Source organism: Hypanus sabinus, chromosome 4, assembly GCF_030144855.1.
Source record: "Hypanus sabinus isolate sHypSab1 chromosome 4, sHypSab1.hap1, whole genome shotgun sequence".
Lineage (NCBI taxonomy): Eukaryota > Metazoa > Chordata > Chondrichthyes > Myliobatiformes > Dasyatidae > Hypanus > Hypanus sabinus.
The window spans coordinates 109269878-109513670 of record NC_082709.1 but is presented as its reverse complement, the minus strand read 5'-3'; the positions used below and the strand labels follow the sequence as shown (position 1 = coordinate 109513670).

The 243793-nt window shown below is 41.8% G+C and overlaps 2 protein-coding genes and 1 non-coding gene across 7 annotated transcripts; 2 read left to right on the top strand and 1 right to left on the bottom strand.

The window, feature by feature from the left end:
- The first annotated feature begins 2094 nt into the window (after window positions 1-2094).
- zc3h13 (zinc finger CCCH-type containing 13) lies at window positions 2095-139639 on the top strand. Of its 5 annotated transcripts, none has more exons than XM_059967851.1 (20): window positions 2095-2223; window positions 25031-25163; window positions 29712-29821; window positions 38562-38673; window positions 39926-40040; window positions 46086-46225; window positions 47276-47424; window positions 60138-60338; window positions 62211-62372; window positions 72345-72652; window positions 73978-74976; window positions 77357-77548; window positions 78976-79447; window positions 82868-82965; window positions 84261-85262; window positions 88912-89373; window positions 103968-104120; window positions 119046-119246; window positions 134341-134504; window positions 139207-139639. In XM_059967851.1, exons 2-20 carry the CDS (start codon window positions 25047-25049, stop codon window positions 139375-139377), a joined length of 5328 nt encoding a protein of 1775 aa, XP_059823834.1. In that variant the 5' UTR covers window positions 2095-2223; window positions 25031-25046; the 3' UTR covers window positions 139378-139639. The 5 variants fall into 5 exon arrangements, with proteins under 5 accessions (XP_059823834.1, XP_059823832.1, XP_059823831.1 ...); XM_059967849.1 differs by having other exon boundaries at window positions 62190-62372; window positions 72348-72652; XM_059967848.1 differs by having other exon boundaries at window positions 62190-62372; window positions 103971-104120.
- Window positions 139640-172945: 33306 nt separating this feature from the next.
- On the top strand, window positions 172946-201606 carry LOC132392154 (uncharacterized). Its single transcript, XM_059966004.1, has 3 exons — window positions 172946-173306; window positions 187562-188493; window positions 197853-201606. Exons 1-3 carry the CDS (start codon window positions 172946-172948, stop codon window positions 198393-198395), a joined length of 1836 nt encoding a protein of 611 aa, XP_059821987.1. The 3' UTR covers window positions 198396-201606.
- Window positions 201607-209518: 7912 nt separating this feature from the next.
- On the bottom strand, window positions 209519-209709 carry LOC132393617 (U2 spliceosomal RNA). Its single transcript, XR_009512007.1, has one exon. It is a non-coding gene; the product is annotated as a U2 spliceosomal RNA (small nuclear RNA).
- Between the last annotated feature and the right edge of the window lie 34084 nt (window positions 209710-243793).

Sequence of the window (243793 nt, the reverse complement as noted above, 5' to 3'; positions counted from 1 at the left end):
ACACGACCTTCTCGTGACCGACCTTGCGCAAGAGAATGCTAGTTTCTTTTCCTGTCAGGTTGAGCTTGGCCAGTGATCCAGCTGGCCATGTGCTCCAGCACAGCATTTAGTCCTGAAACACAAGTGTCATCATACTCTAAATCAGTGTTCTCATAAGTACTTTGTGCTATTGGATATGGCATAGGTTCAGAGTACCTCCTTGGTGCAGGGTGAGAGTGAACACCCTGAACTATCCCTTGGGGTTCAAACTGGTGGCTCAGAGACATTTGTTCCTCAAATGTATCCACATTGACATCAAATATATATTTATTTTTCTTTGCATTTGCAGAGTTTGTTGTTCATTAATCCTGTTCTATAGATTTGCTGAGTATGCCCACAGGGAAAAGAATCTCAGTGTTGTTTGTGGTTACAATTATGTGCTCTCTTAATAAATTTTATTTTGAACCTTGTACTTTAAACTTTTGAGTATGCTGGAATTTCTCTGTTCCATGTCAACATAGGAAATCTCACCACACAACTGCTTTGCTGGGGCATGTTTAGCATCCATAGAATTTGAAGCTTAGCTCTTTAACTCTACCATCTTGGTTGTAATTTCTTCCTGACTTAAACTGCTCCACCTTTCTCTGAAATTGCTCTTCTATCTGTTCCTGGTTTCTTTGAAGTTGCTCTGCCTGTTCTTCGTCTCTTCAAAGCTGCTGGCGGACCGTTACTGTAATAAACTTTGCTCCAAAAGTCAAAGATATGTATTCAATCCTTTATTAGCAATCAGCAAACATGCAATCTTCAAGTGATGAAACTTCAGCGTATCTACAGGTAAGCTAAGCGTAACTGAGCAATAGTGAATGGTCAGCAAAAGATCTGCCGGCCCCCAGCTACTACAAACTGTAATGAACAATGCATAACAACGTAACTTATTTCCTTTGCTTTTAGACAAAGTCAGCATTTAGAAAAGGAAACCATTTTTTAACATAACTGCAAGTTTTCTTTTAAATTATGGAACTGGTTGAATAGGTACAAGAGAACTAATGGATGTGATGTTTCACTTGGCCCCATGTAAGATGTAGAACTGAAGGAAATTAGCACAATATACTGTCATACATTGAAAACTGGTTGACAGACGATAAACAGACAGTAAGAATCAATATCAACAGATGTCAGACATTGAGCAGTTAGGTATAACAAAGTTCACTGTTTGATCTGAGCTAGAAGTTTCAAGGCAATTTAGATAAATTGATTGAATGGGCAAATACATCAGATTCAGAATATTGTGCATAAATGTCAAGTTATACACTTCAGCAACTGAGGCCAATCCGCTGTCTTCTCACTTTTACACAGGCCATCCCTGACTCTTCCTTTTCTGCATCTGTGTCTCTGTATCGGTCTCAGGGCTTAGGCTGACAATGAACATCCAGAACAAGCTACAGACTCTCTCCTGTTAGACAAAGGATCGTCTTTGACTGGTCCTCATCTACCTACACATTCAATGGATAATGTGTGCTATTTTTGGGATCTGCAATGAGATTCCATCCTCACCAACCACTCCACTTTCCCATGCAACCACAAGACATGCCACATCTACACTATTACAATGAAGTGCAATGTAACTCTCCAGACTCAGTATCAAATTTTACTATAAAGATCAAATCATCTGTGATATTCATTTTTCTTTCCCCTTCAGTAACAGAAAATGACCTGGTATATAAGTCCTATCTCTGTTAACTCATCAACTCAATGACCTCTACAATTTCTTCCCCTGGGTTCCCATAGCTTTACCCAAACAGTGCTATTCCCTTTATCCCCCAACTACCACTAACTTAATACTAAGTTATATCCTCTCCCTCCCATTTCTGAACCTTCGACCTGAAATATTTAACTTCTCTCCGCAGGCCGTTTCCGTTTTAATTCCCGTTTTTTCTAAGTTCTTTTCAACTGGTCCCAATGAAAACTCGTCAACCAAACTTTTGACTCAGATTCTCTGTCTGAGCTGGTATCTAAATAAAAAACGTTTCTGATTGACGCTCCTCGCAGCTTGGCTTTCCCGCCGTGGACGGAGCGCCATTCACCGGCCAGCGCATGCGCGTCCCTGGGAAAGCCGTCGCGCGGAGATGACGTCGTGACCGAACCGGGAGCTGGATGGCGTCGCGTTGGGCCGCGCGAGCCTGAGGCGGCGGGGCGGCGGGGCGGCGGATTTCCCTCAGCCAAGAGGCGATCTCAACGCTCAAGGTATTACGGTTACCCGTTTCGCAGCTGTGTGCCCAGGCCGATGGCGGCACGGACAGGAGGGATGCCTCATTGCAGCATCTGCGAGGCCTGGCCGACCAAAGAACCTCGGCCCTCGGTTCCGGGTCGCCAGCTGCGTCTCTCTCGGGATTGACGTGGTCGGATGGCCCCCTCAGGACAAAAGGGCAGGCCTCGATTGTTTAGATTCTCTTTGGCCAGCCAACAGTGCATGTTAACGGGAATCGACCGAGTGTGTGTGTGTTAAAGGGAATCCAGACTCTGCTTGTGTGTACGTTTTAATGCCAGCTACTAAACCCTCCTTCCATTCATGCTCAAGAGAACAAGATTCCAAGAATCGTATAATTTGTCCATATTTATTGTTGGGCAGTTCTATAAGATCCGCTCGAAATACGTCTCTAAGGACACAGAACTGCTTTCCGAGTGTTTAAATCGCACTGCTGCATAATCACTGTCATTTTTATGCTACAGCTGAAGAGCTACCTCTTGTCTTCCTGAAATAAGAATATAAAATGTTGGAATTACCAAGCAGGACAGACTGTGTCTGTGGAGGCAGATCGACAGCTTATTGAGTTTCTGTGAGTTTTGAATTAGTTGAAAAATTTGAGAGGCACATATTTGAACTAGTACAGAATGCTGTGATGTTTTGTCTAAAAATCGCAGTAGCAATTGGGGGAGTGGAGTACTCTCTTTGAGTATCAGTGTGCTGAATGAACTCAGTTTGGTTTTCCATTATTGAAATCATGCAATGATGAATACCCAACTGGATGAATTTGGATCATTTCCCCAGATTTTGAATCTGTGAACTTTTGTTTCCTAAAGGAAAACAGGCACCCTTCATTAGCCAGTGGCATTTGATGGATGTGTTGTAGTGATGAACCTGTGCTTCCTTCTGTGATACTTGTTATAGAAGCCATTTCTCAGCCAATTTGCTTCACTCAAGAAATGGCTGAGAACACAGTATTCAGCCAAGGTAATGAGACTAGACTACATGATATTAAATATTTCAAAAGTTCAAAATAAATTTCATTATCAAATTACATACAGTGGCATGCAAAAGTTTGGGCACTCCTGGTCAAAATTTCTGTTACTGTGAATAGCTAAGTGAGCAAAAGATGACCTGATTTCCAAAAGGAATAAAGTTAAAGATGACACATTTCTTTAATATTTTAAGCAAGATTACTTTTTTATTTCCATCCTTTACAGTTTCAAAATAACAAAAAAGGAAAAGGGCCCGAAGCAAAAGTTTGGGCACCCTGCATGGTCAGTACTTAGTAACATCCCCTTTAGCAAACGCTTTCTGTAGCCAGCTACAGAATTCTTGTTTGGGGGATTTTTGCCCATTCTTCCTTGCAAAAGGCTTCTAGTTCTGTGAGATTCTTGGGCCGTCTTGCATGCACTGCTCTTTTGAGATCCATCCACAAATTTTCGATGATGTTTAGGTCGGGGGACTGTGAAGGCCATGGCAAAACTTTCAGCTTGCGCCTCTTGAGATAATCCATTGTGGATTTTGAGGTGTGTTTAGGATCCTTATCCTGTTGTAGAAGCCACCCTTTTTTCATTTTCAGCTTTTTTACAGACAGTGTGATGTTTGCTACCAGAATTTGTTGGTATTTCATTGATTCAGTCTTCCCTCTACCAGTGAAATGTTCCCCATGCCACTGGCTGCAACACAAGCCCAAAGCATGATCGATCCACCCCTGTGCTTAACAGTTGGAGAGGTGTTCCTTTCATGAAATTTTGCACCCTTTTTCCTCCAAACATACCTTTGCTCATTGCGGCCGAAAAGTTCTATTTTAACTTCATCAGTCTACAGGACTTGTTTCCAAAATGTATTAGGCTTGTTTAGATTTTCCTTTGCAAACTTCTCATGCTGAATTTTGTGGTGAGGATGCAGGAGATGTTTTCTTCTGATGACTCTTCCATGAAGGTCGTATTTGTGCAGTGCACCACCACTCCAGAGTCTGCTAAGTCTTCCTGAAGGTCTTTTGCAGTCAAACGGGGGTTTTGATTTGCCTTTCTAGCAATCCTAAGGCAGTTCTCTGGGAAAGTTTTCTTGGTCTTCCAAACCTTAACTTGACCTCCACCGTTTCTGTTAACTGCCATTTCTTAATTACAGTCGGCCCTCCTTATCCGCAAATTCCGCATCCACGTATTCAACCAACCACGAATCACGAAAACCCGGAAGTGCTCTTCCAGCACTTGTTGTTCGAGTATGTATAGACCTTTTCTCTTATCATTATTCCCTAAACAATGCAGTATAACAACTATTTTACATAGCATTTACATTGTATTAGGTATTATAAGTAATCTAGAGATGATTTAAAGAACAGTATACAGGACGATGTGCGTAGGTTATCATGGATCGGGATCGAAAAATATTGGAAGTTCTCTTACTAAGTAAGTCAGAATAGGTACATCCAGTATTATTTAGCATCAGTTAGTCAAACATTTGCATTCATATATAGTATATATTTCACCTTTCTATGCATATAAAACACTTAAAGTATGTTTCAGTGCCCGGCTCGGGAAGTTCCTGAGTTCGATCTAGTGACAGATTGCTATGGAGTGCGCTCTCCACCATGCCGGGTTGATATGGAGGATCAAAAACCCAAAACCCAATAATTAAACCACTGCGTTTCTTTGTAATAATTGTAGCTTTCATCGGGGCACAGCCCCTTTATCCTTTTCCTTTATCCTTTATCTTTTTCACTTTATCTTTATCACTTTATCCTTTAAAATTGTTCCGATCTTTGACCGACTGTAGCCTAACGCTTTTCCAATGACTGATGGCGTTTCACCTCTTTCCGATCGCTTTATTGTTTCCACTTTATTTTCAATTGTTATCGTGATTATTTTCGTGAACAGAAACACTGGGGATTCAGATGTCTGCCGCTGGGTCCTAATGTCCACCGCACTGAACCAGGTTAAATAAGGTCTTGGGTTCTGCTGGGTCCTAGGGTCCACTGTATTGATACAGGTTGATTAAGGGACTTGAGCATCCGCTAATTTTGGTATCCGCAAGAGGTCCCAGAACCAATCCCTTGCAGATAAGAAGGGCCGACTGTACATTACAAACTGAGTAAACAGCAACCTTAAAACACTTTGCTATCTTCTTATAGCCTTCTCCTGCTTTGTGGGCATCATTTATTTTAATATTCAGAGCACTAGGCAGCTGCTGATTGTTGGACAAGGTTTGAAGAGTCATGGTATTGATAAAGCTCTGAAATTTGCATCACCTGGCCTTTCCTAATGATGACTGTGAACAAGCCATAACCCTAACAAGCTAATTAAGGTCTGAGACCTTGGTAAAAGTTATCTGAGAGCTCAAATCTCTTGGGATGCCCAAACTTTTGCATGGTGCTCCTTTCCTTTTTTTCACTCTAAAATTGTACAAAACAAAAATAATACACCAATCTTGCTTAAAATGTTGAAAAGAATGTTTCATCTTTAACTTTATGACTTTTAGAGATCAGTTCATCTTCTACTCACTTAACTATTCACAGCAACACAAATTTTGACCAGGGGTGCCCAAACTTTTGTATGTCACTGTATATGTCACCATATACAACACTGAGATTCATTTTCCTGTGGGCATACTCAGTAAATGTATAGAATAGTAACTATAACAAGATCAATGAAAGATCAACCAGAGTACAGAAGACAACAAGTGCAAATGCAAATATAAATCAAAAGCAATAAATAATGAGAACGTGAGATAAAGAGTCCTTGAAGTGTGGTCATTGGTTGTGGGAACATTTCAATAATGGGCAAGTGAGTGTAGTTAACCCCTTTTATTCAATAGCCGGATGGTTGAAGGGTAGTAACTGTTCTTGAACCTGGTGATGCAAGTCCTGAGGCTCTTGTACTTTCTACCTGATGGCAGCAGCAAGAAGAGAGCAAGATCTGGGTGGTGGGGATCTCTGATGATGGATGCTGCTTTCCTACAGCAGCATTTCATGTAGATGTGCTTAGTGGTTGGGAGGGTTTTACTCTTGATGTACGGGGCCGAATCCACTATCTTTTGTGGGATTTTCCATTCAAAGGCATTTGTGCTTCCATACTGGCCATGATTCAGCAGTCAGTACACTCTCCATGACACATATAGAGAAGTTTGCCAAAGTTCTAGAGGGAAAATTAGCAAATACTGGGATTCTGAAATACAAATAGAATTCTGGGATTGCTGAACAGGTCACACACTGTATGGAGTGAGTATTTCTAGCATATTTTGCTCTTTGCTTCCACTTTAGAACTAGACAACCTTGTCCAATTCAGTTATCACTGTTACTCAACAGTGTAAAAAATTACCTTGGTATGCCCTGTCCACAAAACAGAACAAATTCAATACATCCAAATGCATTTCTGTTCATTTTCTCACTGTGATCAGCAAAGTGGTAGAATGTGTTATTGGTTTCACAGTACTGTTGTCATGAACTTACCAGTAACAGATTCTTCAGTGCTCATTTGAATCTTGCAAGTCTTCTTGGCTCCTAACCTCATTGCGCTCTTAATCGTAACAAGGGTAAGAGAGCTGAATTTCTGAGGTGAAATGTGAACTGTTGTTCTTCGTATTAGTGCAGAATTTGACTCTGGCATCGAAAGGCACTGTTAAAATTAAAGTCAATGGGAAATCTTTTTGCTGAATTTCCTCAAGGCTTGGCCCATGTCCTAACCATCTTCAGCTGCTTCATCATTGACCTTCTATCAGTCATGGAGTTGGAAGTCAGATTGATTACTGATGAGTGCAGTAAGTACAATTCCATTCATATATCCTCAAAAAAAATGAAACAGCCCATGTCTGCATGCAACATGATCTTACAACATTAAGGCATAAACACACAACGTTCAGCAGATGCCTGAAATCCAGGGTAACACACACAAGATGCTAGAGGAACTCAGCAAGTTAGACAGCATCTACTGAGAGGAATGAAGAGTCAACATTGCGGGCCGATACCCTTCATCGGAATTCGGTCATTAAGGCATGATCTGATTTAGCAATATTTTCATTATGTATGAATTAGGTAGCAGCCACTACCAACCAGAGGGAGTCCAGCCACCTACTCTTAACAATCATGCATTCCAGTTCTGGGGATCGCCATTGGACAAGATTTAACTTGACCAACCATACTAATACCGTTGCTATAAGTGCATAGCAAATTTTGGAGATCCTGAGGAGTCATCCAGTTCCAATTCCACCCCTGCCCCCTCTTTATCATTCACAAAGCTTGTCAGAATTTTAATAGACTATATTACATAGTGCAATTGTGACAATACTCAAGAAGCACCAGCCTGTTTAACTGACACTCTGTGTTCCAGCCTAAATATTAATTGCTTCCATGAAAACATCGTAGCATCTACAAAATGCATTTCAACTACTCAGTAGAGCTACCCACAACTGCTACCACTAAGAACTACTGTAATATTGAGAGTACTTCCACTGACAGCACAAAAAGAGACCGTTTTGGAGACAGCTTTTACCAGTTTAAAGAGGCAGCATCATCGCAGCTCAGTTGAAGATGGACAATACTGGTTCAGTAATTTTTTTCATGAAAATGATTGGCAAAAGGCAAACCTATGTTGTTTAAAATGGAAAAACAAGACGGTATTTTCTTATACTGTATCTTGTGCTTTCTTTTGGTTTGTATAGCTTACAGAGTTTAAAAATAGAAAGTAGCTATTGATCTTTTCAGTAACATGTTCTACAGTGTAAAACAACCATTTGGTCCATTGTGCCTGTTTTATGAGAATGTTAGATTTATTATGGTTTTCTTACTGATTCAAATATAATTCAAGCTCTTTGTTAAAGAAAAATGTTGCCATAGTGCTTGTTTTTAAGCATTTTATTCTACATAGCTATCTGAATTTTTCTTTCTTTCAATCTTTTCTACATTTAATAAATCTTTCCAGATTTGCTCCATAATTCTTTACAAAGAGAAGGCACATAAAGAAAGCTCCCAAGTGGATTAGCTGATGATAAGAGTGAATTGAAAAGTAAATAAGTTGCTGGAGAAACAGGCAGTAGCTGTTGAAGGAAATGGGCAGTTGACATTTTGGGGTTGAGACACTTCATTTAGACAAGGATCAGAATCAGGTTTATTATCACTGATGTGTATGTTTTCAAATTGGTTTTGTGACGGAAGTATGGAGCAACACAAAATATACTATAACTTATTAAAAAGTATATATAAAAATTACGTGTAGTGCAAAAAAAAGAGCAAAAGTAGTGAGGTAGTCTTCATGGGTTCATTGTTCATTCAGAAATCTGAAGCATTGAGGCTTCTGTACCTCCTCTCTGATGGTGATGGTGAGAAGAGGGCACCTGGGTGGTGGGTGTTCTGACTGATGAATGCTGCCTTTTGAAGCTGTCCTCGTTAGTAGGGAGGCTGGTGCCCATGGTGAAACTGGCTGAGTGTTCAACTTTTTTCAGCTTTTTCTGATATTGTGCAGTGGCTCAGCCATACCAGGCAGTTAGACTGCTCTCCATGATATATTTGATAGAGACATCAAAATCTCAAGCACCTAATGATATATGGCCACTGACGTGCTGTCTTCATAATTGCATTAATATGTTGGGCCCAGAATAGATCTTCAGAGGTGTTGACATCAAGGATCTTGAAACTGCTCACCCTTTCCTCCGCCGATCCCTCGATGAGGACTGGTGTGTGTTCCTTCAACTCCCCCTCCTGGAGTTCACAATCAGTTTCTTGGTCTTCCTGACATGGAGTGCAAAGTTATTGTTGCAGCACAACTCAACCAGCTGATTTGTCTCAATCCTGGGCACCTCCTCATCACCATCTGAGATTCTGCCGACAACAGTTGTGATGTCAGCAAATTTACAGATGGTGTTTACGCTGTGCCTAGCCACACAGTCATGGGTGTAGAGAGATTAGAGCAGTGGGCTAAGCTCACATCCTTGAGGTGTGCCAGTGAGGAGGAGATGTTATTCCAATCTGCATTGACTGTGGACTACCAGTTAGGAAGTCAAGGATCCAGTTGCAGAGGGAGGCACAGAGGCCTAGGAGTTGAAGCTTATTTATTAGTGCTGAGGAGATGATTGTGTTGAATGCTGAGTTGTAATCAATAGCAAAGTACAAATAAATTTATTATCAAAGAACATATATGTCACCATTTAGAACCCTGAGATTCATTTTCTTGTGTGTATACACAGAAAATTCAAGAAACACAATGAAAGACTGGACCCAGTAGGACAGAAAAACAACCAATGTGCAAAAGACAACAAACTGTGCAAGTACAAAAGGGGAAAGTATGATAAACAAAAAAAAATAAACTCTTCATGAGATGAAGAGTCCTTGAAACTGAGTGGAAACCGTTTAGTGATAGGACAAGTGAAATTATTCCCTCTGTTTCAAGAGCCTGATGGTTGAGGGGTAATAAATATTCCATAACCTGGTGGTATGCATCTTGAGGCTCCTGTACCTTCTTCCTGATGGCAGCAGTGAGTAGAGAGCAAGGCCTGTGTGGTGGGCGTCCTTGATGATGGACCCCCATCACTGCAACCTGATATAGAGTCATCCAAGTCCGAGTGTAGACCCAGTGAAATTACACCTACCGTAGACCTATTGTGGTAGTAGGCAGATTGTAGTGGGTCCAGGTCCTTGCTTTGGCAGGAGTTAATTCTAACCATGACCAACATCTCAAAGCACTTCAACACAGTAGATGTAAATGCAACTGGGTAATAGACATTGAGGCAGCTCACTCAGCTCTTCTTGGCACTGGTATAATTGAAGCTTTTTTGAAAAAGAAGGACCCCTGACTGCAGCAGTGAGAGATTGAAGATGTCCTTTGATACTCTCATCCTTTGCTTAGCACAGGTTTTCAGTGCCCTCTTGAAAGGTGTCCTGACGTTGGCCTCTGAGGCAGATATAACAGGGTCATAGATATTGTATGGACTGGCATTGGTGTAGCTTTATTATTCCTTTCAAAGAGTGCATAAAAGATACTGCTCATTTGGGAATCATTAAAGAGTTACTCGTGTCTGCATAAAAAATGATTAGGTTATATTCTATCTGATTTTATTTAGTGTGGTGTTAATGAAGAAACAATTGCTTTTGATATCCTGGATTGAAAGGGAAATTGGCTAGGTTATATGATAAATAAATCAATTTTCAGTTAATATACGTGTGTATGCACATGATGTGGAGGTAGGAACAGGTTAGGTTTCTGTTGTGTTTAAATAGCCGACTGACAATCTTACGATCACAAGTAGAATACAAATAAGGATAAGCCATCAGAGGGCAACAGGTGTTGTGGAGCTGCACCTCAAGAAAGTTTCATCCTGTTATAAGGAAGAAAACTTTTAAGAAAAGCAGGATTAAAATAAACTGTTGAAAAATTGGTAATTTTACTTATGCTTCTTGTAGTGTGTAAATGTTATAAAAGAAATGCAAATGCAGATGGTGATTCATGACCCACACAGTACATTCTTCAAAAAAAACCTCTCCAGCATCCTAACTATTTATTAATTCTCAGGCTTTTGTCTTGTAACTTTATTTTACAAGCTTTGTGTGAAAAACTTGAGTTTTTAATGATTTACAAGTAACTTTTATCTTGCAGATGTATTTTAATTTGAGGCTGTGTTCTGGTTTTATATTTGTCATTCATCTTTCTGGTATCATTTGTAATGCATAGTTTCTGAGATTTAATGTAAACAGACCATTTGAGTGGTCTATAAAATTAATTTGAATTGTTGATTTACCTCTACATGAAAAAAGTTGATTTAATTGATCTATAATTTGTCATTTTGATGACAGTTGCAATATCTTCCTTTCTCTAATACCTTTCCACAACTCTTGTTATTTATAATTTTCCAAAACTTTTCTTTCCAATCACAACTGGTGGATTACATGGACCATAATGAAGTTATGTATTGTTTGAATTGTTGAAATTAAATGAAAGGGGGAGATGTGGGAATCCGCTGTGAACAAATTTTTCTCATGAGGTGTTTGAGGCAAAACAGACTATTTTGAAAGATTTTGGTAAAATATTACAATTCACCATACTAAAAGTAAATGTTTTGTTGTTCCTTGGTTCTGAGAGCACCTTCATGGTGATATGCCTGTAGCATGATGAAAAAATAAGATAATGGGGGTGAATATTTCATTTAAAATCTGGCATTTCTACTTGAAGCTGGTTAGAAAAACTGAACTCTGAATTTAGACTGAAATCCTGCCTTTCTGCTCTGCTGTTCAACAATTCTAGACACCTATTCCTAAGTCCAACAGGCCCATAGGTTTCAATGGGAAGAAATGGCTGCAAATACAAGTTGACTTCCTTCTTATTTGGTATTATTGAGTTGACTTAAGTAGACTTAAATGTTTTAGTTGTTCTACTATTATGTTGTTTATTTTTTTCAAAATTATTTAAATGAATTATAGTTTTTGAGTTGTTGCATGCTTATTAATCTCAAAGTTTGTCTCAAACATCTAAACTCAATAACAGCGTAAATTTTAGTCTGAAATGTGCTTTTACCAGCTGTTAAGACCATTTTGGAGCAATGTCTCCCACTGAAATGCTGGCTGTCAACTGACAGGTGAGCTGAATACAACACAAGGTATCTCTGCTTCTGGTCTCACCAGGCAACTGAGAGCCAGCTTTCCTATAGGAAGTTGTGGCCATCTGCATGAAGGGAAAAGATTGTAGACAGGTGAATGGTGAACTTGTGTGGTTTGCCAGTCATTGAAAGGTTCAGCTCTCTTTAATATGCTGTATTTTGTAAGTGAATGAGTTTCTTCACATACTGATCTACAAAATAATTATATCCTTTGTTTTGTTCTGTTGCAGAGGTTTGTAATTAATATTTTGGAACTATTTTTCTGAGAGAACAAAAGGAATCTATCATGTTCCAGACTTTTATGCAAATAAAGAATAGAACTTGATTCATAGTTTTGACAAATGTAACCTTGATAACAATCTTGTGTACTCTTTTACCTTTTGAGTTGGAGAGCTTGCTTTTCAGTTTGATAAAGAAAGAAAATTTTAATCTCTTGTTGATTGTAAATTTGAATAATGCCATCCAAACTCTGCACACAAACTACTTATGTGAAAGGCTGGTTGAGTAGTTGTGGATAGTGTTCATGATAATAAGACATCATTCTTAAATACTTCTTGAAAGCATTTATTGAAATAAATATGTTTTAATTCTGTCATGGTATCCACTGAAGCCATCAAATTAGTCAAAGCAGTTTTCAATCAGCACATGGTGAATACTAAGTAAGGAATGTTGCATGAGAAGAAATTGATTTTTCTCAACATATCTTCAATACTGACACAATATTGAAAAGTACCATGAGTGGGTAAAGTTCAAATTAATCACGCATGATCCCAGTTTAGAACATCACAGAATTTTGATTTCTTTGGGTACAAATGATGGCAATTCAGTGGTAAAATTTAACTGGGTGCTTCCAAGTTCAAGTAGGTTGCAAGACCTACTTGACCTTAGCCCTAACCTTAGCTCTGACTGCAATCGATAATATTTTTGTGTAGGATGAATGGCACAAAACAAAGCTAAGTAATGTATAGGGCTACATTCCATCAGTAGAAATGTAGTCCCATACAGACTCAGAATGACAAATACTTTGTTCATTCATTAAGTACTGATTGAAATGCATGCATGTTCATATCACAATATTTCAGTGAGGTATGGGAACGTTCAGTTGTCTTGGAAAAAGAAGTAGAATACTACAATTTTTGTAACAAAGTGCAAAAAACATGATGCTGCCATTCTCCAAGTGCAGATTTTATGACATTGCTGCTGATATATTATCAGGAAATTGAACTTCAACCCAGATTCTTCCCCCTTGCCCTTGAATCTCATTTTCTTCACTTTTGTTTCTAGTGCTGTGATTGCTGAAATATCTATTTTTCAGGTACAAGCCTGGATTATGACTAATGGTAGAAAGCTGATTACAGTAAAATGTAATGCTGCACTCGGTGACTTAGTGTTCACTTTGCTGCAGAGATCACTGGATATTAATCGAGACAACTTTCAAACTGACTCCCATACCTTTCTGCTTCAAGAATGCTAAGGTCTATTAGATCAGTGCAGATCAAAAACTAGGCCTGGGACTGTCTAGCCTGAATAGCTGAGTTAAATTTTACTTTTGGAAAAATTGAACCAGTGCACATTAATAAAGTGGTAGCATAAGTCATGTATGAGGCTCTTAAATCTGGCTTTATGATTATTACCACTACTGACAAAACTCATTACCAGAGCTTTGCCTTTGTTGCTCTAAGTGCACAATGTCAAACCATATAACCATATAACAATCACAGCATGGAAACAGGCCATCTCGGCCCTCCTAGTCCATGCCGAACTCTTAATCTCACCTAGTCCCACCAACCCGCACTCAGCCCATAACCCTCCACTCCTTTCCTGTCCATATACCTATCCAATTTTACCTTAAATGACACAACTGAACTGGCCTCTACTACTTCTACAGGAAGCTCATTCCACACAGCTATCACTCTCTGAGTAAAGAAATACCCCCTCGTATTTCCCTTAAGCTTCTGCCCCCTAACTCTCAAATCATGCCCTCTCGTTTGAATCTCCCCTACTCTCAATGGAAACAGCCTATTCACGTCAACTCTATCTATCCCTCTCAAAATTTTAAATACCTCGATCAAATCCCCCCTCAACCTTCTACACTCCAATGAATAGAGATCTAACTTGTTCAACCTTTCTCTGTAACTTAAGTGCTGAAATCCAGGTAACATACTAGTAAATCGTCTCTGCACTCTCTCTAATTTATTGATATCTTTCCCATAATTCGGTGACCAGAACTGCTCACAATATTCTAAATTTGGCCTTACCAATGCCTTGTACAATTTTAACATTACATTCCAACTTCTGTACTCAATGCTTTGATTTATAAAGGCCAGCATTCCAAAAGCCTTCTTCACCACCCTATCTACATGAGACTCCACCTTCAGGGAACTATGCACTGTTATTCCTAGATCTCTCTGTTCCTCTACATTCCTCAATGCCCAACCATTTACCCTGCATGTTCTATTTGGATTATTCCTGCCAAAATGTAGAACCTCACACTTCTCAGCATTAAACTCCATCTGTCAACGTTCAGCCCATTCTTCTAACCGGCATAAATCTCCCTGCAAGCTTTGAAAACCCACCTCATTATCCACAACACCTCCTACCTTAGTATCATCGGCATACTGACTAATCCAATTTACCACCCCATCATCCAGATCATTTATGTATATTACAAACAACATTGGACCCAAAATAGATCCCTGAGGCACCCCGCTAGTCACTGGCCTCCATCCCGATAAACAATTATCCACCACTACTCTCTGGCATCTCCCATCTAGCCACTGTTGAATCCATTTTATTACTCCAGCATTAATACCTAACGACTGAACCTTCTTAACTAACCTTTCATGTGGAACTTTGTCAAAGGCTTTGCTGAAGTCCATACAGACTACATCCACTGCCTTACCCTCGTCAACATTCCTCGGAACTTCTTCAAAAAATTCAATAAGGTTTGTCAAACATGACCTTCCACGCACAAATCCATGCTGGCTACTCCTAATCAGATCCTGTCTATCCAGATAATTATTAATACTATCTCTAAGAATACTTTCCATTAATTTACCCACCACTGATGTCAAACTGACAGGTCTATAATTGCTAGGCTTACTTCTAGAACCCTTTTTAAACAATGGAACCATATGAGCAATACGCCAATCCTCCGGCACAATCCCCGTTTCTAATGACATCTTAAAGATCTCCGTCAGAGCTCCTGCTATTTCTACACAAACTTCCCTCAAGATCCTGGGGAATATCCTGTCAGGACCCGGAGATTTATCCACTTTTAAATTTCTTAAAAGCGCCAGTACTTCCACCTCTTTAATCATCATAGGTTCCATGACTTCCTTACTTGTTTCCCACACCTTACACAATTCAATATCTTTCTCCTTAGTGAATACTGAAGAGAAGAACTTGTTCAAAATCTCTCCCATCTCCCTCGGCTCCACACATAGCTGACCACTCTGATTTTCTAAGGGGCCAGTTTTATCCCTCACTATCCTCTTGCTTTTAATACAATTGTCGAGACCACTTTGTTTTACTTTCTCAACTAGGCATTTGTACTGATGTAAGCAGTTCAGTTTGTGAACGTAACGTAACTGTTTCAAGCTCTCATCAAGTTGACAAAGTAACCAATCACATTTTTAAAATTCTCTTGTAAATCAAGTGGCAAAGTGCATGATTAACTTTTCAGCATGATTAACTTTTCAACAATAAAGGTAATTAGCTGTATTCATATGATTAAAACCATGAGATGAAGATTGGCAAATATGCCAGATTCAAGATATAACTTGAAATATAGTAAATTTGATTTTTAATCCATTAAAGCATGAAATATTAATGAGGGAAAGCAATAAAAATGTGTGCCTTTTTAATGGACAAGGAATTTGGTAATCGTAATTATGGTGTAATGCACCATTTAGAAACTGGCATAGGCCTTGTGACAAAGAATGTACTAATTACATCGGTTTAAAAGATGAAACAGTTAGAATAGATTGGATAATTAGATTGAACAGTATATCAGAGATAAGCAGTGATACAAATTTAAATTAAAACACTGAACAAAGTGATATTCCATGGGGAGGGGAAATAAAAGTTCAATCGGAAATTGTTTCATCCTATCATTACAAAGTGAAAGTGTAAGGCTAAACGGTTGAAGTATTTCAAAGATTGAAACCTGATACATTAATCAAATACTCCGTGCCTGGCTTCACAAAGGACCATCCCAGATATAGTGAAGAACCAAAGAAAGGACTGATCTTTCTCTCCATTACTCTCCTAAAAAACCTGTATTCTTACTGATTTGTATTCTAATTTCTCAAAGAGATGGCTACAATGCTCTAGAATTGAAAATCAATTAAAGTCTCCACAGTTGCAAAACAGCAAATGATGCAGGGCTACTTAAGAATACGGGAGAATGCTTAGTCTGAGTTGTTTGAAAGTGCGAAGTCTATTATTAAGAAAGCCTTAGCAGGACATTTAGAATGGAATAACATGATTAGACATTACTTGCCTTGTACATTGTGATTATTTACAAGACAAATTATGTTTGGCCACTTGGAATTTTATCAGGATGTAACTAGGAGCATTGTTAACGGGGAACCGGAGGATAAAGTATTTTGATTTTCAGGGTCTGCTTCTTGAGGTGACACAAACTAAGATGTTCTGGGATTTGGGATGATACATTAGCACTGACAAGGTTTGGCTAGCCAACAGAGTAGAAATAGTCATGTTCCAGTTGAGGGGTTAGTGGAATGCCTAAGTGATCCTTGCTTGTTTTTAGTTTATATTAATGACCTTGGAGTTATCAAGCATTGAGTGTATTGCAACCAAATTTGTGAATAACTGTGGAAGGGAAAGTAAACCATCTGGTGTGCAAAGAGATACAGATAAGAAGGTGGCATGTGGAATACTGTGTAGACAAGTGAAAGAGAAACAAATTTGGATTGAGGCAAGGTCTTGATCCAAATGTTGACCATCCCTTTGCCTCCAAATATGCCTCCTGATCTACTGAGCTCCTTCAGCTGTTTCCTGACTTACAGAAAGTTAGTATGCAAGCCAGTTGGAGTGCAAATTGCATCAATAAAATAATAATGGAGTCTCGTTACAATAGTTCAGGGTTTATTATTTCAGTAAAGATATACTTGGTGGTATATAGTGTTGTGGTTAAATTACTAGATTTGTGGTTGGAAACCTAGAGCTATGAATACAAATCACACTACCACAGTTGTGGATAAGAATTTGAATTAAAGTATAACACTGTGCAGAAGTCTTAAAAATCTGTAAAGCAAAGATGCTTTCAAAATAATCAAATGAAAAGTTTCTAAATATCAAAACAATTACTATGAAGAGCAGTAAACAGTAAAAAAAAATGAAATCAAATCAATATTTGGTGTGACCATCCTTTGCCTTTAAAACTGCATCAATTCTCTTATGTACACTGTTGTGCAGTTTTATACGAAAGTCGACTGGTAGGTTGTTCCAAACATCTTAGAGAACTTGCCACAGTTCTTCTACAGACTTTGGCTTTTTTGCTAGTTTCTGTCTCTCCAAGTAATCCCAGACAGTTTCGATGATGTTGAGATCAGGGCTCTATCATCTAAAATCATTTAGAATCTAGGGTGCCTAAGACTTTTGCATAGCACTGTAAATAAACAACTTATTGTGAAAATGTAATTTTGGCAATGGTATTATCATAAACTTACTATGATTCACTGATCACTTTTGAAAGATTTCTCTGCCCTTACTGATCAAACCTGAGTGTGACTAGTGCATCAGTATGCTCAAGTCTTAACTTAAAATTGTTCATCAGTTCATGAGGCAATTAGAGATGAACATACAATTTTTTGCCCTTCGTGTGCAGTATCTATATCTTAAAAAAGAGACAAAATCTCTTTATAGCACTCTGCAAAGATTTACTAAATTGATATCTTTGATGACAGGATTGATTTGTGATGAAAGTGTGAAGAATGAACTGACAATCACTGGAGATTAGAACTAATTGAAACCTGTGTAAGATTCTAAAGAGCCTTGACAGGCAGTTTTAAAAATTGTTCCCTTTAGCTGGCGAGTTGAGCACTAGAAATTTCTTCACTTAGAGGTTTGGGAATCTTAGGAATTCCAGTTTAGTTATATTTAAGGCTGAGATCAATCGGTGGTAAATTGGAGTTAAGGTGGAAAAAAATGAATGAAGGATAGCAGAACACACTTGAAGGGCCAAGAGGTCAGTCAATATTTCTTGTACTTGTCATCACTATTGTAGAAAATATGTGAGCTAGTTTCTAAAAACAGCACAGTTATCAACAGATAAACTATTACAATGATGTTGGGTGAAAGATTTCAGGAAGCAAAGATCAGAGAGGGCTCCTGAGAGTTACAAAGTAGCCAGGACTTAAGAGAGCTAGAAGGGGGCATGAGAAGGCCTTGGTGAGTGGGATTAAGGAAAATACTAAGGCATTCTACACATATATAAAGAACAGAAGGAAAACAAGAATGAGGAGAGAACCAATCAGGGATAGAAAAGGAAAATGTACCTGGAGTCGGAGAAACTAGAGAAAGTCCTTAATGAATAGTTGGCTTCAGGATTCACCATTAAAAGGGACCTTGATGTTGGTGAGGCCAACTTAAGGCAGACTGAAATGCTAGACCATGTTGAAATTAAAAAGAGGATGTACAGGAACCTTTAAAAAACATTAGGATAGATAAGCCCCTGGGGCCAGATGAGATAAACCCCAGGTTACCACGGGAAGTGAGGGAAGAGGTTGCTGCATCTTTGGCATTAACCTTTGCATCCTTACTGGCCACAGATGATTAGAGAGTGGCAAATGTTATTCCCTTGTTCATGCAAGGCTGTAGTGATAACCCTGGGAATTATATATGAATGAGTCTTACTTCAGTGATGGGCAAATTACTGGAGAATTTTGTTAAAGACAGGATCTATGATCATTTGTAGAAGCGTAGTCTGATCAGGGATAGTGAACATAGCTTTGTGAGGAGTCACTAATGAGCCTGATTGAATTCTTCAAAGATGTAACAAAGCACATTGATGAAGGTAGAGCAATGAATGTGGTGTATATGGATTTCAGTAAGGTGCTTGACAGGTTCCCCATGGTCGGTTCATTCAGAAAGTCAGCATGCATGGGATCCAGGGAAAACTGGCTGCATGGATTCTGAATTGACTTACCTATAAAAGGTGGCGGGGAGGGGGTGGGTTGTAGATGGAGTATATTCTGCCTGGAGGCCTGTGAACTGTGTGCTGTTCTGCAGGGATCTGTCTTGGTCCCTTGCTCTTTGCGAATTTTATAAATCCCATAGATGAGGAAGTGGAAGGGAGTGTTAGATAGTTTGGAAAAGACACAGAAGTTTTGTGATGTGGATATTGTAGAAAGTTGTCATAAGTTACAATAGGACATTGGCAGGATACAGAACTGGGCTAAGAGGTGACAAATGGAATTCAACCCAGAAAAGTGTGAAGTGATTCACTTTGGAAGGTTGAATTGGAAGCCAGAATACAAGGTTAATGACAAGATTCTTAGCAGCATGAAAGAACAGAGATTTCTTGGGATCTATGTCCATTAACTCCTCAAAGTTGTCACACAAGTTGAAAGAGTTGTTAAAAATGCAGATGGCGTGTTGGCCTTCATTAGTTGACCAGTTTAGTTCAAGAGCCGTAGGTACTGTTGCCGCTCTATAAAGCCCTGGTTAGACCACACTTGGAATATTGAGTTCAGTTCTGGTTGCTTCATTATAGGAAGCCTTAGAGAGGTTTCCAGATGCTGCCAGGATTAGTGAGGATAGGTTGAACAAACTGGGGCTTTTCTCTTTGGAGCAAAGGGAAGATTAAAAGTGACTTGATAGAGGTGTACAAGGTGATAAGAGGCAGAGATCGAGTGGACAGCCAGAGGCTTTTTCCCAGAGTGAAACATATATTAACATATATGGCTTATATATGGCATAAAGTTAAGGTGATTTGAAAAAAGGATGGGGGAGATGTCAGAGATAACTTTTCACACAGAGTGGTGGGTGCATGGAACATGCTGCTGCTGCAGTGGTGGTAAAGTCAAATACATTAGAGACATTTAAGAAACATTTAGAGAGAAAATGGAAGGCTATATAGGAGTGAAGCGTTAGATTAATCATAGAGTAGGTTAAAAGGTGAGCACATCATCAAGAGCCAAAGAGTCGGTACTGTACTGTGCTGTTTTGTAAGGTTCCATGTGCTATGTTGCCCAGAACCCTATTCCTCTTTGAAATTGAACCATGAAATCTTTTACATTTTCTTGAAAGAGCAAATAAGCCCTTGGTTTAATGTTACAGGATTTCAATGGTCCTTTAATACCATGTTGGATTATCAGTTTTGTGCCAGCATCTCTTGAATGCGATATGAGTGCACAAGCTGCTGAACTAGAGGCTTTGCATTGATGTTTAGCTTTCTTCTCCCACACCCTCACCCATCCTCCTCAATCCTCCACACCACATAGGCCCTTCTCAAATTGAACCAACATTAGAATCTGGAAGCATATCTGACCCCCAGAGGTCAACTGTCATCTACACTCAAATGATGTTACAGTTCTTTGTTTACAGAATGAAACTTAATTTGCAAGAAGTACTGAATATACAATGCTCAAATGATAAAATACATACATGGAGACAGACTCAACCCCTGGAGTCAGTTTTAGTCTATATTCCTTGACACTTAGAAGAAGGAAAGTGACTTACAAATGCATAGATATACAAATATTAGAAGAGAAGTGAGAAAGAATAAAGAATAAGTTACCTCAAATTGTCGTAACAGGAGAGGGGGGTCATCAACCTTCCTCAGCAGGTTGGCTCATTATGGAGCTTAATGGCATAGCACTCTTTGGAGCAGTGTGGTTGTCTGAGTCTATTACTAAAAGTGCTCCTCCGTTCAGCCAAGGTGGCAGACAAAGGATGAAAAAGTTTGTCCAGAATTGCCAGGATTTTCGGTAGGATTCTTTGTTCTACACCAGCCTCCAGTGTGCCCAGTTTGGCTCCTATAACAAAGCCAGCCTTTCTAATCAGTTTATTGAGTCTGTTGGCATCACCCATGTTGATGCCAGTGCTGCAGCACGCTACTGCATAGAAGATTGTAGTGGTGACAACAGACTGGTAGAACGTATGAAGGAGAGGCCTGCATATTCCAAAGGACCTCAGTCTCCTGAAGAAGTAGAGGTGACTCTGGCTCTTCTTGTACATAGCCTCTATGTTGGTGCTGCACTCAAGTCTGTCATCTAGGTGTACCCCCAGGTACTTGTAGGTCTTCACTACATTCACATCCTCACCATCAGTAGTAACAAGGAGCAGTACAGGCTTGATCTTCCTGAAGTTCATCATCATCTCCTTTGTCTTACTGATGTTGAACTGCAGATGATTCAACTTGCACCGTTTGGCAGTCCTCCACCTGGGTCCTGTATTCATCCTTCCATCTGCCCTTTATACACCCAACTATTGCTGAGTCATCAGAGAATTTCTGCAGATGACATGACTCAGTGTTGTATCAAAAGTTCGAGGTATACAGGGTAAACAGGAAGGGAGCCAATACAGTCCCCTGTGGGGCCCTGGTGCTGCTTATAACCATGTCTGACACACAGCCCTGAAGTCACACAAACTGTGGTCTGCCAGTCAGGTAGTTCATTATCCAGGATACAATGGAAGTGCCAACTTGCATTGAATGGAGCTTTTTCCCCCAGCAATGAGGGCTGCATGGAATTGAAGGCACTTGAGAAATTAAAAAAAACATGATCCTCACAGTGCTGCCTTGTTTATCCAAATGGGAGTAGGCTCTGTTCAGCAGGTAAATGACAGTATCGCCAACTCCAGTGTGCTCCTGGTAGGCAAACTGGTGAGCTGACCTGACCAGGGCTCGGAGGTGAGTCAGGACCAGCCTCTCTAGGGTCTTCATGTTGTGTGACGTCAGGACCACTGGATGGTAGTCATTCAAGACCCTCCTTGGGTATTGGAACCACACATGATGTTTTCCACACAGTCGGGACCCTTTCCAGGGTGAGGAGAACTCCACACAGCTGCTCAGCACACTCCTTCAGGACCTTGGGGTTCACACCATTCGGTCCCAATGCTTTGCCATGTCTGAGTTTCCCAGAGCCCTTCTCACCTGAAGGTGAGTCTGTGATGACTGGGGAGTTGGTGGAAGGTGGGGGGCTGGGGGAGGTGAATATCAGGATCCATTTCTGTAAAACTGAGGTGTATAGAATATCTGGAAATGTCTGCCCCCAAAGGGTGGTGGAGGTCATATAATAAAATAACTTTTTAAGTTGAAGATTAAATATTTGAATATTAGAGGAACTGAGAGTTACGGGAATGGCACTGAAGTGGAGCTGAGGCCAATATAAATCATTTATAATCTGTGATCAATAAATAATTTCAAGACAAATCCTAATAGATTTTTGTTATGTAGAAGTGTTAAGTTTAGTTTCATATCCTGCACTCCAACAAAACAGGCATACCTTTATTGACCTTCCTTTACAAGCAGTGTTACAGTGGTGCTAGAAAGTTTGTGAGCCCTGTAGAATTTTCCCTATTTCTGCAGAAAGAGAACCCAATTAAATATATAATACAAAACATTATACTTGTTCCTTTATTTACTGAGAAAAATGATCCAACATTACATGTATTTGTTGGAAAAAGTATGTGAACCTTTGCTTTTGGTAACTGGTGTGACCCTCCCTTGTATAGCAATAATTTCAGTCAGACGTTTCTGGTAACTGTTGACCAGTCCTGCATATCAGCTTGTAGGAATTTTAGACCATTACTCCATATTAACTTTTCAGTTCATCAATATTTCTGGGATACCTTGCCACAGCATCTCAATTTGGTTAAGGTCTGGACAAATTTTCTTCTTTTTATGCCATTCTGTTGTTGATTTACTCCTGTGTTTTGGGTCATTGTCTTGTTGCATCATCCATCTTCTATTAATCTTCAGGTAATGGATGGCTACCCTGACATTCTGTAAAATTAAGTTAAAGTCTGTCCTGAGCCTTATAGGCTCATCAGGCCGGTGCTTATCCCGGTTTTCGTGGCGTGATCTCCTGCAAAATGTCTTGGTAAAATTTTGAATTCAAGCTGTCCAGGCCCTGAAGCAGCAAAGCAGCTCCCAAAGCTAGCTCCTTCCACCATGCTTCACAGTTGGGATGACGTTTTGATGTTGGTGTGCAATGCCCTTTTTCTTTCAAACATAGCAGTATGCATTTGTGCCAGAAAGTTCAACTTTTGTCTCATCTGTCCATAGAACATTGCCCCAGGAATGTGTTTTGGAACATCTATGTAGTCTTTTGAAAATTTGAGACGTGCAGCAATGTTTTTTTTTGGAGAACAGTGGTTTCCATGAGCACCATTCTTGTTTAGTGTTTTTCTTATAGTGGACACATGAACAAAGACTAGCAAATTTTTAGAGATTTCTGCAAGTATTTTGCTGTTACCCTTGGGTTCTTTTTCATCTCCTTCAGCATTGCACGTCATGCTCTTGGTGTTATCTTTGCAGGACACCCACTCCTGTGGACAGTAGCAACAGTATTGAATTTCCTCCATTATCTGCAGATGATTTACTGTGGACTGATGAACAATCTGGTCTTTAGATATGCTTTTGTAGCCTTTTCCAGCTCCATGCATCTCTACAATTCCTCTAAGGTCCTCTGAGAGTTGTTTTAATCGAGGCATGGTGCACATAAAGAGATCTTTCTTGAGAAGAGCAGGCTCTGTCAGTAACCTGACTTTTTTTATAAGGCAGGGCGCCTCTACAACCCACACCTCCAATCTCACGTGACTAATTGGAACACCAGACACCAAACAGCTTTTTAGAAAGCATTACCCTGGAAGTTCACATACTTATTTTGAACCTAGACTGTGATTGTTCAAATGGTGTAGTCAGTAATGACAAGAAGAAATACAATTGTTTATGTGTTATTAGTTTAGGCAGATTGTTATTGTCTATTGTTGTGACTTAGATGAATATTAGACCACATTTTATGAGTAATTAATGCAGAAAACTGGGTAATTACAAAGGGTTCACAAACTTTTTCATGCAACTGTGTATCCATATCTGTGGACCTGTTGTTTTGCCTTTTTGTTAATAGGTAGTCCTTTGGCAGTCCTTTGAGATTGAAGATGACTTGCTTCCACTCCAGCTTTGTGGATGAGGCCAATATGTGAACCACAGTCTCTTCTACAGATAGGACAGGAGGTGGCTAATAGGGTGGGTGGAGAACCTCAGGGTCTTGCTTCAGGAGGCGCCATATCTCTACATAAGTGGTTGTGAAATGATGTGCTTCTGTTGCTTATATAGAGATACTGCGAGCTTCTGAAGCAAGGCCCTGCGGTTCTCCACGCCTTCACAATTGCTCCTTTTTCGCTTTGAGCTGTTAGAGGTTTCCGGGGATCTTTGGATGTTGCACTTCAAGTTTTCTTCCCATGACAGAACACAAAATAAATAACCTGTCTCAGGAATCTGATATAGTGGAAGAGTACAGTGTAGCCTATCTAATGCAGCCAAGTGATTAAGGCCTCACTGCTAGGGTGTTAATGGCATTGTTCACTTTCAGGCATTTTCTGCATCGGCAAGATTGACAATATCACATGCATTTACTGCCATCACAGACACAATGGCGGCATGCATTTGCTGAACGTAACATCCAGTCCCAGTACTGACGCTTGCAAGTTGTTTCTAAAATATAACCATTAACATTTTTATGTAAGCCTGACAAGAAATCTCCCCCACAATGACCAATGAAAGCTTGTAAAATTGGGTAAATTTGGTACTGATCTGATGAAGTTATTTTTAAAGAGGAACTGTTATCTGAATGGGTAGCTGTTTATTATAATGGTCAGGCCCCCCTGAATGGACAATCTAAGATGTGTTGAACTTTTCAGCATTTGTGTTGATTTTGTAGCCTTTTGAATATTATGGCTGTGAAGATTGTAGAATAAACTTTGAAATATAATGCAGACAATCCCAGTAAGTGTAATCAACCAAACAGCGGAACAATTTTAAAGCTAAGAAGAAACCTATTTTTATAAATCTTTGTGTTTCAAATTGCAACTTTATGTTCCTAAAGAAACAATCTTTGGCTGTATAATCTACTTGATTCTACATCTGCTGCTTTAGTTTTCAATTTATCATAGTTATAGCGAAACGTTCAAATAAAGAAGCTAAATTTTGTCCTTTACACTTTCATATGGTTGTCTTTTTATTTTTAGCTTCCAATGAATCAGAATGTCAAAAGTGAGACGGAAGGTTACAGTTGAAAATTCAAAGACCATTTCTGAGAGCACGTCTCGTAGACCCAGTGTGTTTGAAAGGCTTGGGCCTAGCACAGGGACAAGTGCTGAGGTCAGTATTTCATGACTGAGACAGCTTCTATTTTTCAGTATTTCTACTAAATATTTTCTTAAAAGGATGCTCAAGATAAACAGGAACAAATAACTTAATATATCATTTGATACAATTACATTTAATTGCTGCATCAGTTAATCTAACGATCTTGAATTACTATTTTCAGATGCAAACTTTAAATTAGTTTGTCCCATTTAGAAATTTATTTCTCCACTTTCATATATACCATTCTTAAGCTGAAAATGAGCATGCTGAAATCCACATTCTAATATTTGTGTGCACACTGTATTGTATATCATTAAAGATAATTACTAGTAGCACTTTATGCATTTTAGCTGCATAATATTCCAGAGCAGTAGCTCCTACCATTTTTTAAGAAGTTTGTACATCTTTGCTTGCCCTAAACGCTATAAAACATTTATCACTGCTACAGGACTGTTGAACTTTATATTCAACAAATAGTTGTTCAGAAATTTATGATTTAAGGGTATGAAGTTTTTAAGGAAGTGTTGAGTGCCAGGGTAGGATAATGTTAAAATGAATTGCAAGCTTGAGCTTCTGGAAAAGGTTGAGTGAGTTTTAATCTGTAATTAATCCCTTCTGAATCTTAAAACAAATGCATGAGTACTAGAGAAATTTCCATGGAGCCAAAACATTAACCCAGACAATAAGTAGGCCCAGTGGGAAATTCTCAAATATCTGAATACTTTTATGATGCATAATCAAATCCTGAAGTCAGTTGTATTTGAACATCAGGTTTTAACTATCAAATGTGTTTTAGAATATTAATTATTTCATGTCTATCAGTCCTCTTACTGTACTTTATGTTCTGACACCTACTGTATCTCTGTAACTAGTTTGGTGTGCACCATCTTGATTATTTGCAGATATTGTCAATAGGTTAGGGCTTTACACCACTATTCTTCAACAGATTGAAAACCATAGCTTTCTATATGAGAACTCCTGTATGGAAACCTGGCAACTTGAAGTAAATAACGGCATTACCTTCGTTATTTAGAGAATATCTTTTGCCATGTAATTGTGGTTAGCAGTTGAGAATTAAAGAATGATCTAGGAGTTAGGTTCTGCGATGTTTGAGATATCATGAACTCCACTGTAACTCCCATTTTATCATGGCTGCGGATTTAAATAAAATAACTTCAGATCAATTGGCAGCTGTCTTCACTGAGAAAACAAGATAGTTGGTGGTGAAGGAAGTACACAAAATTCCATTTTTATCCCAGAGGATTATTCTCTGAAATGGCAATACACTTTTTTTGAACAGGCCATACTCCCCTTCTAAGGTATGTGAAATCTTGAAGTACTTGAAACCAATACCAAAATTGGGAAATGGTTCCAATAGTATATCACCTTGATGACCAAATTCACAAAAGTACATTGAGTTATACTTATGTTTCTCAGTTCCCTGGAGTTCAGATTTTAAGGTAAAATGGAAAATATGTGTTAAACATCTTATGCTTTGAATTATTTTGAAAATATTGTGTTTTTACTTTGCACTTTATGAGTAGGTTCAGATGTGACGCATTGAAATGAAGCGTGAATTGCAACATCAAAAATTATAGTGAATTAATGATTCATTACTGATAGTAGTGAATCATTACTTTTTGTGTATGTTGTATATTTTTTATTCTACCTAATACCAATTCTTTTTTCTTAAATCCTATCACTACCTTATTGAATGATCAACATAAAATTTCTTCCCATTCTGTTATTTTTGAAAAATGTTTCCTTAGAAAAATTTAAAACTAAAGGCTAGGTTTGGGTGATGGTTGTGAGGCACTACTGACTTAATGGAAAGGAGAAAGTTTTCAAATTCATATACTAAAGCTGTGTCAAGTGTCCACAAAATTTAGTGTCAGAAGTCACTATTTTCATTATTATACTTGAATATTCTGTTGCATATGTGCTTTATATATTTTCCAAAAATACAATATGTCGAGTACTGTACAATATTGTATAGTGCCTGGCGGTTCATCTCTTATATTTATTATGATTTTCGAAGTCACCTTTTCAGCACTAATTTTATTTGACTGCTTATTTTGTGAGTACTTGAATTATACCTTCTGGCCCAAGAGCATATAGACCTTTAGCCATACCTTTATAATGAGATCAAAAATGTTCCCGTAAAATTTGTATTAACATTGGTACACATTTATTGTGTAATGATTTCCAGTGTTATAGAGATGCAACCAGGCTATCTCAAAATTTAGCAGTGGAGTTGTGTGTTCATGGGTTTCAAACATACTGCTTGGAAAACGACTATAATCTGTCATTGTTATTGATAGACTAGTAGTAATACGCTTGAATCTTGGCTGATGCCATGGTTTAGTATATTTTTAATTAGATTGCTAAGTGGAGTAGAGAAAGAACTGAACTAGTTATAAAGTGAGGTAACAGAATCTGTGATTTTACCAGCTCACCTAGACTGCTACCATTGCTGTAGGTATCTGTAGCTGGCTCAGCCCTGGTTAGGCACATTGGATTTTGTGATTATTTGACAACTGATCTCTCAACTTGCTCTGGTGTCGTTTGGGTAAACACTGTTGGTGGATGCATGATCATTTAATTAACTTAATTCACTTTTTTAAAAAAAACTCATCCTGCTGATTTCCAAGTAACATTTAATTAAATAAAATAAAACAGGTGTTATATATCTATAACTGATTTATTCCCATTCATTAGCAATGAAAACAAACATATGCTTAATATAAGTGTACTCTTTAATCAATACAAGATTATTGCGGAGAAATAATTTTATGAAGTACTGTAGATTAATTCAGAAAATTGGCATTCAATATTATATTACAGATCTTTGTCTTTTTATTAACATTCGAATAATCTGTACATGACATACTGTTATACAGCAAAGTCATCCAAATTCCATTCTTTGATATATGAAAGTTTTGCTTTTGTTAACTTTAAACCATTGTAAGGTACATTTTTATTGTAGTCGCTAAGGATTTCTTAATTTGTTTTCAGATCCGCATATATACTCTTTTCATAGCTATGTTAAATAGTTAGGAATTTTAAATTGTACCATCGTAATAATTTTAACAAAATATGGCTTTCATCAATGATTTGAAGTTTTGTAATTCTTACCTGCACTAATGATTATAAATCAGATCTTACCTCCTTAGTTTCTAAACATGCCAGAAGTTTTAATTTTCCTAGATAAGGCAGCACTCTGAATCAGATTAATTTTATATTCAAAACAGAGAAAATGCGTGAGTTGCTTTAATTAAATTAAGATGCTGTGAGGGTTGGTGGATATATTCCTCTAAAACTAGGGTTTTGTATAACACACATAGTTACTCATCACTCCTCCCCGCAAAACTTTTAGTACTGGAATATCTAATGGGTGACTGTAAATGATTCTGTATTTGCTACTTTAACTTAATGTCAAAAAATGACATAATGTAATGAAGTTCAAGAAACTATTTTCAGAATATATTTATTCTAAGAGAGTGAGCCAATTCTGGGCCATTCTCATTTCTTTAGAGCAAGTATTTTGTTAAAGCTGTGTTTTTATTTCAAATGAAATTGTATGGAAGCAAAACAGCTTGTTCGCAGTAATAGTAGCCAGTTTCTGCAATACATTTTAATTAAAGTTAATAATTTGAAAAATGCTTTTATTGTTTGACAGCTATTAAATATGAAGCATGATCCAGGAGCAAGAGGGAAGCACATGTCTATTTAGTTTTCAGAATCCTATGTGAGCAGTATCTAGTTTCTAATGTTAGTTGATGAGCCAGATCAAAGGTAAAATTGGCCTGATGACTATTAAAATTTGTTTAATTCTATTTATAACAGTTGATAATGTCAGGCTTAATTAGAGCTGGAAGTTAAAAGTCATTCCTTGGATAATATAAGTTCCAAAATAGCTGCAGATGATTTCTAAAAATATTACTTTATTTACCTTGGGATATAGTAATTAATTAGGTGGTATTTTTTTCATTTTACAGTACTTTGTGGTTAATGGAATATTTGACAGCTTTAAATTTTACTATGAATTCTGTTAAAACTAGAAAATCAATACCTGGGATGGGGAGATTGAGAAAGTTGATGGGTGCTGTACTGACTTTGAATTCTCTTTAGCTGTGCCTTCAACAGAATTTTAATTGGCAATTTTATAACTTTATCACAGTTTGCATTGTAGTTTTACATTAATTTAGAAATATTTATATAAACTCAAATTTAGCAATTTAGTTCAGATATGTTACTTTATCTTTTTGACTAATGCTTTCATTAGTTGTTTGCTCTGTGAATGTTCTATTGTATCAACACACTCAGTAAGTAACCTGTTAAATATTTGTCTCAAGAATTGTGCACTGAAGGAGAGAGACATCTGAATATCTGTAATGAACTTTAACACCTATGCACAAAATTATCTTACCATGTTCATGAGACAGAGGATTTTGTGTTTAAATTATAGAAAGTGCAAGCTCTGTGTACTGTATTGGGTAAACATGTTTTTAAAAATTGTCAACAATTGTATGATTAAAAATTCCCTGTGTTTTAACCTAGACGCAATGTCGTAATTGGATGAAAACTGGTCATTGTCCATATGGGAACACTTGTAGGTTTACTCATGGATCCTCCCCTAGAGGTAAAGGATACAGTACTTCATATAGAAGGTAAAACATAACTGATTTTTTAAGAGCTTTAGTGATTTTAGTAATTCTGTTGTAAAGCTATATACATTTCCTTTCCTTGTTCTTTCTAATTTTCATTTAGCACTTTATATAATTTTTAAAATGTTAATCTTAATTTGCTTTCTGAGCTATGAGGAATAAGTTTAATGGCATTACAACTGACAGGCACCTTAAAAAAGTTAAGCTGATGGATTTGGAGATAGTATATGAGGATGGACCTGGGATTGATTGATTATAACATTGTCAATTGATGAAACAGTCTCAAAGGGTCTTTATATACAGTGATGCTAGAAAATTTGTGAACCCTGTAGAATTTTCTCTATTTCTGTGTAAATATGACCTAAAATGTGATCAGATCTTCATGTAAATCATAAAACTAGATGACGAGAACACAATTAAATAAGTAACACAAAAAAGTTAAACTCGTTACATTTATTTATTGTGAAAAATGATCCAATATTACATGTAATTGTTGGAAAATGTATGTGAACCATTGCTTTCAGTAACTGGTGTGACTCCCTTGTACAGCAATAACTTCAACCAAGCATTTCTGGTAACTGTTGATCAGTCCTACACATCGGCTTAGAGGAGCTTTAGGCTATTCCTCCTTACAAAACTGCCGCAGTTCTGCGAATTTGGTGGGTTCCCGTTCATGAACTGCTTGCTTCAGGTCCTTCCACAATATTTCTATAGGATTAAGTTTAGGACTTTGATTCGGCTATTCCAAAAAAACACAAATTTTCTTCTTTTTAAACCATTCTGTTGTTGATTTACTCCTGTGTTTCAGATCATTGTTTTGTGGTCCAACTTCTATTAAGCTTCATGTGATGGACTGCTACCCTGGCATTCCCCTTTAAAATGTCTTGATACAATTTTGAATTTGTTGTTCCCTCAACAATTGCAAGCAGTCCAGGCCCTGAGGCAGCAAAGCAGCCCCAAACCATGATGCTCCTTCCACCATGCTTCACAATTGGGATGAGGTTTTGGTGTTGGTGTGCAGTGCCCTTTTTCCAGCAAACAGCAATGTGCATTTCTGCAAAAAAGTTCAACTTTTGTCTCATATGTCCACACAATATTGTCACAGAAGTGTTGTAGAACATCCAGGTGGTCCTTTGCAAACTTGAGTTGTGCAGCAATGTTTTTTTTTGGAGAGCAGTGGCTTCCTCCATGGTGTCCTTCCATGAACACCATTCTTATTCAGTGTTTTCTTTATAGTGGGCACATGAACAGAGACTTTAGCAAGTTCTAGAGATTTCTGCAGGTCTTTAGTTGTTATCCTTGGGTTCTTTTTCACCTACTTCAGCATTGCACGTTGTGCTCGGTGTGATCTTTGCAGGATTCCCACTCCTAGGGAGAGCAGCAGCAGTACTGAGTTTCCTCCATTTGTACACAATTTCTCTTACTGTGGACTGACTTTTCTTAGGTCTTCAGAAATGCTTTTGTAGCCTTTTCCAGCTTCATGCATCTCTACAATTCTTCTAAGGTCCTCTGAAAGTTGTTTTGATCAAGGCATGGTATACAAGAGATCTTTCTTGAGAAGAGCAGGTTCTGTCAGTAACCTGACTTTGTTTGTCTTTTTTTAGGTCAGGGCACCTCTACAACCCACATTTCCAATCTCATCTCATTGATTGGAACACTTGACTCCAAATAGCTTTTGTAGAAGGCATTAACCCAGAGGTTCACATTTTTTCCAACATATACATGTAACATTGGATCATTTTTTTCAATAAATAATTGAACAAGTATAATTTCTTGTGTTATTTATTTAATTCACAAACTCTCTGGCACCACTGTAGCTCCCTTAATACAATAAAATGACCCAGGTTTCTTCAAAGAAGTGTTATTACATACCAAGCCGTCATAAAGGGGTAAAAGACGATCAAAACCTTAGACAAAGAGATAAGTTTTAAGAAACAAATAAAACCAAAGAACCTGGAACCTGAGGATAATACTAGAAGAACTTAGCCAGAATTTTAAGCAGCAGATAAGTTTTGAGAGCATCTTAAAGGAGGAATGAACAGTAGGTTTGTCTCAAGAACATAGAGTCAGAGAGCACTGCAGCCTTTCAGTTCATTAAGTCCGTGCCAAACTGTTATTCTGCCTACTTGCATCAACCCTCTGTACCCCCCCCATTCATGTACTTATCCAAACTTCTCTTAAATGTTACAATCAAACTTGCAAACACCACTTTCACTAGCATCTCGTTACACACTCCTACCACCCTCTGAGTGAAGAAATTCCCTCTCAGGTTTCCATTAAATATTTCACCTTTATGATTTCTGGTTCTAGTCTTCCTAGTCTCAATGGAAAAAGCCTGCTTGTATTTATCCTATCTATTGGTACTCCTCTATCAAATCTCCCTACAATCTACACTCCAGGGGTAAAAGTCTTAACCAATTCAACTCTTTTTGGCAACATCCTTGTAAATTTTCTCTGTACTCTTTTAATATTATTACTATTTTCCTGTAGGTGGGGACCAGAATTACACACAATACTCCAAATTTGGCTCGCCAAAGTCTAATGCAACTTAAATATCTATCCCAACTCCTATACTCAGTATTCTGATTTATGAAAGCTAATGTGCCTAAAGCTCTCTGTATGATTCTATCTACCCGAGACATCACTTTCAAGTAATGATGGATCTATATTCCCAAATCCCTTTGTTCCTCTGCAGTCCTTGGTGCCCTGGAATTCACTATATATGTCCTACCCTGGTTTGTCCTCCCAAAGTGTAACATGTCACACTTGTCTGCATTAAATTCTATCGCTATATTGCCAGCTGCTAGATATCCACTGTCCACTGTGCCCTCAATCTTGGTGTCATCCACAGATGTACTGATTCATTTTTACCACATCGTCATCAAAATCAGTAATGTAAATAACAAACAACAATGGACCTAGCACTTTTCCATGCACCGCTCTGAGAAGCCAGTGTTAAATCCAGTTTGCTACCTCATCCTGAATGCCAAGAGAGTAAACTTTCTTGACCAACCTCTCATGTAGGGCTTTGTCAGAGGCTTTGCTAAATACCATGTAGACAACATTCATTCCCTTTCACTCATCAATTTTCCTGGTAAGCTCCTCAAAGAACTCTATAAGCTTGGTTAAACTTGATTTACCACACACAAAGCCATGTTAACTATTCTTTATCACGCCCTACCTATCCAAATATTTATATATTCCATCCCTAAGAATACTTTCCAATAACTTACCCAATAATGATATTAGGCTCACTGGCCTGTAATTTCATGGCTTATTCTTGAAGTCTTTCTTGGAATACCTCACCTGTGGTTAAGGACGTTTCAAATACCTCTGCCAGGGCCCTTGTAATTTTTGCACTAGCCTCCCACAAGGTTCAAGTCAGACATTTTGTCAGGCCGTGGAGACTTATCCACCCTAATTTACCTCAAAGCAGCAACCAATTTGGATATGGTTCATTACCTCACTATAGTTTTGCCACAGCTTTATAGATACCGTGTCTGTTGCCCAAGTAAATACAGATGCAAAGAATTGATCTGCCCCTGTCCTTTGGCTCCAAGCATAGATGATCATGCTGATTGACCCTTTACTTTTGAAGGCCTTCCACATACCAAGCATACCTTTCCCAGAAAACAACCTAACCTCATCCATACCTGCCAGATCCTTTATGATGCCAAGAAAATTGGCCTTTCTCAACCTGAGGACTAGTCCTATCCTTCTCCATAATTATCTTGAAACTTCTTATTTCTCAGTTCCCACCATATAGATTCAGTAGACAGTACCTAGTTTGTCCTGTCTAAGCATTGCCGTGACATTTTTTCTGACTTGTAATGCCACTCCTCCCCCTCTATCATGTCTAAAACAATGGAACCCCAGAATATTGAGCTGCCATTCCTGCAACCAAGTCTCACTAATGGCTACAGTATCATAATTCCATGTGAGTATCCATGCTCTCTTACCTACCTTACTTACAGTGCTCCTTACATCGAAATAGATGCAAGTCAGAACATTAGTTCCACCATGTTGAACCTTACAGTTCCTATCTTTGTATTTAGGCTTAACATCATCTTTCTCCACAACCACCACTAGCTTCCCTGGCACTCTGGTTCCCAGCCCCTTGCAGCTCGAGCTTAAACCTCCCCCCCCCCCCCCAACTCCCCCAGAACAAACTTCTTGCAAGTATATTGATCCCTCTCGAATTAAGGTGCAAACTATTCTATCTGTACAAGTCCCACCTTCCCCTGGAAGGGAGTTCAATGATCTGTGAATCTGAACCCTCCCTCCTGCACTATATCCTTAGCCACGTGTGAAACTGTATTATCTTCCTATTTCTAGCCTGTGGGCCAGATAGCAATCCTGAGAATACCACTCTGCTAGGTTATGGCACCAAACAGTATCCAAACCAATATATGTTTTATTGAGGGCAATGGCTATAGGGGTATCATGCACTGGCTGCCTATCTCATTCCTCTCTTCTGATGTCACCTGTCTCCTGTACCTTCAGTCTAATTACATCCCTATATCTCCTGTCAATCAAATCCTCAGCCTCCCGAATGATCTGGAGTTGCTCCAGCTCCATTTCCCTAATGCAGTCTGTAATAAGTTGCAACTGGCTGCACTTTTTGCAGGTGTTGTTGTCAGGGTATACTGGAGGTCTTCATGTCTTACCACATTCCGCAAAAAGAGCTTTTCACAGTCTTGAATGTCATTACCACTTTATAACTGTGCAATAAGAAAGAATTAGAAACATAATTAATAAAAACAGGAACCACCATGTGTTTGCTTTGCTATTCAGTAAAATCTTTTACTTCAGCGCCACTTTCTTGCGCCATTTCCAATACTACTACCTGAAAATCTATTGATAGATGGGACCTTGACTTTTGAATTATGTATTAATAACCAATTTTTAAAGACTATTAAAGGAGCATTTTGCGTATAAGAACAGAGACTGCATTTTCTAATTATCTAAGACCCAGCTGACACTGCATCAGAAATATTGATTATTAAATTGGTGAGTTTATTGTATGAGAAGAGATTAAGCAGAATGAATCTATACCCTTGAACTTAGAAGAATAGGGTTGTCCTTATCCAAATGAACAAGATTCTTAAATGAGTTAACAGTTTTCCCTAGTGCAGGGGTCGGCAACCCGCGGCTCCGGAGCCGCATGCGACTCTTTCATCTCTGTGCTGCGGCTCCCCGTGGTTTGTTAGTTTTTGAAATGTAATTCGAAATTTGAAGATTATGGTGATCTTGTACAATCTAAGTAAAACGTTGTGGAGACCCCATTTCCTGGCACATCCGAACTGGCTCACAATTAGCCACCGTTCCGGCTAAGGGAGATAGCCTACGGGGGTTTGTGAGTACGTGTCTTTTGGAGCATCCGCGCCCACAGGGGGGCGGGTTGAGGGAGGCTTTAAAGCAAGGCTGTTTAGTTCGAATAAAGTTATCTTTGACTGCAGTGTCGTTATTTTAGCGCTGTGTGTAGCACACCGCTATAACATGTTTTTTTATTGCTATTAATATACATCACCACTGCCAATGCCTGACACCCGCCAGTGCACACTTTCTTTTAATTCTTCAATCCAAGGTAGGCTAACTATGGAGTAACCTTCAACCCAACGTCTTTTTTTCGGAGTTCAAAATGTTTTTGTTGCATGCAGAAATGTAATTTCGTTTTCTCTGCAGGAGTTCATCAATTTCATAAATGCAACACATTATAGTTGTTTATACATAGCATAAAGGCAAAAAAAAAACCGTTGTATGCAGTGTTATTTCATTTTAAATGTCAAACGGGTTTTGTGGCTCCCAGTGTTTTCTTTTCTGTGGGAAATGGGTCCATATGGCTCTTTCAGTGGTAAACATTGCCGACCCCTGCCCTAGTGGGACCAGAACCACTAATCATAGATAGAGATAAGAAATCCATCACCCCACAGATAGTAAATCTTTGGAATTCTCTATTCAGGAGATCTGTGGGTGCTTGAATACACTGGGTGACTGACCAAGGCCATGATCAATAGATTTTATACATCTTAAGAGAGTCAATGGATATAAGGTGTTTACAGGAAAGTGGCATTGAGGGAAAATCTTATGTAAGTCATACATGAGGGGACTGCAATCTACCCCGCTTCTATTTCTTAGTGCTTCCAGTTTGGTATGGTTGCTCTACATCTTGTATGACAATGCAGCTTTAACATTAAATAAAAATTCCACATTGCAGTGGAGAAAAGACAAACTTCCCCAATCTACTAGTGTCATTGAGTGATCGGGAAATCGCGGATCTAACGTTTTGAAACTAATTGAGTACAGATTACCAGCATTATCTGACAATTCAGAATGTGCTTTGGGAGATTTCTGGGACGTAACTTAGGTGAAGGCAATCCAGTGTTATAGGTTCTTTGTTAGCATCAACTCGTTGCATTTTAATACTTAACTCTTATAGACAGATGTAAGAATTAATGTTCTTGGAAGTATGTTGCAATGTATTTTATGATGTCAAGGTGATGTTGCTGTGATTTAAAAATAGATTTTATGATCACATAGAGTCTTATCGTCCCTGTGTACAGTGAAATTTATGACAAGTCCTTGAATGCAGTCCTTGCCTCTCATGTGAAAGGAACTAGTTTTTTTAAACAATCCATGAGGGTGGCTGAATACCTTGCTTGTGCCGCTGGTCCAAATGAGTTGTAGGCTTGCAATTTTGAATTTTTTTTGTTATCAGTATCCAATGTGTATGTAGTATGTGCAATATATGTATTTTCATGTTGGAGCTTTTAAACTTTGTTAGAGCTATGATATCTGTTATATAAGGAACAATTCAACTTCCATGCATTAGAATTTTAAAAGCTCATTTGTGAGATATGTGATGTTCTACTTTATAGTCCGTTATCTCACTAATGATAAAATCTGGCAGATCATAAAATATTGTCATTTAGATGAAGGCTACCCAATATAAAGCAAAACAGAAACTCATTAAAATAGACCATAATGTCAGGTGAATTTATGATGAGTTGTGATTTATTTTGGTCTGGGATATGTTAGAAGGCTTTTTAAATACAAAATTGCCTTTATACATTTTTTATCTAAACCTTAAAGTCAGTGGTGAGCAGAGTGACACAGAAGTTGGTATTTAGGCCTGCAACTGTCAGAATATACATTAACAATTTGGAAGAAAAAACTGATTGTAGCATATCTAACTTTGCTGATGACATTAAATTGAATGGAAAAGCAGATTGTGCCGAGGAGGTGGGGAGTCTGCAGAGATATAGATAGTTAGGCAAGGGTGTGGCAGATGGAGGTTAACATTGATAAATGTGAGGTCATCAAGACTGGTTTGCAAGCTCAACAGATTGTCAAGAAGGCAAATGGAATGTTGGCCTTCATTGTTCTAGAGAGTTGAATTTATGAGTAGGGAGATTTTGCTACTAACGCACAGGGTACTGGTGAGACCGCACCTAGAGTACTGCATGCAGTTCTGATCACCTTACATAAGGAAAGGTATACTGGCTTTGGAGGTGATGCAGAAGAGGTTTATCAGGTTGATTCCAGAGATGATGGGTTAGTCTATAAGGAGGGATGGTGTTGCCTGAGACTGTACTTGCTTGAATTCAGAAGAATGAGAGGGGATCTAACAGAAACATAAAACTATGAAAGGGTTAAATAAGATAGAGACAGGAAAGTTGTTTCCACTGGTAAGTGAGATTAGAACTAGTGGTTCTAATCTCGTGGGAATAAATTTAGGATGGAGATGAGGGGGAACTGCTTTCCTTAGAGAGTGGTGAATCTAAAATTCTCTGCCCAGGGAAGCAGTATAGGGTACCTCACTAAATATACTTAAGGCACAGTTAGATAGATGTTTCTGCATAGCAGGGGAATTGAGGGTTTTAAGGAAAAGACAAGTAGGTGGAGCTGAGTTCAGGGCCAGATCAGCTGTGACCTTACTGAATGGGAGATCAGGCTGGACAGACCAGATGGTCTCTTCCTGCTCCTATTTCTTATGTTCTATATTCTTAAACATAATATTGAAGTTTTTTCACGTTAAGATCATGTATGTTATGAATGAAATGTTTGGATAAATACTCGGCATTGCTGTTTATTTAAATACATGGTTGAAACAAAATATTGCTTGAGCTGCAATAGAATCATTAGCAAGACACTTAATTGATATCAAGCAAACATACAAAACTATCACTGCATATGCATTAATTAACTTGGTTGTGATGTTCCAGCTTTAATTATCCAGCTTTTATTTTTATATGAATTAAAACTTCCACAAAGCATTCGCACTTCTGTGTGTCCATATCTTAATGGACTTAAATCACAGTTAAGTAGAGAAAAGTACAATTAGTTAGTTAGTTTAGTTATAAATATGCTTGAATTTATGGTACTCTTTAATTTTCATATTGCAATTTAAATTTTGTAGAGTATAATGATGTTCAATATTTTGTGATGGCCCAGAATGAATTGGAAAAAGTTTTAGCATCAAGTCTGTATATTTGGTTGTTCATGACATTTTGGTACAGAGTTAATGTTCAATCTAAATCAGTTATCCAACTTGCAGAATTGAACTAAAAGTCTGGGATGTGTATGGGTGAATCATACATCTGTAACTATCTCTCTATGACTGTCTATTATGTTTGTTGCATACAATCCTTTATGATATTTTGTGGAAGAATAGAAGCAAAAAAAACCCTTAAAGGAATTCCTATTTTTTGTGAATATGTTACTTTTTTTTGTCAAAATGAAGATCTCCAGAAAGACCAACTGGTGATTTGCGAGAGAGAATGAAGAATAAAAGGCAAGATGTAGAATCTGAGCCACAGAAGAGATCCCAGGATGAATCCTCATCTCCAACAAGGGTACAAATGATTGCATTTTCAAATTTATAGTGAAAAGCAATGTTCCAGTTAAATTAAACTATGATCTTAAGTCTGGGAATTAGTTTATGTCACAAAATGAAAATTAGCTTCAACTTGCTGAATTTTATTTTAGTTAATAAGAATTGGGTTGTTGTAACAGTTTGGGCTGTAGTTGAAGATATTTTAGTTAGTGTTTATTATTGCTGAAGTTAGAAATTGTAGTGTGAAAGGATATGTAATTGTTTCAAAAGGATTTCAAGTAGAATAAACTGATTTACTACTTCCATACAGAATCTATGGATGAGTAGCCTCATTTAAGTGCCTAGGAAATGAGAATAGGAGTAGGCCAGTTGGATTCTCCTAAGTGTGGCTGATCCAGTCTTGCTCTCAGCTATACTTTCCTCTCCCTATATTTCTCAACTCTCTTGTAGTTTAAATATCTGTAAATGTCTGCTTTGATTTTATTTAATGACTCCACTTCATAGCTCTCAGGGGGAGAGAAGTCCCAAGAGTCACACCCCTTCAAGGGAAGAAACTCTTCTCAATCTCCATCATAAATGCCGAACCTTTATTCTTAAATTATGTTTCCAAATTCGAGATAACTCCAATCATTCTTACTGTCCATCCTGTCATTCCCTCCCAGAATCTTATGCCACATAAGATCATCTGTCATTCTAAGCTTCAGAGAGTATAGCTCCAACCTTTTAAATCCTCCTTTATACATCGTTGCTTTCAAACCAGAAGACAACCTAGCCAATCTTTGTACTGCCTTGGTGCATGTATATTAAACATGGAGAACCTAAATTATGTAGGTAGGTCTCACCAGTGTCCTATGAAGATACATCAAAACTTTGTGCTTTTATTCTCATTACTCTTTGCAATAAAAACAAAACATTCCACAGTTATTTGTCTATAGAACCAAAAATAGTTGAAATGGTATTTGGTATTATTAGACCAAAAAAAATTGTGTTTCAGATGAGAGTTACATGCAGAGGAAGGAGATAGAGAGAATTCAGTGTTTGTAAATTTGTTAAGACCTCTTTCTATCAGTATAGAGGTATAAAGTCATAAAGGAATAAGCAGGCTTTCATGCAGCATGTCCGTACTGAGCATCAGAAATCTCTTAGTACTCATCACAACTCGCCAACTTAAATACAAGAGCTACATTTGTAGCAAATTTATATGAGGAAAAATCCGTAATAAATGTGATGCTTGTTTTCTGCAGTACATTAAAACAAATTATTTTATTTAGAGGGATGCTTCAAGAAGCAGACGCCGGAAAAAAGATGACGCTAATCTTAAAATTACAAAGGAGCGCACTCCAGAAAGTGAGGAAGAATCAGCTGAGTGGGAAACAGGCAGGGATGGTAAATTGTGCTTTATTCCTATAATCAGATAATACTTAATTGTGAACATTGCAGTTGTAAGTTTGTAAAAGAATGTGTGACTGTCACAAAGCTAACTGTGGGTAGGTTTAACAAATATAGTATGACAGACATCATGGGTAGAAGAGCATGTTCCAGGGCTGTACTGAGTCAGAATCATATATATTATCGTTGTTATATAATGTGAAATTTATTTTGTGGCAGCAGAATAGTGTAAAAATATAAACTTAATATAAATTACAAAATAACTGAATATTGCAGAAAAAAACAATAACAAGGTAGTGTTCATGGAAAGTTCAGAAATCTGATAGCAGATGGGAAGAAGCTGTTTTTGAATCATCGGGTGTGGATCTTCAGGCTCCTGTATCTCCTCATTGAATGAAGGTAGTAACAAGAAGAGGACACGGCCTGTAGAATGGTGAGGGTCCGTAGTGATGACTGCCACCTTCTTGAAGCACCACATCTTGAAGATGTCCTTGATGCTTGGGGGGTGGGGGGAGGTTGTGCCATGATGGAGTGCCTGGTTGAGTCTGTAACCCTCTGTAGCCTTTTGCATTCCTGTGTATTGGAGCCTTCACCCTGTGACACAACCAGTCAGAATGTTCTCCATAATACATTTATAGAAATTTGCAAGAGTCTTACAAAAGAGTCTTAAAAGAGATTGTTTAAAAAAGCACAAAAGATTTTTTTTCTCTGTATTTCCCCCTAAACGTTTGTTACTTGTCTTTCTCCAGTAGAGTATAGAATGCCTCTGCACAGTGAGGCAGGTAAGAATTTTGTGTTAGCTCGTTAGAGAGGAAGTAGGACTCACCGGGCTGAATAAGACACTTCAGATAGATTGTGATGGGGACTCTGAGTGAATCTAGTGCAGAGCATTCTTAAGAATTTTCCTAATACAGTGCATTCCAGTTATTTGGGCCCTCGGTTAATGGGAGCAGCAGCTTATTTGGGACACCTCTTAAAGAACAAAAACTAAAAGAGAAAATAGCTGAGATTCCTTTTGGAATTTGAAATATGCTGTTTAATTGTTGCTGAACAGTTTCTAACTTGTGTCAGTCGTGCACACTTGTGTGGCCATTAGATGCTGTTGTGGAAAAAAATCTCAGGAGCAGCAGACAGAATAGATGAGGCCGACTCAGAGAATTGTTTCAGACTAAAGGGTTTTATTACATGATATCATGGAGAGCCCAGACACCTAAAGCGGAGTTCTGAGACTCTGCTCAACAATGGATTACACTTTTATTTATACTCCAGGTGTATGTGACAAGAAGCACTTAAATCTGAAAAAGGAGGGAACTTCAAACTACAACTCATTACAATAGCAAAGTTGCACTATATGTCCTTGAGCGGTTATACATTTTCTTAAGTGTTAGTTTTCAGGACAGTATATCAGGCTTTCTCAAGCACAGACATAGTTATTTTCCCATCCCATCTACAAAGCACATTTCAAGCACACAGTGTACATTAGTCGCAGATAAGTGATTACAGACTTTGAATTCACATACTAAAAGGTGGTCATTAACCCCTTAATGTTCGTCACATTTTTCTTCCACAGACGCTACCCCTTGCTTTGAGCAGTTTTTAAATAAAGTCAGTTGTGTGTGTGTTTGTGTTCAAAAAGCAACGACTTTTGTCACTGACATTTGGCGAAAAATAAGCAGTAAGACAATTCAGAACATTTTTGCTCACTGCGTTTTTAAGTATTCAGGCTTGGAGATGCCAGAAACAGTCAATTTAAATAGTCGCAGTTGCATGTGCTTGTGTTTTGCTATCCATTTGTGCCAATGGACACAGATTCCAAAAGCAGTGATTTTTAGTCATTTAGTGTTTTTTTAAATTTTGACTTCATTTAGGAAGACAATGTAGGTAGTCCTTTGAGAACTATTAGGAACTAACATACAGTTTTAAAATACTATAGTAGTATTAATAGTGTTCTCATTTGTTCTGTATTTCATTTAAATATATAATTTGCAATTCAATTAAGTGGTAGCTTATCTTTTTTCATACCTTTTTAACTACTTCCATGAAATTTCAGCTAATTGGGGCAGCGCTTAATTGAGCCAAAATATACTGGTCCCAAGGTGTCCCAATTAACCAGAATTCACTGTGCACCTTTAGTGAGAACACCTAAATTCTCAACAGGGCCAAAATTATAGAGGAACAAGAATAAGTAGAAAAATAATTAATGCCTTAGGATATTAGCAGATACAAGCCATCTGTCCACTGACTGTTGTGCTAACATAAGCAACTTGAGTGTCATCAGGAAGTAAACCTGATTATTCTTGAAAGTGAAGAAAGTTATCAGAGATCTAGAAATACAAGTTGCACTTAATATTTAGCTTTTTTACAGGAGGCCAAAACTAATGGTATTTGAACATAGGTATACATACATAACAATATTTGTACAGGCCTTTCGGTCCATGATGTGGCGCTGACCAATATAAACTTTCTCCATGATCAGTCCATCCCTTTCCTCCTAAACAGCACATACTTTGCATTTTTCTTACATCTGTGCACCTAAGAGTCTATTAAATGTCCATATTGTGTCAGCCTATACCACCAACCCCAGCAGTGTGTTCCAGCCAATCACCATTCTCTGTGTAAAAAAAAAACTGTACCTCTGACATCTTCCCTAAGCTTTCCATCACTTGCCATCAAAGGATGTCCTCTGGTATTGGCCATTGTCACCCAGGGAAAAAGATGCTAGTTGTCTACTCTGTCTGCTGTATGTCTCTCATAATCTTATACATCTCTATCACACCACCTTTTATCTTCTATTACTCCAAAGAAAAGAGCACTAGCTTGCTCAAGCTTTCCCTACAAGACTCATTATTACAACTCAAGGCGTCAGAGCTTCGAATTCAAATTCCAGCGCCATCTGTAAGGAATTTGTATTTTCTCTTGTGATTGTGTGGGTTTCCTCCGGGTGTTCCAGTTTCCTCCCACAGTCAAAGAATTACCAGTTAGTATTACCGGCTTCTTGGTAAAGCTGCCCTGCACCTCTCTTTAAAGATTACACATCCTTCCTGAGGCAACCAGAACTGAGCACAGTACTTCAAGATGATCTAACCTCTTTTATTAAATTACAACATTACCCCTCGCAGCTCTTGGACTCAATCCCTCTACTAATGAAAGCCAGCACATCACACGTTAACCACTCGTATCAACTTACATGGCAACTTTGTTGAAGGATCCATGGACTTGGACCCCAAGATCCCTTTGTTCATTCACACTGCTAAGACTCCTTCCTTAACCTCACACTTGGTTTTCAAGTTCAATCTTCCAGTATTACTTAACACTTTTTCAGATTGAATACCATCTGCTACTTCTCAGTCCAACTGCACCATCTCTCCCATTGTTACCTACAATCTTATACACTATCAACAACACTTTCAAACTTCACGTCATTTGCGAACCCATCTCTCCACTTTCTCAGCCAAGTTATATATAAAAATTACAAACAGCAAGGGTCCCAGAACAGATCCGTGCAGAATTCCATCAGTCACTGACCTCTTAGGCAAAATAGACTCCATCTGCCACCAGCCTTTCCCTTTTGTGTGCAAGCCAATTTTGAATTCCCATAGCCAAGTTTCCATGGCTCCCAAGCCATCTGATTTTCAGAATGAGCCTACTATGGGGAACCTTGTCAAACTGCTTTATAAAATCCACATACAACACATCTATCAATCTACCTTCATCAACTTGTTTTGTCACTTCCTCAAAAAAGGCAGTCAAGCTTGTGAGGCGCGACCTGCCCCTCATAAAGTCATGCTGACTATCCCTGATAAGTCTGTGCTTCTCTAAATGCTCTTAAATGATGTCTCGAAGAATATTCTGCAATATTTGCCCACACTAATGTAAGAGATGTATGGTCTATAATTCCCAGGATTTTCCATATTTGCTTTCTTGAAAAATGGAACAACATTTGCCATCCTCTAATCCTCCGGTACTACTCCTGTGCCCAGGGAATCAGAATCAGGTTTAATGTCACTGGCGTATATTGTGGAATTTATTGTGTTACGTAGCAGTAATCTCTTCCCTCACTTCTCATAGTAACCTGGAATATATCCCACCTGGCCCTGGGGATTTATCTATCCTAATGTTTTTCAGAAGCTGCAACACTATCTCTTTGTTAACCTCAATATGCTGTAGCACATGAACCTGTTGTTTACATTCATCAAAGTTCCTCTCCCTGGTGAACACTAAAGGCAAATTTATACTTCTGCGTCGAATCTACACAGTAGGTATGGTGTAGCCGTGTACCCTACGCCGTAGCCTGATGCGTACCTCCACAAAAATGTAACTACGCATTGCAGACCACAGTAACTGTCATTGGTCCGCTTGGTAGCATCCGAAACTATTTGAAATGTGTTTCCTCGTCCATGTCTCTCAGTGGCCAAACAAGCAGAAAATTCACCCTCCTTCTGCCTCAGTCCGTTCAATGGTCGTACACACCATCTCCTCCGACGTCTTCTCTCTTTTCTGCGTTGCAGTAATTTCAATAAATGTAACTCTTATTCAACATTTGTTGGCTCGTTCTCCAACTCCTACATGATGCGCTCAGTTTCAGTTGCCATTGTGTGAAGTACACAAAGAAACTCAACACAGTGGCATAGAAACCCCACCGCCAATTAGCGTTTTGGCAGTGAATTCCAGAGCGACGCAGACACACCAACACACAAGTATAAATGCTCACTACAGCTTAGGCCACTTGCGTAGGCTACAGCGCAGAGCCTATGCAGAAGTATAAATCTGCCTTTAAAGTGAAATATTCATTAAGGACCTCCTCTGCCTCCAAGCACATTTTCCCCTCTATCCCTGAGCAACCCTACATTCCCGTTCTTCAAGTACGTGTAAAATACCTTGGGGTTTTTCCTTAATCCTACTTACCAAGGCCTTCTCGTATTCCATCTAGCTCTCCAAAGTTTCCTCTTGACTACCTTATGATTCTCAAGAACTCTACATGATTTTTGCTTCCTAAGCCTTAATTATGCATCCTAAATTTTCCAACTCTCTTGTTAACCATCATTTCTACCATTCTTTCCCTTTCTCAGTGGGACAAACCTTTCCAGTACCCCATGCAAGTGATCCCTAAACAACCTCCATATTTGAGCTGTGCATTTCTCTGAGAACAGCTGTTCCTATTTGCACTCCCAAGTTCCTGCCTAATGCCATTGTAATTAGCCCCTCCCTCAATTAATTACTTATCCTTGTCCATGACTATGCTAAAGGTCAGGGAGTTATGATCACTGTGTCTGAAAATGCTTGCCCAAGAGGTCTGTCATCTGACCAGGTTCATTGCCTAGTACTAGATGCAGTATGACCTTCCAGGGCACACCTAACAAATTCTGTCCTCCCTAAACCTTTTGTACTAAGGAGATGCTAATCGATATTAGGGAAGTTGACAACACACATGACAACAACCTTGTTTGTTATTTTTGGACCTTTCCAAATCTGCCTCCCACCTGCTCCTCTGTGTCCCAGAGGCTATTAAGGGGGCCTATTGAATATTCCCATTGGAATAATTGCTCTATTCCTATTTCTGACTTCCACTCACACTGACTTAGTAGACAATCCCACCACAATGCCTTTTTGCAGCTGAGTTCCTGCCTAATACCATTGTAATTAGTCCCTCCCTCAATTAATTACTTTCCCATGCTGTCTTTTCTTATCCTTATCCGATACTGTGCTGAAGGTCAGGGAGTTGTGGTCATTATGTCTCTTGAGTAACAATGCCACTACCTCCCCTTTTTATCTCCTTATTCCTTTTGAAACATACTAAACCTCAGAACTCACTTAACCAGAGTTAAGGGCAATTTTTTTTGCGGATAAACTAAACTTAGCTTGCCTGTGATAAATATGAAGCTCCAAAATTTCCCTGGCTATTTTAAGTAATTATTTATGACTTCGTAATTTTGGTAATCCTGCGTATTTGGAGAGATGGAGAGAACTTTAGTATTTACGGAAAATTACAAAGGATTTTTTTGAGGTATAGCTGCTGTGGTTTCATGGTGATTTGTGTTACAGATTCTGATAATGGGGATGTTAACTATGATTATGATCATGAGTTGTCCCTCGAAATGAAACGGCAGAAAATACAACGAGAGCTGATGAAACTTGAGCAAGAGAATATGGAAAAAAGAGAGGAAATAGTCATCAAGAAGGAGGTTAGTGTGCAAGGGAGTTAATGTTTGTAAAATTGGTTTGACAAAAATCCAGAAATTGTAGTGAATAAAGTCATTACATTTGATCCTTGACATGTTTAATGATATTTATACTCAACAACTCTACTGAACAACTCTGAACTAATTATATAAATTAAGCATTAGAATAAAATAGAAGTATAGAAGTTTTATAGTTGATATTTGTAGTGATGAGATAGACCTTTCAACTTTGAGCAAGATGTGATTACGGGTTAATTGAGGTATAGTGATCTATCATTCAGTTAGACTACTGTATAGCTTATTAAATTAATATGTATTTTATATTGTTGCAAATTCTATTATAAAATACTGATGCCTACAGTGTATGCCACTAAATTGAAATAGTTAGATATTGCTTTGTGGTCTGTTTTCTGAGATCCTTCTTTTCACTTTGTTTTCATTCCTTATATAATTTTCTAATTTTGATGCCAGTCCACAAATCAGTATTTTCACCGATAATCTGAGTGATTATTGGATATTGGCCAAGTACACAGGAAACTGGTATGTGCTATAAATGCTATATTTTCAAGCTTTAGACCTTTTGTTTTTGTACTTATAATTGTTAATAAGAACAGAACATCACTCACAAGTTGCTCTAGTTCTAAACTATTAAGGAAATTTGATAATAGCTAAAAAAATCTGTAACAATATAAACTGCACATGGAGTAAAGTTATCATTTCTATTCAAAACAATGTTTTTTAATATAAATCCTGTTTTTGGCACTTAATATACTTAATTGAGAAAGCCATTCATATGTATAACTGGTCCAAAAATCATATTGTTTACGTAGAGAACTGTGTGTTTGACTTCCTGTGAAATTTGTTTCAATGAGATGCTTATGGCAAACTAAATTCGCACTATGAGTCACCTACTGTATGTTAGTGTGGTCCTGGTATCATCATCAGTTGTACCTCCTTGTAAAGGGACTGCTATTGAACAAGAACTACACCAAACAACTTCATTTTGCCATAAACTTTATTGTCTCAGACTACATACGATGGTTCTCTTCTCAGATATCTCCAGAACCAGTGAGAAATAAACACTCCCCATCTCCAAGAAATGCAAGCAAATCGTCTAAGCATAAAACTAGCCCGAAGTTACCTTCTGGTAAGAAGGAGAAAAAAGGATCAAGATTGTCATCTCCTGTGAGTGAGCAACAAAGGTTTGTATGATGGATTTAAAATGTTGATTACATTAATATTAATCGATTTTCATAAATATCATTAGTTAAAATTAACCTTGAGTAATTGCTGTTTTAATCATATTGTTGAACAATAATAAAATATAATACTTTTGAATAACCTAATGGCAATAGCTTTTTGTTTAAGTTGTTTAAAGTTAATGTTCTTATAATGGGACTTTCACTAATTTTGCAGTTGTCAGGCTTTGACTCTGCAAAACTGGAGGGTAATTTTACTCTGGAAAAAGGAAGTTGGAATTTAGAGATGTGATCCTCATAACATTTTTGGTTGTTCTTTTTAATGTTTAGAAGGTATGAACGGTAAGAGCCAGCGAGTATTTGGTGTGCTCTCCCAACCAAAAAATGGTCAGCATTCAAAGCAGACTCGTAAAATTAACCTTTTGAGCAACACTTGAAAAATGCTGGAGGAACTCAGCAGGTCCTAGGGGAATAAATAGTAAACGTTTTGGGCTGAGAAAAGGGGAAGAAGCCACAGTAAAGTGGTTGGGGCAGGTAATAGGTGAAATCAGGTGGGGGGGTGATAAGTAAGTGGGTGGGGGGATAAAGTAAGAACCTGGCAGGTGATAGAAGTAAAGGTCTGAAGAAGAGGGAGTCTGATAGGAAAGTACAGTGGGCCATGGGACCAGGAGGACATGATGGGCAGATGTGGAAAAGGGATGAGAGGAGAGCCAGAATGGGAATGGATAAAGAGAAGAGGTGGAAGGGAGAGAAATTACTGGAAGTTAGAGAAATCAACGTTCATGCCATCAGGTTGGAGGTTACACAGACAGAGTATGAGGTGTTGCTCCTGTTACGAATCCTGTAACTGGGTCACTTACCAGCAAAGATGGAGACGTCCATTTAAGTCTGATGAGAAGATTTTAACAGTATTTATTAGTAAAAATACACAAAAATAATATCAATGCAAATATACAGATAAGATACGTCGTCAATACTAAATCTAAAAGTGCGGGTATAATAATAATAAGAAATAAGCTCTATCGTTGTCTAGGGCAGGGGTCAGCAACCTTTACCACTGAAAGAGCCACTTGGACCCGTTTCCCACAGAAAAGAAAACACTGGGAGCCACAAAACCCGTTTGACATTTAAAATGAAATAACACTGCATACAACGTTTTTTTTGCCTTTATGCTATGTATAAACAAACTATAATGTGTTGCATTTATGAAATTGATGAACTCCTGCAGAGAAAACGAAATTACATTTCTGCATGCAACAAAAACATTTTGAACTCCGAAAAAAAGACGTTGGGTTGAAAGTTACTTTTAAGTAAAATACTCAATGTCTATTTGAGTTCTTCTTGTATTTATGAAAAACGCTGAACTTAAATTTTCCGCCAGCAGCAAACCAAAAATAACGTCAGCCAGCTGTCAACCTGAAAAATAAAAGGACTATTTCACTGAACAATGAAAAAATATGAATATTCCTAAAATAATAGGCAATTAAACTATGTATCATACTTGGTTAATGGGATTTCTGGTCCTGGACCTCAGCGCACAGCATCTGCACATCAGGGCTGTATGACGTCACCTTCATCTTTACACAGGATCGCAAGCTGTCATCTGTGAGGCGTGCACGATGTTTGTTTTTAATAAAGTTCATGTTGGAGAACACCTGCTCACATACATATGTGGATCCAAAGATCGACAGGACTCCAAGCGCATACTTTTTAATGTTTACATAAATGTCGGGGATAGCATTCCATGTTTCGAACACAAGTTTGTCCGGTTTAGGGAGGTTTTCAATATCACTCCATTTGTGATTCTGAGCAAGAACGGCCTTCTGACGGGCAACATCTTCAAGGTCTGCTGTCAAGCGTCTAAACTTGGACACCCATATGTCTTTGTCGGCTATGTCGGCCAGTTCCATCTCAAGATCAGGTTGACTCACACCTGCCAATGCAGTCGTATTCAGTAGGGAAGGATCGATGCTTAAGGGAGTGACCGGGAAGGATAATGTGTTTTTTTCCTCTCTGAACTCACAGAAGCGTTTCCCAAACGATGTTTGCATTGCGATGATTGCAGAATGTAAATACTCCGAAATTATCATGTCGTGACCTTGTTTGAACTCTCTCAAATTGGGGAAGTGAGACAAAGTGCCTTTCTGTCAATCTCTGGCAAGCACTGTCAACTTGCGCTCAAATGCCAAAACTCCTCCAACATGTGTAGGGCTGTACGTCCTTTCCCCTGAAGAGCTGTGTTCAGCGTGTTCAGGTGCGCTGTCATGTCTACCATGAAGTGTAGCTTTTCCAGCCCTTTGCTGCCCAGGAAAGTTTTCACTTCTTCCAGACACGCAACAAAGCGTTTCAGCACCTCCCCTCTGGACAGCCACCGGACTTTGTTGTGCAGCAGGAGATCAGAATATGCGCTTTCCAGCTCGTCCAGTAACAAACGGAATTGATGATGATTTAAACTTTTTGCCATTATTTTATTGACAATCTGAATGACAACATCCATTACTTCTGTGCATTCCGGAGGAAATGTTTGAGCGCACAGTGCCTCTTGGTGCAAGATGCAGTGAAAAATCAGCAGCTTTCTGTCCAGCGACTTCTGCAGTAAAGCCACAATTCCCTTGTGCGTTCCCGTCATATTCGGTGCCCCCATCAGTAGCTACTGACACCAGGTGGGTAGTCTTTATTCCTTTGGCTCTTAAACAATTCAAGACAGCCTCACAGATGTCCTCCCCCCGTGTTTGGTCTTTTAGAGGTATCAACTCAATCAGTTCTTCCTGTGGCCCGGCAGAGTTTACATACCGGCAGAACAACGCTATTTGTTCAATATCACCTTTGTCTTTAGACTCGTCACAGGCAATCGAGTAGGCCACAGCTGAATTGATGTCTTTAATTTGCTGTCTTGTGATGTCTTCTGCCATTTTTATGGTTCTGTCTTTGACAGTCTTTGCAGAGAGGGGCATATCCCTGATTTTCTGCACAATTTCACTCTTGTTTTTAAAGTCCGTGAATAGACGTTCTGAAATCTTAATGAAAGATTCTTTTATATATTCACCATCTGTAAACTGCTTCCCGTGCCTGACTATTTCCTGAGCGGCAATATAACTAGCGTATGTCGTTGGTTTTCCGGACTTCATCCATTGCTTGAAATGATTTTTGCTCAGATCAACCTTCCGCATCAGTTCCGAAACGGCTTTTTTTCTCTCATCTTCATCCGGATATTTTTGAGCAAAGGCTGCGTGTTTATTCTAGAAATGCTTTGCAACATTTGACTTTTTGTTGTTTGCTAGTTTCTCATTGCATATTAAGCATACCGGTAAACCAGTCTCGTCAACAGTGAAAGCAAATGAATCTGTCCACGTATCATTAAACGTTCTGTTTTCTTCAGTCACTTTTCTTTTTTTAGAATTCTCCATAGTTGGCCTACCTTGGATCGAAAAATTAAAGAAATCGCTCACTGACGGGTGTCAGGTATTGGCAGTGGTGACGTATATTAATAGCGATAAAAACACGTTGTAGCGGTGTGCTCACGCAGTCAGTAAACTGCAGTCGAATAACTTTATTCGAACTAAACAGCCTTGCTTTTAAGCCTCCCTCAACCTGTCCCCCATGGGCGCAGATGCTGCAAAAGACCAATTATTTCCCAAAGCAACAGGGAGCCGCAGCACAGAGGTAAAAGAGCCGCATGTGGCTCCGGAGCCGCGGGTTGCCGACCCCCAGTCTAGGGGATAATGTATTGTCTGATGGAAATATAAAGTTCACTCAGTTCGTGCTGACTGCAGCCTTTGGGGACCGCTGGGTTGCAATGGTTGGAGAGAGAGAGGGATTTGGGAAAAAAACTTGCCGATTTTCCTTTTATGATTTCGATCCGTCGGAGTCTCGTTGGTGTGGCTGTTCACTTGTGGCCTCTCCTTTAGCTAAGCCTTTCTTCCGTGATGAGCCCGCCACCCTGGCAAGGGAGGACGCACACGAGCCCCCCACCGGCTGTCGCTAGTAAACGCTGTCACAGGATTTCTAGCGTTTCTCCTGGTGCATCTGAAGGGGTTGTTCCCCAGACCCTCTTTTATCCTTACTCACGGGGTCTCAGATGTCAATCAGGTTGGGATGATGCAATCCCTCAACCAGCCCACTCTGGTCATCCCCTGAGGGGTTTCAATGAATAGTACAGTACTCAATACACAATTCCGTCTCCAAGAGACAATAGCCGTTATCGGTGGTTTTGTTTCGCTGAGGCCAGGACACATTCCAAACCTTGTGGATTCTGCATGTCTCTCTCTCATTTCCTGTGTCCCAGACCCAAATTAATAGCAATCTTGTGATTCTCAAAAAGGAGGGGGCGACTTTGTACCCTTCGGCCCCTCAGAGTTGCGTCACATTCCTAACACTCCTCCTACCTGAGAGTGGCCTCATCATGACAGTAGAGGAGGCCATGGCCTGATGAATGGGAAGTCAAATTGAAATTGGTGGCCATCGGGAAATCTTGCCTTTTTAGTGCTCAACAAACCCTTGTGAATACTCTTGCATATTGTTGCAACAAAAGGAAAGAATTATAATTGTTGTAAGGTAGGGCAGTTGAGGAACGCATGGTTGACTTTTATAGGAGTCATTTCTTCATAGGCATTTCATTTCAGAGGTTATTATAATGTTGAAGTTGAAACACTATTATTTTAAAATACAATCAATCAGTAGCCTTTGAGCACACCACCACCACCTCACCCCATTCCTATCAACCCCACAAGGAGAGCGATTATTTAGACTGCTTTCAGAAAAGTGCAAATTAACAAGTCTGAAACAATAAAGAATCTGTAAAAGTATAGGAAATAGGACTGGGATTGGCCATTTGGCTCTTCAAGCCTGTTCGCTCATTCAAGATGGACAAATAATGGTAACTGTTTATGGAGCCCGAAGGTATGCATACTGTTAAGCTAGTATTTGCATCTGCCTTTGTGGAAGAGGAAGATTGCCATTAAGAACACAAAGTTTTGGAAGAGATGCACAGTCTTAAAACTAGATAAATCCAGAGTCAGATTTAAATTTCAGACATTCAGTGGATACAAGGTAAGAAGAGGCCATTATTTTCCAATTCTCTTTGACTACAACATTGAAGAGTGCAAGAAGGCTAATTGACTTTGGTAATTTCTCTCCCTCCCTCTTTCTGTCTTTTTCCAACCACGGTCTGGTTTCTCTCTCACCCCTTCTCTTCTCACCTGCCCATCATCTCCCTCTGGTTCCTTCCTCCTTCCCTTTCTTCTATGGTCACACTTTTTTTCCTATTAGATTCCTTCTGCAGTCTTTACTTCCACCCTTCCCCCTGACTTGTTCCATCAATTACCTGCTTATTTCTCCTTCCCTTTTCCACCTCTTGTCCTTTTCAGTCCTGATCAAGGGTCTCATTGTGAAACTACGACTATTTATTCCCCTCCATAGATACTCCCTAACCTGTTTAATCTCGCCAGCAATTTGTGTGTATTACATGAGGCTAATATAGTGCTGCTGTTTAAAAGGAAAGAGATAGACCTAGTAATTACAGGCCTGTGATCCTGATATTGGTGGTTCTTCAAGTTAGTGGAAATATTCTATTGGATAACAAAAATCATTATTTAGAAAGGTCAAGTTAATCAGGTAGAGTCAGCATGCATTTGTTAAGTCACATCTAACTTGAGTTTGTTGAGTAGCAAGGAGAATCAATGAGGGTAAACATGGACTTCAGTATAAGTCCTGCATGTCTAATTAATCAGTAAAGTAAAATCATATAGGATTGACAAATGACATGTCAGAAAATAACTGAGTGAAAACAACAGTGTTAATGATTTGATGTGCAATGGAATTGTGCAGGGTTCAGAAATGAACCTCTTTTCACTTTGTGTATTAAGGATCATGGCAAGATTAAAAGGTTTATTGATGATAACAAAAGTCAAGTCAAGTCAACTTTTATTGTCATTTCGACCATAACTGCTGGTACAGTGCATAATAAAAATGAGACAATGTTTTTCAGGACCACGATGTTCCATGACACAGTACAAAAAGCTGGACTGAACTACGTAACTAAAAATAACACAGAGAAAGCTACACTAGACTACAGACCTACACTGGACTGCATAAAGTGCACAAAAACAGTGCAGGCATTACAATAAATAATAAACAGGACAGTAGGGCAAGGTGTCAGTCCAGGCTTTGGGTATTGAGGAGTCTGATAGCTTGGGGGAAGAAACTGTTACATAGTCTGGGCATGAGAGCCCGGATGCTTCGGATCCTTTTCCCAGACGGCAGGAGGGAGAAGAGATTGTATGAGGGGTGCGTGGGTTCCTTCATAATGCTGTTTCCTTTGCGAATACAGCGTGTAGTGTAAATGTCCGTGATGGCAGGAAGAGAGACCCCAATAATGATCTCAGCTGACCTCACTATCTGCTGCAGGGTCTTGCAATCCAAGATGGTGCAATTTCCGAACCAGGCAGTGAGGCAATTGCTCAGGATGCTCTCAATAAACCCCTGTAGAATGTGATGAGGATAGGGGGTGGGAGATGGACTTTCCTCAGCCTTCGCAAAAAGTAGAGAGGCTGCTGGGCTTTCTTTGCTATGGAGCTGGTGTTGAGGGACCAGGTGAGATTCTCTGTCAGGTGAACACCAAGAAATTTGGTGCCCTTAACGATCTCTACCGAAGAGACATCGATGTTCAGCGGGGAGTGGTCGCTCTGTGCCCTCCTAAAGTCAACAACCATCCCTTTTGTTCACATTGAGAGACAAGTTGTTGGCTCTGCAACAACCTGTTGCAGACCAACAGGTTGTTGGTTGTTAGCCGCTGAACCTCCTCTCTGTAAGCTGACTCATCGTTCTTGCTGATGTGACCCACTACGGTCGTGTCATCAGCGAACTTGATGATATGGTTCGAGCTGTGTGTTGCAGCACAGTCATGGGTCAGCAGAGTGAACAGCAGTGGACTGAGCATGCAGCCCTGGGGGTCCCCATGTTCAGTGTGATGGTGTTGGAGATGCTGCTCCTGATCCGGACTGACTGCGGTCTCCCAGTCAGGAAGTCTAGGATCCAGTTGCAGAGGGAGGTGTTGGGCCCAGTAAGCTCAGCTTTCCAATCAATTTCTGAGGGATGATTGTGTTGAATGCTAAACTGAAGTCTATGAACAGCATCCAAGCGTATGTGTCTTTTTTGTCCAGGTGGGTTAGGGCCAGGTGGAGGGTGGTGGCAATGGCATCATTTGTTGAGCGGTTGGGACGGTACGCAAACTGCAGGGGCAGTGAGGGGGGCAACAGGATGAGCCTCTCGAAACACTTCATGATGATGGATGTAAGTGCAATGGGATGGTAGTCATTTAGGCAGAACACTGAAGACTTCTTCAGCACAGGGATGATGGTGACGGCTTTGAAGCACATTGGAATGGTGGCACTGCTCGGGGAGATGTTAAAGATGTCTGAGAACATCTGCTAGCTGGTCTGCACATCCTCTGAGCACTCTACCAGGAATGTTGTCTGGTCCAGCAGCCTTCCGTGGGTTGACCCTGCACAGGGTTCTTCTCACGTCGGCCACGGAGAGACACAGCACCTGGTCATTCGTAGGAGGGGTGGACTGCCACGCCGCCTCGTCATTTTTCGCCTCAAACCGGGTGTAGAAGTTACTCAGCGCATTTGGGAGGGAGGCATCACCTGCACAGTCAGGAGATGTAGTCTTGTAATTGGTGATGTCCTGGAAGTGACTGTGGATTAGCTAGGCGTGTGCACGCTTTGCCCTTCTGATGGCTGTTGTTAAAGCTCCCTTGTCACCTGCTCTGAGGGCACAGTCGCGGGACCGCAGCAGTGCACGCACCTATGCAGTCATCCATGGCTTCCGGTTGGCACGTATCGTGATGGTCTTGGACAGAGTAACATCATCAATGCACTTGCTGATGTAGCTGGTCACTGATTCTGTGTACTCCTCTAAGTTGGTAGAGTCGCCATCGGTTGCAGCCTCCCTGAACATGTGCCAGTCAGTGTTCTCAAAGCAGTCTTGAAGAGCAGAGATGGCTCCTGCTGGTCAGGTTTTCACCTGCTTCTGAACCGGTCTGAAGCACCTGACCAGCGGTCTGTTTGCTGCGATTAGCATAACAGAGATGGGGTCTGAGTATCCGTGGTGGGGGCAGGGCTCTGCCCGGTACGCGTCAGGGATGTTTGTGTAAACCAGGTCCAATGCGTTCTCCCCCCTCATTGCAAAGTCCACATACTGATAGATTTTGCGGAGCACTGATTTAAGGTTGGCGTGGTTAAAATCACTGGTGACAATAAACAGACCATTAGGGTGTGCGTTCTGCAGTTCGCTAATAGCCCCGTACAGTTCACAGAACGCCTCCTTAGCATGAGCGCTGGGAGGAATGTAGACACCGAATATAAGAACAGAGGTGAATTCCCGTGGCAAATAAAATGGTCTGCATCGAACTGCCACAAACTCCACTAGCGATGAGTGGTATCTGGAAACCAGCACAGAGTTCTTACACCATTCCGTGTTGATGTAAACACACAAGCCACCACCGCGAGTCTTACCAGAGAGAGCTGCATCTCTGTCCGCACAAAACAAAGCTAGCCCGTCTAGCTGAATGGCAGCATCGGAAATCCCATCAGTGAGCCATGTCTCTGTGAAGAAAAACGTGGAGCAAACTCTGTACTCCGGCCATGTATTACATTGGAGTCGGATGTAGTCCTTTTTATTGTCCAGGGAGCGGACATTGGAGAGCAGAATGGACAGGAGAGCCGGCCGGCTAGGGTTTGCTTTTAGCTTTGCACGGACCCCTGCCCGTTTGCCTCATTTCTGCTTCCTCGCACATTGCTTTCAGCGTCTCCATCTTCAGCTCCCAGCATCAGGCAAGTCCGAGGATTGTAGGCCCGTTCCCCTCAGCAAGCTGACGTCGAGTAATTCAGCCAGCAGATCTTTGTGAAGGTTTGTTTTTGGACGATCTCTGTACTGTAGTGGTATCTGGCAATGGTAGATAGCCACTCTGTTATCCATGTGCCCTAATCGAAAATTGTGTATCAGACTTAAAATAGAAAATTAAATTAAAGTAACACCAGGTCTGAAAGGCCGCTGCTGCCGTGCCATGCCGCCTCAAGACTAGCAGAATGATTTATGCTCAGAAAGATATCAATGGAATGATTTGATGGGCATAAACATGACAAATGGAATTTAATCCGGAAAACATTTTGGTAATTCTTTTGCAAAGGCAAATATAACAAGAAAATATTAAAAATGGCCAAATACTAAGAACTAAATAATTTACTTCTACAAATTGAAATTCAAATAAGCCTTAGTATCATGTTGTATAGTTGGCTAAGAGAAATCCAGAAATAAGAAAATGATTTATTCTTTTCAACATTAGTTTAATTTTGTAATCATTGCTTTAGCCCAGGGGGTCCCAACCTGGGGTGTCCACACCCCCAGGGGTTGCGAGATGGAATTTCAGGGGGTGCGACAAAGAGTGGCTTGTGTCCTCGAGTGACAAGTCACAAGTTATCACTCAGCCAGCTGCCAGTGTGCCTTGAGGAGTGGTAGTAACGTTTGTCCCAAGCACTCTCCAGTCTCCCGCTGCCCGAGTCAAGAGAGGCGTAAACTCAATCCAGTCTCCTGCCACCCAAGTCAGCATTGAGGATTCTTATCAGTGTTACCTGGGAGTTACACCTCAGAGTTGAGGAGTCTCATCAGTGTTAGCTAGAAGGTTAAATCTCAGAGTTAAAAATAATCTCATAATGCCAAAGTCTTTATACATCCCGAATCAACCATCGAATAATGACTTTGCGTTAAAACCAAACCCGCAGACAGTAGGTAAATTATTCAATTATAAAATTTTAAAAGCAGCTGAAGTCATTAAAGAAGTTTTTGAATTTCAAAGGTTTTTTTTCTCTTATAAAGTTTTTTTTCTTGAATCGTTGATAATTTTGAATTGTGTTAGTTGAGGAGGTATCATGGTTAGCAGCGAGGACTTTGAATCGTGTGATGGGAGTTAATATCTCTGGTAATCATCGGAAATAGGTGTGTAAATTCAGTACAGAGTAGCCTAATAAATCGTGTCGCGTTCCCGTAGCATTTCCACCTGATGATTTATCTTGGCGTAACCGCAGATAAAATCGTAATATAATATTTGAAAGCATATTTCTCACAATACTTTGCTATAGACATGTCTGGTTGAGTAAAGCGGTCATCCCGGACTTGGTCAGGTAGTTTTACTCATATTAGCCCATATTTTTCTCTTTACCCTTAACCCTTCATCATGTCAAAAAGAAGGAAATGGAATGGACTATGTGTGCTTTGGTTTCACTTGCACAACAGAAAATGATGGCTTGCAAAAACCCCAGTGCATTCTTTGTAGCGTTGTGTTTTCTGAAGCCATTCAAGCTTCAAGAGCACTTCAAGAACAAGCATGGCAGAGCTGATGTTGAGGGACATGATTTTGGGTAATTGAAAATCAAAAGAGCTCATTTTGATTCACAAGGAACTCTTCCAAAATTAGGTTTTGTTTCTGTTGAAAAACCACTACTTCTTGCTTCATACCAAGTGGCCTAATCCAAGAAGCCCCATACAATTGCGGAAGATCTCATCAAGCCATGTGCACTGGAAATGGCAACAATTATCCTGGGCAAAGAAGCAAGGAAAAAATTTGAACAGGTGTCCCTATCAAATAATGTCATTCACAACTGAATCAGTGATTTGAGTGAAGATATTTTGGACCATGTCATCTCAGATGTCAGAGCTAGTCCTCTTAAAATCTCTATTCAATTGGATGAGTCAACTGATGTCTCCAGTTGTGGTCAACTTATCACATTAGTGAGGTATGTCAATGATGGTGCTGTGAAGGAAGATTTCCTGTTTTGTAATGATCTGAAAACAAACACAACTGCAAAGGATGTGATGCAGCTGGTGAAAGACTTCTTTGCCAAACATGATTTAGATATCAAAGTCATTGGGTCTGTGTGCACTGACAGGGCACCTACAATGCTTGGAAATAAATCTGGCTTTTCTGCATTGATTTCAGACTTGCAAGTTACCCATTGTTTTCTTCATTGGCATGCTTTGGCATCAAAAACATTGCCTCTAAATTTGAAGAAAGCCCTTGATACTTGTGTGAAGATCATCAACTGGATCAGGGGGCGTGCTTTGAACCATTGCATATTCAAATCATTTTGTGAGGATCTGGGAAGTGAGCGTTCAGTTTTGCTTTTCCACACAGAAGTCCGTTGGTTGTCTCAAGGACAAGCTTTAACCTGCTTCTTTGAACTGCGGGAAGAAATCAAAGTTTTTCTGGAGGAGTGTGAATGTGATCTGGTTGAGGCAATGGAATCACATTTTCACTCATATGAATGACCTGAGTGTTTCTCTTCAAGGAAAAGGGATTAACATATTGAAGGCTTGTGAAAAGTTGAATGCCTTCAAAGAAAAGTTACGTCTTTGGCGTCAAAGGATGAAAAGAGGCAGTCTCTCAAATTTTCCTTCACTAGAAGAGATGGTTGATGATGCTGGATCCATAACTCTTACTGTGCGTGAAGAAATTGTGGCTCATTTGGAAATGCTGTCAGAATCATTTGATGGATATTTTGCTGCTGGAAACCTGAAGATTTCAGAAAAATGGACCATGAATCCATATTCCTACAACTTGGAGAAAATGTCAGATGATGAAGAGCTGAAGGAAGATCTTATTGATCTGCGGACAAATCGAGCTCTTGAAATGCAATTTGAAAGCAAGACTTTGGAGGAGTTTTGGTGTGCAGCACTGGATATGTTCCCAAGACTTGGTGGAAAAGCACTCAGTGTCCTCATTCCATTTGCAACAACATACTTGTGTGAATCTGGATTCAGTTCTCTTTTGTCAATCAAGACAAAATCTAGGAATCACCTGAATCTACAGGCAGACCTGTGGATCGCAGTCAGCAAGAAAGTTCCACGTTTTGACAAAATCATGAATGAGAAGCAGGAGCAAAGAAGTCATTGAATTTTATGTTCACAATTGGGACTGATTTAACTGTTTACAATTTTTTCTGAATAAATTAGAACCGAATTGCTCAATTTATATTTGCATTTTATGCACTGAGTTGAAAGCTTATTTTTTTAAGTTCAATTTGTTCACCCGCAGTATTGTATGTGGTTCAATTTGTGGTTCAAAAATTAGAAATTAGACTTTTTCATCTTCAAATGTGATATTACTTTTGTAGGGGGTGCAAACATTAATCAAACATTTCCTAGGGGTATGGGGCATAGAAAAGGTTGGGAACCACTGCTTTAGCCATTGTTTTGTACGTGATGTTTTAAGCATGCATAGATTTTATTCCTTCACTAAATGGCTATTTCTGAAAGCATGTACCACTGTGCTCAAGGATAGTTTATATCCCATTATTATAAGACTATTTAACTTTATCATACTCTAGTAAGATAAATTGAACTCATGACCTCACAATCTAATTCATTATAATCTCGCATCTTTTTGTTTTCTTGCACTTTTCTCTAAAGCTGTTACACTTTATTCTGCATTGTTATTATTTGACCTTGTTCAACTTCAGTGCACTGTGAAATAATGATTTTTATGAACAGTGTACAAAATAAGCTTTTCACCACAGTGACATTTAAAAAAAATACATAGATTGTTTCTTGAAAGGGCACTTTTCCTACTGAAGTGTTTACCTTTGAAGCTAAGACAGGCACATTTTACTTAAATTATGTGGGTACCTTTGTTATAAGTAATGTATGACTTTTCTTTCCAGAAAATCTTTAAAAGTACAGCAGGGTAAAAAGAAAGGACCTCGTACTCCAAGTCCACCACCCCCTATTCATGAAGAGATACTAGCAACAAAAAAGCATAAAGAAAAGTCAAGAACAAAAGACAGAATTGAAGAAAAAGCCCGAGAGAGTAAAGAAAGAGGAAGGGATATGGAAAGGCATAAAGAGAAAAAAGAAAAACACAGGTGAGTGATACTGTGCTTAATACCGTTTTTTGTTAAAATTTTCCTTACCCTTTACAATATTTAGTTAATCTGTCATGGTTATTGTGCATAACTCAGCACTGGTTAAATTAGGGATTTTTTTGTTGTACATAGAGGTACTGCTCTATCTAAACTTAATTCCAGTACATTATTTATATTGTTTTTACTTAGATACCATAAAATATCAAAGTATTGGAACCCTTTGCACATGAAGACAATTTTACCAGAAAAAAATCACTTTATGTTTAGCAAATTTTTGTAAAGCTACACGTTTTTCCAAAAAAATAGTTTTGAAATCAACTCACTTCCAAATTACAGAAACAGAAAAAAATAAACATAGAAGCAGTCAATGAGATGGGCAGATGTGTGGATTTAGAATCCAAGACCTTTTGTTTGTATTTTTAAGGGATGTCACTGATCTGAAACTTTCACTTATTTTCTCCCTTCACAGTTATTGCCCAACAGCATTTTCTGTTTTCTTCCATATTTCTAGCCATATCTTCCTTTTGATTTCTAATTGCATTTGACTCCTGATTTGAGTTCAGTGTGCTTTGTCTGCTCATATGTAAGCAGAAGCTCAGTCTCCCAGTGCTGTACTGAAGACTGAGAACTTCAACTAAGTAACTTCTTCCTGAGCTTTCCAGTTCAAAATAATGATGTATTTGAACTGAATGTTGCTCAAAATTAAGAAAATGTTTATAAATTTAACTTTGTATGTTTAAGATGAATATTCTCATGTTTTTACAACTAATTTGCAACAATTTAGAAGAGGTGTCCGTCCCGATTGATTCTGGAAATATTGGCTTCTACTTAAGAGTCTGTTATGACCCCTGATCAGATCAAAATGCAGATAGTTTGTTAAATTACGAACCTTGGAATCAAGTGATTAATTTTCTATTTCATTAAACAATTCTTTAGAAATTTATTATACATTTGAATCTTTTACTTTGTATCATTGGTCTGCTTTCCAGTAGGCATCTTTTACATGGCAAAACTTTCAAGCATAATTTGAGTTGATCCACAAGATGTTAGGACTCTTGCCCAAAAACTATCAAGGAGTTGTTTTCAGGAGCGTCTTAAAGGGTGGTTTGGTGGGGGGGTGGGGTAAGAGGGAGAGGGATTAAAAGATTTTTTAAAAAGTTAACACAGGGAATTCCAAAGTAAATTGGCAGCTAAAGCCATGCTGCTGGTAATGAAATGACTGAGGATAAAATTGAAGGAGTACAGAGATTATTGAGGATTATAAAGCTGAAGGAAATTAAAAATGGGGAAGTGTCAGGCCTTAGAAATTTGAAAAATAACCAGAATTATATTAAAATTAAATAATTATGTAACAAAGAACAGGTGCCCAAACACAAGTTATTGCAATGTGTGCTTCGTATCACTGGATACAGTTATATATTAAATACCCATAAAATTTGCAGAACTGAGTGAGATGCCTACACCACAAAAAATATTGTCAAAATGAAAAAAAGATCAAAGTATTAGAGACCACTTAATCTCTCAATGCAGATTGGGTACCTTTTCCTTGCATTGTATCAGAATGACCTTCCAAAGAGTGCTTTATACTTATTTCTGTTTCTCTTGATTGAATGATAAAGCAAAAATGTTGAATGTATTTTGTTTGATTTTCGTCACTTCTAATCTTGTTGTTATACAAGTTGTCACTGAAGTAGGCATTTAAAATCTAATATTATTTTGCACAGATGAAAGAAAGTAGAAAATTATAAATAGTTTAGTTAATGGATGGATAATGTCAACCATTGTAGATAGAATGAAGAACTGATACAGTATACCACTGCAGGTTAGGTATCTGTCTTGTTTTACTTTCAGGGATCACTCTTCTGTTCGTAGGCAGAAGAGGTCTATAAGTCCGGAAGAACAATCTGGCAGCACCTCTTCTCGTTCCAGAGAATATTCCCCACCAGCAGCAAGGAGAAAATCAGCCTCTCCAGCTCCACCTAAGTCAACTTCTTCTTCCTCTTCTCGAAAGCATTCCTTCTCTCCACGTCACAGGTACAGAATGCTCAAAATAGTATCCACAAGCAAGTAGAAATGATGGTTCTAACAAATTATTTTGAAATATAGAAAAAGCTTATAATGTGTGCATATTATTTATTGGCAGAATTTTTTATGTATGCACAATAGCATTATTAAATAGGTTTGGATCCAAATCTAGGTTGGTGTTTACTCAAATTAGTGATTAGGCATATCTGTGTACAACAAAGAAACTAATCCTAATCAGGCTGATTGTATAAGGCATAGGTTTTGACTGGAAGATAGAATGTAGAGGAAGCAGTGAGGAACAGTTTTTTCCCCCTCATTTGTGTGATAAGGCATCAAAGTGTTCTATAATAATAAAAAAAATTAAATCATAGTGCTACTCCAAAAAAAAACAAAATTAATATATTTTTTAAACTTGTTGTAATTGTTTCATTGTACATGGCTTTTCTTTAAGAAAGACTTTTCCTGAGTCACAGATCCAAGAAACTAACAGGATAAATGACAGTAGAATCAATACGATGTCACATGGTAGAAATGGGAGTCGGGTCTCCATCTACACTCATCCACATATTAGTCCCCTCCAGTGCTGACAACTGAAAATGGGAGGCTGAGTCATGCTACACTGAGCTCGCTGTCTGGAATCACCGCCCACTATGTGTGAATACCCACAGCTTCCTGAATCTTAACAAAAAGAACTGGACGGCAATTGACACATTTCGTTGAGGAAGGCAAAGTCATGGGTGGAGTTTCTCTCAATGCTGTAATTAATTTTAACAAACTTAAATATCCTTGACATTCAGAAGCTTAAAAACTTCAAAACTTAAAATAAACTAAACAAAATGTATGAAACACTTAATGATTTGGATAGTTCTAAACTTAAGTAATTTTTTAAAAATATCCTTTTTTACCATTTATCATCTATGCTTTACTGACTCCACTGATGTCAGGTAATAATTCTCCAGTGTGACGCTGAGGAGTCACAAGATTCGGCCACTTTATTCAGACAATGAACTCAAAAGTCTTCGTGCATCAAAGCAAATTCAGTCTGAGTGACTGAGGCCTTATGTTTTAATTAGCCCTAACCCTCTGACTGATGCTTCAGCAATATCCTTTAAACAATAGAATATTTTGCCAGAACACTGTAGTATAAACCCAAAAGGGTGTATGAAGTCATGTGGGATTGTATTGGGGAATAGAGACATGAATTGGATCAAAATAGAAGTTAACAGTGAGGCTAATAATCTCAGACAATGAGAAGAACAACAGGGACATTGCGTTCTTGCCCACAAATTGACAACCTAACCCAAAATATTTGAGAGTTGCTGAGATACTGTTGCCAGCTTATCCTTTCTTACTATCTTCCTGTAACATTTCCAAGTTAGTGCTTCAGAAGGAAAATAACAGATTTATGATGTATAAATTTCCTTTGGTGGTTAAACAAGGGTTTTCATTAATTTGGTTTCAATAGTTGATTAATTCTGTAGATCATTAAATTTAGGTATATGAATTAAGTGCAATACATATTGTTACGTATCCCGTAACTGGATAACTTACCAGCAAAGATGGAGAGGTCCGTTGAAGTCTGATGTCACTATTTACAAACGTTTTTATTTATAAAGGGGCACAAAAGTAAGATTAATACAAACATTCAGATAATGCACGTCGTCAATACTCAATCTAAAGCGCGGATATAGTAATGTTCATCATTAAGAAGTAATCTCGACTGTTGTCTGGGGGATAATATATTGTCCGTTGGAAATATAAAAGTCACTCAGAAGTCTGCAGACTTTAGCCTTTCGGGGAATCGCTGGGTTTCACGTGTTTTAGAGGGATCGGTGAAAAACTTGCCCGGGTCTTTATGAAGCCACTCCGTTAAATCAGGGGAGCATTGTTTCCCCGTTGTTAGTTCGAAGTCCTTCTCGGTATTATCAGCCACCCACTCCCCAGGCAAAGGAGTTAGGAGTGCACGTGGCGTTGAATGGCTTCCAGCTATTATGGGAGCACTGAGCGAGGGTGTCCTTCTGGTGCGTCGCTGAGGTACTGCCTCCTGCAGTCCCCTTTTATCTTGACTTGCAGAGTTGTAGATGTCCATCAAAGTAGGATGATGCAATCCCCACCCCCACATTGCCCGAGGGTGTCCATATCCATGGTAGCTGTCACGTAGCAGGGACATGCACGTCACACAGGTGCCTCTAAGAACAATGGCCAAAACCGTTGCATTGTCTCTCACTTCCGAGACCCGAATTAATAGCAATCTTGCGATTCTCCTGAAGGAGGGGGCTGCTCCCGCTCCTTCGGCCCCTCAGAGCTGTGGTACATTTATAACACCTCCCCTCTAAAAACAGCGTTTTTTACCAGCGGTTAAAAACGGAGTTGTACAGTGTCTTACAGGATTTTTAATCTAACACAATACCCAAGCTTTTTCTCTTCACAGAATACTACCGTTATACATTGAAGTCAGTATCTAAATAGTTAACGATTACAGTGTCCCTTTCTTTAATATCTTAACATCGCGTACCGTACTAAAGTCTTGTAGCATCAGACTTCAATTCAATAACCACCTATTTATTATTTTTTTCGCAACAAAACTAAGGAGGTGTGACCTTAGCTTGGGTGCATTTACAAAAGTTTATGCGAATACCGATCATTTCAGTCGTTTTACGTAACTGGCAGGTCTCCAAAGGGGCTGTCTTCATTATTCCCAGGCTTTGGCGCAAACCCGTTCAACCTGCTTGGCTGTTTAACAATGGCATCTCCATTAACCGTCGCCTCTTTTTCGGCGTGCCCCCCCCCCCCCCCCCGCGGGGAACTTGAGTAATTTTTCGTGGTGAACTCCCGCCAGCCTCGTTCATCGGGGTTATTTTAGCAACACCATGCCCCAAACTTAGACCATTTCCACCCAATTCTTTGATTTTACCCAGGTGGCTGGCCCTTCTAACAGTCCCCTTCAGGCTATTGGTGTTTGATTCGAACTCTTCGCTCAAGTAGCAGTTCGAAGGCGGCCTCTTCACACCCCATCCTGGCATAACAATAGAGTGGGGGGCCCCACTATCCCCCGGCTCACTCTGTGAGCAATCTGCCAGGTTTAAGATTTCTTCCTTCGATTTGGAAACTACAGCCTTTCCGTTTCCTTCAATAACAATCCTCATTCCCCCATTCTTAAATTCTGCGTTAACTTTGAACCCACCTTCGAGTACAAACACCGGGGAACTCACACTTCCCCCGGTTACCAAGGTTAACCCTTTTCCCACTGAACCAAGTCTATCTGACCCACAAGGACGGCTGAATCAGATACCTCAGACTTCTGAGCTCTGTTGCTCTGTGTTCAGCACCACGTGCATCCCCATCTCGGACACACTCAAACGGGACATTTGCCTCTTCCAGGCTTTCAACACCCGTACCCGTACCTTTTTTAAATTCTAACTTCCCCCGATCCTCCCAGTTACTCTCTGGGCAGCTCCCACCCGGGGAAGGCGCAACCCTGTGAGCTGAAACAACCTCCTCGGCCTTTTCAGCAGACTCCTTCGAGGCAAGGGTACCCTTTCCATCTAGGACTGCCTCACCTCATTATCGGGGACACCTTTAGAACTCTCAAGTTCTTCAAACAATTCTGCCAAACCGGACAGATCATCCATGTCCATCTTTGCTGGTTTCCCGTCTGGCTACCCACGTAACCAGATTAAAGTTTTGGACTTACAAGCCCGATTCACTGGCCTCCCAATTTGGTGTCAAATCCCGAGACGAGAATCCCAAGTTGTTACGTATCCCGTAACTGGATAACTTACCAGCAAAGATGGAGAGGTCCGTTGAAGTCTGATGTCACTATTTTCAAAAGTTTTTATTTATAAAGGGGCACAAAAGTAAGGTTAATACAAACATTCAGATAATGCACGTCGTCAATACTCAATCTAAAGCACGGGTATAGTAATGTTCATCATTAAAAAGTAATCTCGACTGTTGTCTGGGGGATAATATATTGTCCGTTGGAAATATAAAAGTCACTCAGAAGTCTGCAGACTTTAGCCTTTCGGGGAATCGCTGTGTTTCACGTGTTTTAGAGGGATCGGTGAAAAACAGAAAAACTTGCCCGGGTCTTTATGAAGCCACTCCGTTAAATCAGGGGAGCGTTGTTTCCCCATTGTTAGTTCGAAGTCCTTCTCGGTATTATCAGCCACCCACTCCCCAGGCAAAGGAGTTAGGAGCGCACGTGGCGTTGAATGGCTTCCAGCTATTACGGGAGCACTGAGCGAGGGTGTCCTTCTGGTGCGTCGCTGGGGTACTGCCTCCTGCAGTCCCCTTTTATCTTGACTTGCAGAGTTGTAGATGTCCATCAAAGTAGGGTGATGCAATCCCCACCCCCACATCGCCCGAGGGTGTCCATATCCATGGTAGCTGTCACGTAGCAGGGACATGCACGTCACACAGGTGCCCCTAAGAACAATGGTCAGAACCGTTGCATTGTCTCTCATTTCCGAGACCCGAATTAATAGCGATCTTGCGATTCTCCGGAAGGAGGGGGCTGCTTCCGCTCCTTTGGCCCCTCAGAGCTGTGGTACATTCGTAACAATATAGTTTTTAATCAATGATAAGGTAGTTCAATAAAATTCAATAAAAACTTTTTGCATCTGAAATTTTGGTTTCTGTGTTCTGATTAAGAAATACTGATAATGAATCTTATAGTAGGCCTCCGTTGGCTGGGATCGACAATAATTTTGAGTCCTAGCTGACTACATTATTGATTGGCAAGCCAGTATGCAAGCAAGGGCAGTACGATATGGAGAACAAACTGTTGCCCATGCAGCAGGCTCCTTTCTTCATGCAGCTGGTGAATCTAAAGGAACTGCAAAGACCAATACAGTTCGGCACCATCAGGAATTGCCAGTAAACTTCAAACTCAACATAGACTGCCTTTGGGACTCCAGCTCCAGCTTTTTCCTTGTGGTTCACTCCCAAAGCTTTCCCCATGAGTGGGCATAGCAGCAAGTCAGTGGAGATTTGAGATCAGAGTTTTCCTTTTCCTGGATGAGCTGCCAACCACGGCTGATGAACCACATCTGCCCAAAATAATAAATCCATTAAAAAATTATTTTAAACTTTTGAGAGATGGAATAACAAGTTTATATTTCTCTTAAGGGAATTTTTTCTCTTCGTCATTACAGAGTTAAATTTATTTTTATTTATTTAGAAATATAGCACAGTTACAGACCCTTCTGGTCCAACAGGCTCACATCCCCCAATTACACCCATCTGACCAATTAAACTACAAGGTAACCATTTTTCTTTAAAAATTCTGAAGGTTCTAGAAGGGCTGCTACACATTCAAGGGTATTAAATGTGACTCCATTTAATACTGAACATTTGAAAAATGTTTGAAATTGTTGTTAAAGATACTATAGTCAGCAAATCAGAATATTCAAAGTATTCAGAAAAAGCTGATGTGTTTTGACAAAAACCAATGTATTGTAGTCCTTTGAGGAAGTTGCAAGTGCTGTTGCAAGTGACCGTACATAAATTTCCAGAAGAGTTTTAATAAAATTGCCACATCAAAGATCATTGGCAAAAACTAAAAGGTCATGGTGTAGAACGGGGGTCGGCAACCTGCGGCTCCCGAGCCATTTGTGGCTCTTTCACCTCTGTGCTGCGGCTCCCTGTGGCTTTGGGAAATAATTGGTCAGTATTTAATTAAAATGTATTTTATGTTAGTTTGTTAGCTTTTGAAATGTAATTATGGTGATCTTGTACAACCTAAGTGTAGCGACACATTTCCTGCCACATCCGAAACGGCTCACAATTAGCCAGCATTCCGGCTAAGGGAGATAGCCTACGGGGGTTTGTGAGTACGCGTCTTTTGCAGCATCTGCGTCCATGGGGGCTGGGTTGAGGGAGGCTTAAAAGCAAGGCTGTTTAGTTCGAATAAAGCTATCTTTGACTGCAGTTTACTGACACCGCTACAACGTGTTTTTATCGCTGGCTGTCCAGACGGAAGGTGCTGAAACGCTTTGTCGCGTGTCTGGAAGAAGTGAAAACTTTCCTGGGCAGCAAAGGGCTCACCTTTCCTGAGCTGGAACAGCCAGAGTGGCTGGAAAAGCTACACTTCATGGTAGACATGACAGCGCACCTGAACACGCTGAACACAGCTCTTCAGGGGAAAGGACGTACAGCCCTGCACATGTTGGAGGATGTTTTGGCATTCGAGCGCAAGTTGACAGTGCTTGCCAGAGATTTACAGAAAGGCACTTTGTCTCACTTCCCCAATTTGAGAGAGTTCAAACAAGGTCACGACATGATAATTTCGGAGTATTTACATTCTGCAATCATCGCAATGCAAACATCGTTTGGGAAACGCTTCTGTGAGTTCAGAGAGGAAAAAAACACATTATCCTTCCCGGTCACTCCCTTAAGCATCGATCCTTCCCTACTGAATACGACTGCATTGGCAGGTGTGAGTCAACCTGATCTTGAGATGGAACTGGCCGACATAGCCGACAAAGACATATGGGTGTCCAAGTTTAGACGCTTGACAGCAGACCTTGAAGATGTTGCCCGTCAGAAGGCCGTTCTTGCTCAGAAACACAAATGGAGTGATATTGAAAACCTCACAGATGACAGCTTGCGATCCTGTGTAAAGATGAAGGTGACATCATACAGCCCTGATGTGCAGACGCTGTGCGCTGAGGTCCAGGAGCAGAAATCCCATTAACCAAGTATGATAAATATTTTAATTGCCTATTATTTTACTTATATTCATATTTTTTCATTGTTCAGTGAAATAGTCCTTTCATTTTTCAGGATGACAGCTGGCTGACGTTATTTTTGGTTTGCTGCTGGCGGAAAATTTAAGTTCGGCGTTTTTCATAAATACAAGAAGGACTCAAATAGACATTGAATATTTTACTTAAAAGTAACTTTCAACCCAACGTCTTTTTTTCGGAGTTCAAAATGTTTTTGTTGCATGCAGAAATGTAATTTCGTTTTCTCTGCAGGAGTTCATCAATTTCATAAATGCAACACATTATAGTTTGTTTATACATAGCATAAAGGCAAAAAAAACGTTGTATGCAGTGTTATTTCATTTTAAATGTCAAACGGGTTTTGCGGCTCCCAGTGTTTTCTTTTCTGTGGGAAACGGGTCCAAGTGGCTCTTTCAGTGGTAAAGGTTGCTGACCCCTGGTGTAGAAGGTAACATTTGGCATTGATTGACTGTATAGAGTAGACGAACAGTTCCTTGAAAAAGTATTCAGCCCCCAGAACTATTTTCACGTTTTACTGTCTGATCTTCTAAATTTAAAATGCTGTATATTAAAGTAGGATTTTTTGAGTCAAATCAAAAGAAAAATTCAAAACCTGTTAACAATATACTAGAAATTAAGAAACAAAATAGTGAGGCTGACAAAATATTAAATCCCTTTGTAATTACTACACTAACTTTCCTTAGGTTCAATATTGTATATTACCTTACCAACTCACCCAATTTGTTGATATAGAAAATTGGAGGGTCACCTGTATAAATATTCTTTCTCTCTAAGGTCCAACAGTATGGTAGATTTTTAACAGACCAAACCAAAATGAAGACAAAAGAGCATTCAAGGTGAGTCAGGGAAATGATAGAGAAGCACAAATCTGAGGAAGGGTACAAGATCATCTCAAAGGCACTGAACATACCTCAGAGCTCTCTTTGTGGAAAAAGTGGAAAAAATATGAAACCACTGCCATGCTGTATAGCTCAGGCCACCACTCTAAACTTACTCACCGGCGAAGAATGGTGTTTGTAAGAGAGACTACTGTGATGTCAACAGTCTCTCTGAGTGAGCAGCAGAAGATAGTGGCTGCAATGAAGATGAAGTTCATGGCTCCACAATCTCTAGGCCTTAACCTTGTCTGAAAAAAAGGCATATCCTTGCCTGTAAAGACTTTGCAGAGCGTCACTTAGGAGGTGCTGTAAAGATATGGGAGAAGGTCTTGTCAGATGAGACTGAGTTGAACTCGATACTAAGCAATATGTGTGGCGTAAATGTAATGCTGCAAATCAGCCAGCTAACGCTCTCCTTACTGTAAAATATGGTAGAGGAAGCATCATGCTATGGGGAAGCTTTTCAGCAGCAGGGACTGGAAATCTGGTCAGGAATGATGGAAAGATGATTGCTGCTAAATACAGAAAAGCCAGATCCTGGATAAAACCTGCTATCCTCTGCCAGAAATCTTAAACTGGGGAGGAAGTTTGTCTTTCAAAGTTCAAGCCACATTTATTATCGAAGTGTGTATATATTATACAAGCTTGAGATTTGTCTCCTAACAGGCAGCCACAGAAAAAAGAAACCCAAAAACAAGCCCCATATATATGAAAAAAGACTGTCTAACACCCAATATGCAGAGAATAAAAAAAACCATGGAGCACCCAATGTGCAATGAAAAGAAAGTATCATGTAACAGTAACCGCAGACAATTAGTGTTTCTGAACAGAAGTCCTCAAAGAGAGTCCAAGACCCATAGTTCATCGCAGAGCCAGGTAAACCTTGTGGAGCAGTGATCTTACTTGGCCCATACCTCACCTCAGACCCCCTCACCGTGACCCTTTCAATCTTGCCTGGTGCTTAACTCTCCATCTGAGTATCTGCTTCTGCCATTTCAAGCAACGATCTGAACCATCTCGCTCCTCGCCACCTTGACCATTTCATTCAGCATTTCATTCACCATGACCCAAAGCACACTACTAGAGCAACCGCTGAGTAGATTCAATTGTAGAAAATTGATGTCCTTGAGTGGCCCAGTCAAAGTCCTGACTGCTGTCCACCACTGCACCCCAACTAACCTGGCGCACCTTAAGCAATTTTGCAAGGAGGAATGGGCAAATCTTGCATCATCGTGCTAATAGAGTCTTATTGAAAAGACTCCTGGCTGTAAAGGCTGCAAGAGGCTGTAATTTCAGCTTTTGAATTTTCATGCTTTACAATTTTCCCTGTTTTTTTTTGGAATCTACTATGGGGGGGGGGGAAGAGCATGTGATTCGCAGATTGTGGATGTAATATTCATTTATGTCAGCAAATGGTTGGGAGCTGAATACTTTTACAAGGCACTGTAAATCAGTCTCTACTTGGTTGGTAAGAAATCATGCTGTCAACTCGTCAAGTTTTATAAACATCTTGAATGATCAGCATGTTTGCAAAATTTGCTAATAACATAAAGATATAGAGAGAGAGATACAAGGAGAAAAGGAAAGGGTATAGATAGTTAGATTGAGTGGATTAAGGTGTGTGAAATTGAGAACGTGTCTCTTTGGAAAACATTTTTAAGAAAATACAAAATGCTGAAGGAACTCAACAGGTCAGGCGCATCTCTGAGAGGGAATAAACAGTTATCGCATCGAGCCGAGGCCCTTAAAAATGCAGTAAGTAATTGAAAATCTAACAATATTATTATTTCAGAAGAATTCAATACACGACTATCAAGATTATGCTTCAATTATAGGACACTGGTGAAACCGCATCTGAAGTGCTATGCACAATTCTGATCGCCTTGCTTAAGGAAACATGTTAATGTGGTGGAAGTATGTCTTGAACATGTTTACTCGAGTAATAGCTTGAAAGTGTGTGTCAAATAGGCTAGGTTTGTATCTGCTAAAATTACTATACTACAGGAACTCCCCAAATATGAATGATCTGACCTCAACATGATTCTTCCGTACATTTTTAAAACATTTTTCAAGCTACAGTACTAATAATGTTTCATGTTATGGCTTACTGGATACAGTGTATTTTCCCGTAGTTTCATTATGGGTAGTGTTAGGGTAAAAATTTAATGAAAAGAAAGAATTATAGCAAGTCTACATAGAGTGATACAAGATTGGTTATTATAGGAAGTGGATGTTTCTGACTTGGGAGAAATTGGCTTACTGACAGTTGTTAGGAACTTACATAACAGTTGTACTTGGCAACTGTTTTTAAAAATGCTTTGTATAGATGACTCTTTCAAATGTTACCTTTCTAGCAGATCACCCTCTTCTCAGCGACGACACCAAACTCCCACTGTATCCAGACAACACTCTCCATCGTCTCAGTCAGGTTCACCTGTAACAAGAAGATCATCGTCTCCCCGACACAAATGTTCCACTTCACTGTCCTACCAGCGCTCAGCGTCTCTCACTCGAAAGCGATCCCCTTCACCATATACTCAACGTTCTTCATCTCCACAGAGAAAGCAAAGTCCTGTTAGGCATAGGTCCTCTGTTAAGGAAAAAGGCAAACACGAACAAGAAAAATCACCATTACAAGAGCTATATCATGAGAAGAAGGAAGGTAAAAAACATTCATTTTTGTGGAAGATTTAACTGAGTGTGAGTTTGCTTTTTTAAATGTTCCAATTCCTAGTGATCCTTGACTTTTGATTACTTGTGACATTTAAATAATACGACATTGAAAATTTCTGTTTGTAAGTTTAGTAACTTGCTAATATGCAAAGTGAGACAAGTTCAAACTTGCAGTTGTCTACATAATGAACTCCTTTCTTGTTGAGGTAGGCGAAATGGACAAAGAGGAAAATGATCCTTCAATAGGATGAAGGTTGCTTCTCATAAATGTGGTAGTAAATGAATATTTTATCCAATACATTACACCCTTGTATGTATTACCCCGGCTGGTGGAGTAGTGGCATCAGCTCTGGACCAGAGGTGGATGGTTCTGAGTTCGAATCTGGCCGGGTACAAACCTGCGTAACAGCAGTATCTGTGTGGAAGAAAGGCCTGGCAATCTACTTGTCATGAAAACCCTATGAACAACTACACTATCCATAGGGTCACCATGAGTCGACGACAACTCAACAACAACAAATATTTTTAAAACTGATAGAAAAATAATAATCAGCTATAAAATAACTTGCCTACATCCTTAATTCTTCAGGAGGTACCATGAAGTGGAAGGTTGAATGCTTTATTTAAAAAGCATGTGTATTCCATGAAACTCATCCTTTACTTTGGTCTTGTATTAGGGTTTCTCATAGTTTTAGGTGAACCTTGAATGTTGAAAAGTTCATCAAAACATTTATTTATAGATTGCAGCAAACTATCGATTGACAGTAGGCCCTTTAGTGAAAGACATTTTCTTGTTTAAAATCCTTCAAGTTTGTACTTCATTGCTAGTTGATATACTTCCCTCGCCTTTTTGTTGAGTGAAGTACTTGAAAGTAGATTTCCAGTTCTGGCTTGCTGTGGATTAATTGTACCCTAATATTCTAAGTAAACATAAAATTAGCAGATTTTAATACCTTGAAGCTATAACATTAAATCATTCAACATTAAATTCATAGAATCGTATGGTGTCAATTTGTTTGTAATTAATAAGTAAAATTCACATTTTTGTCTCTGGACTTTGTATTTTATAAACATTAATTGTATCAATTTACTAAGGGGTGAACTGCTTCAGGGCAGGCTGTCAATTAAATCAGTGTTGCTTTATCTAAAGGCTTTCTTGCTACAGCTGTCTTAATACACAGCCATTGAGCGTATTAGGTTTTCACTGCTTCATTACTTGGTATCATTTCCATTAATAATCTACTTTGGCTTTTTTTTCAACTCATTAATATGGCATAATTTATTTAGATATTAATGTAGATATTTTCCTCTAAGGGAACAGAGGAAAACGAGACAAGGAAAGCAAGGATAGTCGAGACCGGCGAGATTACGATCTGGATCAGAATTTACTCCATGAAAGGGACGAGCGGACAAGCAGGGAAACCCGTGATAACAGAAACAATCGGGATTACAAAGAAGTGAAAGATAACACCGAGCGCAGAGAGATCAGGGAATCTCGTGAAGTTCGTGATACAAGAGACACACGAGATTACAAAGAGAGCAAAGATTCTCGAGATGGGAGAGAATCACGATCTAGCCGCGATACACACGATTATCGAGATAGCAGAGATTTCCATCGAAAAGACGAACAGCATTATGAGGACCGCAGTTACAGTCGGGGCCATGGCAGGGATGAAAATTCCCGGACTGACATCAAGAATGATCGTCAAAATGAAGCCAGGATTGATAGCAGGAATGAATCCAGGGGAGATGGCCGGGGCGAATCCAGGGGAGACGGCCGCGGCGAGTCCAGGGGAGATGGCCGGAGCGAGTCCAGGAGGGACAGCCGGGGGGAGACCAGGGGAGACTGCCGGGGCGAGACCAGGGGAGACGGCCGGGGCGAGATCAGGGGAGACGGCCGGGGCGAAGCCAGGGGAGGTGGCCGGGGTGAGACCAGAGGGGATATCCGGGGCGAGATGAGGGGAGATAGCCGAAGTGAGGTAAGGGGTGATGGCCGGGGTGACTCAAGGGGAGATGGCCGGGGAGAGTCCAGGGGAGACAGCCGTGGCGAGGCTAGAGCTGACAGCCGTTGTGAGACCAGTAGAGACGGCCGGGGTGAGGTCAGAGGAGATGGCCGTGGCGAGTCCAGGGGAGATGGCCGTGGCGAGGCTAGAGCTGACAGCCGGAGTGAGACCAGGACTGATAGCCGGGGAGATGGCCGCATTGAGACCAGGAGTGATGGCCGTGGCGAGATCAGGGGAGATGGACGTGGCGAAACCAGGGGTGAAAGAGTGGCCAGAGGAAGAGGGAGAGGACCAGAATTAACCGAAAAAGGTGAGATATAAATGCTTTCATTTTAATTATTCATGCCCAATATTCAAATTTAATGACTCCAGCACACTATTTCTGGTGGAATCTTGCAGAATTCTTTCTGGTAGTGTCTTGAGAGTATGTTAAAACCTGAAATAATATGAGATGAGGTGGATTGGTGGAAGATTTCTGTCAGTGAAATAAATGAGAGAGAAATGGAAGGATATAGAGGAGGGAAGAGTTAGTTTGATTTTTTTAGAGTAGATTAAATGACCAGCATAATATAATGGGCATCAGGACCTATACTATGCTGTAATGTTCTAAGTTTGTGTTCTAAATCATCTGGGTACATTTCTGCTTTTACAGTTGTGCTGGTGGCGGTGGGGGGGGGAAAAAAATTATCTTTCATTTATGTCTTTGTGCATACCCTTAACATCAATGAATTTATTTTGGTGTTTTCCCTGATTTTTCTTTTGCCTTAATTTGGAGGTTATAAGGTGAAGATTATTGGCATAATTCAAATGAAGGCTCTGTGAGCAAACTTTTATTTGCAAGTTTCACATGCATGAGTTGCATTTTGCCTTGGGTCATATCATTTTTGAAAGAATAATGATTGACAAAGAAATTGTAGCCAAATGAGATGCCGTAGAGGTTTGTTCCCTCCTTATAAGGTTGAACACAACATTTTATTTAATCATTGTTTTGCCATTTCTCCAAAGCATAATTTATGGGTTAATTCACCATCCTAATAATTTGTGCTTTGATGTTTGAGTCCCAACTTGCTTGGCTAACTTGTTCTGCTTGACCTGAATCTCTCTCATTCCTTTATGTAGTATGTGCTTAGCCTTTATATACTAGACTTCTGTGATGGTATCATTTGAGAATTTCTTCTATCAGGTATCTGACCATAAATGACTTGCTGAAGTGTACCTCTTGTTATATTTCTGAGCTGACAGCACACCAGTCTAGAGGCCTTTCCTTCCCTTGTTTATATCTCTTGATACTCCACTAAGGAATTGGATTTAACAGTGGATCTGTGTAAGTTTGGACAGATGTACTTATGTGTATAAAGTTTGACATACATTTTCAAAGGTTGACTATCAGGAGAGTGAATGACCCAGGCTTGGAATTGGGATTAGAACTGCAACTTGGTGGCTGCTTTATCCAGTAATTTTGAGTAATTCCATGAACAAGGCAAGAATTTTAAAAGGACTCCATTGAAGCATTCAACACATTCACAAAATCCAAAACAAGTGGAACACAATGCATTGCTTGTCCTCATCCTGATTGTTGCTCTATATGAGATTGCCTACACATAGCAAAAGAAGGTGGATGATGCCAGCTTTCTGAAAGATATATTTACAACAGAAAATCTAAAAACTAACTTACTGGTGTAGGAAATCTGGGGTTCAAACCCTGCATCAGGACTTTGGGCAAGTAATCTGGGCTAGTACATTGATAAGAAGCTAACATTTGCCCTCCAGCTACCAAAACAATACGTAGTCCTTTCTGTATGGGCTGTTACAACAGAACAAATTTCATTTTTTCCTAGTACCGGCTGACAGGGGAGCTGAAATTTAAAAGCAATTCTGATGCTTGAAATCTGAAGTGAAAAGCGAAAATGTTGGAAACATTCAGTATGTCATGCAGCATCTATAAAAAGAGAAGTTGAAGTAATGTTTCTGGTCAAAAACCCTTCATCACAACCAGGAAAGTGAGCAGTAAGTTAGTTTTAAGCTGTAGGTGGGAATCCAATGACATGGTGAGGTCAGGATTTCCAATCTGATTCCAACATTTAAGGAGCTATCTAGTTTAAGAATTTATGAGGAAAACTGAGGAAAGAAAAACTAATCAAGAGACATGTTAGAGCTGTGAAATACAGGTCAGAACTTGCTAAAGATTGAAAGGAGAGGGGGAAAATTGGATAACCTTAAAGTACAACAGATCATTTCAGATACACACAGAAAGCAAGTTATCTGAAATTGCTGAAATTGATATTGAGACCCAGGTGGAGGTGCTGTTCCTCAAGTTTATGTTGTGCCTTGATGGAACAGAGATTGCAGACAGGTCAGAGTGAAAGTGGAACGGGTAATTACAATGACAGGTGTATACCTAGATAGAAGAAATGTGTATGTGATTGTCATACTAAAATATATTATCATCGATGAAGCTTCAGTTCCGGATTTAAAGATGTTTCAGATCTGAAAGAATCTGAAGAAGCAAAAATATATTTTGACTACCTCAGAGTATTGTATTCTGAAAAATATTTCTTGTCATTCATGAAGATTCTGTATAAAATAGTTGTACTCTTATAGTGATCTTTTATGGTTTTGTTAAGTGAATCTGCTGTGTTTTTGTAGTCCGCATTTTGTACCATAAAATACACACATGCTGTTCACTCCAGGGAGCCATGGAACAACTCGAAGTAGCCAATTTGACACACACAGCACAAGCAGTAATTACCATGAAAACTGGGATACAAGAAGTGGATATGCAGAAAGAGATCGCTATGATCGAGACCAAAGCAGAGATGCATCCTTTGACAGGCATGGCCATGCAGAGAGGGAAAGGCGTGAAAACAGAGACCGTGAAAGAGGTATGGGTAGCAATTAATGGTAGCAGTGTTTTGTTGAAAGCAATTCAGGTTTCATGTTATCTGGGTTCAGAACTAAAAATGTTTTCTTTTGTATAAACTTATTGTTTGATCATTTGAATAAGGAAGACACTTGAATGCTGAAACAAAATTTGAATGTTTTGTCTACTCTGGATGTAATTAAATTTCATAAGGGTAAAGATAGGAGGTATTGGAGGCTTCCTTCAGAATTTGTAAAGTAGATCATTAGAGGGTTTTTTATATTAGCGATGTGTAAATTCTGGTGCAGTCTGAGATAGTGATAGCAAAAGACAAATTGGTGACCAAGTAAACAGTTTTTGATGGCAGCATCATTTCAGAATTTAATTAGAGGTATTTCCACCTTACCTAGTGCTGAATATCATTCAAACGAAGCAACAGATAAGAAACGGTAGATGCATTTAGGGAAGTGGTGGTAGAATCAGAGTGTTATTACTAATATAGAATTTGAGGATGTTCTTAGTTGACTTCACCAAGCATTTAAAGTTGAAAATCAGTTGTCTCTTTACCTCATTAGTGATTCATTTAGTCTAATGTAGCTGGTGCAGACAATTAATGTTTACCACCAGTTTACTACATTCAGCCACTAATAATTGTTGATTGCAGGAGAGTGAAACCTGTATTGAAATTGATTTATTATTTTTTTCTTCTCTCTCTTCCTAACTCTCCCTCCCATTTATATAAATGATAAGCTGCCTGAACGACACAGGGAAGAATTACTAAGGTCATAGTCAAACAATATTGTAAGTGATAATCTGAACTGTAACATACAAAAATGAATGTTTGAGTTAGGGAAATGGGTTCTAGCCTACAAAAATTTCCATCTCTTCAAAATTGAGCATTCAATTCAATAGTTCAAAAGTTCAATGGTTCCATTTTATGTCAAAGAATGTATACAATATACAACCTGAAATTCTTACTCTCTGCAGACATCTTTCAAACAGAAGAAACACCCAAAGAATGAATGACAGAAATAATGTAGGAACCTCAAAGCCCGCTGTCTCCCTCCCACTCACAAGCAGCATCAAACCCACCCCCCGTGCACTTATTCTAGCGTAAAACATCAGCTTTCCCACCACCCAATATGCCAGCAACTGCAAAGTTCCCAAAGAGAAACCATGGTCTACGAAGATTCTGTCCCGAAGATAATGAGTTTTCCCTTACCAAGAAAACAATCAAATATTGTGCATATTCCATAAGATGACTTGTGTTTAAGTTAAGTAATAGTATATGTAAAATTTTACAGCAGTAGTTTTAAAATGAAATGTGTCTATTTGCATACCATTGAATTTTCAGGCTATGATGGAAAGAGTACAACTAATGTGATAGACTTTTCAGAAGTTAAGTTTAAGCATGATAGCTCTACATCATTCTATATTTTTATTTTAAAGATCACACAGCTGGTACTGCTACACGGCACCCAGGGAGGACAGATGATCATGACCATGAAGAAAGAAAAGAAGAGCGGCGATCAGATCGCGAGGACAGGCGTGATGATAGACTCAGGGAAAGAGACCGTGAAAGAGATCGTGACAAAGATCGTGATAGAGATAGAGAGCGAGAAAGGGAAAGAGAATTGGATCGAGAGAGGGAGCGTGAAAGAATCCGTGAACGGGATAGGGAAAAGGAACGAGAGCGAGAGAGGGGCAAGGAGAGAGAACGAGAAAGGGAGAGGGAGAGAGAGAGGGAGAGAGAACGGGAAAGGGAAAAGGAAAGGGAGAGGGTTAGAGAGAGGGACAGAGAGAGAGAGAAGCAAAAAGACTGGGATGAGAAGGAGAAATTGAGAGATGAACGCAAAGATAAAAAGGACGATCAACGAGAAGAGCGGGATTTGAGGGCAAGTCACAGTCAAAGGAAAACAAGGTACGTTGATATCAAAGTATTTTTCAAATTTAATTTGTAAGCTGTAACTGAATATTCTTGTCATTCTCAAACCTGTTTAAAAACAAATTAAGAGGGAATGATAATCTGGAAATGATATAATGGTCAATTTTCTGAACATAAGAATTAGGAATAGGCCATCTGGCACTTAAAGCTTACTCTGTCGTTCTGTAAAATCATGGCTGATTTTCTAACACAGCTCCACTTTCCACATATCACTTAATTCCATTAATGCCCACAAATCAGTTAATATCTGATATGAGTCAACTCAGTTCATGATCCTCCACGATAGAATATTTCAAAAATTTCCCATCTTCGAAGTGAAGAAATTTCTCTTCCACCCTATTTACTACTAATTAATTAACAGCATCAATGTTTATTAATAAGACAAAAATAAATCCAGAAGTTATCATACCTCTGGTTATGCAATACTGCAATAAGTGTTGATCCTTTGGCCCAGGATGATCTCCATGAAGGTCGAGTATCAGGTTTAGTTGCTTTTAAGTTCATAGGGATGGTTTTGGGGACAGAGAGGGGGAGTTAGGATATGTTTTAGAGACAGTGATATTGGGGAGTTAGAGGACAGGCCGGAGTCCAGGCCTCCACTCCATGCTTCACGTTTGAAGTCCAGTGACATGAATGTGTGCCAAAGGGCACCCAAGAGCTGTGGACGAAGACCAAAAAGGATAAGGGCTGGTGGACCCCATGTTAGCGGGTTCTAGGATTGGTTGTCCATTGGTGCAGGCCGGTGGCACAAGACTGGTGATCCCGTATAATGGTGAATTGCCGATTCCAGTTTTTGAGGTCTGGAGTTCAGGTCCTGTCATCAGCAAGCCCAGGAGTTGATACTAGAGATTAAAGCCTGAAGTCAGCAAGTCCAGATGTTGAGGCTTGATGGCTGAAGCCCTGGATCTGTGAATCTGCAAGTCTATGGGGGAAATCGGAGGTCTGATACCTGCGTGTCCACTGGAAGCTGGCAGCTTGGAGGCAGCCTGTCTGTGTTGTGAATGGGAGGGAGGAAAGGGGCTTATTTTACTGTTGTTTTGTGGCTATCATTCTGTTGTTGATGTTGCTTGAGTTGTTCTGAACATTGCGGGCACGCTGTGCTGGCACTGAAATATGTGGTGATACTTGTGTACGGCCTCCAACTCACCCTTAGGGTATGTGGATTGTTAATGCAAACAAAACATTTCACTGTGTGGCTTGATGTTCATGTGATAAATGAAATGGAATCTGAATCTATATAAACATACTACTCAATCATTTTAACCTTTCCCTCCTACGTAGTCTGTAACTGTTTGCATCCATGTGCCTATCTGAAAGTCTTTTAAATGTTTCTATTGTATCAGCCTTTATCACAACTGGCAGTGTGTTCTGTTAAAAATGCAGTTATCTCTGGCATCTCCCTTGAACCTTCCTCCACTCGCCTTATGCAGAAGACTTCTGGTATTGGTCACTGCTGCCCTGTGAAAAGAGGTGCCGGCTGTCCACTCTATCTGTATGTCTTTCTTAATTTTAGGCACCTCAATCCCCCATTACTGCAAAAAGAAAAGCCCTAGCTCGTGCAACCTTTCGTCATAAGACATGTTCTCAAGTCCAGGCAACATTCTGGTAAATCTCCTCTGCATCCTCTCTAAAGCTTTCACATCATTTTTTTTAATAAGGCAACACAATACTCTGTGCGGTTTAACCAGAGTTTTATAGAGCTGCAAAATTACCTTGAGGCTCTTTAGGTCAGTCCCCCTACTAATGAAGGTCCGTAGATCTGACACTGCCTTAACCTCTTTATCAACTTGTGCAGCAGCTTTGAAGGATTTGTGGACTTGGATCCCAAGATCCCTCTGTTCCTCCACACTGCTAAGAACATTGCTATTAACCTTGTGCTCTCCCTTCATTTTCCATCTTCCAAAGTGTATCACTTCACACTTTTCTGGGTTGAACTCCATATCCAACTTCTCCACCCAAGGGATCTGCCTCCTGTCTATAACAGTAATGATCTATGATAACCTTCTACGCCATCCACAATACCTCTAACCTTTGTGTCATCTGCAAACTTATGAACCCAAACCCCAATTCCTAGTTGTTTATAAAAATCACAAAGAACAGAGGTCCTAGCACTGCTAGTCATTGACCTCCAGGTAGAATACACTCAATCTACTGGCAAGCTGCACAGCCAGACAGCCAAGTTTCCATGGATCTGATGACTTTCTGGGTGACCTACCATGGGGACCCTTGTCAAGCACCTTACTGAAATCCACATACACCACATCCACTGCTCTGCCTTCATAAATTTGTTTTGTCACCTCCTCGAGAAACTTAATTAGGCTTCTGAGGCATAATCTGCCAATCACAAAGCCAAGGTGATTATTCCTAATTCTCCAAGTACATAAGTAATGGCCCTAAGAATCCTCTCCTGTTGTCCTGTTTTTTTTTACTTGGTAGCTCAATGGAGGCCAAGAGGTTAAGTTGCTTTTAATTTCTATAGATTTTTTCTCTATTAATTTATATTAAACAATGTCACATCCATATATCAATGATACAATTAGAATATTAGACAGCATATTTTCTTTATGGTGTAGATAACAAATATTCAAAGAGCATGTGATTTTTTCCAGCCTATTAAATTGTTAGGGTGCATATACAGTATGTGCCTGAGGCTCAGCATCCTTTTTAAAGATATTTTGTTTACTCAAAATGTTACCTAGCCAAAAAGGCCAATCTGAGCTCTTCTCCAATTTGTTCTCATTCTTGGAGAAACTGGTTTTGCCCTGTCATAAATAATTTTTATTGACCACTGTTGATACATCATAGCAAGATTAAAATAGATCTTTGTGCAGACATAATGAAGGCGTAAGCATATGCTTACGATTTGGTAAAAGCTGTTTCAAACATATAACTTGTATAAATAAACCAGAATCGTTACCTTTAAAATTTATTGTGTAAAAGTACAATTATATTCATGGGTTGGATAATGAAATCTGATGAGAGAATTGAGAATTGTCTTTAAATTTATCATGAACTACAGTGATTTATGACAACAAATTTTTTATTTGCAAGAAAGGTTGTTCAAGATGAGTTTTGAATACAGTTTGAATAATATAAATGGATAATTCATTGATGCTCAATGTGTACATTTATTCAAGTGTAATTTAACAAAAGTGCAACTCAAATAATGGATCTGTTTTTAAACTAAGTATTTTAACATTGTGCAACCAAAGCAAAAATAGTCCACTTAGCTAAAATGGATGAGAGATTGACAAAGTTTGGATCGATTTGGTCAATCTTAACTAATTTACATTTAGGCTACTAAGTGCTTCAGTGTTTTCATTCTGCTTAAGCAATTGGATTTTACATATTACTGTATACCCACAGGGTGAATGTTTCTGATTTTCTATTTGCTAGAAAACGGCCTTGGACAGAATGCAGCCTGAGCCCATTGGCAAAGCGAGCTCGTGATGAATCTCCTGATAGTGATACCTACAACAGTAGTGAAGAGAAAAGTAGGTCATAGCGAATATCCTTTTAATAAAAGGAGTTTTAACAAGTGTTAGTTGCCTAATTGGCTTTCTTATTCCACAAATTATAGTCTCCAAAAGATCTTTATCAGTACTACCTTTCAGTACTTGATATGTTTTAGAATGTTTTGTGATGAATCACAAGAGAACAGAAAGTTGCTCTTCCTGAAGCATTTATTATCTATGATAAATCACTGCAAATTACATACGTGATCAGAATGTGCTGGAGTTTCAAATTAAGTGAAATTTGAAACTTAGTATTGATTTTATTCCTTCAAAATAAACAAGCCTTTGAGACAGGTAAAGGCTTGAAAAAATTGCAAATGGAGTCATACATCATGGAAATGGGCACTTTGGCCCAATAGGTCCACACTGACCATTAAGCACATGGACATCCAGTTGTATTCTTCCCATTTTCCCATTAAATCCTGCCAGATTGTACAGAATGTCTACATGTTGGGGCAATGTAGGTTGGCCAATTAACCTACCAATCTACATATCTTTGAGATGTGAAGGGAAAAACACACAGGTATATGGAGAATGTACAAACTCCATGCAGGCAGCTCTTGAGGTCAGTTTCGAACCTTGGTCACTGGAGTTGTGCTACTGTATTGCTCCTAAACTTCTTTCTATAGTCTAAGACTATGCTTCATATGATTCTCTTCCCTATCTGCTGTGCTTTACTCTTCCTGAATTTTCTTCTCTTTTTTCCCTGTCAGCTAACATCTCCTTCAGGAATTCTGTGCTATTTGCTTCAACTACATTTGTTTTCTAACTGTTCCCCAATAAAGATGTTTCTCCAGAATTTGCTATTGGCTTTATTAATGATGAAGCAGAGTAAATAAATAGTGATTCTGGAACTAAGTAATAGTCATTGGATATGTTGGCTAGGAAATTGAGTGAATTAAACTGTGTTTGTGATATCCTCTGGATAAATCTGTACGAATGTTCCTCTTAGCTGTCAGTGTCTGATTGGAATAGTATTGTTAATTTTTTCTAAAGGTTATTGTAAGCCATCTACCAGGGCTTTAGAGTGCTGCAACCCCATTCAAAGCACTAAAATTATATAAAATATGTAATTTAGTAAAGTACTTATCTCTTTCTATTGGTTCTATTGCCGTTGTGTTCTTTCAAATTTGTACAGCAAAAATAACTAAGTTGAACAAATGCTGGTCCAAGATTCTATAGGAACAGTATGAAGTCCAGTGGGAATTGGTTGTATCACTGTAGATTTTTTTAACATCCTGTCTGCTTCTGACTGAGATGTATATTTCTTTCAGGTGAAAAGCACCGCTTGTTAAGTCAGGTCGTACGTCCACAAGATTGTCGGACACTCAGTCCGCCGCGTGTTATTGAAGATCGAACAAGTAGCTGGAAAGATGATGACAGGAAGTTGGACAAAAAGGAAAGTACAAGGAGGCGCGATGACCATACCATGAGAGAAAGAATAGCTTCAGGGGACAAACAAAGAGAGCATATAGCGGGGAGCGTCGAGAGTTCACGAAGCAGGGAATCTGATAGCACTGCACACCATACTGGTGATGATAGAGAAGGACTTGTTGGACTACATGAACATAGCAAGAAAAAAAACAAAGCTCTGCGGAAGTCTCAAAAGAAGAACAAAAGAGATGATGATTGTGGATCCAAAAAATACATTTCAGAGCCCTTAGTAGAGGAAGCAGTTTTGTCACCCAGGAAAGCTTCAAAGAAGAAAAATGTTGATAAAAAACGTAAACGCTCTAAAGGAGATTCAGATGCTTCTGATGAGGAAGTGGTCCCGCAAGCTAAAAGGTGGAAGGGTCCCAGGACTCCACCTGTAACCGTAAAGGAAGAATCTATTGAAGAAGTATCTGAGAAAAGTGCTGAAGGAAATACACAAGGAGGAGGAGATGTAGTTTTCAGTGACTGGTCAGATGGAGATGTGCCAGAACGTGAAGAAAGTATAATTTCTGACAAGAGCCTTGAAGATTCTCGAAGGAAAAGTCAGAGAACTGAAGTTGAAAAGTTAGAAGCCCCTACCGTGGCAGATAATCGCTCATGTAAAACTGATGAGCACAAACGGAGCAGCAGCCTTGGTAGCAATCGCAGTCAGACTTCAAGCCGTTTACGATCACCTTCAAATGAATCTACTCATCGCAGCGGAGATGATCAGAGTGGTGGAAGGAGACGACAGCATGGAACTTCAAGAGATGGGCAGAAGTACAGAAATATTGAGTCTTGTGAACGTAAATCCCGAATAGATCAACTCAAGCGTGGAGAGCCTAGCCGCAGCACTTCCTCAGGTTGTACGATTATCACTTTGACTTGATGTGCTAAGTGTAAACAGAAAAACATACCAACTAAAACATTATCGTTTTATGCCCAGTATCACAACAAAGAGTGGTGGGAAATTACGTAAGAATATAGGAGTAGGAGTTGGCTACTTAATTTCTGAAACTGTTTAATATGATCATGATTGATTTGCCTCAAGCCTTAATTCCTCAATCTGTGCCAGTTCACCACACTCCTTAATTTCCTGACCTTTTAAAAATTATCTTCTTCCTCTTTAAATATCCCCAATGATCTAACTTACTCAGCCCTTCAAGGCTCAAAAATTCCTGAGTTTTATTGAGATACGTTCCAATGCATTTCAATTTTAAATGACTTCCCCTGATCTTATAACTACTGAATCTATTGAAAGAAGAAACCTATACAAACACAGAGATAGTTTGTCATTATTGCCAGGATCCAAAGTAAACCTGTATGATTAATAATGCATGAAGATATTAGAAGTGATTATATTATTGTGATAGTGATGTTAGTATTTTTTTCAAGCTATCAATAATACTGTTATACAGCAAAATTTCCCTTCCTTGCATTTCAGTTGTTCTTGATATTTTGCCAATATATTTTGTAAAGCTTCATTGAAGGTGCATTCCAATTTCCTTCTGGTTCATGTAAATCCAATCTGACATTTACACCAAAAAAGAGGAACCAGATGTTTTGGGTTGTTAGATTTTTCATTGTAATGGATATTTTACGTTCCTACATGGAATATGATGCATAGAATTTAAACTTATAGGCTGATGAGCCACACAGACCAGAAAGATGATCAGGTTTCATATCTAGTACTGATAGCTAAACTCTATAAGAAGGTTAAACTTGACTTCAATACCCCAGCTGAAAATAATCAGTCTTATTCTAGCTGGAAGCTGGTATAGATAGATATATGTCATTGGGTTTAAGATTTTCTCAGCCAAGCTACTAAGAAATTTGTAAATGTTGTGCTTAATCTTTTCTGTAGTGAAGATTTCATTCTTACAATCTGAACACATAACAAATAGAAGTCCAGAGATGAAGGAGAATGAAAGAGAGACCCATGGCTTAGGGATTTACGTACAGTGCCTACAAAGATTCATCCCCATCCCCCTGGAAGTTTTCACGTTTTATTGCTTTACAACATTGAATCACGGTGGATTTAATATGGCTTTTACAGAAAAAAAGATTCTTTAATATCAAAGTGAAAACAGATCTCTACAAAGTGATCTAAATTAATTACAAATGTAAAACATAAAATAATTGATTGTATAAATGTTCACCCCCTGTAATGTGACACACCAAATCATCACTGGGGCAGCCAATTGGTTTCAGAAGTCACATAATTAGTTAAATGGAGATCTGTGTGCAGTCAAGGTGTTTCAATTGATTGTAGTAAAAATATATCTATCTGGAAGGTCCAACTGCTGGTGAGTCAGTATCCTGGCAAAAACTACATCATGAAGACAAAAGCACACTCCAAGCAACTCTTCAAAAAGCCAAGGCTACACATGAAGGGCTTGAAAACAACAAAGTTAATGTCCTGGGGTAGCCAAGACAGAATCCAGACCTCAATCCAATTGAGAATTTGTGGCCGGACTTGAAAAGGGCTCACTCACGATCCTTAAGCAGAATGACAGAGTTTGAGCAGTTTTGTAAAGAAGAATGGGGAAAAATTGCAGTGCCCAGATGTGAAAAGCTGATAGAGACCTATCCACACAGACTCAATGCTGTAATTGCTGTCAAAGGTGCATTTACTAAATACTGACTTGAAGGGGGTTAGTAATTATGCAATTAATTATTTTGTGTTTAATTATTGTAATAAATTTAGACCAATTTGTAGAAATTTGTTTTCACTCTCACACAAGAGTCTTTTCTGTTGATCAGTGTAAAAAAAAAACAAATTGGCTGCGATTCAACATTGTAAAACAATAAAATATAAAAGCTTCCAAGGTGTTGAATACTGTTTATGAGAGGTACCATCAGATTTTAATTAGTAGATATGTACCAGTGGCCACCAGCATTACCTGTTCATTGAGGTTTGACATAGAACCATAATTTCAGTTTAAACAATCCAGCTTGTTACATAGTTAGGACATGTAAGTGATTACTTAATTAGTGCTTCTGGACTATTTTCAAGGAAGCCTTTGCAATCCAGTATCAGACTTCCTTTGTCACTGTTAATATAGAAAGCTGATTGTTTATTTATGCACTGATAACTGATAATGCACTGATGCATTGTGCTTCTCCACAGAGCACTGATACATTGTGCTTCTCCACAGAGCACTGATACATTGGCGCTCTTGATCCTCTAGTTCCAAGGCTTGTAAGAACATACCTGCCAGTACCTTAAAAATGTCCACTCATAATGTGAGCTATTCTATTGGGAACCTGCCCTCTGCTGTCTCTTGCAGCAGAGAATCACCCATGATTTGTTGTAGAGGTGCTATCTGTGAGGAAGGGTGTTAAGCGTGAGACCTGAGATTACATTAGTTTTATTGTCACTTACACCAGGGTGCAGTGGAAGTCCTTGTTTGTATGAAACTCACAATAGTAAACAGTATGTATGGTAATAATAAATACAAGTGTAATATTAAACACACCAGAATGAGTGAAAAGTAGCAGAATAGTGCAACCTGAAAGAATGCATAAAGAAATTCTCAAGTGATAATAACAGTATAACTTAAAGGTATGAAAACATGTCAGTGCCATTGGGAAGGGTATAAGAGTTATGCCATGACTGGCATGCTGAGTGAAGGCCATTGCTGAAGACTAGCAGTAGTTGTTCCACATGTTGATAGGCCACCTGGACCCTATGGGTGTCTCTCAGCATGTGCTAATGAGAGGGACCATTAGATGTAAGTGGTCTGTCAATAATCTGAGCACTGCTGCCTGTCCACAACAATTATCTGCAGCCACTCTACCAGACGGGGTACAATCCTGAGCTCAACCCTTAGCTCTGAGTTGCTGCACTACTTGCCCAGCCCAGCTTACATTAGTCTTCACAAGCACCCTCTACACACTGAGCCATGGATACTTCACCAATAGGAGACCACCAAAAAAAGGCAGAGGTTCATGCAACAGCTCTATTAGTATTATACTGGGCCCTTATTCTTGTTTCTACGTAGTAGAGATCGTGTGGACTAGGTCCCTCTGGCCCTTCGAGGCACACTGCCCAGCAACCCCCAGTTTAACCTTAGCCTAATCTCTGGCCAGTTTACAATGACAAGTTAACCTACTGGGAGAAATCCCGAACACTAAATGAGATCCCAGTGTGTTATCTGGAAGTTACAAAATATTTCAAATTATCAGAACAAGGTATAACAGATCCCACCCACTGAATCTGAGAACGATCATACAGAAACATTTAGAAAGCCTTGTTCTGGTCAAACTTACTCTGATTAATTTTTATGTTTAAGGAACTACTTTCTCTGTTATAATCTGTAATTTTATTTGGCATTGATTTATACCGCATCAGTAACTGGGGCTATCAAATAGGAAGACATGAGATGGTATCATAATGTCCCTGCTCATGGTAGCAGGCATCACACCTTTGTTATAGAATACATTTATGGAAAAATAAACTTGTAGTCATTTTTGTTTTCCTGAACAGTGTAATCTTGCTATATTTTATAGATCGTCAAGATTCAAGGAGTCACAGTTCTAGAAGAAGCTCCCCTGATTTAGATCGACAAGAGCGTTCCAGGACTGGTTCTTTTGAGAGCAGGGAAAAGCTTCAGGATAGTGAACGGGACCGTGATCGAGAAAGACGGGAGAGAAGAGAATGGGAGCGGGATGGAGAACATCGGGACTGGGCTAAAAGCAGGCACAGAAATAGAGACCGACGAAGAGAGGTCACGAAGGAGAAAGAAAAGCCGTCAGCAGAAATGTTTGATAAAGATAAAGAACGAACTCAGGAACCTGCTTCCATGCTGGAACAAACCCGAGTGGAACTAAGACTGGGAAGGGAAACTGAGAAGCAACTCGACCAAACTGAAACTACAGCTGCAGTCACGTGTGAAAGAGATGTAAAGGAGCCAGTGAAGGAATCAGAGAATGAAGAGCTTCATGCTGATGAACCTATTGATAGCATTGAAGGTACTGTTTAAAATGTAAAGATTAATCACAGAATATAAAATGTTTTAAAATCAATCCAAGGCCTCATTAGTTTGAGGTGCCTGCATGAAAGACATTATTGGGTGCAATATTCCATTATTGTTCCATGCACTTGCTCGTGCCTAGATATGCACTCAAAGGTTCTGAGAATGTAAGCTAAACCATTTTCTCTGGCAGAAGTTTAGTTAATCAGAGGACACAGATTTAAGGCAATTGACCAGAAATGGGTGGGAATTATTCTTTTATGTAAATGGGTTAAAGAAGCAGTTAATTTTAAAATTGAAAGAAAGGGAAAGGTTCAAAAGCATTATAGTCACCAGGGCAGTGATGCAGGGTGACTATAATGGAGTCACAGGCTGATACTTTTGTGGGTCCTGATTATTTTTCACTCTAGTATTGCAAAGTAAGAAACCATAAGACATAGGAGCAAAATGAGGCTGTTCAGCCCATCAAGTCTGCTCCACCATTCCATCACGGCTGATCCCAGATCCCACTCAACCCGAGACACCTGCCTTCTCACCATATCCTGTGATGCCCTGACCGATCAGGAAATAATCAACTTCTGCTTTAAATGCACACACACACTTGGCCTCCACTACAGTCTGTGGCAGAATATTCCACAGATATACTACTCTCTGGCTAAAAAAATTCCTGCCCCTCAGTTTTGAGGCTGTGTCCTCTAGTTCCAGTTAGCCCCACCATAGGAAACATCCTCTCCATATCCATCCAATCGAGTCCTTTCAACATTCAGTAGGTTTCAATGAGAACCTTCTAAATTCCGGTGAGTACAGGCCAAAGCTACCAAATTCTCCTCATATGTTAACCCCTTCATTCCTAGAATAATCCTCATGAACCTCCTCTGAACTCTCTCCAATGACAACATATCCGTTCTAAGATAATGAGGCCCAGAACTGTTGATAGTACTCCAAGTGCAGCCTGACTAGCGTCTTACAACATAGCAATGAGGTTTCACGAAGGTTGTTGACACTTGTTTAAAAGGAGAGCTTCATGGGCATTCAGACATTCAGGCATTCTCGCCCAATCAGCGGCGAGAGCAGATCACAGCAAATTAAAGTACAGAAGGGACGAGCGGAGCGGCCATTGTTGGGAGTAGGCTCGCGGTGAGAGTAGGAGTACCAGGCTTCAGCTAAAGGAGGCTTCAGCTCGGAAGAGGCTTTGGCTCTGGGTAAACTTCTGTTAAGATTTCCTTTTTTTTCTCTCTCTCTTTTGCTGTTGTGTATTCTTCATGCCAGATGTTGGAGTTGGAGTTGGATGTGGGAGACCCAGAGTCTCCCAGGGAACCTCATCTGTGTGCTGCATCCAGACGGTGTTAGGGATCTAGAGCAGCAGCTGGATGACCTTCAGCTTGTATAGGAGAGTGAGGAGGTAATCGATCAGAGTCACAGGGAAGTAGTCACCCCGAGTAGCTGGGTCACTGTCAGGAAAAATGGAAAAGTGAATAGGCAGTTAGCGCAGAGCACCTCTGTGACCATTCCTCTCATTAATAAGAATACAGTTTGGGATATTGCTGTGGGGGGAGGTGATCTCCCAGGGGAATGCCACGGAGACCAGGTTACTGGCACTGAGCATGGATCCATGGTGCAGAAGGTGAAGAGGGGAGTGTTAGTGATTAGGGAACTCAATAGTCAGAGGAACAGACAGGAGATTCTGTGGATATGAATGGGATACTAGAATGGTAAGTTGCCTACCAGCTGCCAGGGTTAGGGACATCTCAGATCACATCCACAGCATTTTAGAAGGGGAGGGAGAGCAGCCAGATGTCTTGGTACATATTGGTACCAATGACATAAGAAAGAAATGAAATGAGGTCCTGGAGAGAATTTAGAGAGCTAGGCAGAAAGCTGAGGAGCAGGGCCTCCAGAATAGTAATTTCTGGATTGCTACCTGTGCAACTTGGCAGATAAATGCATGGCTGAGAAGCTGGTGCAGGGAGCAGGGCTTTGGCTTCTTGGATCATTGGGAACTCTTCTGGTGGAGGTATGGCCTGTACAAATGGGAGGGGTTGCTCCTGAACCCGAGGAGCCAATATTCTCATGAGCAGGTTTGTTAGAGCTGTTGGGGAGGGTTTAAGCTAATTTAGGGGGGAGGGCAGGAACCAGAATGAAGGGACTCAGGATAGGACGGATGGTTAAAAAAAAAAGCATGGATAGCGTGCAGTTAGGCCATCAGGAAGGGCAGGCAGATGATGGGACAAAATTGCAGCCAGCAAGGTGAGTATCAGTGCATTAGAGATGCAGAATCAAAAAGGGTAGCATACTGCAGTACTCAGTGTTATATCTCAATGCACATAATATAAGAAATAAGGTGGATGATCTTGTTGCAATATTACAGATTGTCAGGTGTGATGTTATGGCCATCACTAAATCATGGCTGAAAGGATGGTTGTAGTTGGGAGCTGAATGTCCAAAGTTACACGTTATATTGGAGGGATAGGAAGGTAGGCAGAGGAGCAGGTGTGGTTCTAATGGTAAAGAATAGCATCAAATCAATAGAAAGATGTTAAATCCTTGTGGGTTGAGTTAAGAAACTGCAAGGGTAAAAGGACCCAGGTAGCAATTACATACAGGCCTCCCAACAGTGGCTGGGAGGTGGACCACAGATTACAACAGGAAATAGAAAGGGCATGTCAAAAGGGCAATGTTATGATAGTCATATAACTATATAACAATCACAGCAGGGAAACAGGCCATCTCGGCCCTCCTAGTCCATGCCAAACTCTTAATCTCACCTAGTCCCACCTACCCACACTCAGCCCATAACCCTCCACTCCTTTCCTGTCCATATACCTATCCAATTTTACCTTAAATGACACAACTGAACTGGCCTCTACTACTTCTACAGGAAGCTCATTCCACACAGCTATCACTCTCTGAGTAAAGAAATACCCCCTCGAATTTCCCTTAAGCTTCTGCCCCCTAACTCTCAAATCATGCCCTCTCGTTTGATTCTCCCCTACTCTCAATGGAAACAGCCTATTCACGTCAACTCTATCTATCCCTCTCAAAATTTTAAATACCTCGATCAAATCCCCCCTCAACCTTCTACACTCCAATGAATAGAGATCTAACTTGTTCAACCTTTCTCTGTAACTTAAGTGCTGAAACCCAGGTAACATCCTAGTAAATTGTCTCTGCACTCTCTCTAATTTATTGATATCTTTCCTATAATTCGGTGACCAGAACTGCTCACAATATTCTAAGTTTGGCCTTACCAATGCCTTGTACAATTTTAACATTACATTTCAACTTCTGTACTCAATGCTTTGATTTATAAAGGCCAGTGTTCCAAAAGCCTTCTTCACCACCCTATCTACATGAGACTCCACCTTCAGGGAACTATGCACTGTTATTCCCAGATCTCTCTGTTCCTCTGCATTCCTCAATGCCCTACCATTTACCCTGTATGTTCTATTTGGATTATTCCTGCCAAAATGTAGAACCTCACACTTCTCAGCATTAAACTCCATCTGCCAACGTTCAGCCCATTCTTCTAACCAGCATAAATCTCCCTACAAGCTTTGAAAACCCACCTCATTATCCACAATCATATTGTGATCAATATGACCTCCTACCTTAGTATCATCGGCATACTTACTAATCCAATTTACCACCCCATCATCCAGATCATTTATGTATATTACAAACAACATTGGGCCCAAAACAGATCCCTGAGGCACCCCGCTAGTCACCGGCCTCCATCCCGATAAACAATTATCCACCACTACTCTCTGGCATCTCCCATCTAGCCACTGTTGAATCCATTTTATTACTCCAGCATCAATACCTAACGACTGAACCTTCTTAACTAACCTTCCATGTGGGAACTTTGTCAAAGGCTTTGCTGGAATGGGAGATTTTAACATCCAGGTTGATTGGGAAAATCAGGTTGGTAATAAATCACGAGAGTGAGTTTGGTGATTGCCTACTGGATGACTTTTTAGAGCAGTTTGTTGTTGAGCCTACTAGGGCATCAGCTATACTGGATTGGGTGTTATGTTATGAACTGAGGGCGGTTAGGGAGCTTAAGGTAAAAGAGCCCTTAGGAGCCAGTGATCACAATATGATTAAGTTCAACCTAAAATTTGAAGGGAGAAAGTAAAGTCTGATATAGCAGTATTTCAGTAGAGTAAAGGAAATTACAGTGGCTTGAGAGAGGAGTTGGCCAAAATACATTGAAAGAAGCTGCTGGCAGGAATGTCAGCAGAGCAGCACTGGCGTGAGTTTCTGGGAAAAATGAGGAAGATGCAGTATAGAAGTATTCCAAAAACAAAGAAATACTCAAATGGCAAAATAGTACAACCGTGGCTGATAAGGGAAGTCAAAGCTAATGTAAAAAGAAAAGAGAGGGCATACTGCAAAGCAAAAAAATAGCAGGAAAATGAAGGATTGGGAAGCTTTTAAAAACCTACAGAGAGCAACTAAAAGAATCATTAGAAGGGCAAAGATGAAATATGAAAGCAAACAATATCAAAGTAGATAGTAAAAGCTTTTTCAAGTATGTAAAAATTAAAAGAAAGATGAGAGTGGATGTAGGACTGCTAGAAAATGAAGCTGGAGAAATAACGGGATGAGGAAATGGCAGATGAATTAACTTAGTATTTTGCATCAGTCTTCACTGTAGAAGACACTGGCAGTGTGCCAAATGTTGAAGCGTGTGAAGGAAAAGAAGTGAGTGCAGTTACTATTACAAGGGAGAAAGTGCTCTTAAAGCTGAAAGACCTAAGGTTACATAAGTCATCTGTGAACCATTTGCAATTACCTGGTTTTCTGCATTAATTACTTGTAAAATGTGGTCTGATCTTCATCAAAGTCACAATAGTAGACCGATGCAACCTACCTAAACTAATAATACACAATTGTACTTTTCATATCTTTATTGAACACATTGTTTAACTGTTCACAGGTCAGGCTGGAAAAAGTATGTGAACCCTTGTAGTTAGTAACTGGTAGAACCACCTTTAGCAGCAATAACCTCCACCAAACGTTTCCTGTAGATGCTGATCAGAATTGCACAATGGTGAGGAGGAATTTTGGACCGTTCCTCCATACAAGACTGTTTCAGTTGGTCAGTATTTCTGGGATACCTTGCATGAACAGCCCTCTTCGGGTCATTCCATAGCATCTCAGTTTGGTTAAGGTGTGCACTCTGACTTGGCCATTCCAAAACATAAATTTTGTTCTTTTTAAACCATCTGGTGTTAATTTACTGTTGGGTTTCAGATCATTGTCTTGTTGCATTATCCAACTTCTATTAAACTTCAGGTAACTGATGGCTACCCTGACATTCTCTTGTAAAATGTCTTGATATAATTTTGAATTCATTGTTCCATCAACAGTTGCAGGCTGTTCAGGCCCTGAGGCAGCAAAGCAGCCCCAAACCATGATGCTTCTTCCATCATGCTTCGTAATTGGGATGACCTTTTGATGTTGGTGTGCAGTGCCCTTTTGCCCCCAAACGTAGCAATGTGCATTTCTGCCAAGAGGTTCAACTTTTGTCTCATCTGTCCACAGAACGTTGTCCCAGAAGCATTGGGATCATCCAGGTAGTCTTTTGCAAATTTGAGACGTGTAGCATTTTTGTTTTGAGAGCAGTAGTTTCCTCCAAGGTGTCCTTCCATGAACACTATCCTTGTTCTGTGTTTTTCTTAAAGTTGACACATGAACAGAGACTTTAGTAAGATCTAGCGATTTCTTCAGGTCTTTTACTGTTACCCTTGAGTTCCTTCAGCTCCTTCAGCATTGCACATTGTGCTCTTGATGTGATCTTTGCAGGACCCCACTCCTAGGGAGAGTAGCAACAGTACTGAATTTCCTCCATTTGTAGACATTTTCTCTTACTGTGGACTGATGAACACTCAGGTTTTTAGAAATGCTTTTGTAGCCTTTTCCAGCTCCATGAATCTCTAGAATTCTTCTAAGGTCATCTGAAAGTTATTTTGATCAAGGCATGGTGCACATGAACAGATCTTGAGAAGAGCAAGCTCTGTCAGTAACCTGACTTTGTGTGTCTTTTTGATAGGTCAGGGCACCTCTATAACCCGCATCTCCAATTTCATCTTATTGATTGGAACACCTAATCCCAAATAACTTTTGTAGAAGGCATTACCCCAGAGGTTCATATACCTTTTTGAACCTAGGCTGTGATTGTTTAATTGGTGTACTCAGTATTGACAATAAGAAGTACAGTGGTTTTTTGTATTATTAGCTTAGGCAGATTGTGTTTGTCTATTATTGTGACCTAAATGAAGTTCAGACCACATTTTATGAGTAATTTATGTAGAAAACCAGGTAACTGCAAAGAGTTCACAAACTTTATCTTGCAATAGGTGTCTCAGGTATAGAGCAAATATGCAGCCTTCTTGATAACAAATGTGCTACAGTTGGCATTTAAGTGAAATCCATCTTATTTTAATATAAAAATATCCTAGATCCTTTGTCTTGCCTCTTTCTATATAATTCTCCATTTGTTGTGAATAATTTTTTCTCGAGCTTCAAGCCAGGTACAAGTATTAATTATAATTGATGTTTCAATGATGAACTCTGCCATATTATTCAGGGACGATGCCTGAGCATGTCTAGTCAGTTGGTGTTTATACTCATGTATTCCATTCCTCCTGATTGGTTAGTCCTCATCCAATCAGGTTTCCATTCTGGCACCTTGTTTACAATTGAATTCCAGTCATTACTTCGGGCAAGGCCTTTGTCTTTGTTAAAATTATTTTCCTCTAGTTATATTTCAGTGGCTTCCTTTACCAGGCGGTCCCAAAAGCCATTGGTATGACACAGTAGTTTAGTGCCATCAAAGTCAATCCTCTGGCCATTGTGAATGTGGAGTTCTGCTACCGCCGATTTCTCTGGGTAACCTAAATGGATGCTCCTCCTGTGCTCTTTGATGCGCATTTCCACTGTGTGTCCTGTCTGGTCGATATACACTGCTCCGCATTCACCATCGTTTTGTCAAGTTTGTCATTGAAACATCGGTTATAATCGATACCTCTATCCAGCTTGAAGCCTGAGAAGAGTTTTCTTGACACACAGTATATGCTGGGAAAGCACTACATCCTTCTCCACCTGTAATGTTTCTCAGTCTCCCATTATATTTAATTGCATTATGAGAAATGTGACATCTTTATGTAAATATGGTTAGACGGTTTGACACAGAATTGTAATTTTAACTCTTTATATTTGGAATTTAATATTGTTTCTAGTTAGCAATATTTGCAGCAATGATGAAACAAGGTGTTTTTTTTTCTCCTCTTCCCTTCTTTATATCTGCTCAACTAAGATAGTAGAGGTGCCAGGCAAGATAGTGAATGCTCCTTCTGCAGGATGTGGGAAGGCAGGGAGACCTCCAGTATCCAGTGATAGCTACAACTGTGAGAAGTGCATCTGGCTGCAGCTTCTAACAATACAAGTTAAGGAGTTGGAGCTGGAACTGGATGAACTCTGGATTCTTCAGGAGGCTGAGGGGGTGGTAGATAGAACATATAGAGAGACAGTTACACCTGTGGTGCAGGACACAGGAAACTGGGTGATAGGAAGGACAAAGGGGCTAAGGAGCCAGTGGCAGTGTACCCCTGTGGCCATCTCCTGCAACAACAGGTACATCACTGTGGATACTATCGGTGGAGGTGGGGTGGTGACCTAACATAGAAAACTCATAGTGGACTCAGTCTCTGGCACTGAGTCAACCTCTGTGACTCAGAAGGGAAGGGGGGAAAAGATGCACGCTGTGGTGATAGGGGGTTCATTAGTTAGGGGAATGGACAGGAGTTCAGTGGGTAGGAACGGGATTCACAGATGGTATGTTGCCTCCCGGATGCCAGGGTCCGGGATATCTCAGATTGAGTCCTCATCCTTCTTAAGTGGGAGGATGAACAGTCAGAGGTCATAGTCCAATGACATGGGTAGGATGAGTGACAAGGTTCTGCATAGGGAGTTAGGTGCTAAGTTAAAGGGCAGGGCCTCCAGGGTTGTCATCTCAGGATTGCTGCCTGGGCCACGTGCTGGTGAGGCCAGAAATAGAAAGACCATATGGTTTAATATGTGGCTAAGGAGTTGGTGTAGGAGGGAGGGCATAAGATTTTTGGATCATCGGACTCCATTTCAGGGAAGGTGCGACTTATACAGAAGGGATGGTTTGCACCTGAACTAGAGGGGGACTAATATCTGAGTGGGAAGGTCTGTTAATGCTGCACGGTGAGTTTAAGCTAGAGTTTCCGGGCGATAGGAACAAGAGTGCCAGAACAGTTAGTGGAGAGATTGTGGAGGCAGATGTTGATAAGTCTTAAGAGTTAGGAATCAAAAGGTTGAGCAAGGTGTGACTACTGTCCTGAACTGTATTTATTTCAATGCAAGATCAAAGGAAAGGTGGATAATAATGCTGAAGATGAGGTATCTGGTTTACAAGCAGAGGCAATGTGCAGTGAGTAGAGCTGTTGATAGGGCAAAATTGTAATCAACAGGATGAATTGCAACATAAAAGGTGGACAAAATCGAAAAGAGTGAATACAGGACTGAAGGTGTTATATTTGAATGCACACAGTATACGGAATAAGATAGATTAACTTGCAGCACAGTTGCAGATTGGCAGGTATTTTGTAAGCATCACTGAATCATGGCCTAAAGAAGATTTAAAAAGAGCTTAATGTCCAAGGATACACATTGTATAGAAAGAACAGGCAGATGCGGCGGCGTTGCTCTGTTATTAAAAAAAATCAAATTAACTCATTAGAAAGAGGTGACATAGGGTCAAAAGGTGTTGAATCATTGTGGATAGAGCTAAGAACTGCAGGGGTAAAAAGATTCTGATGAGAGTTGTATGCAGACCCCAAAAAAGTAGAAAGGATGTGGCCTACAAATTACAGCAAGAGATAGAAAATGCATTCCAAAAGGCAATATTACAATAATCATAGGGACTTCAGTACGCTGGTAGATTGGAAAATCAGGTTGGTGCTGGGTTCCAGGAAGGAGATTTCCTAGAGTGCCAATGAGATGGCTTTGTAGAGCAGTTTGTGATTGAGCCCACTAGGGGATCAGCTATTCTCAATTGGGTGTTGTGCAATGAACCAGAATTGATTAGAGAGCTTGAGGTAAAAGATCCCTTAGGGAAAAGTGAAACTAAAGTCAGAAATATCGGTATTACAGTGGAGTAAAGGGAATTGAATTGAATTGACTTCATTACTTAAATCTTTCATATACATGAGTAAAAATCTTTACGTTACGTCTCCGTCTAAATGTGTAATGTGCAATTTATAATTATTTATAATAAATAGTATGTACAACAGGTCAGTCAATAGAAATACAATTCTATCAGCATAAATTAATCAGTCTGGTGGCCTGGTGGAAGAAGCTGTCCCGGAGCTTGTTGGTCCTAGCTTTTATGCTGCAATACCGTTTCCCAGATGATAGCAGCTGGAACAGTTTGTGGTTGGGGTGACTTGGGTCCCCAATGATCCTTTGGGCCCTTTTTACATACCTATCTTTGTAAATGTCCTGAATAGTGGGAAGTTCACATCTACAGATGTGCTGGGTTGTCTGTACCACTCTCTGCAGTGTCCTGCGATTGAGGGAATTACAGTTCCCATACCCGGCAGTGATGCAGTCAGTCAGGATGCTCTCAGTTGTGCCCCTGTAGAAAGTTCTTAGGATTTGGTGGCCCATATCAAACTTCTTCAACCATCTGAGGTGAAAGACACTGTACAAACCAGTATGTACAGACCACGTGAGATCCTCTGATGTGTATGGCAAGGAACTTAAAGCTGTTCACCTTCTCAACCCCAGATCCATTGATGTCAATTGGGGTTAGCCTGTCTCCATTCCTCCTGTAGTCCACAACCAGCTCCTTTGTTTTTGTGACATTGAGGGAGAGGTTGTTTTCTTGATACCACTGTGTCAGGGTGATGACTTCTCTGTAGTCTGCCTCATTATTAGCTGAGATGTGTAGTATCGTCAGCAAATTTAATTAGCAGATTGGAGTTGTGGGTGGCGACACAATCATGGGTATACAGAGAGTAAAGGAGGGGCTTAGGACACAGCCCTGAGGGGTATCTGTGTTGAGGGTCAGAGGGACAGAGGTGAGGGAGCCCACTCTTACCACCTGCCAGCGATCTTACAGGAAGTCCAGGATCCAGCTACATAAGGCAGGGTGAAGGCCGAGGTCTCTGAGCTTCTTGTTGAGCCTGAAGGGAGTTACGGTATTGAATGCTGAACTGTTGTTGAAGGACAGCATTCTCACAGAAGCATCCTCCTTCTCCAGATGTGTAAGGACAGAATGTAGAGCAGTGGCTAATGTGTGATCTGTCAGTCGATTGTGTTGGTAGGTGAATTGTAGGGAGTCCAGTGTGGGTGGTAGCATTCTGCAGATGTAGTCCTTGACCAGCCTGTCAAAGCATTTGCTTATTTTTGAAGTGAGCGCAATAGGATGCCAGTCATTCAAACATGTTACCTTGGTTTTTTTAGGTACAGGAACAATGGTGGATGTTTTGAAACAGGAGGGCACTCTACACTGAGAGAGGGAGAGATTAAAAATGTCTAAATTATAGAGGCATGAGAGAGGAGTTGGCCAGAATTGATTGGAGAAGAACACTGACAGGGATGATGGCAGAGCAGCTATGTCTGGAATTTCTGAAAGCAATCTGGAAGGCACAGGGATATATATCCCAAAGGGGAAGAAGTATTCTAAAGGAAAGATAACACAGCAGTAGCTAACAAGAGAAGTCAAAGCCAACAAAAAAGTAAAAGGGAGGGCATTAGAGCAAAAACTAGTGGGAAGTTAGAGGATTTTGAAGCTTTTAAAAACCAACAGAAGGAAACAAAAAACAATCATTAAGGAGGTAAAGATGGAATATGCAAGTAAGCTAGCCAATAATATTAAAGATGACACCAAAAGTTTCTTCATTTACATAAATTTAAAAGAGAGGTGAGAGTAAATATCGGACCACTGGAAAACGATGCCGGAGAGGTGCCACACATGAGGCTGCTTAACAGGCTATGGGCCCATGACATTACAGGAAAGATTCTAGCATGGATAAAGCTGTGGCTAGTTGGCAGGTGACAAAGAGTGGGAATAAAGGGAGCCTTTTCTGGTTGGTTGCTGGTGGCTAGTAGTGTTCCACAGGGGTCTATGTTGGGAATGTTTCTTTTTACATTGTATGTCAGTGATTTGGATTATGGAATTGATAGCTTTGTTGCAAATGGCCTGCAGATGATCGAAAGGAGGGGCTGGAGTTTTGAGGAATAAGAAGGACTTGGATGAGGAGAATGGACAAAGAAATGGCAGATGGAATACAGTGTCAGAAGGTGTATGGTCATGCACTTCAGTAGAAGAAGTGGAAGGATTGACTCTTTTCTAAAAGGAGAGAAAATATTAAAACTGAGGTGGGAAGGGACTTAGGAGTCCATGTGCAGGATTCCCTAAAGATTAATTTGCAAGTTGAGTCGATGGTGAGGAGGGCAAATGCAATGTCAGTATTCATTTCAAGAGAAATAGGATGTAATGTTGAGACTTTATAAAGCACTAGTGAGGCCTCACTTGGAGTATTGTGAACGGTTTTATGTCCCTTATCTCAAGAAGGATGCGCTGAAGCTGGAGAAGGTTCAAAGGAGGTTCACAAAAATGATTCCAGGATTGAATGGCTTGTCATACAAAGAGTGATTGATGGCTCTGGGCCTGTATCCACTAGAATTCAGAAGAATGAGGCGTGACCTCATTCATAACTATTGAATGGTGAAAAGCCTTGATACGAGTGGATGTGGAGAGGTTGAGAAGAGTCTAACACCAGAGAACACAGCCTCAGAATAGACGGGTGACCTTTTAGAACAAGATGAAGAATTTCTTTAGCCAAATAGTGGTGATTCTGTGGAATTCTTTGCCACAGGCAGTTGTGGAGGCCAAGTCTTTATGTATATTTAAAGCAGAAGTTGAAGGATTCTTGATGGGATACAGGGAGAAGGTAGGAGACTGGGACTGAGAGGAAAATTGGATCAGCTATGATTAAATAGCGGAACAGACTCGATGGGCCAAATAGCCTGGTTCTGTTCCTACATCTTATTGTCTTATGGTAATTTTTCAGTAGTAAAGGAGTTAGGATATATAAAACTTATGTGCCATCACTGATTGGAAGTGTAATTATAATGCAACAAATACATGCTTTTGCTATAAATGTAGGATATGGATTCTTATTTTAAAAATTGACAGGAGTACTCTATACATGACCTTTGGGTTCTAGAGTATTAATGTTGAGCATGGTGATTTAGTAGTTGCAGCGGTCCCTGGCCCTGAAAGTGGGGGAGTACCATATTTTAAAATAGAAGTGCCCCTTGACAAGTTGAATTGCTAATGCCAGCAAGACGTGTGTCACATTCCCAATGTAAGCAGTTTTTTAGACAAAAAAAAAATAAATTTACTTTGAAAAGCCTATTTTAAAAAGCAGAGAAGCAAACTACGACACTTTCTCTAAATAAAAGTCCCCCAAAAAAACTTCAATTGACATTAGACTTTGTGCGTTCTCAGGATATACTGCAAACTTTACAAATATTTGAAACATTATCATTATTGACCTCGTAAATCTCATTTGGGACAAGGGATATGGCTGGTATAACATTCTTCAATCTCTTACTAGAGATTCTTACCAGCTTCAAAAGGGTGACAATATACCAGTGCCCAAGAAGAACAAGGTGAGTTACTTCAGTGACTGTTGCCCAGTTGCACTCATGTCTACTGTGATGAAGTACTTTGAGAGGTTGGTCATGGCCAGAATCAACTCCTGCCTAAGCAAGGGCTTGGACCCACTGTGATTTGCCAATCACTACAATAGTTCTTCAGCGGATGCAATCTCAGTGGTTCTCCACTCAACCATGGATCACCTGGACAATAGCAATACTTATGTCAGGCTGCTGTTTATTGATTACAGTTCAACATTCAGCACCGTCATACTGTCAGTACTAATCAACAAACACCAAAACCTGGGCCTCTGTACCTCCCTCTGCAACTGGATTCTTGACCTTCTCACCCAGTGCAGTTCAGAAATACTATCTCCTCCTTTAACACTGACATAGCTCAAGGATGCATGCTTAGCGCATTGCTCTACTCTCTCTACACCCCCCGACTGTGGCTAGGCACAGCTTAAACGGCATCAATAAATTTGCCGACAAAACAACAATTGTTGGCAGAATTAGATGGTAACAAGGCGGTGTACGGGAGTGAGCTAATTTAGCTGATTGGGTGGTATCGAAACAACAATCTTGCATTCAATGTCAGTAAGATGAAGGAATTGATTGTGGAATTCAGAAAGGGGAAGTTGAGGGAACGCACATCAGTCCTCAGTGAAGGATCAGCAGTGGAAAAGGTGAACATTTTCAAGTTCCTGTGCAACAACATCTCTGAAGATCTATCCTGTGCCCAACATATTCATGAAATTGCTAAGAAGGTGTGACAATTGACTATATTTTATTAGGAGTATGAGGAGACTTGGTGTGTCACCAAAAGACTGTCTCAAATTTCTATACACTTACTGTGGAGAGTATTTGAGTGCATCACTGTCTGCCATTTCACAGGATCAAGAAAGTTGCAGGCTCAGCCAGTCCATCATGCACACTAGCCTTTCTATCATCGAGCATCATACAGCGATGCCTCGTAAAGGCAGCATGTTTAGGAACAGCTTCTTCCCTACTGCTATCTGATTTCTGAATGGACAATTTATACCACCTCATTTTTTTTTCTTTTTTTCCCTCTTTTTTAATTTTCCCTACTTATTTAATTTAATATATTCAAGTATATCTCTTATAGTAATTTAGCTTTTTTATTGTTGCAATGTACTGCTGCCGCAAAACAACATTTTTCACAACATATGCTAATGATATTGAACTTAATTCTGATTCTGACAATGTAGTAATAAGGGATGATAGAGTATTAATAACATGTTTTGCAATAGCTTTGAATGGAACTAGTGAGACCCATGAACTGGTTAACAAGGAGGCTTGTTCCCAGTGTTGTTTGTTCACATGAGAGAGTGTGTCAATTTTCTTTCCTTTTCTTCAAAGTAGTACCAAAGTTTGAGGTGTAATTCCAGAGTTATATCCTATTTTTCTTTTCAGGGGCGCAAACTGAAAGACTTCAGCTGTATCACAGCTTCAATGACCCAGATGCATCTGTGTGGAGTTTGCTTGTGGGATTCTACAGGGCTTTTCACTTTTCCTCCCACATGCCAAATGTGTGCTGTTGTACGTTACCCCTAGTGGTGAACATACCAAACAGGAGGTGGCTGGTAAAATGATCAAAGTGGAATTGATGGGCATTTGAGAGAGAGATGGGAGGGAATTTGCAGTTAAAGCTAGGAATCATCATGAATGTGCCACTGGCTGCCAATGAACTCTGCAGCTATCAGTCAAGGATTATCACTAATAGTACTGTACTGTGCTTTAAGAAGCAACACACTCAAACAAAACGATTGATTTTATTTTGTGTATGTACATGGCATCAGAGTGATGAATGAATGTCAAAAGTCCAATTAATTTTTTCATAAATTCATCCAGAATCCTATATTTTTGCGTCAGCAGGTGAGCAAGATGGAAAAGTAGATGATGCACAGTCATCATTGTCAGGAGCTTGTGAAGAATATGAACCAATTAGTGATGATGAGCTGGATGAAATTCTAGCTGATGATGCAGGAAAAAGAGAGGAGAACCAGGATGAAGAGAAAATATCAGGTAACCTAACTAAAACACCTACATATTTTCTATAAAATATGTTTTATATTGTATCTTTAGTGATTTTCAATTATTTATAACATTGCCTGGTTAAGAAATGAGAATATTCACAATGTCTAAATTGCAACCGACAAAAGCTGCCTAAAATGCAAAACTAAATTTTTCATTCTTAGCTGTTTTATAAATTATTTTTTTATTAGTTTTTTTATACATTTTACAGATTAAAAAACCCCAAATCACAATGAGGAACACTAATACAGTGCAAAATTAAGCATACAATGACAATATGATACAGAGAAAGAGAATTTTTTAAAAAAGCACCTAAATTGATGACAAGTAAACTTATTGTCCTCCCCAAGCCCCACAACACAAAAAAAAAACTCCAGACCAACCACAACACAATATAGAGAATATCAGGACAATCAAACTCCCAGACTGTGAATACACTTAGCAACAGAGGATAGTAATGCCAAATACCAGAAAAAAAAGGGAGCTGAAAGCAAGGGACCAAGAAGAAAAAAAAACCCTAATCAAGAGGAAGGTTATGAAAGTACTCGATAAAAGGTCCCCAGACCTTATGGAACTTTAGGTCCGACTTAGGAACTGAATAATGAATTTTTTCGAGGTCCAAGCAGGCCATAATGTCGTTAAGCCATTGAGCATGAGTGGGCGGGGCAGCATCTCTCCATTTGAGGAGGATCAAGCGTTTAGCCAGGAGAGAGGCAAAGGATAATATTCGGCATTTGGTCGGACTCAGACGTAAATCTGTCTCACCCCAGAAACCGAACAAAGCAATTAAGGGGTTTGGTTCTAGGTGCTGATTCAGAATAGACGATAACGTAGTGAAGACATCTTTCCAAAATTTCTCCAAGCTAGGACAGAACCAGTACATATGAATGAGAGAGGCCTCGCCCCTCTTGCATTTATCACAGAGCGGACTAATGTCAGGGTAGAATCGAGATAGTTTAGATTTAGACATATGGGCTCTATGAACAATCTTAAACTGTAAAAGACAATGGCGAGCACAAAGAGAGATTGAGTTAACCGATTTGAGAATCGAGTTCCAGCTCTCAACAGATAAGGAGGTATTTAAATCATGCTCCCATGCCATTTTAATTTTATCCACAGGGGCCCATCGTAAGGCTGCTAATTTATCTCGAATAATTGATATTAAACCTTTACCTAGTGGATTAATGGAAAGGAATAGGTCCATAGCATCTTTAGCAGGCATTTCAGGGAAGTTAGGAATTAAAGGAGCAATAAAGTGTCGGATTTGGAGATATCTAAAAAAATGAGCACTGAGCAGATTGAACTTAACAGAGAGCTGCTGAAAAGAAGCGAAGCGATTATCAACGAAGAGATCTTCAAAACGTTTAATGCCCTTCCTATACCAAACCTGGAATGCTGAATCATACGTGGTAGGTAAAAAAAGGTGATTATGTACGACAGGGCTGGAAACGGAAAAACCATGGAAACCATAGCATTTCCTAAACTGAGCCCATATAAGCAAAGTGTGTCTAACAAGAGGATTAGCTATTAATCTGGACAGACTGCTAGGGAGTGCAGAGCCAAGAACTGCAGATAATTCTTTAGTGGAGCTCAACTCCATTGCCACCCAATTAGGGCACTTGGGTTGGCCATGGAAGAAAGACAAAAAGGTAGCACAACGTATATTAGCTGCCCAATAATATAGACGAAAGTTAGGTAAAGCCATGCCACCCTCTTTTTTAGATTTTTGGAGATGGATTTTATTAATTCTAGAGCGCTTATTCTTCCACAGATATGACAAAATAATAGAGTCTAAGGAATCAAAAAAAGATTTAGGAATAAAAATTGGGATAGATTGAAATAAGTATAAAAATTTGGGGAGAACATACATTTTAACAACATTAATACAACCTACCAAAGACATAGATAGAGGTGACCATTGTACCAGACTCTGTTTTATAGTATATGAAAGATTGGCAAAGTTTTCATGAAAGAGATCTTTAAACTTCCTTGTGACTGTAATTCCAAGATAAGTAAATTGATTATGGACTACTTTAAAAGGGAGATCACGAAATGTTAATTCTTGTGCTTCTTTATTAATTGGGAAAAGTTCACTCTTATGTAAATTAAGTTTATAGCCAGAGATCTGGCTAAACTGGTCAAGAAGTGAAAACATTAGAGGTAAGGATGTAGACGGATTTGAGAGAAAGAGTAATAAGTCATCAGCATAAAGAGAAACTTTATGCTCAACACCCCCTCTCCAAATCCCGGTCAAATCAGGACAATTTCGAAATGCTATCGCCAAAGGTTCTATAGCCAAATCAAAGAGAAAGGGACTTAAGGGGCATCCCTGACAGGTGCCACGTTTGAGATTAAATACCTGGGATTTCTGAAAATTAGTTAAAACAGAAGCAGTAGGACACAGGTACAGCAATTTGATCCAAGAGATGAAACCTTGATCGAGGTCAAATTTTTCTAAGACTGCAAAAAGGTAGTTCCACTCTATACGATCAAATGCTTTCTCCGCATCGAGGGAAATAACACATTCAGGAATCCCAGTTGGAGGTGAGTATAAGATATTAAATAAACGCCGAATGTTTAAAAAAAGGGAGACTGTTTTTAACAAAACCTGATTGGTCATCAGAGATAATGGAGGGAATAACGGTTTCTAATTTATGAGCCAAAACTTTAGCTAAGATCTTTACATCAACATTGAGCAAAGAAATCGGTCTATACGAGGAACACTCTGTTGGGTCTTTGCCCTTTTTTAATAGAAGAATAATAGATGCCTCATTGAAAGAGGGTGGCAATTTGCCGTAATTAAATGAATCAGATAATACTGAAAGTAACTGAGGAGAAAGAAGTGAAGAGAATGACTTATAAAATTCTACAGGGAACCCATCGGGTCCAGGAGATTTCCCTGAGAACAGTGCAGAAATTGCAAAAGATATTTCTTCTGATGATATAGACGCATTAAGTTTGGCTTTAGAATCAGATGAAAGTGAAGGAATATTCAGATTCTTTAAAAATTGATCAGCAGAGATATTGTCATTCGAAGATTCAGAGGAATAAAGCCGAGAATAAAAATTTTTAAATGCGTCATTAATTTCTAAATGATCCGATGTAAAGTCTCCGTTCTCCTTCCGGATCTTTGTAATATGTTGTTTGGCTTTGGAATGCCTCAGCTGATTGGCTAGAAATTTACCAGACTTATCCCCATGAATGTAAAAGAGACTCTTACTTTCGAGAAGTTGGCGTTCAACAGGTTGAGTAAACAGAAGATTAAATTTAGTTTGGAGTTCAACACGCTTCTTGTATAGTTCAGGGTTCTTAGTTTGAGCATATAGTTGATCCAATTCTTTAATCTGGTTAATGAGGTCTAATTGATCTGCACAGGATCTTCTGTTGAGATTTGCTGTGTAAGAGATTATTTGACCCCTCAGATACGCTTTCATGGCATCCCAGACAATCTGGGATGACACTTCAGGTGATGTATTAGTGTTAAAATAAAAGGTTATCTGATCCTTAATAAAATTTTAAAAATCATCATCCGATAATAAAGTTGAATCAAACCGCCAGTGTTTATTCCTCTGAGGGAGACCAGGAAAGTTCAGTGAGAGAGTAATTGGGGCATGGTCAGAAATCAGTATACTCTGATAGTCACAAGAGTAGGCCAATGGGATAAGTTGGTTATCGAGTAAGAAATAGTCAATTCTAGTGAAGGTATGGTGAACATGTGAAAAAAAAGAATAATCTCTCTCAGTAGGATGAAGGAAACGCCATATATCAGAGATACCAAAATTAGAGAGAAACGATTGGATAGCTAAGGCAGATTTAGTAGGTGATCTGGTAACAGAGGACGATAGATCCAGATTAGGATCTAACCAACAGTTGAAATCACCACCCAGTATAAGAGAGTATGAGTTTAAGTCTGGTAGTGAAGAAAAAAAACGTTCAAAAAAGTTAACATCATCAAAGTTGGGGGCATACAGGTTTGCTAGTACAACTTTAGTGTTGTATAGTTTACCAGAAACAATAATAAAACGGCCATTTGTATCAGATATTTTATTATGGAGTTCAAAAGGAATATTTGAGTTAAAAAGAATGGAGACTCCCCTAGCTTTAGCGGCAAAGGATGAATGAAAATGCTGACCTGCCCACTTTGACAGAAGCCGGGAGTTATCAAAACAACGAATATGGGTTTCTTGAAGGAAAGCAATGTCAGCTTTGAGTTGTTTAATATGTGAGAATACCTTCCTCCTTTTAACAGGGTGATTCAATCCCTTTACATTCCAGCTCACAAATTTGAGTGCACTAGCCATTATCAATTACTAATACATAAAAGACAGCGGGCATATAATAAGTCAAGCAATACGATAGCAGTCTGGGAGCAGAAATGTAAGCATAGATTCATGAAATCAAAACATAAACATGTCCTGAGCAATAAAGACAAACAATAAATACAGTGAGTGATGTTGGAACTGGAAAATCCACCCCACCCACACAACCCAAAACTAGACGGCTACCAAAAAAAGCAGCTAGCTCTACCAAAAAAATTAACCCAAATATAACTTCCAGATCTGTGTCATTAACAGCAGTTCCGTATAAATACTCTAGCAAATAGTAACTAGTTTATGCACTAGAAAACATAACTACAAATTGGAACATCTTCTGCAGAAATATAAAACTTAATACAGGGAAAATCGGAAGAAAACCAAACCTAACCTACCCGCGAAAAATTATGGAAGAATAAAGTAAGAGAAAGAGGAAAAGAAAAAAAAAAGGGAGGAAGGGGAAAATTATAGATTCAAGAAGAGTACTTATCAACCATTTACAGAGAGGGAAAAAAATTCAAAGATTAAAAGAAAAGGTGAAAAAAAAATAATAAATAAAAAAAATAAAAAATAATCAGCAGTTAAACTGTGAACCAACAAACAGGGAGGCCTTCAATAAAGACTTCAAAACTCCAAAACAAGTTAGAGTCAATTGTAAAACTCTATAGATAAAGTTATACAAGAATAAATTAGATTACACAAGTACTATTTAAACGTCCATAGGGAAACATTAAGCACAGAATGTCTATTTAAAAAAGACGCTCCAAATCCAGGGAGAGATTGTCAACAGCCCTTGGAGTTTCAATAAATAGTGTCTGAGTGATTCAAGTAAAGTCTGAGTCCGGGAAAAGTAATTTTACTATGAGAAGTACTTATCCACCATTTTAGGAGGTCCGATCGGGTTCCAAAGATGGCTGGATAGCCGGAAGACTTGCAACAAATGCCTCAGCCTCCTTCACTGACTTAAACCACTTATATTTTCCAGTATTAAGCGTGATTCGTAAATCGGCAGGAGTGCGAAGAGAGGGTTTAAAACCACGATCAAAAAGCACTTTCATTATGCCTTTAAATTCTGTGCGCATCTTTAAGGTCTGGGGTGCAAAATCTTCCACAAAGCGAATGATTGTATTTTGGAAAGTAAAAGTACCTCTGCGACGTGCCTCCATAATCAGTCGGTGTTTTACCTGGTATTGATGGAAGCATAAGATTACTGGTCGCGGGCGGGAGCCCAGAATTCCGGGGGGAACGTAGACCCTGTGTGCCCTCTCGAGCTCGGGCAGATTCGGAAGCAAATCTTTCCCGAATATCTCACAGAGAAACTCGGCGAAAAACTTCACGGTTGATCCCTGTTCAGTGGCCTTTGGCAACCCAAGAATTTGAAGGTTACAGCGTCTGCTCCGATTTTCGAGATCGACCATTTTAAAAAGGAGTTTATTAATTTTTCTTCTAGGCTGGAACAGAGAGTCCAAGTATCGAACACAACTTTCTAAATTTACAGAAGTCGAATCGATGCGAGATAAGTGTTCAGCATGTTCGTCCACTCTATCGTTGATTCAATCCAGTTTGGCTTCCAGCTGTTTGAAAGCGGTTCTAAATTCCTTTAAAATATCGTCGCGGTGCTGTTCCAGCGCAGCGAAGGTCTCAGAAGTCAGGGCAGCAACTTCCTTTCTCCCGGTTTTAGAACTCTTGCTAGACATTGTAAGGTAGATATGTTCACAGGCAAGTAAAAGAAACCAAATAAAGTTCCTAATTAAGGTTTAAAAAATGGAGGCATTTAGTGCAAAGATAGCAAAAATAACAGAACAAAAGTTCGGAGCAGCTAAGCAATCGCCATCTTACCGGAAGTCCCGTTTTATAAATTATTTAGTTGTTAAAGAATCTTACCATTTACCACATGAAATTAAACTGCCTTAGGCACTGTCCCTTTTAAATTGGCCACTTTATTAGATACACCTTGTTAATGGGAGTATCTAATCAGTGATAGCCACTCAGTGCTTAAAAGCACGATGAAATGATCAAGAGGTTCATTTGTTCAGACCAAACATCAGAATGGGGAAGAAATGTAATCTAAGTTACTTTAACCGTGAAATGATTGTTGGTGTCAAATGAGGTGGTTTGAGAATCACAGAAACTGCTCCCACAAGTTTCACACACAAGTCTCTAGAGTTTACAGAGAATGGTGAGAAAAACCCAAAGCCTACAGTGAGTGGCAGTTCTGTGGTGAAAATGCCTTGTCAATGAGGGAGGCCAGAGAATGGCCAGACTGGTTCAAGCTAGCAGGAAGGCACAGTAACTCAGATAACCAGGTGTTAAACAGTGGCATACAGAAGAGCATCTCTGAATGCACAACTCATTGAACCTTGTGGATGGGTTACAGCAGCAAAAGACCACCAATCTACACTCATTGGCCTCTTGAGGGTATCTAATAAAGTGGCCACTGAGTAGAGCTCTCATCACCACAGGCTTAATACCATAAATCCATACAGTTCTCAGGAACTCTCTGTAGTTTCCCTTCATTTTTAACTTGTGCTTCATCAATACTGGATTATGTCAAGAAAAATTCTTCAATTAGCAGTGACTCTATTCACATTTAATTGTCATTTTCGTAATTAGTTGGCCTTTGCACAAATGCTCCACTTTAAGGCTCCTGGCATTGGCTAAATAACTGGAGTCAAGCATGGTGGAAATGCAGACCAACTTTCATGGTATGGGTATGTGAAAATATCTTCATACTCTTGCATATGAAATTCCTTTAAGTGCATTTTGAAAGAAATCTATTTGAGGAATGAGAAAATATTTCTCAATATTTACAATATTTTTGTAAGATTTTGAATTGTTAGATTTAACTTTTTGGTTAGTGAGCAACCAGAAAATAAATATTGTTTAAGTATTTTTGCAATTCATTAACTGTTAACAGATAATTGTGCACACCATATGAATTATACATCTTCAGCTGGGGAGCAGAATTCAAGATCTTGGTAAAATCATGTCCTGATCTGTGCACCATTCTCTGATGTTTATTGGACTTCTTTTTTGTGTAAGCTCTCTCACCTTTCTTTTAAGTGCTTCTGTGTTTCTCTGGCTACCTTATCCTTGTTTATGGGGCTTTTATTTGGAGAATGTGTTGTACAGCATAAGTGCCTTAATTTCCCAATCTGTGATTGCAGTTAGTCAATGATCTTACAGTTATTCAATGAAAGTCCATCACTTTTTGAATTCAAATCCATCTGAAGGTTTGAACTGATAGAAGACATCAATCATGCAATTACTGGACCAAAGGCAGATTTAAATTGTAAATATTTGCATTTTAAAATCTCAGGAAATGTCAAGCAACTTATCTTATAGGCCAACTGAATCCACTCCAGGACTCCGAGGACTGACCTTGGAAGCATGGTCAGAAGGGTGGGCTGCAAATGAGACAGAAATAGTATGAGTTAATGCCTCCCCCCTCATCAGCACACTACTAGCTAATGACAGGGCCATTGAGAACAAAGCTGATGAACTAAGAGCGAGACTGGCCTACCACAGAGAACTGAGAGATTGCTGTCTGCTATGTCTCAGTAAAATGTAGCTTATTCCTGATTCACCTGACAATGCCATAAAACCTGAGGGCTTATCAGTTCACCGGATGGACCATGTGACATCCTCAGGCAAAGTTAGAGGTGGAGGGGTCTGCTTCCTAATCAATACATGTGGTGCTCAGACATGGTCCAGGCAAGTTTCTAGTCACCCAACTTGGAATACGTATCAGTGAAATGTTGCCCTACTAACAGCCACGAGAATTCACTTCAGCTATCCTGACAGCAGTCTACATTCCACCCAGGCAGACAAGAAGTGTGCACTTAATGAATTCTGTCGTCAATAGCCTTGAAACAGGATATCCTGGGGCCCTATCATTTCTAGTAATTTCCACCAGGCTAACTTCAAGAGCGTTTTAGCAAAGTACTACCAGCATTTCCTGTCCCACTAGGGCCCAAACACCCTTGATGCACGACCATCAAAGATGTTGTCTGAACCACCCCACCCACACCCTGGCAGATCAGAACTCCAGGCTGTGCTCCTTCCTGCATGCAACAGAAGTTGAATTGTGAGGATCCAATACAAAAGGTTGTTCATTGCTAGTCTGAGGAAATAGATGAGCTTCTGTGTGACTGCGGCTGTGTCTTTAAATCCTGTGCAGATCATTTGGCAGGGGTATTTACTGACATTTTTAACTTCTCCCTACTTCAATCTCAGGCTCCCACCTGCTTTAAAACTAATATTTATGTACCAGAAAAAAGGTTGCGTGCCTTTAGGACTACAGCCCAGTGGCTCTGACATCCACCATCATGAAGTGCTTCGAGAAGTTGGTCATGACATGCATTATAGCCACGACCTACTGCAATATGTCTACTGCCAAAACAGATCTACAGCAGACACTATCTCTCTTGGCCCTACACTCATGTATGAAGCTTCTGAACAGTAAAGAAGCTTATCTTGTTTATTGACCAGAACACCTTCAATACTATAATTTTGATCTGACTCCTAGACCTGGGACTCAACTCATTCCTCTACATCTGACCAACAGACTGTAACTGGTAAGATAGACAGCAATATCTCTGCCACAATTATCCACTTCACTGAAACCCCACAAGTATGCATCATCAGCCCTTACTCTACTCCCTAAACACACATGAATGCATGGTCAGATTTTGCTCAAACTCCATCTACAAGTTTGCAAATGATGCCACTGTAGTGCACCATTTCTCAAATGATGATGAGTCACTACAGGAAGGAAATGCAGACATAGTGACGTGGTATCATGACAAAATCTTTCCCTCAATGTTAGCAAAACAAACGAGCCGGTCACTAACTTCAGAAAGTGAGTGGTGTACATACTCCTGTTTACATCAGTGCTACTGAGGTTGAGAAGGTTGAGAGCTTCAGGCTCCTTGAAGTGAATGTCACCAATAGTCTGTCCTTGTCCAATCTCATTGACGCCACAGCCAAGAAAGCTCACCAATACTGGTAGATCTTCAAGAGGCTAAAGAAATTTAGCATGACCTTTTTAACCCTCACCAATTTTTATTGTTGCTGAACTGTAGAAAGCATCTTATCTAGATGCTTCATGTCTTGGTATGGGAGCTGCTCTGCCCTTGAGCTTAAGAAACTACAGGAACACATCCTGGAATCTAGTTTCCCTCCATGGACCTCTGTCTACACTTCTCAGTAGAGCAGCCTGCATAATCATAACCACCCAACCAGACAGTCTCTCTTCTCCACCCCTCCCCTCCCACTGGGCAGAAGATTCAAAAAGCCTGAATACAAATACCACTTGGCTCAAGGTCAGCTACTATCCCACTTATTAAACTGTTTCCTGGTATAATAAGATGGACTCATGTCCTCACAATCTACATCATTATGACCTTGCGCTGCATTGTCTGGCTGCACTGTACTTTCTCTGTAACTGTAACACTTTATTCTGCACTCTGTTATAGTTTATCTTGTACTACCTCAGTGCACAGTTGGAATGAATTGATTCTTATGATCTGTTGCAAGACAAATTTTTCACTACTTCAGTATATGTGACAATAATTAGCCCATTTAATTTTTTAATTTACCAAGATGTCAGAACTGTGATATTCAGAGGAGCATAATTTTTAATTGATCATTCCTTGACAGAGGGCTTGGACCTACTGAATTTCCTTTTGCTTTTTTAGCAGAATATTATAAATTTATGTTTGCCTAATTTCCTTGCTAAATAATTTATTCAATTGTAGTGAGGGAAGTAAAATCACCTGTGAGCCAGTATGAAATAGCTTATCCAACGTTGATTGCAAGTACTACATGGATAAATAGATTTGGACCTTTATGAGGTTGCCTTTTTTCATACTTGGCTCCAATTCAGTCATACCCCAGAGCCAGAAAGGCTTTCATGTCAATTATTTTGTTTGATGCATGCTATCTGTTATATTTAAATTGAATATAGCCTTTTCTGATGCATGCAATATAGTGTGCTGGTCCACACAAGCCGGTAAATTGAAGGCTCACCTTTATTTCAAAAGAAGGTTAATCATGTATTCCAGAGGTCTGTGGAGTCTTGGTCTCTGACTGCATTCAAAGGCAACACTAATAAATTTCTAGATATTAGGTGAATCAAAGGCAAAGATATGAGGCAAGTATAGGAAAATGTTCGGCTGTGATCTTGTTGAATGATGAAACAGACTACCTCCATATTTTTATGTTTATCTAGGTACAAATCTACATACTCATAAGCAGAATAAACATTGATTACACTCTGCATATACTGCTTTCCTCTTTCAGGATAAGGTAGTAAATTGGATTAGACATCGACTTTGTGGGAGAGGCCAGTGAGTGGTAGTAGATGGTTGCCTTACTGACTGGAGGTCTGTGATTAGAGGTGTGCTGCAGGAATCGGTGATGCATGCTTTGTTGGTTGTCATCTTTATCAATGATCTGGATGATAATGTGGTCAACTGGATCAGCAAATTTGTGGATGACACCAGGCTTGGGGGTGTAGTGAATAGCAAGGAAGGGTACCATGGCATACAGGGGGATCAGCGTGAGCTGGAAAAATGGCAGATGGTATATAATGCAGACAAGTGTGAGATTGAAAGAGAACAAGGATAATTTACAAGGATGTTGCCAGGTCTGGAGACCTGAGTTATAAGGAAAGATTGAATAGATTAGGACTGTATTCCTTAGAGTGAAGAAGATTGAAAGGAGGTTTGATAGAAGTATACAAAATTATGAGGGGTATAGATCGGGTTAATGAAAACAGACTTCTCCAATGAGTTTGTGTAGGACTACAACCAGAGGTCATGGATTAAGGGTGAAAGGTGAAAAGTTTAAGGGGAACATGAGGGGAAACTTCTTCATTCAGAGGGTCATGGGAGTGTGAAATGAGCTGCCAGCACAAGTGGTGCATGCGAGCTTGATTTCAATGTTTAAAAAAAGTTTGGAAGATAGGGGTACGGAGGGCTATGGTCCTGTTGCAGATCGATGGGAATTGGCTGTTCAAACAGTTGGGCCGAAGGGCCTGTTTCTAAGCTGCACTTCTCTATGATTTATAAAAGTCAAAAAGCTTGTGTAAATGTAGCCTTGAGAGTAATGCTGTAACATCACCAGCAGTCCAGTTTCAATTTCACCACCATTATCAGTAGTTTGTACATTCTCTCCATGACTGTGTGGCTTTTCTCCTTGAGCTCTAGTTTTCTCCCACAGTCCATAGACATATGGGTTAGTAGGTGCAGGCTCTTTGGGCCTGTTACCATTCTGTATCTCTAAGTTAAATTTTAAAAAGGTTCAGATTTCTGCACTTGGAAAGATGGTTCCCAAGCAACATTAGATGACTTGTTCCTACCCATCTTTAATTCTTACGTAGATGGCATGTACAGTTTTACTGACAGGTGGCAGTGTTGTACGTATGGCTAAGAATCTAAGGAAACCATACACTATTATTTCCATCCATTCCTTCTCAGAGTACTCATAATCGCAATCAGACGTTCTGTCTCTGAGCTTAGATCATGAACAGATAATAGCTAAATTAGAGTTTTTTGCTTAATTTGCCCTAAATTCTGACTGATCATTTTCTATCCAACAAGCTTTAAAGAATCCGAACAATCTAATCTTTTACAATATTGCCATTGCTCTCAAATAATAAACTTCCATGATACACATATTAAAACGGTATTATATATTCATCTCTTTTTGATCAATTTGCTAAAATATTCTAAGCCAGTGTGTGTCTGCAGTTTCTACATGTACTCTTTGCAATAGTCATTCATCTATTAAATTATACATGTCTCTAATGATTAGCTAGCCTCAACAAAGGCAGAATTTTGAGTTTATCTGTGGGCCTGATATACTGTGGTAAATAGATGAAGGTAGGGTCAGCTATTCATGACTCTAAGTCCAATGGGTTAGGGTCAGATTGCCCTCTAAACCCACACTCACATTGTGAGTTTACCATTTACAACAGGTCTAGAGAAGGAGTCCATCGATGGCAGTGAAAATCAGCCAGGTGTACGACAAAACTCTGACATTGAATATCCCTATTTAACTACTGGTTTCGTGGTCCTTGTATATCTTATGCAAACACAGCTTTATTTTTGGGTTATCTTCTTTATTGCCAGCTGTAAAATTAATGTAAACAGGAGCTTCCATGACATTGAAAAGGATTTTAGGAAATAACTATCTTGCAAATTTGTAATCATTCTTCAGTTGAAGGTAGTATTTTAACTAAGAATTAGCAATATTACCAGCAATATTAATAGGAAAATCTAATTAAGTTGTAGATTCAAGCTTATATTCATGAACAGGGTTTGCTATATATTTATTATATATAGCCGTGGATGAACCAGGAGGTACATTGTCTGCTGAAGGCTAGATCTGTGGCATTCATGTCTGGTGACCCAGGCCTGTACCAAAAACCAGGTATGATTTGCAGAAGGCTATTTCTAGGGCGAAGAGACAATTTTGAATGAAGTTGGAGGTGATATCAGATGTACGACAACTCTGGCAGGGTTTGCAAGACATTACAGTACTTACTACAGAGCAAAACCCAATAGTGTGAATGGAAGCGATGCTTCACTACCAGATTAACTCAGTGCCTTCTATGCCTGCTTTGAAAGGGGAGAATATAACTACAGCTGTGAAGATCTCTGACTCAGAGGCTGATGTTAGGCTGTCTTTAAAGATGAACCCTCGCAAGGCGGAAGGTCTGATTACAGATGGCCCCCATTTTTCGAACGTTCACCTTATGACAGCTCGCTGTTACGAAAGACTTACATTAGTACCTATTTTCACTAACCAAAGAGGATTTTTGCTTTTACGAAAAAAAGACGCCCGCTTTATACGTGTGTTTATCCCAAGAAAGACTACCATGAAGCCTTGTGCGGGCAGTTGCGTGCGTATGCGTGATTTTTTTTTCTCCAGATCAATTTTGGCTCGCTATCTTCCCAATTTTGATAAGTGAAACTACACCGTACATACAATATTTCTACTTTATATAGGCTGTATATTTATCATATCATTCCTGCTTTTACCGTATGTTCGTGTTAGTTTAGGTTTTATGTGTTATTTGGTTTGGTTTGATAGGTTATTTTTTGGGTCTGGGAACGCTCAAAAATTTTCCTATATAAATTAATTGCTTCTTCGCTTTACAGCATTTTGGTTTACAATCTGTTTCATAGGAACTCTCTACCTTCGGATAGCAGGGGAAAACCTGTACCAACCAACTGGTGGGAGTATTTAAGGACATTTTCAACCTCTCACTGCTATGGGCAGAAGTTCCCACTTGCTTCAAAAAGGCAACAATAATACCAGTGCCTAAGAAGAATAATGTAAACTGCCTTAATGACTATTGCCCAGTAGCACTCACATCTACAGTGATGAAATGCTTTTGAGGGGTTGGTCATGACTAGACTGAACTCCTGCCTTAGCAAGGACCTGGACCCATTGCAATTTGCCTGTTGCCACAATAGGTCAATGGCCAATGCAATCTCAATAGCTCTTCACATGGCTTTAGACCACCTGGACAACACAAACACCTATGTCAGGAAGCTGTTCATTGACTATAGCTCAGCATTTAATGCCGTCATTTCCGCAATCCAGATTGAGAAGTTATAGAACCTGGGCCTCAGAAGGGTAAGACGAAGGAACACATACCAATCCTCACAGAGGAATCAGAAGTGGAGAGAGTGAGCAGATTCAAGTCCTGGGTGGCAAGATCTCTGAGGACCTAACCTGGTCCCAACATATCAATGCAGTTTTAAAGAAGGCAAGACGGCAACTGTACTTCATTAGGAGTTTGAAGAGATTTGGTAGGTCAAAAAATACACTCATAAACTTCTATAGATGTACCGTGGAGAGCATTCTGACAGGCTGTATCACTGTCTGGTATTGGGGGTGGGGGGGGAGGGGAGAGGCTACTGCACGAGTCCAAAAGAAGCTGCTGAGGGTTATAAATTTAGTCGGCTCCATCTTGAGTACTAGCCTACAAAGTACCCAGGACATCTTCAAGGAGTGGTGTCTCAGAGAGGCAGCGTCCATTATTAAGGGCCTCCAGCACCCAGGGCATGCCCTTTTCTCACTGTTACCATCAGGGAGGAGGTACAGAAGCCTGAAGGCACACACTCAGCGATTCAGGAACAGCTTCTTCCCATCTGCCATCTGATTCCTAAATGAACCCTTGAACACTACCAGACTTTTTTAATATATCTATTGTTTGTATTTTTTGCACAATTTTTAATCTATTCAATATATGTATAATGTAATTGATTTACTTATTTATTATTTTCTTTTATATTGTGTAATACATTGAACCGCTGCTGCTAAGTTAACAAATTTCATGACATGCCGGTGTTAATAAACCTGATTCTGATTCTATTTGAATGGTGTGTTTTAGAACAGATGACTCAGAATTTTTCTTTAGTTTTATAAAACAAAGTTATAGTGTAAAATGATTTCTGAGACATGAGAAAGTCAGTTGAGTGAGGCTCTTCAATCTCCACTTTAAGAACATGTTCATTTAGGAAGATTTTATCATCCAGTTCAAAATGGAAATTTGGGTAATAAACTAATGAAAAATCTTATCCTGCAGATCCCATGGATGTGATTGATGTCGATTGGTCAAGTCTGTTACCCAAGCAACCCAAAGAGCCAAAGGAGCCAGGAGCTGCTTTGTTAAAATTCACTCCTGGTGCAATCCTGTTACGAGCTGGAATATCCAAGCGTTTGGCTGGTGCAGAATTGTTTGCCAAGGTCAATGAAACTTGTCGGGCAGCTATCAACAACTCTAAAGGTACGTTACCCCATTGCTAGTGCTTTGCTGGTGCTGTAATGTAGTCCTGATAGAAGAAATGATCTGCGTAGTGGAAGATTTAACTTGAGATGTATTTTTTTGGAGATCTCTATGGAAAAACATGGTACTGTAGTGTTGAAAATTCACAATCCAAAGTGGATCTTCATTGTGCAGATTTTTGGATTTCTTTTTTTTTGTAATTTATTTTTTTATTGAAGTTCATCATCAAACAAACATTTCCATAAGATGTATTTCAGAATGCTATTTGGGAAATTCTACCCTTGAATTTTTGGTGGCTTTTCATATGAGCTAGCACCTTTTACCATTGTAAAACTTCCTCAAGTAACACCAAAATTCAGCTCCCAACATTTTTTTTACAATCTAATTTTTAACTGCATTGATTTGAAAATATGACAATTCTTACTAACTCACAATACCCAGGCTTTACTACCCTTTCTTCCCCTGAAACACTGCTGTTTAATGGGTCAACACTCAAACTGCATTTATTGCCCTCATTCAGATCCTGCAATACCAGCTGCTAGACTGCTCTCACCTATGAAGGTCGTGGTCATTCCAGGCTGCTGCTGACCTCTGCCACATCTCACAGTTGTTACTTTTTGCTTCATTATGTAGATCACTTATAGTTAAGAGAGGAAATATGTGTTTACTTTTCCTTCTGCCAAAGCAGATAGGAGATTTACTAGCTTTGCAGTCTTACACAAACTGCAGGTATTCATCACTCATACAATATTATTTTTCCATCAGCCCCTCACAGAGAGAACGTAGCTCTTACATGTGGTAGGTTGAAGTGCAAAGCTAAGTGCTGACAGCTCTGAGAATTTGCAATAGGCCATTACAATATCAATGAAATGGATGCAGTGCAGTGTTAGACAGACAAACCTAACAAACCTGTTCTGGGAAAAATTCAATTGAACATAATGTTCATGGAAATTCTAAGAACAGCATTAGTCCGACACACAACTTTGCTCAAATACCATTTAAAAACAGTAAAATACTTTGAGGCCATGGTGTTTCATTAAGACACCTACTGAAAATGAATGGTCATAATGAAGTTACAAATGTGTATCCTTTTCCAATATTACTATAAGTGTATGTTTATCTGCACTCTCCCCAACACTTTGTTGAATCCTGATGGTTTTGAGATCCAAAGATTCTTCAGAAGTCAAGAATGAAGCATAAATCTTGTTGCTTACAATCATTAAATGTTACAAGAGCTAAGAAGGAGAATGAAGAAGAAGCATTGCGAGACAAAGAAAAGAAAGACTAAAAGTAGTGTGGGCTTCTCATACCAGCCTTCTGATAACAGGAATTCCATTGATAATAATTAACCAGTAAGATGGCCAGATTCAAGTAATGAAATGCCCACCCCTGAAAGCAATGTTTCAAGAAAAATACAGAAGCAACTGGAAAATTACATGTATAATAAGTGTATATAAACTACAAAATAAAATTCTAGACCCCAATCTCTCCACCTCCTTACCTTTCTATACTCTTTAAGACATTGCTTAAACCAAGTATTTGTCCATCTTTTATTTCCTTGTGTATCATGGCATTGATTTCTCTTTGCTTGCTAACTGCCTATGGAGCATCCTTGGGAATACTTTTCTTCAGTGAATAAATTGTATAAATGGAAGTTGCTGGTTACTGTCCAATTGTGTGGACATTTTATGCCAACGAAGTAGACTTTGATGAAACCACACCTGAAATACTATGTGCAGATTTAGTTTTCATACCCAACAAAGAAGGTAATTGCTTTGGAAGAGGTTCCCTGGATTGAGTTCTGAAGCAAGGGTGTTAATTAGGAAAGATTGAGCAGAATTTACCTATGTTCTAACCTGTAATCTAGAAGACTGAGAGAGGATCTGGATACTCTCTCCACAAGGATAAATGGTGGAAATTTATAGATTAGATGTCCTTTGATTGAAGTAGGTTTTAAAGTCCCTCTCAGTTCTTCAGTCTGTGTTCAACCAGCTTAATAATAACACTGGAGACACAAATGACTGCAGATGCTAGAACCTGGCGCTAAGCAGAAACTACTGGAAGCACTTGGGCTGTCAGACAGCAGATGTGAAGACAAAGCAATGGTCAGTGTTTCAAATTGAGACCATCATTTTTTGCTTCATGGTAACACTGCAGGTGCCACAGACAATTGCAGTAGTCATCCGACGACAAGAAGAATTAAAGCCATACATGAAATGTTCCAAAGGAACACTCAAGATGTGCAGTTAAACAAATCACTGAAAATTCACACAGAACCTACTCAAACTATAACACCTCTTAACACTTATTCACAAGGGGAAAATGTCTGTAAGGTCAACTGGAAGTGTTATCCTTTGCAACCTAACAACCCTGATTTTCTGTATTTATAAAGTCAGAAACACTTATGATATAGTTTATATCATAAACTACTGTAATGAACTACTTTTAATACTTGGGTAGTTTTGGGCTATTGGAAAGAAAGATGCATTTATTTATTTAGGTATTTTTGTTTAATTTGACAATTCCCTTAATGTTCTACTAAAGTTCATGAACTACATACATACATATTTTAAGTTTTGTAGAACAATCTTTAAGTTTGGCTTGTCATGTAATGGAGTGACCAAAAAGCTTTCATACAAATCATAAGCCACCGCACACTCATTGAATATAAGCTTCAGTAAGAAAACAGTGGTAAAAGGTTTCATAACCAAATAACTAAAGTTTACAAAGAAAAAAACTTATTGAAAAATAGTTACTGTATTTAACTCCATTATCAATGTAAAGAGCCTTTAACAGTAAAGCTCCAGATAACAAATTCAAACAGTAGGGTAAGGTCATATTATACTACTTCTAGGATATTACAAATGAATAAATAGACACATTTTATCTGATGGGGAATTATAGAATCATGGTCTGTATTACTTAATGTGATTTGGCCATTCTGTGTATCTTATCGAACCCTCAAAATAACACTTAATTCAGTGTCCTGCTGTCCCAGCAGTGAGCTATGCAGTTCTGCAAACAGCAGGATGAAAAATTGGTTCTGTTTATTATTCCTAATGTATGCCACCAGGAAGTGCCTTGTTCAATTAGCAATAAACTGGAAATCTGAGGAAAAACCCAGGAATATGTCAGAAATATTCATCAAGTGAAAAATCATCAGTGTAAAGGGAAACAGAGATAAGATATTCTGGAGGATCTCAGCAGGTGAGGTAGCAGCTAAGAAGAGAAGTAAACAGTTGATTTTTCAGATTAAGAACCTTCATCAGGACTGAGGAATTCAGCAAGTCAGTTGTCCAGCATTTTCCCCACAAATATACTGTGGAGAGAATTCTGACAGGCTGCATCACCATCTGGTTTGAGGGGCTACTGCACAAGATCAAAATAAGCTGCAAAAACACATAAAGTTAGTCAGCTCCATCATGGGTACCAGCCTCCATAGTATCTAAGACATCTTCAAGGAGCAGTGCCTTAGGAAGGCAGTGCCTATCATTAAGGATTCCCACCACCCAGGGCATGCCCTCTTCACTCTGTTACTGTCAGGAAGGAGGTGCAGAAGCCTGAAGGCACACACTCAGCAATTCAGGAACAGCTTCTTCCCCTCTGCCATCCGATTTCTAAATGGACATTGAACCCACGAACACTACCTCACTACGTTTTTTATTTTGGTTATCTTGCGCTACTTACTTTAACTTAAATATTTAATAGACATATATATTTAATGTAACTCAGTTTTCTCTATATTTATCATGTATTTAATTGTACTGCTGCCATGAAGTTAACAAATTTCACAATATATGCCAGTGATATTAAATCTGATATCACTGGCATATCTGATTTTCTGTGTGATGCTCAAGATTTCCAGCATCTGCTGAATCTCTTGTGTCTCTGAGTTAGAATATCATCTGTCTTCTATGCTTCTGCTCTTATTCCCCTCCCACTTCCTGAGCAAGGATATTCTCTTGATCCTTCTCTTCCACCCTACAAATCTCCACATTCCTGATCATCCAATGTAATATCAGTGAACATGATTGCATCCCCAGAAATGTCATTCTTTTCCCTTCCCTTTCTATATTCTGAAGGACCATTCTCTTCACAATTCCATCAACCACTCCTCGCAACACTTTCCCATTCAGCTACAAACATCCTATCTTTTACTTCACCCCTTTTCACCATCCAGAACCCAAATAATAGCTATTCACTTGCACTTCTTAAATTTAGAATCTCACTTTGGTGCTCTTGATTTGGCCTCCTATGTACTGGAAAAACCAAACACACATTGGGTGACCATTTCATGAGCAGCTGTGCTCGGCTTGAAAGAGCAGTCCTGAACTTCCAGTTCACTGACACTTAAATTCTGCGTTGCACTCTCTGACCTATCTCTAACTCCACTGTTACGGAGAGGCCCAGTGTAAATTTGAGGAGCAAACCTCAGGTAACTCAAGAGTTTTCAGGTAATTGGCTTTCTCTGTATGAAACAGAATTGGGCTATTCTGCTATAGATTTTCAGGTTGTAATCTTTACTCTCTTTCTCTTTCAGCACACATAGCCTGATGTGCTGTATGTTTCACATATTACCTGAAATTCAGTTTTTACATGTCATTTTTATTTTCTACCTTCTCTCATTAACCTGCCATCCATATGGCTTCAACAATCAGTTTATCATGAACCCACGCTATCAACGATACCTATTTTGTCCTGTTTTCCTGCCCTACCCTCTCGACAACTCAAAATTTTCTCACTTTCCCAGTTCATGTGAAGGGTTTTCAACTTGAAATGTTAACTCTCTTTCCAGAAATGCTGCCTGATACACCAACTTTTCCCAGAGTTTTCTATTTATGTTCTCTCAGTTAAGTCCATTCATGAAATTACCTTTAGCCTTCATAATTTAAAAGCATTTGCAATTAAACAACAATAGATAGGTAGTGTAGGCCTCCGTTAGTCTCGATAGACCATGGAATTGTGCCTTGGAAAGTTGACCAAGCTGCAAGTCTCCCCTCTCCATGCCACTGATGTTGTCCAAGGGAAGGGCATTAGGACCCATACGGCTTGGCCCTGGTGTCGTTGCAGAGCAATGTGTGGTTAAGTGCCTTGCTCAAGGACACACACAGCCTCAGCCAAAGCTCGAACTAGCGACCTTTAGATCACTAGACAAACACCTTAACCACTTGGCCATGCGCCAACACTAAACAACAATAAGCTACAATGGAAACTAGTGGTAGATTGGAAGATCTTTCAGAATCTCAATTGCCATAATTAGGTCATTCCTCATGTTTGTAAACCCCAAAGAATACAGACCCAACCGATTTAGTCTCTCTTGAAAGGCAAATTTCCTAGAAATCAAGGACGTAACAAGCAAAAGTCAACAGGGGAAAGCCTGTGGATATAGTGCATTTGGGTTTCCAGCGGGTACTCAACAAGCTGTACAATGCACAAAATAATAGCTTGTGTTCTCAGAGGAAGTGTCTTAAGCAGTATTTAGAACATGGTCACCATGTACACTTGAAATTTGCTGGATATAACTGATGGAGTGCCCCAAGGATTGGTTCTGCACCCTCAATCATTTCCTATTTATGTTAATCATCTGGAGAAGGAAGTAAAGTTAAGATATCCAAGTTTGACAATGACGTGAAAGTAGATGATAAGGCTTACTGTGATGATGATTTCTGCAGTCTGCAACAGGATGCAGAAGGGTTGAGTAGGTGGACAAAAAATTGACAAATGCATTTTGATAAGATTATTCTAAGATGGCTTACTACCTAATGGAAAAAGTGAGATACAGAGATTTTTGTGCATAAATTGTAAAATGTTAGTAGGCAGGTGCAGGAAATACAAAGGCACATGGCAAGTTGACCTTTATTGCAAAAGGGTTGGAATTTGGAAATGTGGAAGTGCTGTTACAGTTTGACAGGGCAGTTACTAATTATGCCTCACCTAAACTGCTGTTCACAGTTTTGCCCTTTTTGTTGGAAAGGATATATTAGCAATGAAAGCAGTCCAAAAGAGATTGGCTAGGTGAATAAGAGTTATCCAAACCAGCTAAAGAAATTCCATCTTTATTCTTGGAAGTATAGAAGAATGAGGAGTTTTTTTCTAATGTATAAAATGCTAAAAGAGCATAAAAGGGTAGATCTTGAGATTTTCCAGTCATGGGGGCATGTTGATCTGAAACTGAAGGTTCATAGAAACCCTTTCTGACAAAGGTCAAATTTAATGTCAGAGAAATGTATACAATATACATCCTGAAATGCTTTTTCTTCACAAACATCCACGAAAACAGAGAAGTGCCCCAAAGAATGAACGACAGTTAAATGTTAGAATCCCAAAGTACCCCCCAGATCCCCCCTCCCGCCTGTAAGCAGCAGCAAGCAACAATCTCCCTTCCCCCTACCAGCAAAAAAAAACGCGCATCGGTACCATCACCGAGCCCAAGCGTGTGCTAAGCAATAACAAAGACAGACCAATGTTACCCCCAAAGGCTTTGCATTTCATCTGAAATTCGGCAAACCACAGGTTCTCTCTCTCTCTCTCTCTCTCTGGCAACAGGGAGGGAGGTGACTGCCATTTTCACAGCGAGTGGGAGATATAACAACAACCCGCTGGTTTACAATGTTAAGAGTCCATTTTGTTGCTTTTTTCAAGCTCTGTGTCCAAAGATAGCAAAGACCTTAGGTTTGTGAATCATTGGAATTCCCACCACTGGAGGCTGGATTATTGAAGATATTTATGGAAGAGGTGAATAATTTTTTTAAAAGGTCAGGTAATTGAGGGCTATGGAAAACTGACCCAAAACAGATGAATCCCAGGGTAGATCTGCCATGCTCATAATAAATGACAGGGAGACAGAGGACAAAGTGGCGTAGTTCAGCTCTTATCTTCTTACAGTATGTCTTCAAACACTTCATTTCCACTTTGACCATGAAATCCCATCAACTCATTTTAAATAAATGTACAAAGCATGAGAGTGCAGTCTTTATCTTGTGTGATATCTGTGTGGAGTTTGTATGTTTTCCTTGTGTCCTCTGATATCCTAAAGTTATGTTGGTTGGTAGTTTAATCAACCTCTGTAAATTATTTCTAATGTGCTTGGCCGGTGGGAAAATCAGTATTGGAATTAGTATGGAGATGATCTGCATGTAAGCAGAATAAATGACAGACAAATAATGGGGAGAATAAATTGATGAAGAGTTGACTTATACTGGAAGGGATGAATGGCCTCCTCAGCACTAAGATTATATATTTCAGAAATATTTCATTAAATAGGTTCAGTAAACTAAAATTTTGCATCATGCAGAACTTCGTGTAATTTTGCCCTTGTTTGTAGTATGTATCCTCTGCAATTTTCTTCCTGCTGCATATTCTTAACAGGCATGTGTACCTGTTTCATATAGAGATTTATGATAACAGAATGCCTTGGCCATGTATACAGTATATTTCTTCAAATTGGAAGAAACTGAAGTTTCTACAGCACAGAATTAAACATGTTAGTGTCTAATGGGTTTAGACTATAAGATATAGGAACAGAATTAGGCTATTGGCCCATCAAATCCACTCCACCATTCAAACATGGCTGACATTTTCCCTCTCAACCCCATTCTTCAGTCTTCTCCCCATGACCTTTGTAGCTCTTACTAATGAAGAACCTATCAACATCAGCTTTAAATACCCTGTGACTTGGACTTCCCAGCTGTCCGTGCAATGAATTCTACAGATTCACCTAAAGAAATACCTCTTTATCTCTGTTGTGAAGAGACGTATTCTGAGGCTGTACCCTCAAGTCCTAGACTCTCCTGCTATTAGAAGTACCCTCTCAATGTCCACTCTATCTAGGCCGTTTAATATTCAGTAGGTTTCAAAGAGATCCTCCTTTGTTCTTCTAAGCTCCTAAAGCAGACCTCGAGCTATCAAATGCTTCTTAAACATTAACCCTTTAATTCCTGGGATCACTCTTGTAAGCCTCCTCTGGATCCCCATGAATGCTAGTGCATTCTTCCTTAGATATGGGGTCCAAAACTGCTGACAATAATACATTTGCCTTATAAAGCCTCAGTATTACATCCTTGCTTTTATATTCTATTCCTTTCTAAATGAGTGCCAGCATTGCACTTGCTTTCTTTATTACTGACTCAGCCTGCAAGTTAACCTTTAGGGAATCCTGCACGAAGACTCCCGAGACCCTTTGCACCTCCGACTTCTGAATTTATTCTACACCCTTATTTCTTCTACCAAAGTTCATGACCACATACTTCCCTACTCTCTATTCCATCTGCCAGTTCTTTGACTGTTTTCCTAATCTGTCCATTTTATTCCGCAGACTCCCTGCTTCCTCAATACTACTTGTCCGTTTCACCTATCTTTGTATCGTCCACAAACTTGGCCACAAAGCCATCAGTTTCATCATCCAGATCATTAACGTATAACATGGTAAGTAGCAGACCCAGCCTTGACCTCTGCAGAACACCATTAGTCTCAGAAAAGGCCCGCTTTACTCCCATTGGCCTTTTGCCAATTAGCCAATCTTCTATCCATGTTAATATCTTTCCTTTAATACTATCGGCTTTTATCTTGTTTAGCAGGCTCACGTATGGCACCTTGTCAAAGCCTTCTAAAAGTCTAAGTAAACAACATCCACTGACTCTTCTTTGTCTATCCTGTCTGTTACATCCTCAAAGAATTTCAGCAGATTTGTCAGGCAAAATTTCCCCTTAAGGAAACCTTCAGCCTATTTTATTGTGTGTCTCTATGTACCCTGAAACCTCATCCTTAATAATAAACTCTTAATTCCTTGCCAATCGCTGTAGTCAGGCTATCTGGCCTATAATTTCTTGTCTTTTGCCTCAGTCCCTTCTCAGAGTGGATTGGAGCAATTCTCCCCAGTCCTATGAAACCATTCCAGAATCAAATTATTCTTGCAAACATGAGGAAGTCCTGACGAAAGGTCTCGGCCCAAAACGTCGGCAGTGTTTCTTCCTATAGATGCTGCCTGGCCTGCTGTGTTCCATCAGCATTTTGTGTGTGTTGATCAAATTATTCTTACTACTAATGTCTCCACAGTCTCTTCATCTATCTCTTTCAGAACTCTGGAGTGTAGTACATCTGTCCAAATGACTTGTCTACCTTCAGAACTTTCAGCTACCCAGGCAGTTTCTCCTTAGTAATAGTAACTACAGTCACTCTCTGCCTTGACTCTCAAATTTCTGGCATGTTGTTGGTGTCTTCCGCAGTGAAGATCAGCGCAAAATACTGATTTGGTTCATCTGCTGTTTCTTTGTTCCTCATCACTACCTCTCCAGCATCATTTTCCAGAGGATTGATATCCACTCTTGCCTCTCTTTTACTCTTTATATTTCTGAAATTAATAGCTTTGGTATTCTTTTTCATATTATTAGCTAGTTTGCCTTCATATTTCATCTTTTCCTCTCCTTTTTGCTTTTATGCTGTCTTTGGTTTCTTCTTTGGAATGAACTGATCCTCAATTTCTGAATTACTCACAGAAGCTCCAGCCATTGCTGTTCTACTGTCATCACTGGTAACGTCCCCTTCCAATCAACATTGGCCAGCTCCTCGATAGTCACCTTTACTCAACTGTGTTACATCCAATGTTTACATACTACCACAATAGCATAACAGTTAGCATGACACAGCTTGGGGTGTTCAGGAGTTTTGAGTTCAATTCCAGCATCATTCTGTGAGGGGTCTCTGTACGTCCTCCCTGTGGAATGTGTGGGTTTTCCCTGGGAGCTTCAGTTTCCTCCCACAGTCCAAAGACATACCAGGTAGGATAATTAATTATTGTAAGTTGTCTCATGATTAGGTTAGAGTTAATTGGGGTGGTGGAATTGCTGGAGTGGTGTAGCTCAAAGAGCCTGAAGGGCCTCATCTGTGCTGTATTGCTAAGTAAATAAATTTTAGCTGCTTCCTCTTAAACTGCAGGGTGAATTCTAACATATTACGATCACCTCTTCCTAAGGGTTCCTTTACCTTAAGCTCCCAAATCAAATTTAGTTGGCTTTAGAATTTTTTTCATCATTTGGCTATGTCATTCAAAGTTAGATTGAGTAAATTAATAGTCTTTTGTAGATTTGCATATTTTGACTAGTTACTAGTTACCCATTGGGTGAAAATGGAAAAATTATTTTCCATTTTAAAAAAAATAATTTCTAGGGGTAAAAGGATTAAAATGATCATTGACGTGAGTTTATGCATTTTCAAGACATTAGGATACAAAAGTCATCTGTACTGTTTTGGTTGTCACAGTTTCCTTAAAAATATTAATACCAGTGCAAAATGATTGACAAAATATTGATCTCTGTGGATATCTATCATGAGAAGGATTTGATAGTGTGAGGTTTTACAGTCATAAATCTGTTTTCCTCACACTATCTATATTTAGCTTCTGACATAGCTGTAGATTGCTGCTGTTAATACTGATACTGCCTCCTTCTCTAAGATTACCTTACAGCAGAATTTAAGAGAATAAACCATTGCTTGTCCACAGCAAACTACTTTTGCCACCTTCTAAGAATCCTTTTGTTCAGAATAAGCAATTAATTCTTTGCATGTGAATGGTACAGTTATGTCTTGGTGTACTCACTACTGTTTTGAATGTTAATAGCAGAGGACCGAAAATATACCAGTGACCCCTGTATTACAGGGAGGTTATGTTCCTCGAAAACTGCAGTTTTCTGTAAAAAGAAGCCCCGTTTCCCATTGAATTCCATGTTTGCAGTAGAGATGAATTCCTATGAAATGTTTTTCTCTCAAAAGTCCTGATAGTACTAGAAACTAATGGTGTGACAGATTAAGAGAAAGGAAAGATAGGCCTACCATGCAACAAGTTTCAACAAGTGCAAGCTGAAACAAAGATAGAATCTGTTGTTTCTTTCACATCTTGTTTGTTTATTTAATTTTCCCACTAGTTCTATAAAAGCTAATTTTATTCCATATCTAAGATTTTTAGGTGTGTTCTGTGAGTTCTATAAGGGTGAATTTCTGTAACCCTGACACGGGTCATCTGTATGTGAATTTGTTTTGTTTGTTTTAGAATGGTAATTACTACAATAATGACTATGCCTGCCTTAATGTAGCATGTTTAGCATTAATAATGTTCCTCGGAGATAGAATCAATAAATCAAAAGGACACCAAACTAGAATTATAGGCAGTTGGTGGTATAGAATGCTCGGAGAACAACAGTGAATAATGTTGATGAATGACATCTTTGACAGAGAAGAATTTTAAAGGTATAATTGGGGAATGTAGTGAGGAGAACAGAGCAATGATAAGAGGGATAGTGGGTTGCATCTTTTTTATTTATTAATCTTCTGGGCATTGCTGCCAAGGTCACCATTTATTGCTCTTGAAGTAATGTTGAGCTGCTACCTTGAACTATTACATCTTTGGTGTTCTTGAGTGAGGAGTTTTAGGATTTAGACCTAGTGTTGATGCAGACATAGTATGAATTAGGCAAGAGGATTATGCCCTAGTAACAGAGTGTATGGTCAAGAAGTGCGGATAAAGAGAGGTAGTGTGTGCATGTTCAGCATAGGGGAAATGGAGGGCAAAAGGAGGCGCATTTTTAGATTTCGAGTAGGTTACAGAAGTCAAGGGTAACAAAGGCATGAAGAAATTATGTTATTTCATTTGAAGTTTCTAGGGACTAGGAGTCTGTCCAGGTTCGGAAGGCTTGGGTGATATCCAAGTAGGTTTTGGAATTTACAGTAGATTTTTGTAAAAGCCCAAAGGATATATGATTAAGTTACCCATCTGAAAACATTGGCACATTTATATCTGGAGGTGGCTGGCAGTATAATTAAATGTTTCAGCAGTTGGAAAGGCTGCAGTCAGCATTGCTTCAGAGGTGAAAAAAGACAATAATATCAAGTTTGCAAGAAGTGCGGGCGTCTGAGACCAGCGATAAGTTGGAAGGCATGGCATTTTATGAAGAGAAATAGATCTTGTGGTAGGACTAAAAAAGTATTTTTCTCTTGTAAAGGTAGGATGCTACTTGAAAGTGCCAGATTTTTAAGAAAACATTTAAGAGCACATGATGCCTCTTCCAGTAAAGACATTTAGACTGTCTGAATGCACAAATTGAAGTCAATTAACTGTAAATGAATAATGGTGTCCCCCGCTTTATGAATGTTCGCTTTACGCCGCTTCGCTTTTACAAAAGACCTACATTAGTAACCTGTTTTCGCGTTACAAAGGGGATTTCTGCTTTTACGAAGATTTTTCCCATATAAGTTAATAGTCGACTTAAGAAAGGTTTCATAGTCAAGTCAAGTTTATTGTCATTTCGACCATAGACTGCTGGTACAGTACACAGTAAAAATGAAATAACGTTCCTCCAGGACCCTGGTGCTACATGAAACAACACAAAACTGCACTAGACTACAGACCTGCACAGGATTACATAAAGTGCACAAAACAGTGCAGGGCAGTACAATAATTAATAATAGGCACAGTAGAGGACAAATTACAATATAATAATAAATGATGTAGATGTCAGTCTAGACTTTGAGTATTGAGGAATCTGATGGCTTAGAGGAAGAAACTGTTGCCCAGTCTGGTCGTGAGAGCCCGAATGCTTCGGTACCTTTTGCCAGATGGCAGGAGGGAGAAGAGTTTGTGTGAGGGGTACATGGGGTCCTTCACAATGCTGTTTGCTTTGTGGGAGCAGCATGTGGTGTAAATGTCTGTAATAGCGGGAAGGGAGACCCTGATGATCTTCTCAGCTGACCTCACTATCTGCTGCAGGGTCTTGCGATCCGAGACGGTGCAATTCCCAAACCAGGCAGTGATGCAACTGCTCAGGATGCTCTCGATACATCCTCTGTAGAATGTGGTGAGGATGGGAGGTGGGAGATGGACTTTTCTCAGCCTTTGCAGAAAGTAGAGATGCTGCTGGGCTTTCTTGGCTATGGAGCTGGTGTTGAGGGACCAGGTGAGATTCTCTGCCAGGTGAACACCAAGAAATTTGGTGCTCTTAACGATCTCAACTGAGGAGCCATCAATATTCAGTGGAGAGTGGTCGCTCCGTGCTCTCCTGAAGTCAGCAACCATCTCCTTTGTTCATATTCAGAGACAGGTTGTTGGCTCTGCACCAGTCTGTTAGCTGCTGCACCTCCTCTCTATATGCTGACGCACCGTTCTTGCTGATGAGACAGCCCTGGGGACCCCCGTGCTCAGTTTGATGGTGTTGGAGATGCTGCTCCCTATCCAGACTGACTGAGAACACTATACCTGAGATAGGGACGTTCTACCTTTGTAAAGGAGGGGGACACCTGTAGTTGTACCCAAAGCATTGCTACCTTTCTTCTTACAGGATAGAAAGCTAAAGGAATCTGTGAATTTTGAGTTACTGTGCAAGTGAATCAACTTCATGTGGGAAGCCAAATCTAAGCAATCATTACTATCTAGACTCATCTCGAAAAGATTTGCCCTGAGAATTGGTGTTATGAGTCCAGTAATGCTAAATGATATTCACGTGAAGATAAGAAAATATTCAAAATAAAAATAAACAATCAAATAAAATAAGTTCCATTATCAAAAATGATCAATTGCAACAATAGAATGATGTAAAGGACTATGAAGTTAGAAGGACCAAATAAAAAATTCACACTCTTAGTTCATAGAAATGATGCAGATAAATTATTAGTATTAACAAAGTCAATATGATACATTGTATGTTTTGTTGATAAATGGATCTGAGTCTGACTTTCATAGAAGGCATGGACTATATCTGCACAGGTCTGTAATCTTGCAGTCCTTTAAATCAAATAGCCTTTCTTTTGGCCCAGTAGATTTGAAGAAAAGATCTGAATTGTGCCATAATAATACACTTCCCATTTTTGTAGTACTTTTCTCCAAATGCATTGATTTTGTGTATGTGTGAGAGGGAGGTTGAAACCATTACAATGCAGTAAACAACTGACAAATGCCTGGTTAGTTTGCCTAAGTATTGGGAACATTTTATAATATAATATTGGAAACCCATAAACATTGTGTAGGTTGGATAAAACTTTGAAATCAATTCGGTATTCTTTCAATGTTGTTGATTCATTCATGCATATTGTACACATAAGTTAATAAAAATATTCTAATCAGATGAGTATATTTTCCCCTGCTCCTCTATTAACTTCAGTTATGAAGAGGAAATAGAGATAAATATTTGATCAGGTCCATAAAGAAGAGGGAGTTTCCACTTGTACCAAGTTCCTGTAATCCTAGCATGAGCACTGCAATTATTTTTGAACACTTAAGAAATGATGCATTGGAGAATGAATTCTTCATTATTAGACCACTTATGTTATCATCACTAATTGGAAATTTTTGCTGAAACAAATTCAGTTGTAACTTCCAAAGAAAAATTGGATAACTGAAAAGAAGCCAAAAAGCAAGGGTGTGGAGCTAATAGGAGAACTTCAAACAAATGACACAGATATACTAAGCCAAATCAGAGTGTTCTATGCTGTATATTTTTAACATTCTGAAGGTATGGACTTTTATTTGCAACAATAATATGGAGATCAGCATTTTAACAAAAGTAGGATGAAAAGATCCAAGTGTTATTATTGTGATGAGCAAAGGAAGTTGAGCTTGAGGTTATGTGTCATTTCACAAGGTTCTGTAGAGTTGAGGGTACAAATGGACCTGCTAGCTGTGTTTTTGCGGATGTACTAGCAGGATAGATCAGGAGCAGTCAGTGGATGTGATGTATCTGGGCTTTCAGAAGGCACTTGATGCAATACTGCAAAAATATGTTTTTTTCATTTATAAATAGAAGCCATGGGGTTAGATATGTTAACATGATTTAAGGTTTGTTTAAAGGATGACATGGAGACCAAAAATAAACTGGTCATTTTTAGGTTGAAAATAACAATATCAGGACTCCTGATGAAAGGTCTCAGCCCAAAACTTTGACTTATATTTCCTTCTATAGATGCTGCCTGACCTGTTGAGTTCCTCCAGCATTTTGTGTGCATTGTTAATAGTTTTAGCTTGTTTGTTAGCTGGTATTTCTATGAATGTTTCTGCTTTTGTATTCATAATGTAAATACAATTATCATGCGTTCTACACTTCTTTCCGTGTAGATGGAGACAACGTTTTTGAAGATGAACTTGGAGCCCTCAACATGGCTGCTATTCAGAGAAAGGAAGAGCGAGCCCATCTGCTGAGTAGTTTGGGACCCTGTTGTAAAGCACTTTGTTCTCGGAGGGATCTTGTTATCCGCAAACAGTTAGTAAGAAATGAAAAGGCAAGCACTTATTTTATTTCTTGAGTACAAATGTTTATTTTCTTCTAGATCTTTACCTAACACAGAGTACAGCCATTTGTCATTCTGTTATTAAGTATTTACAATATTGAATCTTCATATAACATTGCTTCTCCATATCTTTTAATTATCACGTTCTCTCTTCCCTTTCCCACGTTTCTGTGACTCCATTTTAACTCCCTTGTATCTGCCTTTTTAGACCTAGCTACTTTTTCCAGTCTGTTATTCTCAATTCATTCAAATTTCAAATCTGTCCTATCTCCCAAGCCTTCATTTACCTATTTAAAACACTATTTCATCTCCTGAGCAATGTAAAATGTGCTGTTGAATGTATAGTGTCATTCAAAGATGTTATACTTGAATGCATGCAGTATACGCAAAAAAGTAAATGATCTTGTAGCTCAGTTAGAAATTAGCAGGTATGACACTATGGGCATGACAGAGTCATGGTTAAAAGATCACAGCTGGACACCTCACATCCAAAAATGCACATCTTATCAAAAGGACAGGCAAGTGGACAGAGGGGATTGGGTGGCTTTGTTGCTAAAAAGTGAAATCAAATCCTTACAAAGAAATGACTGTAGGATCAGAAGATGTAGAATCCTTGAGGGTAAAGTTAAACTGCAAGGATAAAAAGACTCTAATGAGAGTAATATGCAGCCCTTCGACAGTAGCCAGATATGGGGTACAAATTACAAAGAGAGGTGGAAAAGGCATGTAATATGGGCAAAGTTATAATGGTCATGGGAGATTTCAAGATGCACGCAAATTGGTAAAACCTTGTTGGTGCTCAATCCCAAGAGAAGAAATTTGCAGAATGCTTATGAGATGGTTTTTTAGAGGAGCTTGTGGTCGAGCCCATTAGGGATTCATTCCAAAGAAGAAGAAATTTTCTAAACAGAGGATGAGGCAACAGTGGCTGACAGCATTAAAGCAAATGAGATAGCAAACAATAAAGCAAAAATTAGTGGGGAGCTAAAAAATTCGGAGTCTTTTAAAAACCTAAAGCCAGAAATTTGAGAGAATCAGGAGGCAGAAGTGAGTGTATTCACTATTACTGAGGAGAAAGTGCTTGGGAACCTGAAAGGTCTGAAGGAAGATAGGTACCTGGACCAGATGGGCAACACCCCAGGGTTCTGAAAGAAGTAACTGAAGAGATTGTGGAGGCATCACTAGTCATCTTTCAAGAAACAAGAGCCCACAGAGTTACAGGAAAGGTACAAGTATACATGCATGGCTAACTGGCAGAAGGCAGTGGGAGTAAAGGGTGGCTGGCTGCCTGTGATTAGTGGAATTCTGCAGGGGTCAGTGTTGGGACTGCTACGTTTTATGTTATATATTAATGATCTGGATGATTAAATTAATGGCTTTGTGACCAAGTTTGTGGATAATACAGAGACAGTTGAGGAAGCAGGAAGTCTTCAGAATAACTTGGACAGATTAGGGGAATGGTCAAAGAAGTGGCAGATGGAATACAATGTGGGGAAGTGTATGGTCATACACTGCAGCAGAAGGAATCAAGTTGTAGACTACTTTTTAAATGGAGAGTGAATTCAGAAATTGGAAGTGTAAAGGACTTGGGACTTCTAGTACAGGATTCCCTAAAGGTTAATTTGCAGGTTTGAGTTGGTAGTAAGGAAGGCAAATGCAATATTAGCATTCATTTTGAGAGGACTTGAATATATAAAAGACAGGATGTAATGCTGAAGCTTTATAAGACACTGGGCAGACCACCATTTGAAAATTTGTGAGCAGTTTTGGGCCCAGTATCTAAGGAAGGATGTACTGGCATTGGAGAGGGTCCAAAGAAGGTTTGCGAGAATTGTCCCAGGAATGAGGGGTATCTCATTGAAACCTGTCCAATATTGAAAGGCCTAGATAGGGAGGACATTGAGAGGATGATGACAATAATGGGGAGTATCTAGGGCCAGTGGTACAGCCTCAGAATAGAAGGATGTCTCTTTAGAACAGTTAACTCTGGAGGCAAAGCAATTGGATACATTTAAAGCATAAGTTGGTAGATTCTTGATTAGTAAGGGCAACAGAGATTTCAGGCAAAGGCGGCTGAATGGCATTGAGAGGGAGAATAAATAAACCATGGTCAAATGGTGGAGTAGACTCAACGGCTGCTCCTGTGTCTAAAGACATTAAATTTGATAGCAAGCATCTGACACATTTCTTCACTGTTTTATTCCTAGGCATATGTTTGCCTTGGGACGTACAATATCGATGTGTTGCGTTCCAAGTCCTAAATTCCTAAATTCCAGTACAAAAATTATATCAAAGTAGAAGCCTTGACCACCCCTTGTTTGCAATTGATTATTCATAATACCTCTGTTTCCTCGTCTTCTCAATGATCAAGCTTTTGATTGCTCTGTGGAACCAGTAGGATTGCTAAATGATATTACCCTTCCAATAAATGAAATGAAAATCTGCTATCGTATATGATTTACATAAAAGTGCCAATTTTGCTGTGAAGCCAACAAAGATGGGACTTTTTGCTTTGAAAGACCAGGCTACTTCCAACTACTTAAAAAGAGCTGCCAGTAATATCAAATAGAGGTGTGATCAGGACCGTAACTGTGGAGGCTGTCCCTAGGGAGTCTGTCACTGTATAGCAAAGGCATTCAGTACTGGCATGTATAGGTATGTGTGTATACCTTTGAGCTAGAACACTGGTGGCACAGGCTCATCATAGTTTGATTGCACTATAATGGTGGCACAAGTGCTGTTGTACAACCCTGGGGCACAGCACTGACACGTACATAGCTGTCAAAGATTAACACTCAAACATAGTGCTGATGAGGACAAATCTGTCCCTATAAAGCTTTTCATACCATTTTGGTAGGAACAGGTTTGTTACTGCACATCACAGGTACAGTACTGATGAGAACTGGTCAGTAGAACATTATATTTCAGTTCCGTTGACTATAATTTCTTTGCCATAACACTGAGATACAATACTAGTGAACGTGTGTCATAGTATAAGATGGGTACTGTGATCATAGGCAAAGGCCAATCACTGTACTGGTGGTCATGTGGCTGTCCATTGTACAACACTTGATACAGCTCTTCACTATAACCGGTGGACATAGATATCTTTAATATAAGTAATGTTCTGTCACAGTGTAACATTGGTATACTAGAATTATAGCATAGAATTTATTTAAATCTTGCAACCACCCCACAACATGAGGAAGTAAAAATTTTAGTGTTATGACTCCGTTGCAATGTACAGACATGTGGATTTAAAACTAATGGCTTGTAGAAATGAGTTGTCCCCATAGCCTGTTGGTCCTGGCCTTAATGCTTTGGTACCATTTGCCAAATGAAAGCAGCTGAAACAGTTTATGATTGGGGTTATTGGTGTTCCTGATGATCTTCCAGGCCTCCTTTCTGCACCCACTGCTATAAATGTCCTCAGTGGAGGTGAGTCTCCATTGACTGTTGGAAAGCTGGATGTAAGTCTGTCAGTGGATTAAAATACAGGTGGGCATGTATCTGTCACTGTCTAACATTTGTGTGTTGTATTGGGAGAAAAAAAAAATCTCACCATATAGCACGGTTGAGTACAGGTCTGTCATCTTCCAACATTGCCAGTGGGCAACTGTTGCCAATTTTTAAACATTTGGGAATTTGAGTGTGTGGGTCTGTTTCTGTTCAGATTCAGACTTAATTATTGTATGTACATTGAAACATACAGTGAAATGTGTCACTTGCATGAACAAACAACACCCAAGGATGTGCCGGGAATAGCCTGCAAATGTCACCACACATTCCAGTGCTAACATAGTACGCCCACAAAACTAGGATCTAGTACAGCTAAGTATTAGTCTGTCACTTTAGACTCATGGAGTTAAACTGCACAGAAGCAGGCCCTTCAGCCTGTGTTGACAATCAGATGTCCATTTATATTCATCTTGTTTACCAGCACTTAGTTTCTTGCCTTCTATGCTTTATAATCCAAATATGTATGTCTCTCATTTTCTCAGACACTGCATCCTAGTTGCAACCACCTGAGTAAAAAAAACTGTCGCCACATCTCCTCTAACCTTGTTATTCCTCACCTTGAACCATTTCCCTTTAGTTTTAAGCATCTCTAAAACCTCCATCATAATTTTATGATCCCATGGTTAGTTATTTTCTCACTCTCCTCTGTTTCAAAGAAAACAACATCAACTTATCCTGTCTCTTATCTTAACTGAAATGTTCCATCCAAGCTAACACCCTGGTTAATCTCCTCTGCACCCTCTCAAGTACATCCCTGTTTTTCCTATATTGTAGGGACTATATCTTCCATTGCCTCCCCCAATTTATCAGCCTGTAAATAACATTCTGTAAACTAAGTCTGTCTTCCTATCTGCACAGCACTAATGTCTGTGTCATTTCATAAACGTGGTGTTCTGTGCTTTGAGTATAATTCTGTCACTGTATTTCTATGTGATACAATACTGGTAGGCACATCTGTCATTTGTTTAACTCCAGGATACATCTATATTCAACCAACTACATCTCTGAAGCACTCTGCACTGTGTCAATACGTTCTGAAGCTTTACAGTAGTGTTCACCAACAAATCTGTGTTATAAATTGACCATTTGTGAGATTTACAAGAGAACTTTTTTTAATATTGATGACAAATCTGGCTATTAATGGTGGAATGTACATTTTGTTTTTTTTTATCAGGGTGCAACCAAGCATATGTATACAAATCAACCAGTTGTGGACAACGATCTTCTAAGATCAAGTCTTCGGTTATTCAAACGCAAAGCACTATGTCATGGTCCCATACAGGAAAAAAGTGATGACAGTAAGATTTTGCGACCTAAAGTTAAACAGGAAGTTTGTGTTTCATAACTTTTGCAGCATCATGGATTAATTTTGACTTTGATATTGGAGAATCTGTATCTAAGGAACTGGATCCCACACCTGAATATTTGGAAGAATGTCACTTGTTTATTGACAAACCTAATATTGGACCTGGAATGGTCAAACTTAATTTTTCAGCTTTCAAGACTATTCGTTTTAGGAATTTAAATACTGTTCTATGTACTGGATAAGTGAATATATCATTTTTTGAAGTACAGATTTGAAATCTTTAATAAAAGTCTCAGCTTTGTTTTAAAGTGTCTTTTTATTATATGTAAAAGGAAATATTTAATAGGACTTGTAGGTGATTACAGTTTAATGATTGCTGTTGTCATACTCTGCAAAATCACTTTTAGTCCGATACCAACTGGGATTTGGCATCCAGAAACTGAAGCTATCAAGTGTGCTGATCAGACATTCAGACTGAAAAGCAGGAAGTAGGAAGCACTTACCAGCTGTTCTGAAGATTGACATCTTCCTATCCAGTCCTGAGGAAAGGTCTTGACTGGAAACCTCGACCGCTTATTCCCTTCCATAGATTCTGCCTGACCTGCTTGTTCCTTCAGCATTTTGTGTGTGTTGCTGTGGATTTCCAGCATCTGCAGAATTGCTTGTGTTTAGTTATTAATTTTATAAAAGGTGAAATAGTGAATGGGGCATGCAGAATTATTCTGAATTATGATCACCAAACTGTTAAAATGTTTTATTTTATTTAATAACTCTATGAACTAGAGGAATGGCATTCCACACACAAAATTAGTTTCTCCCAGGCATCCAGCTAATCCTGTAATTGTAACCTGTTATATTACTAAAAAATACATTTTTGCACTTCATTCAATAAAACACTGCATTTTCATTATTTTGTTTTAAAGACGGAACAGTTTCTAAAATGAAGATGATGAGAATGTAATGATTGTGTTGGGTGCCCCAGCTTAGATACTAACATTGGCTCTTGTGGAGGAGCAGGGTGTCATTGACAGAAACTTCCTCATTTAGTTGCATATGTACAGATGCTGGAAGTTAATGTCATTTTCACATCATAGGAATGGCAAAGTTTTCCATCATTACAATCTTAAATTCCAAGCCAGTAAAATTGTTGTTTTTCAGCATCATAATGTTGGATCCTGATGCTTTTGCGATCCAAAGGTTCTTCAGAGTTTAAGAATGAGACATAAAACTTGTTTTTTATGTTTGTTTTATTAAGAGTTACAAGAATAAAGAAGACAAAGGGAGAACAATATGAGAGAGATAAAGAGGAAAGAAAAGACAGACAAAAGTGTCTGGTCTTCTTATAACAGGCCACTGATTCTACTGAAACTCCAGCAGATATTAGTTAACCAATTACAAGTTCAAGTTTTTCGTCATTTCAAACATATATATGTCTACTGCCACATGAAACAATGTTTCTCTGGACCAAGGTGTACAACACGGTACGTAAAATTCACACACAACATAAAGTAATATTAACACAAATAAATTAACAAATAAAGAGCATTAACATTAAAAGCTTCATACGTGGCGGGATCTGGGTGGTGGCAGGGAGTTCAGTGGTCTCAACACCTGCGGGAAGAAGCTGCTTCCCATCCTAATAGTCCGAATGGTATGGTACATCTTGTTGGTAAGGGTTTAAAGGGGTTGTTGATGACATAAGGTGTCATTGACAATGCTAAGGGCCCTGTGTATGTAGTGCTCCTGGTAAGTATCTTGGATGGGTGGGAGATCACATGATCCTCTCAGCAGCCTCACAATCAGGTTTTGCGATCAGATGCCTTGCAGTTCTCATACCAGATGGTGATGCAGTTAGTCAGTGGTGCTCCTGTAAAAATTGGTTAGAATGGGGGCAAGTGGGGAGCCTCATTCACCTCCACTTCCCCAGGAGACTGAGATGCTGCTGTGCTTTCTTGACTAATGAGGTGTGTTCAGAGACCAGGTGAGATCGTCGTTCATGTTCACACCCAGAAACATAGTGTTCCTAACTCTCCACGGACAAGTCCTTATGTGCAGAGAGGAGTGATCAGCTTGTTCTTTCCTAAAGTTTACAATCATCTCTTTAGTCTTGTCCACATTGCGACTCAATAGTCAGATTCAAGTAATGTGACACCTTCTGCCAAAACTAAAGAGTTTCCAGAAAAATAGAGGCAACTGTAGCACTTATCACATGTCCAGCAACAATGAATATATAATTGACTCAAGTTTTATAAGCAAACATAAACATTTATTAAACAACTAACTGCTATACAGCAACTATGGAACAGTTCTTAAAGTGGTAAATTCGAACACAGAACTAAAGTGGTAAATGTGAACACTGTTTTAAAGGGGTAAATTCGAAAGTCCAAGTGATTTATACAGTCAATTAGGAGAGACTTTCCTGAAGTAAAGAATTCCTCGACGATGTGACGTTACTGCAGATCCTGGCCAAAATATGCCTTGTCCGAAGGACTCACGACGAAAGAAATAAAACAGTTTAAAGGAACTGACCTTTTTATTCTGGAGGATAGACACTGCATCAAACCTTCCTGCTCTTGCAGAGGTTATCTCAGATGCAGGCCACTATTCTTGAACGAAGATTCAATAGGGTCGATCCTTTATAAAACCACCGAACAACACCATCTTTCCCCACTTCTTTCTTCACTCTCCAATCTGAACTGTAGAGGTAAATCAAAGATACCCCAAACAAAACTGGTAGCGATTGGCAAAACTGCCGGCACAATGATTTTACCTTACAATAGAAAGTAAAACTCCACTTTTAAACAAAACTGCGTCATGAGACGAATACACTGCAAAACTAAAAACTGACAAACCAACCAACACATAACTCCTGCGTCACAGCAGGCAGGTCTTTCCTGTTTTATACCTGTTGGAACAGGCTATCACATGACCTCAGCAGAGGGGAAACTAATTCACCCCACCATCACAAGACAATTACATCATGCTCATAAGGCAGTCGCAAAATACCCATGGGGTATGTAACACACTCAAAAATTCATCAATTATATGTATATAGGTAAGAATGAGAAAGTTAAACTACAAGAAAAATAGCAGTTCTACAGCCCAATCCAATATCTCCCCACCCCCCCATGATTCTAAATCATATTTAGAATCATCACATCTGAAACTTAAGAGGAAGAACAACTTGTGCTACCTATGTTAAAATATAAAATTGGTAATGTTACAATATCAGAATAAATTTAATGTACAGTAGTTATCAACTCTGTTCAACGTCCTCTGGCTGATTATTGATTTGTTCACTATAGCCCAGCAAGATAGGCACTGAGGGAGGTTACTAGCACGTTAACCTTAGTGCCCTAAAGAAGGGTCTCAGCCTGAAATGTCGCCTATTCATTTTCATAGCCTGGCTGACCTGCCAAGTTCCTTCAGCATTGTCTGTATGTAATCTTAGTGCTTGTTGCCTTTTTCAGTTATTACCTCAGCTCACTTGCAATGGCTAGGGTGTGTTCATTTACTTTTACCTTATTACTTTTGCTTTCACTGTCCAGTTAGTAAGGACCTTCCCATTGAGCTCCCAGTGCTGCCTTATGTGGTTTTTAATCAGGACCCACTCACTAAGAATCTTTTTTGGATCACTCCAAGCGGCAGGAATCTGTTGAGAAGCAGACTGTACAGCTTGGGTTAATTTCACACAAGTAGTTAAGCTGTCTGCCATAATATGTATATCAGCCTCTCTGAGATCAAGAACTCCTGGTGGTGACATGGGTCACCCAGTTATTACCTCAAATGGACTTAATTTAGTTTTCGTATTTGGAGTTGTCCTGATGCTACATAAGACCATAGGAAGAGCAGCGGGTCAATTGGTTAGAATGGGAGCGGCTCCCCGCTCACCCCCATTCTAACCAGTTGTTACAGGAGCACTGCTGAGTGTACTTCTTTGTGATACTTAGTTTTTTTGATGGTTCCATTCATTTGTCCTGATGAAACATAGAAAACCTACAGCACAATACAGGCCCTTCGGCGCACAAAGCTGTGCCGAATGTGTCCCTACCTTAGAACTTCCGAGGGTTACCCATAGCCCTCTATTTTTCTAAGCTCCATGTACCTATCCAGTAGTCTCTTAAAAGACCCTATCGTTTCCACCTCCACCGCTGCCACTGGCAACCCATTCCACAAACTTGCCAATCTCTGCGTGAAAAAAAAACTTACCCCTGACATCTCCTCTGTACCTATTTCCAAGCACCTTAAAACTGTGCTCTCTTGCTCACCATTTCAGCCCTGGGTAAAAGCCTCTGACAATCCACACAATTAATGCCTCTTATCATCTTGTACACCTCTATCGGGTCACCTCTCATCCTCTGTCGCTCCAAGGAGAAAAGGCTGAGTTCACTCAACCTATTCTCCTAAGGCATGCTCCCCAATCTAGGCAACATTCTGGTAAATATCCTTTGCACCCTTTTTATGGTTTCCACATCCTTCCTATAGTGAGGTGACCAGAACTGAGCACAGTACTCCAAGTGGGGTCTGACCAGGGTCCTATATAGCTGCAACATTACCTCTCGGCTCTTAAACTCAATCCCATGATTGATGAAGGCCAATGCATCGTATGCCTTCTTAACCACATAGTCAACTTGCACAGCAGCTTTGAGTGTCCTATGGACCTGGACCCCAAGATCCCTCTGATCCTCCACACTGCCAAGAGTCTTACCATTAATATTATATTCTGCCATCATATTTGACCTACCAAAATGAACCACCTCACACATAACTATGTTGAACTCCATCTGCCACTTCTCAGCCCAGTTTTGCATCCAATTGACATCCCGCTGTAACCTCTGACAGCTCTCCACACTATCCACAACACCCCCAACCTTTGTGTCATCAGCAAATTTACTAACCCATTCCTCCACTTACTCATTCAGGTCATTTATAAAAATCACAAAGAATAGGGGTTCCGGAACAGATCCCTGAGGCACACTACTGGTCACTGACCTCTGTGCAGAAAATGACCCGTCTACAACCACTCTTTGCCTTCTGTGGGCAAGCCAGTTCTGGGTCCACAAAGCAATGTCATGCCATGCCTCCTTACTTTCTCAATAAGCCTTGCATGGGGTACCTTGTCAAATGCCTTGCTGAAATCCATTTACACTACTTCTATGGCTCTACCTTCATCAATGTGTTTATCGCATCCTCAAAAAAAATTCAGTCAGGCTTGTAAGGCACGATCTGCCTCTGACAAAGCTATTCCTAATCATGTTATGCCTCTCCAAATGTTCATAAATCCTGCCTCTCAGGATCTTCTCCATCAAGTTACCAACCACTGACTCTGGGTGAATCGGACAATGGAACGATCATTCAATGTCCATAAGCTGCCATTCCTGACACGCACTCCCAGTGAAATGTGTCCCTTGGTCAGAATCAATATGAATGAAAATCCCCATCTAGGAATATAGTCTTTTTGCTGTATTTGTGGCAGTGGTTTTCCTTGCTGGAAATGATCTTCTTTTACTCCTATTATTTACTTTACCCCTTCCCATGCTGCCTTTTTGCAATCCCATCTGTGAATGCATTTCTATGGCTTTCCAGTGTATTCATTTTGGAGTGGCTTTTACATTTTAATATGGCCACTTCTGACTGCAGTTGCATAGTATCCATTAGTTTTTGTACTAACTGGCCATTCTTAATTGAAGTTTCTACAGTCATAAAAATTCTCCTTTGTTTCTATAAGTTTCCAGTCATAAGCATTGTGAGCAACTCTGAAAATATGTCAAGAATCTGTGTAGATCTTCCTTCTGTCATCTTACAGGCTTCAGTTGGGGCTTTCAGTTCTGCCTGTTGTGCAGAGGAACCAGGAGTCGTGCTTTCTGATGCCCCTCCTTCAGTTTCAGAAACAATGGCCCATCAAGCCATTCAAAACCCTCCCTTTATCATTGAGGAGCCTGGTTCAATACACATTTCCTTGTAATAACTTGCATTTTCATACCATGTTAATATCCCTTGCACACTCTTGGTCATAAATGGTTCTCCATATCCAATAAGAATTTAGCACGTTCATTCTCCCAATTAGTAAATTAACATGTAAGTCATCTGGTTTTTGCTCTATCAAGGCAAATAAGAGCTGCTGGGGAAGGCTTAATCACTGTTTTGAATTCAACAATACGTCCATTGCATCCAAAATTGCATGTTGAAACTGTTTCATGTCACAGCTTCTCAACATTTGTGAGGCTGAGCTTATTGAGTTTGTCTCTGTTATCTGTTATGTCCGTGGCCCAATGCCCTCCTTTACCACAATAGTGACATTTTGTTTCAGGGGTCAGTTTTGGTGGTGGTGACCAAGGTTGCTATGGTGCGCAGGATGAATGCTACACTATCATGCCACATACTTAATTTGCCTTGTACTGGAACCACTTAGCTGTAGACCTCATCACAACATGGGCCAGAAGTTAGGTGAGGCTAGCTACTCTTGACACCAAGGCAACATTTGACATGTGTGTGCTAACAAGATAAAACTGGTCAATAAGCATCAAGGGAAAAGTGCTTCTGTAGTTGGAGTTCCATCTCAAGCTGAGGTAGATGGGTGAGTTCAGGACAATCACACCAGCCCCAGGACATCGGGCCCGTTCACCTTTTGATGCTTTCTGATGACCTTTCATTATTAGGTCATGTTCTCTGGTTATTGCAGAATGTTATTCCTTAGCAGTCCGCACCTGCGTGCAGCAAGTCTGAGACAACATTCAGGGTTGAGCTGCTGAGTGGCAGGTGTCATTCATTCCTCAGAAATGCTGAGGTGTCAACTTGCAGCAAGAAACTAACTTCCTACCCTTGGCATTCAAAGGCATTATTATTGCTGAGTCCATCGACCATCGATCACTAACATAACCAGACCAGAGATGTAAATATTGTGGTTACAGGAGCAGATTAAACTGGGTGACCTGAGGCAAGTGACTCACCTCCTGACACCACAGAACGTTTCCATTGTCTACAGAGCACCCATTGCAACATGGTGCAATACTGTTCACGTAACTGGATGAGTGCAGGTATATAATGTTAAAGCAGCTGAAAACCATCCAGAACAAAGTAGCCTGCTTGATTGGTACCCTATTTCAAAGTAAAATTATTATTAAAGTATATGTATGTCACTATACACAACCCTGAGATTTATTTTCCTGCAGGCATACCCAGCAAATCTATAGAATAGTAGCTATAACGGGATTAATGAAAGATCAACCAGAGTGTAGAAGACAACAAACTGTGCAAATGCAAATGTAAATAAATAGCAATAAATAACAAGAATGTGTGATAATGAGATAGTCCTTAAAGTGAGATTATAGGTTGTATTGTGCCTTTGCTCAAGAGTTTTCCCAATTTTCTTAAGCCAGACAGATAGATAACTCCAGTCCCAGCATAGTTGTAAGTGGCTTTATTATTCACCAGTGTTTCACGGTATGCAAGGAGCCAGTCTAGAAAGATTCCTTCTTGGCATTCCTTCAAATATTGATTGAAATTCCTTCGACTTCTAAAACTACTAAATGAAACGTACAAAGGATTATATAATAGCCAACTTAATGTCGAAAGCTACAGTGAGATAATGAGTAATCAACAACAGCTATGAACTTACAATTAAGCAATGAGATCTCGTAATTAGAAATAAATAACAAACCAAATCAGGAGGAACATAAAATTCCTCGGCTGATACCTGTAAAAGACGCCAACAACTGAATTCATAGCTTTCATTAAAAAAATTAAACATGTTAGAGTCCAAGCTCCTGATCAAATGAATAGCACAGTTAAATACTAAAGAATAATAAGACCATGAAATGGATTCAACATACAGGAGTAAAATTCTGCCTTTCAAGAGGGATCACTTAGAAATAAGCTAATTAGATAGTATCAAATATACAATAGAGAATCCAAAGCAAATCTAGAATCTGTATAAACTTAAGATATTATCGCAGCTTCTATACATTTGTAACCAGAGTTAAAGCTTTAATAATTTTCTGACAGTCTATTTTTGAATTTATACTGTTTGTTTTCTTCCCAAGTAATTTCAGGATGTTCCTTCACCATGCATGCAAACGAAGGAAAGCTTGCTCACGGTTGTTTGAGAGGTGTTGTCGGGCCATGATGGAACCCGGCAGTGCCACCGGCATTTTGAACTGTCTTGCTGGAACCCTCAACCTCAGAAAAGTAAGATCGTCCATTGAAGGAGCTGGTTTGTTGTCATCCTTTGTATAGACAAAGACAGATTCATCCATACTTCTTGGGTTGCTTGTCAGTCGTCTTTGGTACAAGGTTGAGGCAGGAGGCTGGCAGACTGGCCGAAGCTCTCCTTGATGTGGATGATGCTAAGATCATGAGACTGGGGTGCCCGTTTTCTAGAATGCTAGTTCTGAAGATGTTCACGAGCGAGGGTCAATGTGCACTCCCTAGGCAGACATCTCCTACCATGACCTACGCCAGTGCTGACCTTTGTGCAAAGGGAGTATTTGGAGGCCCATTACTTTGTCCCTTCCTAGCAGGAGCAAGGTCTCAGCTGACTGGCAGTATCTTGCTGGCTGGAGACTTGAGGTGAAGGTGTTGAGTCGCTGTTTCTGAAGTGGGGATTTCCTTCCTATTGTCTGAAGTTGTCATGCACAGTGAGCTTTGGCAGAGCTAAACAAGTCTTTTCAGGACCGCTAACAGGTTTCTCTGATTTAGAGGGTGCTGAGCTACAGGTGTTTGTGATCATGCTGGGGTCATTCCTCATTTTTGCTTCAATCTGATGAAACTAGAAAAGAAGAAAGCCGACTCCATTTTCTAGTTTGTGTCTAGTCCCCTCTGACATCCACTTCCCCTACAGACTAAAGTGGAGTTTCTCCAACATGAGACAAACTTCTCGTGCAGAGTCGAGGTAAGACAAGCCTTTGGCTTTGGATGTCTCCAACTCCAATAGCAGCTCTTCTGGCTCTCGTAGACGTTGGGGAAGGACTGGAGTTTGCTGAAGAGATTGGTTTCTATTGCCTCTGCGGATCTGTGACACTCTTCCAGTCTTTTTCAGACTAAACTGAGGGCAGCACTGGGGTGTTTGATGTGAACTGACCTTAATCTTCTTGCACGCTCAGCAGACTTCAGTCCATGTCACTTCACCAGCAGAACGAGTTCTTCACTGGGCTTGAACTTGAGGTCTTCAGTGGCACCGGAGAATGTGGACTTCCAAGCCCAGTTATTGTCTGGCTTATCATCAAATTTGTTGAGTCCGTCCGTCAGCGGGTCATGACAGGCTAGAAATCTCACAAGGACTGACACATCGTGATTAGCTCGGGGTTCACTGGGGGTGTGAGCAGCATCACCACCTGGGTTATGCCATGGTGTGTAGGAGGCCGGAGTCTACTACTACATAGCTGCATGTCTCCTTCATATCAATGGGCGAGTGAGTGGCCAGTCATTGGAGACATCTGCCTGTCCGGGTAAGCATCGGAAGGAGGCTGTCTCTGTTCTGTCCCATGTGTCGAGTTGCGGGGTGTTATCCTGAGAAAGAGGAGCCCTGCTTTCAGCCTTGATTGGCTGGCCGAGATCTGGTCTGCTGTTTGGTGGTGGGGGGGGGGGGTATGAGCATAAGCTCACTGGGATGATCATCGTCCTCTCAGCTGAACGTCAAGGTGAGTTTAATCTAACATCATCATTGTCAGCTAGCTGCTCCACGCCTACCTCAAAGACCTCAGCCGCCTCCGCCTACTTTTCATGCTGCAGTGCCTCTAATGGGGCTTCCAGTTCAGCCTGAGAGAGCACAGCCTGGGTGATGAAGGATGCCACTTGCCCAAGACAGCATTTCATGTAGATGTGCTCCGTGGCTGGGAGGGCTTCTTCAGCAGCCATTCCCTCCTCTTCAGGAGCACAATCGTGCCTCACATGCCGTGTAGAAGACGCACTACTGTTACTTGTTCAGGCTACTCAAACAGGATCACACAAGCCTGTGATCTCTGGCACCAAGAAGGCAAGGGGAACATTACCACTGAGAATTTCAGCACCAACAGAACTTGTTTACGAATGTTATATTATTATAGGAATAGTCCAGTATTCATTCAGTAAACAAGCGGATTCCCAAAAAACCTGGTAATACATTTCTACAGTGATCAATCTGATGCATAGCATGTTGCATGACTTAGAGTGGTTGCATTTCTGTGCAACCCGCCTTCACTTGTACAGCATCCTGAACACCTCGAGCATTGGCAGTCATTCCAGACGGTCTCACACTTCTGCCTTTAAATTTGCATTCTGTATTGTTTAATCCTCCTAAGGTTTTTGTCTTGTTGCTTCAAGGCCTACTTTAGCTTTATTTAGAAATACTTGCATTATATAGACACCACCTGGATATTGCAGACACCTTGAGCATGAAGGTGACCCAAATTAACATTAATAATATAAAATTTAGGAATAAAGCGGCAATGAATGAAAGTGCATGAAGCACGCTGTTCACAAAACTGAGTATTCAGGCTTATTAGACAGACAGTTGTGGAAGATTTTATGCAGCTTCATCTCTGCCTGACTATCAATATCAAAATTAATGGCAATTTATCAAGATGATTTAGTGGCTCTAATATCTCATCTTGTTAATAGGATGTTTTATTCATAAACTGCTTTTATTGATGAATGGTTGAATTCAGTGTATTTTTTAGACTGACGATCCTCAAAGCTATTGTATATTTTCACAGACAGATCCAGTTTCTATTGATTTTGCTGAGGGATCACTTAGGATAGTTCCCTCGTGCTTCACAGTGAAAATAAATATCTTTGATTTTACCCTTGGATCTAAAGCTAAAGGCAATACAATCTTTGAAAGCCATGCCTTTCCAAAGTTTTGTGGTTCATCATGACTAAACAAGGCAGATAGCTTGAACAAAGCAATCACTCTGTGAACATATGGGGCCATTCTTTTAAGACAGAGATGACATAAATATTTTCTCTCAGAAGGCCATGAGTCTACTCTCCCCCTCAGGGCAGTAGGCTTTAAGGCAGAGGCGCTTTCACAATAAGCAAAACTACGGTGACAGGTGAAAATGTAGATATGCATTCAGATCAGATTGAATTGCAGAGCAGGTTTGAAGAGAATGTTCCTACTCCTAATTCATCTTCATTTTATTGATAGTATCAGTGAAGTTAAAAATACTTTGAAAGGAGGAGGAGAAACCAGCAGCTTGGTTCTCCATACTGGGGATCAGTGTTCTACACCTGAGTAAAACGTGAAGCTCAAAGAAATTTTGTCCATTTTCTCTCGGTCATTTTTGGACAACACCAATATAAGAACAGAAAATACTTGGAAACACTCAGCAGCTCGGACAGCATCTGGAAAGAAAGAAAACTTGAAATACGCGGTTCTTTAAATTTCCAATTTTCAATTTCCTGATGTGTTCTTTGAATAGCCACCATTAGAGCCATTGCAATTTATAATCCCGTGAAGTGTCTACATTCCCTCCGAATCCTGACTTGGAAAAACGTTGCTGTTTCTTCATCATCACTAGGTCCATATCCTTTGGCTCAATCCCCAACAGCACTGTGACACTTCACCCTTCACCAGAAGGACCATAGCAGTTCAACAAAGTACCACCTTCTTCCTAGGATTGATCCTGTGAAGGAAAGGTTTGATGTATGAGGAGCATTTGATGGCTCCTCTACCTAAAACTGAGACAAGGAAACAACACACACAAAATGCTGGTGGAACACAGCAGGCCAGGCAGCATCTATAGGGAGAAGCACTGTCGACGTTTCGGGCCGAGACCCTTCGTCAGGACTAACTGAAAGGAAAGATAGTAAGAGATTTGAAAGTAGGAGTGGGAGGGGGAAATGCAAATTGACAGGAGAAGACCAGAAGGGGTGGGATGAAGCTAAGAGCTGGAAAGGTGATTGGCGAAAGGGATACAGAGCTGGAGAAGGGAAAGGATCATGGGACGGGAGTTCTAGGGAGAAAGAAAGGGGGAGGGGAGCACCAGAGCGAGATGGAGAACAGGTAGAGTGATGGGCAGAGAGAGAGAGAAAAAACTAAATATGTCAGGGATGGGGTAAGAAGGGGAGGAGGGGCATTAACGGAAGTTAGAGAAGTCAATGTTCATGCCATCAGGTTGGAGGCTACCCAGCGGGTATATAAGGTGTTGTTCCTCCAACCTGAGTGTGGCTTCATCTTGACAGTAGAGGAGGCCATGGATAGATTCGACCCCAGCAGCTGCGTGACAGAGGACTCTCTGATCTATGAGCTGTTCCCGGGGATGCACACGGAGACCAGCATCTGGTGCTGCTGGCAGATCATCAACTTGATCAAAGACGCTCTTTGGTCAGCCCGAAACTTGATGGTCTACCAGCACACGGAGATGTCCGTGGGGGAATGCTGCAGACTGGCACATTCTCGGCTGCAGGAGTACGTGCTGAGGGACGCACTCAAACTCGGTGCAGCCACAGCAAGGGCCCGGTGGGGAAGGACCACAGTCTAGGGTTCTTCTCCCGCGGGAGTTGAGGGGTGGGGAGGTGGGGTGTATACCCCTCAACAAGTGTATGTAAATATGGAATAACAGAGTGCCAGTTGAGTGGTGAAAAGTGTGAAAATGTAAAGACTGTAATGGAAACAGTTGTAAAGGATTGAAAGTCATTGAATGGTTTATTGTATATAATTTATTTTTGAATAAAGTATATTTTGTTTAATAAAAAAAAATCAGAATGGGAATGGGACGTGGAATTAAAATGTGTGGCCACTGGGAGATCCTGCTTTCTCTGGTGGACCGAGTGTAGGTGTTCAGCGAAACGGTCTCCCAGTCTGCATCAGATGTGTCCAGTGCTCCCGGTGTGTCCTTTTATATATTGGTGAGGCCTGACGCATACTGGGAGATCGTTTCGCTGAACACCTATGCTCGGTCCGCCAGAGAAAGCAGGATCTCCCAGTGGCCACACATTTTAATTCCACGTCCCATTCCCATTCTGATATGTCTATCCATGGCCTCCTCTACTGTCAAGATGAAGCCACACTCAGGTTGGAGGAACAACACCTTATATACCGGCTGGGTAGCCTCCAACCTGATGGCATGAACATTGACTTCTCTAACTTCCGTTAATGCCCCTCTTCCCCTTCTTACCCCATCCCTGACCTATTTAGTTGTTTTTTTTCTCTCTCTCTCTCTCTGCCCATCACTCTGCCTGTTCTCCATCTCCCTCTGGTGCTCCTCTCCCCCTTTCTTTCTCCCTAGCCTCCCGTCCCATAATCCTTTCCCTTCTCCAGCTCTGTATCCCTTTAGCCAATCACCTTTCCAGCTCTTAGCTTCATCCCATCCCCTCTGGTCTTCTCCTATCATTTTGCATTTCTCCTTCCCCCTTCTACTTTCAAATCTCTTAGTATCTTTCCTTTCAGTTTAGTCCTGACGAAGGGTCTCGGCCCGAAACGTCAACAGTGCTTCTCCTATAGATGCTGCCTGGCCTGCTGCGTTCCACCACCATTTTGTGTGTGTTGCTTGGAATTTCCAGCATCTGCAGATTTCCTCGTGTTTGAGACAAAGAAGAATTCTTTCGGCTGGAGGGTGGTGAGTTTCTGGATTTCATTGACACAGGGGGGCATGAGGGCAAGTAATTGGGTGTATTTAAGGCAGAATTTGGGTTAAGAATGACAGGGAGAAAGCGGGAGAATTACGTTGAAAAATAGCAGAGGAGACTCAGTGGGCAGAATGGCCTAACTCAATTCCTATGTGTTATGGTTTTCAGGGCAATGAAATTAGAAATGGCCCATTAATCCTGGCCTTGCCCAGATCCCAAGCAACGTAATTAATAAAAAGTTTTAACATAGCTTGAATTCCCAGGTGTTTAAAAGGCTGCCCATCACTTGGTAGGATATCTAGAATAAGGCAGTCATTGTTCTTGCAAAGTATAATGGAAATCCCTGATTCTGTGTTACCGATTGAAATCATTATTGAGATCAATACGCGGTACCTTGGTGGGAAAGATATCAAGTCCTGCAGATTGGAGGCAGGTAATCCTGCTGAGGTTCAGATGGGATCTGATCTAAGTGAATGACAGATTAGACTGGTTCTGTTCATAAGCTGTCACAGTGATTATGTGATGGGTGAAGGGTTGAGGGTGGTGGGGGGGGGGGGGGGCAACAGGTAAAGCCAAGATATAGCTGTGCCTGTTTTTGTCTGAAAACTATATCTGAATTGCCTTTGAAATAGAGCCACAAGACACAGCAGCTGCAGGAAGCTGGAGTGATGAGCAAACTTCTCGGGGAAGCTGACCTGCCAAATTCCCCCTGCTGCTTTCGGCTTTGGAACATGGAGCTCTGGAAAATGTAATTAGATTAAAAGATTTACAATTTCAAATCAAAAGTGTTATTTTTTAACATAAAAGAGCACTTCCAAACCCCCATCTTCTTCCTGAGAGAAACAGCAGAGTATTGAGTTCACCATATCTTAATAACAAAATTAGACCAGAACAAAATTAGAAATGCAATGAAATACCTAAGTTTCTTTCTAGGAATGTCACTGGTAAAGATTGTGCCTTAAATATCAGTTCAGTCTCTGAATAGCACCAACTCTTTTTAGACAAGAAAGAAAAAACTCAATTTTTATCTTGTCTTGAAAGCCAAGATAATTTTGACACAGGTTCTGCCACTCACATAGAAACACACCACCCTGGAGAGCGGTTGCTAGGTTACTATTACTAAAACTAATCTGATGAAACTGATGATGAGGTTGAGATGTCAGAGAAGGAGCCTGAACCCATTAGTTCACCACCCTGTTCTCAAGTTGCAGTCCATTAAATAATGCCTTAAGCACCACTACATTTCTATTTTAGATTTACTGTTATTTTTCTTATTTTGTGCTTGAAGTACTGAGCTGTTTGGTGCCTTTTACATTTTACTTCTGGCTACACTTATTGTGTAGGCTCTCACATGGGCCACAGTTCTGATTTTCTGTTGTTCAACCACTGATGTATACTCTACTTGTAGCTTGGACATGACAGCAATGAGGTTCACACCAGGATTGTGTCCATCATCACAAACGTGACCAATTTGTAACCAACACTCAAAACATTGTTCCATCTGTGGCTATCCATCAATTTCAGATAAGTTAGTTGGTCTTGGGAATCAAATGACTTCTGCTGTCTCCTGCCAGTGTTCCATTCTCTGGTTGCTGAAGTTGAGATTCTTGTTTCCAGTGGTGACATTCAATTCTACCCTCACCCCCAATAGCAATGACTCAGGAATATCTTTAAGATCAGATGACCCATTCATAAATATCAGGGGTTTTTTTCAGAATCAGGTTTATTATCACCGGCATGTGACGTGAATTTTGTTAACTTAGCAGCAGCAGTTCAATGCCATACACAATCTAGTAGAGAGAAAATAATAATAAACAAGTAAATCAATTACATATATTGAATAGATTTTTTAAAACATGCAAAACAGAAATACTGTATATGAAAGAAGTGAGGTAGTTTCCAAAGATTAAATGTCCATTTGGGAATCGGATGGCAGAAGGGAAGAAACTGTTCCTGAATCACTGAGTGTGTGCCTTCAGGCTTCTGTACCTCCTACCTGATGGTAACAGTGAGAAAAGGGCATGCCCTGGGTGATGGAGGTCTTTAATAATAGACGCTGCCTTTCTGAGACACCACTCCCTGAAGATGTCCTGGGTACTTTGTCGCCTGGTAGCCAAGATGGAGCTGACTAGATTTACAACCTTCTGCAGCTTCTTTCGATCCTGTGCAGTAGCCCCTCCATGCCAGACAGTGATGCAGCCTGTCAGAATGCTCTCCACGGTACAACTATAGAAGTTTTTGAGTGTATTTGTTGACATGCCAAATCTCTTCAAACTCCTAATAAAGTATAGCTGCTGCCTTGCCTTCTACATCGATATGTTGAGACCCACCAGGTTAGATCCTCAGAGATCTTGTCACCCAGGAACTTGAAACTGCTCACTCTCTCCACAGAAGGCTGAGGAGGGGGAAAAAACATTAGCCATGATTGAATGGTGGAGCAGACTCCATAGGCCAAATAGCCTAATTCTGCTCCTATGCCTTATGGTCTTATTAGTAATAGATTCCAACACTTTCCCAACCACTGAGGTTAGGCTAACTGGCCTATAATTTCCTTTCCTTTGCCTCCCTCCCTTCTTACAGAATGGGGAGTGACATTTGCAACCTCTAGTCCTCTGGGACCATGCCAGAATCGAGTGACCCTTGAAAGATCATGACCAATGCATCTGTTATCTCTTCAGCAACCTCTCTCAGGAGTCTGGGATGTAGTCCATCTGGTCCAAGTGACTTAGCCACCTTAAGACCTTCAAGTCTGCCTAGCACTTTTTCTTTTGTTTATCAAAGCAGACATGCCAAATTTCTTGAGCCTCTTGAAGAAATTGAGGTGCTGGTGAGCATTCTTAGCTGTGGCGTTTACGTGGTTGGACCAGTACCTATTGGTGACATTTACTCTTAGGGACTTGAGGTTCTCAAACTTCTCGACCTCAGCAGATGAGATGATGTTTTCTTCTTCTCTCTCACAGGATCACAAGCCTTTAGGAGAGTGATGGAAGGAGTCTCTCAGTATTTTTTATTACAGAGTTGGGTAAATATATGTTAACCAAGGAGGTGAAAATCCATCGCAGAAGATGGGGACACTGAATACGGATACAATCAGAGCAGCTCTGATCTGATTAAGTAGTAGAGCAGGCTTGAGGGCTGAGAGACCTACTCCTGCTCCAAATTTATATGTTTGTTTAAACTTTCTTTTTATCAGGTTTCACTGAAGTAGTGAACAATTGTATAAAACTATCAGTTTTTATAAAAGTTCAGCATTTCTTCCTTTTATACTCCATGCCTTTATTGATAAAGTTTGATTTACCACTTCCTCGGCCTGCTCAATAACAGTGCTCGTAAAATACTGATCAAAACTCTGCTTGTTGAATCATTTGCTATTTTCAGAGTTAATGCTATTGATTGTATCTCTCTCTCTCGGATAACTGAGCCCAAGGATGAGCTTGAATCCAGATAAATACACACCACTCACTTTCTGCTTCCACTCGGGCTGTTATCTTCACGGAAATTGCTCCAAGTTTGAGTGTGTTCATTATAATGTGTAGTTATTCCACTCTCGCTACAGCTGGTCTTTGACTTGGAGTATCACAATACTCAAATTAACATTCAAATACTGCTTTTAAAATTTGCTGCTGCTTCTGCATTGTTCTCAAAATCTGTTTTAAATTATCCTGCACATTTCCCAAATCAGTCGCTTTATCTGGCCGCTGTGGCTTCATTTCAAGTGGAAGTTTCAGTAGCAGCCCGTCCAAGGCAGGAGAGGTTACAGACAATCACAATGTGATGATCACAAACAGTTTTGAGATCCTGGCAGTGAAGTAAGCAGAGCAAAGAACGATAGATAGGATGCCTTTGATAAGGATATTCACACAGTGTGCCAAAAGAAAGATCTTTGCATCTGCATGTAGTATACATGGTGTGCTACACTTGATTACTAAGTACCTCACATGTTTATCAGGAGGGCAGATACATAGAACACCGTTCTGCTGTATGAATCCATATAACGTCAAGGTGGTATGTATTGAAGTACACAAAGTGAGTTTTAACTTGGGACAGAGAATGAAGTCATTAATTCTGTTTTGGCACTCAGACCATTCCCATCAGCCCCACTCTGCCACTCATTCCCTTCTTGGTCAGTCTCTCTCCATGCCCATCACCGCTCTGCTGATTCTCTTGCCCACCCACCTATTGCCGGAGTGTTCTACAGAGGCTATCCGACAGCAATTTGGGGCAGCAGAGGAGGCTGGTCACCTACTGCTGGGGGTCTTTACAGAGGCCAAAAGACCAAATGGCCATCCAATGCCGATTTGGGACAGAGGAAGAGGCTGGTCACAGAGAGGATGTGGAAACAGCACGTAGTCAGTACTGGAGGTCATGATCAAACCCAGCTCATTACCTGCTGAGACATTCTACCTCTAAATCCACAGATTTCATGATTGCTTCAATATAATTAAAAATAATTGTATTAAATAAAAGATTTGAGAAATGTAATACTCTTCTTGGCTTTGGGATGTTTCAAAGTACTCTTAAAGCGTCACCATTATTGTAGAACTGTTTTCTTTATTCTATTCAGACTGTAATTGGGGGCATTTGAGAATTCACCTTTACCTACAGAAGCAGAGATTTCTAACCAAAATGAAAGACAAATATTCATTTTAACAAATTGCTGTTTTATCGGAATTATTTTTGATAAGACTCTGCACTTTGTCTTATTTCTGTCATGAAGGTGGGATGCGGAGATTAGCTGGGGTGCTGTTGCACAGATCCTGTACAGGTAGCTTCCCTCAGCACTGCAGCCAGACACAGCGCTTGAAACAGACCACTCGGCCCATAAAGCCTGTGCCAACAGTGGTGCCATTTAAACTTATCCCATCTGCCTGGCCATAGTCTAGGTCCCCTCATGTGTCTGTCTATCTGCCTCTTTTGCACCATCTCCAAAGCCCGCACGTCCTTTCATTGTGTCAGGCCGGTTAAAATGGCCCCTTCTTTATTTCAAAGGCCATCGGGATATTTATTGTGAGAGAAGGGATCCGTGACCTGAATCCACTCCAATTTGCCTACCATCACACAGGTCAACAGTAGATACCATTTCGTCAGCTCTGGAACCCCTGAGCAATGAAGGTACAGGATGCTTTTCATTGACTATAATTCAGCATTCAAACCTATCATCCTCTTGAAACTCATCACTAAGGTCTGAGACCTGGGCTTTGATAACACCCTCCTCATTGGCAGACCTTTGGATTTGCAGCACCAGCAAGCTGTGTGCTTAGCCCCCTGCCGAGAGGAGAGGGAGAGATGCAGGAGTGAAATAAACAGTTCACAGAGTTTTAGTAAGAGTGTATGGAACAAGAGCAAAATAATAACAGTAGGCCGACAGGACCACTAGCTAAAACCCAAGCTAAAATCTAATGCCATCATCGCGGCTTAGAACCAGTGGCTTAATACTAAGTTGATGATTCCTTTACAATGTCAAATTAAATTGTAATCTTCCAGACTGTGGACTAAAGTAAGTGGTGAATGGGGAGCAGGGGTGAATGGAGCAAGGGGGAGGAATCACTGGCTTGAGCTGGGAAACATGGAACACTGGGTAGATCTTCATAAGCAAGTGCTGCCTATAGGAGGCTTTTTCGCTACAAAAGGTCCCATGTAGCGTAAGCAAATTTGCGGCTCTCTACTCTCAAAGGAAGATCTCTAGACGCCAGCCAAAACTTTTCCCTTGGCTACAGAGGCCTCACCTGTCACCAGAGCTCATCATCGTGCCGGGCATATTTTTTCTGAATACTAAGCAGAAAAGCCCTGTCTCGACATTTGTTTGTAGCATTGGACCAACTATTCAGCAGCAGGGACTCCCACATCAAACTCTTGGACAGGGAAGAGTGGTGGCTGGAATCCCTTTCAGCATTCAAAGGGGGACAAACCAGTAGAGGATGACCAGAGGTTATTCTGGGCAATCTCTGCCCAAAACAGTTGGGAGAGTCAGGTTGGAAGAGACAATTCAGTGTACATTTGTGCCCAGCTCCTGATTCACTCTCTAGAACTTGGGTAAGAGGTCGTATAGCCAGTGTGGAGGCAAAGAGGTGGCTTCTTCTGACTGAAGACCTCACCAAAGTCAGTATATTCAGTTGGAACGCCAGACAAAGTCCACATGAGCAGTTTAGTAAGGAGGAGATACACCAATGGGGACCCCACCCTTGGGATGCCTTCAGGGACCAACCAATCTGTGGGTTGCGTTGAGATAGAGTTAGAATTAGAATTTATTTAAAAATCTTAGATCCATTCCACAACATGAGGGAGTAAAAATCTTTGCGTTATGACTCCGTTACAATGTGAATTTGTAAGTCTAATGGCTTGTAGAAAGGAGCTGTCCCGTAGCCTGTCGGTCCCGGCTTTAATGCTGTTGTACCGTTTGCCAGACGGAAGCAGCTGAGACAGCTTATGTTTGGGGTGTCTGGTGTCCCCAATGATCTTCCAGCCCTTCTTTATGCACCTACTGCTGTAAATAGAGGAAGTTTAAATCTGTGGAGAGCTGCTGAGAGTGCTGACACCTGCTCTTCCTGCTTGGACTGGGCTTGCCACTCTGAGAGTAGATGTCGTTTTGCATGAGCCACTTCTGCCAACCCAGCCTCCACTGACTTTGACATCTCTCCCAGCTGGCCAATGAAATCCAGGGCCAATGTCAGCTGTTCTCTCTCTACTGGGTCCATGTTGATGGTCAAGTTTAGCTGATAGAAGTTCAGTAATGGCCCAAGTGCAGAGGGAGAGACATACAGGACTGGCTGGTGGTGTAGTGACATGAGCACTGGACCTCAAGGAAGATGATCCTGAGTTCAAACCCAACTGGGTGTCATCCTGGGCAGCAGAAGTATCTGCGCAGAAGAAAGGCCATCTACTTCCATATAGGGATCCGAAAACCCTATGGACCCTTCGATTTAATGACTGAACAACAACAAACAGAACAAAGGGAAAAAAATAAATTCTTGGCCAACAGGGCTGCTAGCTAAAACTCTCAAAATAAAATCTAACAATGATACTGCTGCTCAGTAAATTGGTACCATTCCTTCACAGTGTCAATCTAACTTGTAATCTTCTTTTCTGGAATGAGGACTAAGGAAAGCAGGGAGTGCTGACAAGACTGAAACAAAAGGAAGGGAGATAAATACAGTTATCAAATAACCAAAACTGGCTGGAATGTGCACTGACATGTCTCTGATTGTTGACTTCTTCCAGCTGCCTGCCCGGATCCACGGCAGTGTCCGCAGTTGTGAAACTTTACACTTATGACTGTGAGGCTAAGTTCAGCTCCAATGAAATATTTAAGTTTGCTAATGACACCATTGTTGTTGGCTAAATCAAAGGTGGTGCTGAATCAGTATAATAGAAAATCTGGTTGAATGGTGCCACAGCTACAACCTCTCATTCAAAGCTCGCAAAAGCCATAAGCTGATTATCGACTGTAAGAGGAAGAAACCGTAGGCCCAGGAGACAGTCATCATTCGGGGAACAGAAGTGGAGAGGGTCAGTAGCTTTAAACTCCTTGGTATTATCATTTCAGAGGATCAGTCCTGGGACCAGTACTTAAGTGTCATCACACGACAGTGCCTCTACTTTCTTAGAAGTTTGTGCAGATTTGGCACATCACCAAAAACTTTGACAAACTTCTATAGAACCACAGGGGAGAGTATTCCAACATCACAGCCTGCTATGGAAACACCAATGCCCAGGAAGCAAAAAGACTACAAACAGTGGAAGATACAGCCCTGTCCATCACAGACGAAACCCTTCCCACAATCACATAGAGCATTGTCTCAAGAAAGCAGTATCCTTCATCAAAGACCCCACCAAGCAGGCCATCCCCTCTTCTCATAACTACCAGCGGACAGAAAGTACGGAAGTCTTAGGTCCCACACCACCAAGTTCAGGAATAGTTGTCACCCTACAACCTTCAGGTCCCTGAACCAGTATAGATAACTTCATTCACCACCACTCTGAACTGATTCTATGATCTACAGACTCACTTTCAAGGATTCTTTTCAGTTCACGTTCTCAATATTATTTTTATTTGCACAGTTTGTCCTCTTCTGCACATTGCTGTTTTGTCAGTCTTTGTTTGTCTAGTTCTTCAAAAAATTCTATTGTATTTCTTTTTTTTCCCTGCATGAAAATGTATCTCAAGATTGTATATGGTAACATACTTTGTTAATAAATTTACTTTGAACTTTAAGGGGGAAATTGGGAGACTAAAAGATAGAGAACTGAGAGCAAGTGCTAAAGCAAAAGCAGAAAATGCCAGAAATAATCAACAGGTCAGGCAGCATCTGTGGAGAAAGAAGCAGTTAATATTTTAGATGGTGTGGGCCTTTAACGATTTCTTATTCTGCAGATGCTGCCCGACATGCTGAGAGTGTTTCGGTAATTTTTTGCTTTTTGTCTCAGGTTTCCATCACCTGCAGATTATTTTTGATTTTCTATCTGAGATTGCTACAGCATGGAAACTGGCTACGTTCAAAGCTTGTGGGTGTGCTGCTACTGCTGTAGCTCATTTGTATTGTTTCTGAGTGCTTCTCCTTCTACCCTTACAAATGCAATGACGGTACATATGGCTTAATTGTTCTATACTGCTACAAAAAGGCATGGCAGCAGCTATATTTTATTAGGAGTCTGAGGAAATCTGGTATGTCACCAAAAACACTCGCAAATTTCTACAGCTGTACAGTGGAGAGCATTCTAACTGGCTGCATCACCGTCTGGTATGGGGGGGTGGGGGCTACTGCACAGGATCGAAATAAGCTGAAGAGAGCTGTAAACGTAGTCAGCTCCATCATGGGCACGAGTCTCTGTCGTATCCAGGACATGTTGAAGGAGCGATCCCGCAAAAAGGCATTAAGGACTCCCATCACCCATGTTGTGCCTTGTTCTCACTGCTACCATCAAGAAGGAGGTACAGAAAACTGAAGGAACACATTCAACAATTCAGGAACAGCTTCTTCCCTCCAGCCATCCAATTTCAGAATGAACATTGAACCTGTGAACACCAGCTCACTACAATTTTTTCTATTATTATGTATTGCATTGTACTGCTGCCGTAAAGACAACACATTTCACGACATATGCCGATGATATTAAACTTGATTTTGATTCTGATTAACTGCATTTCTTCTGCTGCGATCCAAGGGCAGAGGCCCTCTCCAGAGATTTTGTTGCATGCTATCGGGGCTGACAGTCCAGAAAAGAACCGAGGGAGAGCTACACAACTGGACCTGCTACTTTTGGGTGAGGTTATCTAACCACCGGACTTTGCTGGAGACAAACAACATCCACTACAACAAAGCCATAAAATAGGAAGGAAATTCCCCTTTAATCCATGAACAACTAGAACAACTGTTCAAAACATTTTTGCATTTGTGCGTGGGAGCTCACTGTGTACATTCTGTGCTTCCTGCATTACATCAGTGGTGACACTTTATGAAGGTATTTGGGTGTCCTGAGATTGTAAGCTTGAAAATTCATGTCTTTTTTTCTCTCATGCATAACATGAGCCCACATTTTGTGGGAGTGCTGACAATGTCAGCTCAGGGGACTCAGCCTGTCTGGGAGTGAGTGGCAGCTGAAGAAACAGGGATCGGAGAACTGCAGTGGCAAGGTGCTCTCAAGGAAAATCATTCAGCGGCTCCCCCAGACACTCTGAAAGAGTGAGCCTCATGTTGCTTCTGTTCTGTTACAAAAAGGGGCTGGAAAACCCAGAATAAGAGATGATTTTAACTACCTAAAAATTGAATAAAGTAATGATTCTTCTGAGTAAACTCTTATTTGTTCGAAAGCAGTAAGGAGCACTCAGAAAACAGTGTAAATATGCAACACTTCTTTTCTGACACTGCATAGGACAGAGCCAGAACAATTCTCTCCTGTGCTTTGGCTGACACAGTCTAATTATCTGTTAGAATGAACGTGCTGACCTTGTGCACTGGACTTGGGAGCACCAGTTAGTGTGTATGTTCAGTGCCAGTGAGTGGGGGTGTGGTGTCGGGATCAAAGAGGGAAAAAGAATATGCATTTATATGGCATTATTCAAAATACCAAGATTTTCTTCACAACAAAATGAGGGTTTTATTTTGAGATTAGTCTGCACTGCAACAAGGGACAGTGGGCAACTTATGCCTAGGTCTCTCTGAAGGAGATCCCACAGGTGAAGCAGTGTTTGCAAAGGCTTTAACAAGCCAAGCCTCAACCCTCCAAGTTCATCTATTCTCCTCTCCAAGGTCTTGTTCCGTCACCACTGATGTCCGAGCTGACCCCAAAGTTACAAAGACCTCTGTTTTTGCAGGAAACAAATGGCTGGCTCCTTCCTTCCAATTCATGGCTGAAAAGCTACCCTATAAGCTTACAAAGATGGTGTTGGGAATGATGCCAGTGTTGAGGATATACTGACTTGATATTAATTAGTAAGCATGAGAACTTAGAAGTTGAGTGTCATTAATCATATTGTTATTGAATTTAACCATGGTGGGTCTTCTGGGAATAATTTGTAATAACATTAACAAGAAGCTGTGTGCTGATTTATTGAAAGTTATACAGAGAGAGCTATTCAGCGTGAAAACAGGCCATTCAGCCCACTGAATCTGTGCTGACCATCAACCACTCGTTTGCGTGATTCCTACACTTATCCCGTTTTATTCTTCCTACATTCCCATGAACTCTCTCCAGGCTCTCCACCCTGGGGTCAACCTACAGCAGCCAACCCGCTCGTCAGCTTCAAAGTAAATGGATGTTCTTTTAGCACCGAGAGGAGGAGGAATTTCTTCAGCCAGAGGCGAACCTGTGGAATTGTTTCCACAGAGACCTGCAAAGGCCAAGTCATTGGGTGTATCTAAGACAGAATTTGAAAGGTTCTTGCTTGGTCAGAGGGGTGCTAAAGCCTACAGGGAGAAGGTGGAGGAATAGATTTGAGGGTAAAAAACAAGTAACCATATTTGGACGGTGAAGCAGACTCAGTTGGCTGGAATAGCCCAGCTCTGCTCCTGCATCTTATGATCTTTGAGATGTAGGAGGAAACTGGAGCACTCAGGGAAACATACTTGGTCATCAATAGAACAAGTAAACTCCACACAGGCTGCAGCTGAGTTCGGGATTGAACCTGCATAGTGTTGTGAGTCAGTGCGTCTACTAGTGGGAAATGATGAGCACACAAAAAGAAAAATAGGTTTAGCATTAATGACCCTTTTCCACTGCATAACTTCAGGAACCTGGGAATTCCTGGACCGTGGCCAGTCAACGTGGAGATCTCTATGCAAGGGAAGTGTGAAGCATCAATCACTGAGTGTATTCCTGACAGAAGATGTTGATTTTTTTTTGGATATATCAAGGGATAGGGAGTTAGTGCAGGGAAATGGTCGTGAGGTTTCATTGAATGGTGAATCAAATGGCCTCCTGCGTTTGTATCCTCTGATCTTGTGAAGTCAGAAAGGAAGGGTATGATGCAGAATCCTCTGTCCATTCTACCACAAAACTTGGTTCTTTCCATCATAACAATCTTCTATTCTTGTCTTGCCCTCTGTCACTAAACCCTTCACATGCGCCTGTCTTCACCTCTAGACTTAGCTGCTCAAAAACTCCTGTTTGTTTCCCATCTTCTGTCCTCCATAAACTCTAAATTCAACTCTAGTTGTTCCATTCCCCGTGTAGGATTGGTAGGGTATGAGGAAGGGGAAGAGTGAACAGGAAAATTGAATCAGTGTAGGATTAGTGTACATACAGCATATCACTCTTCTTAATAACAACCATGATTGCAAATCACTCTGATTATTGGGGACATTTTTAAAAAGTTGTTTGCACATTGTAGTAATTATCTTCACAAGATCATTTTTAAACAGCATCTTCTCACAAACATGTCAAGTACTAATGAACATCAAGGAAAGAAATGAACTTGCTTGTTTCTTTAAGAAGAAAGGGAATTATGCCAATAACAGAACTGAGAATAACAGCTTTTCCTGTTGACATGATTTCAAGTTGTAAAAAGAAAGAACTGGTTATACATGGTGCATTTATTTAATAATAATTAAGTACATTCTGAAAAAGGTAGCTGAAGAGATTGTGGAGGCATTAGTAGTGATATTTCAAAAATCACTAGATTATAAAATGCGTCTGGAGGACTGGCAAATTACAAATGTCACTCCACTCTAAGAGGGGAGAGAGGCAAAAGGCAGGAATTATAGGCCAATTAGCCTGATTTTAGTGGTTGTTAAGAAGTTGGAGTCCATTATTAATGATGAGGTTTGGGTGTAATTGGAGACCCATAATAAAATAGGCTGAAGTCAATAGTGTGGTTTCCTTAAGAGGAAATCTTGCCTGACAAATCTGTTGGAATTCTTTCAGGAAACAACTCCAAGTGATAGACAAAGGAGAGTCAGTGGAGGTTGTTTACTTGGATTTTCAGAAGTCCTTTAACCAGGTGCCATTCACGAAGATAAGAGCCCATGATATTACAGGAAAGATACTAGCACGGATAGAGGGTTGCCTGATTGGCAGGAGGCAGGGTTGGAATAAAGGTTCCTGTTGGCTGCCAGTGACCAGTCATGTTCCATAGCGAGTCTTGGTGTGGGAACCGAGTCTTTTCACGTCATGTGTCAATGATGGAATTGATGGGCTTGTGGCCAAGTTTGTGGATGATACATATATAGATTAGGGGGCAGGTAGTGTTGAGGAAGTGGGGAGCTTACAGAAGGACGTAGACAAATTAAGAGAATGGGCAAAGCAGTGTCGGATGGGATGCTGTGCGTGGAAGCGTAGGGCCATGCACTTTGGTAGAAGAAATAAAGGCGTAGAGTAGACCACTGTATTTTCCAACTGAGAGAAAATTCAAAACTTGGAGATGCAAATAGTTTGGAGTCCTCATGCATGATTCCCTAAAGTTTAAGTTGCAGGTTGAGTCGAGGTAAGGAAGGCAATGTTAGCATTCATTTCAAGGTGACTAGAATTTAAAAGGGTATAATGCTGAGGCTTTATAAGTCATTGGTCAGACCAGACTTGGAGCCTTGTGCGCAGTTTGGGCCCCGTTTCTATGAAAAGCTGTGCTGCCATTGGGGAGGACCCAGAGGAGATTCACGAGAACAATTCCAGGAATGTAAGAGTTAAGCTATGAGGAGTGTTTGATGGCTCTGTGTCTGTACTCACTAGAATTTAGAAGAATGAAAGGGGGGTCTCATTGAAACATTGAATATTGGAAGGTCTATATCAAATGGATATGGAAAGGATGTTTCCTGTAGTGGGAGAGTCTAGGACCAGAGGGCACAACTCTAAGATAGAAAGATGTCCCTTTGGAACAGAGATGAGGAGCAATTTCTTCAGCCAGCGAGTGGTGAATCTGTGGAATTCATTGCCACAGGCAGTTATGGAGGGCAAATCATTGGGTATATGTAAAACTGAGGTTGATAGATTCTTGGTTAGTCAGGGCATCAAAGGTTATGGAGAGAAGACAGGAGAATGGGTTTGAGAGGGATTATACATCAGCCACAATGGAATGGCAAGCAGACTCGATGGGCTGAATGGCCTAATTCTGCTCCTATACCTTATGGCCTTAAGTCAAACAAACTGAAATGAGTTTCTACCTGCCGCTTTTCTTGAGGAAGCTATGAGCATATAATTTCCTTAATAAAAATAATAAACTGTGTGAGTTTATATTCATATAGAGTCCATCCTGGGCAAAGCTTTCAGCCAATGAAGTTTGGAAATTGAGTATCCAATTCACACTCTAAGATCCCACTTACAACCAGGTAACAATCAGGACAGATAATGGCATTTTATAAACCAGCTTTCACTAACTGTCCAGGCAAACGGGCTCATATGAGGAAATACATTCAATTATATATGGAATTTGAGAGCCATGTGATTGGCATCTCAAGTTCCTCTACTTGCCCAGAGTGTCCCCCTCAATCATTTCACTGAGCAGCTGCCTCAAGCATCTCGCTGTTGTCTGGGTGAAGAGTGTGTTCCTGAATTATCTTCTGGAAGCATATTGACAAGCCTGCACTTACGTCCCAACTCTGTTTATGCTGTTAAGCTGTTTCATTATGTCGGTAGGTCACATCTCCTTTTGCCCTATAAGAAGTGTTTGTTCCCTGGTGAATACAGCATTACCTTGGTAATTATTTTGTTGTTCCCTCCCCATCTACCTTTCTGAAATATAGAGGACAGATCTGTCCACAGTGTTCTACATGTGTGAGAATGATTCAAAACCGGGAGTATCTGAAGGTGAAAAAGACAGTCCGTTCATGTGGAACACATCCAAGAGGACTAAAATAAATGAGTCTAGAAATGAGGAGAGTAATGGTTCAGCATTACTGTTCTCAAGAGACTAGAAAGCAGCTGACATAACTCCAATCCTAAGGTAAGGTCAGCTACTCGATCTTGGAAACAGTAAGTCACTTTGCAGAATCACTGACAATTCAGAACTATTCAGCAAGGGAAAAAAACAATTAATTAAATCAGGGATGGATTTATCAAAGTCAGTTCATTCTGTATCAATTTATTAGGTAGTCGATGGGAGAATAATGTGATGGAAATACTTCAGCTCACATGAAAGTAGAGATAAGTGTTCATTTTACTGACTTCGCGGCTAAAATCGGAATTGATGGGATCCAAGATAAAACTGCAGGCCATATTGCCACCTGACTAAAGGTGACCACAGGGACTGACTGGGGATCTGCCAGAGGAAGACTCGTATTCAAGATTTATCCGCGTCGTTTGGAAGAATGAGTGCCTTGTGTTCTATTGAATGACTGATGAGCCTCAGATGAAATAAATAAGGATCAAGGTTTATTAATTTTCCTGGAGGGAGATCATCAGATGGTGCAAGTTTTTAAAGATGAAGTTTCAAAAGTACAATCAATTCTTTCAAACATTATTGAAGCAAACCAGATTTTTCTCAGCACATGCAGACCTTTAACTCCATTTAGATTCTAGATCTAGTTATTTATTCAACATGGGTTTTGCCTCAAGCCAAATGCCATTCTTTCTGTGTGACATTACTTCAACAAACTATAGTAGTGAGCTGCTAGCACAGCCCCCTTCTCTCCTGTCCACGTCCCGGCAGCTAATGATAATGATAGCAAAGGCGTGACACCCTAGGCCGGGGGTCGGCAACCCGCGGCTCCGGAGCCACATGTGGCTCTTTTACGTCTGTGCTGCGGCTCCCTGTTGCTTTGGGAAATAATTGGTTGTGGCGACCCTTTTCCTGGCACATCCGAACCGACTCACTATTAGATAGCCTACGGGGGTTTGCGAGCACAGAGCTTTGGAGCCTCTGCGCCATGGGGGGCAGGTTGAGGGAGGCTTAAAAGTGAGGCTGAAGATTTCGAATAAAGTTTTTTCCTTCGACTGCAGTTACCGACTCCGTGTCGTAATTTTAGTGCTGCGTGTAGTACACCGCTACATGGTCAGTATTTAATTAAAATGTATTTTATGTTAGTTTGTTAGTTTTTGAAATGTAATTCTAAATTTGAAGATTATGGTGATCTTGTACAATCTAAATAAGACGTTGTGGCGACCCATTTCCTGACACATCCGAACCGGCTCACAATTAGCCAGCGCTCAGGCTAAGGGAGATAGCCTACGGGGGTTTGTGAGTACGTGCCTTTTGCAGCATCCGCGCCCATGGGGGGCGGGTTGAAGGAGGCTTAAAAGCAGGCTGTTTAGTTCGAATAAAGCTATCTTTGACTGCAGTTTACTGACTGCGTGTAGCAACCGCTACAACGTGTTTTTATCGCTGGCTGTCCAGAGGGGAGGTGCTGAAACGCTTTGTCGCGTGTCTGGAAGAAGAGAAAACTTTCCTGGGCAGCAAAGGGCTCACCTTTCCTGAGCTGGAACAGCCAGAGTGGCTGGAAAAGCTACACTTCATGGTAGACATGACAGCGCACCTGAACACGCTGAACACAGCTCTTCAACGGGGTAAGGACGTACAGCCCTGCACATGTTGGAGGATGTTTTGGCATTCGAGCGCAAGTTGACGTTGCTTGCCAGAGATTTACAGAAAGGCACATTGTCTCACTTCCCCAATTTGAGAGAGTTCAAACAAGGTCACGACATGATAAATTCGGAGTATTTACATTCTGCAATCATTGCAATGCAAACATCGTTTGGGAAACGCTTCTGTGAGTTCAGAGAGGAAAAAAACACATTATCCTTCCCGGTCACTCCCCTAAGCATCGATCCATCCCTACTGAATACGACTGCATTGTCAGGTGTGAGTCAACCTGAACAAGTATGATAAATATTTTAATTGCCTATTATTTTACGTATATTCATATGTTTTCATTGTTCAGTGAAATAGTCCTTTTATTTTTCAGGTTGACAGCTGGCTGACGTTATTTTTGGTTTGCTGCTGGCGGCAAATTTAAGTTTGGCGTTTTTCATAAATACAAGAAGGACTCAAATAGACGTTGAGTATTTTACTTAAAAGTAACCTTCAACCCAACGTCTTTTTTTCGGAGTTCAAAATGTTTTTGTTGCATGCAGAAATGTAATTTCGTTTTCTCTGCAGGAGTTCATCAATTTCATAAATGCAACACATTATAGTTTGTTTATACATAGCATAAAGGCAAAACAAAACGTTGTATGCAGTGTTATTTCATTTTAAATGTCAAACGGGTTTTGCGGCTCCCAGTGTTTTCTTTTCTGTGGGAAACGGGTCCAAGTGGCTCTTTCAGTGGTAAAGGTTGCTGACCCCTGCCCTAGGCAGCACTTGCACAAGCTGGGTTGAGTTCTCCGATCTTTACAATTTACTTGCAAACGTTTTGTCACCGTTCAAGGAGACACCACCAGTGTGCTGTTGCTTGTGGTGTGTCTCCCGAATGCTTGGCCTTTATAATCTTATCAATCTGCTGATTGGTCCTCTTTACGGAAATCTGATTGTGGTGTAGGGAGGAAATCTCATCGTGTGCTAAACTTTGTGCATTGAGGTCTGGAATTTTGCCGGCATCGACTCATTAATAGGACCGTTGGCCACGTATCCATTTACAGGATTGTCTGCGGAAAACCACGGTTATAGGAATTCTCCTGCATGCCACACATTTGCTTGTGCCATGGCTTCCACTGATGCTCAGTCGAATTTGTGCCTCTCTCGATCTTCAGGGGTAGAGACAAGGGAGAGTTGGCCGTGCTGATTTACAGCCCACACACTCTGGGTGAATTTCCCCATTAGGCAGCAAGGAGTCAGTATTACTTCCAATTGTGTCTTCAGGCTCTTCGGTATGCACCCAAAGTCTTCCCCTTTCTCTGAAGATCTTATGTAACTGTTGAAGTTGCTGAAAAGCAGTTGACTATCTTTCAATAGAACTCAGGGATGGATCTGCCTGCCAGATAGGCTGAATGGAAACCTACCAGGGTGATGTCCACATTATGGGTGGGATGGTGAGTATTCCAGGAAAGCAGTCAGTATTGCATCTTTCCATATCATGAAGCTGTGTCTATACATGGAAACATAGAAAACCTACAGCACAATACAGGCCCTTCAGCCCACAAAGTTGTGCTGAACATGTCCCTACCTCAGAAATTACTAGGCTTTACCTATAGCCCTCTATTTTTCTAAGCTCCATGTACCTATCCAAAAGTCTCTTAAAAGTCCCTATCATATCCGCCTCCACCACAGTTGCCGACAGCCCATTCCACGCGCTCACCACTCTGCATAAAAAACTTACCCCTGACATCTCCTCTGTACCTACTCCCCAGCACCTTAAACCTGAGTCCTCTTGTGGCAACCATTTCAGCCCTGGGAAAAAGCTTCTGACTACCCACACAATCAGTGCCTCTCATCATCTTGTACACCTCTATCAGGTCACCTCTCATCCTCCGTCACTCCGAGGAGAAAAGGCCAAGTTGATAAAAAATTATTTATTTACCTTTGCATTCACATCAATTTCTTGGGAGCCAAATTTATTCCATATCTGATCTTTGTGTGAAGACATCTGTGAATTTCTGTAACCCAAGTGGCTGTGACGTGGGGTTTTCTGTATAAGGCAACCACTTTGTTACAAATAATTATCACCGTGCACCTGGCCCACAGATTCCATTCCACTGGTTGCTAGTTGAACCCTCAAAGCAGTCTGATACTCGGCCAACAGACCTGCTACTGCGCCACACCACTTTCTTCCACCTGTAGTTTGCAACCCATTTAAAACCTTATTGTTGAAATATCAGCCTCAAGTTCTCCAGCATCGGTTATGATCTTCACCACCTTCATCATTGGAGCTGTCCTTTCCCTGCTTCATAAACGTCAATCTAATCAGAAATTGCCTACCTATCCTATACCATACAATAGTCCAGTAACCTGAAGCCTGCTGTGGCCCAGGGATGGGCCATCACCTTTTCATCTTTCATCTTCCATCCCTCCCAGGCCCTGCTCAGTTCACGATCCCCTTTTGTCACCTGCCCCTCATTCTCCCCCAGTCCATCATGACCACTACTCCTTTAATTTACAGGCTCAGGTTTTCCAGACTACTGAATATTATTACTACTCCAGCACAACATTCATTCACTTTCATTTCTAGATGTTACACAGAAGAAAACATTTTCAATGAGCCACCAAGTTCAAAGCGTTTGCAGGAACTGGCACTCCAGCGTGCGTTGGCTGAAGCATTCAGATTTCAGAATTGGAGTTCGATTGTGGGTGTTATTTTCCGTGCCACCACTAGGGGGAGCTCGTTCCTCCACATGGAGATTACTCCCACTGTTACCTTCAAATATCCTTTTATAAAATCTTTCACAGTCTTTAATCCCATCTCTTTTCAGCTCGGTATGCACTAGAGGGTCTTCTGAGCTCCCTCCTACGCAGTGCTATGCACAAAAGTCAAATCTGTCAACTATAAACCAATGAAGATGTTTTTTATAATACATTGTAAAATTATACAAATTTAATTTAAACTCTGTATGTCACATTGTTCAAACGGGGGAAAAAGCCTTAAGACTGGATACTTGCAAGAGGCTGAAACGCATGCCTTAAGGAGCAGCTAATGATAATTGTAACTGCACACAGACAGCTCCCAAGGTCAGGACTGTACTCAGATTTCTGGCATGGTGAGACAGCAGCTCTGCTGGTGACCACTGTGCCACAGGCTCCAGGAATCAGATGCACCAGCTCCTTTGTATTCCACAAAGGAGGATCTCTGTATCGATTCCCTCTATCATCACTGGGATTTGGAATGGAGGGTCACGAGTGGACATGGAATGGACCCAAATGCAGGACGCAGGCACTGAAGTACTGGGGGTAGGACAGGATGGGGATGCCATGGCATGTGAGGGGTAATGCAGGTGGGGCTGAATCCCAGAGTTCAGGTGAGGCAGGAGGATCACAGAGTTCAGGTGGGCAGAAGAGCCCCCTGGGGCGGGCACATAACTCCTGGGCAGGGCCGCCTCCCAGGCAGGAACACGGCCCAGGCAAGATGCAGAACACCTGGGCAGGTGCGGGCACAACCCGTAGGGAGCAAGGGGTGGGAAGGGTCGGAGTCCTCGGGGCAGGCCACATGGATCCTGGGCAGGGCCGCCTCCCAAACGGAAACACGGAGGCCTGGGCAAGGCGCGGACACCTGGGCAGGTGCGGGCACAACTTATCAGAGGCGAGGGATAGGAAGGGACAGAGCCACCCATAGGGTAAAGGCAAAAGCCTGGCTTACCCGACGGGGGCAAGGGACAGGAAGGGAGCTGGGTCCAGGGTGAGCAGCAGGACAACCGGGATACACCGGGAAGTAGGGAAAGGCAAGCAGACAGCGCGACAGCACAGGCAAGACGAGTAAGGCGGAACAGCGGGACCAGCACACAAAAGAGAAGCGGGGGAACAAGACCAACTGGGTAGAACAGGATTTCAAGCAGGCCGGCAACCAGGGCAGAGCCAGCGGACCAGGTACAGAGCGGGATTCAGAGCCAGTGGACAGGGTACAGAGCGGGATTCAGAGCCAGTGGACAGGGTACAGAGCGGGATTCAGAGCCAGTGGACAGGGTACAGAGCGGGATTCAGAGCCGGCGGACAGGGTACAGAGCGGGATTCAGAGCCAGTGGACAGGGTACAGAGCGGGATTCAGAGCCAATGGACAGGGTACAGAGCGGGATTCAGAGCCAGTGGACAGGGTACAGAGCGGGATTCAGAGCCGGCGGACAGGGTACAGAGCGGGATTCAGAGCCAGTGGACAGGGTACAGAGCGGGATTCAGAGCCCGTGGACAGGGTACAGAGCGGGATTCAGAGCCGGCGGACAGGGTACAGAGCGGGATTCAGAGCCGGCGGACAGGGTACAGAGCGGGATTCAGAGCCGGTGGACAGGGTACAGAGCGGGATTCAGAGCCAGTGGACAGGGTACAGAGCGGGATTCAGAGCCGGCGGACAGGGTACAGAGCGGGATTCAGAGCCAGTGGACAGGGTACAGAGCGGGATTCAGAGCCGGCGGACAGGGTACAGAGCGGGATTCAGAGCCAGCGGACCAGGTACAGAGCAGGATTCAGAGCCAGTGGACAGGGTACAGAGCGGGATTCAGAGCCAGCGGACAGGGTACAGAGCGGGATTCAGAGCCAGTGGACAGGGTACAGAGCGGGATTCAGAGCCAGTGGACAGGGTACAGAGCAGGTTAAACCGGCTTCAGAGCAGGACAACCCCCAACTAGGCTCAGTCCCCAAGCCCCTTATAAACACCTGCCCCCTAATAGACAACAGGTGTACCTCCTGAAGCCAAGATGATCCAATGGCTCCGGGTGACAGGAGGGCTGGCTGCAAGGCCCGGAGTCTGGAGTCTGCGGACCGGAGCATGACCCGGAAGGCGGGCTTCGGACCGGACCCTAACATGGAGACAGAGCCTGAGGAGGGCCAATGTTCACAATGCACGTACTACATCATTTAGCGTCCTGTAATTCATCTGATATACACAATTCTCCAAGTCATCTGATCGTAGATGCGAACCCCTGACATCTAAATTTGAGCATGAAGTCTGCATGGACAGTGAAGTGGAGCACTGAGGTACACAGCAGGATTCAGATGAACTATAAACTGAGTGACCATTCAGGGCAGAAACGAAGGCCTGGCGGTGTTCCGGGCTTCCTTCAACATGTCAGCAGCTTCCTCTCGGTTTTCACTACTGTCAGCCGTGCAAGTCCCGGGTGGAGACCCAGGAATACTGTCACATTCAGATCCTTCATTGCTGTGTCTGTAACAATTTTGTTTTACCAGTCAGGTTTGTTACCTCTGAGCTGAACCCCAGAACCTGGAGGACCGGTGGACAACTCTTAGTTAACCTGTTTGGCATGGGTGACCCTGCCAAGAGCCAAAGTATAAAGCCCTGACTCCAGCTCTCCGGGTCACTGAGGCACACAAGCCTCCAAACCCTGCGACAAGGCTGTGGTCCCCTTGGAGGATGAACGATTAGGTAAGGCCATAAATTTACAGAACACACTCCAGTAGGTGAATTTTTTTTCCTACATATGACGGAGAGCATTTGGGATTGTCTCCCTCGGTAGAATTAGTCTTTGATTATTTTATGGCAGAACTACAGAGGTAAACAAAGGGGGGACATTCTAGTGTCACAGATGAAGAAGTGGGGTTGAGCTCACAATCAGAATTGGGTTTATTATCACCAGCGTGTGTCATGAAATTTGTTAACAGCTGCAGTGGTTCAATGCAATACGTAATATAGAAGAAAAATAACAAATAAATAAATAAATTGCAGTATATGTATAATGAATAGATTAAAAATCATGCAAAAAATAATATATATTTTAAAAAGTGAGGTAATAATCATGTCCATTTAGGAATCGGATGGCAGAGGGGAAGAAGCTGTTCCTGAATCACTGAGTGTGTGCCTTCAGGCTTCTGTACCTCCTACCTGATGGTAACAGTGAGAAAAGGGCATGCCCTGGGTGATGGAGGTCTTTAATAATGGACGCTGCCTTTCTGAGACACCGCTCCCTATAGATGTCCTGGGTACTTTGTGAGCCAGTGCCCAAGATGGAGCTGACTAAATTTATGACCCTCTGCAGCTTCTTTCAGTCCTGTGCAGTAGCCCCCCCCCCCCCCAGTAACTGAAAGAAGCTGCAGGGGGTCTTATTAAGCGGTTCGAGAGACCAAGTGGTCTACTCTACCCCTATTAGTACAGTGCTCTCCTGCTCTACGTACACATCATTTGCTATACAGGTATTTCATTTCCAGAAGTCTACCGATCTCTGCTTTTCAGTGTGATCCCATGTCTTGGCCATCGGAGCCCTCCAGGTTAAAGAATTCCAGAGTCACCTGATTTGAATTTCACTCCTAAACAGCCCATCCTTTTCACAGTCTCCAAGTGAATGGAAACTCAGCTGAAGGATCACATTGACAGAGACAGATGATTTTTAAAGTGACAGAACATTTAAGGTTTCTGAAGGAAAGTTAAATGGATCGGGTAGGTGTTGCTGCCCAGTGTCGCGGCTGAAGTCTGCATTAGTGCTGAGTGGTACCATGTTGTGGCAGCCTGGCCCCTCATGAGTTAATCAGTTGTGGTGATCTGGCGATGAAACATTCGGGATAACGGAAATTTCTAGTTCTTCCGTTGCTGGCGCAGGTTGAGTCTGGACCACCAGATACACGTCCGTGAGACTCAGCTTCTTCAGGGACGATGGAAAGCTGATAGTGAGGTGCACCAGTAAGCAAATGGGAAATTCAATTGAGTGTTAGCAATACTGGCAAGAAACTCCACAATCCCGTCCCTTACTCTGGTCCTGGTACCTGGGGCAGAGAGAAGCCCCACTCTGATCATCCTACAGGCAGGCAACAGAAACAGGCCCTTCGGCACATGGTGATCCTGCTAGCCCAACCACAGTAATCCCATTTTCAGGCACTTGGTCCATGGCCAACTGTGCCTTGGCTATTTGAGAGCCTGTCCAGTCTATTTCTTAGAACGTTGTGGGAGTCCCTGCCTCCAGCATCCTCACACAGAGCGTTCCAAATTCACTCTGGCTGAAAATATTCATGGTTGGACCCCCTCTAAAACTCTTAGCCCACAATCTAAACCAGCGCCTTCACTCTGGCTGACCTCTCTTGTGATGGTTTTTACTTCAAATCATGAGATAGCTTAATTTTAATAAAGGTTTTGCACACAGAAGTGAGGTGAGGGACTCTGTCGGTCAGTATTGACCATGGATGTTCCCTCCTAGCTGTCTAGATACACAAGCCTGGGCAGTATGTAATGGAGAGAAAGCTGCTTCCCCTCTCCACGCACCTGATGAACCCAAAGGAACGGCAGAGACCAACACAGTTTGACACCAGCAGCGTCGCAGGAGTTGCCAGTCAGCACTGAACTCAATGTAGGACTGCCTGGGGGACACCAGCTCCAGATTTTTCCCTCGGGGTTCACTCCTGAAACCTTCCCCACGAGTGGGTACAGCCGAAATGCAGCGGAGGTTTGAGATGAGAGTTCCCCTTCTCCAAATGAGCTGCCAATCCCAGCTGTTGAGCCCCATCTGCCCTGGTTTTAAGGTGCCAGTAGCCCACCTTTATCCCTTTTCAGTAGAATGGTTCTGCCACATTTAGTAGCTAAGCCACACATGAAGGCCAGGGTCTGGACTTGATTGTCAGAGGGCTGTCTGAGGCGCACGTCATTGGGAGCATTCAACAGGCAGTGGGAGCTCGTCCCCAGCACCACCCCCAGCTATAACAACCTCAAGGAACCACTGTACATACTAAAGCGACCTTATTTATGTGGTAATTTGATTCGAAAACAGGAAATGCCGACATTGAAAGAATGTGTCATTACCACTTGAATCCATTGTGCAACACTAAATCAGGGACCAACCCTCAAGTTTATTGTGTCTAATTACTGTTTATTACCATCATCTGTCAAACAGTACAGTATTCCGAGAGTCGCTCTCCTTGCTGGGAAGCTGGACTACGAGAGTCCCTTTCCATGCAGCTGTGAATTCACAAGCACATTTACTGACACCATAAGTCTACAGTGGTCAGTTCTCTGAAAATAGAAAATAGTCATGGGTAACTAATTTCTCAAATGTTGCAAGCAGTTAATTCTTTTTTAAATCGGAGACCAATAATTCCAATCTGTATGGTTTGTTCCACCTCTACCCCTTACCGCTGGATATCCCATGGATACAGCACTTCCCACTTCGTGACAGTGGCATTGTGTTTGGCCACTGATGAGAAACCAACCATTTTAGTTCAAAAAGGAATTCAGGTAAATTCATTTCTTACCTGACTCTCCCCTTCAGTCAGAGATGATAAGGTGAGGATTTCTTCCAGAAGATAAAATCTTAATGATTTTTAAAAATATTTTTATAAATGATTGGGAAATGTTCAAACAGACCTGAGCTTCCTACTTTATGAGTTGCTTGAAGCCAAGATGCAGTCGCTAGGAAGCTGTTGGTAAGGCTAGTGGTATGTTGGCCCTTATTGCTTGAGGTTTTCAGTACACAAGGAAAGCTGCCGTACTGCCAATATAGAAGACCACAGCGACACGACGCCTGGAGCACTGAGCATCATTCTGGATGTGCTTGCCAGAGAGGGAGTGCACTGAAGATTCACTAGATGGGTTCCAGAAATGGTGGGTTTGCAATGTGGGCAGAGATCATGTAAACCAGACCTGTGTTCTCTGCAGGGTGATGAACCTTTTGAGACCATATGCCCAAATTAACAACAAATTAACAACATGTCTCTTGCATGCCATGGTAATTTTGAGCAGATTATCAATGAGTAATGAATTAGTAACAATAATTATGGATTTTTCATTTTCAACCTCTCACTGCTAAGGGCAGAAGTTCCCACTTGCTTCAAAAAGGCAACAATAATACCAGTGCCTAGGAAGAATAATGTAAACTGCCTTAATGACTATTGCCCAGTAGCACTCACATCGACAGTGACGAAATGCTTTGAGGGGTTGATCATGACTAGACTGAACTCCTGCCTCAGCAAGAACCTGGACCCATTGCAATTTGCCTATCGTCACAATAGGTCAATGGCAGATGCAACCTCAGTGGCTCTCCACATGGCTTTAGACAACCTGGACAATACAAACACCTACGTCAAGATGCTGTTCATCGACTATAGCTCAGCATTTAATACCATCATTCCCACAATCCTGATTGAGAAGATGGAGAACCTGGGCCTCTGTACCTCCTTCTGCAATTGGATCCTTGACTTCCTAACCAGAAGACCACAATCTGTACAGATTGGTGATCACCAGGTACAGAGATCCAGAGCTCTGCTCTCTCTATACTCGTGACTGTGTGGCTAGGCATAGCTCACATACCATCTATAAATTTGTGAATGATACAACCATTGCTGGTAGAATCTCAGGTGGTGACGAGAGGGCGTACAGGAGTGAGATATGCCAACTAGTGGAACAGTGCCACAGCAACAACCTGGCACTCCACGTCAGTAAGACGAAAGAACTGACTGTCGACTTCAGGAAGGAACACATACCAATCTTCATAGAGGGATCAGAAGTGGAGAGAGTGAGCAGTTTCAGGTTCCTGGGTGTCAAGATCTCTGAGGATCTAACCTGGTCCCAACACATCGATGTGGTTATAAAGAAGGCATGATAATGACTATACTTCATTAGGAGTTTGCAGAGATTTGGCATGCCAACAAATACACTCAAAAACTTCTATAGTTGTACCGGGAGAGCATTCTGACAGGCTGCATGATGCACCATCAATAACTCTCGGAGACGTGGGTTAAGGTAGGCTTTTATTGGCTGGAAGAAAGCACAAGCAGCAAGTGACCACCACACAACATCCTGGAGACTGAGGAAGGGTCTGTGCCTCCAATCGCCTTTATACCGGGGTCTGTGGGAGGAGCCACAGGAGCAGTCAGCAGAGGAGCGTGTCCAGACAGGTATATGTAGTTCACCACACTGCATCACTGTTTGGAATGGAAGGGCTACTGCATAGGACTGAAAGAAGCTGCTGAGGGTTATAAATTTAGTCATTTCCATCTTGGCTACTAGCCTACAAAGTACCCAGGACATCTTCAAGGAGCGGTGTCTCAGAAAGCCAGCGTCCATTATTAAGGACCTCCGGCACCCAGGGCATGGCCTTTTCTCGCTGTTACCATCAGGTAGGAGGCACACTCAGCGATTCAGGAACAGCTTCTTCCCCTCTGCCATCTGGTTCCTATGTGGACATTGAACCCTTGGATACTACCTCACTTTTTAGTATATATTATTTCTGTTTTTGCATGATTATTTATCTATTCAATATACGTATGCTGTAATATATTTATTTATTATTATTATTATTTTATTTTGACTTTTTTTCCATGTTATGAACTGCTGCTAAGTTAACAAATTTCATGTCACATGCCGGTGATAATAAACCTGATTCTGATTCTGAAAAAGAATGAGTCCTGTTGCTTATTTATGTGTATTTATTGTTTTACTATTCATAATGGTATAACATACAGATTAGGATAAATGAAGCATTTTAGAAAATTTGTTCAAAATCATTAATATTAATATTTTGAAAGACAATTGAAAAATAACATTAGTTCTAAATAGTATTGTTGTTGTACCTCATATATAATGTAAGAAATGTGAGCTTGGAATTATAAGCTTCGGTATATTTTCATAAAAGTTCAAGGGAAGGAAAATAAATGCACTTCACTCTCAATGAGACATTCGTTGCTGCACTACCAATGACAAATATTTTATATTTGGCTTGTATTTGGTTGTTTTGAGAGCTAAACACAAAGCATACTTTCATCTGTAAGTCTACTCTTATAATTAAATAGACTTGACCAAGTCCATCACTGAAAACCGACTTGCGTGTGTATGTCACTGAAAATGCTGTTAATATTCTTATTGCAAGATTTTCTCTTTTTTATTATGGGAGGGGTTTAAAGAATTGAGGAAGGGCACTGCATGCCATGTGGCAACAACATTTTTGTTCGTGCCACTTTAGGCACATGTGCCATAGGTTTGCCACCCCTGAGTCTAGAAGATGAGAGAAGATTGCATTGGAGATTACAAAATTCTTTAAGGCTGGATGGAGGGGAGGATGTTTCCCCTGATGAGTAAACTAGAACCAGGGTTCACCATCTCAGAATAAGAGATAACCATTTCAAACCAAGACAAAAAGAAACATCTTGACTCAAAGGATGGTGAACCATTGGGTAGCCCAGAGGGCTGTGGAAGCTCAATCTTCAATTTCATTCAAAACATGCCGGCAGATTACTAGATAATAAAGTTATTGAGGGAGGAATGTGTCACTGACCTGTTGTATGATGGAGCTGGTTTGAATACTCCAGCTCTTGCACCTGCTTCCTAGGGTCAGAGTTATGCAGCACAAACTCGTCCATGCCAACTTAGGTGTCTACCCCCGTCTGCCTGTATTTGGTCCTTTCCCCCTCTAAACCTTATGCTTTTGTGTACTTTGTTGATCTCAGTCTCTCTACTGACTGCCCTAACAAAAATTGTTAGCAGAGAAAACAATTATGTTCTTATAAATAACAAGGAAGTCACTGAACTAAAAGTGAAGCTTCCATTTACTGTAAGCAGAAGGACACGGTGCTCCACGAGTGTTAACTACCTTCATGTCATGGTCCCTTCTGGCAAACCCCCACCTTGCTATTTACCTCAGGGATTAGGCCTTAATCCCCTCATTTAGTTTCCAATCATTCTCAGGTTCCACTAACTACACACACTTGCTTTCCATCAGAAAATGCAGGATAGAGACCCTGTGATCACAACAAGGAGCTGCCAGTTCGTTGGTCGACTCCGGTGTGAGTAACCTCGTTTCATGGTTCTTAGGACTGTTAGTTCTAAGTCTAGCATTCTCCTGGATTCTGTCCCAACCCAGGACTCTGGGTAACGACTCTCCTGGACACCGACTCCACGCTCGCTACGTCAATAATGCCTCCCGACTCTGCCTCCGCGCCTGTGTTCTCCACTGCCACGCTCGTGTAACACTTGAATGGTTTTGTTGCTATTCAGCCAAATGTAGTTGGCCTCTTCTTTCCAAAGTTCCAGCCAGCAAAGCTGCAGTGATTTTGTTTGCTTTATGGCATTTACAAACTTTATACAGTGTACGGTATTTCATCTATTCATCTTTTCAGCCATGAAAACAGGAAGGAGTTTTTGTCTCACTTTTTCACTTCTTTGACCTGTGTGATTAAAGCTGCACTCATTGATTCTGGGCCACTGAGATGTCAGACTGTAACATCTGAAAACATAAAGTGATACCAATGTGTGGGTTGAATTGTCAGACAGCATACAGGAGGGTAAGTTGTCCATCTTTGCATTTACACCACAGCTAGTTTACATGTTTGCTTGAGCCAGCTGTTGATTGGCTTTGGTGGTGGATGGTACAGAGAGTCAGGAGAGAAAGAGAACAAACAGTTATCAGGGAGACTGAGATTCACAGAGGGAGAGTATGATTTTGTGGGAAATTAGTCCTATCATTGGGGAGGATGCGGAGAGGAAGAGAGAGGTGTAATGGAGGGACAGAGGGGTGGCATAATATTTGGAGGAAAGGATTGTGGGTGAATGGTTTACTAGGTGGGGCCAAAGGAATGGAGGGAGGAAGACCTATGGTGTAAGAGAGAATTCATTGAGAGAGTAACAGAAAAATTAAGGATTATGTTGAGATTGTCCAGAGGGCAAAAGATAGAGAGAGGAAATGAAATTGTATAATTAAACAATAATCACTAATCACTAATTGTTAATAATCATTAATCAATCAGTCATCAATACTAAGACCTATCAATAAATCCATGCCCTAAGATATCCCAATCATTCATTCTCTCAACTTCATTTAATCTAAACCACATCTACCGTTTCCCAATTTCTGAGAACCGTCATGTCTCCAACCCACACTGTTGAAATGAAAGGCAGTGTATCGTGCTTAAATAAATGCTACCTACAGGGTAAATCTCAGACAGAAGGGCACTATGTCAATCAGGCCAAGGCATGATCTTTGCTTCCAAAGGGAAGAGTTTAAAAAGGGCAAAACAAGCAAAGCATAAATGAAAAATCTGGAGATATTTAGAGCAAAAGTACGCTTGAGAGGGAGAAGTGTGATGCAATCTTAAGTTTTATTCTGTGACTTTTAGATACTATTGGATTTTCCGCTGACTGCAGAGTTGCTTGGTTACGGTGGTGGAGAGAGGTGGAGTTATTGGATGGACAATCGGTGCTGTGGCTTCTCTGCAGCTTGTTTACTTTTTACAAGGACAGTCACAGACACACAGAGTCAAGATGGTTTCAGTCAATGGAAGACACCAGGGAGTCGGTCACTGGTTTAAACTTTCAGTAGCTCAAAGGGGTGAGTTGAGATCAATCCAGAGTATTGATAAATGACTTCCACAAGTTTCTGCAACTAGAAGAAGTTTGCAGAGAGGAGAGGAGAGGAGAGGAAGGTTTGAAACAGAAGAAACCTGGTGACGAAGAGATCACTGTTTGGACTCTCTCCTCGGTAGCCCGTGAGGGTGAGTTTGTTTCCATTCGAATACGAAAGTGTGATTGTCACTTAGTTAATCCACAGGAGTGGGTTTCCTGGTGAGGGGAAACCTTTGTGAATGCCACGTGTGTGCTTACCCTTTGTCTGGGTGTGGTAGTTCACTGAAGAAAGGCACCCCTGTGGCAAATCATTGTTGGTGTTATTTCGTACGTCTTGGAACTGGGTAAGTGGCTATCACATTGTGTGTGATTGGGGTAAACTTGTGGAATCTACCGGTGTGTTTACCCTTGCCTGGGTGGTAGTTCCCTTGAAGAAGGTCCCCTTTGTGATCAGCTACTGTTGGTGATAATCCAAATGTGGATTCTGTTTGAGTATCCTGCGGCCAACGCTTTGAAATGTCCCGTAGCTGAATTCGGGTGCGGTACCACTTGTGTTGAAAGGTTATTCATTGAAGATCACTGTTGGTGATATTTCATGTGCGGAGTGGAACAACTTTGAAGATAAAACCTATTGCTATTGTTATTTCGTATTGCTGTCGTGGAATCTGTGGAATATCGACATAATTGCCTTCTCACAATATTCGCCTTTGGGTTACAAACACCTTGCATTAATTAACCTGTGCATCTGAACTGAATTTTCTTACATACCATTGTAAGACTGTATCACCTACCACCTGAGCTTGAAGAAGTTTGGGGATCTATATATTTACACCTATATATGCATAACACCGTTAACTTTTGATTTACCTAATTTAAGTCACTATGTGATGTAGTTACTAACAAAATAGTGTTTTGTTAACAGCAGAACCAGACTCCAGGTGTGTCCTTTTGCTGCTGATACTTTGACAGGGTTGTGGGTACGGAACAGAAGGTAAAGACTGGATGTATTGGCATTGCAGTGGAGTAAAGAGAACTACAGAGGCGTGAGAGAGGAGCTGGCCGAGGTTGTTTGGAAGGGATGATGGTAGTGAAGCAATGGTTGGAGTCTCTGGGAGTAATTTGGAAGGTGCAGGATCAGTTCACCCCAAAGAAGAAGAAGCATTTCAAAGGAAGGACGAGACAACTATGGCTGACAAGGAAAGTCAGATATCACATTAAAGCAGAAAAGGCACACAATAAAGCAAAAAGTAGCATGAAGCCAGAGGATTGGGAAGCTTTTCAGAACAACACCTGGATCGGGGAGACTGTCGCCCAAGGTAGCTGAGGAGGTTGTGTAGTCATTAGTAGCCAGTGGGTAGTAAATCTGTGGAATTCATTGCTACAGACAGCCAAGTCCTTGAGTATATTTAAAGGGTTATTGGTTAGTAAGGGATAATGGGAAAAGGTAGAAGAGTGGGATTGAGAGAGAAAATAAATCAGCCATATTTGAATTTTGAAGCAGAACTGATGGACCAAAAGGCCTAATTCAGCTCGTACAGTACGTCTTGTAGAATTATGGTCTAAAACTGACAACCAGGGAGCCTACACAAAGGGCTGCGGAAGGGATGAGTTAGTGGGAGTGAGTACTAATTACGTAGTGTTTTCTTGAATGCTTTCAGCATCTCCAACCCCCATCAGAGTGACTGGAATGTCACTGGTGAGAGTCCAGCTTCACTAACCCTGACTACTTCACAGTAACCCTTTCATTACTCAAGTTCTCAGGACAGGGGATATTGGGAATTCTCATTAGACCAGGTGGCATCAGTGGAGAGAGAAACAGGGGTCAATGCATTAGACTGCAGTGTTGATTCTTATTGTTTCAGACCTGCAGAGTATCTGTGCTCGTTTATGCTTTGGAGTTATGGGAATGTTTATTAAGCTTCTGCAGCCAGCACTGATGTGTCAGCAAAAATTGCAAGTGACAATGAAAAGAAGCCTACATTTCTGAGTGTCGTCAGGTCATTCAGCACAGAAACAGGCCCTTTGGCCTATCTAGCCCATGCCAACCAAGATGCCAATGCAAACTAGACCTATTGGCCTTATGAACCTTCGCCCATCCATGTAATATCCCTGCCCTCAGAATCAGGTGTCCTATCACAGACATACATTCAGTGGCCACTTTATTAGGTACACCTGCTCATTAATACAAATATCTAATCAGCCAATCATGTGGCGGCAACTCAATGCATTAAAGCATGCAGACATGGTCAAGAGGTTCAGTTGTTGTTTGGACCAAACATCAGAATGGGGAAGAAATGTCATCTACATGACCCTGACCATGGAATGATTGTTGGTATCAGACAGGTGGTTTGAGAATCTTAGAAACTGCTGATCTCCTGTATCCCAACTGATTGGTGCAGAACCCACAGTGATGCAACATAGAAAGCTGAACCAGAACGGTCAGTGAAACAGAGGTTCCATAGGGGTCAGTAAGCATGAATATACATGACATGTGGCTGAGGAAATTATAACTGCAGGGTTTTAAATATGACTCATCACGGATAAAGGGGAACTAATTTACTCCAACCCTGGCAAGACAAAGGTGTGGGGTGCATTACAACTGGATCAAAAAAAATCACTGTTTCTCTGCACGTCAAGTACGGGTGTTACTCAAATACAGATGTTATCCAATCAAGTTAATATTCACAATTTTCCAGATCTGTCAGCATCCGGTTAAGTCATTAAGGATTGAAGCACAGGGATTTTTCAAGTTGCTGATATTATTTGAAGTTCAAAGGCTAATTCTAGTAATAAGTATCTTCTTTTAAATGTTTTTATTTCTTTTGTTAAGAGGTCATGGGTTTGAGAGGTGCTGTTGGAGAAGCCTGGACAAGTAACCGTTTGTGGATTACACAGACTTTAGCCACAGTGCACCAGTAGCGGAGGGGAAGACTGTTTAGACACTTGATGGCTGCCAGTGAAGTGGGCTGTTTTCTTCTGGATGGTGTCAGGATCCTTGAGATACAACTGAAAGGAAGAAGACGACACACATTGTAAGTATCTTGACTGAAGTTCTAAAATCTGTTGGTTAGAACTGCAGTCATAAATACCCCACATCCTGAAAGGGATCCTGAATCCTGAATCCTGACCAACTTCAAAAATAAAGAGAAGGCAAATCTGGTTAGGCTAACTGCAACATTATGGTAACTCCTATGGTCTACAGTCAACACTCAAGTTCTCCTCCACTACCTTTTCTCATTGGTCAAAGAGCTGCTCCAGACTTTTCACACACAACAGTCTCTAATTTAAAGAAAATGGTGTGAAAAAAGAGAGAAAAGGAACAGATCTGTGGTGAGTGGCAGATCTGTGGGTGAAAATGCCCTGTTAATGAGAGAGATCAGAGGATAATGGTCAGACTGATTCAAATAACCACATGTTACAACAGTGGTGTGCCGCAAAGAGTGTCACGACATGTTTGACCCACGAAGTGACACACACAAAGTGCTGGAGAAACTCAGCAGGCCAGGCAGCATCTATGGAAAAGAGGAAAGAGTCGATGTTTCAGGCCGAGACCCTTCATCAGGTCTGGAAAAGTGAGACAAGAGGTGAGAGTAAGAAGGTGAGGGGAGAGGAGGAAGAAATACAAAGTGGTAGGTGAAACTAGGAGGGGGGAGGGGTGAAGTAAGGAGATGGGAAGTCGATTGGTGAAAGATACAGGGCTGGCGAAGGGGGAGTCTGGTAGGAGGACGGAAAGCCATGGAAGAAAGGGAAGTGGGAGGAGCACCAGAGGGAGGTAAGGAGAGAAGATGAGAGAGTGAAATCGGAATGGGGAATGGTGAAGGGGAGGGGGTAATTACCGGAAGTTTGAGAAGTTGATGTTCATGCCATCAGGTTGGAGGCTACAGACATACTTTATAGATCCCGAGGAAAATTACCCAGATGAAATACAAGGTGTCGCTCCACCAACCTGAGTGTGGCCTCATTACAACAGCAGAGGAGGCCATGGATGGACATGTCGGAACGGGAATGGGAAGTGGAATTAAAATGGGTGGCCACTGGGAGACGCCGCTTTTTTCTGGTGGATGGAGCATAGGTGCTCAGCGAAGTGGTCTCCCAGTCTATGTCATGTCTGACCAGAGGCCACACCAGGAGTACCATATACCAGTCCCCAGCAGACTCGCAGGTGAAGTGTCGCCTCACCTGGAAGGACTATTTGGGGTCCTGAACGGTAGTAGGGGAGGTGGTGTAGGGGCAGGTGTAGCACTTGTTCACCTACACTCCATCCGTCAGGAATGTGGAATCTCCCAGTGGCCATTCATTTTAATTCATCTGCCCGGTCCCATTCTGACATTGAGTTGATGATCTTGCCAACTGTCTCGATGAGGCGACTGTCAGGTTGGAGGAGCAGCACGTTGTACTCCATCTGTGCAGCCCCCAACCTGGTGGGGTGGGGGTGGGGGTGGGGGTGGGGGAGGGGGAGAGTCCCCTGAAGTGAATGAGAGGACCGCACCGGGTTCCACTCCTGTGCCGAATAAAGCGGCCACTATGTCTCTGTATGTTGTGAAATTTGTGTTGAGGCTTTTTTACAAAGCAACACAACAAATACCTGTTACAAAAACAAACGGCGAGAAAGAGGAGTAACGAGGTAGTGTTCACGGGTCCTGCAGATGTTTATTTTGCTCGCTTGAATCAGCAGCCACGCTAACTTGGTGTGTTCGCTCAGCAAAGACTATGAACTCAAAAGCAAACCGCCGGTTCCCGTGCTGCTGTAACCCAAGTCTCTCCGGGAAGACCACCCGGGCTCTCGGGCGGACACTCACCGCCGGTTCCCGTGCTGCTGTAACCCAAGTCTCTCCGGGAAGACCACCCGGGCTCTCGGGCGGACACTCACCGCCGGTTCCCGTGCTGCTGTAACACAAGTCTCTCGGGCGGACACTCACCGCCGGTTCCCGTGCTGCTGTAACACAAGTCTCTCCGGGAAGACCACCCGGGCTCTCGGGCGGACACTCACCGCCGGTTCCCGTGCTGCTGTAACACAAGTCTCTCCGGGAAGACCACCCGGGCTCTCGGGCGGACACTCACCGCCGGTTCCCGTGCTGCTGTAACACAAGTCTCTCCGGGAAGACCACCCGGGCTCTCGGGCGGACACTCACCGCCGGTTCCCGTGCTGCTGTAACCCAAGTCTCTCCGGGAAGACCACCCGGGCTCTCGGGCGGACACTCACCGCCGGTTCCCGTGCTGCTGTAACACAAGTCTCTCCGGCGGACACTCACCGCCGTGTTTCAGTCCACTCCGTGCCGAGGGGTGTGGGCGGGGCTCTTTTTTATTGGAGGCCGGGATCGTGAGGACAACATTGCCGAGTTCCTGATTGGCTGCTGGGTTTCTCCGAGCGCTTCCGACAAGGGGAAAGATCGGAACTTGCTAACTCCGGGTGCTGGCTGGGACTCTGCTCTTCCCCGCTCCGCTCCGGGTGCCGGCTGGGACTCTGCTCTTCCCCGCTCCGCTCCGGGTGCCGGCTGGGACTCTGCTCTTCACCGCTCCGCTCCGGGTGCCGGCTGGGACTCTGCTCTTCCCCGCTCCGCTCCGGGTGCCGGCTGGGACTCTGCTCTTCACCGCTCCGCTCCGGGTGCTGGCTGGGACTCTGCTCTTCCCCGCTCCGCTCCGGGTGCCGGCTGGGACTCTGCTCTTCCCCGCTCCGCTCCGGGTGCCGGCTGGGACTCTGCTCTTCCCCGCTCCGCTCCGGGTGCCGGCTGGGACTCTGCTCTTCCCCGCTCCGCTCCGGGTGCCGGCTGGGACTCTGCTCTTCCCCGCTCCGCTCCGGGTGCCGGCTGGGACTCTGCTCTTCCCCGCTCCGCTCCGGGTGCCGGCTGGGACTCTGCTCTTCACCGCTCCGCTCCGGGTGCCGGCTGGGACTCTGCTCTTCCCCGCTCCGCTCCGGGTGCTGGCTGGGACTCTGCTCTTCACCGCTCCGCTCCGGGTGCTGGCTGGGACTCTGCTCTTCCCCGCTCCGCTCCGGGTGCTGGCTGGGACTCTGCTCTTCACCGCTCCGCTCCGGGTGCTGGCTGGGACTCTGCTCTTCCCCGCTCCGCTCCGGGTGCTGGCTGGGACTCTGCTCTTCCCCGCTCCGCTCCGGGTGCTGGCTGGGACTCTGCTCTTCCCCGCTCCGCTCCGGGTGCTGGCTGGGACTCTGCTCTTCCCCGCTCCGCTCCGGGTGCTGGCTGGGATGCTCTTCTTCACGCACTGCTTCGGTTTTGTGCTGGACGCCGTGCACTTCCGATATCAGTACTGCAAGGCGAGAGCCGCCTTCTCGGCCGCTGTCCAACTTGTGTGTGTCGTGCGACCGACACCCAGCCTGACGGTAAGTCTGCCGGTCCGCGGGCGGCCAGTCCTGGGCATGAGGATTGTCGCTGGCGCCTGTAACTTCCCTTCGGGGGTGTGGGGGCTGCCTGTAGCACCCACTTGACTTGGGGAGGGAGGAATCTGCCCTTTACCCTTCTGACCTGAGAGGGTCTACTTTTAACCCGGCCCGGACAGCCTGCCTGTAAAACTACCCACTCCCCGCCCTCACCCGGAGGGTCTTCTCTAACCCTCCTGCCTCAACTGTCTCCACAAACTCGGGCTGCGCTTCCTGTAACCCGTTTTTTTGCCCGTAGTACCCGCTGCCCCGGTGTCTGCTTGTAACCCTGGGCGGGCCTTCTCTCTCCGGGGTGACCCTGATCCTCAGTCAAGGGGTTCTGCCTTTAACACGTCTCCGAGGAGAGCTCGCCCCCCCCCCCCTGAGCCGGCCGGTGACAGGTGGAGTGAACCCGAGGGAACGAGGTCGCTCGCCGCGGCTCCGCGCTTCGCGTTAGGCGCCTGTAAGCCGTCGGTCGGCCCGTCCTGCTAAAGCCGTCGGCAAACTCAGATCCACAGCCGCCTCTCGGGGTCCTGAGTTCGCAGCTGGAAACTGCGATGCGCTCTCGCCCAGGTCCCCACTCGCGTTTTCGCCGGTCCTTTCTGATTTTATCTCGGCCGCTGCCCCTGGCAACCAGTCGGTGAACATCAGCTATCCCTTTTCTAAAGATGTTGAATTGTGTGGGAGGTGCGGGGAGTAACGAGGTGATGGGGACCGGGTACAGGACTCTCTGCGGTTTTGTGCTCCTGGCCTAAGATTTGTTTGTGCACTGAATGAAGGAGGGACTGTTGTATGAGGAGAGGTGGGATTGTATTCTCCTGCGCTCGGAAGGATGAGATAAATCTCACCGAAGTGTTAGGGAACTTAGTGTCCTGCCAGCAAACTGGGCCTTTAGTACCAACGTTCAAGCTCGCTGTCATTCTACACTAAGTTCACTCTTCCTTCGGCATTCTCCATACTTCGCCGTACCCTCTGGGCGCAGTTTACAGCAACCGGTCAGCCGACTCCACTGCTCTACGCGTTCTTGAGGGAGGAGACCAGCGCTCCCAGGGAGAGCACGCAAACTCCACATGGACAGCAGCTGAGCTCAGGTCGTGCCCCCACCCCCGCCTCAAATCCTGACAGGGTTCAACGGGCTGAACGCAGGAAAAACATTTCCAATTGCGGGCGGCGTCCACCAGAATGCACAGCAAAACATCAGGCCGAGAGATTTAAGGGGTAGTGAGCATGTGGAATTTTCTACCACAGCTGGGTCATGGAATATATTTAAGGAGAAGGCAGCTAGTTCCGTAAAGATGAGGGGTGGAGGGTTAACACGGTACATTGCATTGAGGGAGTGTGGTGGAGTGACTGCAGAGAGCCCGTTTCCGTTCCCTGTTACAGGAAGGGTTGCTGTACACACGCCCTCCTGACCTCGGGGTCTCAGGGAGATTGGACCCCTGCATTTAGGACGGCTTTTTGATCAAAGTCAGTCCTGGTTCCAAGCAGACCAACCCGAGCCTGGCAAACGCATCGGCGTTGCAGTGAACAAAGTGTGGCACCGGTTTATGACGACAATGATCTGTTGCAGTAATATCACTGAATCCCACCATTCATGGGTACATATGATCCACCCCTCCCCACCTGGCCTGATCCCTCTCTACAAAATCCCGTGAACAGATTGTTAGCACAGCCAATGTCTTAGTTTAATGTTCCATCAGAAAGATAATTTCCTTATCGTCCTTTAAGATTGCAATAGGAAAGGAGACCATTTGGCCCATTAAGTCCATGCTGACTCCCGGGTGGGTGGGGTTGGGCACCAATCCATCTGTTCCCCTCCCCCCATTTCCATGTCCTCCTATGACATCCTCTGTCTCACATGTGGACATTGATTTGGTTTCTATTTAGCAACAGTAAGGGGTAATTTACAGAAGCCAGTAGCCTACCAGGATAATTTTTGGGATGTGGGAATACTGCACAGTCAGGAAAAGGAGGCACAAAATCTGGACGGGAGGACTGGAGGTCAGGCCTGGACCCGGCTCAGGGGGGGATCGGGGCAGCAAAATAACAAAAGTCACAGCAGAGAGTGAGCTAGAAAGAGACGGAAGTGCAGATTTTTCATCCGAGTGGCCAGCTGCAAACAGCTCTTTTCTTCCTTCTCGTTGAAGCATTAGGGATATACAAAAGCCAGTTTCAAGTGGAAGCTGTGCAAATGCGGGATTGGTTTTCAGATCGCTGCCGGGATGTGCAACCGGTGTTGCAAGTTGATAGTTACATAAACTCTAGTGTTTCATTTCCATTTGGGTCGAGGAGTTGAAGATTGACAGCTGCTCACCCCAGGGGAGAAGATAAGATCCTGAACCCTTGGCTCAAAGTATCTGAGTCTGAGCATCACGATGATGTAATCAAATGAAGCAAATCTCATCTTGCCCATTAATGTCCTAGCAACCTCCACCTTCAACCATCAGGTAAACTGGCTGAGAACCCAACTTGTTAGCTAGGCTGGTTTAATTAGCAAATCCGAGTGGAAAAGAGGGTTTTATTTTTCTTCTTCAACCATTTCTCGAAACTATATTGAGAAAGTGCAGTTTTGAGAGTATATTCAGATGCAAATTGAGCCTTAGGAAAGTCATGCAACCCCTCTGGGGCTTCATCCTACATAATATAGAAGGTGGATCAATAAATGAATTGTGACACTGGCAGCTTTGCATATTTTAAAAACCTTTTGTATTGGTGATGGCATTTATTTTCATCAGTGTTCCCTCCCCCTTAAATCTGACTCAGAGCGAGCAAAGAAATCCCTTTAGGGAATAGAGTTTTTTTAAAAATCTCTTTTATTCGACATTTAAACAGAACTGTCTCTTATAATGAAATTATATTATTGGGGAAATAAATGTACTTTTCAAGAACAGCACTTAGCAAAGCATTTACAGTATAGCAGTTACTTGTAGCCTTGGGTTTATTAGTGTTTAATCAGCCTGTTACAGTTCTGCTCTGGGTGGAAAAATAATTATATTTATTAATTTGCGTATGATCTGCTGATATTACTAATGGCACACAGACTGAGCGGTTTTTAAGGATATTTATTTCACTAAGTGTCACAGATTGTGCTGTAGACTTCACTTACAAAGTATTCTTCCCGCAGGTAAATGCGGCTACATTTATACAATTCTATCAGATCCATCTATTTGACATCCCTACCTCAGGAGATCTTCCCTCTACACATCTGCGCATTGCATCTCCACTCCTCCATATCTACCTTATCGTATTCCTGTCCCACATTGGATCCCCTATACTCCATACCTGTCTCATCTAATTCATCGTTCCTCTTTATATTCCCCATCCTTCAATGCCATCTCCTCATAGCCCTCTATAATGTAGGTGCCACGGTAGCGTAGTGGTTCGAGCGACAACTATTATGGCGCGGAACAGGGTGACGGAGTTCAGAGTTCAAATCCAATGTCATCCGTAAGGAGTCTGTATGTTCTCCCCGTGGAATACTTGGGTTTTCTCCGGGTGCTCCGGTTTCCTCCCACAGTCCAAGGACGTACCACTTAGTAGGTTAATTGGTCTTTGTAAGTTGTCCTGCAGTTAGGCTAGAGTTAAACGGGGGGATGCTGGGTGGAGAGGATAGGGCCAGATAGGCACTGTCTCTCAATAAATCCCTCCATACACACTTCATCAGATCCTCTTTCCTTTTTATCAACATGCTAGTTTGCCACCTCTCATCAGACCACCTGATAATCATTATGTCAACATGATAATTTCTCTCCACATTCACTTCGTCATTCCCTTCTCATTCCATATTTGTCCTCCCTCCACCCCACGTGAACTCATTCAGCCCAATCCCCTGTGTCTTCTCTGGGGTTTCATCACGGTGGCAGCATGTACGTAGATGATGTCTGTTGCCAGTCGGAAGGAATGAGTTGTTGATGCCCCAGGTCACTCCAGAAGAAGAGGTTTTTGTTCCATTACTGATTGTGGAGCTCTTGAGAGCTCTGGAGACGGGCACTGGCACAGTTGCAGGGTGAGGGATGAGCATCATTGAGTAATTCTGACCTCAGTATGTTGCTTAGCATCATGCAGACGTTTCTGTAAGAACTACCACTCCATCCACCTGACACACAGTATTTGTGTGAAGCTTTTTTTTTGCACCTTTACAATGCTCCAATACTTTTGTTAACCGTCCTGTTGAAGCACCTTACGTAGCTTGTTGATGTAGAGTAACTAGCCAGTGGTGTATTGACATCTGCATCAGATTTCAAGGGAATTGGTCTCACTTTCTAATCTGACCAGCTCCTTGCATGCTAGCAACTCAGCCTCATTAAAAATTAAAAAATACAAATTCTAAAGAAATGGCAGGGTGCGGAGAGGAACGGACTAACTAACTAATGTTCAGTGGGAGGCTCCACTTTGCACTGGGCAACACAAACTGTTCCAGTAGAAGTGGTAGAGGCAGGTTAGGTATTGTCATTTAAAGTAAAATTGGATAGGTATATGGACAGGAAAGGAATGGAGGGTTATGGGCTGAGTGTGGGTCAGTGGGACTAGGTGAGAGTAAGTGTTCAGCATGGACTAGAAGGGCTGAGATGGCCTGTTTCCGTGCTGTAATTGTTATATGGTTATAGGACACTCAGAATTATTGCAGTAGTCCGGGAGCAAAGATAAGTTTATCATTTCCCTGTATCTCACTCTCGTGCAGTGGTCTTGGGGATTGTTTAGCTGGGATTGCCAAGCATGGTGCTGCCCGAGTGGTGTTTGTACGTTCTCTCTATGACAGGGTTTCCTTCTATGCTCCAAGAAATTGTGGTTGCTCCTTGTCAGCGTGTTGGTTGTCAATGAGGGTATTGCTATGCCACTCACACATACTGTACAAGCAGGTTAATCATCAAGTTCAGTCCAGTACCCTGCACGCTGGCGTCTTGGTGTGCTCTGCACTTTCCCTCAATAATGAACACAACAGTCTGTAGCCGGGCAGTAAAATCCTTTGGGGAGTTTACAAGAATGTGGAGAGAATAAAACTAGACCTCGATCCTATTGTGGACAAAGTTCGTCACACAACCAATCTGCGATGAGACTTCCTCCCTACATCACAACTGAATTTCCATAATGACAACCAATCAGCTGATAGGTAAGTATATGAAGGCCAAGCCTTCAGAGAACACACCACAGTTAACAGTTAATGTCTCCTCGTATGGTGATGAAAAGTTTGCAAGTAAATTGCCAAGATCAGAGAACAACTCAACCCAACAATAAGACTAGATTAAGTGTATGATCAGTGTAAGTAGGCACCGGGTGAAGGGGCTATTTCTGTGTGTAGTGTAGGCCTCCGTTAGTCTCGATAGACCATGGATTTGCACCTTGGAAAGTTTCCAGGGTGCAAGCCTGGGCAAGGTTTTTTATGGAAGACCGGCAGTTGCCCAAGCTGCAAGTCTCCCCTCTCCACACCACCGTTGTTGTCCAGGGGAAGGGCATTAGGACCCATACGGCTTGGCCCCGGTGTCGTCGCAGAGCAATGTGTGGTTAAGTGCCTTGCTCAAGGACGCACGCAGCCTCAGCCAAGGCTCGAACTGGCGACCTTCAGATAACTAGACAAACGCCTTAACCACTTGGCCACGCAGTGTAACTATGTTAAATAAAATACAGATGCCCATCAGATACTGCATACGGAAGTTATTAATGGGCTGGACTGTAAACACCTGGACGGTGATGGAGTGAATTACATCCATTCTACCATGACCCAAGTGCACACTCCCAGAATACTGAGTCACCATAAGAGTTCAGAGTGTCTCTCTGTTTGACATTATCACTAGAATTTCAATTTAAGCTTTTGAGTTGCTGGCTTAAATTTTAAACTACTATTAATTGAACAGATGAGTGGAGAGGGATGTCTTTGTGAGTGTGGAAAAGGATGTGGTCCATCTAACCATCTAATTGTCCTACTTTGGCTCCAGTTTATTCATGAGCCTCTTTTCAAATTAGCTCAGTGGCCTTTGCTTTGAAAATTGCATTTCCTTTACTGTTTTGTTGCTTTTTGAAAATATATTTTAATTTGCCTAATAAGAAAAATATGAAAACAAGAGCCTGGGGTACAAAGGGTGATAACAAGCTCTGAATTGCAATAAAGTTCTGCCTACACACCTTTTACCAAAACAACGAGGGAATAAATATCAGCTTATCGAATTAAATGTATCAGAGTAATCCAGAATGTGTGTACGGTAAAGGCAGAGGTTGTCTGGTTCATTGGGTTTCTGTCTGTAGGAACTGTTCAGTTAACCCGGGTTTGCAAATTGTGCACTAGGACATATAGAGATTCCTCCATCTCAGACTCTATAATCTCTCACCTTTCAGATCATGTGATTTTGTTTAATATTTTCCCTACCAAGATGTACATTTTCATGCATTCCCACATCATACTCCATTTGCTAAACCTTTGAGCACTCAACTTATATAAAACCCTCTGCAGCCTCCTGTGTCCTACTTACAGCTTACTTTCCTGTCTATCATTGTGTCTTCAACAGAGATATCGTTCCCAAAGGGATTGTCCATCCACTGGCTCCCAGACTATGCTCACGACTCGTAACAATGTGCTAGTTCAGGTCTCCATTGATTCCTTTTAACAAGTCCTCACACTCTTCCTGTTCATTATATTTTCCATGTATGTATCAAACATCATCTGTACTCTCTTCCTCAAAATCAGGTCCCACCCCTTCCTATTGCAATGACCCTCTGAGTTCTCTGTGCTTTTTGAATTTTGACCTCTAGTGACCCCTGACCTTTACTCCAGAAGTTCACATTTGTGTTGCTGAGGCCCTAAACTCTAGAATTTCCTCCTGAATTTTCCATATCCCTTTCTTCCTTAAAAAGTAAATATTAGAGAAAGCAATATTTGATCACCTACACTGGTATGAGAACATTTAAAATCTTAATGCCAAATTCTGTCATAAACAAGCCCCTGGGATTTTAGAGGCACAAGTACATTTAACTCTTTTTCTCGTTACTCCCCTCAGGCTACACACCACCCATTTTCCAAGCTGCCAACTCGTTTCCATTTCCCTCTCGTTTATCACAGTGTCAGAGGCCCCCCCGGACAGTGAAACCTCGCTGTCTATCCTGCATCCACATCCATACCAGGTTACTTCCTGCTCGTTCCCAGATTCACCACTCCTCTACACACTGGAAGCAATTAGACTGGTATGTTGGCGGGAGGAGTCCGGTGTGCTCAGTGTGAATTCAAACAGTATCCAAGATCTGGGTCTAGTGTGAGACAGGAGCTCTCCCAGCTGTGTGTGGCACAGAGCGATGGGGGTGCCGCGCTGTAGAGACAGGACTTTGTATCTATGAGGACCACGTGGCAGTTTTCCTACCAATCCACTCTTGGACAAATGCATTCACCACAGGTAGGTTGGTGAGGCCTGGTCTGAGTAGATCTATCGCTCATTTGTTCACTGGCAGCCCCAGACCCAGTCTGTCAGCTGTCCGGGCCCAGGGCTCAGTCTCTGGTAATGGCAGCAAGCCCCCCTTGGCGATGGGCACCCGCACGACTCTCTGTGCCCTGCACAGAGTACGGCTCAGCGTGGAGGAGCCCTGATTCATTAGCTGAGGGAGGGTGAGTGAGTATAGGCATTTCCCAAGTTTGACCTGACACAATGACTTATGCGAAGGTCCTGAACACTTGCTGCTCCTGAGGCAGAACGTCCCTGGGGATTGTAAAGGTGGAGTCTGGATAGTGCATGTAAGGTTCCATAGGGTAACTATGTCGAGTTTTGGCTCGTCCAGACTGCGGGACAGCTCTCTTAATCAGAGCCCTGAAACATAAACTCTCCTTACCGGCAGTCGCAAAGCAAAGAAACCTAACGGAACCTATTTAAAAGAAAAATGTCAAAACAGCCAGTGTGCAGAGACAAAAGAACAGATGGAGCAAATCAGTCGCTGTACTGGAATGGCATTCTGAGGCAGCAGCTCTACAAGACACACTGTCCAAAGTACGTTCTCTCTGTGACTGTGGGTTTCCTAACACGTCCCAAAGGAGTTGGGTTAATCCTATCGAGTAGGTGAGTGAATGAATCTGGGAGGCCGTGGGGAGAAGACAATGTTATTAGAGTCGGTTTAGTGTAGGTGAGAGGTTGCTCTTCAACATGGTGTGCTGAAAGTCCTCTGAGATACATGTCTGTTTTGATCTTCCTTAAAGGAAATCGGTACTTTGATCTTCCGCCCATCTCATTTTTAGCTCTGACCATTGTTTTTATTCAGCAGGCTCTTCAGTCTCTTTTTACCAAAAGCAGCTGTGCCTTCAGCTACAGGTTTGGTTTTGATCTGGTCCAACAAAAGAAGTCGTTTCACCTCCTTTAATCAGCTCACTTGCCACATTCTCCGTCTCCCGTTTTCTTCCTGCTCTGCCACGTGTACTCTCGCCATTCCCGCTTGCTTCCCAAAATTAAATGCAAATCTGAAGTGGCTGAATTTGAAACGAAGTCTGCATCTTAAAGTGGCTTTATAGCAATGTATGCAACTGTGAGTGAGTGATAAATCCCTGCTACTGGTTATCCATCTGCTGCATTTCAGACATGACAGGTTACATTGTGATTCTGTAGTCGAAGACATAATGAGAACACGAATAAAATCACTTCCCAACTGTGGAAATTGATATTCATTGTAAATTGCAGCCTTTGATAGCAATGAACCTGAAATTCTCAAACATATGCTCGGGTTTTCAAAGGCATATTCTTGACAGATGTGAATGTTTTTATTATATATAATTTAATGGCATCCTCGCATGCTGCATAATTGCACAACCTGAGCTAACCCTCAATGTTAATCCCATGGATTTGTACCTTTGCTCTTCCCCTTTGTCGTTGTTTGAAGGAGGTTACAGGAGGTTCAGGGATCTAGTACTTGGAATGAACGATTGCCTTATGAGGCAAGGTTGGTGTTTAGAAGTGGGGGGGGGGAAGCGGGATTGGTACGGACGGGTACCTTGAAGACATGAGAAACTGCAGATGCTGGAGTCTGGAGCGACAGGCAATCTGCTGCAGGAACTCAGCAGATCGAGCAGCTTGTGTGGGAGGAAAGGGTTCGTCGTTGTGGGGTCTCCTTCCCGAAATGTCGACAGCTCCTTTTCTCCTCGACCTGCTGAGTTCCTCCACCACGTGGACAGGACCTGGTCCCTTACAAGGATACGCTGGACCAACGAGCCTGATTCCATGCTTTGTGAACCCAGTTCCAGCATCTGCTCTGGGGTGACGCAGTCTTGCTGTTTATTACTGTCTATGACAATGACCGTCTGAACGTTAACTGGGGCTCTCCTGTATTTTCTTTCCCCTTCATTTTGCCGCCCTGCCCAGCACCTGCCAACTCGAAACCCGCTTTCCCTGCATCGTGAGGTGGTGCCCAGCGCTGAGGACTTCTCCGAGAGACGCCTGCTGACCTGCCCGTGCAGCAGAGCGCACTGTGAATGGGAGGGCCCCCTCAGTGCGCTCCTGCTGCACCTGACCAGCAGCCACCACAGCGTGGCCAGGCTGCAGGGAGAGAGCGTGGTCTTCCTGGCCTGCGGCGTCCACCTGCCCGGCTCAGCCAGCTGGGTGACTGTGCAGTCCTGCCTCGGACACCACTTCGTGCTGGTTCTGGAGAAGGAGGAGGGGCGCCAGCGGTTCCTGGCCTTCGTGCTGCTGCTCGGCACATCCAGGCAAGCGGAGGGCTTCTCCTATCGGCTCCTGCTGAACGGCCACCGCCGGAGACTCACGTGGGAGGCCACTCCGCGAGGGGTGGCTGAGGGGCCCGCCTCGGTCAGCACCAGCACCGACAGTCTGGTCTTCGACACAGTGATGGCCCGAACGTTCGCCACTAATGGAAGTCTTGCCATCAACGTGACCATATCCTGCTGCTGACAGCAGGCAGGAGCCTCCTCCGCTCCCATTTCAGATGTTTTGTACCAAGCCCGTGAGCTTGCTGAAGTTTTTTATGGACCGATTTTTGTCCCACCATCCCTGGAACAAATGTGTTTCGGGTCCACTGTGAACGTTTCTTTAGCTTCTCCTGCAAGGTGGCAGTCTGAAGCAGCGATGTCCACAGAACGAGCTCAAGCTGAGAATTGTGTCCTGGTAGGAAGATGTGGTTCTCTTACAAAAGTCATTGCAAGTACCAGCACTTCGTAACTGGTCATTTGGACGTGGGTAAGACTGACTCGGGGAGCCATTTGCTGTTGATCCCAATGCGAGAAGCTGGCTGAGTATAGGGTTGTACAGCACAGAAATGGGCCCTTCAGCCAACCATGACTGTTGAACCCTAACCCTATTCTAACTCCATCTCGATGCATTAGTGCCGTAACCTGCAGTCCTTGCTGACTGAAGTGCTCCTCTGCATGTTTCCTCAATGTGTGATAGTAGCTGCCGCCACCTCCAGCATGTCCCACAGTCCTACCACTCCGCGTGGAGGGGGGAAATCCTCCATTATCTCCTCTAGCCCTCCCAATTCTTACCTTAAACCTACACCCCCTTGCCTTAGACAACCACACCATGGGGAAAGGATCTGACTATCTACCACCCTCGTAATTTTGTACACCCCTCTTAGGCTATCCCTCAGGCTCCTCGACTCCACAGGAAATAAGACCAACCTGTCCAATCTCTCCTTATTACCAAAGTAGCACAATCCAGGCAACATCTTCTCTGCATCCTCTCCAGCACTTCCTCCCTGTGGTTAAGGACAGAGCTTCTCAATGGGACAACAGGATGAGGAGGGCAGGCCACCTCCTCTGCAGGATCCTGGTGAAGTAGGTGGGTTTTTGTGATAGTACAGAACTTTACAGTCTTTTGTTTTATTTAATTAGCTGCATTTAAATTCCTCAACAGTTTGGGTGGAGTTGGAACTCCCATCTCCCTGACTCAGTGGTCCAAGCCACTTCAACACCAGAGCCCGAACAGATTCTTAGATACCACCTAACCCGAGGGAGAGTAGCAGGCACATCGCTCCCTCAGATTTGTTAAAGAGGCTCTTGTTTGTGAATGGGACAGAGGACTGAACCTTGACTGACCAACGGTGCATTATTTCACTTCTATCTGTCTCACAGCCTTCCTGACCCACAAATCCACCAAGAGGCAGGAGGTTTGAAAAAAGAAAACTAAAAATGTAGATGCTGAGAACCTAAGCAACACATACAAAATGCCGGAGGAATTCAGCAGGCCAGGCAGCATCCATGGAAACGACTAAACAGTCAACGTTTCAGGCCGAGGTCATCCCTCAGGACTGAGAAGGAAGGGGGAAGATATCAGAATAAAAGGGTGGAGGGAGGGGAAGGAGGATAGCTGGAAGGTGACAGGTGAAGCCAGGTGGGTGGGAAAGGTCAAGGGCTGGAGAATAAGGAATCTGATAGGACAGGAGAGTGGACTGAAAGAGAAGGAGGAAGAGGAGGGGACATAGGGAGAGTAATAGGCAGGTGAGAAGAGGTAAAAGGTCAGAGTGGGGAATAGAGGAAGCTGTTTACTGGAAAGAGAAATCGATGTTCATGCCATCAGGTTGAAGGCCACCCAGATGGAATACAAGGTGTTAATTCTCCACCCTGAGGGATGGCTTCACCTTGGCTGTGCACTGACACATGGAAATGGGAGTTAAACATTTGGCCACAGGGAACTCCCTGCATGTGGCGGATGGAGTAGAGGTGCCCCCCCCCCATTTATGATGGTTCTCACCAATGTAGGAGGCTGCCTTGGAAGCACTGCACGCAATAGACAACCCCAGCAGATCCACAGGTGAATTGTGAACTGTTTGCAGCCCTTAATGGAGGTGAGACAGGAGGTGTATGGGCAGGTGTAGCACTCTTGGGGATAAGTACCTGGAAGGAGATTAGTGGGGAGGGACGAATTATCAAGGGAATGGTGGAGGGAGCAATCCCTGCGGAAAGCAGAGGGGGGAGAATGGTAGTAAAGATGTGTTTCGTTACAGGATCCATTTGGAGACGGCAGAAGTTGTGGAGGGACTAAAAATGCAGATGCTGCGAATCTGAAATTAAAACAGAAAGTGATCAGCAGATCAGGCAGCATATTTGGAGCAAGAAACAGTTAATATTGAGGTTCAAGGCCTGTCAGGGAAGAGTTATAAAGAAAGCTGCTGTTCACTATCACCTGCATTATAAACCAAGCGAGTCCCTGAGTAATCAGTGACTAAAGGCTGGTTGTACGTTCAGGGCAACAGCTTCACGGCTCCTTAGAGATGCATTTATGATTTTGTTGTTCATGAGAAATCTTCCTCGCTACTAATTGTAGCACTTGTCGGCTTTCTTTCATGTGGGGCACAGAGGGAAGTTGGTCAATGAGCCCAGGAGAGACAGCTTGATGCTTGCTGGAACTGGTAATCAGTTTTGGGGAGATTCGCAAAGACAGAAACTTTCAACACAAAGAAAAGGAGGGGTTCTTTTGCACTGAAACTTTGAATATGAGGAACTTAAACTGATGGTATCGGCTTAAAAAAAGAATAGATTATAAAAGGATGTTGTTCATGGTGAGTACCTGTGGTTTGGAAGAAGGTTAGTTTTGGACCTGTGCAACTGCATATTAATTAAAATAAAAGCACACACTTGGAGAGGGAGGTTTTAACTAGTGTATTCACTGGTGTAATCAGTCCATGTGTAGTGCGAATGGGAATCATTACCCTAAAAGGTTTAGATCCATACATTATACTTCCTCCCCTTAACATAAAACTGTATATGTTACTTTCATAACCTTCCTCTTGACTAGGGGTTTTTTTTATTTTCGGTCCCTTGCTTTCAGCTCCTTTTTTTTTCTGGTAGAAGGCATTATTATCCTCTGTTGCTGAGTGTATTCACAGTCTGGGAGCTTAGCTGTCCTGACTTATTCTCTCTATATTGTGTTGTGGTTGGTCTGGAGTTGCTGTTGTTTTTTTCTTGTGTTGTGGGGCTTGGGGAGGAAACTAAGCTTACTTGTCTTTAATCTAGGTGCTTTTTCTTTGCTAAATTCTCTTCCTTTGTAGCATATTGTTATTGTATGCTTAATTTTGCACTGTTTTAATGTTCCTCATTGGGATTTGGGGTTTTTAATTTGTAAAATGTTTTGAAAAACTAATAAAAAAAAATTTTTTTAAACTGTATATGTAACAAAACCTCCAATTTCCCTTCAAACCATATTCAAATAGAAATGCTTTCACAATAACAGTCCGTAACTAACTTCACTATACTAAAGATTCAGTCTTGTGGCTGGTACTCAGTTTCTTTCAGGATACTGCCTTTGGAGCAGTGGAGTGACACCAAGTTTGTCCGGTATCTTGTCAAAGACAACTCTGTCTGCTGCAGGTGTCATTAGTGACATGTTCATCACTGAGCAGTAAGTCCGGTGGATGCGATCGACTCGGGTGTGTTCTTCGGCTGAGCATCCAGTATCTGGTCCATATGATCTCTCCATGTCTGATCTCCAACGTCCACTGTGTACATCAGGGGTCCAGTTCTTGCAGCTGTCCTACCGGGTGTCCACTTGTCTTCTCAGTAATCACACGCTAGGACTACTTGTCTGACCTTGAAACTGATCCGTCTTTCATAGTGTGTGACAAAATGGCTCCAGTGCCGCATCACACGCCAGTCTGATGGGTCATAACGGGTGAGCAGTTCATCAGTTGTTTCCTCGAATGCTCTTTCACATCTTTCTGACCACTTCCACTTTGCTCCTGTCTGTAACAGTGTATTCAATGGGTGTAGCTCTAACAGTGTGTTCAATGGGTGTAGCTCTGCAACAGTGTATTCAATGGGTGTAGCTCTAACAGTGCGTTCAATGGGTGTAGCTCTGTAACAGTGTGTTCAATGGGTGTAGCTCTAACAGTGTGTTCAATGGGTGTAGCTCTAACAGTGTGTTCAATGGGTGTAGCTCTGCAACAGTGCGTTCAATGGGTGTAGCTCTGCAACAGTGCGTTCAATGGGTGTAGCTCTGCAACAGTGCGTTCAATGGGTGTAGCTCTGCAACAGTGTGTTCAATGGGTGTAGCTCTGCAACAGTGTGTTCAATGGGTGTAGCTCTGCAACAGTGTGTTCAATGGGTGTAGCTCTGCAACAACGTATTCAATGGGTGTAGCTCTGTAACAATGTTTGGGAGAAACATTGTAGAAAACGGTGGTAGTAGTTTACAAGGCCCAAGTATGACCCGAGTTGTGACACATTTTCTGGTTTGGGTGCCTGTAGCACTGTTTCAATCTTCTCTTGTGACTTATGCAAGCCATGCTTGTCAATGAGGTATCCACAATCATTTCCCTCTCTTTGCATGCAGACCATTCTCACTCAGCCTGGTAAGCTCTGGAGGTGCTCCTCATCATTCTTGCCAGTCATGATGATGTCATGAATACATCATGGTGTCTTCCTGGGGTATCTAGGAGCACTTAGTCCATTGCTCTTTGCCAAGTTGCTGGAGTCAATGCAACACCAAAGACGAGACAGTTATACTGGAGCAGTTCCCTGTGAGTGTTATTGTCAGGAACTTCCTGCTTGACTGCTCCATCTCCGTTTGCTGACAGGCTGGTCACGACCTTTGAAAACCTCTCCCTGCCTGCCAAAGGTGCAAAAATGTCTTCTATTCATGGCAGGGATGCTGCACAGGGTTGATACTCACTTTGACATCCCCACTGATGTCAACAGTTCTGGCCTTACCTTTCTTGATCACCAGGACAATGGCCACAGTTAAATTGCTCCACTCAACCTCGAGGAGAGAATGCCAGGTGCCTCCAAGCTTTGAAGATCAGCATCCACTTTAGGATGCAGAGTGTAAGGCACTGGAAGCACATTGTGGAGTCTTGATGTTGTTGCTTCATCCAGATCAGTTCTGGTTTTCATGCCTTTGAGTTTACCAGTCTCCTTCTCAAACATCTCATTAGCATTAAGCAACTGTGCCAGTCTCTGGTTAGTGCTAATATTGGGGCGGCTGTTGCCTGTTGAATACACATTGAGAGCTTTGACTGAGTGCCAGTCTAGTTGGACTTTTCTCAACCATTCATGTCCAAAAAGTGCTGGCCTCTGCTTTTCAATACAAACAGTTCTAACTGCTGTGTTTGGCTTCCGTACATCACGTTCCCCTTCAGTTTGCCTGTGGGAAACACCTTTTCACTGCTGTAGTTCTTCAGCACCGATGATATCTTTTCTAATGGCAGCTTGGAATACAGTATTTTGCAGTCAGTCTCTGAAATTATAGACAAAGTTCCATTTTCAGTTTTATACCAGACACTTCTATTGTGACCCATATAACTTTGTGAACTGCTTCAGTAACACAATGCAGTTCTAGGCCTGACAGCTCACCTTTGTCAGACTCTGTGTTGTCTGGTTCTGTTTCACATTCAGTCCCTTCATGCATTTGCTTCATTTTGCATTTGAAACTTTTCACTCTGTATCATTATTCTCTTTGGTTGAGATTTTTGACTGACTTGCACACTCTGTCTTGTCCATAACACCTTCTGTAAATGTTTTCTTTCAACCAACAGTCATTTGCAACATGGGAGGATTTGCCATATCGTTAGCATTTTTGGCTTTTTGCACCATTCAGGGACACTTTGTGCTTTTCACATTCTAAACTCCTTTTCTGTAGTTCTTCACTGCAGTCTCTAACAATATTGCAATGGCCAATGCCCATTCTAAGGTTTGGTCTCTTTCTGACAGCAGCCTCTTTTCAGTGTTTTGTCTATGCATGCCACATACAACCCTGCCCCTAATGCATCAGAAAGTCCATCTCTAGAGTCACAGCATTGGGAAAGTTTGTGCAGTTCTGCAAAGTACTTAGAAATCCTTTCATCCTTTGACTGGTTCCTTCTGTTAAATCAAAATCGTCTCAGTTATTACCAGCAGTTCAGGGCTCAAGTGGGTTTGTAAAATTGTCTCAATTGCTGGCTTTTCAGAGTTACCAAGTTGTGAAAAAGCCATTAAGCTAAGAAGTGTGTTGACTTTTGTTTACTCATCCACTTGGTTAATCTTACAACACACTTTAACGCTCTCGATGTCCTCATCCACACTACCAAGTTCATCAATTTTCCCGACTAAGGCATGTTACTTTCACTTAACTTTGTAGTTGTGCGTCTTTCGCTGTGTACTATACAGTTACTCACACGTCCCATTTGATAGCTTCCATGACAGTCTTCTCTAAACTGTCTAACTCTTTCCTCTTGCTGTCTCTCTGCAAAGTCTGCCATCCCGTAACTATTGGTATCATTGCTGATACTCGCTGGTATTTGGGTTCGTACTCGTTGCCAATTTGTTGTGTCTGTGCAACTACGCACCGATTAAAATAAAAGTACGCACATGGGGTGAGAGAGAGAGTGCTGCACTTGTGTAGACAAATGATCAATGCGCATGGGTAAGTTATCAGTCCCATGAGTAGTGCTGAGGGAATTTAGCACTAATTAGTACTTAAGTTCTACTGTTAGAACTTAGCACTAAATGAGAATTTAGCTAAGTTTTCATTGCTCTAAAGAAATAGATCCACATGTTACAGTAGAGTTAAAGGCTCTACTGCCACTGGTGAATGGGGATAGAGAAGTTCAGTTGTGGGAGGGGGAGGTGAAGGTGAGGAAAGATCCCGAGGATGGTGCGGAACAGGAAGCCGTTCTGTAGCGGTGAGGAATGGACAGGGCAGGTACAGAAATCTAGTAGAGTAACAGATGCTAACTGGAAATTGGATGGTGATGTTTATGGAGGGACTGAGAGAAGACAGGCAGCTGCAGTAACATGGTCTTTGTGATGTGGAAGTTAGGACTGGGCTCAGGATGTCAGAGTACCCGGTGAGAGTTGGATTGAGGAGAGTGTGGTCAGTGGCGAGAGGGTCTGAACAGAAACCATTGTCTCTACTCTCCTGCCAACAGGAGGGAGCAAAGGTTCATCAAGAACATGACAGGAGCATACAAATTAGGAGCAGGCAAAGGCCACTCAGTCCTTTGTACTTGCTTCACCATTTAATACAACACAGCAGACCTGACTCTAACCTCAGCCTTAAAAATATTCAATGACCGTCTACTTCCGTTGACATTTACGGGAGAGAGTCAAGGAGACATACAGCCTTCCAGGATATATACACTCAGTGCTCACTTTATAGATACCTGTGCACCTGCTCGTTAATGCATATCTAATCAGCCAATCATGTGGCAGCAACTCAATGCATAAAAGCATGCAGACATAGTTAAGAGGTTCAATTGTTGGTTCAGACCAAAGATTAACATGTAGAAGAAATGGTGATCTAGGTGACTTTGACCGTGGAATGATTATTGGTGTTGTCGGACAGGGTGGTTTGAGTATCTCAGAAACTGCTGATCTCCTGGGATTTTCACACAGTCTCTAGGAGTTTACACAGAATGGTGCAAAACCAAAACAGCATCCAGTGAGTTGCATTTCTGAGGGTTGAAATACCTTGTTAATGAAAGAGATTGGAGGAGAATGGCCAGACTGGTTCAAGTTGGCAAAAAGGCAACAGTAACTCAAATAACCACTCGTTACAACAGTGGTGTGCAGAAGAGCATCTCTGAACACATAACATGTCAAACCTCAAAGTGGATGAGCTGCAGCAGCAGAGGATCATGGACATACATTCAGTGGCTCCTTTATTTGGTACAGGAGGCACCTTATAAAGTGACCACTGAATGTGTCACTTAGTTTAAATGGACAATGTTTGAATTTGAGCAGTGATCCCACAGGAATAAACACCTTTTCTATCTCTACCTTAGCAAAATTCCTTAGCGTCAAATCCTCTCTCACTATTTTAAACTCCAGCCTGTATAACCCTACCCTGTCCAGCCTTGCTTCATTAGGCAATCACTCATTCCAAGCATTAGTCTAGTAAAAAATCCCTGAACATTCCCTAACGTTCTTCCCAGTTCTGCAGATGTGGTCTCTCACTGGTGCCCTATATAACTGAAGCACAACCTGACTATTTCTGCCTTGACTTTTCCTAACAATACACAATAACACTCTTGATTTTCTGATTTACTGCAGTACCTGTGTACTAGACTTTGACAACTGATGGACAGGAACTTGACAAGGAAGTGATGCTAGAGAGGAAAGACACCCCATGTACGGACTACAGTCCTAATTAGCCACTGTATGTCTGTGCAAACAGTGCCTCAGCAGCGTGTTCTAAATGCTGGCTCAGCACCGTAACTTCAAACCTATGTCCTATTCTTAAAATTGGCTGTGTTGGTTATTAACACAAATGACACATTTCACTACCTGTTTCAAAGTACACATGACAAATAAACTTAAATCTTGTCTCCCATTCCCACCCCTCCTGCTACATTACCTATTCCCCTGTTCCTGCCAAACAGAAAATGAACATATGCGTAGTTTTACTTCTGAACTTTGATGAACTTTACTAAGTCCCTCAGCCTCCTGATCCTTGTCATTGAACAGTACCGCTTCTTGCTGGTAGTGAAACCGTGGGCTACCTCATACTGACTCTGGATATCCTGTCACACCTGTTTGCTGCTGGTCAACAGGCTGCAGCAGATGTATCTGTGTGACTCGGTGATAGTGTTGGCACTGATTTCCTGCCGGTGGTGATCCTGTTGCCTGGCGCCGGTTAGAACATTCAGTCCACAGCCTGCAGATGTTTGCTTCTCTGTCCCACTGGAGGCAGCATTCCCACCAGTCACTGGCTCGTTCGTCGAAGTGTCGGATAAAAGTAACTTCACCCCAACGTCTGCGTGTCAAACGCTGCCCTGACTGTAAAGTCATACAGCACAGAAATGGGCCTCAGGTTCCCATCTAAACTCATGTAATTTGCCCACATTCTGTGCATCTCCTTCAAAACATTTCCTATCCATGTACCTGCCCAAATGCCTTTTAAGTGTTGTTAGTGTACTTGTACACGTTGGCAACCTGTGGCCCATGTGTCAAGGGCTTTAACAAGTGTGCAAGGGAACAGATTGAGGAAGAGTTTTTCGCCAGCACATATGCATGCAAGAGGTTCGATTAGTATATCTTTTGAAGTAGACCCTAACCCTAACCCTAAATCAGTGGGTATAATAAAGCACTGGTCTCAAATCACTGAATGACTCTCCCATGAGGATAGGCTGCAGGAATATGTGAAGATGACCTACCCCACACCCACCAGGAAAATATGTTTTCCTGAAGTGTTGTCTCGAGCAAGAAAGAAAAGGAGTGAGCACAAGAGATTAACGTTAACATGAAGTTGTGATAGTAGGGGATTTTAATTTTCCACATATTGATTGAGACTCCCACACTGTTAAAGGTCTAGACGGGTTAGAGTTTGTAAAATGTGTTCAGGAAAGTTTTCTAAATCAATATATAGAGGTACCGACTAGAGAGGGTGCAATATTGGATCTCCTATTAGGAAACGAGTTAGGACAGATGACGGAAGTGTGTGTAGTGGACACTTTGGTTCCAGTGATCAGAACACCATTAGTTTCAACTTGATCATGGATAAAGATAGATCTGGTCCTCGGGTTGAGGTTCTAAACTGGCAAAAGGCCAAATTTGAAGATACAAGAAAGGATCTAAAAAGCATGGATTGAGACAGGTTGTTCTCTGGCAAGGATGTTGTTGGTAAGTGGGAGGCCTTCAAAGGAGAAATTTTGAGAGTGCAGAGTTTGTATGTTCCTGTTAGGATTAAAGGCAAAGTGAATAAGAATAAGGAACCTTAGTTCTCCAGGGATATTGGAACCTGGTAAATAAGAAGAGAGAGATGTATGACATGTATAGGCAACAGGGAGCAAATAAGATGCTTGAGGAGTATAAAAAGTGCAAAAAAATACTTAAGAAAGAAATCAGGAGGGCTAAAAGAAGACATGAGGTTGCTTTGGCAGTTGAGGTGAAGGATAATCCAAAGAGCTTGAAAATCTTGAAAGAGACTAGTGTTGAAATTGCAGGGGCCCTGCCAGATATATTTAAAATGTCAGTATCTACGGGTGAGGTGCTGGAGGATTGGAGGATAGCTCATGTTGTTCCATTGTTTAAAAAAGGCTCAAGAAGTAATCTGGGAAATTATAGGCCAGTAAATTTGATGTCTGTAGTAGGTAAATTATTGGAAGGAGTACTAAGAGACAGGATCTACAAGTATTGGGATAGACAGGGACTTATTAGGGAGAGTCAACATGGCTTTGAGCATGGTAGTTTTTCTGAGGAGGTTACCAGGAAAGTGGATGAAGGGAAGGCAGAGGATGTTGTCTACATGGATTTCAGTAAGGCCTTTGACAAGGTCCCGTATGGGAGGTTAGTTAGGAAGATTCAGTCACTAGGTATACATGGAGAGGTAGTAAATTATATTAGAAATTGGCTCAATGGGAGAAGCCAGAGAGTGGTAGTGGAGGATTGCTTCTCTGAGTGGAGGCCTGTGACTAGTCGTGTGCCATAGGGATCAGTGCTGGGTCCATTGTTACTTGTCATTTATATCAATGATCTGGATGATAATGTGGTAAATTGGATCAGCAAATTTGCTGATCATACAAAGATTGGATGTGTGTAGAGGACAGTGAGGAAGGTTTTCCAAGTTTGCAGAGGGATTTGGACCAGCTGGGGAAATGGGCTGAAAAATGGCAGATAGAGTTTAATACAGACAAGTGTGAGGTATTGCACTTTGGAAGGACAAACCAAGGTAGAACATACAAGGTAAATGGTAGTGGTAGGGCACTAAGGAGTGCCATAGAACAGAGGGATCTGGGAATACAGGTACAAAATACCCTAAAAGTGGCATCACAGTTAGATAGGGTAGTAAAGAGAGATTTTGGTACTTTGGCCTTTATAAATTAAAGTATTGAGTATAAGAGTTGGAATGTCATGGTGAGGTTGTATAAGGCCGAATTTAGAGTATTGTGTGGTGTTTTGGTCACCTAATTACACTAAGTGAATCCACTGAGGTTAGGGGAGAAAAAAACAGAGGATAAAGGGGAAAGTTTCTTAACCCAGAGCGGTGTGAGTAACAGATTCGTAGCAAGCTTGTTGACACAATGCAGGCGCGTCTTTCCGCTTAGGAAGTGCTCAAACGCTGGCACAAAGTGAATGATTCTATTTTTTGTTGTGTTTTCTCCCCGAGGGGAGGTGCACCGTTCCCGGAGGCACTGCAATACCGGGTCGATGCGCGGAGTGGACGGAGCAAGCCCCTATTCCATCTCCCTGTTCCAAAAATCAATTTAATATATGGTCCCCAGATAGGGGACGTATCAGATATTAAACTGATAAGAACAGATACTACACTTGATCTTAGCCAAAAGGCCGAGAAGCGATGCCTACAACTGCTCGAACCCTTGCGGATCCTGCTAGTCTTCCCTCTATTAAGTGGCAGTGACTGACTACAGAACACCTATTTCTCCTACCTCTCTTCAACTTTTGAAGTGGGTTTGGTGTGATTTCTCTCAATCTTTTGTATATGTTGTCTTGTAGCGAAACTTCTTTTGGAATATAGCTAATAATGTAAAATAGCTGATATTCCACCAACCAAATGAGAGAGGCGGACCTTGTTTGCATGAACGCTCCTCCCCTCAGCTGAGAATTGGTCGAGCGTCTTAGGCTATTGCAAGCGTGATGACGTTACGGTAGGCGTTGCAGGGGGACGTACGGCGCCAAACGCGACCGGGATCGTCGTCGCAAGACGGCCTGGGGGGTAACCTTGGGTGGTGGGAGCGATGGCGCGGGGGAGCGAGGAGGAGGGGAGGGTTGTAACCGGGGGGAGCGAGGAGGAGGGGAGGGTTGTAACCGGGGAACCGGGGGAGCGAGGAGAAGGGGAGGGTTGTAACCGGGGAACCGGGGGAGCGAGGAGGAGGGGAGGGTTGTAACCGGGGGGAGCGAGGAGAAGGGGAGGGTTGTAACCGGGGGGGGGGGGGGGAAGCGAGGAGAAGGGGAGGGTTGTAACCGGGGGAGCGAGGAGAAGGGGAGGGTTGTAACCGGGGGAGCGAGGAGAAGGGGAGGGTTGTAACCGGGGGAGCGAGGAGAAGGGGAGGGTTGTAACCGGGGGGGGGGGGGGAAGCGAGGAGAAGGGGAGGGTTGTAACCGGGGGAGCGAGGAGAAGGGGAGGGTTGTAACCGGGGGGAGCGAGGAGGAGGGGAGGGTTGTAACCGGGGGAGCGAGGAGAAGGGGAGGGTTGTAACCGGGGGAGCGAGGAGGAGGGGAGGGTTGTAACCGGGGGAGCGAGGAGAAGGGGAGGGTTGTAACCGGGGGAGCGAGGAGAAGGGGAGGGTTGTAACCGGGGGAGCGAGGAGAAGGGGAGGGTTGTAACCGGGGGAGCGAGGAGGAGGGGAGGGTTGTAACCGGGGGAGCGAGGAGGAGGGGAGGTTGTAATCGGGGGAGCGAGGAGAAGGGGAGGTTGTAACCGGGGGAGCGAGGAGAAGGGGAGGGTTGTAACCGGGGGAGCGAGGAGAAGGGGAGGGTTGTAACCGGGGGAGTGAGGAGGAGGGGAGGGTTGTAACCGGGGGGGAGCGAGGAGAAGGGGAGGGTTGTAACCGGGGGAGCGAGGAGAAGGGGAGGGTTGTAACCGGGGGGAGCGAGGAGAAGGGGAGGGTTGTAACCGGGGAACCGGGGGAGCGAGGAGAAGGGGAGGGTTGTAACCGGGGGAGCGAGGAGGAGGGGAGGGTTGTAACCGGGGGAGCGAGGAGGAGGGGAGGGTTGTAACCGGGTGGAGCGAGGAGAAGGGGAGGGTTGTAACCGGGGGGAGCGAGGAGAAGGGGAGGGTTGTAACCGGGGGGAGCGAGGAGAAGGGGAGGGTTGTAACCGGGGGAGCGAGGAGGAGGGGAGGGTTGTAACCGGGGGAGCGAGGAGGAGGGGAGGGTTGTAACCGGGGGAGCGAGGAGGAGGGGAGGGTTGTAACCGGGGGAGCGAGGAGGAGGGGAGGGTTGTAACCGGGTGGAGCGAGGAGAAGGGGAGGGTTGTAACCGGGGGGAGCGAGGAGAAGGGGAGGGTTGTAACCGGGGGAGCGAGGAGGAGGGGAGGGTTGTAACCGGGGGAGCGAGGAGAAGGGGAGGTTGTAATCGGGGGAGCGAGGAGCAGGGGAGGGTTGTAACCGGGGGAGCGAGGAGAAGGGGAGGGTTGTAACCGGGGGGGGGGGGGGAGCGAGGAGGAGGGGAGGGTTGTAACCGGGGGAGCGAGGAGAAGGGGAGGGTTGTAACCGGGGGAGCGAGGAGGAGGGGAGGGTTGTAACCGGGGGAGCGAGGAGGAGGGGAGGGTTGTAACCGGGTGGAGCGAGGAGAAGGGGAGGGTTGTAACCGGGGGGAGCGAGGAGAAGGGGAGGGTTGTAACCGGGGGGAGCGAGGAGAAGGGGAGGGTTGTAACCGGGGGAGCGAGGAGGAGGGGAGGGTTGTAACCGGGGGAGCGAGGAGGAGGGGAGGTTGTAACCGGGGGGAGCGAGGAGAAGGGGAGGGTTGTAACCGGGGGAGCGAGGAGGAGGGGAGGGTTGTAACCGGGGGAGCGAGGAGAAGGGGAGGTTGTAATCGGGGGAGCGAGGAGCAGGGGAGGGTTGTAACCGGGGGAGCGAGGAGGAGGGGAGGGTTGTAACCGGGGGAGCGAGGAGGAGGGGAGGGTTGTAACCGGGTGGAGCGAGGAGAAGGGGAGGGTTGTAACCGGGGGGAGCGAGGAGAAGGGGAGGGTTGTAACCGGGGGGAGCGAGGAGAAGGGGAGGGTTGTAACCGGGGGAGCGAGGAGGAGGGGAGGGTTGTAACCGGGGGAGCGAGGAGGAGGGGAGGTTGTAACCGGGGGAGCGAGGAGAAGGGGTGGTTGTAATCGGGGGAGCAAGGAGCAGGGGAGGGTTGTAACCGGGGGAGCGAGGAGAAGGGGAGGGTTGTAACCGGGGGAGCGAGGAGAAGGGGAGGGTTGTAACCGGGGGAGCGAGGAGGAGGGGAGGGTTGTAACCGGGGGAGCGAGGAGGAGGGGAGGGTTGTAACCGGGGGAGTGAGGCCGTTTGATGAGGGACGATGGGTGGGGGGAAGGGGAATCTCAACTCTCTCTTGGTGTCAGCCGTTTATGAATAGTAACAAGATTTTGAACTTTGACACGTACTAAAGAGTTTTAGAGAAATAATGATCAGGAACATAAGTTTGGCTTAAATATAAGAGGCCATTATAAAAGGGGTGTGGTCACGGCCTGCTGATTCTAGTGTACAATTCCCCCCTCGAGGTGCAATGATCAGTCTGGTCTGTATTACCTTCCAGTTTTGGGGCAGGTCAGTCCCATCATTGTCAGTTGCCTTAGTTAACAATGGCTCCCTTTTCTGGTGGTACACCGTTTCCCTCCATGGATGCTGCCTGACCCACTGGGTTCCTCTGGCCCTTTGTGTGTTGCTCCAGATACCAGCGTCTGTAGTCCCTTGTGTCCTCTATTTTGTGTTGCTTTCATTTACAGAACCTTCAAAGATGGAACCATCAGGCCGAGCTTTCTATTCTGGCAAACAGTGGCCTTGCCATAGTTGTATGCAATTACTGGCTCCATTGTTATGGTCGTATAACCTGAGCATTATGATTGAACTTCACGTTAGCCCCACTCTAATCTTCCATTAGCATTGAAAAGTGCCATAGATGCTTGGCAATGGAGACAGAGAAGAACTGATTAAACCACCAGAGGTTTTGTTGGGGATGTGAATTCAGATGAGGTTCTATAAGAGCAAGTGATAAATGCAGAGGTTTGAGGGGGTAAGAGGTGACTGAAGTGATTAAACAGTGGGCCAGACTCCAACATCAAATAGGGGAGGTGAGTGTGGTGTCAAGATAGAAAAGGATTGGGCATGGAGAGAGAGGACTGAATGGCCGACTAGGAGACTAAAAGGGTAATTCATTCTCTAGATAAAAGTGTCTTCTGACTATGTCCAATTTCCAGGTTCGTTCACCACACTTGTCACATTCCCCTCTATTAACCAGGCTCCCATGGGCTGAGTAGTTCTGTGCCCTGTATTTGCCATGTCTTGCTTTTAGTGGCAAGTATAGTTCATCCTGAAGTTCATTGCAAAATCAGGCCCCGCCAATCAGTTTGTGTCCCAGCGGTTTCCCTTTGAGTCGGGCATTTCCAGAAATGAACACGTGACCCTGGTGGTGCGGCACTGTTGGAGAGGATGTCATTCAGATGAGACCTTCAATCGAGGACCTGCCGACCCTTGGGGGGGGGGGGTGCTATTTCAAAGAATGTGGAAACTCTTCCTGGTTAAAGCACTTCACCCAGCCAAGACCTAAAAAGATCACCTGTTTGTTTCTCATTGTGTGAATGTGCATGGGATCCTGTTGTGCACAATTTGGCTGCCACACTGACCATTCTTCAGAGGTGCTTCACTGACAGCAGGCTCACAATATAACAACTGCTGTAGCAATGCCAACCCAGCTTTCTTTAGGTTTATTAACCTCACTTTTGAAATTTGAAATATTTTTTAAATTTCATGTACTCATGAAGTGTACTGTTGGAGAAATTGTTCTTTCAGCACTCCCAATTAATCTTTGCTGATAATTATTTTTATACTCCCACAACTTGGAAAATATATTAAAATCTTGTGCTCTCCTTTTTAATCTTGTGACACATTGATGGAATTGTAATTTGTTAATGGAATTGTTGCTCAAATCTGTGGATCTTTTTATACCAAGAAAACAACGAGTGTGTATGTGTGTGTTTGTATTTACTGGGGTCTTTGATTTGTAGAAGTCTGGATGTTTTTACTTAGTGTGTTAGCTGAATGGCTGCAGTAAAGTAATAGTTGTATTGGGGATTTCTGTGCAACTTGACAGGTAAATAAATGAGTTTATCTTCTCCATTTTGTGCCTTATCTTTGTGTCTTGTTTTTACAGGGTCAGCTGTTTACTGCTGTTTAATTTTCTAGCTCCTGTCTTCCTAAAGTTGCTCACTGCAATAAGGTATCGCAGCCTCTTTCGTGTAAGAGTTGAGCATTGTCAAGAATTAGTTTGTGTGAATAAATTCCCTTTCAGCAAACCTACCTGGCAGAGGTAACTCCAATGCTGCAATGAAAGTTGCCAAGAGTTTTGTTCCATTACAAAATCAAACTCTTTGTCTAAAAAAAGAAATAGTGCTTGGAAAGAGGATTAGCATTTCAATGTAGGGTTTACCTCCCAGCTGGAACCGATTGTGGGTTGAAGTCCTCTCTCTGGTGAGAGTGTTTGAATATTGCAGTACTTTGTGCTGACACACAGACGTCTTCAGCAATTTAGATACTTCCTGTGAGGATTCCCAAGAATGACACTCGCTGAATTCCTTAGAACGGAGGGAAATGTTCTTTCACATGACGAATTTAACAAACTTACTGTCCAGATTGGTTAAAATAGTGGAAAGAGGAATGAATCACTAACAAATAGACTCATTGGTAAGGTGAGAAGTCACGTGTTTATTTATATATATATAGTGAGGTAGTGTCCAAGAGTTCAATGTCCATTTAGGAATTGGACGGCAGAGGGCAAGAAGCTGTTCCTGAATTGCTGAGTGTGTGTCTTCAGGCTTCTGTACCTCCTACCTGATGGTAATAATGAGAGGCGGACATATCCTGGGTGCTGGGGTGCTTGATGATGGAAGCTGCTTTTGACCCTTATGGGTTGCTGTCAAGCTTCACTGTGTTACGCATGGAGTGTGATGTGAGAGGACATTCTGAGTGGCTGATAAACAGCTCAGCTCTCCATCTCTCGTGTGTTTTACTCACGGCCACTCTGCCTCCCAGGACCACAAACATAACAACTGTATGCTTGCTATTGTATATGTGCCTTGCGCTGTGTGTGACTGCTGGTTTTGTGTTTTGCACCTTGGCTCCGGAGAAACGCTGCATTCATGGAACTTGAAAGGTCTTGATAGTGCAGAGACACAGAAGGACCCGCACCATCCAGGCCGTACTACCCTCAGGAAGGAGACACAGGAGCCTTAGTCATCAAGACTCCCCCTCTCAGCCTCGCCAGGGTAGTCCAAAGGAAAGCTTATGAAACAATATGTTTGACACTAGCTTGGCTGCAGGAGCTGCTGGAAGGGTGTTCAATGACAACCAGCCGCCTTAGGGGCTCCACTCTGGATTTGCTGTCTGGGTTCACTCCCGTAGCCTTCGTCTCTCCTGAGGCCACCCACAAAGCAGTGGGGCTATTCACCCATAGCTGGGGATCTGGTTCACGAGCACCAGGGCGTGTCCACACACCAATGGGCCTACGCGCCATGTGTGCAGGGGCCAGACCTCCTCCCCGTCCTCTGTAGTTCAGCCTGAGTCCGAAAGGAGTTCAGTTTCCGGGTGTCGCCAGCGAGGAGCCACTACATGAAGGTTGCTGTTGGAGAGGCTTATACATTCAGCTCTCCTTTCCACAAGCCTGCTACCCAGTGGTGGAAGCTGAAAGTGAGAGCGACAAGCACCACCCACCACACCAGACACATCACAACAACCATTTTGAGCATTACTAATTGTGGGGAAAACCATAAGTCAAGGTTGTCAATATAAAAGAGCAAGAAAACCAGTAGGCAATTGAGCAGCATGTGGAACTCTCTCCCGAGTGCTTAAAGTGACTAATACTCAATTTAATAGGAGGCTGTACAAGAAAATGTGAAGAGGAAAGCAGTGGGTCACAGTGATAGGTTTAGATGGGGAAAGGCAGCATAGAGTGTGTAGGGCCAAAAAGCCTGTCTCCATGCTGTGTAGAAAGTAAACACGATCCTCTCTTAAAAACTGACAGTACTTCCACCCAAAGAGCAAAGGACAATCGGAACTCTCTTTCCCAAAAGCACAGTTACACCCACAATTGCACTTTGAAAGTGAGTTTGTTTTTATTTAACAAAGAGTTGAGCTGCAGATCGGCCCAAATCAAACTTAATAGTGTAACCACTTCAAAGAGGAACTGGAGAAAGCCTGAAGAGAGAAAGTATTTGCAGGAATATAGAGAAGACAATGATGGGACTTTGTGGATTGATCTATGAAGAAAGCATTGCACCTTCAGTGGCCTTTCTGTACCATTCTGTGCTTCTATATTTCTGTTCAGTGGGGCTGAATGGCTTTCTCTCCTTTCATTCCTATGATTCCAAATTTTATTGACTCTGCTTGAAAAAAAATGTTATAACTTGCCTTCAGAAATGCCCAGGAAGTATATTGGAGCCGTGGACAGTGAAAGGTGTAGATTTTTGAGTTGGTCCTGCTGAGTGGAACCCAGAGAGTTTCTCTCAATGTCACACATGCCAGCTTTGAAATGCAATTCCACATTCAGCTCAGGAATCAGTTCGCACTTACACACTGTATAAACACTTGCTGTTAAGTGGCCCACATACAGGATTGTTTGGAGCATCCTTGGGGATATTAGGAAGCTTTAACTATTCAGTAAAGCCCATTGCTTCAAGCAAGGAATCACATAAATTTTTTGGTGCAGATTTTATTAAAAGTGAAGGGACATCTTTATAACTGCATTTTTAATGACAAAACAATTTGTAGATTTTTTGATTTTGCCCTTTTTAAAAAAATAAGGAACAATTTAAATAGCTGTGCAAAGATACGATGAGTTAAAGTTACTGGAGGGCACCGAATGTCCTTCATCTGTGGAACAGACATCAGAGGAGACTGTCATCCGATATCCTGTGGTAAGTGTGGAAGGAATAATTTACCCTTGAATGCATTCAGGGAAGATGCCAGGAATACCACAGGCAGCACCTTGTTAAGGTATACATTCAGATTTAAAAGACAATAGGATGCAATTTATGAAACAAAGACTCATGTCTGGATAAATGGTCTTCCTGTGCCTCCTACACATTAAAGGTGACCCTCGCTGATAAACTCAATCTTGTTAACAGCATTTGCTGTAAAGTCTGTTGTTGTCAAGTGCCATATTTGCACTCAGAATAAAAAGTTCAAACAGTTTTATCCAGGATCTGGCTTTTCTGTATTTAGCAGCAATCATCTTTCCATCATTCCTGACCAGATTTCCAGTCCCTGCTGCTGAAAAGCTTCCCCATAGCATGATGCTTCCTCTACCATATTTTACAGTAAGGAGAGCGTTAGCTGGCTGATTTGCAGCATTACATTTACGCCACACATATTGCTTAGTATCGAGTTCAACTCAGTCTCATCTGACAAGACCCTCTCCCATATCTTTACAGCACCTCCTAAGTGACGCTCTGCAAAGTCTTTACAGGCAAGGATATGCCTTTTTTTCAGACAAGGTTAAGGCCTAGAGATTGTGGAGCCATGAACTTCATCTTCATTGCAGCCACTATCTTCTGCTGCTCACTCAGAGAGACTGTTGACATCACAGTAGTCTCTCTTACAAACACCATTCTTCGCCGGTGAGTAAGTTTAGAGTGGTGGCCTGAGCTATACAGCATGGCAGTGGTTTCATATTTTTTCCACTTTTTCCACAAAGAGAGCTCTGAGGTATGTTCAGTGCCTTTGAGATGATCTTGTACCCTTCCTCAGATTTGTGCTTCTCTATCATTTCCCTGACTCACCTTGAATGCTCTTTTGTCTTCATTTTGGTTTGGTCTGTTAAACATCTACCATACTGTTGGACCTTAGAGAGAAAGAATATTTATACAGGTGACCCTCCAATTTTCTATATCAACAAATTGGGTGAGTTGGTAAGGTAATATACAATATTGAACCTAAGGAAAGTTAGTGTAGTAATTACAAAGGGATTTAATATTTTGTCAGCCTCACTACTTTGGTTCTTAATTTCTAGTATATTGTTAACAGGTTTTGAATTTTTCTTTTGATTTGACTCAAAATCCTACTTTAATATATAGTATTTTAAATTTAGATCAGACAGTAAAATGTGAAAATAGTTCTGGGGGCTGAATACTTTTTCAAGGAACTGTTCGTCTACTCTATACAGTCAATCAATGCCAAATATTACCTTCTACACCATGACCTTTTAGTTTTTGCCAGTGATCTTTGATGTGGCAATTTTATTAAACCTCTTCTGGAAATTTATGTACGGTCACTTGCAACAGCACTTGCAACTTCCTCAAAGGACTACAATACATTGGTTTTTGTCAAAACACATCAGCTTTTTCTGAATACTTTGAATATTCTGATTTGCTGACTATAGTATCTTTAACAACAATTTCAAACATATTTCAAATGTTCAGTATTAAATGGAGTCACATTTAATACCCTTGAATGTGTAGCAGCCCTTCTAGAACCTTCAGAATTTTTAAAGAAAAATGGTTACCTTGTAGTTTAATTGGTCAGATGGGTGTAATTGGGGGATGTGAGCCTGTTGGACCAGAAGGGTCTGTAACTGTGCTATATTTCTAAATAAATAAAAATAAATTTAACTTTGTAATGACGAAGAGAAAAAATTCCCTTAAGAGAAATATAAACTTGTTATTCCATCTCTCAAAAGTTTAAAATAATTTTTTAATGGATTTATTATTTTGGGCAGAAGGGGTTCATCAGCCGTGGTTGGCAGCTCATCTAGGAAAAGGGATAAAAAGAATTTCAAACAGTACTATTGAGAGAAGTGAGAATCCACAAAGCAGAAGATACTCAAAACCTGAACTGAAAATGGCAAATGCTAGAAACACAGGCAGCCTCTGAGGAAAGAGGAACAGAGTTAACTGATGAAGTGTATTCAATCTGAAATGCTAGCTCTGTTCCTCTTCCCCAGCTGCTCTTTGACCTTCTGAGTATTTCTATTGCTATGGAGGAGATGGTTGAGCCATTAGAAGGATTTTGGGGTTGAAGTTGGCACGATACAGAAAGCAATACTCAAACAGACAAGGACATTACAAAAAGTTGAAAGTAAGTGTATTATCAAGATACATACGCGTCACTGCGTCCAATGCCAAGATTCATTTTCTTGTGGGAATTCAGCGCAAGCATGAAGAAACACAATAGAATCAATGAAAGCTGCATACAAGACAACAAACTGTGCAAATAAAAAAGCAAAATGATAAATAAATAAGCAATAAATATCGAGAACATTAGATGAGGAATCCTTGAAAGTGAGTCCGTAGGTTGTGTTCAGTGTTCTGCTGTGTGAGATTGAGTGATGTTGTTCCCACTGGTTCAAGAGCCTGATCAGCTCCTGTCTGAATGGTGACTTGGATCCACTCCAGTTCATCTACCGTAGCAACTGGTCTACAGCAGCTGTTATCTTGTTGGCTCTTCACACAACCCTGGAACATCTGGGCAGCAAAGATGCATACATCAGGATGCTCTTCATCGATTACAGCCCAGCATTTAACACCATTATTCCCTCAAAATGAATCAGTAAACTCCAAAATTTGGGTGTCAATATCCCCTTGTGCAATAGGATCCTGGATTTCCTCAGTTGTGGTGATTGGCAGAAACATCTCCTCCACAATCTCCATCAGCAAAGGAGCACCACAGGCGTGGTGTGGGAACACCAATGCCTTTGAGTGGAAAATCCTAATGGATTCACGTCAGTACATCATGGTAAAACCCTCCTGACTATTGAGCACATCTACATGAAGCATTGCTGCAGAAAAGCATCATCCATCATCAAAGATCCTCACCACCCAGGCCAGGCTCTTTTCTCACTGCTGCCATCAGGTAGAAGGTACAGGAGCCTCAGGACTCGCACCACCAGGTTCAGGAACAGTTACTACCCCTCAACCATCAGGCTCTTGAACAAAAAGGGATAACTATGCTCATTTAAGGACTCCGTTATTTTGTTATTTCATGCTAATTATTTATTGCTATCATATCTGCATTTGCACAGTTTGTTTACAGTTTACAGTTACTGTTCTATATATTTTGCTAAGTATGCTTGCAGAAAAAGGATCTCAGGGTTGTATGTGATTATGTATATGTACTCTGATAATGTTTTACTTTGAACTTTTGAGGGATAATAACTGATCCTGAACCTGGTAGTTTGGTCCTGAGGCTCCTGAACTTTTCTCTGATGACTGCAGTGAGAAGGGAGCATGACCTGGAGTCCTTGACGATGGACACTGCTTTCCTCTGTCAACAGTGCTTGTAGGTGTGTTCAGTGGTGGGGAGGACTTTACCTGTGATGGACTGGGCTGCGTCCACTACTTTTTGTAGGATCTTCTGTTCAAGGGCATTGGTGTTCCCATACTGGGCCGAGATGCAACCACTCCACTGAACATCTATAGAAGTTTGTCAAAGTTTTAGATGACATACCAAATCTGCACAAACTTCTAAGGACGTTGAGATGTTGCTGTGCTTTCTTACGTGCTGGGCCTAGCACAGATCCTCTGAAACAGTAACACCAAAGAGTTAAAAGTTTTCCCTCTCCTCCTCTGTCCCCTGATAGGACTGGCTCATGGACTTACCATTTCCTTCTCCTGTAGTCAATAATCAGCTTTTTTATCGCTAATGGGGTTTTGGGTTTTATTCAGGTAGGTAGGTTCTCCACACTTTGACAGCTATGATACAAGAGAGGTCTCGAATGCTTGTTTAAAGTGCAAGGGATGCAGGCACATGATGGTGCCTTCGACTCCACATTACCACTCATGTCACACACCATCCTAACTGGAAATGTAGCCCATCCTTTCATTTCCACTGGGCCAATATCCAGGAACGTCGTCAGTTCCAAGCTGCATCACTACAAAAATGCCAGTGGCTGGAGGAAATGGGCCATTGGTAAGTTCTGAAATGCAGCCAGAAACAGGCTGTATGAATGGCTGTGGAATGTACACTCAGTGGCCACTTTATTAGGTACACCGAAACACCTGCTTGTTAATGCAAATATCTACTCAGCCAATTGTGTGGCAGCAATTCAATACATAAAAACATACCGACATGGTCAAGAGATTTAAATGTTTTTCAGACCAAGCATCATAGTGGGGAAGAAATGTGATCTATGTGACTCTGACCATGGGATGATTGTTTAAGTGATATCAGAGAATGTATACATTATACCACCTGAAATCCTTACTCTTCACAGACATCCACGAAACAGGGAGAAAAACCCCCAAAGAACGAATGACAGAAAAACATTGAACCCCAAAGTCCCCACCCCTTTCCACGCACAAGCATCAGCAAAAGCATCAGCCCTCCCCTCCTCCTCTTGCTTCATCAAAAGCATCAGCTCTCCCACCCACCACGCAAACAATAGCAAGCCCCCAGAGACCACGATCTGGAGTTCATAAAAAGCTACTCTCCATCCCAATATTTAAGTTGATAAAAAGAGTCCATCCCAACACTTTGACGTCTCTCTCTAACTAACGAGGGAAAGAGAGATATCATTCCTGCCACAGCAAGCGGGGAGGCTAACAGCTCACTGTCCCAGTGTTACAGTCTACAGTGCTACTTATTCAAAGTCCCCTGACTCGGAGCCAACGAAACAGTGAGCCATTGTCGGTGCCAGATGGGGTAGTTTGAGTATCTCAGAAACTTCTAATCTGGAATTTTCATGCACAACAGTCTCAAAGGTTTACAGAGAATGGAGCAATAAATGGGGGGAAAAACATCCAATGAGTGGCAGTTCTGTGGACGAAAATGACCTTGCTAATGAGGGAGGCCAGAGGAGAATGCCCAGAACTGGTTCAAGCTGACAGGAAGACACAGTAACCCCAATAACCATGTGTTACAACAGTGGTGTGCAGAAGAGCATCTCTGAATGCACAACTCATTGAACCTTGCAGTGGGCGGGCTACAGCAGCAAAAGACCACAAACATACACTCAGTGGCCACTTTATTAGGTACAGGCGGCGCTTAATAAAGTGGCCACTGAGTACATTTAAGAAGAGAATTAGTGTAAAACTAATGAGCAAGGTATCAATGTTTGAGCAATTGCAGCATGTTGTTGAGGCTGTAGGAACATGAGGGGCAAAGTCCTTGACACAAAGGATGGTATGGATGTGGAATGAGTTAACAGAGGAAACAGTTGAGGCAGGTACAATCCCAACATTTTAAAGAAGATTGGACAGGTATGTGGGCAGAAAAGGTTTAGAGTAGGGGTTCCCAACCAGGGGTCCATAGACCCCTCAGTTAGCGGTATTAGTCCATGGCATAAAAAAGGTTGGGAACCCCCTGGTTTAGAGGATTATGGGCCAAACACTGGCAAATGAGATCAGCTTGGATGAGGTGTCTTGGTCAGTGTACACATATTGGGCCAAAGGGCCAATTCCTGTGAACGGAACTACTATAGGACCAGTTCACTAAGGTTCAACCTGCTAAGAGGTAATATACAGAGAAAAGAAAATTTGCCATCATGGTAACATTCTTGCCTGGGTCAGAATTATACACTCTCCCTCCAGGCCAAAGTCTACCCTGACCATCTGGTATATCGCATTTCACAGTCTTTCAAGTGAGCTGGGGCCTCTTGGGTGAAAGGTGGAAGATGAGGAGGGAACTCTCCCAGGTCTCCTGGCAAATAGATATTCTCCAATTAACAACCCAGAAACAGGTGATCAGACTCATTTGGGGTCCTCGCCAAGCTGTCGTGTTTCCGACAAAACAGCTGCCAGGTCACCACGGGAATACTTCCATTGGCTGTGAATCGGTGGGCCCAAAGACGAGAGAACTAGAGGCAAAGTTACTCAAATGCAGGAGGCTTGTGGGACAAGTTACTGTAAAAGTTGAACTCAATGACAGGAGGCAGCGGTATGAAAGAGTGCATTATTTTGGTCGTGAGCTCAGCGCGAAAGAAAAAGGAGCTGTCAATTCAACATCGTCCAATACGCACTGACTCCCACATGAGCACTATCTTCTTTTCATATGATAGCAGCATGCAACAGAATGCCAAATGATATACTGGCCAGTGACATGTGTATGTTGGGAGGACCTGTAATCCAGAGAAAAGAGAGGACCAGGCTTATCTGTTAGTCCCCTCTCTTTGCTGGACATTTCATTCAATTCTACCAAGTGTTTCTGTTTAATTCTTATTTTACGATTCACAGGGTTTGTTGCCAAAGTGAGCTTCCAGCGGCCAGTGACAGCTTGGCGTTGCGTGAAGGTCAATGAAACCCTATCACTTGATATATTGCCTGGATGTTTGAGTCTTCACTATTTCTTTGGAGAACCTGTCCTTTGTCACAGAGTTGTATAGCACAAAAACAGGCCTTTCAACACTCCAAATCTATGCTGGCCCTCAAGTATTGATTTACACCAATCCTCTTTTATTCTTATCGACAGTCCCCACCTCAGACCCTACCTACCACTCGCTTTCACGCTGGAGCCAGTTAACCTCCCGACCTGCACCTCTTTGGGATGCGGGAACTGGAGCACTTTGTGCGGCTTCATGCAGCCAGCATTGAATTGGGGTCGCTGGGCTGTGAGGCAGCGGGTCAATTGGTCACACTGTAACCTTAAAATCTCACATTCTCTCACCTAAAGCTAAGGGCAATCCTCTTTCCCTCTTCTCTGTCGGAGCCCCCCTGACGTTTGTAGGTCAGTTACACCCCTCCCCACGATCCCAGCCAGCTGCTCCGACCCTCATCCAACCCCAGCACTTCAAGCTCTCACATTCGCAACAACCCTGTGGAATCGAACTCAGACTTTCCGTAATGGCCCAGCTGCAGAGATAATCGTGGGGGGATGGACTGTATCCTGTTTCAGCGCAGTCTTGGCACAGTGACACACGAGCCTCTCAGATCGCTTTGTCCCCGCTGGCTCTCGTAACTTTGAGTTTTAAAACATCATGTCCTTGTGCTCCAGCTTGATAGTCAGTACATGATAACTAGTCACAGAAGTGAGACCCACTTGGGAAAACCGCCTTAAAACAAGCCACGGTACAGAAAAGAGGGACTGCCATCCCTTGATCGTTCATGTGTGCAATCTGGGGTTTGTGAAGTTCTGTTAATTTACTGTGGCAATTACTGCAGTTCATCGACCCGGCGAGTCACTGGAGAGGCGGCAGTACTTGTAATGTAATAGGAGCGCTTGGAAAGCAGTAACTATGAATGTAAAGAGTGAAAAGTTTATTCTTGTAAATAATTTTTATTATGGATATAATGTATTTTATTTATTTAAAAAAAATTACTGTAACAAGCCACGAAAGCTTAGAACACTGAAGCTGGGAATGGAGCAGATAAGGTTCCTGTGGGGATACGTCAGGGTGGAATAATATTTGTAGATTAGAAAAATTAGCCTAATCTGCAAATAATAGTGCAATAATTGGAGTATGAGCCAAAGGCTAATCTGAAATAAAGCACCATCCTTTAGGGTTTAAAGACGATGAGGATTGGGAGGCAGGGAATAATGACAATGATTATGACAAAGTCATTTTAGTCTGTCCAGACGCTGATTTTATGACGCCTCTCCCTCATTATGTTTAGGTGGCTTCTTTTTCAGCAAACCCTGGAGATCCATTTTAGATTAGCACTTCATTAGCATCCAAAAAGCAATTTTAGTAAATCTGTGACAAAATTTAAAGTGCTGGAATTAACTAATAAGATAGCACCCCTGAGGCTGCTTTAAACCAACAGTTTTGTATGTCTAATTAAATTTTAATTGTTCATTTTCAAACGCTGGTTCAGCTTTTCAATTTGCAACACAGGAACATTTTTATTTCTCAAGTAAACCACAATTGGCAACAGTGTGGAAGTAACTGCCCGTGTATCATTGGTAGTTTGAGACAAAGTATTTTCTCGTTTTCCAGATTCAAATGAGCTCGTAGTGTCAACAAGACATATTTAGCACTTGGAGGACAGTAAAGGCTGTGTTTAAATACCCTGACTATAATAATGGATATATCATGGTCCTGGAATGGTTCAGTATCCTATTTCTGGGGCAAGTTAGGTAATTGTGGCAACAACAAAAAAAGTCTCCTAGAGGAACTCAGTGGGTCAAGCAGGAAAGAACTATCGACATTTTCGGTTGAAACCCTGAATTAGACATCAGACCCGAAAAGTTTACAGTTCCTTTCCTCCAGCAGATTGATTGTTGCTCCAACTTCCAGCACCTGCAGTCTCCTGTGTCTCTTTACTCATCTAATTCCCAAACTCTGTATTCTACCGCTTTCTCTGTTTATTTCAAAGCCTATGTATCAACCTGTATTGGCTTAACATCTGTTCCAATGACATATTAAATCAAAGTTCGGTCTTTCGTGTGGATGGAGAAAATCCTGTGGGTGAAAGAAATAATCGGCAGGTATTGGAAATCTGAAATGAAAAGAGACACTGCTGGAAACATTCAGCAGGTCAAACAGCATCTGGGGAAAGGGAAACAGACAGTATTCTGGGTCTGAGACCCCTTGTCTGATCTGGGAAAGAGAGAAGAACATTAGAAATTGCAGAGTGTGTAGAAAGAGGAAAGGATAAAACAAAAGAAACATCTATGATAGGGAGAGGCCAAGGTTGCTGTGTTAATGGGGAAATTAAAAAGTGATGAAAAGGTCGGATCTGTGTCATATAGCAGATCAGGAGGGGGGAAATGTCTGTACCAATATCACGGATGGTTGATTTACAACAGAAATGACCAATGGCAATACAGGCAACGAGAGCAAGTTACATAGAGAGAAAGATTAGCTGTATGTGTACATCAAAACGTACAGTAAAATGCTTCCTTCTGTGTCAAATCAAATCAGCGAGGATTGTACTGGGCAGCCCACAAGAGTCACCAAGCTTCCTAGTATTAGGGTGCCCGCAAGTTACTAACCCTAACCTCGTGACTTCTTCAGACCCAAGCCAAAGCTATCACATCCTTCCTATATAGTGTGGTGACCAGAACAGCACACAATACTCCGGGTGCGGCCTAAGCAAAAGTTTAATACAGCTGGCATATACAATAACTAGCCAACTTTTATCCTCAATGCTGGACGCCCTCTTTACCACTCGATCCACTTTCATCTCAAGATCGGTCTATACATCAGTGCTCCTAAGGGTTCTGCCATTTTCTCTGTATTTAGAGTCTTAGAGTCATGCTACAGCATATAAACAGGCTTTTTGTCCCAGCCAGTCCATGCTGAACTATTAATCTGTCTAGGCCCATTGACCTGCACCGAGACCATAGCCCTCGATATGTCTCCCATCCATGTACTTATCAAATTCTCCTTAAATGTGGAAATTGGATCTGCATCCAGCACTTCCACTGGTTGCTTATTCTACTCTCTTACTACCCTCTGAGTGAAGAAATTACCCCTTTTAGAAACTTAGAAAACCTACAGCACAATACAGGCCCTTCAGCCCACAAAGCTATGCCGAACATGTCCTTACCTTAGAACTAACTACCGTAGAACTTAGCCCTCTATTTTTCTAAGCTCTATGTATCAATCTGGGAGTCTCTTAAAAGACCCTATCGTTTCCACCTCCACCACCGTCGCCAGCAGCCCATTCCACGTACTCACCACTCTCTGCGTAAAAAACTTACTCATGACATCTCCTCTGTACCTACTTCCAAGCACCTTAGAACTGTGCCCTCTCCTGCTAGCCATTTCAGCCCTGGGAAAAAGCCTCTGATTATCCACACAATCAATGCCTCTCAGCATCTTATATACCTCTATCAGGTCACCTCTTATCCTTCGTCGCTCCAAGGAGAAAAGGCCGAGTTCACTCAACCTATTCTCATAAGGCATGCTCCCCAATCCAGGCAACATCCTTGTAAATCTCCTCTGTACCCTTTCTATGGTTTCCACGTCCTTCCTGTAGTGAGGTGACCAGAACTGAGCACAGTACTCCAAGTGGGGTCTGACCAGGGTCCTATAGAGCTGCAACATTTCTTCTCAGCTCTTAAACTCAATGCCACGACTGATGAAGGCCAATTCATCGTATGCCTTCTTAACCACAGAGTCAACTTGCGCAGCAGCTTTGAGTGTCCTATGGACTCAGACCCCAAGATCCCTCTGATCCTCCACACAGCCAAGAGTCTTACCATTAATACTATATTCTGCCATCATATTTGACCTACCAAAATGAACCACCTCACACTTATCTGGTTTGAACGCCATCTGCCACTTCTCAGCCCAGTTTTGCATCCTATCAATGTCCCATTGTAACCTCTGACAGCCCTCCACACTATCCACAACACCCCCAACCTTTGTGTCATCAGCAAATTTACTAATCCATCCCTCCACTTCTTCATCCAAGTCATTTACAAAAATCACAAAGAGTAGGGGTCCCAGAACAGATCCCTGAGGCACACCACTGGTAACCGACCTCCATGCAGAATAAGACCCATCTACAACCACTCTTTTAGACGTACAAAAAAGCTGGATGAACTCAGCAGGTCGGGCAGCATCCGTTGAAAGAAGCAGTCAATGTTTCAGGTTGAAACCCTTTGTCAGGACTGACATTGAGTCCTGACGAAGGGTCTCGACCTGAAATGTTGACTGCTCCTTTCAACGGATGCTCCCCAACCTGCTGAGTTCATCCAGCTTTTTTGTATGTCTTGATTTGACCACAGCATCTGCAGTGCACTTTGTGTTTACAAAATTCAATCAGGCTCGTAAAGCACAGCCTGTCTTTGACAAAGCCATGCTGACTATTCCTAATCATATTATGCCTCTCCAAATGTTCATAAATCCTGCCTCTCAGGATCTTTTCCATCAACTTACCAACCACTGAAGTAAGACTCACTGGTCTATAGTTTCCTGGGCTATCTCTACTCCCTTTCTTGAATAAGGGAACAACATCCGCAACCCTCCAATCCTCTGGAATCTCTCCTGTTCCCAAAGATGATGCAAAGATCATCGCCAGAGGCTCAGCAATCTCTTCCCTCACCTCCCATAGTAGCCTGAGGTACACCTTATCCAGTCCTGGTGACGTATCCAACTTGATGCTTTCCAAAAGCTCTAGCACATCCTCTTTCTTAATATCTACTTGCTCAAGCTTTTCAGTCCACTGTAAGTCATCCCTGCAATTGCCAAGATCCCTTTCTGTATTGAATACTGAAGCAAAGCATTCATTAAGTACCTCTGCTATCTCCTCCGGTTCCAGACACACTTTTCCACTGTCACACTTGATTGGTCCTATTTTCTCACATCTTACCCTCTTGTTCTTCACATACTTGTAGAATGCCTTGGTGTTTTCTTTAATCCTGTCCCCCAAGGCCTTCTCATGGCTCCTTCAAGTTCTCCTTATTGCATTCTTAAGCTCCTTCCTGTTAGCCTTATAATCTTCTAGATCTCTAACATTACCTAGCTCTCTGAACCTTTTGTAAGCTTTTCTTTTCTTCTTGACTAGGTCTATTACAGCCTTTGTACACCACGGTTCCTGTACCCTCCCATAACTTCCCTGTCTCATTGGAATGTACCTATACAGAACCCCACACAAATATCCCCTGAACATTTGCCACATTTCTTCCGTATGTTTGCCTGAGAACAATTGTTTCCAAATTATGCTTCCAGGTTCCTGCCTGATATTTCCCCTTAAATGTTCCAATTCAACATTTTCCTAACTTGTCTGTTCCTATCCCTCTGCAATACTATGGAAAAGGAGATAGAATTGTAATTACTATCTCCAAAATGCTCTCCCACTGAGAGATCTGACACCTGACCAGGTTCATTTCCCAATACCAAATCAAGTACAGCCTCTCCTCTTGTAGGCTTATCTACATATTGTGTCAAGGAACCTTTCTGAACACACCTAACAAAATTTACCCCATCTAAACCTCTCGTTCTAGGGAGATGCCAATTGTTGTTTGGGAAATTAAAATCTCCCACCACAACAACCCTGTTATTACTACACCTTTCCAGAATCTGTCCCTCTATCTGCTCCTTGGTGTTCCTGTTACTATTGGGTGGTCTATAAAAAACACGCAGTAGAGTTATTGACCCCCTTCCTGTTTCTAACCTCCACCCAGAGACTCCGTAGACAATCCCTCCATATCTTCCTCCTTTTCTGCAGCCGTGACACTATCTCTGATCAACAGTGCCTCGCCCCCACCTCTTTTGCCTCCCTCCCTTTCTGAAACATTTGAAGCCTGGCACTCGAAGTAACCATTCCTGCCCCTGAGCCATCCAAGTCTCTGTAAAGGCCACACCATCATAGCTCCAAGTACTGAGAGCCAACCGTCTCTTCCTCCATCAGTTCCCAACCCCCAGCAATTCTAGTTTCCCCTTAACCATTTTGCCTTTCACCTTTAACCTCCAGTTCAAATCACATTCAACCTTAGTATGCCTCTATCAAATCCCCTCTCATTCTTCTACACTCTAGGGAATAAAGTCCTAACCTGTTTAACTTCTCCCAATATTTCAGGTCAAGTCCTGCCAGAATCGTTGTAAATTTCCTCCATGCTCTTTCAGTCTTACTGACATCTTTCGTATAGGGAGGTGACCAGATCTCCTCTCCCAAAATGCATCACCTCATCCTTGCTTGGATTAAATTCCAACTGGTCTATATCTTGCTGTATCATAAGACATAGGAGCAGATTTAGGCCATTTGGCCCATCGAGTCTGCTCCACCATTCAATCATGGCTAATCCTTTATTTTTTCTCTCCACAGCTTGACTCCTCAACCTCATCCCCAAAACCTTTGATGCCATGTCCAATCAAGAACCCCTCAATCTCTGCCTTAAATATTCCCAATGACCTGGCCTCCACAGCTGCCTGTGTTAATAAATTCCACAAGTTCTGCACCCTCTGGCTAAAGGCATTTCTCTGCATCTCTGTTTTAAAAGGACGCCCCTCTATCCCGAGGATGTGTCCTCTTGTCCTCTTTCCCACCATGGGAAACATCCTTTCCACATCTACTAGGCTTTTCACCATTCAAAAGGTTTCAAAGAGATTCCCCTCATCCTTCTAAGCTCTAATGAGTACAGACCTAGAGCTGTCAAACTTTCCTTGTATGATAACCCTTTCATTCCTGGAATTGTCCTTGTGAGCCTCCTCTGAACCCTCTCCAATGCTAGCACATCTTTTCTTGGATTAAGAGCCCAAAACTATTCACAATATTCAAGGTGAGGCCTCACCAGTGCCTTATAAAACCTCAGCATCACATCATGCTCTTATATTCAAGACCTCTTGAAATGAATGCTAACATGGCATTTGCCTTCCTCACCACTGACTCAACCTGCAAGTTAACCTTTAGGGTGTTCTGCACAAGGATTCCCATCTCAGATTCCTGGATTTTCTCTCCGTTTAGAAAATAGTCTGCACATTTATTTCTACTACCAAAGTGCATGACTGTGCATTTTCCAACATTGTATTTCATTTGCCACTTTCTTGCCCATTCTCCTAATCTGTGAAGTCCTTCTGCAGCCTACCTATTTCCTCAACTCTACCTGCCCCTCCACCAATCTTCGTATCATCTGCAAACTTGGCAATAAAGACATCTATTCCATCATCTAAATCATTGATACACGGCATAAAAAGAAATGGTCCCAACACCGACTCCTGAGGAAAACCACCATTCACCATTCACTGGCAGCCAACCAGAAAAGGATCCTTTTATTCCCACTTCTGCCTCCCACCAATCAGCCAATGCTCTAACCATGCCAGTAACTTTCCTGTAATACCATGGGCTCTTAACTTGGTAAGCAGCCTCATGTGTGGCAACTTATCAAAGGCCTTCTGAAAATCCAAATATACAACATCCAGTACATCCCCTTTATCTATCCTATGTGTAATCTTCTCAAAAAATTCCAACAGTTGTTAGGCAAGATTTCCCCTTAAGGAAACCACACTGACTTTGTCCTATCTTGTCCTATGAAACCAAGTAATCGGTAACCTCATCCTTAACAATTGACTCCAACATCTTCCCAACCACTGAGGTCAGGATAACTGGTCTATAATTTCCTTTCTGCTGCCTTCCTCCTTTCTTAAAGAGTGAAGTGACATTTGCAATTTTCCAGTCCTCTGGCACCATGCCAAAGTCTAATGATTTTTGAAGGATCATTGCTAATGCCTCCATAATCTCTACCAATATCTCTTTCACAACCCTAGAGTTCAGTTCATCTGGTCTGGGTGTCTAATGTATCTTTAGGTCTTTTTGAGCACATCCTCCCTTGTAATAGTAACTGCTCACTTCTCTTCCCTCACACCCTCCAACGTCAGGCACACTGCTTGTGTCTTCCACAGTGAAGACTGATGCAAAATACTCATTTAGTTCATCTGCCATCTCCTTGTCCCCATCGTTGTTTCTCCAGCCTCATTTTCTAGCGGTCCTATATCCACTCTCATCTCTTTTATTTTTTTATATACTTGAAAAAGATTTTACTATCCACTTTGATATTGTTTGTTAGCTAGCTTTCATGTTTCATCTTTTCCCTCCTAATGCCTATTTTAATTGCTCTCTGTAGGTTTTTAAAAGCTTCCCAATCCTCTGTCTTTCCACTAATTTTTTCTTTGTTGTTTACCCTCTTCTTTTGTTTTTACATTAGCTTTGACTTCCCTTGTCAGCCACAGTTGTACTATTTTGCCATTTGAATATTTATTTGCTTTTGGATTACACATGTCCTGCACCTTTCTCATTTTTCCCAGAAACTCTCACCATTGCTGCTCTGCTGACATCCCTGCCAGCAGTTCCTTCCAATTTACTTTGGCCAACTCCTCTCTCATCCCACTGTAATTTCCCTTACTCCACTGAAATACTGCTGCATCAGACTTCATGTCCTCCCTATCAAATTTCAGAATGAACTGTCATATTGTGATCGCTGTCTCCTAAGGTTTCTATCAAGGGATATGAGGACAAGGCAGGGACTGGGTATTGATAGTGAATGATCAGCCATGATCTCAGAATGGCGGTGCAGACTCGAGGGGCCGAATGGTCTACTTCTGCACCTATTGTCTATAGTCTATTGTCTATTACCTTAAGCTCCCTAATCACCTCTGGTTCATTACATAACACCCAATCCAGTACAGCTGATCCCCAGGTAGGGTTCAACAACAAACTGCTCTAAAAAGCTATCTCATAGGCATTCAACAAGCTCACCCTCTTGAAATCCATTACCAACTTGATTTTCCCAATCGACATGCATGTTGAAATCGCCTAGTGTTGCCCTGTTGTAATCTGTGGTCCACATCCCAGCTACTGTTTGGAGATCTGTATATAACTGCCATCAGTGTCCTTTTACCCTTGCAATTTCTTAACTCAACCCACAAAGATTTAACACCTTCAATCTTATTTCACATCTATCTACTGATTTGATGCCATTCTTTAGCAGCAGAGCCCTTTTCCTACCTTTTTATCCCTTCGATGCAATATGTAACTTTGGACATTTGGCACCCAAGTACAATCATCCTTCAGCCACAATTCAGTGATGGCCACAACATCATACCTGACAATCTGTAATAGTGCAACATGATCATCCACCTTATTTCTTAAACTCCACGCATTGAGATACAACACTTTGAATACTGTATTTGCTACCCTTTTTGATTCTGCATCCCTAATGCACTGATACTCACCCTGCTGGATGCAGTTTTGTTCTGTTGCCTGCCTGTCCTTCTTGACAGTCTGACTGCACACTATCTTTGATTTTTTACCATCCATCCTGTCCTGAGTCCCTTCACTCCAGTTCCCACCCCACTGCCAGATTAGTTTAAACCCTCCCCAATAGCTCTAACAAACCTGCTCATGAGAATATTGATCCCCCTCAGGTTCAGGTGCAACCCATCCCTTTTGTACAGGTCATACCTCCCCCAGAAGAGATCCCAATGATCCAAGAACGTGAAGTCCTGCCCCCTGCACCAGCTTCTCAGCCATACATTTATCTACCAAATCGCCCTGTTTCTACCCTCACTGGTGCGTGGCACAAGTAGCAATCCAGAAATTACTATTCTGGAGATCCCTGCTTCTCAGATTTCCACCTAGCTCTCTAAATTCTCTTTTCAGGAACTCGTTGCTTTTCCTTCCTATGTCATTGGTACCAATATGTACCGAGATATCCAGCTGCTGTCTCTCCCTCTCCAAAATGGTGCGGACAGGATCCGAGACATCCCAAACCCTGGCACTAGGAAGGCAACATACCATTCGGGTGTCCTGTTCATGTCCACAGAATCTCCTATCTGTTCCCCTCACTATAGTGTCCCCTATCACTATCGCTCCCCTCTTTTCCGTCTTTCCATTCGGCACCTTTGAAGCCTTTGACAACCTTCCTTGCTATTGCTGACACCACCAATTTGCAATCTGCAAACTTAATTAGCAAACCACCTACATTTTCATCTCAATCTTGACAGTGTATTACAGACAACACAGTCCCAGCACTGATTCCTGCAGAACAGGAATACTCATAGGAATCCAGTCAGAAACACACCCCTCTACCAGTCTTCCGTGACCAAGATAATTCTGGATCCAATTTACTAATTCACTGTGGATCTCGTGTGTCTTCTGGACCTATCTATTGTAAGCCCTTGTCAAATGTTTCATTAGAGTGGGGATTCCCACCCTGGGGTCCACGGACTCCTCAGGGATCCACAGCATTAAAAAAAAAGTTGGGAACCCCTGCACCAAAGTGTGTGTGGAAAACATCAATTGCCCTACCCTCATCAATCATTTCATCATAAAACTCATTCAAATTTGCATCTAGAGGTGAAAAATTCATTACTGATGCCAGTAGCACGATTCCGTAGATAAGCAGTGAGGTTATCCCCAGGTCTTGGCCAAAGGTTTCAAAGTTCAACGTATCAAAGTAGATATATGCCACCATATATAACCCTGAGATTTGTTTTGTTGCGGGAAAACACAGTAAATCCCAGAAATATAACAGAATCATTGGAAGATTGCACCCAACAGGGTGGACAACCAATCAATGCACAAAAGACAAAAGAAAATACAAAAGAAAAAATAATAGTTATGAATAAATAAGCAATCAATATCGAGAACATGATATGAAAAATCCTTGAAAGTGAGTCCATAGGTTTTGGGAACAGTTCCATGATGGACACGTGAGGTCAAGTGAAGTTATCCCCACTAGTTCAAGAGTCTGATGTTTGAGCTGTTCCTGAACCAGGTGGTGAGAGTCCAGAGGCTCCTCTACCTTCTACCTGATGGCAGCATGACCTGGGTGGGGAGGGTCCCTGCCGATGATGCTGTTTTCCTGTGACAGTGCTCTGTGTTGATGTGCTCAATGGTGGGGAGGGCTTTACCCGTGATGGACTGCTTTTTGTAGGATTTTCCATTTAAGGGCATTGGTGTTTCCATAGCAGGCCATAATGCAGCCAGTCAATATACTCTCCACCACACATCTATAGAAGTTTGTCAAAGTTTTAGATGTCATGCCAAATCTAAGCAAAGTTCTGAGGAAGTAGAGGTGCTGCTGTGGTTTCTTCATAATTGCACTTACTGTACATGCTGGGCCCAGGACAGATCCTCCGAAATGATAACACCAAGGAATTAAAAGTTGCTGACCCTCTCCACCCCCGATCCCTCAAAGAGGACTGACCCATAGACCTTCAGCTTCCTCCTCATGTAACCAATAATAACTTTCTTGGCCTTGCTAACAATGGGTGAGAGGTTGTTGTTATGACACCACTCTGCCAGGTTTTCAATCTCCCTCCTATATGCAGATTCATCACCACCTTTGATTTGGCCAAAGACAGCAGTGTAATCAGCGAACTTTGTATGGCATTGGAGCTGGGCTTAGTCTCCCAGTGTAAAGTGAGTAGAGCAGGGGACTAAACACACAACCCTGTGCTGTGGGGGAGATGTTGTTGCCAATCCAAGCTGACTGGGTTCTGCAAGTGAGGAAATCAAAGACATAATTGCACAAGGAGGTATTGAGGCCTTGAAGCCTATTGATTAGTTTTGAGGGGATGATAGCACTGAATGCCGAGCTGTGGTTAATAAAGAGCATCCTGATGCATTAATCTTTACTAAGATTTATCCCTTACTGGTAAGTTTTATCACTGGAACAGGTAATGTAGCTGTTATCAGAAGGATCCACTATGTGCGAGTTAATTATGTCTCTACGCAGAAATATTTCAAAGACACTTCATTGGCTCATGGTGCTGTATACTGCAATTGGAAATTTTTCTCCTCCCTTTCTTGCTTTGCATTCACTTTAAAGTTGTTTTTCACAGTAATGTTGGTTGAGGGATAATCTTACCCTTCTTTGAAGTAGTCCCTGATGATCTTTGTCAATTCTTCAATGCCTCTGCATAATATCTCATCCAAAAGACAGTGCGTATTTCAACACTGGAGTGTGTGCTGTCTCCTGCAGAGACTGAAAGCTATGACCTTCAGTCTTAGACTGAGAGAGACTCTGCCACAGATTGTGCCTTTGAACAGTGCTTCTGAAGCAGCACTTCCATTATTCCAAGACAGGTACAGCAGGCAAAGGGAGCAATCTCAGCACTCAAGCTCCCCTACACATGCACAAGTACAGGCAATCTATGTTTTATTAGTAGACCTGGTACATCTGCTTTCTGGCCCATCAAAGAGCACAGACAAAGCACACTGATGATGAAAGGTAACTGCTTGTATGTTGTGAATTAATGAGTCCCTTTGCGAGGTACTTATAAAGAGGGGGCATGAATCCTTGGTAAAGGTTAAGAGATTTAGAGGGGATATGAAGAAGAATTTTTTCACACAGAGGATGGTCGGTATCTCGAGTACCCTGCCTGGAAGTGTGGTGCAGGTGAAGCTCACTCTATTTCAGAAGCATCTGGAGGAACACTTGAATCTCCAAGGAAGAGAAAACTATGGACCCAGTGAGGTTAACGGGATTAGTGTAAACTAGCACGGACAGCGTGGGATGAAAGTTCTGCTTTGGTGCTGGATGTCTCCAGTTGCTGGGCTTCTGGTGCCCTCCTCCAACTGATCAGAGTTACTGCTTAACAGAATAGGTGTCGTGGGATGGAGGGAGAAGGTCAGGGTGGCATTCTGGGACCTGGGACCTCAGGTGTGAAGATGACATATCCTTCCTGCGGCACCATGGATTCCGCCTGAGGTCTCCAGTTCCTCAAAGATGGTCTTTGGTTAATTGCTGACTGTATATGATCCTTTATACTGTAGGTGGGTGATCGGTGGGGAGGTGAGAGAGAATGGGTCACAAGCAGATAAGTGGTACTGGGAGTAGCTAATTGTGGGTAGGTCCACAACTGACAAGAAGGAGGTATCCAAGTGTAAAATTGTGAGCGTTCTTCTGGTAAATACAAGTGGAAATGACAGCAAACCCTACAAACTCCAGATGTCAAGAGAAAATGAGAACTGGTTAAAACAAAAAAAAACAAGAACGTGACCGGTAGAGAGAACTGAAAACAGGGGAAGAACTTTGGGAGTATGTGAAATGTACGAGTACTTGGAAAAGAAATCAGGAGGTGAAGAGGGATATGAAACATTACTATATTAGGTGTGATTAAGGAAGATTCCTAAGCGGTTTATGTATATCAGGGCTATGTTGGTAAGGTGATAAAGGAGTGGTAATCTAAAATGACAGTCCTGGTCGGGAGCCAGAGTGTTTATATGAACACTTCTCATCAGCAGTTACCAAGGATATCAACATTATAGCTGAAGTTTTCGAATGGTGAAAGTCAAGAGATATTAACATCATAAATGAAGAGGTACTGCGTGTCTTAGAGGGCTGTGTTAATCCATGGGATATAATGTCCAGTATCACAAGTTGTGAAAGGGGACAAGATTTCTCTGGCTCCAACGTGTCCTGCCTGGGATAGGGTCTACCATTTACCTATATACTGAGGGCAAAAGGATTGAGTGCTTTCCCAGCATATATGACGTATAAACTCGTATCTGGCTTCTAGGTGGGTACAGGTATTGATTTTAACCGACGTTTTGATGACACACTCTGCTATCTTTATCAGCGATGATGCCTAGGCGTGTCTAGTCCGGTGGTACTTATATCTTTGTCATCCATCCCTCCTGATTGGTTAGTCCTCATCCAATCAGGTTTCTGCTGTTCCACTTTGTTTCCAATCAAATTCCAGTTCTACTTCGAGTAAGACCTCTGACTTTGTTACCATTCTTTTCCTCTGGTTTTATTTCAATGGCTTCCTTCACCAGGTGGTCCCAAAAGCCACAGGCACAGCACAGTAGTTCTGTGTCGAAGTCAATCCTATGGCCATTGTGAATACAATGTTCTGCCATCATCAATTTCTCCGGGTAACCCAAACGGATACACCTCCTGCGCTCCTTGATGCGGGATTCCACCGTGCATTCCATTTGGCCGATATACGCTGTTCTACATTCTCAGGGAATCCCGTAAACACCATCTGTCCTGAGTCCCAGGTCACCTCTGACTCACATAAGCTGTGATTTGAGCTTCCTTCCACCTGCCTTCCCTATATTTCCATGGTTTCGGGAAGGATTGTCAGGATCCTGAAGTACCGGGTGAATACCATCCACAAACCCACTGACTGGTTTGCCTCAAGATTAAAAAGCAGATATTGTTGAACTGGAAAGTGTGCAGAAAAGCTTTACAACAATGTTACCAGAATGAGTCATCCTTGGAACAGAGACTAACAGATGATTGTACAGGATCTTTCTCCCCCAGGGTTGAGGAATCAAGAACAAGAGGGCAAAGGTTTAAGATGAGAAGAGAGAGATTTAATGGGAACCCAAGGGACAACTTCATCACACCGAGGGCAGTAGGTGTATAGAATGAGCAGCCAGAGGAATTGGTTGAGACAGGATCAATAACAACATTTAAAATGCATTTGGATAGGATAGGTTTGGAAGGATGTGGGGTAAATGTAGTCCAATGGGACTGACTTAGATGGGCAACTGGTTGGAATGACCCAGTTGAGTTGAAGTCTTTCTCCATGCTGGGTGTCCCAATGGATCTATGACACCCTTATAACATAGGGATTACTCAATATCTTCCCTGCCACCTCACTCACACATCACTGCTGGTTGCGGTCAACACCTAATACAGGAACTTCATTAAAACTGTTGTCGGTCAAAGAACACGCCTGACTGCCAGTAAAAGCACTCTCTTTCTTTAATATTTCAGTAGAACTTGCGGAGCAGGTCGGCCTCAGAGCAATTTGCTCAGCAGTTCAATACTTTGTGGCCGTTCTAGATTTCATTCCTTCACTGACCAAACTTGAGTGGGTCTTGATTACATCAGTGGTCTGACACATTGCTATCCAGTCCCTTTCCACCTTTGATTTTTGAATTTCTTCCCCATTTTGAAGATAATCTACGCTTTTATTATTTCTGCTAAAGTGCATGACCATACACTTCCCTACATTATACTTCATCTGCCACTTTCTTGCCCATTCCCCCAATCTGTCCAAGTCCTGCAAACACCCTGCTTCCTCAACACCTCTTGCCTCTCTACCCATCCATAATCATCCGCAAACTTGGCCACAAAGTCATCAATTCCTTCATCAACACCAACTTCTTCCTTCTTCCAGTCAGCCGAATTTCTATCCGTGCTAGTATCTTTCCTGTAATGCCATGGGCTCTTTTCTTGTTTAGCAGATCTTGTGAGGGATCTTGTCTAAGACCTTCTGAAAATCCAAATAAACAACATCCACTGACTCTCCTGCCTGTTATTTCTTCAAAGAATTCCAAGAGATTTGGAAACATAGGAAACCTATAACACAATACAGGCCCTTTGGCCCACAAAGCTGTGCTGAACGTGTCCTTACTTCAGAAATGACCAAGGGTTACCCATAGCCCTCTATTTTTCTAAGCTCCATTTACCTATCCTGGAGCCTCATAAAAGACCCTATCATAACTGCCTCCACCACCACTCTGTGTAATAAACCTTACCCCTGACAATTCCTCTGTATCTACTTCCAAGCACCTTAGAACTGTGCCCTCTCCTGCTAGCCATTTCAGCCCTGGGAAAAAGTCTTTGACAATCCACACGATCAATGCCTCTCATCATCTTGTACACTTCTACCAGGTCACCCCTCATCCTCCATCAGTCCAAGGAGAAAAGGTCAAGTTTACTCAACCTATTCTCATAAGGCATGCTCCCCAATCCAGGCAACATCCTTGTAAATCTCCTCTGCACCCTTTCTATAGTTTCCACATCCTTCCTGTAGGGAGGTGACCAGAATTGAGCACAGTACTCCAAGTGGGGTCTGACCAGGGTCCTAGAGAGCTGCGACATTACCTTCCAGATCCTAAACTCAATCCAATGACTGATGGAGGCCAATGCACCGTATGCCTTCTTAACCACAGAGTCAACCTGCGCAGCTGCTTTGAGTGTCCCATGGACTCAGACCCCAAGATCCCTCTGATCCTCCACACTGCCAAGCGTCTTACCATTAATACTATATTCTGCCATCGTATTTGACCTACCAAAATGAACCATCTCACACTTATCTGGGTTGAACTCCATCTGCCACTTCTCAGCCCAGTTTTGCATCCTATCAATGACCTTCCTTAACCTCTGACAGCCCTCCACACTATCCACAACATCCCCAAACTTTGTCAAAGAATTCCAAGAGATTTGACAGGCAAGGTTTTTGTGCTGAATTTTGCCTATTTTATCATGCGCTTCCAAGTATCCCGAAAACTCATCCTTAATAATAGATTCCAACATCTTTCAGACCACAGAAGTCAGGCTAACTGTCTTATAATTTCCTTTCTTCTGCCTCTTAAAAGAGTGGAGTGACATTTGCAATTTTCCAGTCCTCCAGAACCATTCCAGAATCCAGTGATTCTTGAAAGATCATTACTAATGCCTCTGCAATCTCTTCAGCCACCTCTTTCAGAACACTGGGGTGTACACCATCTGGTCCAGGTGACTTATCTACCTTCGCACCTTTCAGCTTCCCAAGCTCCTTGTCCTTAGTAATAGTAATAACACTGACTTCTGCCCCTGACAGTCTCAGAATTCAGGCATTCTGCTAGTGTCTTCCGCAGTGAAGATTAATGCAGAGTATTTGAAGTTCCTCTCCATCATTTTCCAGCAGTCTGATATCCACTCTCGTCTCCCTTTTACTCTTTATTTATCTGAAAAAACTTTGTATCCTCTTTGATAGTGTTAGCTAGCTTACCTTCATATTTCATCTTTACCCTTATGGACTTACTATTAGTTTAAAAAAGCTTCCTGATCCTCTACCATCCCACTAATTTTTGCTGTATTATATGCCCTTTTCATGCTTTTATGCTGTCTTTGACTTTCTGCTTCTTCATTTGGGATGCATCTTCCCTGTGCCTTCCCAGTTTCCCTCAAACACCAGCCATTGCTGTTCTGCTGTCATCCCTGCTAAGTTCCCCTTCCAATCAATTTTGACCAGCTCTTTTCTCCTGCTTCTTACTCCACTTACTCCCTTCCCACCTCTGTAATACCGCTGCGTTCAATTTTATCTTCTCAAACTACAGGTGAATTCCATCATATTATGATCACTGCCTCTTAAGAGTTTCTTTACTTAAGCTCTAATCAAATCTGTGGGTATTATGTAATGACAATCCAGATTTGCCATTCTCCTAGTGGGCTTTACCAGGAGCTGCTCTAAAAAGCCATCCGAGGGGTATTCTACAAATCCCCTTTCTTGGGATCCAGCCCCGACAGAATTTTCCCCAATCTACGTGCATATTGAAATTCCCTATGAATATCACAACATTGCCCTTCTTATATGCCTTTTCTATCTTCCGTTGTAATTTGTGGTCCACATCCTGGCTACTGTTCAGAGATCTGTATGTAACTCTCATCAGGGTCTTTTTACCCTTGTAGTTTATTAACTCTACCCACAAAGATTCTGTATCTTCTTACCCTAAGTCACCCCTTTACAGGTTTCGATTTTGTTTTTTTTTAAAAAACTAACAGTGCCACCCCACCCCCACTGCCTCCCTGCCCATCCTTTCAGTACTATGCGTACCCATGGATTATAAGCTGCCAACTATGATCTTCCTTTAGCCATGACTGAGAAATGCCCACAACATCATACCTGCCAATCTCTAACTGTGTCAATGGATCATCTATTGTACCTTATTCCATATACTCCAGGTGTTCAAATACAACACCTTCAGTCCCATATTCATCGCCTTTTTGACTTTGGCCCTGTTACACTTTAACATCTCACTGACTGCAATTTTGCTCTGTCATGGGCCTGTCCTTCCTCACAGTTTCACTACATACTGCATTTATTTAATACCAATTACCCCATCCAAAGCCCAATCACTCCGGTCTCCCTACCCCTGCCAAATTAGTTTAACCCCCCTCCCCCAACAGCGCCAGCAAAACTGCTCACAAGGATATTGGTCCCCCTGGGTTCAGGTGTTACCTGTCCCTTTTGTCACTCCTTCCCCAGAAGAAATCCCAATGATCCAGAAATCTGAAACCCTGCCCCCTGCACCAATTCATCTGCCAAATCATCCTATTCTTGCCCTCAGCTGACACACGGCACAGAAGACAATCCAGAGATTACTACACAGAAGGTCCTACATTTCAACTTTTGGCCTAACCTTTTATTCTCTCTTCAGAACCTCCTCCTTTTTCCTACTTATGTCGTTGGTACCAATTTGTACCATGACTTCCGTCTGTTCGCCCTCCCCATTTAGAATGCCGTGGATCCAATCTGAGACCTCCCTGACACTGGCACATGGGAGGCAACAGCCAGACTGTTTGGACTTCTCTTTCACAGCCACAGAACCTGCTTTCTGCACCTTTAAAAACCATATAACCACGGCACTCCTCTTCTCCCCCCTTCCTATCTGAGCCAGACACCCAGTAGGTCATACAGTATCCAAAGTGGTATGCTTATTATGTGGGAAATGACCACAGGGTTCTCTGCACTAGCCTCTTTCCTTTTCCTCTCCTGACAGTCACCCAGGTACCTGCCTCCTGCAGCTTAGAAGTAACTACCTACTCAGAGCACCTGTCTATCACCTTCTCCCTCTCCCGTATGAGCTGAAGGTCATCCAGCTGCAGCTCCAGTTCCTGAACTTGTTCCCTCAGGTGCACTTCAGGGAGACTGGAAGTCACCCAAATTCATATTTGGAACATACCACTACCTCTGAATCCATTCTCAGCACACTAGCCATGTAGTATCTGAATGTAGAAAAAACTTATTTAGAATCTTCACCTGTGCTCGTCCAAGCCCGCTGAGCCAAAGCCGAACCACTCTAACACCGGCCCACTCCAATAGTGGCCACTCTGCTTACACCTCAATTCTTTTTAATTGGTCCGTGCTGATTTTGGCCCACAAAAGGTTAATGATAATAAACTTGACTGACTGTCCTTATTACAGTGCCAGATGATAGTTGAAAACTATGATCCAGTTGTAATGGGGTTGGTTGGTAGTTGAAGCTGCAATCAGCTGCCATGGTGAGCAGTCTTTCCAGTCAAAGCTAATGAGTCGTCGAGACTCTTCAGTGTGTTCTCTATACCACAAAAAGATTCTGACTTCTACTTGTTCAAATGGTCTTATGGATCTTTCTCTAGAAACACCGCTTATTTCTGGTATTGGTAGTATAAAAGTATGATTTCCTTATCTTACATCATTTACATAAGAGCTCAAGATAACAGGAGCAGTAGACCATACACCCATCCAAGCAATGCATTTATACAAGGGACGCTGCAAATGCTGGAGATCTTGAACAAATTGCAGGAGGATCTCAGCAGGCCAGGCAGCAGTTATGGAGAGAAATAAACAGTCCACAGTTTGGGCTGAGGCTCTTCATCAGGACTGGGAAAGAAAAAGGGGAAAGGTAGAATAAGAAAATAGGGGAAAGGGAAGGAGTACAAGGGAGAGGAGGAACGTAGGTGGTTGTGAGAGGGGAGATGTAGATCGCCTGGAAGATGCAAGGGCTGAAGAAGAATGAATCTGATAGGAGGGGACAATGTATCCTTCTCTTCTCACATCCTCTGATGCCTCTCCTCCTTCACTTTCCCCCTGGTCCACTGGCTTCTCCAATCAGCTCTTTACCTCTTCCACCGATCACATCAACCCCCTCCCCCATCTACCCACTCACCTTCCCCTTCAACTGTTTTCACCTGCTAGTTTGTCCACATCCCCTGCCCCCCAAACATTCTTATTCTGGCTTCCCTTTCCAGTCCTGATGAAGGGTCTTGCCCTGAAATAAATATTAACTGTTTATTCCCCTCCATAGATGTTCCTCCAGCATTTTATGTGTGTTGCTCTACACCATTCATCAAGATCATGGCTGATCTACCTCAGCCAGAGTTCCCTGCGTTCTCCCCATCGCTCTCAATTCCCTCGATCTTCAGAAATCAGGAGAAGACGGTGGTTGAGATAGCACAGCTGCTCTCTGCGAGTTCAATGCTTTAACTCAGCTGTGTTGGACAGACATGCTCCCCAGAAGGAGGAACCCATGGGCTCCCTCCACATACGAGAGGGATTATCAGTTGCTTGCAGCGTTTCATGGGCTCTCAATGCACATTAGATTTTGATGCTTATCTTTTGCATTCTCTAAACCTTCTAGAGTGTGCAGATACCGTAATAAATTTGCACTGGCTTCAAGACTTCTACACGAACTAGCTGTTGCCAGATGTCTGGGTCTGTTAGCGGTAGTAAATACCACCCTTGCATTGCAGCATTGAAGGCAAACGGATTGCAAGCAAAGCAGGACAGGTGAACGGCCTATAAGATGCAGACGGCTCTCAGCATGAGCCAGATCTGTCCCGAGAGCAACTTCCCTATCCTGTGAGTGCAGGCGGGAAGCGAGGTAGAGCTGAAATCTGCTCCGAGCTTCG

Excerpts from the sequence above, each read along its gene's own strand:
- zc3h13 (XM_059967847.1), top strand. The coding sequence starts at position 25,047 with ATGTCAAAAGTGAGACGGAAGGTTACAGTTGAAAATTCAAAGACCATT. Across the intron at positions 38,674-39,925 it reads AATCCTCATCTCCAACAAGG|AGGGATGCTTCAAGAAGCAG; the intron begins GTACAAATGATT and ends TATTTTATTTAG. Across the intron at positions 46,226-47,275 it reads AAATAGTCATCAAGAAGGAG|ATATCTCCAGAACCAGTGAG; the intron begins GTTAGTGTGCAA and ends TTCTCTTCTCAG.
- LOC132392154 (XM_059966004.1), top strand. The coding sequence starts at position 172,946 with ATGGACAGGGTACAGAGCGGGATTCAGAGCCAGTGGACAGGGTACAGA. Across the intron at positions 173,307-187,561 it reads ATTCAGAGCCGGCGGACAGG|TCCGGGTGCTGGCTGGGACT; the intron begins GTACAGAGCGGG and ends GAACTTGCTAAC. Across the intron at positions 188,494-197,852 it reads GACCGACACCCAGCCTGACG|CACCTGCCAACTCGAAACCC; the intron begins GTAAGTCTGCCG and ends CGCCCTGCCCAG.